General features: G+C 39.2%; 4 protein-coding genes across 15 annotated transcripts; 2 read left to right on the top strand and 2 right to left on the bottom strand.

The window, feature by feature from the left end:
• Nucleotides 1–12,760: 12,760 nt before the first annotated feature.
• Nucleotides 12,761–84,286, bottom strand: actr3b (actin related protein 3B). Of its 5 annotated transcripts, none has more exons than XM_079602139.1 (14): nucleotides 84,088–84,234; nucleotides 83,943–83,994; nucleotides 82,449–82,504; nucleotides 81,957–82,081; nucleotides 79,140–79,250; nucleotides 78,667–78,762; nucleotides 57,557–57,664; nucleotides 57,254–57,397; nucleotides 56,670–56,843; nucleotides 56,489–56,581; nucleotides 52,776–52,901; nucleotides 51,545–51,628; nucleotides 51,328–51,443; nucleotides 12,761–12,859 (listed from the first exon to the last, which is right to left on the bottom strand). In XM_079602139.1, coding segments are annotated over exons 1-13 (1,266 nt in total). In that variant the 5' UTR covers nucleotides 84,089–84,234; the 3' UTR covers nucleotides 12,761–12,859; nucleotides 51,328–51,347. The 5 variants fall into 5 exon arrangements, with proteins under 5 accessions (XP_079458265.1, XP_079458266.1, XP_079458263.1 ...); XM_079602141.1 differs by lacking the exon at nucleotides 12,761–12,859 and adding an exon at nucleotides 48,789–50,325 and having other exon boundaries at nucleotides 84,094–84,284; XM_079602138.1 differs by lacking the exon at nucleotides 12,761–12,859 and adding an exon at nucleotides 48,789–50,325.
• A 1,183-nt stretch (nucleotides 84,287–85,469) lies between these two features.
• Nucleotides 85,470–95,128, top strand: xrcc2 (X-ray repair complementing defective repair in Chinese hamster cells 2). The gene is made up of 3 exons (XM_079602143.1): nucleotides 85,470–85,582; nucleotides 85,912–85,993; nucleotides 93,570–95,128. The coding sequence occupies exons 1-3, from the start codon at nucleotides 85,544–85,546 to the stop codon at nucleotides 94,370–94,372; spliced, it is 924 nt and encodes a 307-aa protein (XP_079458269.1). The 5' UTR covers nucleotides 85,470–85,543; the 3' UTR covers nucleotides 94,373–95,128.
• A 2,567-nt stretch (nucleotides 95,129–97,695) lies between these two features.
• Nucleotides 97,696–256,829, top strand: kmt2ca (lysine (K)-specific methyltransferase 2Ca). Of its 7 annotated transcripts, none has more exons than XM_079602697.1 (61): nucleotides 97,696–97,937; nucleotides 132,984–133,154; nucleotides 144,607–144,704; nucleotides 153,147–153,297; nucleotides 157,899–158,111; nucleotides 165,755–165,906; nucleotides 165,990–166,099; nucleotides 173,990–174,152; nucleotides 174,979–175,150; nucleotides 177,403–177,517; nucleotides 179,905–180,080; nucleotides 182,371–182,534; nucleotides 192,819–192,926; nucleotides 195,284–196,098; nucleotides 199,530–199,649; nucleotides 202,483–202,599; nucleotides 203,269–203,373; nucleotides 204,682–204,786; nucleotides 207,745–207,926; nucleotides 209,887–210,051; nucleotides 210,242–210,351; nucleotides 211,848–211,925; nucleotides 212,072–212,284; nucleotides 214,079–214,198; nucleotides 216,577–216,696; nucleotides 216,783–216,907; nucleotides 218,271–218,460; nucleotides 220,563–220,661; nucleotides 220,943–220,990; nucleotides 223,471–223,608; nucleotides 224,044–224,076; nucleotides 224,257–224,391; nucleotides 224,528–224,678; nucleotides 224,795–225,021; nucleotides 225,112–225,185; nucleotides 225,279–225,479; nucleotides 233,612–235,480; nucleotides 235,590–235,921; nucleotides 236,007–237,739; nucleotides 238,051–238,162; nucleotides 238,358–238,418; nucleotides 238,503–238,566; nucleotides 238,707–238,939; nucleotides 242,281–243,906; nucleotides 244,237–244,437; nucleotides 244,796–244,957; nucleotides 245,049–245,178; nucleotides 246,503–246,650; nucleotides 247,099–247,268; nucleotides 248,076–248,212; nucleotides 248,316–248,535; nucleotides 249,243–249,382; nucleotides 250,051–250,146; nucleotides 250,480–251,632; nucleotides 251,714–251,850; nucleotides 252,240–252,382; nucleotides 252,985–253,159; nucleotides 254,076–254,192; nucleotides 254,309–254,382; nucleotides 254,749–254,857; nucleotides 254,979–256,829. In XM_079602697.1, the coding sequence occupies exons 2-61, from the start codon at nucleotides 132,985–132,987 to the stop codon at nucleotides 255,069–255,071; spliced, it is 14,898 nt and encodes a 4,965-aa protein (XP_079458823.1). In that variant the 5' UTR covers nucleotides 97,696–97,937; nucleotide 132,984; the 3' UTR covers nucleotides 255,072–256,829. The 7 variants fall into 7 exon arrangements, with proteins under 7 accessions (XP_079458823.1, XP_079458822.1, XP_079458824.1 ...); XM_079602696.1 differs by having other exon boundaries at nucleotides 244,793–244,957; nucleotides 245,052–245,178; XM_079602698.1 differs by having other exon boundaries at nucleotides 244,793–244,957; nucleotides 252,240–252,370.
• Nucleotides 256,830–262,728: 5,899 nt separating this feature from the next.
• Nucleotides 262,729–287,994, bottom strand: galnt11 (UDP-N-acetyl-alpha-D-galactosamine:polypeptide N-acetylgalactosaminyltransferase 11 (GalNAc-T11)). 2 transcript variants are annotated; one of them, XM_079601953.1, is made up of 12 exons: nucleotides 287,518–287,994; nucleotides 285,074–285,364; nucleotides 279,033–279,156; nucleotides 277,805–277,971; nucleotides 277,225–277,350; nucleotides 276,232–276,472; nucleotides 275,271–275,388; nucleotides 272,308–272,460; nucleotides 267,534–267,749; nucleotides 265,090–265,194; nucleotides 264,097–264,234; nucleotides 262,729–263,844 (listed from the first exon to the last, which is right to left on the bottom strand). In XM_079601953.1, exons 2-12 carry the CDS (start codon nucleotides 285,324–285,326, stop codon nucleotides 263,713–263,715), a joined length of 1,773 nt encoding a protein of 590 aa, XP_079458079.1. In that variant the 5' UTR covers nucleotides 285,327–285,364; nucleotides 287,518–287,994; the 3' UTR covers nucleotides 262,729–263,712. The 2 variants fall into 2 exon arrangements, with proteins under 2 accessions (XP_079458079.1, XP_079458080.1); XM_079601954.1 differs by having other exon boundaries at nucleotides 287,209–287,555.
• Between the last annotated feature and the right edge of the window lie 364 nt (nucleotides 287,995–288,358).

Below are 288,358 nucleotides of genomic sequence, written 5' to 3'. Positions count from 1 at the left end.
CGGCTGTCCTTTTTCAGTTATCCAGTTCTTCAGTTTCAGTTTTTCAGTTATTCAGTTATTCCATCATCTGAAATTTGTCCTGGATACCAATTTCATATTTGTATTTTCAAGGTTGATATGTTCTCGTGTTTGTATTGAGAGTTCAGTGAATCTGTAAGACCTGAGGTCCTTTTCCAGATCTTGTGGTCTCTACGTGTTTAGAATTTGCATGGTGTTGGAGTCATTAAAGGGGTGGTAAAATGCCATTTTCACAAGATGTAAAATTAATATTTGATGTACCCTGTGTGTGTGTGTGTGTGTGTGTGTGTGTGTGTGTGTGTGTGTGTGTGTGTGTGTGTGTGTGTGTGTGTGTGTGTGTGTGTGTGTGTGTGTGTGTGTGTGTGTGTGTGTGTGTGTGTGTGTGTGTATGTGTGTGTGTGTGCGCGCGCGCGTGCGTGCGTGCGTGCGATGCGTGCGTGCGTGCGTGTGTGTGTGTGTGTGCGTGCGTGCGTGAGTGAGAAGTTTTAGCACAAAATACCCCACAGATATTTTTATAAAGCATGTTAAAATTGTCACTTTTTGAGGATTTGCAAAAACGCACCGTTGTGTGCCTGGCCCTTTAAAATCAAATAAGCTGCTGCCTTTTCTTTAAAAGCAAATATCTTCCTTTGATTTGAACTTTGAGCGTTGTAACTATCCAGATGTTGTTCGTGCTCAAACAACAACATTTCACACTAACTAAAGTTAGAAAAGTGAAATCATACTTTACCACCCTTTTAAGCTGATCTAACAGCTCTTGTTTTTATATCTTTTATTTTTTAAAAGATTTTTTTACCTTTTTTTTATTATTCTTTTGCTTCTTTTCATTTATATGGATATTAGAGAGAAGTCCAATGACAGGGAAACAGGATGGAGAAATGAAAAGAAAAACTTGTGTTTTACACAGCAAAACACTTTCAACTGAATACAAAGCTGCTGCAAATGTCTCTCTCTGGCCTTGAAAAGGGTTTTAAATGTTCTGTTTCCTTTGGTCATGAAAGAGAAATGACAGACAGCAAATAGAGAGTGTACTTTTTTGTCGCTGCTTTTAATTATGAAAGGGTTAAAAGATGTGACAAATTTAGATCGCTCCCATTTTATTCAACAGAGCTGTCTACACTGCAAGTGCCTGTTGTGGCGTGTGATTAGTTTCTATTTTTGATGCACTACTCTGTCCACATTTTTTCTGTCCGGAAATAAAAGTGTTTATTTCACGGTTTTAAAACAGGCCGTGAATTTTTATTTTTTTTATTATTTTTTTTACTCTTTTTGAAATCTGGCCTGACAGCTGATTGGTCCCAATAGTGAACATTCTGCATTGGTGTGCAGCTTTGGCAATGTCAGTGTGGAAAGACTCAAGGTGTTGATGTATCATGACATTGCCAGTCACTTCCAGGCTGCACGGTATAAAAACAACAAAACATGAGCACAGATACTGGAAGCCCTGATGTTGAAGGCACAGTTGAATCCATGAATTATGGAAACAATCTTCAACATTCAATGGCACAGCGAGGGCAGCTCACGCAGGACTCTTCAAAGTCATTCACAAAAGCCGGAGATGGCTGTAATGCTCAGGTAAACACAACCTGCTGTGAACAGCTAAAAGAGAGAGAGGAAGCATGATTGATATTTGGGCTGAGAGCTGTTGAAAGTGGCACAGAGGTGATGTGACCTAGCATACCTCTGTCCGTGGGGACTTACTGATATCACTGCTGTTTACTGTGAGTCTCACTGGGGGACCGAATCCCCAGGCTGACTCACCGCTGTGCCCATGTCCTCATTTACACTCGCAAGTAGACGGCTACCTTTGAAACTTACTACAATTTAAAGGGCTAGTTCAAACAGAAAGAAAACAAATCTGTCCTCATTTACATACCCATATATGAATTTCTTTCCTCCAGCGTAAATTGTTTGTGAACTGAATGTGATTTGCCACTAATAAAACAGTACAGACAGTATAAATAGACATATGAATAATAGTCTTTTTATTACAACATCTTCGGTGATGCACACAAAAACAAACATAGTGTGACCATGTCCGATTAACAAATGAATGATTCTAAAGAGATGTGTCTTTTATTCCCAATTTATATCCAACTATACTCTAAGCATAAAGGTTACAAAAGAGTATTTTCACAGTAATGCCATATAATAGAAGAACCTTTTCGGATTCCCCAAAGAACCTTTCAATTCAATTAAATTGAGTTCACATGTATTTGTATAGCACTTTTCACAATAAATATTGTTTAAAAGCAGTTTTACAGAACATGCATGTTTCTACATTACAATTCTGAGTAATCTTTTATTAGACGTTACTGTGTCTAATGTCCATATTTCAGAAATGTACAAGATAATACAAATAAGATAATACAAATAATGCAGTTAGCTAGCATCATGGATTCATTTAGGCAGAAACTGAAAAAAATGTCAGTGAACAGTTTTAAAAAGAATGTTTTTTCGGAACATTTTAATAATCTAAAGAACATTTTTTCCACAATAACGAACCTTTTGTGCAATGAAAAGGTTCCGTGGATATTAAAAGTTCTTCGTGGAACCATTGATGTCAATAAAGGACCTTTATTTTTAAGAGTGTACTTCAAAGCATTGAGGGTGTGAGTTTTGAATAGACAAGCACTAGTCGATTTAACAAAATTGTGTTGATATATTGTTAAAAATTATATTTCTGTAGGTTTATACATATACTAAAGCAATAAGCCTAGCGAAGCCGTGTTTTACAGTGGATTTAGAACAGCTAAGGAGCGTTGTGCACGACTTTATAACACGAGTTTATAAAACGGTTACTCCATAAAAAGTTTCATTTTAATATTTATTTTATTCAAAAAATAAACACCAGCAACAAAAAGTATAACTTAATAACACATGTATTCCTCTGCCAAGCAATGTAGTTCCAAAGAGCAGCAACATGCAGCAACAAAGAATCACAAACGGCAGTTGGCAGTAATACTAATGTAATGTGGTCACAGGTGTATGTTTGTTGAGTAATTTACCAACCAATCAGAATCAAGGACTGGAACTATCAGTATTTGTATATATATATATCGTCATTGTGTCAAATTTGAATATACACCGGCTAAACTGAAAGCTTTTTCACAGAATAGGCTTGTATTTCAAATTAGGCACCCAATAAGTAACATCAAAAAGTTATAAATCTTTTGAATTTGATGGTTCAGACTCCAGTTTTTCTCAGTCGATTTGACCCATTTAATTGCTCTCAAAACAATTAACACAGCAAACTAAAAACACTCTTATGTTGGCAAAACAGTTCAATATTGACTGCATAATGAAGCACTGCATTTTATTCTGCATTTATCAAAAATAAATACTACATCAAAACTACAAGCATATTCTCTGTTAATTTATAATCTCCGCAATACTGAAGCCTGATTGGTTCACATCTGTGAATTTGCACAGACAAATGGCTTTTCAGCCAGCCAAAGCGAGCGGAGCCGACTGCCTATTTAATTTGCGCTCTCAGACATTTCTAGCCAGAATTCTTCTGAGCAGATTCAGTCACTCTTAACACACCTCACACCACAGGAAAATCTGATACAATAATCTGTAGAACCATCAAGATAATCTGGATTTACGTAGGATTGTCCGAAGAGGAGAAATCCAAAATCATCCCGAATATCTTGTAGTGTGTGGCGGCCTTAAACGCTGTATAGCTGTTGTCTCAGTGTCACTGATTGGTCAAATGCTGCATGCGACCTGTTTACATACAGTAATAGCTCTAGCATTGCACATCCTCAAATTATACATTGCCAACTGTACTTTCTAGTTCTGTTCAGACTTTTCGACTATAAGAATACAACTTTTCTTAACTCCAACTGACGCATTTTCTGTCACCATTTAACATTTCTCCGCCTCAAACACTGAAACTACAGTTTATACACCTTTCAGTGTTTCTGTGTCTGTCCAAAGTATTTGAATATTAGGCACATACTGCTAAGCATCTAGCCCTAATATTCTAACACTGCATTATTTCATACTGTACAAGTTTGACACCATAATGCGGTCAGTGGTTTTCAGAACCTTTGTTAAGAACAGTGCATCTGTGTTTATAGTGTGAATATTATGTGTTTTATTTGCACTTGGAAATCGAAAATTCGGAGTTCTCCGTAGAAACTTTTAACTGGAACACCACCTCAAATCGGAGTTCTAACTCAGAAACTTGGAGGACCCGCAACCATCCCGACTTTAGAATCCAACCACAAGTGAAACTGTAATGTATTGTTTATTAGCACTTCTGTTAATCTGTGTCTTAATAAACTCAAGAGTTGAGATATATTGTTGTATTTTGTTACAGTTATGAGACCAGCATGTCATGAGCTTTTCTTAAAGTTTGTAATGGTCACAACAGATCAGCTGAAAGCTGGAAGCTCTTCCACCGCAGAGGAACAGAGAACGTGAAGGTTCTGGAAAGTGAGTTTGTACCTCATTGTGATAGAAACCCAGAGGAAAGGAGGGAACACAGACCTGCAGCATTGCTTGTCAAAACATCCTGTCAGAACTGTCACGTATTACAGATTCATGACCAGTTGAGAATCACCATTTAAACCCTAATGTTGACATTCATAAAACAATTCAGTGGTCCTAATTAAACATATTTTGGATTTTCTCAATCCATCACACATTAGCATAGCATTAGTAGCAATTTCGAGATAAATGTCGGATAAAAAAATCAGCTAATATGAGTGGCTCAATGCATTTGTCTTAACACTTCAAAGCTGTGAAGGATAAGGCCATATGTTAAGCCAATTAACACAACATGAAATTAGGCTTGACAGCAAAAACAACAAATAGGACCTGCAATAATGAAGGGTCTGTGAGATAATTACTTCCCCTCAATTAGTCATGATCATGACCTAATTTTCGATCACAGGCAGAGAGAAGCTGCGAGCACATTTCTCAACTCAATTTAACACTTGCATGCACCACAGGGGACAACCCTGCAAGATAAAATAAACTGGCAGAATTTCTGAATATATAAAGAGAGAAAGAGAGCGAGAGCGAGAGAGGTGAATCCATATTGGTCTAATTCATGCGTTAATCAATTAAGATGCTGATGGGTTATAATGGTTGAATACCAAAGAAATGTACTGTATGAGTTTGGCTGGCTTTCAATATTTAATGCCAAACCTCTTTTTTGGGGCTTTAAAAAAAACAACCCAGCACTGAAACACATGAACACATCAACCAGTTTGGTCTCTGTTTGGAATAACATGTAGGCTATACTGTGCACAGTATGTGAATTCTGTCACAAAAAAGAGGCCAAAGCATGATTTCACAACAGAAAGCCTATCAGGAATGCCAGTAAAGTCCAGCAAAGAACTATCAGCTCTATTAAAACACTGTTTGTCCAGCTGTATTAATTAGTTCACCGACATTAACCTGCTTTAAGCTGCTCTATGTCTCTGTCTATGTAGTCTTGGAGGGTCAGTGTCCTGAGGGATTTATTATCCATCCCAGTTTAACCCATCAGCCTGCAATTTGCAAGTAATTCTGAACACCTTGATTGACTTGTTTGGGTGTGTTTGGTTAGGCCTTTGACACTAGGATTTTCAAAGCTTAACCAATTTTAAAGCTGTGGGGAGACCACAAACATAAGGGCAGTTTCAAACAAATTTTAGCATTACAATCCTCCGAATGCACACATTAGAAGATTCGCCCGGATCGTGAGAACTCACACCTGTCGATTGTAGTAACATTTGTACAGTGAGACCAAACTTGGCATAAGAAGAAAAACAAATGGAGGACAATCGACGACGTCAGCTGGTTCTCCTGCCGTGAGTTTTGTTAAACAAATGAGAAAAAAAGAATATGAGTGATCTATTTTCTCAACACTCCACTTTAGTGGCATGTTTGTGGCTGTCAAGTTTTAGCTATAGAAGGATGCAACATCTGGTAGGTGACGCTTGCTCGCTATCATGGCTATCGCGGAAATCACGTCAGAGGCAGCCCGATCAGGAGTCGTAAATATCAAACATGTTCCGATGTGATCAGTAAAATAATCATAATGACAGCACACAATTGAGGATTTTTTGGACAAAAGGTCGTTTGCGACAAGCCTTGAATCAGGCCACGCCCCCTGATTGCTAGTGCCACGCCCCCCGATTGCTAGTGGGTGCAAATCAGGTGCAAAATCAAGCTTAAAATCTTCAAGTGTTTGGACAGCCTTAGGGTTAAAACTAAACTCTCCAAGACTCTGGTCCTCCAGGGTCAGAGTTAAAGAATCCTGTTCTAGTTATCTAGCTATCTAGTTCAGAGGTTTTCAATCCTGGTCCTGGGGAATGTGCAAAAATGTGCAAAACTCTGCACATTTTTGTATGTCTCCCTTGTTTAAAATACCTGATTCAGATCATCAGCTCATTAGTTGAGACGAGAGCTTCATGAACTAAACTGAGTGTTTCAGATAAGAGAGACATATGCAGAGCAGTGGGTCCCCAGGACCATTTGTTATATTTGGCAGTCCAATTAAAATTTAAAAAAAAATTGTGTTGTTGTTGACAAACACCAAGGTCTTGTGCTAATTTAAGTGCCATCTGAATTCACATCTCTGAGTTTATAAGAGGGAACTATTCCAAAATTTGTTTTGTAAATCCTTTCTGACCACTGTGAACATGGCCGGGGGAAGACAATCCAGTGCTCAGGGCAAAATAGGAATATGGTGCCCCCTACATAAAAACTTTTTAAGAGGAAAAATGGCAATTTATCACACATTGATTCCTACTGTTGACTTAAGACAGGTGTAATTAATTAATACAGTTGACTCACCATTTAATAGAGGACCTGTCTTTCTTTTTCTGCTGCGAACTCTTCAATTATCTTAGATATTTTTTGCAGCAGATTTGGTGCTTACCATATTTTCCGGACTATAAGTCGCTCCGGAGTATAAGTTGCATCAGTCAAAAAATGCGTCATGAAGAGGAAAAAAAACATATATAAATCGCACTGGACTATAAGTCGCATTTATTTCAAAATTTATTTCACAAAATCCAAGACCAAGAACAGACATTTAATCTGGAAAGGCAAGTTATTCAACTACACAATATCACACAGAACAACAGGCTGAATAGGTGTCCGGTATGTTAACGCAACACATTAACAGTTATTCAGCTACACAATAGCATAAAGAACATATACCTGGGAGGCTGAATAGGCTAAATTAACATAAGCCAGCGAGTCCAACAAGCAAGTTAACGGTAAGCAAGTTCACCAAGCTCCAGCGATCTCATTCCACATCACTAAATCCATTGAAATCTTCTCGGTGTCGCTTCTGAACAACTCCGCACACCCTCTCGTGGCTGTAGATGGTAATGTTTTCTCTTGGTTCATCTCAGTCTGAATTAATTTTGATATATAAGTCGCACCTGACTATAAGTCGCAGGACCAGCCAAACTATGAAAAAAAGTGTGACTTATAGTCCGGAAAATACGGTAATTGAAATTTTGGCCAATCCGTTCAAACGATCTACGTTTACATCTGTAGTGATGTTCGTGATATGTGTAAAACATCACAATCAGTAACTGAGCTATCACTCTCCTACAGTATATAAACCTGTTGTTTAGCTATGCCTCTTGGGGTGTGTCATGGTTGAAAGCCCGCCCCTTTATTTCGTTGCTACAGACTATGGGAGAATGTAGTGATGTTTGTGACATGTGTAAAACATCACAATCAGTAACTGAGCTATCGGTCTCCTACAGTATGTAAACCTGTTGTGTATGCCTCTTGGGGTGCATCATGGTTGAAAGCCCACCCCTTTCTTTTGTTCTTCTTCTGACTTTTAATGGCAGTTGGCAAACAACTTTTTACTGTGCATTACCGCCCCTTACTTTCTTTGCTACAGACTATGGAGAATGTAGTGAGGTCTATAACAGGTGTAAAACATCACAGATCATTAAATGAGCGGCCAATGGGCTATCGCTCCGCTACAGTAAGCCTGTTGTTTATGCCTCTTGGGGTACGTCATGATCGAAAGCCCACCCATTCCCGTCGTTGCTATAGACCGAGGTATGTGTTTTTAGCTGTGTAGCTAGCTGTTATGATCTTAGTATTCAAACTTTATTTATGTTTTTATTCGACCAAGAAAACCTAATGGTAATCCTCTATGGTGATACATTTATTGCAGGTCAATTATTTTTTATCTCTAATAAAAGAGATAACTCTAATGTGTCAAATTAATTTGTGATTTGTTTGTTATTGGACAACTTTAGTCTGACTCATTTGTTTGTGGTTTCCAAAATAACACCACCGACCCAGTGCATCTTTGGGTCTGCAGCACATTAGGCCTATATATTACTGTTTGAAATGTTAATTGTTGCATAATGTGTCAAACTCTCTCAGTATGCAATAAGTATGGGGTTATTATTGTTGCAATATTCCAAATAAATAGATTAATATTCACAAATAAATGTAAAGAGATTCACAAAAATGTATCGAATGCACAAATGAATAGATTAAGATCCACAAATAAATGTAAAGAGTTTCACAAAAAATTATAAAATTCACAAATAAATAAAATGAGATTTGCAAATAAATAAAACATTTACAAATGTTTTCTTATTTTACAAACACAACTCTGCCTGGCATTTATTTGTGAATCGGTTCCTGTGCATTTGTGAATCGCTGCACACATTTGTGAATCGGTTCCTGTGCATTTGTGAATCCCCTCACGCATTTGTGGATTTTGAAACACTTCTAGCGCAGACGTGCAGAGAAATCCACAAATAGGTGGACTCCACCCACCGCCTACTCAAGCCAATCAGATAACGGCCACATCGAGCTGGCCAATCGTAGCACGTTATCGCTTCAACCAATCACGTTAGGCTTTACGCTCGGGGCGGGAAGTGGGAACTGACTGATTCTTGCATCAATGAAAGGAGCACTGGAGCGCAGTAGTAGCGCTGAACTGCGTGTGGTAAAAACACTCTGTTTTCAAAAGATTGTTGGAGTTTAAGGCCTCTTTATATTTCCATCAGGATACACTCAGGGAATTATGATAATCAGAGATCCCGAGCATCATGAACAGTCTCTACACCGGCAAGAGGCGCGACACAGCGCGTCAAAAGCAAATAGGCACTGTCTGTTCACTGCTGCCGCTGCAGTTTCAAATAATGTAAAACTAGCATGTTTGAAATGTTAACACACATTCCCTATGTGACGTCTGCTTAGCTTTATATGCATAATCGTGCTCTTAACGGCTCTGATCGTAGCCTGCTTATTGACTAGTGCTATTACTATCATATTTCGTGATAGTGTACTGGACGCGGGGCATTCATTGATAGTAAACGGATGCCCGCACTTCTGATGTAGCGGCTACTTCACGCAATTAGGACAAATGTTTTTGCACATTCGCTTTGCCCAGTGTAGATTGCCTCGCACAGGTTAGACACGATGCATGACATTATACGATTTTGCCTTTTAAAGCACAATCGCAGTGACAAATAGCAATAGGATATAAATAAATGTAATGTAGAATACCAAATATAAGCCCAAATGTATAAATACAAAAACATTTGTCCTAATTGCGTGAAGTAGCCGCTACATCAGAAGTGCGGGCATCCGTTTACTATCAATGAATGCCCCGCGTCCAGTACACTATCACGAAATATGATAGTAATAGCACTAGTCAATAAGCAGGCTACGATCAGAGCCGTTAAGAGCACGATTATGCATATAAAGCTAAGCAGACGTCACATAGGGAATGTGTGTTAACATTTCAAACATGCTAGTTTTACATTATTTGAAACTGCAGCGGCAGCAGTGAACAGACAGTGCCTATTTGCTTTTGACGCGCTGTGTCGCGCCTCTTGCCGGTGTAGAGACTGTTCATGATGCTCGGGATCTCTGATTATCATAATTCCCTGAGTGTATCCTGATGGAAATATAAAGAGGCCTTAAACTCCAACAATCTTTTGAAAACAGAGTGTTTTTACCACACGCAGTTCAGCGCTACTACTGCGCTCCAGTGCTCCTTTCATTGATGCAAGAATCAGTCAGTTCCCACTTCCCGCCCCGAGTGTAAAGCCAAACGTGATTGGTTGAAGCGATAACGTGCTACGATTGGCCAGCTCGATGTGGCCGTTATCTGATTGGCTTGAGTAGGCGGTGGGTGGAGTCCACCTATTTGTGGATTTCTCTGCACGTCTGCGCTAGAAGTGTTTCAAAATCCACAAATGCGTGAGGGGATTCACAAATGCACAGGAACCGATTCACAAATGTGTGCAGCGATTTACAAATGCACAGGAACCGATTCACAAATAAATGCCAGGCAGAGTTGTGTTTGTAAAATAAGAAAACATTTGTAAATGTTTTATTTATTTGCAAATCTCATTTTATTTATTTGTGAATTTTATAATTTTTTGTGAAACTCTTTACATTTATTTGTGGATCTTAATCTATTCATTTGTGCATTCGATACATTTTTGTGAATCGCTTTACATTTATTTGTGAATATTAATCTATTTATTTGGAATATTGCAACAATAATAATCCCATAAATAAGCAGTTCGCTACATCCCAAACATGTCATGTCTTTGCAGTCACTAAGCAAAAAATAGCATGATCTGCAGCATGACAATGTATCTTTTTTTGTGGCAATGGTGTACTTTTGAAGCTCTAGGCTGCAGGCTGTTGGCCACTGTTGTTGTGTTTGTTGGTCACTCTCAAAGGTCTGATGCTGTGTTAATGAGCCCCTCTGGGTTCAGTGTCAGATGTTTCTATACTGACCTTATCCACTGGCCATCAGACGATGCTACACTGTGTTTGTTCAATTAGGGGAACTTCTCTGTACTCTACTATGATTTTGAAGGAAAAAAAAAGAAACACATTATTTCCAATGATCACAGTTTGAAAGGAGTTATCAAATAGCTTTACCCGTGTGTCTTTTTAATTACTTAATCCTCTTTTTTAAGAGGGTTGAAATTTGGTATTTACCATAATTTCTATTTTGGCCTTTCCCTATCTACCTTATTTGGAACACGAACATTAGCAATTTTCTGTGATTGTGCAAGACTTCAGATTCATTAACCACTATAGGTAAATAACTAGAATATCAAAGTGCAGTAAACTGTAAAACTATTTGTGCTACAAACCAGTGTTTATAATTATGACATTGACAATACCATAAAATAATTTGGTAAGAAATACCAGTTTGCAATATAAAGCAGCATAACAAGCTCTTTTGTACAGCTAAAAAATAACTGGAGGTGGATGAAACCAGAAGCATACTCAATTTGTGAATACTATTTTAAAAAATAAGGTGGATATAATAAATTTTAAATATGATCTGGGTGTGGCTTTATTGGTTGTCAGTGCCAAACTATTTTTTTCAAACTCAGTGTCAAATTCAGTCAGTGGTAATCAATTTATTTTTGTTATACTGTATGTTGATGTCGTGTCATATAGTAGTCTTTTTTCTTTTTTTTTTACTTTTTCTCCAAAAAGTGAGAAATGTTTACCATGATTGCCAACAGCACTTGATAAATGTATAGTCAAATAAGTAGTCTAAATCACCCTTAACTGAAGAATCATCCATACATGTCTTTAGAGAACATGTTTAACAGTGGCCGCATTAGGCTTTTCAGCAAAACTGTTTAATTAAAGATTATATATTCCTTTAATGTGGAAATTTGACCCTTCAAAGGCACCACAGAACCACAACTATTACAAGCTTTATGGTAATGTTCTGAAGTATTTCAGAAATATAGCTTGTCAAGGTATCATGTAATTTATAAAATTTTAATAAGATTACTATAACATCAAATATCTGAGTATTTTTTGAAGGTAAAATCAATTATATATATATTCAGTGCTATGCATAAGTTTAGACACCCATGCTAGAGTTGACTAAAAAGAGGAATAAAAAATCATCTTTTGGAAATTGAACTTAATGCCTTAATTTAAAAAAATAGGAAAAATCCAACCTTTAAGGACACCAATTTTCTTTGTGAATGAATAATGTATCGTAAATAAATAAATGTTATTCCTTAAAATACAGGGTGCATAAGTTTGGACACCCCTATGTTAAATCCCCATAGAGGCAGGCATATTTTTATTTTTAAAGGCCAGTTATTTCATGGATCCAGGATACTATCTGATAAAGTTCCCTTGGCCTTTGGGAATAAAATAGCCGCACATCATCACACACCCTTCACCATACCTAGAGATTGGCATGGTTTTATTTCAGTTAGCCTAATAGCTAGTTTGATTTGCATTGAGAGATGATCTTATGGAAAGTACCCCGTGCCAATCTCTATAAACTTTTTTTTTAACATCATTTCATATTTCTCTATTGAAAGTTTTTTTATTAAAATAATTATCTCAAAACATTATTTATGCCGCCATGCCACTTCTGAGATGGATTAAACCGTGTATAAATACATCTAGATGCAGCTTATGCCACCTGTCCTGGAGCCAGAGCTGGTTACTATTGGAGTCTCGGAGTCGACACAAGATGCCCACTCCATCTCAGTGCCATGAGTGGACCTCTGCCTAATAGATCTGTGGTCCATGGATCCAGTTCCCTCCCGAGTCCCCATCCCCATCCCCATCGCCTTCTCTGCCGATCCCGTCCGGCGATCTGGATGTGTGAGTTCCAGAAATCTTCCTCCTCCAATGTTGCCGCCCGACTTCCTGGTCCCATCCCCTCCACTGGTTACGTACAGTCCCCTGGATTCGTCAGCTCTGCTGGTGTCATGCTGCTCCTCGGCTCTGGTCCCAATACTAACTCATCAGTTTCGCCTCAGGCTTCCCAATCACCAGCTCAACAAGAGGATGAGGATTCCATGTCTCCACCTCAGCCTGCCAGACCGTCAGATACCTGTTATATGGTAATGGCGTCATCGATGTAGTTCATGGTGTAATTGGGGAAAAGATTAACAAAACACTGTTAATTCAAAGGAATTGGTGAGTTGTGGATTTATTTTCATATATGTAATGAATTATAACTGTGTTGTATTCCTATGTTTGTTAAAATGAAGTGATATGTTTATTGTACTGTATGTGAAGTATGGCCTATGCTGTAAATAGTCATCGTTTATTCTGGTGACGTATTATTATTATTATTTCTTAAACTCTGAGAGACAGGGATTTTTCTGAACTGAAATCAATTCAAATTGATGAATTCAAAGAGATAAGGAGAAACTTTTGGATACTGAGAGGACGGAAATCTATCCATAAACAACAACATCTGTGCAGAGAATGTTATTCTCTATAAATCAGTTATTCCCAGAATGGCAGATCTTCTGCTAGCTCAACTCATGGACTGTTTCGGGCCATTCCAAGTTAAGATTGGCAGATGCAAGCCTTGCAGAATGTGTACTAAAAATGGTGCGAGACTTGGGGTTGGACTTGTCAAATTACTGCGGACATTGCTTTGATAATGCAAGCAATATGTCCGGAAAATATAAGGGATTTTAAGCACACCTGAAATGCAACCCTTTAATTCACTACAGGCCCTGTGCTGGTACAAACTACAATGCAAATAGAGAAGCACTTGCAAAAATTGCAGAAGATTGAAATGAGAAAGCAGAGGCTAGACGTTATGCTGCCGCACTCGTTGGTAAGCTGAATAAGATGGAATCCGTGATTATGACTACATTTTGGGACAGGGTGCTAAGCAGATTTAAGGCAACAAGTATTCATCTACAAAAAAGCGAGATGGACTGAGCAACTGCTATCGACCTGTTGCAGTCATAGACACTTTTATGTTGGCACACTTTGAGAGCAGTTTGCTGAGGTAGAAGGATCCACTTGTGTGTCAGTGTTACTTCTTATCAATTTGACATTTGCCGCAAATGAAAGAGAAAGCGGTTTGCGGATTAGTCCAGATATGAAGTAAAATTTAACTGATGGGAGTCAGAGATTTAAGGTTGAGGCATATTATGTCATTTTTTGGACAGGCTTAGATCATGCCTATCCAAACGGACTATCTAAGATATTTTTGGGGTTCTCTTCTACAAGGACTGTGCAGTGATTTGTACATAGGAGCTGATAAACTCTCCTTCACTTATACAGAACAGAAGACCTAGAAAAAGCCTTGTCTGACGACCTCAGTTCAGAATTCAGTTCCAACATTTTAGCAAAGAAAAGACCTCACCTGCAGAGCTGCTGCAAATGGACTTAAGACAACATTTCCTAATGTTTTTGTTGCACTGAGATTTTTAACCATGGCAACCACTAACTGTGAAAGATTAGTTTTTTTTTTCTACTCTAAAACAAGTAAAAAATTAACCAACAACAATGAAACAGAAACAACTTTCCGCACTTTCCCTGCTTGCCATTGAATCTGAGCTGGTTAGGGGTATAGATTTTGAAGACATCAAATGCCAGTTTGCATGGTCAAAATCCAGAAAGAGTCCATTGTAAGGTGTTTGAGTGTTTGTATAATATCATTGGCAATGTTTTTAGTTGTTTTTAGCACATCAAAATAAGCTATTTAAACATTTACGCTTTAACATTTCACAACACTTGTGGGGCCGTTGCCCAGGCACACCATGAAGTCTGACAATGGCAAAGCTGAAGATTCATCGTGACACCAAGGAATTGCTGACCATAGCAGAGCTGGGCAATCAGAAACCCGATGCATACAGTAGCTGACATCTCTTTGCAAACTTTCCATTAGACTTGGGCCTCGTTTACAAAAAAAATTGCTATCAAATGCTCCAAACATATAATTCTCAGAATCAATCCGGGACACCAAATAAACCATCTGCTTGGTTCTGATACTGGGATCCTTCTGAAGTCTGTACAGGGATGCGAACAAGCTGTTTAAACAGAACAGGTCAAAGTGAACATTCTTTTAAAAATGCCCTTCAAGTGCACAGAGCACAGAAGAAATTGAACGGTATCCAGTGTAGACAGCATCAGTGATTAAAATGGGTTCTATTTCCTTCTGAGGCAATGCAAGTCACACAATAACTATTTGTTGATATCTTTCTTTAGCGGCAGTAGATTGAAAATGTATTAACCAGTGTAATGTCACAGATCCCACAGTATCCAATCTTTTAAAGCTATGGAACTTGCAGGATATGTTAATGGTACAAACACCTCTTATTGTTAAGGTTCAGGTTTGATTTGTCTCTGGATTTTGTCACCGGTCTCCCTCCATTCTTTTCCATTTTTGCAGGGAAGTATGTCTGCTGATGCCTCTGTCATCAGAATCCCATCCACAGACCAACGGCCAAACCGAGCAAACCCATACCTGTCAACACTCCCATTTTCACCGGGAGTCTCCCGTATTTCACACCCATCTCCCGACCCCCTCCCGTTTTGTCCTTTCTCCCGTGAAACTCCCGTAATTTGTATTCCCAAACGTCGTTATATTCCAAGGTTTATTTACGCTACGCCATGATGCACTACGCTACTTCCGACGTCATAAGTTGCTTATGTTGCGCTTTATATGCAAGTAGACTGCGTATGGCCGTTTGGCCTGAAGCTATAATTTTACATTGTAACGTGTTAACCCATTTGTGCCCAAATTTTTCTGAATGGTTTCATGCATATAGTAGTGTTAATAGTGTCCTATATGAACATATTCTGCATTTATTTTCCCCAGTTTTTTTTTTTTTTTCTTGAAAATCGTATTTGAATGTGCGGCAACTATAGTTGCCGGTGGGCAAATATGTTGTATGCACCCCCTCAATGTAAAATATAAATAGGAGGAGAACATTTGGCATCATGGAAGAGGTGTTAGTGAGATTCTTAAATCTTAAAACACAACAAACAATAAATCCATTTGTCTTAACCCTTGTGCGCTGTTCGGGGTCTTTTTGACCCACATTTCTAACTTTCATTCATGGATAACATGGATAATTTGACACGGTTTAGAGTAAGATTTTTGCACATCTTTTGGAAAATGCAGTTCCCTTTCAAGGAGGTAACTTCAACATTACGTCATTTGAGACGTATATGGGAACTCCTCCCTTCTCCATTTTTGCTGAAATCTTATAAGCTAACGCCAGCTGAGGGACAGCTGGCCAATTGACGCGAAGCATGCAAATACTGACAGGTTCGCGGGCAGTATAAAATGCATGGGCGTGACAATTGCGTCAGAATCTCTTTCTTCACGCTAGAAATCAGTCATCGTAGATGTTGCATTAGAGGACTATCAACTTTTCTTCGAAGCATCCAATGGCTACTACATGCCAGATATGTGCGGGCCCCCGGGACCCGCCTGACCCTCACGAGTTCTGTGTCGCGTGCCTGGGCCTCGCCCACGCCGAAGCGGCACTGAATGACGAAACGTGCGCCCACTGCGCCGAGCTGCCAGTGCACGCCCTCAGAGCCAGAAGGGAAGTGGCTCGAGCAACAGTAGGGATGAGGCCCACTGCCGCCAGCGAGCCGCTGGTGGGCCCTCCACCGCCCGAGGACGAGGTTTTCGACGCTGTCAGCTTCGCGGACGCGAGCTTTCACATCCCCCCAACCCCCCTCGCCGTCGCGAACTTCGTCTCCTTCGGAGCTGGCGGGGAAGACGACTCCATGTCGCTCTCGGCGTCGGAACAGGAATGGGCGTCTCAATCAGAACGCCCCGACCAAGAGCGCCCTGCAGACCTCCAGGAGGAGCTCGTCAGGGTCCTCGGTAAGGCCATCACGGAGCTGGACCTCACGTGGAGCGCCCCGGATGAGCCGGTGAGAAGCAAGCTGGACTCGTGGTTCCTCCAGTCGAGCCGTCGTCAGACTGCATCGAGGAGAAGTACCCCGTTCTTCCCGGATGTCCATGAGCACGTGGTGAAGTCGTGGGCTGCGCCCCAATCGGCGCGCACCCACTCTAACACGCAGGCCATGTTCGCGCACGTGGACGGGCCAGAAGCCCACGGGTATGTGCGCATGCCTCCCGTCGAGGAGACCATTGCCGCGCACCTGTGCCCGTCTTCGTCTGCGCTGGGTTCGGACCGCAGCCTGCCCTCCAAGCCGTGCAGGTTCACAGCCCACCAGGCAGACAAAGACCTATGCATCTGCGGGGGAGGCAGCTTCAGCTCTTCACGCCATGGCAATCCTGCAGGTGTTCCAGGCAAAGCTGCTCCAATCCTTGGACGACGGCGCAGTGGACCCTGACGTCATCAGGGATCGGCACGCGGCAACGGACCTCGCACTGATGGCCACCAAGCGCTCTGCACAGGCTATCGGCCGCTCCATGGGATTTATGGTCGTCCTCAACAGGCACCTATGGCTAACCTGAAGGACTCAGACCGCAAGACGCTCCTGAACGCTCCAGTCACTCCCTCCGGCCTCTTTGGTGACGCCGTGGAGTCAGTCACGGAGCGTTTTTCCGAGACGCAGAAGCGCGCCAAAGCGATGAGCCACGTGATGCCCCGTCGCTCACTCCAGTCACCTGCGAGGTCCCGCTCTTCTTCGGCTCCTCGCCAGGCTCAAGGACAGCCTAGACAGCCCGCCGTGGCGCCCCGCGGCCGCCCCGAACCGGACGCTCGTTTCGGCCGGAACAAGCAGTGGACGGGGCCTGGAAGGAAACGCCAGGGTCAGAAGAGGAGCCCGCGCCGCGAGAGAACCAGCGCGCCGTCCTCGGCTTAGTTTTTGACACGATTTAGTGTAATATTTTTGCACATCTTTTGGAAAATGCAGTTTTTAAAGTAACAAATTATCACTTTAACCAGTAGATGGCTATTTGCTATTTGACTAACTGAAAGACATATTTTCACAACTTTTTCCAGTTGTATTCATATACATATTATGAATTAATAATAATATGTAGATATGATTTGTGAAAAGTATGCCTTTTAGAGCTCTGCAGCCATCTACTGGCTAAAGTGATATATTTTTTTACATTTAAAACGGAATTTTCCGAAATATGGGCAAAAATCTTACACTAAACCATGTCAAATTATCCATGTTATCTTAATGAATTAAATTTAGACATGTGGGTCTTTTATAAGGTGAATTTGACATTTTAAAAAAATGTCAAATGTTTTTTTATATCTTAAAATATTTTTCTATATATTAAAAATATTTTTTTTACATTTATTTATATACATTTTGTGGAGTAAAAATGTCCAAATGTGAAGTGAAAACATTAATAAACTGAGTAAAATTACATTGTGAAAACAAAAACAAAAAAACATTTTTTTGTTACAATATTAGCCTACATTTTGTTGCCTGGGGCTCTAAGACTCCAAACAGCCCGACTGTAAACCACAAACGAAACACGCACAAGGGTTAAAGTGGTGGAACAAAGTTCAGAACAAAGTGCAGCCATATCAGGGCATTGTGTATCAAAAAGTTAAATGAAAATAAATAAATACAAATAAATAGAATGAAGAAAAATATATCTATATAACAAACAAAAAAACAAATAACAAAATGGCAAATAACAAAAATAACAGTGCATACAGATGTCATTTAAAGGGTTAAGTTATGTTTATGCACTAAACAAGACCAATAACCTTGATTTATTAACCTATTAACACAGTATAATCCATTTTCCCATGATATATGTACTTACAAGGCATTTGCCCACCGGCAACTATAGTTGCCGCTTGGACTTTTGACTAAGTATACAAAAAACTATAGATCTCTTGTAAGATTTGTTTTGTTTGGATGATTCTAGAGACCTTCATGATTATATAGATATATATATATGTCAACAAAAAAAATCTTATTATTAACATGAAAATGACCTTTCTTTGGGAGGGTTTGCCTTTGCCATGCTTCCTGGAAGTAGGGATAGGAAGTTGACAGCCTCATGTGACAGGAAGGAAGTGAATACCTTTTTTTTCTTCTTGAAATCCTTTACTTGGTTGTTTGCTTGCATGTCATTGAGACATTAAACATGGATAACATCTAGAAAAATACTTACAAAAGGAAAATGACAACTATACACTGCGGCAACTATAGTTGCCGGTGGGCTTAAATGGGTTAAATATAAATATTTTTCTTACACAAACTCGCTTTGCTTTAGAAGAGCTTTATTAACCCACCGGAGCCGTTTGGAGTTTGTTTATGATGGATGGGTGCACTTTTTTTTTAGCTTCAATCTGTTGGTTGCATTATCAAGCTTGGAAGAACCAGGACATTTATTAATATAACTCTGATTGTATTCGTCTGAAAGAAGAATGTCATATACATCTAGGATGGCTTGAGGGTGAGTAAATCATGGTGTAATTTTCATTTTAAAGTGAACTACTTCTTTAACAATGTAATTAATGTTATATTTATTAAAACCAAGTAAAAAAATATTTTTACAAATACAAGTTGCTGTTTTTGTCACAGCGCACGTGTTGTAGAAAGTGCAGGAACATGATGATGAAGGGCAGTCTTTAATAAATAAAAGAGCAGCATGCAACACATCTAGACAAAGACCCGACAGCAATGAACAGGTGCAAATAAGAAAAGAAAAAAAGTTCAAACTAAATTGCCGTTTACACGACACGCATTTCAACTTCCTACTAAAAACAGAAGACTTTTTATGTGTTTTGGCCATTCATTTACACAACAATGGCATTTTGGTGACCTAAAAAACTCAAATTTACAAAAACAAAGAAGGCAATCCAGGAGGCAAGACAGCTTCAGTTATGCGAAGCCCAACACAATACAGTACCAAAAGAAAAGAAAACTGAGAGCTTAAACATGAATTAGGGGCTGTTTACATTACACTTTTTTCAATCCAAAATGTTTTACTTTCATGCATTTTGGCCATTCGTTTACACAACATTATTGAATTATCAGATCTATATTTAAAAAGCCAACATTATGTCACTGCATGTGGGGACACTATTCAATTCTTCTTCAAAGAAAAAGATGTGTGCTGTGTGCAGAGGGCACTGGAAAGGGAGAGACATTTAAAGGTAGAGATTTAAAGTGAGGTGGATATAGATAAGAATACAAAAGCGTTTTTTCTCCTCCAACATCCTAAGTCCTTGCCCCACTCTCTGAAATGATGCAGTGTACCATCTCCAGCAGAAATACATTAATATCTGTCATGTTTCCCTGATTTGTTAAGCCATTCTCTTCAAAAGAAAGCTTTCGCTATGATAAAGTACAACATTCAGGGCTCTTGTATAAACAAAGGGGAAGAGCTTCCCTGCACTTTTTCTATTTACAACAGTGCATTAACTCACACACACAAATACAATGTATCAGCCCATTATATTATTGTGCAGTTCTCCTGAAATTAGTTTAAATTAATGGTGTAAATGAAAATGCAAGGATAAAGCAATACCCCTTTCAACAGAGATAAATAAAAAATGTCACACTGTAGAACGAAGGAAAAGTTGAGTTTGATTGAAAAACTAAACAAATGGTTCATAAAACAAGTGAAAAGTATTGAAACTTGTACTTATACTTTTTGAGGATAAAGGAAACTCAAGTTGAAGTGGCTTGTGTTGTGACAACTAACCTATGCCACTCCCACACCATACACGTCAAAGTAGCTGGAGCAATTTTTACATTTACGGATATGACGAGGCACGCTTGGTCTATATAAACACTTATAATAGGCTTACTATATAGTGAATAAGGTTAAGAAAAAAACACGTTTTGGAAGAAGGCTTGATGATGCATTCATTTACCGTAAATGGTGGGAAGGAAAATAGACTTTTATAAGTGTACTGAGGTAATGTCAAATGTCAATGTCAAGCCTTGAATACAGGAAGCCAGTGGATATGACCAAGAGAAGTGTGACATGGGATCTATTTGGCTGACTGAAGACCTGATGATCTTGTGATTAAGTTGATCCATGAACAGATCAATAAAACTGCAAATAACTTTTCATCCCATTAATGCTCATTTAAGTTTTTATGATTTACCAAACCACTCCCACAACACATGTACCTCTAACCACACCATCCCAAAGCTGTTAGAGACACAAAGGACGACAGGTGAGATATGTGAGATGTGTCAGTGCCAAGGCTGACTATGATGATAAATGTCTGAGGAGCGAGTGTTGGAGGTTCTCCTTGGATTAAGTAGGTATCTAAATAACAGCAGAGAAAGCATAGTGGCCAGATTTATGTTGTCCTTTTCCCAACAGTGACCACATCCCTCCGATAATGGCTGCTGAATCAAGGCCCATAAATCCATGTGATGCGACACGGCCCTGGACTGTGATAGCCAGTGTGCGGCCCATGCATTTCATTGTCCAACACTTTTAATAGGACAACCCAGGGATCTTAGAGGCCTTAGAGGACAACAGCAATGACATCAAACCTCAGGGAGTGTGAATAAACAAGGGACACATTCTTGAGGGCTGATATTAAACAAAGTCAGATTTAAATAATTTACTCCAATTCATTCCACATAAAAGCTCTGTCTGGTCCTTAGCTGAGAAAATCGAGTGAATGAAATACAGAAGATAAGAGAGAATGCTGTTCAGTGCTTGCAATTTGCAATTAGCATGTTACAGACATCCACACTCATGAAAGTTCTGGAACATAGTGTTTGCTTTTTTCTTTTCTTTTGCTTTTTATTACTATTGACAATTTAAGAATACAAGCTTCCTTCGGTTAGCATCTCAACATTGTGAAAACAAATTGGCTTTTTAGCTACTTATATGATTATTAGATTTTCCTGTAACAAATTGTATTTGTTGCTATTTTTGCCCATACAAAACATCCAATTTTGTGGTTGTCAATTGAATCATGTTTTGGAAAACTGCAATATGATAGCTAGATACCATCCTATGCTACTTAATCATTCCTTTTGTGTATATACAGTCTGAAAATAATTTATCTGTAAGAGAGGTTGAAAGCTATCTTAGGTCTCCTTTCCAGCAAATGATCATTAACATACAATAGTTAAGGTAATAATTTAATTTTAGTATTAACCAGTTGTAACAGGAATTGTTTGAAGGAAACATGTTCTGCTATTTTTAACTTGTTTGCAATTCAGATATATCAATGATTGTCCCTGTATTGCATCACAAAGTTGGGAAAGTGAATGACTTTTTTAGTTAAATTATGTTTCCTCAATATATCATTGACTATTTCAGAAACAAATAGGGTTTATTGCTATTTGTACATATATGAAACAATCCGAATTTGAGGTTATGCATTAAACTGTTGCAAATCTGCAATATGAGAGCTATCTGCTGGTATGGTCATATGTATGGGTCAAAGCACAGAAGGTGCTAGAACCCTATTGTGTTTTCAAGTTGTCTTGTCTATTTTTCTGCCCTAAAAGTGTATGGGCATAAGAGCGTAAATGGTGGAGATCCCACACTAGTACCACATTGGACCAGCAGTTTGGAAAATAGATGGATGGATGATTCAGAAGCAGGCGCCATCTTCTGGCGAGACACAGACAGTCATTCGGCGTGACCCTCACAGTGCTTTTGTTGTATTCTCTACCCGTTAAGAGTGCATCATTTGTACACTCATTATTGAGTGCACTCAATAACGTCCACTATTGCTTTGGACACCACTACAAATGGCTGTCCCCTCAAATAGTGCCCTGTTTAAGGGTATAGGGGGCGATTTTGGAACCCAGCCTAGGTCAGCATACACATGACGGGAGCAGAAACAGAACACCAAACCAAAACACAATGAAACAAAGTATAACTGTGACAACACCATGAAGCTGGTTTAGGTCGATAGCCAGGAGTGTTTCAGTTTAGTTTGCACCAACCCTGGGTTTTAGGCACCATGAAAGTGGCTCGGCTTTTAGCGGTGTTCATCGCTTACGCTCCACTGCCAACCTGCTCCCGGGCAGGTTATGTTCTGGGTAAGAGATCTCAAACTGAAATTGGACGAATCAGCAGTGAGCAAAGTCACATGTTTGATGCAATAAAGACACTCCCCCAGTTTATCTTCCTCCAAATTAAAGGTCACTACAGTTTTTTTTTTTTATACAAATTGTCTGGCTTTTAACGATGATTGTTAACAAGGACCTTAAATACTGCTTGAGTTAATTTTAAGCTGCAAATAATAACTTATTTGACATATGACATCCTGTGACATGCAATTAATCATGTAAAGTTACAAAACACAAAGTCACTCCAAAAAGAGTTATTCTCTATACTAACCTATTAGCACTGTTTCTGAACTTGAAACGTCTCGATTGTAATCTTAGGTTTTCTTCTGGGAACGTACACGTCACAATATTCCTAATTTAAATAATTCCAATGCAATAAAGGGGAAAGGCCTGATTGAGTTCCGCCAGTAGTGTGTTGAAACTCCCGGTTTTATAGTAAAGGGGAGTGACATTTTCAAAATGCGCTCAAAGCGGTTGACCAATCACAATACACGGGCCCTGTTGACCAATCAAGGAGGGGCTTCATAAACACAAGAATGAAACAAGAGAATTACAGACAGACTGGGAAGAGAGGTGCCGCAACAACCTAGAATATGTGAAAATAATGTTGTTTTTTTAACATTCAAGCATGAAAATATATTCTAGTAGCCCCCAAAAACAAAAACAAGACTTTGAAAATCGGCATAATAGGTCCCATTTAAAAGTTTAAAATGAATCCACATACTGTTCATGATAATAATAAAAAATATATTTTTTATATTTATTTTTTGGACATCTCTTTCAGATGGAATGAATTCATTTGGAAATCAGTCGTCCCTTTTTGACACCAGCATGTGACCTGTTTCATCAAGCCCTGTCTATTGATGAAAATACAAGCATGAAGGGTTAATGGCACTGACATTGCATAACAAAAAGTAACCTGGTTTGAGTCATCGCTGTGCCAGGAGGTCTTTCTGTGGACTTTGCAGTTTCTTCCATGTACTCCAGTTTCCCCCACAATGTAAAGACATGCAGGACAGGCCACTGGTGTTTGGACCTCCTTCTTCTTTTTTTGCTCCCCTAAAACTCTGTGGGTGTTATAGTGTACTGGCCTCATTAAACGTATATGTATTTAGCTATCCAGCGCGTATAAACAGCCAGGTGAGGTGAACAAAGAAAAGAGATGATGCTTTATCTCGAGGTCCTTTTTCTCCTCTCCTTTATTTTACACACAGCAGTGCAAAAACAAGCTGTAAAACTGTAAACACAAATAAAAGTACCTATTAACTCAAATTGCCTTCTTCAATCGTTTCCAAAACCAAATACAACACATACATAGTTTTCTACTGAGCATGAGCCGCCATTACACGGTAAACAGAGGAATCTACACTTCGCGGCAACACGTTGATTTTCTTCTTACACATTCTCTTAAGAAAATGACGAATATAAAACGCCTTATATTACACACAGCGCTACTCACCGGCATTGCCCCCGAGTGAAAACACAACTGAGCGGGGATTGAAGAAACTTGACAGCAGCATTTACACAACACAGAGTACAACTCGCTCTGGAAAAGTCTCGTACTAACTGAACTCTAATCTCGTTCCAAACGAGAATACAACAGAAAAATATAAACTGTACACCAAACCTGCCGTTACCACAAGTGTCTGGTAGATGGCGCTAACGCACCGCAAATAACGAAAGAAACACAAAATGACTGAATGATCATTAAGACCGACACACTCCCTGCCTGGTATCTTAAGGATACCACATCTATTACATTTTAAATGCACACACTTTACTTAAACACAAGTAACATCCTGTTTAGGGGAGAAAAGTAAGACAAGTTCAGTTACTGGTCTTTTAAACACTTTAGGAGTGCCGTGGCGAATCACTCTGATATCTACAGTCCTGACAACATCATCTCTGCTGGGAAAAGTTTTGATAACCACTGCCATTGGCCAGTGGTTCCTTGGCACTGCATTGTCTTTCATCAAGATGACGTCTCCTTCCTGCAAGTTAGGCCTTTTGTCCTGCCACCTGGCACAAACCTCTGCCATGAGTGTGACGAGGACCTCGTGTGTCAATAAAGAGAAGCGTTGCTGCAGGAACATGGAGTCTAGGATGCGACGGGCCACCCCGATAAGTCGCTCCTAGGCCCCTCCCATATGGGAGGCATGCGGGGGGTTGAAAATCCATGTGCATTGTTGGTCTTGTAAGTAACGTTGCATGTCTGCGTCATTTTCCAGATTCAATTCTTTTGAAGCACCAGTAAAGTTAGTGCCTCTGTCAGACCTAATCTGTGCGGCAGGGCCTCTGATAGAGAAAAGTCTCCGCAGAGCATTTATGAAACTAGATGCACTCAGTGTCTCTATCACTTCAATGTGTACAGCACGCACACACAGACAGGTGAACATTACTGCCCACCTTTTGTTGTTTGCTTGTCCACCTCTTGTCCGACGGCTGATAACCTCCCATGGGCCAAATACGTCCAAGCCAACGTACGTAAACGGTGGGGCAGCTTGTAGCCGGTCTGCAGGCAGATCTGCCATCAGCTGATGCTCTTGCTTGCCACGCAATCTCCTGCAGGTGACACATTGGGACAGAGTGCCTCTGATGCATCTCTTTCCACCCACCAGCCACAGTCCAGCGTCCCTGATGGCCCCCTCTGTGAAGTGTCTGCCCTGGTGTTTTACCTGCTCGTGATGGTGGCGCACAAGGAGAGCCGTTAAGTGGTGCTGAACTGGGATGATGAGGGGGTTGGTGCGGTTTATCTCAAGGCCAGACTGAGTGATGCGTCCGCCCACTCTGAGAAGTCCAAAACTGTCAACCACTGGGCACAGCTTTGCAATGTTGCTCTGTTTTGGAATGTTTGACTTCCTCTGAATGTTACTGAATTCAATAGGATATCTTTCCAGCTGCATGTTCTTGATCAGTAGTTTCTTTGCTTTTTCCAGGTTCTCCGGCGTGATTGCTTTCTTACAGGTATGCCACCCTCTGCATGTGTTGTCTTTGTCCGATTGTCTGAAACACTGGGCTATGTGAATCAAGACCGCAAGTGCTCTTAACACAGAAGTCCACTTTGAGAAGCGCTCGAAGCGCTCAGTTCCTAAACTGGGCTGTGTGGTTTCAGTGACTAGCGTTGTGACCTGAAGTCTGATCTCAGTCTAATTCTGGGTCAACTAGATCAAACAGTGACTGATGATCAGCTGGAGGCTTATCAGACAAGAAGGCGGGTCCGGTCAGCCAATTGGTGTCTTTCAATGATGCAGCAGCAACGGATCTAGAACCATGGTCGGCCGGGTTGAGCTCTGAGGGGACATACTTCCACTGTTGCGGTGACGTTGCTTGTCTGATGCGTTGGACCCTGTTGCTTACATAAACATAAAATCTTCTCTGCTTATTGTTAATATAACCTTACACAACTTTGCTGTCAGAATAGAAAGTGACAGAGTTCATGTGCGAGTCCATGCTACTCACAACAGTCTCAGCTATCTCAACCGCAAGGACTGCAGCACAGAGTTCGAGTCTGGGGATTGTAGTCTCCTTCACTGGTGCCAGCTTTGCTTTGCCAAGCACGAATCCGACTTCGGAGCGTCCATTTTCATCGGTCACCTTCAAGTAGGCAACCGCTGCGATTGCTTTGGTTGAAGCATCCGCAAACACACACAACTCTCTTGTGCTTGCTACAAAGGTGGAGAGAGATGTGTAGCAGCGGGGGATCTGTATGTCTTGAAGGCATTGTAGGGAGGACTTCCATCTCACCCACTCTGCTTGGAGGTGTCCAGGTAATGGCGCGTCCCACTCACCGTTTTCCACGGTCAGCTCTCTCAGCAACGATCTCCCCTGTATGGTGACAGGTGAGAGAAAGCCGAGCGGATCGAAGATGCTGTTTATGGTTGAGAGCACGCCTCTGCGTGTGAAAGGCTTGTCATCTCGCTGTACTTGAAAGGTGAATGTGTCTGTGACTATGTTCCAGCTGATACCCAGGCTACGCTGCACAGGGACGTTATCCGTGGCAAAGTCCAGGTCTTTAATGCTGTTTGCAAGGTCTTCAGGGGTGAATTCAGCCACGACAGCTGCACTGTTCGATGTGATCTTGTGCAACCGGAGGCTGTTGTGGGAAAGCATCTCCTGTGCCCTCTTCACCAAGTTGATGGCCTCGGACTCTGTTGCAAACGACTTCAGAGCATCGTCAACATAAAAGTCTCTCTCGATGAACGCTCTGACATCAGAGCCGAATTCAGATTCTGCTTCTTTCGCTGCTTTCCTGAGGCAGTAGATTGCTACAGCAGGAGACGGTGTGTTGCCAAACACATGCACACGCATTCTGTAGTCTACAATGTCACTGTCCCATTTGTTGTCGCGGAACCATAGAAACCTCAGGTAGTCTCTGTGCTCCTCCTTGACTACAAAACAGTAAAACATGTGTTGAATATCTGCAGTCACAGCAATTTTCTCTTTTCTAAACCTGATGAGGACGCCTAACAGGTCATTGTTCTGATCTGGGCCTTTGAGCAGGACACTGTTCAGTGAAACCCCTTCATACTGAGCGCTTGAATCGAACACTATTCAAATCTGTTCGGGTTTCTTAGGATGGTAGATGCTGAAGGATGGCAAATACTAGCTTTCTTGGCCTTCTTGGAGGACGGGGGCAATCTCTGCATGTTGACTATCAATCATCTTTTGCATGAACTGCATGTAATGTTCTTTCATGGCAGGTTTCTTCTTTAGTGTGTGGCAGACTGACTTGTGTCTTTTCATGGCATAGTCTCTGTTGTTTGGCAGACGTTTTCTCGGGTTCCGAAAAGGTAGGGGAGCGACCCAGTTTTGAGTGCTATCTTGACATACCTCAGTGTCCATGATCCTCAGGAAGTTGAGATCATCGATGGACGGAGCAGGTTGGTGATCTTTGTCTGTGCAATGGAAGACGGAGGATTTCAGGTCATCCCCGTGCAGCAGAGAAGCAGTGTGAACGGTGGCTTGCTGAGATGGAGGATCATGAAGGACTGGGTAGCTGTGTGGAGGGTCTTTCACACGCAGGTGGCTGGAGCAGGGTGTGAGGAAGCTGGGGCGGCCATCTCCCAAGATACATGTTTTGAGGGAAGTGTCTGAGGAGGGGCGGTGTGCTGTGCCGAGGCACACATCGCCGATCACTACCCAGCCTAGGTCTAGCTTTTGAGCGAATGGGGCATTGTCGGGGCCGTTGATCTGTTTTCTGATCTTGTGTATACTCAAAATGTCTCTCCCTAGCAACAGCAATATCTGGGCACTGGAGTCTAATGGAGGAATCTCACTGGCTAAGCATCTCAGATGAGGGTGATGTAAAACTGCACTGGGAGTTGGGATTTCAGCCCTGTTGTCCGGGAGTTCATTGCATTCAATGAGGACGGGAAGAGGGACGCAGGTCTTTTCGTCCATTGACTCCAGCATGTATCCACAAGCTCTCCTTCCAGAAGTCTCTATGCTGCCCGCGCACGTCTTGAGTGTGTATGAAGATGGAATGCTATTGTCGTTGAATATCTCAAAGAATTCGGTACGAACAAGGGATTTATTACTTTGCTCATCGATGATAGCATACACTCTAGTTGTTGCTTTCTCTGGCCTTGTGGGTAGACACTAACTAAGCATATTTTGGAGCAACCTCTAGCACTCATACCCTCTCCACATACCTGCTGGTTCTCACTGCTCTCCCTGCCGTTCTCTAACGTAGATGGGGGTGGCTTTGCTTTCCATGGTGATGGACCTGGATGAAGGGCTTCGACGTGTTTGATGCTCTGACATTCTGCACATGTTATGGTTTTGTCACAGTTCCTTGCAATGTGTGTGGTTGAAGCACAACAGCGGTAGCAGATGGAATTGTCTTTGAGATATTGTTTACGGTCAGCTAGCAGTTTGTCTCTAAAGCTCTTACATGCTCCTAATGAATGGGGCTTTTTGTGGATTGGGCATTGCTTGGTGAGATCTAAAAAGTCAGCTCCAAGCTCACCTTTCTGGCTGTACTCAGCGACTTGAGTCTTGTGGACTGCAACAGACTGGTTGACTCTACTCTGGAAGCTTTTGGGTTTGTCTCTATTTGTGGCAGGCAGATGCGGCATGGTGACTCTGAAACTAGGATCGTTTCTTGCTTTGGCTTGGTTCTGGATGAAGTCGACGAACACGCTGAATGGGGGAAAGGAAATCTGATGTTGTTGCTTTATCTGAGAGCCGTAGGACATCCACTTCTCCTGTAGATTATACGGGAGCTTTTCTATGATTGGAGCTACTCCCCTGGCAGTGTCAAGGTAAGTTAGTCCTGGAAGGAATCCATCCTGCTTTGCTGCGTACAGTTCCTGTAGTAGGTCGGCTAAGGTCGCGTAGCTTGGCTGGCTCTTTGTTGGAGATTCTAGGGAAGCTTTCCAGTCTGGCAAATAGCACCCCTTCAATAGCTTCGGGGGTGCCATAACACTCTTCAATGCGCTGCCAGATAGCTCGGAGGCCACCCTGGGGGTCTCTGATGTAGGCTGCTCTGAGCCTGCATGCTTGTTCGGACGACTGTTTGCCGAGCCATTTAATCAGAAGGTCAGTCTCTTCTGCTACTGACAAGCCTATACTGTCTATGACATTGCAGAATGAAGTTTTCCACGCCCAGTAATTCTCTGCCTTATCGTCGAACTTCATCAGCCCTGTGGAGACGATTTGGTATCTAGCAATGAACTTCGCCAGGTCAGCAGTCGGGGAGTTGTGTCCATCTTGAGTAGACGTGTGACGAGGCGAGGTGGGGCATGGAGCAGAACTGGGTAATATATGGTAATTTCTTCTCTGCCATGCTTGGTTGCTGGCTTGATGTGGGCTGTAATACAGATTAGCAGGTGACATGGATGGCTGCTGTGGCTGTAGTGGTACCTGTGACGGCGGTGGCAGCCATCTTGGGGCTGGTGTCGGTCTCCGGGACTCTGCTGGTGGGTGTGTCGGTAGCTCTGCAGGCGATGTTGCTGGATGCTGTACTGGAGATCTTATGGCTGGCTGCGTTGGAGGACGTGCAGGTGGAAGCGGGTGGCTGTGCAGGCTGGGCGGAGTATTATCGCTTTCGTATTTTATATCTCTTTGCGGTGGCACGCTGTTTGCAGTGAAATACCTTTGGTTCAGTTCTGACTCCGGTTCCCCGAGGCTGTTGCCATCATCTAATTCTGCTTGAAGAACTGCTACTTCAGCTATTGCGGCCTCCATTTCTTTTCTACACCGCAATGACTCCAATTCAGCTTCTGCTTTGGCAGTTTGTAGTTCCGCTTCAGCTTTCTGAAGTTTCAGTGCCATTTCCTTTTCTGAATAGGCTGCTTTGGTTCTTGCTGCTTGAGCTCTGGCTTTAGTGGTTGCTAGCACTGTGCTCCTTCGTGAGCTGCATGTTGATCCTTGTTGAGATGGTGCACGAACAGAGCTTGATGCAAATAACTCTGATCTCACCTCCCAGTCACCGGCTTCTGCATCAGTCACACCAGTGGGAAGTTGCGTTTTGGTCGGAGAATCCATGTCTTATGGAGCGAGTTGTACTCTGTGTTGTGTAAATGCTGCTGTCAAGTTTCTTCAATCCCCGCTCAGTTGTGTTTTCACTCGGGGGCAATGCCGTTTTACTGTAATGGCCTCACTAAACGTATATGTATTTAGCTATCCAGCGCGTATAAACAGCCAGGTGAGGTGAACAAAGAAAAGAGATGATGCTTTATCTCGAGGTCCTTTTTCTCCTCTCCTTTATTTTACACACAGCAGTGCAAAAACAAGCTGTAAAACTGTAAACACAAATAAAAGTACCTATTAACTCAAATTGCCTTCTTCAATCGTTTCCAAAACCAAATACACCACATACATAGTTTTCTACTGAGCATGAGCCGCCATTACACGGTAAACAGAGGAATCTACACTTCGCGGCAACACGTTGATTTTCTTCTTACACATTCTCTTAAGAAAATGACGAATATAAAACGCCTTATATTACACACAGCGCTACTCACCGGCATTGCCCCCGAGTGAAAACACAACTGAGCGGCGGATTGAAGAAACTTGACAGCAGCATTTACACAACACAGAGTACAACTCGCTCTGGAAAAGTCTCGTACTAACTGAACTCTAATCTCGTTCCAAACGAGAATACAACAGAAAAATATAAACTGTACACCAAACCTGCCGTTACCACAAGTGTCTGGTAGATGGCGCTAACGCACCGCAAATAACGAAAGAAACACAAAATGACTGAATGATCATCAAGACCGACACACATAGAGACCCCAAACTTCGCAGGACGGTCTCAATCATGCACCACCATTTACAGTAGGCGCACAGACAAACACCTGTCCAACTTTAGATGGGGATAAGGTGATTTGCATTTTGGGTCATAACCTATTTAATACTTTGTTTAAATACAGCCTTCAAAATATCCATAATGAATATGTCCATAATTAAAAGCTATCACTACCAACATGCTTTTACACCAAATATTCATCTACGTGTAGCTTAGCACATTGTTTCAGCATTAGCATTTCAATTCAGTAACGTGCTTTAAACTGGTGCATGGAAGGGACTGTTGAGCAAAAGCCCTCTACCTGATCAATGCAACATCAAGTAATCAAAAAGTTCTGAAATTAAATTAATCTGCAATTCCAAAAAGGCTTCATAAGCCTGCCATAAACATAAACTCATGGCCCTCACTTGATCGGGCTGTGGAAGAACATTTAATTTAGAAAGCCTTAAAGTAAAGGTCAGTATTAATATCAGAGAACTGATGCCTTCTCTAAGTACGTCTATGTGTCCCGGGAGAGGATTACCAGAAAACATCACTAGATCTAAAGGGCTATGCAGCTATTGTAAATTAAATGTCAGCATTGAGAAAAATACCTCAGCAATTGGATTTTTATTAAATTGCCATAACACTGAAAGTCAGACTTAACTTCTGTGATTTAATTGAAAGGATATTTATGCCTAAACATGCATGAAAATGTCTTGCCTTCAAGGAGAGAGAAAAATACAGATAAAAAGAGCAATCAATTGTAGCGCATAATGAATAGTAAGTAAACAACTCATGAATAAAACAGCTAAATAATTTTGCCTTGTGCCATAAACATAGTGCATTTGCATATCCTCTGTGTCTGATGCCAGTTAGCCCGATGAGAGTGTCTGAGTTTGGCATCCGTCACAGTCTGTCAATACAAATGTGTCATTTGGCAGTGCCCAAGTCGCATGGTCGAACCTCCCGATGCCCTCTGACAATCCTGGCATTCTGTGTCTCGGCTCCCCAGGGCCCAGCTGTTTGCCAGTCGGCCTGTTTTGTGTCTTATTACCCAAAATGCCATGCCAATATTTCCCTGGCCGTACATCCCTGCGATAATCAGCATGTTTCCACTGAATATTTCATTAATGGCTTTAGTACAGCTCTTTCTGGCTCCTGAATACATTTGATTGTGTAAGTTGGTTCAAAAATATAATTATTCTTACCCATAAACAAACAGTAATAATATACTAATGGACAGCAGCAATTTTGTTCAGATTAAAAGCTTTTCTCTCACAAGCTGCATTTCTGTTTTAGGTTTAAATGACTGAACAAATAACCTTCTTGCTTTAAAGTCAACACTATAAATCAAAAGCTAAAGCCTGTATTAAACATCTTTTTGGAATGAAATGAGTAAATGGGCTGCATATCATATTGGGTAAAATAATTTGTCCATTACCCACCATACTGCACATCATTTCTCTTTGGAAAGCTGAATGAATACATTTAAATGACAGTGCATGTCTGTTGTGAATTTTGTAATTTTTTACATGAAAGCCATTGTACAGGCATGGCCGAGGCTACACCTGTGCGCTTTTCCACTAAAAGTGGTTCTCGAAGGGCTGGTCGAGGCCCCCTTCGAACCTCTGGAGTCGGCTGAGGCCAAGAACCCTCTCTCAAGGTAGCTTTTTCATTAGCCATTACTTCTTTGAGGAGAGAAGGAGATCTTCAGGTGATCTCTATATCTCATGGGTGCCTGGAGTTTGCTCCCTGCGACCTTAAGGCTATCTTGCAACCCAGGCCGGGCTATGTGCCTAAAGTGCCATCTAATGTGGCATGGCCTATGGTTCTGCAGGCTGTTCATCCTCCACCTCACGTGATGGCGGATGAAGAAAGACTTAAGTTGCTCTGCCCTGTCAGAGCTCTCAAGATTTATGTCCAGAGGTCTTCTTCATGGCGAAGGTCAGACCAGTTGCTGGTGTGCTTCGGGTCGCCCCAAGAAGGGGCTTCCCGCATCCAAACAGACCATCAATAACTGGGTCATTCAGGTTATCTCTATGGCCTATAAGGTGCGCAGCTTGCCTTCACCTTTGGCCGTGAGGGCTCATTCAACCAGAGTCATGGCGTCCTCTAGAGTTCTCCTTCCATGGGCCCCGATCCAAGAAGTGTGCGATACAGCAGGATGGGCCATCCCTCATACATTTATCAGATTCTATAGCCTGGACATTCCTTCTACGCCAGGCACTCTAGTGCTCTCCTCCTAAGTGTGCCGGTGTGCAGCTTCACACTGGGACAGGCAGGGCTCGTTGTGGCATAGTGGGTACTCGTTCCCCAAAGTGTCGGTAGTCGACGCAGTTCGAGTTCCCTCGAAAGTGAACGTCTCGGGTTACGACTGTAACCCTTGTTCCCTGAGAAGGGAACGAGACACTGCGTCCCTCCATCACGCCTTCCCCTGCCTGGGAGCGACTTGCTTCATCGCAGAAGCTAACTCTGTTGTGTACCGGCGTCTCTTTGTAGCTTCCGTGTATGCCGTCACACATTACGTCCTGACGCAACACCAATCAAGATTGGCTTAGTTTCATTCATGCTTCTGCTCTGAGATCGATTGCTCCTGTCTGCCTCGCTGTGACTGCTGCTGCTGTGAGTTTGTTTGCTGCGTCTAAGCCTCGTATTAGCTTCGTATTTCTTTCTGTTTTTAACCATCATTTATTATCATTTCTAGTTGTTTATACTACTAAATACAGCTTACCCAACATCTCAGATTAACCTGACATTGCTAGCTTCCGTTATTGTCAGCACAACACGCTAACTCGCTAGCCTTTTAACGCACCACCCGTGCGCTCAGTTATTTATTTTTCTCTCGCGCGCCCGCGCCTTTGAGTTCATAAAAGTCCAGGTGAGTAAGAATCAGTCAACAAACACGGTGAGTAATGTCTTCTCCTGTTATTGTCACCTGCACTTCATGTCACATGTTTACCATAGCCTTCTCTGTCGGCAATATAGGATTTATATGTGATAAATGCAAGGAGACAGTCAGGCTGACAGAGAAGATTTCAGAACTAGAGACACGCATCCAAACTTTAAACGAGAATAGTAAGAAGAGTACTAGAGCTTTAGATACTATTTTGGATGCGCCTAGCCTAGTGAACTCTTTACATGAGTCGGATCCGGCTGAAGTAGAGCCCGTGCAGCAGGGCAGATGGGTGACAGTGAGAGATCGCTCTAGTCGCGGATAAAAAAAAACACTTTTCCGTTCCGATAACAAATCAATTTGCCCCGCTCAGTGAAACACCCACTGAGAATTATTCTGATTGTGCCCTAGTTATTGGCGATTCTATTACACGGAACGTGAAAATAGAGACACCAGCCACCATAGTCACATGTTTGCCGGGAGCCAGAGCGCCTGACATCAAAGCAAATTTGAAAGTGCTGGCTAATGCTAAACGTAAATTCTCTAAGATTATTATTCACGTTGGCACTAATGATGTTCGACTCCGCCAGTCGGAGATCACCAAAATTAATATTAAAGAGGTGTGTGAACTTGCAAGTACGATGTCAAGCACTGTAATTTGCTCTGGCCCCCTTCCTGTTCGCAGGAGTGATGAGATAGTTAGTAGATTGTGTTCACTCAATGGCTGGCTGTCTGGGTGGTGTCCGCGAAATAATATAGAATTCATAGACAATTGGAAAAGTTTTTGGGGCAAACCTGACCTGTTGAAAAGAGATGGTATTCATCCCTCCAGGGATGGTGCTGCTCTTCTCTCTAGTAATTTGGCTCATAGTCTTAGAGATAAAACATGACAATCTGGGCCTCAGGTCAGGAAGCAGACAGACTGGCTTAACCGACCGTCTGCTAGCGGCCTCACGTCACCAAGGTCAGATAAATCCCATCACATAGAGCCTCTTTCACCAGATATAATACAAATGAGCAAATTATAAAGCTTGGGTTGCTGAATATTCAATCTCTTACTTCAAAAGCGCTAATAGTTAATGATATGATTACAGATTATAACCTAGATGTGCTGTGTTTGACAGAAACCTGGCTAAAACCAAACGATTACATTGCTTTCAACCCCACAAGATTACGGTTATAAACATGAACCTCGTCTGAAACGCAAAGGAGGAGGTGTTGCTGTAATTTATAGTAATATTTTCAAAACCACTAAGAAATCTAGTTGTAAATATAATTATTTTGAAGTGTTGGTGCTTAATGTAAAAATATATAGTGTAAACGATAAATCACGTTTGAAAATTCTGCTGGCTACTGTATACAGGCCACCAGGGCACAATACAGACTTTATCAAAGAATTTGCTGACTTTCTATCAGAATTAGTATTGGCTGCAGATAAAGTACTAATTGTTGGTGATTTTAATATACATATAGATAATGAAAAAGATGCATTGGGATTGGCATTTAAAGACATTGTAAACTCAATTGGAGTTAGACAACACGTGTCAGGACCGACTCATTGCCGTAATCATACTCTAGATCTAATACTATCACATGGAATAGATGTTGATGCCGCTGAAATACTGCAGCAGAGCGATGACTTGACTTGACTTCAGAGCCCCAACGCTAAGGGCATTCCCCAAAGTGTCGGTAGTCGACCCAGTGTCTCGTTCCCTTCTCAGGGAACAAGGGTTACAGTAGTAGAGACGTTTTCTCAAGTGCTTGGGAATTGAGCTCTGCCTTGATTGTTTACCTTTCAAATATAAATTTTATAATCCCCATTTAAGGAATTCCATAAGGATATAATGGGATTCAAGCTTAACTGTCCCACTTTAACCTATAATGTCTCATTCATATTCTTGCTAAGCCTTAATTAAACTTGTCCTGTCAACTTTTTAAACCATGCAGTTGTCTTTAAATAATTTACACAAAATGTCAAGGCCAACTTTAGCTTCATAGTTTATAAATAATGAAAGTTTTACTATTGCTAATACTTTGACAGGTAACTGTACCACCTGTGCTATAAAGGACATGAATAATACCTTAAATTGTGTGTTTTATTAAAAAGAGATGTGCTGTGACTTTATTTCTGGAAGACAGGAGAATGGGCAAAATAGTTGTAGACTTACATTGAAAGAGGGACCTGAACTCTATTTAGAGACCAGAATATAGACATGGGAGTGGATTCCTTTGACTTGGGCCCGTAAGAAACCACGCAGAAGTCCACACATCCAAGATCCACACATCCAGAAACTTGGTGTATGCTAAATATAACATGCCTGATAAAGACTTTTGTCTCGGATTCATATTATCTGTTCGCTCAGATCAAATTAACCTCTTAGTTTAGATCATTGCACTGTAAGAATAAGACGACTGAAGCAGTGTGTGAAATATCTGCTCGACTTAACAGCTCTTTTATAAAAAAAGATTAAGAAGTTTGGACTTAATTATTTTCATGTGAAGTACACTGCTGCATGATTAATCATTAAAAGATCTCGATCTCGACTCAAACACCCATGCGATCTTATTCCTAAATGACAATGATTTGGCTGTGTCTAAACATTTGACAAGTAAGATCACAGAGATTCAGCAAACATTCAAATCTCTGCTTGCACTGTTGCTGACCCAGAGAGAGCAGCAACTTCACAAACAGTCTTTTCAACCAGACAGTATCATCATTTATATCTTAATTCAAATCATCACAGAAGTACTGGGATAAAAACTTAGTCCTGGGATAAAAACATGTCCGGTAGCGATCAAAATACAGTAAATCACCTTTTGAAATGAACTCAAAAGGTTCAAATAAAGATTGTATCAATTACACTGTTACAACAGTAGGTGGCATCAAGTGACTTAAAAATGTTTGTCATTGAATCATTCAAGTGATTCATTCAAAAACACTGATTCATCCGGTGATTAAACAAGTCAAATCTTTATAAGTCAGTGAATCATTCATTCAAACAGATTGTTTTAAATAATTCAAATGAATTAAATATTTTCAAATAGACTGCAGAAATTAATATTTTTTTCAGAACCTCTAGTAAACTACACATTATTTTGTTTGTTTATTCAGAATAATAGGAGAATCACAATCTCTATTTTAAACAATTGAAACAATTAAAAATTGTGATTCTCAATTCATGCAGAATCGTACAGCTCTACTTCACAACACAAGGAAAATATTTAAATGTGCAAAATATAAAATATAAAAAGTGCAAAGCATTTATTTTATTTGATGATAACTGGTCTTTGTGCACATTTAATCTAATGTCTCTGTAAACCTCCTATACTGGGCAGTGGGATGCGCTTAAACCCAAACTTTTTTAGCTTCAGTTGAATTCCTCCGCGCTTCCCCCTCTTCCTCGTCTTGATATTAAAATCCCAATTTTCATACCTTGTATTTCCTTGCAAGTCCATACTCCAGCTCGCCACAGTCCTTGGATAATTTCCACGCAATTGGAGCAACAATTCCCGGCTGTATTGTAGCGTTGGATATCGTGAGGATTCCTGAGCACTCCAAACAACCCAGAAAAATGTCCAAAACGTCAAAAGCCAAAACCAATCCATTCCGTCTGATGAAATCTTCAATATATTAAAGAAAACAGTGCTCCAGGTAACTGAGTTTCAACATAAACAACATAAACAAAACAAAACAAGGAACGAGAGACAATTTTGTGTACTAAGCACACCAACAACACACAAGGCACACGCTACCGGTCGCTACAAGAGCAGCGCCCCGGCGCAGTTATTCGATTTTAATATCATCGAATAACTCCTAGAATAAGAATATGAGATGTGCAAACATAAACAGTATGATTACATCTGTCTGTGCTGTTGGTGCTCAGGGTAAAGTGTACTTGTGAGATGTCACATGTTCTAATTGGATACGAGCTCCAGCTTTTGGCTGACTTAGTAATGAGCCACCTCTGAGCACATGGATCTACATGAGAATAAAAACAAAAGGATATTTGGAAAGTGTGAAACAAATAAAGGATCAAATCAGCTTAACGTCTCAACAGGTAAATAAAAAGTAAATCTCAGGAAATAATGCCATTTGTGTCTCATGTTTGTCTGTCCCAGTGACATACTGATGATATAATTAACAAAATACTGAACATAGTCACATTATTTGATTAATTCTAAATAATGTGTAATGCAAAATAACTTTTCAAATGTTAGTTTTGTCATCTGAATACCAGCCAATTAACATTCTGGCACACATATATTGTATTTAAACAACTGTTAAAGGCTGAGTTGTACAATAGTTTGCTGAACATGCAGATCTTGCCAGCTGATCATTGAAAGAACTTGAATTGCAGATAAAAAGGCAAGAGCATGAGAACCAGCTATTGCGTTTGCGAGAGATAGAGCTGGATACTACAAGGTTGCATGGTCATGATGAAAGAGCTCTTCTACTCCTGTCCATCCCATAGTAGATGTTACATCTACAATGTCTGGAGTTTCCACACCAATGCATGGTACCAGTCCTCCATCTGTATTTGATGCTAGAAAGCATATTTAGTTGGTGACTCCTTTCAGTGAAACTGAGGTGGATGCATACTTCTCTGCCTTTGAGTGGGTTGCAGCTACCCTGAGATGGCTCAAATGCTGCTGCGATGCAGGTTGGTAGGCAAGGCCCAGGAAGTGTGTACTGCTTTACCAATTGACCCTTCGCAGGGAGCTTGATTGACATGTGATCTGACCAATCATACTTCGCCATCCGCCATTTTGTCTGACAAAGCAGTCAGGAGAGTTAGTAGATTAACATGGGAGGATTTGAATTTGAAGTGTGCTGAGTGTACTGATGCCTTTCTGTGGTTAAAACAACATTCGTTCTTATGTTCATTCATGTTTATTTGATGCTATTCAATTCAATTCAATTTTAATTCAAAGAACTTTATTTATCCGTTAGGAACTTCATTCGTGTCGAGCATCAATGCGTGTACGGTTCCACAAACACAGCACAATATACCACACACACACACGCACGCACGCACGCACACACACACTATAAATAAACTAGAAGGAAGAGATGATCGGTTCACGAGCAGTTTTAACTGAGGCTCTACAGCGATCTGTCAGGCACATTAAAGAGCCACAAAACGGTATTTATTGTTTAAATTTCTTTAAAAAAAATGACCAAATTTGAAAGGTGAGACTTTGTTTAATATGTTTAATATCAAAAGTAACCTGGTCTGTCCTGTCTGTCAGCGCGTTGTCAGTGTCCTCTCTGCTCCGCAATTTTTTCTGTATTTTTCACTGCGTGAGAACATTGTATGGCGTGAGAGCGGCATAGCTTGTCGGACATAGCGACAGTAACTAAGGGGGCTGGGTCAATTGAACAGATTTTCGATTATGACCTTGTGAAGAAGGCTGTGTAATGGACTTATGAATTGGTACATGCAGACAACATTTTAGAACCCATGTGAAATCCACTAATCAATCCTTTGTGGAGTTTGCCCTTGAGAAGCAAGCTTTGTTTCAGAAGTGGTGTGTAGCTAGCCAAGTCTCCAATTTTGCACAACTGTGTGAGTTGTTATTGTTGGATGACTTTTTAAAAAGTTGTCTGCCAGACAAAGTTGTGTTTCATGTGAATGAACTAAAGGTTTCTTCTTTTTCTGAAGCTGCAGTGTTAGCTGACACAAGAGACTGTTTCCTCCTTAGAGAGTCAGCAGGAAGATATCTATTTAGATGCTGCTTCAAAAGAAGGACATATCCATGTTTTCTCTAATGAAATCCACCCAAAGAAAAAACACAAGTCTGCCCACCATTATAGTGGTAAAATGCGTGTGTGTTTCTATTGTCTTGAGCCAGATCATCTAGCTAACTGTAAGGCCTGGAAACAGAGAAATCCCTCTGATCAATCCAGATGTGTTGGTGTTGCATCTGTTCACCCTGTCCTAGATTTTTCCTCTTTTTCAACTCCGTATTCTGTCTACAAGCCTTTCATGTTGTCTGAATCAGTAGCACTAACTAAGAATTAAAAACCTAGACTGATCACCCTATTGAGAAACACAGGAGCAGGCCAGTCTCTCAGGGTTTAAAATGGACGAGTGCAAATTGGTGTATGCTCCAGACTTCCTGTTGATGGTGTTGACCTCATTCTAAGTGATTTGGCTGGACCTAAGGTGTTTCCCCAACAGACTATGGAAAATCCTGGGTGATACGTACGTATTACTGTGTCAAATCCTTAAAATCTGTAAATTGAAGTCTAGTGGTGTATGACTTTGTCAAAACATGGTTTGATATTTATGGGTGGGGGTGTTACGTCCTGAGACGTATTGTGTGTATTTGTTGCTCTCTCTCTCTCTCCATCTCTCTTTATCTCTTTTGTCCTGCCCTTTCTTTCACAGGATTGGATGAGAGAAAAGTGATCTCCAGATGTGATTGGTGCTAATGGGACCAAAGGTGCTATAAAAGAATGTCTAAAGTGGACTATCGAAATAAAGTGTAACCAGATTTTCTGTTATTTGTTAGTTGGTGTTTGTTTGTTGTTTTGGCCTTTGCTCATGTCTGAAGTGGTGCTTTCATTTGTGGTTCTATAAATAAAAAATTACAAAGTATCTTTGGTTTCCAATTCCAGTTTGTTGCGGCCTCACCCTAGACTGGGTCGTAACACTGTCTTCCAAGGATGTGCCCAAGAGGTAGAAGAGTAAAGAATCCGATTCGTTTTTTAAAAGTGCAATAGTTCCACTTGGGATGGCATCCATAACTATGGCAAAGTCTTGTGGGGTGACAGGAATACACTATTTAGTTAAGAATTTAGAATAAGAAAGAAAATGACCATTTGAGTTTACAAGTTGAGAAAACAAAATAAAAATAAAAATCAGATTGGTTTAATAATAATAGTGTAAATTAAATGCCAGGCCAAAATATTTTATAATTTAGAGATATTATAATTACATACTAACAGAAAGGGGAGACCACCAACTTTAGAGAATATATCATTTGGGAATAGTGTTCCATGGATTCAGAATAATTGAATTCCCTCAACCAATTGATCTTAAAGGATTAGTTCACTTTTAAAATGAAAATTCTGTCATCATATACTCACCCTTAAATTGTTTCAAACCTGTATGAATTTCTTTCCTCTGCTGAACACAAAGGAAGATATTTAGAAGAATGTCAGTAACCAAACAGTTTTTGGTTCCCATTGACTTCCATAGTAGGAAAAAAATATACTATGGAAGTCAATGGGAACCAAAAACTGTTTGGTTACTGACATTCTTCTAAATATCTTCCTTTGTGTTCAGCAGAGGAAAGAAATTCATACAGGTTTGAAACAACTTAAGGGTGAGTATATGATGACAGAATTTTCATTTTAAAAGTGAACTAATCCTTTAAATGTATTGTTTAACAAAGCAAAGTCAAGAAAATGAAGACCCCCCATGTTTAAAGCTATTTATGACAACAGATTTTCAAAGTCAAAAAGCATTCTATCAACCTCTACACAAACTTATTTGTCCACATGCAAAGCAAGAGCATGCCCGGTAAGTCTAGAAACACCTTTCTTTTATCTAAATTCAAAGATAGACCAGATGCTTTAGAGAACTGATAAGATTAAGAGCGATAGTGATCTGTAAATATATATATTTTTAAAAGAGTGTGATATCTAATTGGGTTATACGAATATGTTTATCAGCTGTTAATCCCTTGTAATTGACTATTCAACAGAGAAGTAAAGAGTTGAGCAGCTATTAAGAACAAGTAAGGTGATGCCGGGCAGTGGCATAGGTTTGATTGATATATATCAATGTCACTGGATATTGGTAGGGACACGTCCCTAGCGTCCCTACTAAATTCTACGCCCCTGAGGGCAACCCTGGTGAACCCCTCTGAACACATTCAACCCTGGAGAAGGGCCAGATTTAATATGAATTCAGTTCTGACAGTTTTGCAAAAAAAAATATCAAAACCAAACTCATACAGGGACTGTAAATTAAATGAATGTTCAGGGGAATCAAAGGATTTATAAAAAAAAAAAGAGAGAAAACTTATCTCTAAGCAAGGCGTAATCTAAAACAAAGGCGTATATTGTTGACAATATGCCTGAAACCCGAGTTTCGTCTATCATTGTACCCAGAACACATTTAAGTCTTTTAGCCAGTAACAAGGCTAAAATCTTATAATCACAGTTTAACAAACAGATTAGAATGTCTTTCCTAGGTTTAGGTATTAAAGTAAGTAACCCCTGTGATTATGTAGTTGGAAGTGTCTCAGAAGCAATACTCTCCAAATAAGTCTCAAGCAAGAAAGGAACTAACTCTAGAGCAAAGGTTTTGTCAAATTCGGCTGTCAGCCAATCTGTGCCTGGAGATTTATTGTTCTTAAGAGCTTCAATAGACTCAATTACTTCATCAATGGATATATCACTATCGCAGGTGATCTTATCTTCATTAGATAATGACCTAACATCCTTCAAAGACTAGAAAAAGGACAAAGCTGATGTAACAGATGTAGGCCAGTGAGAGCTGTGCACGTAAACCTCACTCCCCTAATCTCAAGAGGCGTTCTAGCGACCGACGCTAGAGACTGAGGTCTTTTGCCTCCTTGTTAGAGCGCCCGCCTCCCATGCGGATGGGACTGGGTTTGAGTTCTGCTTAGAGCAGGCGGTTCAAACCTGAGGGGCTACACTGAGTCCTTGCAATATTAAGACTTCTAGATTAGAATAGAAGTTTGCATAAGATGTGCCAATTTCCTTAGAATCAGAAATTACAGTACCGTTGATATTTAAAGAGTTAATAGTTAAATGTCTAGAATTCTTATTTTCTATTCTGAAGAAATATGCTCTCCTTGCTCTAGCCATCTTATTCTAGAGCGGATAAAAGAGCCCTCTGCCTTATACACTGAGTCTGACTGAGTTTGCAGATCAATAAATTATACTAACTCAGCTTCTGACAAACCATTCTGCATTTTACCACAAAGAGTTATTATTTTAGAAATTACATTCTCCTCTTCACATCTTTTAAGTTTAGTTAGACTGCTGCCAAAATTTCTAGCACATTTGCTAACTTTGTGATTAAGAAGCTCCCAATTGAGGCTGTACTTATTTTCCTTTTGTGCTTTGATCCAGTAATATTCGATCAAAAAAATATCAGCCTCAATTGGTTATGCTTAATCAAACAAGTGTTAAGCTTCCAATAAGAGGCTCTAGGACTTGAAGAAGAAAATAAAGAGGATTGGATAAGAGTTGCTTTATGATCTGTCATAGGGGAAGGTAGAACGCTAACAGCAACATACAAATTAATGACAGATTGTGAAAGCCAGTAGTCTATACAGGACTGTCTAGAACAACTTTTGTTACTCCAAGTATAGGATTTAATATTTGGAAATTTCTCCCTCCAAATATTGATAATATCAAATTTATCCATTATCTTTCATTTAGAATTAGTAGAGGCAGACTGTTTAGGCGGCAGTCTATCAATATTATTATCAGGCACAATATTAAAGTCCCCACCAATGAAAATTAAGACATTTGGGTATTCATTAAGCAACCGCAGAATTTTCTCTTCTAACGCTTCAAGCAGTAAGTCATTCTCATGGGAATTACAACCATAGATATTAATGAGTATTACCACGGTATTATTTAAACAAATGACCATTAGCATAAAATGTCCATTCAGGTCGCTAAATGGTGCAAAACGAGACCCAGCAAATAGGTTTTTCAATTTTAGAACTCCAGCTGAATGCTCTGAACCGTGAACCATCCAAATGTCATTGTGATTTCTCCAAAAAGCAGTATCACTGGCAACGGTGTGGAACAAACAGTTTTGAACGTTTTGGCATACAGGAACAAAGCCTTCCGTTTAGTAATGTCTCTTAGTCCCCTGGCATTGAGAGAAATAACATAAATAGACATAGAACTCTTAACAATGAACAACAAATAACAGAGCTTACTGACTGAGGTTGAAAACGCAGAAGCAGCTGACAACAAGGCCAAGTCAAGTAAGTTTGCAGCCATCAATAGTGTCCTGCTCGAAAAAGCTCTCTTGGAATGAAATGAACCGTTTGAACAGGCCGGCGGTGCGCATATGCATCTGATGACGAAATCCGCGTCATGCCACTGTACGCTGACCGTGTACGCGTAAAAGGTGAAGTAGCCTATATACTTTGGCTTTAGCTAAAAAAAGGCCAAACTGTGTTAAACACATAGTTAGACACTAAATATTATTTCATTAAAGTTCCCCTATTATGCTTTTTCCGAATATTACATTCCATGTAGTGTGTAATGTAGCTGTTTGTGAATGTAAAAGGTCTACAAAGTTTTAAAGACCAAAGTGCAAGACAAATAAAGTTATTTTCTCCTAAAAATAAAATGTTTTGAACTGCTGAAACAAGTCATCAGCAGTCCCAGTCTCACCTCCTGTTAAATTTAAAACATTTGCATAATGCCAGCCTATGGACCTGAAAGAGTTTGGTTCGTGTGGTCGACATGTCAACAAGAAGCTGTTTTCACTGCTGCGAATCCACTTTGCATGTAATTCAAAAGGACTTGCACTGGAATTGACATGAACAGAACTGTGCCATCTTTCACTGTGTATCAAGCGCGTAGGAAGCTGAGCTGAAATTCAGATATGTGACCCTGGACCACAAAACCAGTCACATGGGTATTTTTTGAGATTTATGTATCTTATAAAATCTGAATAAATAAGCTTTCAATTGATATATGGTTTGTTAGGATGGGACAATATTTGACCAAGATACAACAATCTGAATATCTAGAATCTGAGGGTGCAAACAAATCGTAACATTGAGAAAATCGCCTTTAAAATTGCCATTGTATGTTAACGATTTTGCTACATTCACTCACAAAAATAAATGTTTTATATATTTACAGTAGGAAATGTACAACATATCTTAATGGAACGTGATCTTTACTTAATATCCTAATGTTTTTTTGGCATAAAATTCGATAAATGAATTTGTACGAGTGATTAAAAGGTGGCTAATTCGTACGACCTCACTCGTACGGATTTGTACGATTTGTCTAAACCCACGTGATGAGTAGGTTTAGGGGCGGGGTCAGGGGTAGGCAATTCGTACAAATTCATACGAATTTGGCAACTCGTAAAATATGTACGATTTAGCAAAAATCGTACAAACTCGTACGAGTGAGGTCGTGTGTATTGGTACAAATTGCCATGAGATCGGGTTGAATAAACTGTTTTCAGACTCTTTGAGAAATGAAATGTACAATGTATATTATGAGAAAATTTAAGTGTTTTTTGACCTTGGATGCATGTAAACCTTTTGTAGGAGATAAGATGTCATGTTTTTAGAATTAATAAATGATAAAATGTAAAAAAAACAAAGTGTGGAAATGTTCTGTCACAAATAGCACAATGTCTTTGGAACATCTAAATGATTTCACATGCTCATTGTGGGACAGTGTGGTTCAAGGCTAACACACAAATCTATTATAATAAAGGAGAGGACAGCTACATTTTCTCTACGGTTATTGATTTACCAGGCTGCACTCTATCTTATGAGAAACTAGTGTGAGCTCTTAAAAGGATGAAAAACTTTCTAGAAATAAACATGAAAGATACACATTTGAGGGCAATTCCACCTTGAAGACTTCTTCCTGAAGGTGCACTCACTCTAAAGATCACAATAAATAGATCCCTATTGACATGTGCTTCAAAAGTTCACTGTTCTTTCTGGCTGTGGCCAGTGATATCATGCTATCATTAAACAAATGCAGGCACACCTGTGGTAATGTTAGTTTACCGGCAGCTGTAGACAAGCTGTCACCCGGAGCCTTGTGTCTGATCAAAGGCGAGTAGGGTATATGAAGTCAGATGAGCAGAGAGAAGCAAATACCTTTGAGGTGTTAATGGACGTTCATAGGAGGGGTTAGCTTTTAGAAAACCTTCTGAAACAGGCCAAATGATGCACAGACAGGCAACTAAACTACAGCTAAGGGAAATCGTAAAGGTTTAAACCACTTAATTTTGCTTTAAATGCACATTTGCTTGTAAAAATCAGTAGCATAAAAAGAACACTATTCAAACCAATCAATAATAATTAAATTAATAATTACATTTCCCTTCATTATTTATTTTGTGTTTCTATTTTGTTTTATATCTTTATGTATTTATTCATGTTCAATGTCAAGTGTCTTTTTTTTTTTTTGCTATGTTAATGAAAAGTACCATGCTGTTGTTGTTTTTATAATTGAATTATAAGACATGAAGGGTATTCAAGAAAGCAAGATAATCTTATTGTCAAACATACCCTGAACTCTCAGTTGATTTAGCCAAACCTTGCTTGAGGTATGCTGAGTATGTTCACGGTTAACACACAAGACAATCTCAACAGAGCAACGGATTGAGTGCGCCATACTACTTCTTTCTTCCTCTTTTATTTAACAGTCGGAAAAGGGTGGCTTGCCCACTTCAGGTTGGTGGAGAGCTCCTGCCTCAAGTGGAGGAGTTCAAGTATCTTGGGGTCTTGTTCACGAGTGAGGGAAGGATGGAACGGGAGATTGACAGACGGATCGGTGCAGCTTCTGCAGTAATGCGGTCGATGTACCGGTCTGTCGTGCTCTCGATTTACCGGTCAATCTAAGTTCCTACTCTCACCTATGGTCATGAGCTTTGGGTCATGACCGAAAGGACAAGATCCCGGATACAGGAGGCCAAAATGAGCTTTCTCCGCAGGGTGGCGGGGCGATCCCTTAGAGATAGGGTGAGGAGCTCGAACACTCGGTAGGAGCTCAGAGTAGAGCCGCCGCTCCTCCACATCGAGAGGGGTCAGCTGAGGTGGCTCGGGCATCTGTTCCGGATGCCTCCTGGAAGCCTTCCCGGGAAGGTGTTCCGGACACGTCCCACCGGGAGGAGACCCCGGGGACGACCTAGGACACGCTGGAGGGACTCCCGGAAAGGTGTCCCCCCGGAAGAGCTGGAGGAAGTGTCTAGGGAGAGGGAAGTCTGGGCATCTCTGCTTAGACTGCTACCCCCGCGACCCGGCCACGGATAAGCGGAAGAAGATGGATGGATGGATGGATTGTTTGTTTGATGCTAATTATATAATAAAAAGAAAGACTGCAGAAATTGAACTAAATAATAGTATATATGTTTGCAAAACTGCTGTATAAGGTTTATTTGCTTCCACATATTTTCTTTTATTACAAAAATATTTTATAGCATAGAAAACGTCCTGTTCCAAAAAAAAAAAAAAAAATCTGAATGCAGATCAACGTGACAGCAAGTGTGAGATGAGATGTATGACAGTATGTGTGTGTGTGTATATATACATGTACATGTATATACGTGTGTGTGTGTGTATGTATGTATGTATATACAGTATATATATACATATATATGAAAATAAACTATTACTAAAAAGGTTCTTTACACTCTCAAGGGATATTTACACTCTTAAAAAATAAAGGTTCTAAGAGTTTCAGATAATCCAGTAGTCACTAGCTCCCTTAAAATGTGGGTCCAATTTAGAAAACATTGCGGTTTACATAGAGCTCCACTTATATGCCCATCCTCAATAATTACTCCCCCCCCCCCCCCCCCCCATCTAGTTCAGACCCTGCATTTCGCCTCTGGTCATCTAATGGCCTTCTCAAGATTAGTGACGAGGAGGGAGTATTTGTCTCTTTCTCCTCCTTATCTAAAAAGTATAACCTACCCAGTCATCACTTATTTCGGTTCTTTCAAATCAGACACTTTATACAGAAGCAGTTCCCCCACTTTCCCAATCGTTCCCCTGAAACAAAAACTTATTACTTTCTTTCTTTAAATGCCAACCACAGGCTATTGAATCTCAATCATTTATAATTTAATAAAGTCTATTAATTCAGACCTTGATATTGACACTCTCAAAGATACCTGGGAGCAAGACATCGGTGTTACTACAGAGGATCTATGGCATAAAATCTTAAACCAGGTACATACCTCTTCAATATGTGCCAGACATGGCTTAATACAATGTAAAATACTATTCCTAGCGGACTTAACCAATGCCAACTGGCAAAAAAAAAAAATCCAGATAAGAGTGCTGCCTGCAACCGTTGTAAACATTCACCTGCCAACCATCTACACATGTTTTGGACTTGTCCGCAGCTGGTAACCTTTTGGTCTAATGTATTTCAGATGCTTAAAAAAGCTCTCAACACTAATATTGACCCTGATCCAATTATAGCCCTATTTGGGGTCTCCCCTATGACTGATTTGGTTGCCCAAGATCGTAAAGTCATTGCTTTTACTACAATCTTGGCCAGACGGGCCATCCTTCTTAAGTGGAGGCATGCTTCTCCTCCAACACATGACAGGTGGATACAGGACATGTTTGTGTCCTGTAAGGGATTAATAATGGACAATATCTTACTTTCTACTGTTCATGATGTCTTATTATGTACTGTCACTAAAAATCAATACAAAGATTTGGGAGTAAAAAATAAAGGTTCCAAAATATATTTTTTTATAATCTAAAGAACCTTTTCCACTATAAACGACCATTTGAAAGGTTCCATGAATGTTAAAAGGTTTTCCTGGAACAATCGATGCAAATAAAATAATTTCTTTGCACCAAATGGTTTTGCTATTGTCACTAACCGAAAAACTCTAAACTGGTCCTGTTTAGAACCATTTTTATTATAAGTGAATGATAACGTGAGCTAATAAAATGTACTTTAATGTTATAATTGTTTTTGGTACAAATAAATGTCTTGTACTAAAAGATGAAGAGTATAGCTTTTATAGTCTGAATTATAAACAAGAAAAAAGTTATGAAAGTAAACCATTCCTTTAATAGAGCACCTCTTCAAACTATGTGTTAAGCAAAGCAACCAAATGAGATGCAAATAGGGTGGGAGTAAAGACGGATTGAAGGTGAGATGTGTAAAAAAAAATCTTAGAAACTGTTAGAGAGAGGAGCTTTAATTCACATTAGCCTTAAACTGCAGATTTATCCTTGGCAAACATGGTTACTTGCTAAGGTATCAAACTCCATGCTTCTCACTGCAATGCGTTGAATAACATACATAAATAGTGTGCTATTGGATAAAATAAAGTACATTTTCTTTTGGACAAAAATAATTTAATATATATTTCCACTTATATCAGCTATATATACTATATCCAGTAAGAATATACTGTACTGCTTCAAATTTTGACTGCCCACAAATCCATTTTCACTTTAATACAAATATAATCTAATTCTGAAATAATCCATCATATAATATAGAAAACTATGTATGTACAATTCAATGACATTCTACTTTTCATTCATAACTGCTGATACGAAACAATCTCAGGCACCTACATGCATACAGATCACAGCAAATACCTTACCCCAATCCTGCCCCAGCACACCTGCCTGGAAAGTTTTAGGCTGTGCTTGGAATTGTCCCTTACCTTTACATAGTGCACAATTTGAAGGGACAGCCACTCGTAGTAGTGTCCAAAACCATTACTTACTCCTTGTCTTTCAAACTATGAACATTCTTCCATGCAACACAAAAGGAAAAGTTTTGTGATATAGCTAATGAGCATGTCTATCAAGCTCCAAGCACATCAAATAAATGATCTGTTTGTCCATATAAGTTCTGGGCCCAGTTGTTCAAAAATTTTCATTTGGATTAGAATGATCTGTATTTTAAAAAATCCCGTTTTGCTATCCAGGATTGCTTTTGTGCTGGTTTTTCAAAGCAACATTGGATTGGATCAGCCTGATACACACTTGATTACCAAATCTGGAGGTGCATTCACACCATGTTGTAATTACCACAATTACATGATTTCAACTTGTAAAAAGCACTCACATCCTCTGTACCACCTGACTGCTTCAGATTAATTTATAGTGGTCCAATAGAAACGCATAATTCCCAATCCGAGAACGTGAACAACTTCGAATAGAACGTCACGTGCTGCCATCTTGAGACAACGGTAATTATGACATGCCGTAAATGTAGCATGGATTTCCAGTGCTCTAAATGGGACAACAAATCACAATGTAGGCTACTAGCTATGTAGAAAACAACAGGTAGAACACTTAGCGTAAAATTTGCATTTGAACACTTCGCTTCATTTACCTGGGATGCGGGATGGAGAAACTGTGAATGATGTCACACCGAGTTGACCACGTTAACAAATCAGAAAACTAAGATGGAACACATAAAAAGCAATATTTTGCACAGATACTGCTGAAGTATCATGTCCACAGGTTGGATAGTACTGTGTGGACCACTGAGTTTATTGAGACACAAGACAAACAGAAGTGCTAATAAACAATATTTCACTATGGTTGATGGGCTGAGCAGCCATGTTGCGGTTGTTGCGCTTCCCCTGATTTCCCCAGTCACAAATCCTTCTTGAGGGGGCGTTCCAGTTAAAAGTTCCTACTGGGGCCTGTGAATTTCCCATCTCCGAGGACAAATGGAACAGACCATTAGACCCCTCATCTGATCCACAACAAACAAATAAAAATATACAAGCAATGAGGGATGCAATTGTTAGAAACTACTTTTGACTGCTTCATTTCTAATGATCATCACAGTTAAAATTAAATGCGTTTTGACAGCTATACATTCTAATGTGTACAAACATTGTAATATTTGACCAAGTTCTATCACATTTTGTTCCTGAAATACATCCTGAATACACCCTTCTGCTGAGATCAGGATTTTTTTTTGGATCAAAAGCATATTACCAAAATATTTTTTTAACAACACACACTGAAGGTTTGATCCAAATCAAAACCAAGATTGGATTATGTTGTCTAATCCAATTTTAGAATCCTTTTTTCTTCTTTTGAACAACACATTTTCAAGATTTGATCCAATCAATTAACCGAAATCTGATCAAACTTTTGAACAACTGGGCCCTGATGTCATATTATAGCTTTGATAGAAGAACAGAGCAAAATTGTCCTTCACAAATTTTATATTATTATTGGAGCTTAACAGCCACTAGTCACTGCATGCTTTCATTATATTAAAAATAGCAGCTTGGACATTCTCCTAAGCATCTTTTTGTGTTTCATTGACAAAACTAAGTCATATGGGTTTAACACAACGACAGAATTGTCAAATTTTTTCAAACTATTCCTTTAAAACCCAAACAAAACACAGAAACTGAAATGATTGGCAAAGTAAACAGACCCCACTGTATAGCTTCACATGCGCCACCTGCAGCCAATGTGCAATTCTTCAATTCCTCTCTTTTGCTGCATTTAGAGTATTGAACATTCAGCGCTTGCTATCAAAGCACAAGCCTCAAGTCTCCAGATCCAATCCACATAATACCCTTGTGCCTGGCTTTGACATTTTCACTGATAAACAAAAAGCTTTGTTCTTTCTATTCTAAGCTTGTCAAAGCCTGAATTATTCCTTTTCAAAGAGGAGTGGCAATCAAAGTGCAGTACGGTGAGGTGATAAATCGATTGAATTGATATCTAGGCTTACAGCGGGGTGCAAGACCAGCACTAGGACATGATGCCAAAGACTGGGTTGTGGCGACAGATTCTGGGTCCATATTCCTCGTAGTCCTTCTTCGAGTGGCAGACTTGGAAGAACTCGGGCTATAGAATGTTAAGAAAGGGACATGGATCAGTGGTTAAGTGATAAATATATTCAAAAAAGAGACTGCGACATATAATGAAATATCCTCTGTGAGCATTACCGTAGAAGCCAACATGGATCCCCCAAACCACACGGCGTATCGCTGCATGTGATGAGATATTACCTGCACCTCCATGGGCTTGGGCTGGATGAGGAATCAGATGCATTCAAAGAATTTCACTATGTATTCAACAACATCTCTAAAAACATGTTAGAAAATACATAACATATCTGTACAAATACCTGTTTTTTATGTTCTTACGGGACTAAAAGAATACTATATATTTTTTAAAAGGTTCTGTTTTATTAAACATCCAAAAAAAGGTGCCAGACAAATACTTTATGCATCAAAACTATTTTTTGTTTTACCAGCTTATGTGTGTCTGAATATGTACTCGTATAATATGTATCCAGTATATTTAAAATATTTCCACTCAAAATTTACAAACACTTGAAATGAAACGTGAAGTGAAGGGATGCCAAGTAAATGCATATACAATATTCTTTGAAATGCTTATGTGTGCTCTTTTAGGAATGTAAAGGTATACTGTATGATGTTAATATTTTTTACCAATTTTGGAAAAAAAGGTGTGAAAACCTTTTATGCGTTTAAGCCTGAAAATGCAAACTTAAAAAAAAAACACAATACTGTTATCATCTCTGTGTAATACGGAAGCCCTGAACAGCAACGTAAAAAAAATCCGTAAAAAAACAACAATGCCATGTTAGATTAGCACCTGTACAATTGTTGAAAGCCCAGATAAAAGTAAAAAGCTACTATTTTGTTACACACACACACACACACACACACACACACACACACACACACACACACACACACACACACACACACACACACACACACACACACACACACACACACACACACACACACACACACACACACACACACACCTTGTAATTCTGACTTTATTCTCGAAATATTTCGACTTTAATCTGAAAATGTTAGATTTTTTTTTTTACGGATTTTCTTTTTTTACGTTACGGTTCAGGGCTTCCGCACTACAAAAACATGAATTTGTGAAAACGGTGATGTCATGCACATGCGTTGAAAGTCTTCAGTCTATAGACGGGTAGTGTTATTTTACAAAGTGACATCACCAACTACTGGCCTGGCATACATAAATAATACAACATTTTTAGTAGTTTTTACATTTTGATAATGTTATCGCCTGTGTGCGAAAAAAGCAAAGGAAAAGTTTTAAAACAGAGTAAATATCACTGAATGTGAGAGTGGGGTGAGAAATGCTGAAACATTAATGAGATCAGACCTTTATTCTGCCGCCGCTGAGCTCCTCACTCAGTCTGAGTCTGGCGTCCACCGCGCGCTTCAGGTCCCGCTGCAGCCTGCGGCCAAAGTCCCGAAACATGGTGGAGCCTCCCGACAGGACAATGTTCTAATGCACACAACGCACACACAAAACTGATATATCTGTGTTTTCATTGTTCACCCCCAAAAAACATATAACTCAAGTACCTGTATATAAATCATGGAAAAAATTATGCAAAAGCATCTATAAACATGCACAAATTTGCTTCTGTTTGAATGGACTCATTATGACAAAGACAAAGCATCTCCGCTCTACTATCCCTGTGCTGAGAAAAACAATTTAAATAAAAATTTAATCAAACTAAAATCCACAACACTACAGAAATTAAATCACTGAAATGAAAAGAAAAGAAACCACCCTTGGCAATAGCAAATTATTCTAAGAAATGCAATTCTGAAGAAACAAGTAATAGTTCAGTTTTTGTCCACTTATAAATCTTCCAGTCCACAGAATGTGTTTTAATTAAAAAATAAATAAAACCAAAATAGAATTCCCCCCCCCCCCACATATACTGTACTTCTGCAATAAACTACTGTTACATTGTCGGCAAAGGCCAGTTGCATGCTGGGAGTAAATGGCCATGGGCTGACTGAGGTCAGCTTATAACAGGGTATCTGCAGGAGATGTGAGTTTCATTACAGGGCTGAGGGTTCAATCCTCACTTAACGAACTTGAGGAGAGCTATCCTGCTATTTGGATTAGGACATGCTGGTTCTCTATCTAGGGAATAAAAGGCTGGCTTCCTCCATCTTTACTGATGAGTTTAAAAAAGTGGATGGACTGTGGTAGTGGACCCTTTCACTGAGGTAAACAGCTTTCAATCTACAGTACAATGCAGACCAGAAGCTGGTAAGAGATGTGCACTTTCATTTCCCTTATTTCTCTTTTCTTAAAACAAAATTTTCATAATTCAATTTATTCATAATTCATTTCTCTACCTGAAGACTTGATCCCCCCTGCAGAGGATAATCAAATAATGTCACATTTAAACTGCAAAAATGGCACAGAAGTGCTTCTGAAGTGGCATTTAAGTGCCTTTACAATTTAATGCTGCTCAAAGGTGGAATAAATACATTAACACTGCAATTACAACTGCACACTTTTATGCTAGTTTCAGTCAGAGAAGGCATCATTTAGTCTGGCTTTTAAGTGGCATTACGCCTTTACACTGAATTTTGAGCAGGCACAGAACAGCCTTTACAATTTGTGAGGTCCTTTACATGACCTGCTCATGTATATGCTTAAAAGTTTTGTAAAGCGATCATTTCAGGGCCATTGCAAAATGTACATATCATGTGAATATATCAATATATTTCCTCTCATTTAATGAAAGCCTTGTGACATTGTGCAGCTTTTGCAGTTCACAGATTTGTGTACAGGACATGTGTAAACGAAATACGTTTCACATTGACTGTATTCTATATACAGTCCAAAGCCCCCTTTGCATGCTGGGAGAAATATGGGTATATTTACAGTAAGGTTTAAAAGCATGATAGGAGTTGTTATTGAATGTGTGAGCATTATTGGTACTGTAGTTCTTTTGTAACTTCCTTCAGCTCACTCCAAATTTTGTTTTAAAAATTCCAAATACTGATGATATATGAAAATAATTCCAGTTTTTTTTTTAAAGTGAAATCCTGTAGTACTTGTTATTCGTAGAGGAAATAACAGAACTGGCTTGGGGGTTGGGCCGCCATAAACTTTGCAGTTGTCAGAACAAAATGTTCTGAATGTCATAACAACGCCTAAATGTCACTGCATGCAATCTATGTCGGGGAGATACACATTTGTTCATAGCAAAACATAGCACTTCCAATAATGAAATATGCCTACATGACAAACACAGAGCTTTCATTATAGAGGAGAGACACCATCAGTTATCTTGCACTAATGCCAAAGTAATTTAATAAGAAAAAAAATAACAATGCAAAAATGTAAACAGTTACAGTTTACAACAAGAAGTACAACAATATTGTAATATGTTAATTTAAGAAGTAACATTCTCTAACACAGATGGCTGATGTAATTTCTAGGGACAACCCTAGATGAGCTGATCGGCCTTTTTGTTGATTCGTTTGCTTTTGCTGGCAAGATTTTTTACACCTCAAGGTGTTCAAAATCCAAATCCTTCAATATAGTCCACAGTGAAGCTTCTTTCATAGGCACATTAATAAGAATAATGTCTGTGCACTGTGATGTACACTAATTATAAGTGTGCATAATTGAATTTGTCAAGACACTATTTATTCAGGCTGAGAGTTGTGAGATATAGAAATGGATACTGAGGTTATTTCAGAGCTGTTCAGTCTCATTTGCGGGGATCAGTTGAAGCTCTCTATTCTAGACTATTTAGATTAATTGTGAACAGAGTGGATACACACTGACCCCTGTTGGACAAATAAAAGAACTGATCCCACTATAAAAATTAACCATAACATGTTAAAGGGGTGAAGTGTTCTGTCCTTTCATTCTTTTTGGTTTCTTTTTGGACAAACACCTGCTCTCAAGTATTTTTGGATGTGCACACAACACTGAACTGAAAAACTTTTTAGTGTGATTTACGCGTAAGAAGCCACAGAGAGGGAAACACTTTCACTCTCGCAATTGCGAGTTCTGACTTTTTTCTCAGAATTGTGAGAAAAATATATACCATGTCCATGGCTGGCCTAAATTATCTCCAGTTATCTTGTGCAAATGTAATCTCTCATTCACTCAAACACTAATTACCTCACTTACTTAATTCTGCTGTTGTTATTTCCTTTTATGTAATGCAAATTTACCAGGATACAGGTTTTGTGTAGTGCTGCGACATGCATAAACTTGAGCTCTTGCATGTATTTTATTAGACAGGTGAGCAAATGTAACATAAAACTAATCAATTTTATATATATATATATATATATATATATCATGAAATGTTAGAATTTGATCTGTATGTTATTCTAATTTTGATTTAGCTTACTGCTAGTCTCATATAGCCAACAAATAACACATAGAATAACATTATGACTTTCACCACACTCAAATGCATTTTAGTATGATAGTGTAGCCCAAGTGAAACAGCGCTGCATTACCTTTCATTCGTCTAATAAACTGACATGAGTGAGTATTAATACAGCACTTGTGGGTATTTCGGTAGAATGAAATGTCCATATTCCTTTATATCCACGGGACTCGAGAGACTCGCTTGAGGCGCTGATATCTGTCTCTCATTAGCAATCGCGTCCTACTTTATCCCACAGTCATGTTAAAAACATCAATGTATTCACTCATCGATAAACATTATTAGATCCATCAACTTGACGACTAGTCAAATAATTCTGCCGGAATTTTGCGTCATCAACGTACGCCTTTGTTATTGTAAGAGGTTAGCGACCCCTAGCGGCGAAAAAAATTACATATTGTAGCTTTAACACTCCTTTCCATTGAAGCTAGAAAATCTTCTCGTAGTATATAACGGTAATAGGAAATCAATGTTGACCAAAACTATTTGGTTTGGTCAACTGATGGAATGTCAACTTTGACTCCTGGTCTTCATTGAGAATATTGGCTCCTCAACAAGCCTCACTATCAAATAATAACATTTCCAAAATATTGTATACATTTATATGAAAGAGAACCACTGGAATTGCATGGTAATAATGGTATTGCACCTTGTAAAGTGGTCTCCTGACATCTATCGGGCAGTTCTGAATGACTTCATCCACTACATCTGAGATGGGCTGCAAGAAGTCTGGGTTGGCAAACTGCAGAGTGAAAAGACCTTTTACTACAGTTTCCAAAGGTCATTCTGGGTATACATGTTGAATAATTCAGAAAGTGTGGTATTTCTACCTCAGGGTGAAAAAATATCTCTGGTCCAAGAAAACGCTCATATCCGACATCTATTAGAAATTCATTTTTGCTGATAGCATTGATTCCCTTGTATTGTTTTATCCATTTGCCAGGGTCCATGTCATATTTTGTGAATTCCTTCACTATGTCTGGACAGATGTAGCAATACCTTTCCTAAAAAAGCAAACAAAACAATATAGTACTACAGATAAGGAGTAAAAAAGTTGTATTGCATATAAATATGATAGAGTAAGTGTGACACTACTATTTTTTTTTTTAATATTATTTCAAGGGTTGACAGAACATCATATCACTCTGATTCAGATTATTTAAAAAAAAGAAAACATGTGAAAGAGAGAAATAGGAGACTAAGTAAGGGATAATGCACAGTCTGCTGGCTAAAATGAACCCAGACAAGGTATTCAGAACCTCTACACTGACTGTACATTTGACAGTCATATTGGAATGAGTGAAATATAAATTTACTGGTCATTATATACAAATATTTGACCACTCAATGTCACGAGTAACCAATCAGAATGAGGAATGCCAGAGAAAGGAATATCATCCCTGCTGTTACCCACTTTAACAGTTTTTGCGGTCTCCAGTGACTGTTCTGGAGGAACGCCAATCTCTCTATCTCTTAGCAGCTGCTGAATAAAGTAGGTGATGTCTCTTCCTGCTATAGGGATGTGCTTTATACAGCTGCCAATCACATAACCTTCCGCCTAAAAGATAAAAACAAACAGAAATCAGCCATCTAAATTTTTGAGGAAAGCTCCAGCAGCATCTGTTTGCAGATGCCACTTGATCTAACAATGAAATTCATGCATTTTTGGCTTATATATTACTTTTCATAGCATTGTATGTATATCTGTGTTGATTACCACTGGTATGGCATGAGTAACCCCATCACCGCTATCAATCACGATTCCTGTTAGTGTTCGTTTTCCAACCTGTTTTGAAGTCCATGATGCTGCCAATGCCAAAACAGCCTGAAAAAATGGCCACAGAGATAAATAAGTTGCTGTTTCCAACATATTTTCAATGCAGAATACAAGACTTTGTCCAGTGTGAATGGTCCCAAAGTTTACCTTGGATAGATGACAAACTTGATTGTAAAATACATTTTTGCAGACTGTAGGTCAGTGACAAAATGGGACATGGAACTATATAATGGGTGAGACTTTTGACATTACCTGAGCAGTTGTTAAACACATATAGGGCCCTATCTTGCACCCAGCGCAATTTACTTTGTACACCGACGCATGTATCATTCCTATTTTGCACCCGCGCACAGCGGACTTTTCCCTCCACAGACACACGTCGGTAAATTAAGGAATGAACTTCCCTAGTGCTATTTTCCAGTTTTAGAAAGCAATTCCACCACTGACCAGGAAAAACCCAGTCTAAAGACAGTGGCACGTTGCGCGTTAGTCATATGCTATTTTAAGGGCGCGTGCTTGGCCATAATGTATCGTGTTAACGCTTTGATTCTCTAATATAAACAGACGCAGCAGTTTTAATTTTTGCAAATCATACATTATTACAAGGAAAAATAATAACACACGAGGGAAATCATTGTTGTGTCATTATACAAGATATGAAAAAAATCTATCTAGATAAAAAAAAAAAAATGTAGATTAGGCTACACATTTACCCAATTGATACGCCTGTTTAACCGAAGCTAATTTGGGTGGGTTTCTCCCATCATCCCCAATGTCACTTCTCTGTGTTTTACGGCCCTGACGAGAACGTCGGTCTCCTCGGCTGTAAATCGCTCCTGGCGTGCGCCGGCAAATCCGCGTTGGAATAAGCGCGCCTGCTCTTAAAGGGAATGTGAGAGGACGCTCTGATTGGTTTATTTCACGTTACGCCAAACCACACCTATGAATAATGAAGCCACTTCAGACCAACCCCTTTTAGATTTGCATCGGGCGCAAGAGGCATTTATCCCGCCGGGAAAATAGCAACAGCGCCCAAGACCCGCCCACAAAGTTACTTGCGCTTTGACACTTGCGTTTCAGATCATTAAAATAGGGCCCTATGTGTTTAAAATGCATGAGCATGGTTTAGTTGAAAGTTATTTGACTTGCTATCAATGCTGCCAAGCTGAATGTATAAAACAAACTGTCTCTATTAATCAGATGAGAGTTACGGTTATGTTATGGGTAATCTGTGTCAGTTTCTGTTTTTGGGTGGGTTGGATACTGTTGAGAAAAGGTTGTTAGGGAACTATTTAAACTAATAGTTACGAAGGTTAATATTGATAAGTTCAAATTTAGTAAGTTAACATTTAATACATAACATTAAGATTAACAGTTCATGTTACAGATACATATATGTGGTTAAAACATTCTGTGTCATTTTGATTTGTGAATTGACTTCATTACCCAGGATGCCTTGAGCAATGGTAAAGGTCACGTGATTTACGGGAAGGTTTGTGAATGGCTGGTGGATTCGACAACGGCCATCTTGTGAACGATTTGCTGAACAAGCTCACGCTGTATTTTTTACTTTCGTTTTCCTTTTATTCATTAAACGTATGAAACGAAGCAACGTCTCACTTCGTTATTCCTAGTTTTCTAAGACGATAAATGTACAACATTTTTGGTGCCTAAAACCCGGAAAGCAGAAGACTATGAGTGACGAAGATCGACCGACCGGTGTGGAACAATATGAACGGTCCAAAAGAAAGCGTCGGACCATACGGAGTTCCACAACGAGACTGCTGAACCAGATCGACGTTGAATTATTAAAGGAAGACAAGGATATCGATCGTGTGCGGGACATGTTAGCCGTGTTGTCAGCAAAGGAGGACAGTTTGCGCGAGCTGGACACCATAGTGGAGGAACACACTTCACTGGAGGACGTGGAGGCGGAGATTGAACTCGCAGAGGAATACAGAGACCGCGTCATCGAGATGAAAGCGCGGGCTCACCGAGTGATCCGAGAAAATGAAACTGTGAGTAACACTGACAGACAGTAACTATGATGCTGCAGTTGATATTCTGCAAAGCAGATTTGGAAGGAAAGATCTCATTGTAAATGCTCACATGTCAAAGCTTCTGAATCTCACTCCTGTAAAGAAATCATCGGATGTCAGTGCATTAAGGCAGTTATATGATGACTGTGAAATTCAAATCAGAAGCCTAGAGTCATTGGGAGTGGTATCAGACACCTATGGCGGTATGTTGTGCCCAATATTACTCCAGATGATGCCAGACGACATGGCTCTTGAATACAGCCGTCACAGAGGGAATGATGATGAATGGAATGTGCCTAATGTGTTGAAGTTTCTGCAGAAAGAGGTTCAGAGCCGAGAGAGAACTTTACAAATGATGAAATCATACAACCAGAGAGAAAACCAGTCTGCTAACAAAACATGCAACAAATCATATTCAGCCAATGATGTGAAATCAAAGAAACCAAGCATGCCATCTGCAGCTGCACTACACATTGCTGACCAGAAAATGCTAAACTGTCTGTTCTGTGATAGCGCTGAACACAAATCTGAAAAATGTCCAGACCACCCGGTGTCAGCACGCAAGGAAAAGCTGAAGAAGCTTGGCAGGTGCTTTGTGTGTCTGGGGACCAAACACATCGCCAGGTTTTGCAGGTCAAAGTGCAGGTCATGTGCCACATGTGGAGGCAGGCATCATGCAGCCATTTGTGAGAAAAATGAAGCATCTCCACCTGCTGCAGCTGCCAACATTGACACTGTTATTTCCTCAGTAATTCCCCAAGCAGAGAAATGCAAACCTGACATTGAGAACACTGTGCTGCTACAAACTGCCAAAGCATGGGTCGTAGGACCCACCAGCAGGAAGATGGTCCGCTGCTTGCTAGATGGAGGCAGTCAGGGGAGTTTTGTGCATGAGAATGTGGTGAAGGCGCTGCAGCTACCTGTTACTAAACAAGGGACACTTACTCTTCACACATTTGGCTCCTCTGCTCCAACAACGGTGAGTCGCAACATAGTGAAGCTCAGTTTGGAGAATGTATGGGATAATCGGCAGGGAATTGAAATCGAGGCAGTTGTCACCCCCAAAGTGTGCACAGCGCTGATGAAAGTGCCTGGTGAACATATACAAATGGAAATGAAAAACAGAGGTCTTCAACTAGCAGACTGTGCTGGAGATGATAAACCTGAGCTTGCTGTGCTAATCGGCTCTGATTATTACTGGCAGATAGTATCAGGCAGAGTAGAGAGACTGACAAAGAGCCTAGTGGCACTGGAGAGCATTTTCGGATGGGCAGTGCAAGGCCCAGTAGCAGTGTCCAGCATGACAGAGACAACCTGCATGCATATTCAGCTCAGCGATGACGCACAGATGGATAAACAGCTGCATGCATTCTGGGAGCTTGAGTCCCTGGGCATCACAAATGAGAAGTCTGAGAGCCCAGAGGATGTAGAAGCGTTGCAGCGGTTCGAGGAAACCTCCATCTTCAAGGATGGGCGTTACCAAGTGGAGTTGCCATGGCGACAACATCATCCTCCACTTCAAGACAATTACCGCATCGCAAAAAAAAGACTGGAGAGTTTGAAAAGGAAACTAAGCAAGGATGTCACACTCTACAGCAGATACAGTGAAGTTGTGGAGGACTATGTAGCAACATGGACATCTGGTCAGATTGGTGAATCCGTGATTCTCACACACACACACCAACATGGCTCACACAAAGAGACGTAACGTGACACCCACACATTCCGTTGAGACTGGAGCACACACACACAAGAGACTTTTCATTGAACGAGTCATATTTAAAACATTACCAAATGCATTCTGTGTTGCCATTTATATGTCATGACAGATTTGGGTTTAGTTTACAATTATAGCATGTATTAATTAAACTTTTAAATGTCTATACTAATGCATAATAATCAAATGTTGTATTCCTATTAATGTTAATATGATGTGTTTCGTATCTTTGTAATTCTCTAAATCTAACGGAGTTGAATCTCGATAATAGACTGCAATGATATGATTATTACTAGATGAATCCTTTTTAGTCATAGAAATGACTAAGGCAAAGCTCTGTCATAAACTACACAGACTGGGGTCTTCTGGCAGGACAAAGAAGATTCTCCCGCTCCCAGATCACTGAAGGTGATTGGACAACACGCCGAACGAAGGAGTGACCCATACAGTCTTTAAAGGAAAGAGCAAAGCTCTTCCTGCTCTCTCTTGCTCTCTCGTCCCCTGCTCCCCCGTCTGCTCATCATGTGAAGTCCGCGATCGGACTCCTCTGGAGTCCGTCCTTTTTATTTCCTTTATAAAGTTTCTTTTGTTTCATTTTCAAATTCTCCTTTGTCGAACGAACGAAGCCTGAATTCCTTCAGCAACTTCACTTGCAACCAGCTTTCAAAGCTCCCGCGGAAACGTGCTCTGGCAACGAGCACGCGCCCTGCTTTCGAAGCTTCACGGAGAACGCGCCTCAGTCCGAGAACACGCGCAGGCTGGACACAGCTCGTGCACGCAAACGAACCTTTTGCAAGTATCAAGCTCTACGAGTTTTAATGTTTTAAGGTGTTTGATTGATGTCTCTCTCAAAGGTCTGTGATGTTTGCTGTTCTATGGTCACACGTGACCATTCTCTCTCTCTCTCTCATCCTCTCTTTATCTCTCTCTCTCTGTCCCGCAATCAAATCGAGCGCGGGCCCCAGAGCGCCCCTCCCCAACTCTCTATAACTCTCCTTCTCTCATCAGCTGTTACCTGTTTTTGTCTTGTCTGTTTAATGTAAGTAACTGTACATAGACGTATAAAACCTATAATCACTATGTGTAATCCGTTATACTCTGTAGTTTGCATTTATTAAAACAATGTATTCAAGACTGTGTCTGTGAAAAACGCTCGTAAAACCACAAACGTCAATGAGGTAGATTATAGCTACCGCGCTCCCTGTTCACTACATTAAGTAGTTTTAATTTCATAAACACCAGAAATATTAATGTTCACGGCCAGAAGGTTGGTGTTTCTTGGAGTTTATAAGGAAGGATAACTTTATTGAGAGATTAATCACTTAATCTAATCGTTGGTCGCTGGACGAACAACGATCTGATAATTACATTGATTTCCCTTAAAGATTATCTCGCAATCGAGGTTAAGTAGGATTATTGATATATGAATGAGGAATTATAATTCGTTGTGATTGATTATTCATATATTCATATAATCCACCTTCACTTTCGACAATTTAATGTAACTGAAGTATGCAAAATATTAATCATATTCATGATTAGTTATTAAAATTCCCTATGGATCATTTGAGCTAATTCATACGGACCCAGGAGTCCGAAGCATAAGGCATATAGATTACATTTTGGTGGAGAAAATTACGCGCAATCTCAAACTTTGTGTTCTACGAGCAAATCAGTTTCAGTCTGTCTATATTGTGTATTAATGTAACGCGCGCGCTCCAGCGAGAGAGCCCACGCGCTCCCATTGAGGAAACAAGCGCGCCCTAGTAAGGCAAAAACCACGCGCGCCCACGGAAGGACTGTTAGAAGGCACGAAGCCGATCTCAGTCAAAGCTAGATATGTTTAACATTTTCAGCCCCTGTTAATTGCTAAAATAAACTTCGATGTATTATATTAATATTGTTTCGGTAAAGAGAACAGAATCTCTGTACATGTCTCGGACTGTACATTCTTAATATTGTGTTACCCACGCGCGCGCTCCAGCGAGAGTCCACGCGGTTCAGTGAGGAAACGCGCGCGCCCAAATGCGAACCCACGCGCGCTCACTGAAGAACTGACTGGCGCCGATCCAGCTCAGCTCAAGCATATTAACAGACGCTGGAAGTGACAATACCGGTAAATGTCCTAGAGAAAAGAATCTCTGTTCAGCCTGTAATTAATATTGCTTTAGCCCGCTTGAAATCAAACGAGTTTCTTTGTTCACGCGGTAGATTGGAACAGAGCGAGTCTCCTCCGTTTCGATAATAGGCCTAATAATAATATTAGATCGTTAAAATAACGATAACTCCTGGTCGAAAATTGGATTAGCTACCCATTTTGTAAACCTAAGACATTTTTAAATCATAAGTGCTATTGTGGTTAAATGTTTACGGGAACCCAACAACAGATGATAATTCCTGTTTTCCACATTTGAGTAATAAAGTGCAGTGAAGAAGTCCTGACACGTTCTCTCTTGTGCAGTATAGCACCCGAAGATCTGTAGAGATCTTGTTTCCTTTGTGATTTTATTGCAGAAAATCAGCACGTGACTGAGCTGAACGCTCTGAGCTCTTTAGAGTCACATTTAAAATTGGTTGTAATTCCGCGGACTAAACACCAGAGGTCCTTTTAGGTGTTCAAGTCTCAAAATACGCGCCCCAACGACGTCACCCTGCGTGAGCACCGCCTCCCACTGACGTCAGCCTGCATGAGCGCGACTACGCCATCTCGTGGCCGTTTCAGATAATGCTCTCGTACTGCTAAATTCAAGTGTTCTATGATGAATAGTGAATTAGCTTATGTCTAAATTCTCAATAATTATTGGCATTTCCAGCTTTGCTCGTGCGAATATTATTTTGTGTTAGACAATTTTCCTGCTTGTGACTGGTACATTTACTTTGAGTTTGGTTCAAACAAGAGGTGAATTAAAACTTAAATTAAATCCCAGCCCAGCCATTGAGAGCCCATAGAGGGAAGTCCGCCACCCAGTGGCCGCCTCCCGCTAAAGCGGTTCATTCAACTCGCTTCTCTGTTTCCAATTCTGTGTGAATTGCTTTATTTCTGTTTTCTCGTCTGATTATTTTATAATAATTACTGATACTTTAATGCATCTAAGTTATTATTCGATATCATTCTGAGTTCTCAATTCCCTTACACGCTTATCTAAATTCGAGTTAAATCAGATTTAAATTTTGGATTTAAATCTTGTTTGGCTGGCAGCCACTGTCATCCACTAGAAGGAAACAGCGCCACCGCGTGGCCTTGTGGATACTAAGTCGGTGCCACTCTTTTTCCCCTTTCACTCTTTTGAAGTGTGTACTTATTTCATCTTTCCCTTCTGATTATTTCATAGTAATTACTGATGCTTTAACGTCATCTGGATTATTATAAGATATCACTCTGATTTTTACATTTCTGCACAGGCTTATTTAAATGTGAATTTAAAACCAGTTTGAATTTAATTTGAATGAGTTTGTCTGTCCAACCAGGTTGACCACTGAAAAGAGATACGCCCCCTTGTGGGACAAACCCACTACTGCGGCCTGTCTCTTCTTCTGGGGTCATCCTGTCTTTTCATTATTTTATTTTATTAATTTTTTTTTTATTATTAAATTTTTTTTTTTTCAAAAAAAAAAATTTTTATTATTACTTTTTATTCCTAATTTTCTTATCTCTCTTTTAGGTTAGGTTATTCTGATAATCACCAACATTATCATAATTCCCTTTTTTTTGTTTTACCATTATTTCAAAGCCTTTGCCTTTATTTCTACATACATAATTACTAAACTTGGTTAAACAAGAAAGCCTTAATTGACTTTAACTTTCACCTGTTTACCCCTTTTTGTGTGTTTATGTGTAGTTCTCCCTAGGGCGCTGTGGTGATTTGACAGTCATCTCTGGTTGGTTTCCAGCGAGCGGGGTCACCTGGTCGTCACGACCGACACCGGCCGTGCGTGAGTCTCGGACTCTTCTGTCTCTTACCATTGGGGTGGCACGCAACTGCTACATCAGCAATTTGGCACTCCAAGGGTAAAGTCAACCACGCCAGCTGACACACAAGGCAATGTCGGGACAATTACCTGAACCAGGGCCTGCTGCAGGGGCCGGGTTCCGGTGAAAACCCCATTTTTGTCGTGCTGTCTGGCAGTTGACACCTTGGCGTTGCCAGGTTGTGTGTAAGGTCGCAAGTTGTTTGAGAAGGTCGCACCGTGGTACACAGAGTAACAGAAGGCCCGGGTCCACTGCGCTCGAGTGTGTGGGACCGTCGAGAAGGTTGACCGCGCCGCTGACTCCCACCTGAGTGACCTCATTTCACCCCAGGCAAACTAAATAAGGTAAAACCCATACACTTAGTATAAGCCACAGAATATTAGATATTCCCCGGTCATTTAAGTGTTTGGCCTATATCCCTTTCTCCAAGCCTCACCGTCTTCCTAGGTTTTCTACCCCGATAGCCCCCACTCACCTGTAGGCCCTATCGTAAACTCTGGCAGTGGTAATAGGCTTAGGCCTCCTTATTCTCTCTAACACATACCGTGTTACTATTGTTTGATCTTATTTCACTTTGATCTGTTCTATCCTTTGTTCTGTTGTGATTTGTTTCTTTCATTTCACCTAGAAACAGTAACCTGAGAGAGCCATCAAAGAAGCTAAGCAGTAGAGTGACCACCAGCAGCCGGGGCCACCACGTGACCCGCCAGGCTACTGCTCGTCACAACCTCTAGTGCAGGTCCTCGACCGACCCAAGCTAATTGGCTCCGTGAACTGTCTAACTGTTGGCATCAGTTAGCCCCAAAATTCTCATAAACGGCATAGCCGTATGATCATAACTCGTTAACCTTAAAACGAACTTGCATTGGTCTCTTTGTGTGTGTGTTCTGTGTTCTCTCTCGCCTACAGTGTGCCAAGGTCACGGCCGTCCAGTATGGCTGCCCAGTGGGACGAACTCGAGTTGTGGTTGAGAGCCATGACGACCGACTTCCTGCCCGGAGACGCCGCTGACACAGAGCCCCTGAGCCGAGAACAGCTGGACACCGACCTGGTCAAACTGATGACCCACGATCCGACACAGAGCTACAGCTACAAGGACTGGGCCAAGATCGTCGGAAGCCTCGCACACAAACTCGTCGCCCAGGCACGGCTCAGCGAAAGGAGCCACATCAACCTGGAGCAGGAAGCAGCAGCGCTAAAGCTTCAAGCAGAGGAGGCCCGGAGGAACCAGGCCCACACCCAAAGTCACCTAGACCAGCTTCTTCTCCAGACCGAGAAAGAGGACGCCACAGATCCAGAGCTACAGAAAGAAGTAGAAAGACTTCGAAAGGCCCTGCAAGATCTTCGCCTCGACACAGACCAAAGAGAACAGTCGGAGAATGAAACCTGTAAAGAACTGAACGAAAGACTCCAACAAAGTGACACTCTCCTCGAGAGAGCAAAGACTGAACTAAGAGACAAAAACGCTAAAGCCACAGCCTGTGAAAAACACTTACAGGTGGCCAGAGCTGAAATCCATGAGCTTACTCTGCAGAGACATGATCTCAGAGACGAACTTGACATTGTTCACAGAGAACTGAGACATTTTTACAGACTTAATAGTGACCGGGTAGGGGAAACACACACCACAAAGTTTCCCCTGACCAGCCGGTACACACCAGCCAGCCAACAAAAACCCCTGTCAGCAGAAAGGGGGGGGCCCTCACAGAGAACACTCACCGCTAATCGCGGCACGGCTCCCAAAGCTGAAGGGGGCGGAGCTGAAAAGGGTCAGAATCCCCTCCAGACGGATTGGGCCCCCAACCACAGCTCTTCCCCCACGAACTCTGACAAGTTGGCCAGAAACATCCCCACGTTCACTCCAAACCTTGCAGGAGGCCATGATGTACATGCTTACCTTCAAGACATTGACTTTCACCTGCAAACTGTCGCCAACGTGACAGCTCGGGACAAGTTTTGCCTGCTCAGAATTACTTCTAGCCGTGACGTGCGCAGCTTCCTAGACCGTCAACCAGAGACTGTCAAAAGGGACTACCAGCAGCTGCGACAAGCTTTGATCCGTGAATTCTCTGATCCAGAATCAGAACAAGGGGTCTTCACCGCCATGGACGTCAAACAGGCCCGACCTGAACACCCACAGACCTACTACGGCCGACTCCGACACGCCTACTTCGGAGCACGAAACGAGCCCGGTATGGAAGAAGATGTCAACTTCAGGACGCTGTTCCTCCGAAATCTGCATCCCACAGTGAGTCACCACTTAGGCGTTCTGGCCTGTCCACGTAGCATGTCCACCCAACAGCTACGCGACTTGGTCCACAAAGCTTACACCAAGCAAAAGACTATTTCCAAAAAGACTGTAAAAGACCCCACAACCTACTCTGTCTCTGAGCACTGCTCAGAGCTAGACACAGAAGGCGCCCAACAGCACCACAGTCACAGACTGTACCACAGAGAGTCAAGACCGTTCCAAGCCAGCAGAGGGCAGCACAACCGTGACGGTGCTCATCCAAAGCATCGGAGCGAGCGCTCTAAGAGGTTCTGGGACCTGCATCACCCGCCGTCCAGAACTCCAAGCCCAGAAAGCCAGCCCTGGAACCCCTCTCGACATGCTACTGGTAAGCCCAAGCCTCATCGCACACCAGAAAAACACAGTGCAGCCACGTCGGAGACAGCAGAGATCGTGAGGATGCTGAAAGAGTTTCTTCACAAGAAACATCGCAAGAGAGACAAGGACGAACCAGACATCTTATGTCTAAGCATAAGAACTGAAACCAACACCCTGTCTGACTGCCATCTGCCTGAGCCAAGCACCACGAACACTGCTCGTCCCCCACAGACTACAGAGCTAGCTGTCACACCACAAAGTGACAGCTCCGCTCCAGCACCACAGCTGACAGCTGCACACACTACACGAAACAGCACAACACATCACACCTGGGACCAACATCACAAAGTCCCAGGAAGTGCTGTTCCGGCTAGCTGCCCCCGCAGCAAGCCACACGTCCCTCCCGGGGACAACCCACCAGACATTGTTATCAAATCGCAACCCATGAACTTTGCTGTTACATCACCAAATAGCAGCTCCACTCACTCACTCATTGTTGCATCACAAACTGACAACACCTACCATTCACTCCGGCTGACAACAACAGCCCCGGTGCCACAGTTTCTGGGAAACCTTCTTGAAAGGGGGGTGACCAGGAAACCCTACCTAGCCTGCACTTTGGAGAAGGAAGTGAAACTTGAAGCCTTGATAGACACAGGAGCAGACCTCACTGTGATCTCATCTCAACTTTTCAAAAGACTCAAAGTCGAAGCTAAGAGGCAGAATCGAACTTTTGAATCCCACACTTGTGAGCTAAATGTGCATTCATACAGCCAAAATAGCATCCGGCTCGAACAGCTAACTCTAATCCACCTGTCAATAGGTTTTATGTCGCTGACTCACCCTGTGTACGTTTCACCAATGAACACTCATCCACTCATCATTGGCAAAGACCTGCTGGATCGTTTCGAGCCCTTACTGGACTTCAAAAAGCGAACTCTTTGGGCTCAAGTGCCAGAACCTCTCCCCATCCAGTCACACAGGCCACCCGAGCCAGACTGTCAGATCACAGAGGTCACGAGACTTTCCACAGAGCCAGACTGCCAGGTCACACAGTTCATGGGAACTCCCACAGCCAGTCACAACGACACAGACTTAGCAACAGGTCAAGTTTCAAGTTCGCTACCCTGCACCTTCCAGCCCACAAAAGACTTTAACAAATGCTGCGCCAAGGTCAAGACTGACCTGCAGCCACATGAACAAACTCATGCCCGCGCCAAGCCTGGCGCACCAAACGGAAAGCGGTGGTCACACCCGACCCACCCACCCGCCCTCAACGTTGCAGCGACTACACACTGCACAAGACTTTTACAGGCTACACTGCCTAACCCTGTGCCTCTTACGCGGGCTCCGCAGCCTGCAACACCAAACATAGCGGACATGCGGGCTTCTGACACCACAACAACGACTTGGCATTGCCTCCACTTATACCCCTCCTGCCTCCCTTGCACGCCGTCTGAGCTCACTGACAGCCAGTGCCTCAAACCGCTGCATAACATGCACACGCTGCATACACACAACATTACGGGTTCTGCACCGGTTGACATCACAGCGCAAAAGCTTGTGCTGAACAGTTGCAAAAGGGGGGTCATGCCAATGTTTATCTATGACGCATCATGTGCGGCACAACACAGCACCAGAGTCACTGACGAGACATTGAAGCAAGCGACAGGCTGGCAGAAAGATGTGACAAAACATGGGCCAAGGCGAGCTAAACCTAGCTGCCACCCACAAAGCAAAAGAACTGCCCTGTCCAACCAAAGACAACCCTCGTTTGCCTCTTCCTTCCCTTTCTCTCTCTCTCTCCCTGTCATCTGTACCAGGTTGCTGCTGTGGGTCGTCATGCTGTGCTGTCAGCCATCCAGAGGACAGCTGCCACCGAGAGAACAACTGAGACTTCTGATCACCGACTGCGGAACCTACACTCAGCCAGTGTATGGTCGACTCATCCAGTCCCGCCCGGTCTACAGAGCACACTACCCCAGCACCGCAGCCCCATACATCTGGGCAAGTGCCCAACGGACAGAGGACTCCCTCTCTCACGCCAAAGCCAAGGTCGAACACCTGCTCAACCAACTTGAGAAAGTGACTGTCACGCAATCAGGACTCCTAAGCACCAACCACCGATCCGAACGGTTCCTGGGAGCGTTGCTCGGAGCCGTAGCTGCCGCCAGAACTCTGTTTAACATTGGTATGTCCAGTGTCAACGCAGCGAACCAGACTGTGAACTCAATGAAACCGCTGTTTAATATCTTCCAGAAAGACTTTGCCCAGACTCCGCTGTTTACAGCACTAACGACAGACATGCTGTGGGAGGTTAGCTCCTCCACTGACAGCCTAGCCACAGGTGCAATCCCACCGTACCTGAAACCCTTAAGCCTTGTGCGAACTGTGCTGGCTTCCAGCATCACCACGCCAGCTGACCCTCTACAAACACACCTTGCTTACTCTCTGGGTTGCGCCACCCCACTTCACGTCAACCCCGAGCAGAGAGAAGTGGGTTTTCTCCTAAACCTACCCATCATCGAGTCAAACCGAGCCTACAGGCTCAAAGACATTGTCAACATCGGGTCCTGGAAAAGCAGGACCCAGTTCAAGATATGCACTCCAGACGTAGTGGCCTACCACGACAGCGACACCCTGCTGTACCCGGCCTCAAACCTGCACGGGTGCACCTTGACCAAAGACAGTCACTCTCTCTGCCCTAGCAAGCCCGTCCTCAGAGACAACACTGAAGGAATCTACAAGTTGCAACCCCTGGTCAGCCACACACGCTGCCCTGCTGAAGCTAAGCCTCGCACACAAGTCACAGAAACACAAGCAAAGATTGTAGGTGAACGATGGCTGGCTAACACACCTGCGCACCCAGCCACTGTCACTCACGAACAGCATGATACAACCAGCCGTGTCAACCTGCTCAACCCGAGTATGCCGACTCAAGTACTGACAGGTGCCATCTCACACCTCGGTAACCTGTCAGGGTATCATCTTCCGAGCAAAGAGTACCAGACAGCACTGGAACTCCCATCCTTTAAGAACTACAACGTCACCCTAGATCCAGAAGGAGATCTCTGGTTTGAGAAAAGGGGGTCCCAACTCACGAACATTGCTCCTGTCAACACAGCCCTCCAAGCATGGGCAACCGCCCAGCCTGAATACCTCACCTGTGTCCAAACCTGGACCGCAGCGGATACTGTCGTATCTTTCCAAGGTCACCGACCACGCACTGACACTCGTCTTGGCCTTCACCCTGTGCCAGACTCAACGAGATGTGAACATCCACAGCCAAGCTCACAAAGCCGTGTCGGCGGTTTCTCACAGAACCCCACACCATCGACCACCTCAACCTCATGTGGGCTGAGCCATCAGTCTAGCAAACCACCTGTCATCCATTGTGCTAAGTTGTTGTTCGATGAAGTCCATCCCCTGACTTAATCGAACAAAAAGGGGGATATGTAGCAACATGGACATCTGGTCAGATTGGTGAATCCGTGATTCTCACACACACACACCAACATGGCTCACACAAAGAGACGTAACGTGACACCCACACATTCCGTTGAGACTGGAGCACACACACACAAGAGACTTTTCATTGAACGAGTCATATTTAAAACATTACCAAATGCATTCTGTGTTGCCATTTATATGTCATGACAGATTTGGGTTTAGTTTACAATTATAGCATGTATTAATTAAACTTTTAAATGTCTATACTAATGCATAATAATCAAATGTTGTATTCCTATTAATGTTAATATGATGTGTTTCGTATCTTTGTAATTCTCTAAATCTAACGGAGTTGAATCTCGATAATAGACTGCAATGATATGATTATTACTAGATGAATCCTTTTTAGTCATAGAAATGACTAAGGCAAAGCTCTGTCATAAACTACACAGACTGGGGTCTTCTGGCAGGACAAAGAAGATTCTCCCGCTCCCAGATCACTGAAGGTGATTGGACAACACGCCGAACGAAGGAGTGACCCATACAGTCTTTAAAGGAAAGAGCAAAGCTCTTCCTGCTCTCTCTTGCTCTCTCGTCCCCTGCTCCCCCGTCTGCTCATCATGTGAAGTCCGCGATCGGACTCCTCTGGAGTCCGTCCTTTTTATTTCCTTTATAAAGTTTCTTTTGTTTCATTTTCAAATTCTCCTTTGTCGAACGAACGAAGCCTGAATTCCTTCAGCAACTTCACTTGCAACCAGCTTTCAAAGCTCCCGCGGAAACGTGCTCTGGCAACGAGCACGCGCCCTGCTTTCGAAGCTTCACGGAGAACGCGCCTCAGTCCGAGAACACGCGCAGGCTGGACACAGCTCGTGCACGCAAACGAACCTTTTGCAAGTATCAAGCTCTACGAGTTTTAATGTTTTAAGGTGTTTGATTGATGTCTCTCTCAAAGGTCTGTGATGTTTGCTGTTCTATGGTCACACGTGACCATTCTCTCTCTCTCTCTCATCCTCTCTTTATCTCTCTCTCTCTGTCCCGCAATCAAATCGAGCGCGGGCCCCAGAGCGCCCCTCCCCAACTCTCTATAACTCTCCTTCTCTCATCAGCTGTTACCTGTTTTTGTCTTGTCTGTTTAATGTAAGTAACTGTACATAGACGTATAAAACCTATAATCACTATGTGTAATCCGTTATACTCTGTAGTTTGCATTTATTAAAACAATGTATTCAAGACTGTGTCTGTGAAAAACGCTCGTAAAACCACAAACGTCAATGAGGTAGATTATAGCTACCGCGCTCCCTGTTCACTACATTAAGTAGTTTTAATTTCATAAACACCAGAAATATTAATGTTCACGGCCAGAAGGTTGGTGTTTCTTGGAGTTTATAAGGAAGGATAACTTTATTGAGAGATTAATCACTTAATCTAATCGTTGGTCGCTGGACGAACAACGATCTGATAATTACATTGATTTCCCTTAAAGATTATCTCGCAATCGAGGTTAAGTAGGATTATTGATATATGAATGAGGAATTATAATTCGTTGTGATTGATTATTCATATATTCATATAATCCACCTTCACTTTCGACAATTTAATGTAACTGAAGTATGCAAAATATTAATCATATTCATGATTAGTTATTAAAATTCCCTATGGATCATTTGAGCTAATTCATACGGACCCAGGAGTCCGAAGCATAAGGCATATAGATTACAACTACTTAAAACAAGGAATGGCTGAGGATGTGCCAAGGGAGCATGCATCACCACCAGGCAGTCAGATATATTACTTACCTCATCACGCTGTATTGAGAGAGGATAAGGCAACAACGAAACTGCGGGTTGTGTTTGATGCATCATCCCACGAAGATATAAGTCCCTCACTAAACGACTGTCTTTTAACAGGTCCCAATCTGAATCCAGATCTGATGAGTATTTTGATCAAATTCAGACTGCATGAAATTGCATATATGGCAGATATCAAGAAAGCATTTTTGCAGATATCACTCTCAGAAAGAGATCGGGACGCTGTAAGATTTCTGTGGTTCACTGGACCACCAACAGAGGAGAAGGATGTGACGCTGCGCTTTCTCAGAATGACGAGAGTGGTGTTTGGAGCTTCGTCAAGCCCATTCTTACTTGCAGCCACCATAAGGAAGCATTTAAAACAGTACAAGCTCGAACACCCACAAGTGGTAGAAGCCCTCAGCTCCTCACTCTATGTCGATGATTTCATTTCAAGTGCAAGTGGGGTGACAGAGGCACATACAGTGACAATAACAGCCAGGAACATTTTGTCTGCTGCAGGCATGGAGCTATGTAAATGGATGACAAACTCTCCTGAACTCAAAGAAAAATGGAAGGAAGGCTTGATGGATTGTGCTGTGCACCCAGAGTCACACGTGTCTGTGCTGAAGGTGCTGGGTATGGTGTGGAGACCAGCCACTGATGACTTTGTGTTCGACCTCAGGGGGCTGCTTGATATTCTGACAGAAAAAGAAAACACAAAACGAAGTGTTCTGCAGTCTTCTGCTTGCATTTTTGACCCTCTAGGATTCCTGACTCCTTTTACCATCAGGACTAAGTGTTTGTTCCAAGAGATGTGGGAGAGAGGGCTCAAGTGGGACGAGAAATTGCTACCTGATCTGACGAAGAAATGGCAACAGTGGTGCTCCGAGCTCCCTCAACTGCATCAGCTCTCAATCCCACGATGGTACCAAACACACATACCACGGCAGGACGGTCAAGAGTTAAGGCTACATGTGTTCTGTGACTCAAGTGAAAGGGCGTACAGTGCAGTCGCTTATCTTCAAGGAGAAACAAAAGAAGGAGAAGTGACCGCAAGCCTGATTGCATCCAAGTCCAGAGTGGCTCCTCTCAAAAGGATGACACTGCCACGCCTGGAGCTAATGGGTGCTGTAATAGCAGCCAGGCTGGGGAACACTCTCATGAAAGCACTGCAACTAGACAAGACGCAACTCAGACTATGGACAGACTCAATGATAGTGCTGCATTGGATTTGTGGTTCTGCTCAAAAGTGGAAACAGTTTGTAGCAAATAGAGTCACGGAAATCCAGTCTCTAACTGATCCACAGTCATGGTCTCACTGCAAAGGAAAAATGAATCCAGCTGATCTTCCCACCAGAGGTCTAACTGTGCAGGACCTGAAGCAGAGCACATTGTGGTGGAATGGTCCTTGTGTTCTGATGTCAACTGATCAGTTAGAGAACACTCAGGAAGATGTTCAGGAAGATGAGGTAAAGTCTGAACTCAGATCCAAATACCAGATTGCTGTACAGCTTGTTAAGCAAGACCAAGACTTCTTAAGCCCTGTTTTAGGTCTGGAGAAGTACAGCAAACTAAAGACAGTGCTCCGGGTAACAGCCTGGATAAAGAGGTTTATCACCAACACCCGCTCAAGCATAAAAATCAGTGGTGAACTGACGGCAGAAGAGCTGAATGAAGCAAATAAAAACTGGATAAAGGTGATTCAGAACCAGAGTTTCAGCTCTGAAATTGATCTGCTAAAAGCAGGGAAATGTCCCAACACTGACTCCAGAATCCGAGAGCTAAAACCATTTCTGGACGAGGATGAGCTGCTCAGTGTGGGAGGAAGGCTCCAGCATTCTGATCTCTCTTACAGAGAAAAGCACCCATGGATTTTGCCCAACAATCACCGATACACAGAAATGTTGGTGCAGTATGAACATGAGAAGATAATGCATGCAGGTGTACGAGACACTTTAGTGCAGACAAGAGAGAAGTATTGGATTTTGAGGGCACGACAGGTAGTGAAGAAGGTTGTGTCCAGATGTGTACTCTGCAAGAAATTCAAAGCAAAGGCTGGACAGCAGATTACCGCGCCACTGCCAAGAGACAGGATAACAGAGTCGCCGCCATTTGAGATCACTGGTGTGGACTTCGCAGGGCCACTCTATGTCAAGACACAGAATGGTATGACAAAGGCATATATAGCACTGTTTACTTGCGCTGTAACCAGAGCAGTGCATTTAGAGCTGGTCTCAGATATGTCCACAGAGAACTTCCTGTTAGCGTTGAAAAGATTCATCTCAAGAAGAGGATTACGCAAGGTGATTTATTCAGATAACGCCAAGACGTTCAAGAGAGCTGATCGAGATTTGAAGGAGCTCTGGAAAGGCATTAAAGATCCACGGCTACGGGAGTTCTTCTCAGAGAAAGGCATCACCTGGAGGTTCATCGCTGAAAGAGCAGCCTGGTGGGGCGGATTCTGGGAGCGGCTGGTTAGGTCAGTCAAAGTTATTCTCAGAAAGGTGCTAGGCAGAGCTAAACTCAACTTTGAAGAAATGTGCACCATTCTGACTGAAGCTGAAGCCATAATAAACTCGAGGCCGCTCACTTATGTGCACAATGATGTGGATGAGCCAGAGCCACTGACACCTGCTCATTTCTTGGTGGGTCAGAGACTGACCTGCTTGCCTCCTAAGCCATGTGCAGCCGAGACTAACCATCCAACAGCGAACAAGGAGGAGATGAACAGAAGGTGGCGTTACAGGCAACGACTTATGAATAACATCTGGAACAGATGGCGGAGAGAGTATTTGCTGAATCTGAAGTCGGCTCATCGCTGTGATACCCCTCAACCTTCTTTGCTGAAAGTCGGAGATGTTGCGCTCATCGGAGAAGATAACACCCCAAGACAGAGCTGGAGGCTAGGAAGAATTGAGGAACTGTTTCCAGGTCGTGATGGCCTTGTGAGGTCATGTGCAGTTCGCACAAGTTCAGGGACTGTTCTGCGGAGACCCATCCAGCTTTTATATCCTTTGGAAATCATATAAACTGTGGTTTATGGGGGGGAGGATGTTGAGAAAAGGTTGTTAGGGAACTATTTAAACTAATAGTTACGAAGGTTAATATTGATAAGTTCAAATTTAGTAAGTTAACATTTAATACATAACATTAAGATTAACAGTTCATGTTACAGATACATATATGTGGTTAAAACATTCTGTGTCATTTTGATTTGTGAATTGACTTCATTACCCAGGATGCCTTGAGCAATGGTAAAGGTCACGTGATTTACGGGAAGGTTTGTGAATGGCTGGTGGATTCGACAACGGCCATCTTGTGAACGTTTCGTTTTCCTTTTATTCATTAAACGTATGAAACGAAGCAACGTCTCACTTCGTTATTCCTAGTTTTCTAAGACGATAAATGTACAACAGATACATCTAATTTTGTTTCCTGTGTTTGAGTTCGTTGATTTGATTACCAGTTGCACCTGTTGGTCATTTCGTTAAATATTTTGACTTTTGTATTTAAGCCCTGTGTTTTGTTCAGTTTAATTGTCTGTTCTTGTCCGATTTACCGGTTGTTCTGTTCCAGTTTATCTAGTCTAAGTACAAAAGAATATTTTGTTTCTTTGAGGTTTTTTTGTTAATAAATCATTACTGCAGTGAATAGATCAAGCTCTTTTCCTTTATTTCTGCAACCGCTGCTGGCAGAAGAGCAGATTGTATAAATGGATCTAGTGGCTGTTCGTATCCTCCTCCCATCCCAGAGGAACCGCTCCCTCGAGAGACACATTTTTAGACCTTCCCCATCTGGTAAACTATACGATGATGACAGCCTCAGTGTGTTTTTCCGGGCAAGGCTCAATGCTTCCAGGAGTTTGTGGACTGGGTCCTGGTTCACTGAGGATTCCCCTTTACCATCGTTGAGATAGTGAAGGATCATCTAACCACAGTCCACGCTCTGCACTTTGAGCCATCTGCTGCCACCGTCCCAAAGGGCATAAAGCTAAAGCCCACTGTGGGCACAGAGTCCAAGCCTGCCATGATGCCAGAGCCAACGCCTGAGCCATATATCGCCCCAGAACCAGAACCTGAGCCTAAAGCCCTATTCGGATGGGATTGGTTTAACATTGAGATGTGGGGTAAAGTAATTATTACCAGAGCTTCTCAGTGATTTTAGTCCCATCCGAATGTACCATCTCAGTAATCATTACGGACAATGTCAGTAAAGATTACAGAGACTTCCACCTTCTGGAAAAATTACCTCAGGTAATACTAATCCCGTGCAAATAGACCCGGTGTAAATATGTACGTAAATATTCTGTCATTTCCTGTTTAAAAGTAGTTTTCCGTGTTTTTTCAAGTATAGAGTTGCTTGAAAAAGCATTCAGTTGCGTTCTAAGCGGTGGGCCTGTGACACGAAACTTCTTCGACCGGACCTAACTGTTATATATATATATATATATATATATATATATATATATATATATATATATATAGGCACATGACGACAGGAGGGTGACGGCGGTGCATAAATCGAGTTACCCCTCCCATGCACTTCTGCTAGTTTTACTGAGATTTCTTATTCAGTGTGAATTAGCATTAATACAGACGCCCTGAGGTAAAATTACATTACTCCATCTACCCTTGTAAAAACGAACCCCGTCCGAATAAGGCTTAACACATCTGACCAGATGCGTGAGCCGGCAACATCAACAAGGGAATACTGGTGGAATATGAGGGGATGGTGTGGAGCACTGTCCCGTCAACAAATCCCCATTCCTGAGAATTCTGCCTGTTCCGCATCGGCCAAGGAGGCCTTTTTTTGTCTTGTCTTTTTTTTACCTGACTCTTCACTGTTTTCAGGGTTGATTGGAAACCAAAATTTGTACATCCTTTCCATAACACATCTATTTGTTGAAACTTTGCATGCACATTCACAACCCTAAATAAGAAGTCACAAAATTGCAGAAATAATTGTTTAACCAGTGTTTGAAGCCGTTTAAAGTGACCCGCAACACAACAGGAGGGTTACATTTTATTTAACCCTTGTGCAACCTTATAGACATTTTTGTCTTTTTCAAGTTTTTTTTAAATATAATTTTGCAGTGTTACTGCCAACTGCATACATTTTGGCACAGGTGTGTATTTTTATTATTTCACCCCCATTTCCTTTAATAAATATATTTTGCACTAGGTACACAAAATAGTTCCACTCAGGACAAAAATGTCCCCATTGAAACCCATTAAAACTGCAATTTTTAATCCCAGTCCCAGGCATTTAACTATAAAATTATGCAATCTTTGCCAGGCTTTCATTCTGTTGACAAGGCTTCAAAATGAGACCAAACTTGGGTATGTGCTCCCAAGCTTCAAATATTTATGACAGTTTTTTGACACAGACATTTTTGTCCTCTATGGTCCTCAATTTAGCACATGATTGTAATTTCAAACAAAATTTTCAAGCACAATATATAAACATAAAAGTCTACCTGAACAGCGATATACAGTCCTGGGACATTGAACGTTTCAAACATGATCTCAGCTAAGTATTCCCGGTTCTCTGGGGTATTTAGAGGAGGTTCTGTCTGAGGAGAAAATACAACACTGCAACATCAGGATAAACAGACACAAAAGCCCTGTTGAATGAATGAAATGTGGTCTTTTGTAATGTCAAATATTAGTGCATATAAAAAGTGTCTTGTCATCATCAAGTGGAGCAGTGAGACAAAGGCACACATGCAAAAGACACACTGGAAACATCCTGTTTGTGACATGAAAACACTGTTGCACTCTGGTACAGACAAAGCAGCATAATTTATCATAAATGCAAAAAATAAATATTTCATTTGGTAGCTTCAATTATGTATGTGTTCCTCTGTTTCTCAATGGGAATAATCTGTTTCACAAATCACTGTGCCAAACACTTCATTATCTCATCTTTAAGAATGTACAGGCAACATACCATCAGAAAGCTGTGGTCCTCCGGCTCAGCTCGGAGATATTTAAATATGATCTGCTCCATGAACTTTTCCATGAGGTCCCAATCCTCAACAATACCATGCCTGATGGGCCACTAATGTATACACAGAGAAAAGGAACATTACATGAATTATTCGTCACTCTAGTCTTATATAATGTTGTCTGTTGTCCCCGTAACAACACAAACTTGGGAATAATATACTCATCAGATAAAGCAACAGTTATGAAATATAATGATTGCACATTATTGTACCAAATATCAGTTAAATGTTAATAGAGCTCAATTAATCTAGAATGAGGTGGTCAATGCATTGTTTGGCAAGTGTGAGAGATAGATTTTATATTCACACATTGTATTATTTATTTTAGTCTTACCGTTGGTGAAGATAGCTTAATCACAGTCGCTTGCGAGTATTATCGGATAATCTTTTTTTTTAATAAGAAATTTCTGTAGGGGTTTCTTTGGCTTTTTTATCTTTGTTCTCCAAAAACAACTTCAAGTTTCATTTTTTTTTAAAAACAGGTTCTCTTGCAGGATCTTCAAGTAGTTTACATCATCCATTCTTCCTTCTATTGTAAAAAGATGCCCTGTCCCTGATGATGAAAGGCAACCCAACAGTATGATGCTACCACCCATTGTGGAAAAGAAGCGTGCATAATTGTATCATATGTACATTTGTAGTGTGCTTCAAATTTCAAGCATATTGTTAAAATGGTATATGCAATAATTGAATATTATAATGGAAGAATAAAAGACCACTTAAAGAGAGTTCACTTTCATGACTATGTTTCTTAATACACTTAAGTACATTTTTAAAGTACATTTTAAATCATATTTGTTTAATAATCTTTTGTTGTGCTTTAAAGAATCAATCTTATTTGATGTGGTGACTAACATATAGTACTAAAGCAGATGTAAAGTACTTGTTTATCATTTTAACTCTACTAAGTTAAATATTTGATGCCAATATATTTTAAGAGTACTAAATTGCAATGTCATCATACTTTAAGTATGCTGAAATGTACTTCTTTTTCACAAGGGACCACCAAACTCTACTGCTGGTATGGCAGGTTTTTTGTGGATGACAGTGTCAAATTCTCATCGAACATGGTTTTAGAAAGCTCTATCACAAAATCTCTTCTCACACTGCAAGCTGAGCAATGGTTTCTTTGTGCTTGTCTTTTATATAGCTCAGTATTATGTCAAGCTCTTGATACGGTTGACCGGCGCCCCTTCACTTTGTTCTCAGTTATTGAACCCTGTAACTCCTTCAAAATGATAATTCACCTCTCAAGTCTCCGTGTTCAAGCTGGGTTTTAAAAGACAACCTTTTCAAGGCAGTGTCTGAGTAGTTGGATGTAGCTTTACACTTCCTGATAATTGAACAATAATTGAATTTCCAGTTTAAACAGGAAGTTTGTCATAACATAGTAAGGTGATCCTGCCCATCTGTTTTGCTACTTGCTAGGCAGTTCATACCAAGTTCTGGCATGAAACTCTAGATGGCGCAGGCTGATAGGTCCTTAACTCATTTGGTAGCGACCGCATCGTCATCTACATAGCACAGCTGATTGGTTGATGTAGCATCAGTGGCCAATGAGCTGCGGATCAACATTCAAATACCGGTAATGTTGCTGTTAGCATTATGCAGCGCGCTTTGAGAAACCCTCCACCTTCCCCAGCTCCACCTGTATAAATCTGCTACAGGGTTATTTCATGTATGTTACATGTGCAGCAGCAGCATGTCTTGCATGATCAGTCATTTCTGTAAATGTATTGGCAGTAGTAAGTCTCGGTACTTGCTCTGCAGCAGCATTGCAGATCTATTCCGCCAAGACCAAATACATTAAAGCAACACTAAGGAAGATTTTTTACCTTAAAACAATGTTTCCAAAACCGTATCAGTGGTTCATCAAGTCGTAACAGGGTGAAAGGCACTTATGCCTCTGCTTTGCGGTCCTTTATCTGCTATAACCACACTATGTAAGATTGCCAGATCGGGTCGCGTTTCTGTAGTTCTAATGATACATAAGAAAACTACAAATTTGACTTGCTTTACGTCAACCGTTACAATAGTCATTATTTAGTTTTTCTTAGTTTCTGATGTCGCAATACATCATACTTTCACAAAATCATGTATCATACTCTACCTTTTCTCTGGACATCGTTCATTCCAAAGCCGGAGCTGGATAAACAGCGAGCCTGCGTGCGACAGTAGGCCGCGGTGGGCTAAATTATTTACGACAGCGGTAATGGACAATTCCGCTTCCAACCTGTAGGGCGACTGCAGAGGAAAAGTTCCTTGGTGTTGCTTTAACATTGCCATATCCATTACCATTACCATGCCAATCTCTCCGAGAGTTGTCATGACAATACTCATTTTATACTCAAAAACTGTACATAAACTGTACATTTAAAGGCTGTTTTAAGATTACACTAGCATTTAGATGGCCTCAAGATGGACCCATAACATTTTGATTTGATGGGGTATTTAAGTATTATCATTTCAGTCTGCATACGTTCGGTTACTGTTGCTTGGGAAATCCAGTAATTTCAATAGGAATCTATAAGGAAGTTGCATGTGACAAGTTTCATGTGTTGAAAGGGAGTTCTGTGTAAGCTGTGCTTCATACATCTCAACGCTATTTACAATGCACCTTTTTTTTAATTTCGAACTTTTGCTGAAATATGACCACATCTTAAGCCTCAACAAATATGCTTATAAACTTCCTGAGGTAGATTGTACAGTGTCTATAGGCCTAAAAAAAAACAGACTGGCGCAGTATCACAGCTGATCACCTTGGTTGCATAGTTTGCCTTATCAATGGCTTCATCTCCGATGAAGAAATCGAGGTCATCCACCCCTTTCATGAGACGTCTCTGTGCCTGATCTCCAACACCCGCTGTCTCTCTGATCGCGATACCTGCAGTGACAACACTACAATCAGCTTACTCTAGCGCTGTGAAGTCACGAAGCACATTCATATAAAATAAACTCAACCCACATTTGATATTTGACAGTATCCTTTGACAAAAGCAACACAATCAATAAGTGTTATGAAAGGATGTGTGTTGTTAATGGGCTCAGAGTCTACAGTATATTGAGGTTAAACCAGTAATGAAATTGGATTTTTTTTACAATAGCTTAAAATAGTGGTTCCCTAAGGCAGTTTTTAATTAAATTCGTGATCCAAATATTATATCCTGGATCTGAGTGCTGGACATGCAGCATTAGGCTTCTCTGATCTGTCCCGCTGTGCGTTTAACAACTTCAACTGGCATGCAGCTCACAGGACAGCATGATGAACTGCGGCTCCGTGTTTCCTGCATAACCAATCTTGGTGTACCTGGAGAAGAAGAACAGTGATTATCATCATGAATGAGATGAATGAACCTGTACGGCCTATTTATTTATCATTTTTCAATCAGTATTTCCAGTGAGTACACAGTCTCTCAATTTTTCAGATAACAGCTGTGGAAGTTTATTGTACAGCTATAATGCACCTGATTAATGTTTTGAAATGACAGCCAATTAAATAAAGATCAACATATTTTATGAAAACACAGATAATACCGAAAACCATATCAGGAATATTGCTTCCTATATGCTCAGAACCTCTTAATTTTTCAGATGCAGATGTTATGTTTACATCAAAATACTGTTACTTCTGCATTTGATTCAACTAGTGCTACAAGTCTGAATTCATCAGACAGCTAGACCAGATATAAACACACGTATGCAGAGGTGGACAGTAACGAAGTACATTTACTTGAGTACTGTACTTAAGTACACTTTTTGAGTATCTGTACTTTACTTGAGTATTCTTTTTTCTGGAAACTTTTACTTTAACTTCACTACATTTGAAAGACAAATATTGTACTTTTTACTCCACTACATTTCTGTCAAGGTCCTTGAGTAGAAAGTAGTAATGTCAGGGTAGGGGTTGCATTTTGGTTGGAAATGAAAGTCGGGTTGACGTCAGAACCCGACTGATGTTGTTTTCTGACATCAACCCGGTTTTCAACCACAATACGTCTGTCCAACGTTGGAGATCTGACATTAACATGATTTTCATTTTCAACATTGGGTTTGGTTTTCTAAATGCTAATTTTGTTACTGTTTTGGAGCACACTAGCTTATAGATAACAGTAACATATTCATACTAAAATCCAAAGAACTGGGAACAGCCATTTGGGTGTCCGAAACCATTGTGGATGTTACTGAGTGCACTTATTCAATCCCACTACTGGAACTGTGTTCTAGAAATAAATGTGATCTTGATATGAGGGTAGGCATATATTCAGAGGCATGGTACTGTAAGTATTACATATAACAATAATAAAACAATGCATTGACATTTACTTTTATACTTAAGTACTTTTAAAAACGAGTACTTCTGTACTTTTACTTAAGTAAGGAAGTTGTGTACTTTGTCCACCTGGCATTTATATACAACCCCCAATTCACATCCCTCATCCACATTTGTGAATTAATCCTCCTGACCCAAATCATAACAGATTACAACAATTCAGAAGCATTTTAAAGAGGTTTAGGAATATTGGACTGTATAATTGTGTATGTTTTCTACCTAAAAACACATTGCAATCAATCATGTAATTGTGTTATCTATCACACAGAGAGTACATACAAAGTATGGCAAAGCATTTAGATACATATAGTTTGCAAAAGCACATACATACAATATTTGACTTTTTTCCAGGTCCAGCAGAAATGACACTGGAGGAGTATAAAGGTTATCGGTATGTGACAGTAAACAAACTCACCCTGTCCCGCAGTCAATCACGCATGGAGGGGGTCGCATTGCCATCATCAGCACTAGATACAATACATACAAACATATCCGCATGTCACAACAATAACGTCATCTGCATTGAAACTATGTGTCATTTACAGGGTTGTCAGGTATACTTTTACCGCGGTGTAAATTGTCCCTTGATTATTATGGCTTGCACCGTTCTTTTTTCGCGACTACTTCCCGAGTCAAAGGGAAGGCAGAAAATAGAAACATGCTGGACCCACTCGCGCTGCCTCATCATGATCCACAGAGCTGACAGCGACTTTTCCAATCCTACTATGGCAAAGGCTGGATTATTAATATTCAACACGAGCCAAGCCCTCGCCACTATGCAGATATAAAACGTTCGCTACTGGAGGGTTATTAAGGGACGTCAGCATGACGTAATTAATATTCATGACCTAACCTTTTGCCATAGTAGGCTCCGTAATTTCACGAACTGGCAAAGTGCCTGTAAACAAACCGCAGAGCGCGTGGCGCATTATGATTGTTTACTTTGGCATAGCTTTAATGGTAGACGTACTATATTTTGTTCAAGATCATTGAATCAATTCGGAAATATCTCCCATAAACTCTCTGATTGTTTATATGGAACAAAATAGATATTATATATATATATTTTTTGTATTATTATTATGCTATTATTAACATTAGCCTATTTTTTTCCTATGTCTTATGTCACTGCTATTGTGTGTGTTGCCAATATGTTAAATTATATGCCAATAAAGCACTTTGAAACTGAATAAAACTGACTGGTGACATCTTGAGTAGGCTCTCATAGATCAAGGGTAAACTCTAGATGGCAGTCGGTCCTAGTTTTTCATTAGGATATAATTATTAATCATTCATTTATAGTGTTGTACACATTTGTTGTAAAGTGATGCTAAATGTATATGGTGTATTATTTGTACATAATTAAAAAGTTTCACACTTTCACGTTTCTATTCAAATTAAAGTCCACAGTGTGGAGATTGTCAGTAACGTTTTTATTAAATATCGATTTGTGTCATTCTTGCTTCTTCAATTTTATTTTAGTTAATTATATATCTCAGTCTACAACGATCTGTTAGAAAACAATAATTTTATATGTTGTGTAAATACTATATACAGCTCTCAAAGTCTGCTATTATGGACGATTTGTTTTTTCTTCTTCATCAAAAACAACCCTCACACGGTAATACCTGACGTCTAAAGGAAGTAATGTAATTGAAGTAATCACATGTTTTCCTACTATAGCCTACTCTCGTTTTATGAGAAGTAGATAAAATAATTATAACAGATTAAATAATATTAAATAATAGATAATCTATCATCAACATGAAAGTCCAGAAGAAAAAGCTACCAGTTCAAACTGTGCACATCCAAGGATTCTGCACAATCTCTGAATAAATTATCTCATATTCTATAAAATGCGGCAACATATAAAACAAAAAAGAAAGTTAAATATGTTATTGTGTGTGGTTTCGATTTTAGGTTGTCGGAAATTGTAGGACTCTTGTTTTGAAATGTAGTCGAACGCTTGTGTATCAGGAAATAGAATCCTGAAATTCTAGCGCGAAAAGCAACGAAATGACAGCGCGAGTCAGAATGGCTGAGAATGGCGCACAGGTACATCTGACAAATCAGTTCACATTAAAGCTTTAAGAAAACTTACCATTAAATAATACATTTTAACGCATGTTTAAGTTTAAAACCGGCTAAAGGTATAGAAACATTAACTATTCCTGTATATACATTAAAAGTGGTTCATTCAAATGATCATCATGACAGTTTTCAACTAAATCTTTGTTAGAGTGGAAGTACAAATTGAGGTTCAGACCTGATTCAGACATGTTCATGCACTGTGTATGAATGGGGTTGTACAATAGACAGTACTGGAAAGCCACTAGCTGTGCCTTTCTTGCTGTAAACACCACTGTTTTTGTTTTTTTTTCTAGTTGGTAAGCAGACTTGAGGGTCGACCGTCATTGAGGGACATTGAACCCAATATATTTCCTGTCGACAGCGGTCCACGTCAAGGTGCAGTGGAATCAAACTGACCCTTTATGTATTGAATGTGAATTTGAATAGAATTATCCATTACACACAAGTTATTGGAATTGCATTAGTACAACACTAGTTAAATTAAACAAACATACATTAATTACATCAGTACTTTTGACTAATATGATAATAAATACATATTTTGTGTGGCAGTTAAGCTCATTGATATGATGCAATGTTTCTGGAAATATGTCATATGTGTGTGTGATAACATTTAAGGGTAGATGAACAGGTGTACATAATGACAAATGTAAAAACAAAACAAAAAACAGACCAGTCTTAGATTTCATTCCATATTTTCTCAAAATCTTATTATTATGCAGAGGCAAGTAAGCCATTCATACGCATTATAGACCAACTATATAAAATACTGTTTTATGTTGGTTCCACATAAATTTGTAGATTCAGTGCAAAAAAAAAAAATATGATTACAATTTTAATATTAGGTGTGATTTTTTGAATTTGTTTAATATTTCAAGATATTAGACGTTTATAGACGTGAACATTGTCTACAAAAAGACAGCAAATGTAATAATAATATGAAAAAAAAGGCATAATCATTTAACAAACATGTATTCATTACTTCAATGAGCTGATTGTTTCTGCATTAAATTATTACATTGAACAGGATTAGTTCACTTTTAAAATGAAAATTCTGTCATCATATACTCACCCTTAAGTTGTTTCAAACCTGTATGAAATTCTTTCCTCTGCTGAACACAAAGAAAGATATTTAGAAGAATGTCAGTAACCATACAGTTTCTTGTTCCCATTGACTTCCATAGTATATTTTTTTCCTACTATGGAAGTCAATGGGAACCATAAACTGTCTGGTTACTGACATCCTTCTAAATATCTTCCTTTGTGTTCAGCAGAGGTAAGAAATTCATACAGGTTTGAAACAACTTAAGGGTGAGTATATGATGACAGAATTTTCATTTTAAAAGTGAACTAATCCTTTAAATTAATACATTTTTAGCTAACTGTGACTTTGTATAGGCCTATGTACATTTCTGAAATGCATAACTTAAGACAGTTACCACTGATAACAGAACACTCTAAATTGTAATATGGACTCATGCACTTTCTGTAAAGCTGCTTTGAAATTATGTCTCTTGTGAAAAGCGCTAAACAAATAAACATGAATTGAACTGAATTGAATTAAAAAAAAAATCTATTGGTGTCAGTTGAAACATTGATTACTGATATCATCTAATGTTTCTGGAATACCTCATGTTGTCTGCGGGAACATATTTCTGGGTAATACACACTGAAAAATTAATTAATACCATTTTAATTGTACTTGAATCAATAATTTCAATATTTTCTCTTCTCAGCGTATTATATAGAGGCAACTAATAAACCATTCATGAGCTAAAGAGGGAGGGATAATATGTTTTTGCTCTTTTGTTGTCATTTAATTATCATTTATTACAAAAAAAAGATACAAATAAAAAACTGTACACACCTGTTAGGCCAACCAATGACATAAGGGGGAGTGTTCCAGAAACCTTTTTGTAAACAATTATTTTTGCAGTACCATTTGGTGCCACTAGTGATGACAGAACACATTTTACCTTCAAATTCAAATTTATCATCCTGTTTGCTATCTCAATTCAAATTCAGCAATTTAATATAATGCTGCAGTGATGACATATTTTTGTGGGGCAACCTGGAAGTTAGCATCACCCTGGTTCCCTCAATTAAAAAACAACAACACAATTATTGCAGAAAATAAGCTTTGTGAACAACAAAAGTAAAAAAAATCACATGGGGTTATTACTTGTGTATTTTATGTTGTAGAAAAAGTGTGAAAATATCTTAAGCTTGTGTAAACCGCAGACCTTATTTCAGACGTTTAACCAAAAACTCATTAAATTCAGCTTAGGTTACAAATATCCCTGGTCCCCTGAGAAGGGGAACAAGATGCTGCGTCTTGGTATTATGGCTGTATGGCTGAAATAATGCATTATTTCAATTATGGGGAAAAAAGCTTTTGGCTTGTCTCCTGATGCCACAAGAGGGCGCAATGAGCAAAATATTAGTGCACCACATTCAATTGTTTATTCAAAGCAATGACATAACTTTCTGTAAAAAAAGTGCTTCATGTTTAAACGAATGTTTATAACTCAAATAGAATTTGGTAAATTCAATAAACAATTATGAACAAAACATCATGTATGTATGCATAGTTTTATACAAATAATCGAAGCGCTGATCACAGAGTAATTGTGCATTTAAAAACATGAGATACAGTTGAATGGGAAAAATCCCACAAAGTCATGTTTTTAAAAGTTGAACTTTTAACTTACTTGTCACGAGTCACGAGTGCTATAGTCTAAGATGTCCGTCTAGCCCAAGTTTACATAGAAAACAATGGAAAAACAGCAAAGAAAATATGTTCTGTTTGGTCTCTATTTCTGCAATGTTCTGAATGAACAACGCAGTAGCACCACATCTTGTGGGTTCAACTAGAAAGGCTAACAAAATATTAAAACACAACTATCATCATCACATTTCATGTGCCACCCACCAATAAGGCTGCCTGATCACACCTAAAATCCGAATGCGCCATTTTTGCATTCAAATGTGGATTTTTATTTTAAATTCGATGAATATTTGTTTACAGGGAGAGTACACATTAATGAACATGACTGTAAATGTGCTAGAATTAGCCAAATGGCTATTTGCCATATGTAGATCCTTGACTGAATGTTAAAAAGGCACCCTAAAAAAACAATGCATCTTATATTAATACAACAACAAAAAAACACACATGCACATTAACTACATGATCAAATACTAATTAAAAGATACAAACACATGATTGCGTCCACACACAATAAATCATATTAAATACATATTAATAGAACATTTTATCTAAACTAATTTTGTGCTATTTAAGAGGTCAGAGAGATAGCGACAGGAGAATAAAAAATAACCATGAGCCATTATTACAGGAAGGCTAAACTCAAATAAAACAAAATTCTAATGTTGACAGTGCTGAGTGTTAATTAACCATTTTTAAGATGAAACTTAAAAGAACTGTATGTATTCAGTCCTCTAATTGTTGATGGGATGGAGTTCCATTCCCGTACAGCTTTAACAAAAAAATTCAGATTGAATAAATGCACTTTCTGAGGGGAATAATACAGTCCCCTCTCGCTCCACCCCTTGTAAACCGATGAGCAGTTGTTCCTATGTTATCATACAATTTAAGCCAAAAGCTTTTTGACATTCAAATTTTAATTTGATAGCCCTACTTGGTATTGACACTGTGGGGAACGCCATCAGCATGACCGGTGTCTGAGGCATGTGTAAACAAATGCTAATAATCATTCTCTGACGGCAGTCCATGACGTCACAAGCGGAGCACCCATGAGTATAAAAGCGCCTAGATTACACGTCATTAACTCTTGTTTCTGTAGTAGAGACGCAGGCAAACCAGAAGTGTGACATTGAGACGCAGCTCCTCGTTCCCCTTCTCAGGGAACCAGGGTTACAGACGTAACCTGAGACATTACTTTAAATAATGAACTTTGATGCTGCATTTTTTTAAGCTATGGGGAACCAATACCCACTACGGCAAGCTGAGGGAATGCCTTCTTCACTTGGCTGTGAACATGCACAAATGTAGTAGGCAAAGAATAAATTGACTCTACGGATTACCCAGCCGGAGTCAGAAGCGTGTCAATCCCATGGGTGCATACCATGTGATTCATGTGGTGGTGCTACTCCCTAAGCCAATAGTCCCTAATTCTAGGAAAGATCCCCAAGCTTCTGTGCTTTACAGCAAGGGAAGTCACAGCTGTTCCTCCTTCCTCCCTCCTTTGCAGGACAGGCCTCTGCCTTAAACAGAGCAGAGCTTCAGCTATGTCAGGCATATCACACCAGTATTTGACAAGGCTCTTAGGGAGTACCTACTGCAGGGGAGCTTTTACTCAATTTTAACAACCCTAGAGTGATTAGGGGAGATTAGCTCATACCATAACTTGAGTAGAAGCACTTATCCAGGATTAACTTTAGGTAAGGGCTAAACTATATAATGCTACAATGATGAGGGATGCCATCGGCGGTGGCGATTCCACCTCTACTCATCAGTTCGTAACACTGAATATCCCTATAGAAGCACCCTACCAAAGGGGAGCATATATCCCTCCTTCAAGATCCAACAACAGATGGGGAGGGAGTTACACAAAACAGATAGACTCTTGTGAATTTCCCATCATTGTCCATTCACCCTGCTCTACCGTAAAGGGGCATTTCACCCGTGGGAACATTAATCTGTATTGAAATTTGTATGAAAGACAACAAAATTAGAAATTAGGATGATTTACAACATAGCCGTCCTTGTCCTCGTCTGAATCCGAAATTTCGTCCAGGAGAAATTGGCATCGATGAAATTCTTTGCTGCAGACGGACTCTATCCGTGTCCGTAGGCGCACAGGCACCACCAGTCCGCCCCAGCTCGAGCCGCGAGCTCCTCCTCCGCGACCCTCAGCTACAGAATCCGCAGCAGCCGCCTCCTGTTCCTCCATCAGCCTCAGCGGCTCTTCGCTATATTGCGGCTCGTAAAAGTAGCCACGCACATCTGAGTCGAGCATCAAACTTTCTAAATCCTCTTCTTCCAAAACTATGGAGTACCTTCCGCCATTGTCATAACTTCACATCTGTCTCAACAGTGCCTGTTAGCTTAGCTTCCAAACAAGATGGCGGATATTGCTTTTAGTTTCTGCAAGTGAAGTCCTACAGTAGATCTGTAATAGATCTGTAGCGTGAGTGGGTCCCTCCCCCTGGATAAATGAGGAATGAGTGTTTGGAGTCTCAACCCCTCTACAAAGATATTTGACTTCCTGCTTAGAATGACGCAAAATTAATAATAAGCAGGAACTACAACACTGAAATCCTTATTTCTCCTGTCTCAGTGGAAAATAAGGGAATAATGCACGACCATTAAAAAATATGACTGGGTTTCTAACTATACAAAGCTTAATGCAAATGGGTGAAGTGTCCCTTTAAGGTGTACTTGAGCAGCCTAACAAAATACGAAGGGAGGAGTTAGTCATTGAGGTTTTTAGCAGCTTGCATGCTCCTTATGCAAGCTGCTAAAAACCTCAGTGGCTAACTCCTCCCTTCGTATTTGCCACTCAGGGGGAGCATACATTCTGACCCTTTAAAGGGGCAAAGGGAGGCAAAAGAGAGCGGGACAATACATAATTCCAAATAACTCTCATCACCCAGGCTTTAAACCACAAGGAAGCCGCAGGGGAGCCTAGGCCCTACTTAAAGACCTTAATTTAACTGGGGACGGGCAACTCATACCTTGCCTTATGTCAGGGCACTCTTCCCAAGACCCGCTATAGCTTCATCTTTTTGGCCCTATTTACACCTGGTAGTAAGAATAGTTTTGGTCGATCGGATCACAAGTGGACGACGCTACAGGTGTAAACCAGGTCTAAATGTTTTAAGCTTGTCCACTTTCAACCATTTCCAGAGGTAGTCAAAAACACATTCGACTGGATTGCTGTTGTGTAAATGCTCATGTGTTCGAACAGCCACCAAAAAAACAGCCTACTCTCTGCCTCCTGACTTAATGCGTAAACATTATGGGAAGCGCACTAGCCAGACGGGATTTAAACTGTTGATTAAAGACCCAAGGCTTGAAGATGAAAAACGTACCAAGCACATATTCTCTCACATTTTCTAACACAAACTCACAGCGTTAAATGTGGTCTTGAGGCTTTCAGAGCAGATACGAAAGCTGCTGCTCTCTGTATGTTTTTCTGTCGTCTCTGGTCGTGTTCATATGTAATATGCGCAAGCTTATTTTGTCCACTAGATCGAAAGATCTAAAAAAATATATATTTACCCACCCATAGACCCTCCCCTCGAAGAAATCAGGGACAGAAGTAGTTGGAAGTGGACAAAAGAGACAGATTAAATTAGCACTAGAACATAGAATGAAATGGATAACAAGGAGGGACGCACAGAGGCGAGCTTACTCTACTTATTAACATTTTCGAACCAAGGCTATAGTAAAGCACCCATCCAAAGGGTCGCATACATCTCTATTCAAAACCCAACAGAAGTTGGGGAGAGAGGTAAATGAAGTAGAGGGAATCTATACTGCCCTACATAACTCTGTTCATCCTGCATCAACCCTAAGGGGATAACCTTCAGCCCTCACAGGCCCCCAGAGAGGGATATATCTCCTGAAAGCTGCTGACTGAGACCTCAGCTCTGTAAACTTCTCTACGACTGACTTGCCAGGAAGACAGAAGAGGTCAGACTGTGAGATCAAAGCTTTGAGGAAAAAATTTCCCCTTTCTCCTTATCACAGATGCCCCTCCGGTGGCAACTATAGCAACCATAGAACGGCCGATGCACTGGTCGTGTGCATTGTGGCACAGTTAGCTAGATTTGTGGCTTGGATAGCTTTTTTTTTCACCACAAAGTGCTGATGTTCGACTCATCCATAAAGAGAGTCAAGTAGGGCTGGGCGATATGGCAAAAAATGCAATTCTTTCAGAATAATTGACCAATTCCCGTTTTCTTTTTTTATGGTTATCTATTCAACTTAAAAACAACAACAATATGATTCATGTAACATTCTCTTTATTAACCATCTAGTTAAAAGTTATACAAAATTCCAAGTGCACCACACCTGAAGTGATCAACATGGTGTAAATGTAAAACAAATGACTTGTTATATCTTTGCAGAAAATATGCCTGCAATATGAAGGCAAATATTGTACAAACTTATCTTAAACATATTATATATACTCAGAAATAATAAAATAAAATAAAATTGCTTAATATTTCTTAGCCAAAAAGTAAAAGCAATCAATTACACCAGTAATAGGCTACTATTAACAGCAAGTGCTTTGTAAAAACAGAAAATAACAGCACCTTTCAGCCTTTCACCATCATGAAAGATGAAATATCAAACATACAGTAGTAGTTCTTCACAGGTTTTTGCATTCCACTGTTGCACCCGTGTCTTATGTCTCAGCTTCTCACCCATGAAACGGCATTCTAAAAATGTGGAAAATTAAGTTAAAAAATAGTTCAATTCACATTCCGCTCATCAATTGATCAGCTGGCCCATTCTGTTGTGATTGGTCAACCGCAGTGTAAATCGGAAATATAACGGCCTTACCTTAATGGGGTTTTAGCGTCCGAGGCGAGGCTTCATGAACAGCTGTAAACGGTGTTACATCTATGGTAACTATGGTGTCGGTATTGGAAGTTCATGAGTTTGTTGCCCTCGTTGTGAAAAAACAGCGTCTCCTCAACATCAACAATCACTTACCCAACTGTTCTCATTATGCAAATATGTAACATAGTGATGTAGTTACGGGAATAATAGCAGGACTGCAAACAAGATGTTTCAGGTTTTCTGTTGAAGAGATTAACTTATTATCTTAAGACTGCTTTGTAACTTGGCAAAACATTTACATGCACAAACAGCTGCTATATTAAAAGAAATGTAACATTTAAAAAAGCATAATATGTGGTCTTTAAATATCAGTTAATTTCTGCATCCGTACAGGTGACGTTGTGGAGTTTCATGGCATGGAGGGCGCAGGTAAGACAGAAACCTTGTACCACCTGATCATCCGCTGCATCATGCCAGTGCAGAATGGAGGTCTGGAGGTCGGGGTGGTCTTCATTGACACGGACTACCACTTTGACATGCTGCGCTTAGTGAGCGCTCTGGAGGGACGTTTGGCCGAAGACTTAAAGGAGAGTGACGGCTCTGAAAATGAACCAGAGGAGAGGGTACGTTCATGTCTGCGCAGGCTGTCTGTAGTGCACTGCAACAGCTCAGTACAGCTCCTCTTAACCCTGCACTACCTCGAAAACACTTTCTCCAGCCAGCCCTCCGTCGGCCTGCTGGTCATCGACAGCATCTCTGCGTTCTACTGGGTGGACAGATTCAGTGGCGGCGAGAGCACTGTTTGTCAGGAGGCTAACCTAAGAAAGTGTACCGAGTTGCTGGACAGACTCCGCAGAAACTACGGCATCGTGGTTTTCGCCACCACTCATGCCATCATGAGGAACTATGGATCTGATCCAGGGGTGTCAGATGTGCCCTGCTCATCATCATCATCATTATTATCATCATCTCACAGGTGGAGGTCAGCTGAAAGCGCTGCAGACTTTGACAAGCCCTACCTGTGCAGAGCATGGCAGAGAATTGTAACTCACAGGATGCTGTTCACTAAAAGTCCTGTGTCAAAGGACCACAAGCAGGTTTTCTCCACAGCATGTACCAGCATAATGACCAAAGGTGTCAAAAGGTGCTCATTTCATGTCATGGAAGACGGTATTAAATTTGTATGTGACAAGTGACCATGTACTGCAACTCTCAGCACAGGACACTTGCACTTTTGGGTTGTCACAATTATGAGGGCTACTTGGCGAAAAATGTCCACTTATTGTCTGTCAGTGTTTAATGATCAATGCAATACTTTTTCTATTTTCCTTTCTAAACTACTATTAAAGACATGATTTCTATGGACCGCTAATACAGAAAGCTACTTTGATTTATGGTTTAGTTGTTAGATTAATGGCTAATGAAGACTTTACTGTACCTTTCTTGGATAAAAAAATATTTGGTTTTAAAAAAATAAAACATGTGTTTGCGAAGTAAATCATCACTTGTGTACTAATTTTGTAAGTGTATGCATTAGATGCATTCGTATTCTAATACTGTTATGGATTTGAACAAACCCCTAATTCTTAAAGTCAGCATAAAACTGAAGTTGCAATAGTCTTTTCTTCTCTATCGACAGCTTCTTGGAAAAGTGAAACAGCTTCTTCTAAAAAATGTAGGACGGGACTTGATTTTGTTCATTAGAATTGATTGGATTGTTGAATCTTGGTTTGCTATCGCTGTCTCATGTGAGTGACAGTTTGCTGGAGGTTATTTTCCCGCCCTTGTGCGTGCCAGTAAACGTGTCATCAGAGAAAAGAACAGATGAAGCTGCAAGGGGAGGAGAAGTTATTTGATTAAAGACTGAGAACACATGAATGTAAAACAAATATTAATAAAAATAATGTTGTGCACAGATAAACAATTTAAAATAAATATTGCAATATTCCATTAAGAAGAAGAATTGTCAATTTTGATTTCTTGGTGACTTTAAGCGTTAAACTTTGTGGGCCTTTTCTATGAATATCTCAAATCATGCAGCTTCCAAGCAGCCATTCAGAAACCACCCTAGCAACCCAATTTAGTTACAAAGTGCTGCATAGCAACACCCTGGTAACACGTCTATCAACGGCCCTGTTTACACATGGTATTAAGATACGTTTTGGTTGATCGGATCACAAGTGGACGATACTAAATACCTGTGTAAGCAGGGTCTTATTTTGTATATATAAATACACGCATGTATACATTTAAGAAAAAATTGTTATTTATATATAAAATAGTTCTATTTTTATATAAAATAAATCATATAAAAATATATATGCCGTATATAAATGCAAATATTTCTCAAATATATACATGCATGTGTCAGGACAGAAGTGACAGAAATCAGGACAGAAGTGGTTGAAAGTGGACAAAAGTGCCGTAAACGGGAATGTGTCTCCCTTGTCTACTTGTGATCCTATCGACCGCAAACAGGGCCTTAATGTCATTCTATGATCTTTGTTGGAGATTAAAAAAATAAAATAATCTCTCCTAAACTTGTTTATTTTCCCCTTCACATACTTTCCTACCAAGTGTATCATTTAACTGAAGCCATGTACAACCTCTCATTAACCAATGCAAAGAAGTCTCTGAACCGAGCGAATATACATTTAGCTTTAGCACTTCATCAGCTAACAAAAAAAGTATAATTAAGCCAGAAATGGGTTGTTGTGGTCACTTATAAAAATTGTGGAGAAACACTTTATTCAGCATCAAAGTAGCTTAAATTGACAGAAATAGAGAATAGGTTGACATTACAAAAACACTGACTATGTTTTTGTAATGTTGTAATACTGTGCAAAAGCAAAGCTTTTTTTTCTGCAGTTTTTCCTGACTTAAGTTGACTAAGTGTAATTAAAGTCTGAATGAAACAGAAGTTATGATCGTCTTTTCTTTCTTATTGTGACATCCAAGTGAAAAATGTGGGGCGAGACTTGATTTTGTCCCTCAAGAATTGATTGGATTGTTGTTGGTTTTTTTCAGTCTACAGCCCAAAATGCGCAAAATAAGGTTCTTGTTATCATTTGTGAAGGTATTGAAAATGCTGTGAAGTTTTTAAGGACTTATCTTGATAGATAGTGTAGTTATCGTTCTTTTACTTTATTTTTTACTTTTTTAAATGACATTTTAGGGGCAGAAAATGTTCATCTATAAAGATTCAGTGTTGTAAATGCACCGCTTAAAACCCCCTGTAGTGTTTGTTACTGAAAATAATAAATTGTATTACTTGTTAAACCAGTCCCATGCGCTATAGGTCTCTCACACACACAGCATGGATCATTCAGTGAGCGGGAAAGAGGAAACGTGTTGAAGCAGAGCGATGAAAGCATCAGTGAGACACTGTCTTTCAAACACTGGTGCTTCTTTCAGGCAAAGCAGCTCATTTCCTCTTGCACCTGCACTGCTTTGGACATCTTCCCTAGAATCCTTGACCTTTAATGAGCCTCTGTTTTTTTGATTAGGAGAAAAGAACAGAGAATTACTGATGTACTTATAAAACACTGCTTTTACGTATTTTATTCCTTTATCTTTGGTTTTATTCTCTGTAGTTCAACGAAAGTTTAAACTTTGAGTACAAATGGTTTATCTGATTTGTAAATGGAATACTATGCATTTATCTGTTGAATTTGTCTGTATTGCTGCTAAGAATATTCTTTAATAATGAAAGTATAAAATGAATAAAATCCCAGCATGCATGGATTAGCTAATTATGTTTATTATAAAAGAGAAAAATAGCTGACCTGGAAATTAGTGTGTTTATGATTATTACTACATTTACCTTACCAAGTCAAAATAAATATGTGGAATCTGCATTTAAATGTCTTGTTTTTCCCTTTCCCCATTAATTGTATTTAATTTAATTTGATATTTTTTTGTTTATTATTTACTACAGTATGCGTTTAGAATAGTGTATAGCATATGTAGTGTAATAGTGGTTGATACAGAGTAAAGGAAATTAGAAAAATACAGCCTTTATGTCAAAGTCAAGAATGCAACTAATTTAAAGCAATTTACACAATATATGTAACCTATAAACAAAGAGAAAGTACAGGGTTTACTTGCATAATGCATAATTTTCAGGCATTTAAGAAATGTCAATCTAGAACTGAAAATATTTGTTTTTGCGATAGGAAATGATCAAAGGGTCTGAGTGAAGTAATACTGCCTTTTCTATGCTGATAAGCGACATGGACTCGGATCCAGCTCAATTTCCAGACTCTACTTCCGCGTTTTACCACCCACCGCTGACGACTGAGAAGACTTTTTTACCTTGAATATGTCCTAGTGTATCACTCCGCAGGGTCAGTGAGACTTTTTAAAAATACCTCCATGCAGTTTTTAACAGAAATAACTTACATTTTTAGCACATCACACCTCATATATTCGGTTTATAGATGTTCTGTACGAGTTGTGCGCAGTTTAAAACGGAAACACTGTCTTAAACGTTAAAGTGGGTCTATTTGTCCGTTGCCGTGACAGGCAGTGTTTCGGTCTCTCTTAAACATGGCCACCATGATGGAGTAAACGCTACAACTTTAAAATTCATATAATCGAGGAAAACTATGCTTCTTTCCCCCAAATGAGGAATGTTTCGACCTGAAATATCGTACCAAACGCTTAATCCACATGAGAGCTTTGGGAAAAGTTTCTTTTTGGATTACATTCTGAATTAAGTTGGCTGGAAGCTGGAAAGGAAAAAAGAATTGCATCAATTCCGTAAGCATTCGCTACTCTTTCATCATTACATACGCTTTCTGTCGTGATTATTTGTTTATATGTTAATGTTTATAGTTGCGTTTGGGTAAAATGCGCGCTATTTTGATGTTTGAAGTGAAAAACAAGTGTTGTTTTGGTTTGCATTTGAAAGTGGCGATAGTTGCAGCCTGTGTGAGTGTGAACTGAACTGTGAGAAGAGTAACATTGAAACATTCTAATGACAGATTGTTATAAAGTCTGAGCGCACATATCAATCCGCGGCTTTACGTCGTTAATTTGATTGAGGTCTTTAAATAATGACATAACTCCCTCACCATTAGAATAAACGAAAGTATTACATTTCATACGGGACCTTAAAGGACAACAAGGAAGTAACGTGAAAAATATCTATCTGGGTTAAATAAGTTTGTATGTCGATGTTAGTTTCAGTTGAGAAAAGTGTGGACGACGTTGTTTAGTAAACGTCACACCGACGTTTGGTGGCAGAAAGTTGTTTTGTTTTCACATGGGTCCAGCCATCTTATTCGAGTCAAGATAAGAGCTGCTAAACTAACTAGTTTCCTTCAACCCAGGCTAATTTATCCCCAGGGCTAACCAGCTGCTTTAACATGTTGGTTGTATAACTGGGGATTCTAACTTCCTTAGTTGTGCCTGCTTTTATCAAGTTATTACGAAGTACTAGCCTATATGCTTTTCCAGCTGTACAGGGTTAGTTGACATGACATGTCACGCAGTGACAGCAGTGTGTGACGTGTTATACGGGGTCTACAACCATTATTTTCTGATTCTTGTGCAATTCTTGTAAATAGTTTTTATGAGCTTGTATTAGTTAAGGGACATGGGATATCTTTCATTCTTTTTAAATCTTTGTCTCACTACAGGACTATTTAAGTGAACAGCTGAATTATTATAAATGAAATGTGAAAAATGTAAAAGTGTTTAGTTAATGTCTTGTATTGCGTAACGTATTGTCATCCACCCAAAGACACTAAAAGGGATAGTTCACCCAAAAATTAAAATTATCCCATGATGTACTCACCATCAAGCGATCCTATGTGTATATCTTCTTTCAGATGAACACAATCAGAATTATATATATATATATATATATATATATTAAAAAATTGCTTTTCCAAGCTTTCATTATAGATCCAGTTGGTAGTGAATGGCAGTTCTGATTTTGAAGTCCAAAAAGTGCATCCATCCATCCATCATAAAAGTAATCCATACGACTCCAGGAGGTTAATAAAGGCCTTCTGAAGCAAAGCGATAGGGGTTTTGTAAGAAAAATATCCATGTTTAAAACTTTAAAAACGAAAATAACTAGCTTCCGGCAGACGGCCTACGCAAAGTCGTCTTAAGCCAAAAGAGTAACTCCTGATGCGATGTAGGAGTAGCGTAAGCTCTGATGCGTCTCCCGGTTCAAATAAAGAAGGCTGGGCAACACACTCAAGCTCCTCATCTCTTATATGGAAATCCTCAGACATTTCTCTTCAAAAATTTCTCGTTTTAGACATCTAGGCTAATTCGTGACTGGTGTTTTGTTTTGCTCTTTCCTCTGCGCTTCCACATTCGTCAATACGTCGTGCGTCAGGTCAGGGGCTACTCTTTCGTTACCGTAAATCGATGCGTACAGCCGTCTGTCGGAAGCTAGTTATCATTGCTAATAAAGTTTTAAATATGGATATTTTTCTTACTCAAACGCACCAGAAGGCTTTTATTAACCCCCTGGAGCCGTGTGGAGTTCTTTTATGATGGATGGATGCACTTTTTTTGGGCTTCAAAATGTTGTCCTCCATTCACTGCATTTATAAAGCTTGGAAGAGGCAGGAATTTTTTTTAATACCAGTCCGATTGTATTCGTCTGAAAGAAGAAAGTCATACCTAGGATGGCTTGAGGGTGAGTAAACATGACGATATAAAAATAATAATAATCATATTAAACAGTTTTGTTCCTAAAGTGTTTGGAGTGCCATGATGTGACCAAGACCGCACACCACACACTAACCTATTCCATTCACCAACAACCAGAGTCCTACGGAGTCCTTAGGGGACATAGTGGTGGACAGAAAATATGAGATGGTAGGAACAATAACAAGTCAGTGCTTTTGCGTTCTCTCGCAAATGTTTTACGTTCCCCCGAGAAACGTTGCGTCCGCTCGCAAAACCTTCGTGTTCCCTCGCAGAAACTTTTGTTTTCGCTCGCAAATCTTTTTGTGTTCTTTGCGGGACGCGAGTGAACGTAAAGTTTCTAGGGAGAACGCAAAACATTTGCGAAGAGAACGCAAAAGCATAGCCAAATAATGTTTTCCTCCCATCTCATTTTTGTCCCTTTAGGGGCTACGTAGAGTCCCGACTGTGAACACGGGAAATTTTGCAAAATCTATCATGTTGAAACATGACTTTAGAGTAAATAAACAGACGGTCAAGAAGAAATGCCATAATAGGGTAAGTGTACCTATTAAGCCCATGTACCCTTTAAGCCCACTTTCAACTTTGAAGTCTAATATAAAAAATATGTAAAATATATTTTTTGCTGCTCCTTATTTTAACCAATCCAGTGATTTGTAACCTACCTGACATTTTTTATTGAATGCATTAATAGTGTTTGGACTGCTTTTAACTGAAAATTTGCTGAAAATAAAGAAAAACTTTCTACGGAGTAGATTCAATCACTCTTAAACGCTCACACCACAGGAAAACTGATAAGATAATCTGTAGAGCCATCAAGATAATCGGGACTTTACCCAGGATTGTCGGAAGGGGAGAATTGGGCCCAAAATCAGCCTGATTGATGATCTTGTAATGTGTGGGTGCCTTTCGGCTATGTTTGGAATAGCATACACTGAAAAAAGAAAAAAAACCCTGTCATTTTAAAGATTTAATATCACGATAGTGGTTACCAGGTTTTTTTTTTTTTTAAATACAGTGTACAAATATTTTACTATTTAAAAATGTAATAAAAAAAAAAATCGACTAAATCTGTCCTGTAACTAACATACTAAAAGCCACCATAACAAAACGGGGTAAAGGGAAAGCACTTGAAGTTCATCAAAAGTTGCTGTTCCACAAGCTGAGGTAAATACTAATATATAGAAGGTGCATACAGTGTCATGCATGCATACAACACACCATCATGATAACACATAATAATGCAATAAACATAAATTTAACAACATAAGATGTAACAAAAAACCATACAAGTGATAGACAAACAATCTAAGAAGAAACATCAAGTGTGTGAGGTTTCTCAGGGAATTCTGGGGATGTCAGTTCATTATAAAAAAAATGCAGCTTCCAAAACCGTTACATTTAACAGTATTCATATGAGTAGGCTAATTAATTACATGAAATGTAAGGTTATAGGCCTATATATTACAATTTCCCATTATATAGCCTAGGCCTAGTAAGGGAACTTACTGTTAACCAATGAACAGATTTTTTTTTTTACTGTATACATTTTTTTTTTTTTACAGTTAATGTTTATATGTATACTGTGCACAGTTTTCTAATTTTCTGTATGAAAGTAATGACTAGCCTGGCAGAGCACAATATGCACACACTGTATGACAGAATGCACATTTAATTTCCAGTGTGATTTAATTCACTCATTATTTGACTAGACTACTGACAGTTAAGACCGATTTACACACATGCAAACTGATTATTTGAAATATAAATAGTAGAAAATATATTGGGCAGTATTGATAGTGCACAGTATTTAGTAAGCTTTCTCAATTCTGAACATTGCCTTCCCGCTGCTTCTGCAGCTCTGCTGAATGATTCTCATAATAGTAGGAGACCAATTTTCACTTTAAGTGGTTTAATGAGACACATGAGAATTGGTTGAGTTCAGTTGCATCAATGGCAGCCTCTCCAGAGGAGTTCAGATCAGACCTATTCATCTCAATTCACCACAGCGAAGCTCCTCGACCTTGCACAGAATCTGCGAACATACAAACACTGTTTAAGAAAACGGACTGAAACCAAAAGTTTTAAACAACCACCCCGTTTTAGTTCTTAAGTTACTGCTAAATCAAAAAGGTGTTTTTGTTTAAATTCGATGTCACATGTCACAGCGGGAATGACGGTCACATTTTTGTCTCACACAGTGTTGTTTTCATAAACAAGTCCCACGGTACCTGGATGTTGTCTGGTGTTACATGCGTTCAGTGATCATTGACACCACAAGCCCTCTGGTTTGGGCTACTTAATGTCCAGTCCCTCGCTTGGGCCAGTGCTGTTGAGTTTCAAGTTGCTATTTCGTCACATTCGTCTCAGTGAGAAGTTACCGAGACTAGTATCTGGTGAAGGATTGACTTGCCCTAGCGTGCTCGGTTTACCATTGATACCTGAAAACGAAGTCTGAATTCAGTAGAGCAGAGTTTGATGTGGCAGGAATTCTGTCACTGATTCTTATAGATCTTCATTGTGTATCCCAACAATGCTGATCTTTATTTATTTAAATCTGTAATAGTCATGCATTATTTTAAGTATGAAGTCTTTAGCTGGTTTGCTATAGGCCTATAAATATTGACAACAACTTTTTGACAACTGTGTTCAGTATAATTTATGGCTTTATTTGTGGGTATCTGTTCAGACTGCTCACTGCCACAGTCTCCTGTAAGTTCTGATAAGATAAAGTCCATAATCTGATTGTGAATGTATTAACATGCGTGTGATAGAAGTTTGGTCCTCCTTATGTCACCCTATAACTGTCTTGTACATGGATTTGGTTTATGGACTAAAACAGCAGGAGCATGCCATCATTAACACTGTAATCATCTTCAATAGTAGGCTATAGCAAGATATGGACATTCATAGTACAATGTTTTTAGTGTGAAAAGATCACTTACTAACCTTTCGTGTGTAAAGTTATATTTTCTTATTACATTACACCGTTGAGTGTAAACCCTGTAATGCTGTTAAACACAGTTTTAAAAAATTTTGCAACACAAATAATATTTAGTTTTAAGGTAGGGGAGTTAATTAAAGTGACCCCCCCCCCAAATTTAAGCTTTTAAGCTTTTTTAAAAGGTGACATATTATGCCCCTTTTCACAAGATGTAATATAAATCCATGGTGTCCGCAGAATGTGTAAAATTTCAGCTCAAAATACCCCCTCAGGAAGAGGCTGCTAGTCAACTTTTAGACTGCACCTGGACGTTTCTGAATGGTTAGTGGATGTACTACTGTATGTAGCCTAGTTGTTGTGGAGTTACATTGATTCATCTTATCGACTTGCATGTACCGTCTTGTTTTACACAATTATTTGTGTAAAACGCATCTTTTACATAAGTTGACACAGAGATGCACCGATTGATCGGCTGGTGGCCGGAATTGGCCGATTTTCACGTGATCGGCCACGACCGACCGGTCAGTCTGACTTAAATGCCGATTTTATGACGATCAAATGGACCCGCACGCCGCATGATTAACATCGCGAAACATCACACGTGCACATGGAACGCAATTATGGCCGTTTCACACCGCAAGCGCGAGCGGCGCGTATTTTTTCCGGCATTCATGTTAAACAATGAGTGCATTCACACCGAGAGCAGGAGCGTCGCGTGAGCGTCAAGCAGGAGCGCCGTGTGAGTAGCAGTGAAGCGCGGGCATGCTGCACTGCTCACGCTCAATTAAAGTGAAATGACACTTTTGATGGACAAAATAAATATGATTTCACACAAAAAGTGCCCAAAATGCACATATTTTGTATGTCTATTGTGTTTTAACCAACAAGAACTGGAGTAGGCTGTGTTGGAAAAGAAAATGAAGTCTCAAAAATATTTATAGAAAATGTACCCATGTAAACTTGTTTTTATTATTCAGTTTGGTTAAAAGTAGCCTATGTGGAGTTTTATGGAAAACAAATATAGAAAAAAAAATATTTGTGTGTGCTGTAAAGTGGTTAGAAAAAATTAAATCTGTATCGGCAGGTCAAACTCAATGAAAAATCGGAATCGGCCTAGAAAATTGTAATCGGTGCATCTCTTTATAAGACAGTTGTGACATTTTTTGGTTCAAAATACTACAAGGATGAAGCCTGAGCGAGAGATTGCATGCTTTGCTCAAACTTTTGCCATTGGGTTAGAAGTGGTTACACTGTTGTCGTTTGCGAAAACCAAATGTCGGCGCCACTGGTGGAAACGTACAGATTAAGGGGCGGTAATATTATAATAAGATCCCCTTCCTAGGTCAGAAGAGAGAGAGAGACCGAGAGAGAGACCCACCCACTACATGGCCCCACTACAAAAATATGTGAATAAAATGGTTGTTGTTTTTGTATAATAAATAAGGTTATGATACCCAAAATTGCAGTGAAATTTAACAATTCTTGATTCCAATTTAGATTTCACAGCTAAAACAACTAACTAATAAAAATGTCAAAGATACGGTAATTAAAGACAAGTAAACAGTCAGTCAATAACAGAAGAACAAATAAATAATGAAGCTAGCAATAACACAAATTAATAAATACAAAAGAACAAAGATACAAATGTCATAATCAGTGCTTTTAAGTTTTTCAGGTTGGTCTAACTAACAGTAGTTCTCAGGTACATAAATTGAATAAAGTAATCAAATGTAAAATAACACTGCAATGTTTACTCGCAAAGGTGGGCATTTTGAGATACATTTGTGTGAATTTGTCTTTTAAATGCAGGGAAACGTGAAAGTGAATTAAATTTATTATTTGCACGCTGATTAGGGCTGCACGATTAATCAAAATTAACATATCGCACTTAAACCATTTTGGCTTATGTAAATTATGAAATCAAAGGCTGCGATTTCTTTTTTTGCAGCTTGTCAGTGACGCACGGCTCTGTGATCAGTACTAAATGCTGCTCCATCTGACAACACTGCGAGTTTGAGTCGCTTATATCGTGCATTTGAAAAAGCAAAGTGCTTCAAACATCTTTCCAAACATGAGAAGCATTTATGAACCTCTTGTCCAACAAAAGACAACATTCAATAACATGTTTTTACTCCAAACTCACTTCTTAACGACAGTTGAGCATCCTTCTGTGAGATGTGGCTTCTTATTACACATAATAAGGCAGTTGTGTGTTTATTAGTCAAGCTTAATCAATCAAAGCGTTTCAATCTTCTGTTTATTCAGCTGCAGATAGTATGATGCCCATAGGGATTTCCTGGAATGACGGGGCATAGGCTACTTCTGCGGGGCATATTTGGAGTTTCTGCACAAGAGCGCCCTCTGGCTTTCAGATGCAGCAGCTTTTACTACTGATCACAGAGCTGTACTTCACTGACAAGCTGCGCATTAAATAATCGCAGCCTTTGCCAAATCGAGTGCGGTTTAATTTTGAGTAATCGTGCAGCCTAAAGTGATTGAGACTCCGATGTGTGTGCTTTGGTTGTGTGCACACAAAAACTTACACAGAGTTCTCTTTCGCTTGAATTCCTAAATTGGCAAGGCTTGAAAACGCGTGCAAATTATAAACTTTCTTGACCATGCAGGACTGGTCTGATCGGGACAGTGACCGTTCCTTCAAATGTCACACTGAAAGGCGCGCCTGCATCCGCCATGTTAAGCACTGAATGAATGACAGGGTCCCCAATGTCGCGCAAGGTAAATAAGAGGATGACATTTAGTGGAGAAGACTTGTAATAAGATTAACATCAATCAGATATTTTGTTCAATGTTTGCGGAAATAATTACAGAAAAAAAAAAAAAATTGTCTTTTGAGAATCTATCGAATCGACCACATTTAAAAAAAACGCACACAGTGCTTACATCTACTTTTTCTGTGAATACTCGACATTTTGGCATTTTTACATATTTCTGTGTGTATCTGGCCGTTTATGCACACGACAAAAGACAAAGGCTAATGCTTGTACTTGTTCCACTCGGAGTGCGGTTGGTAGCGGAATCAGTTTCGTGGCTTATTGCGCTTTTAATATTTATTTTTAATATCTAGCACACCCCTCTCTTTTCTTTCTCATTCATGTTTCGTTATTAATAACTTCAATCAGCATCATCAACTGAAAGCTGCATGGATTACCATAAATACGACACATTTATAAGACATAAAATGTCTCTATGGCAAAAGCGAAAGTATCCGGAGAAATGTCTCAAAACACCAGTTTAAATAAAAGGATATGTTTGTCCAGTCACTTTTTTTATATACTTGAGTACATTTCTGTTAAAAAAAATTTCACCATTACCACAAACAAGCTACTAAGCTGAGTGCAGGAACGCTCTACCATAGAAACGTAAGCGGTTTGCAGTTGATTGTTGTCATTTCAGTTGAGACCTGGCGAGCCTTAGGTTCCTGACTGCTGCTCTAAAAAGATCCATCTTAACTGCCTTAATAACTGTCTATTACCTGTCTAAAAAAATAAAAAATAAATGTCATTAAACCATGCACTCCGATTGACTCGCATGAGCCAAACTTATGAAATCGCTCATACCTCCTCAGATCACATCATTTTGTGGACAATTAATAGAAATGCTCACTCTTTCTAAAGAAATGTGACGTAAACATATTTTATCAATATTTTTCTAAATGTGTAAGCCTAAGCCTTGGGACTTAAAAGCCTTAAAGGGCACCTATTATGCCCCTTTTCAAGTCTCTGATGTCCCCAGAGTGTGTATGTGTATTACCCAACCGATAATTTTCCCCAGCATTTTTAAATTGTCACTTTTGGGGCTCAGAAAAATGCACCGTTTTAGTGTGTATCCCTTTAAATGCAAATGAGCTGTTGCTGCCGGCACAGAGGGCGGAGCCTCACAAGCTCGTGCTGAGAGCCAAGACAATCTAATCTGATAATATCAGAACAGAAACTCTCAGTAGAGGTGTTCATTTCGACCTGGAGTCAATAATGCCCACAGAGTCAGATAATATATGCTGTATGGAGGATGGAGGAATAGTCTAGTTTAATTACGGTTATAACTTATTTTTCATCTTGCTTTTATCCACTATTAGTACAAGCCTGCTGTAGTGTCCGAATGATGGCCAAAAATGTTCTGATGAGTTTAATGAAGTTTATTGTACATCACACAAAAGATGAAGCGTCAGTTTTACTCCAGAAAATCACTGTAAGAGCTGAATAAACACAGTATAAGAAGTGCGGATTAAAGTCTTATCCATAAACTCTCTCTCTTTCCCTTTCATTATCATCAACATGCACAGCGAAGTACACAAAACTCTTGTTTTGTTAACAGTAAACAAATTTACGCACCTTTTCAGTGGGTGCTTAATAAACTGGTAAACTTTATATCCGTAAAACGACTCGATGAGTTTTGTCATAAAGTGCGCGCTCTCACTTGCGTTTCTGCCGTGATCAGTAATGTTAGGCCTATCGCTCCGGAGGAGATTATAAACTGCATCGAGTAACAACGGGAGTAAATGAAGACTGCTATGTTCATTCTTACATCCAACAACAAAACACCTCAATCACAGGAGATATTCTACAGCTGCTCCGGCGTCGAACAATGTTGGACCGTGTTTAGCTCACTCAGGACTGGTCTATACTAAAACTGCAGTGTCAGTCAACAGTTGTGGGCGGGGCTTGTGCAAATCTACGTCACGTTGCCCCGAATCTGAGAACGGCTTGTTCTGAGACAGTGCATGATTTATGGGGATAAAAAAAAAGCAATGGGTGGATTTTTATCATTATAGGGTGGTTGTGTACACACACTGCAAACACACATTTATGTTCAAACGCCATGTAAAAGTGAATTTTGTATAATAGGTGCCCTTTAATGAGTTTAATGAGTTGTTTTGTGCATTCCTGTGATTGTAAATAAATGGAATTGGTGCAACTGAATAGTTACGTGTTCTCTTTTTATAATGTTAAATATAATACCAGTTTGATTCAGCATGATTGCTGTGCACTCCTGACACACATTAATACATTACTGTCACTGTAAAAAAAATATTGTAAAACATAGGTCAGATATCGATGCTGTAATCGTAAGTCTTTTTTGTAAAGACCAAACGTCTGCTTCTGTCATTCTCATTTTGCAATCTAGCTAGTTTTCAGTCAGCTGGTGAAATGGTTGGGTTGTGTGACGTCGTTCTACGGGGTTGGGTTTTAGGGTAGGGCTGCAGGGGCTACTGGCCCGAGTGGAAAAGCAACTTGATTTTGGCCTCAGGGCTTGAGGTCAGAGGCTATTGGCCCCGCCCGGCACGCTGTTAGCCCTGACTCGCACTGGCCCGACAGTGGAAAAGCGGCTAATATTGGTCGATCTCTAATTTGCATTTATTTGAATAAAAACAAGTGTTTTAATGTAATGTGTTTTATGTAAGAATTTTTTTAATGAGTAGTAAATTACCTTTTGAGAATAGTGAGAATGGCCCTCATTTATCAATCTTGCGTCGAAACGGGCGTATATGTTGGCGTAAGATTATGCTTACACTCCTCTCACCGCCTGATTTATGAAGCTGTGCGTACCTTTGCAATTCAGGTGTACGCAATACCTGCCTCTTGATAAATGCCGCGGCTGAAAACGATCGTCATTAGATTAACACGCCCCTATATATTCACGTCTCCGCCTCCCCCACGCCCTCATTTTACGCCATGGACACGCGGAAGACGGCAAAGAGGAGAAACTTCTCCGGTGGAAATCCAGTTTAAATCGCTGTTTGGTTGAGCAAATTACCTATCACAACAATGCATTATTTTACAGAACGTGTTTTGAAACTATTAGCGTTGAATTTCGCATGACGTCACATGTAATGGGGTGTACAATAGTGATGATGATATGAATAATTGCATGACAATTTGTAATATTCTTCTTAATAGTATTATGATTTTGATTAGGCTATTAATGACGCTGTTAATGATAATATCTTTAGTTTGTCAGTGCGTTTTGTGGTGTTAGGAATTGTTTTTCTGCGCATTTCAGCACTAACTCAAAACGTGCGTACATGTACACCACCTCCTGAGCTGGCGTAGGACTTGAGCGTGCAGTACGCCAACCAACGTCCATATTGATAAATCGCAAAGTCACCGTGGTTTTGGGTGTACGCCAGGTGTACGCTGGAAGTTTAGATGCATTGTGAATTCTAGAATGAGGATTTTGCCTGGATTTGTGTTTTGCAGTTGTGAGGTGGACCGTTGAACACATTTGCTTGTTTCTGATGTTTTCATTGAAGTATTTTTGTGTGTGTTAAAATTATGATTTTTTTCTTTGGTAATGACACATAACTCGCATGATTTTAAGTAAGGCACGATTCGAACCAGGCATCACAGTTTGAAACGCATGTGACTCTTGGATTAATTGCTAAGTTCAACCATTGAGCGAAAATTTATCATTTTCACGTGTTTTAGGTCCGTCAGTTTAAACATTCATGAGATTTTAAACCATTTGAGTGTAAGAAGACGTGAAAGCTGTTTTCTGTGCGCACGCCAAATTCCGTTCTCTTTCAGTTTGAGCTGACTCACAAATGTACTCTTATACAACTTTTCCTCTCCTCAACATGGACTGAGTGTTCCCGGGGGCGGGTTTATGTACATTTTAGGGTTGGTGATGTCACTAAACCCGGAGGAATGTCGTGTGTCCATACCAGCCGTTTGGTGTAGTCCTTTTCTTTAAAAGCAAATATCTTCCTTTGCTTTGAACTTTGAGCGTTGTAACTTTGCAGATGTTGTTTATGCTCAAACAGCAACATTACACACTAACTACAGTTAGAAGAGTGAAATCATACTTTACCACCCCTTTAATCAAACAACAAAATACAAAGAGAATCACTTTTGTAGCTGTAACAAAGATTTGTTATATTTAGCCTAATACAGTGAAGACTATGCAGTGTTATTTTACATTTTACTTCAATTTATGTATAAATACTGTTAGACTTACCTGAAAAACATAAAGCACTGTTTCTTTCAATTGTAAGTTGTTCTATTGATTATTCAACATTTGAAGTGAATCAAAAAAGTTAAAGGGTTAGTTCACCAAAAAATGAAAATAATGTCATTAATGACTCACCCTCATGTCGTTCTAAGCCCGTAAGACCTCCGTTCATCTTCGGAACACAGTTTAAGATATTTTAGATTTAGTCCGAGAGCTTTCTGTCCGTCCATTGAAACTGTATAAGTATACTGTCCATGTCCATAAAGGTAATAAAAACATCATCAAAGTAGTCCATGTGACATCAGTGGGTTAGTTAGAAGTTTTTGAAGCATCGAAAATACTTTTTGGTCCAAAAATAACACAAAATAAGACTTTATTCAGCATTGTATTCTCTCCCGGGTCTGTTGTCAATCCTTCACAGTTACGCTTCTGACGTAAGACGCTGATGATGTGTTATCTGGTGCGCCCGAGCTTCATTTATAGACTGAGGGAAACGCAGAATATAGCGTGCGTCTCCCTCAGACTGTAAACGAAGCTCGGGCGCACCAGATAACACGTCATCAGCGTCTTACGTCATCAGCGTCTTACGTCAGCAGCGTCACTGCGGAGTCGTGAACGCAGATTGACAACAGACCCGGGAGAGAATACAATGCTGAATAAAGTCTTATTTTGTGTTATTTTTGGACCAACAAGTATTTTCGTTTGCTTCAAAAACTTCTAACTAACCCACTGATGTCACATGGACTACTTTGATGATGTTTTTATTACCTTTATGGACATGGACAGTATACTGTATATACAGTTTCATTGGACGGACAGAAAGCTCTCGGACTAAATCTAAAATATCTTAAACTGTGTTCCGAAGATGAACGGAGGTCTTACGGGCTTAGAACGACATGAGGGTGAGTCATTAATGACATTATTTTCATTTTTGGGTGAACTAACCCTTTAATCAAAGTTGTCCTAAGACAAGAACCACCAAATGTTGACTAATGTATTTATCTATGCTTGTAAAAAAAAAGCATGCAGATTCACACACGTGCCAAAATTACTGAATTAACTTTTTGTAATAGGGAATCTTTAACATTTTGCTATATGTAGCCTAGAGCTAGATTTGAATCATTTTCTAAAGAATACCAATATTAACATATCCAAATAAACTCTGTTGTCTTATACCTTTAATTACATGTTGTTTAATGAACGCCACAGTAACGTTTTTTGGTTCATTTAGAGTTGGACATGTGTGTCAGTTAGTCAGTCTTTCAAATCTCTAATCTCTAATCTTTTTAAACTCTGAATCTTTTTGACTGACTCATTAGAAAGAACTGGTTTTCATAAGTAAGTTTTGTTGTTGTTGTTGTTGTTGTTGTTGCAAATCAGACATGACTTGTGTTCTTTGTTGTGTGCAGGAAACCTTTAAAAATGAAAGTAAAATGTGAACAGGGATTCAAACATGCAGTGCATCTCCACTGGCATGGAGCAGAGTGAGCGTTTTCTAGTTCATTCCTAATCATAGGAATGCTTGTGCTGCCGTGCGCATTTTACTTCGTCCTTGTTTATTATTATTACTTTTATTTGTATAGTGTATTTCACACATTAACCAGTAATTCAGTTTCACATTCCCAGGCAATGCAACATCAACAATGCAACAATATGAATGTCTTGCTCTTACAGGCGATAAAATCACTGTTCTGAACTTGTCAATGTCAGTTGTTTTGGAATATCGGGAGAAACTTCTTTTACTTGAAACTTCTTTTTACTTTTTACTCAACGTGCCACGTTTTTATAATACCGTGTCATGCGTTAGACGCTGCAACAGACGTTGGATGCGAGCGCAGCGGTTAAAGACAAAAAGGCAGCACATTTATACAGATAGAATGATGATAAAACTGTCCCCCAACCAAATTTTTGGTTTTCTGCACGCTTTAAATCAGACACAGAGATCAATTAGTTTGGAACTATATAACATGATTTAGCAACAGAAAGAGAGATTGTGCGTGTGCATTATTTGCATCTATGGAGCATCCCTCTAATAATAATAAAGCTGCAAGTTTAATACTATCAAAAACAGATACATTACCACTTTGTGGTTGCTTTTTAGCTTTTCATTATGTTAATAAACCTATTTTATTAATAAATATCACTTTGCTAAGTTTATGTGCAATGCCTTTGCCCACCCCCCGCAAAAATAAAATAAAAAAGCCTCCGTCACAGCCCTACACTCGCATGGATGTTGCTGGGCATTATGGTACTCCACCAGACTTCACAGTCCAAAGCTGTGAAGTTGCTAATAACAGATTGGCGTAAGCTGGCAGATATTCTGGCTTTCTGGTTCTCTTTTGTGAGCAATGCAGCATGCTATATTTAGCAACTTTATCCCTAGTGTTTGCACCTGTGTTATCTTCAGTGTATTGCATAAGCCACATAATAAACTCATGAATGTTGCAGTTACCACATGGACATGTATCCTATATGTAAATGTTGCATTTGGGAGGTTGGGTACACTCTTATTCAAGTTGTTTGTAGGACAGATTACACGTTGAGCTAATTTGACCCAGGAATTTGGTTTATTTAACCCTGCTATTTCCCATATACGTTTTGTCTTTTAGAAATGAAGTGTTCACTTCTGTAAAGCGGTAAGACTGACTCATGGATTAATCTTTGTAGTTGATTATTTTCCATTGTTGATAATAATCGATTTTATCGAAACAAATATGATTAACAATTAGTCCATCAGTCAGTCACGCTGCTTTAGTGAACAACCCATTTCTAAAGACAAAACACATATGGAAAATAGCGAAGGACACAGTGAGCTGCTGCGGGAAAGGTACATGATCCAAGTTGTCTAAAGCATGAGAATGTTTTATATTTATAAGCGCTTCAAACTAAAGCATTTACCGCGTCTTGCTTTGACAGGTGCGTGTGCTGTTTAATGGCTTTGACACATTTCCTCAGCACATAACTTACATTTCATGGTTATATCCTTACCTGTAAATGTTAGAAACTCCCGCGATTTAATATATTCTGACAACAAGTGTCTTGTTAAACTTCAGTGTTCAATGAACGAGCGCCGGTGGGTGCATACGCGTCAAACAAGACGAAGCGCAGTGGAACAGGAGCACAATAATTCTGACTAATACACACACTTTGCTAAAACATTTTTTGTTAGAAATTAAGTTGTAGGTTTAAAATTCTTCATGTACCATAAGTAATCATATTTATGATTAACAGTAACAGATTAACAGTAAATGCATGGTGGTATAGCCCATTAATGTAATTTAATTACAGACGAGTGAATGTGTTCCTCAAACCTCAAGTTAACATTTTGTGCTTTTATTTTTGTTTATTATCATTTCTAATTAGGGCCCAAGCCTTGAAAAGGCGAAGGCCCTATTGTTTTCCTCCGGATTATTCTTCATTATTAGGGCCCAAGCCTTGAAAAGGCGAAGGCCCTATTGTTTTCCTTCGGATTATTCTTCTTTATTATTTATTATTTATTATTATTATTATATTACTACCTTTTGGGCACTTTTGGGGGCCTTAACGTGCTCAAAAACTCTTGAAACTTTGCACAAATGTCAGAACCCGCGGCCATTAGAGCCGGACTGAAGCTGGTACCCGGGCGTGGCAGGAGGGCTCGACAGCGCCCCCTGGAACGCGGTCCGAAAACTTGGTCCATAAATCAAACACGCTTGCGTGGAATAATATGAAACTCGGTACACTTATAGATCTCATCGGTTCATATATCCTTCGTGCTCTGACTTTTTACCCCAGCCCAACAGGAAGTCGGCTATTTGGCGTAGTTTAAAAAACACATGCAATGGAATTTAAAATACTCCTCCTAGACGATTCAACCAATCACCACGAAACTCGGTGTGCATGAAGTCAAGACATGGAGGATGAAAAATTGCCAGGGGATTTTTGATATCTCGAACGGTTTGGCCGTGGCGAGGAAACGAATTTATGGCGAATATTGGAAACAGGAAGTGTGTTATAACATCCTCATACATTAACTGATCTTGATGAAACTTCAGCAGTGTGTTCGCTGTAAGAGGCCGATCACATGGATGTGACTATTGTGAGTCAAAGTTATAGCGCCACCAACTGGCAGCAGGAAGTGTGTCACTTTCAAAATGCTTTGAATTCACCCTCTTATTTTTACCCGATTTGCTTCAAACTTTATGTGTATAATGTAAACACACGGCAGATGTAGACCTGTGAAAGAATTATTGATATCTTAAATACTGTTGCCATGGCAACACTTTAAACTTTTATATTCTTTTTGGGTGCATTTGAGGCTCTTAACATGCTTCAAATTGCATGAAACTCAACATGCATATCAGATTTATTAGGTACTAGGCATGTGTGAAGTTTCAGAAACGGGCGCGGTGGAGGGGCTCAGTAGCGCCACCTTTAGTCAAAAATGGGGTATTAGTTTTACCTACAGTAACAAAAATCGGTATTTATATTTATCTCCACGAGCCGGACAACTTTCTAATTGACAGTCATTAGCTCCGACCAACAGGAAGTCAGATATTTTGGTTTGAATGTGATTTGATGGGAATTTTGCCAGTCTCTCTCAGTGTCTGTGTGTGTGAGAGAGGAGGGGGGCTTTATTTTAACCCTTTCTCTGCTGTGTGGGACTTCTCGGGCACATTTGGGGCCCTTAACGTGCTCGAAAACTCTTGAAACTTTGCACACAGGTCAGAACCCGCGGCCATCAGGGCCGGCCTGAAGCTGATACCCGGGCGTGGCAGGGGAGCTCAACAGCGCCCCCTTGAACGTGGTCCGAAAACTTGGTCCATATATCAAACACGTTTGCATGTAATAATATGAAACTCGGTACACATATAGATTTAATCGGGCCGAACAACTTTCGTGCTCTAAGTTTTACGCCAGTCCAACAGGAAGTCGGCTATTATGGGTTGTTTAAAAAATGAATCCCCCTGGAATTTTATATACTCATCCTAAAAAATTATTTCGATCGCAACCAAACTCAGTCAACATGAAGTCAAGACATGGAGGATGCTAAATTGCGGACGGATTTTTGATATCTCGAACGGTTTGGCCGTGGCGAGGAAACGAATTTATGGCGAGAAAAGAGAAACACGATGTGTTATAACGTCTTCATACATTAACTGATCTTGATGAAACTTCAGTAGTGTGTTTTTTGTAAGAGGCCGATCACATGGATGTAACTAATGTGAGTCAAAGTTATAGCGCCACCAACTGGCAGCAGGAAGTGTGTTACTTTCAAGATGCTTTTGACTAAAGTGGGGGGGTTATTTTTACCTACAGTCACAAAACTCGGTATGTATTTTGTGCACATCGAGCCGGACAACTTTCTCATTTACAGTCATTAGCTCCGACCAACAGGAAGTCAGATATTTTGGTTTGAATGTGGTTTTGTCTCTCTCCGACAGAGTTCCCCCTGCCATTCTGTGTGTGTGTGTGTGTGTGTGTGTGTGTGTGTGTGTGTGTGTGTGTGTGTGTGTGTTGGAGGGGAGCAGAAAGACTCACACTGATACAAGCTCTAAAGCAGACTTCTTCTCGACAGTCAAAGCGGGGTTACGTTATTGCCCGTCGTGCACAGGAACCCGAAAGGCAATGGGGTGGCGGCTTTTTATATATATATATATATATATATATATATATATATTTAGGGCCCAAGCCTTGAAAAGGCGAAGGCCCTATTGTTTTTCTTCGGATTATTCTTTATAATTATTATTTTACTACCTTTTGGGCACTTTTGGGGGCCTTAACGTGCTCAAAAACTCTTGAAACTTTGCACAAATGTCAGAACCTGCGGCCATTAGAGCCGGACTGAAGCTGGTACCCGGGCGTGGCAGGGGGGCTCGACAGCGCCCCCTGGAACACGGTCCGAAAACTTGGTCCATAAATCAAACACGCTTGCATGAAATAATATGAAACTCGGTACACTTATAGATCTCACCGGTTCATAGGCCTATATCCTTCGTGCTCTGACTTTTTACCCCAGCCCAACAGGAAGTCGGCTATTTGGCGTAGTTTAAAAAACACATGCAATGGAATTTAAAATACTCCTCCTAGAAAATTCAACCAATCACCACGAAACTCGGTGTGCATAGAGTCAAGACATGGAGGATGATAAATTGCGAGGGTATTTTTGATATCTCGAACGGTTTGGCCGTGGCGAGGAAACAAATTTATGGCGAATATTGGAAACAGGAAGTGTGTTATAACATCCTCATACATTAATTGATCTGGATGAAACTTCAGCAGTGTGTTCGCTGTAAGAAGCCGATCACATGGATGTGACTATTGTGAGTCAAAGTTATAGCGCCACCAACTGGCAGCAGGAAGTGTCACTTTCAAAATGCTTTAAAATCACCCTCTTATTTTTACCCGATTTGCTTCAAACTTTATGTGTATAATGTAAACACACGGCAGATGTAGACCTGTGAAAGGATTATTGATATCTTAAATACTGTTGCCATGGCAACGCATCAAACTTTAATATTCTTTTTTAAAGTTTTTGAGACTCTTAACATGCTTGAAATTGCATGAAACTCGACAGACACTTTACATTTATTGCCTAGTACACTTGTGCAAAGTTTCAGAAACGGGCGTGGTAAGGGGCTCAGTAGCGCCACCTTTAGTCAAAAATGGGGTATTAGTTTTACCTACAGTAACAAAAATTGGTATTTATATTTATCTCCCCGAGCCGGACAACTTTCTAATTTACAGTCATTAGCTCCGACCAACAGGAAGTCAGATATTTTGGTTTGAATGTGATTTGATGGGAATTTTGCCAGTCTCTGTCTGTCTGTGTGTGTGTGAGAGGAGGGGGGGCTTTATTTTAACCCTTTCTCTGCTGTGTGGGACTTCTTGGGCACTTTTGGGGCCCTTAACGTGCTCGAAAACTCTTGAAACTTTGCACACAGGTCAGAACCTGCGGCCATCAGGGCGGAGCTGAAGCTGGTACCCGGGCGTGGCAGGGGGGCTCAACAGCGCCCCCTTTAACGGGGTCCGAAAACTTGGTCCATATATCAAACACGCTTGCATGTAATAATATGAAACTCGGTACACATATAGATCTCATCGGGCCGAACAACTTTCGTGCTCTAAGTTTTACGCCAGCCCAACAGGAAGTCGGCTATTATGGGTTGTATGAAAACGCACGCCCCTGGAATTTTATATACTCCTCCAAGAAATTTAATTTGATCTTCACCAAACTCGGTCAGCATGAAGTCAAGACATTGAGGATGCTAAATTGAGGATGGCTTTTTGATATCTCGAACGGTTTGGCCGTGGCGAGGAAACAAATTTATGGCGAGAAAAGAGAAACACGATGTGTTATAACGTCTTCATACATTAATTGATCTTGATGAAACTTCAGCATTGTGCTCGCTGTAAGAGGCCCATCACATAGATGTAACTAATGTGAGTCAAAGTTATAGCGCCACCAACTGGCAGCAAGAAGTGTGTTACTTTCAAGATGCTTTTGACAAAAGTGGGGGGTTAGTTTTACCTACAGTAACAAAACTCAGAATGTATTTTGTGCACATAGAGCCGGACAACTTTATCATGTACAGTCATTAGCTCCGACCAACAGGAAGTCAGATATTTTGGTTTGAATGTGGTTTTGTCTCTCTCTGCCAGAGTTCCCCCTGCCATTCTGTGTGTGTGAGTGAGTGTGTGTGTGTGTGTGCTGTGAGGGCACACACACAGACAGCCCCCCCTGTCTGTGTGTGTGGGGAGGGGGGCAGAAAGACTCTATTAAAAATAGGTATATTGTGCCATCTAGTGTTTTATACTATGAATATGTGTTTTTTTCTTTTAAACAAGTGTTTTAAAGTACAGTAATTTCAATGAATATATATACCACACTTCATAGGAATTTTCGGTGTTGTGCGGCCATTAGGGCCGCGCTGAAGATGATACCCGGGCGTGGCAGGGGGGCTCGCCAGCGCCCCCTGGAATGGGATTCAAAAACATGTCCATATCTCAAACACGCTTGCATGTAATAATATGAAACTCGGTACACATATAGATCTCATCGGGCCGAACAACTTTCGTGCTCTAAGTTTTACGCCAGTCCAACAGGAAGTTGGCTATTATGGGTTGTATGGAAACGCATGTTCTGGCATTTGAAACACTTCTCCTAGAGAATTCATCCGATGACCACGAAACTCGGTGTGCATGAAGCCAAGACATGGAGGATGATAAATTGCGAGGGGATTTTTGATATCTCGAACGGTTTGGCCGTGGCGAGGAAACAAATTTATGGCGAATATTGGAAACAGGAAGTGTGTTATAACATCCTCATACATAAATTGATCTTGATGAAACTTCAGCAGTGTGTTCGCTGTAAGAGGCCAATCACATGGGTGTGACTATTGTGAGTCAAAGTTATAGCGCCACCAACTGGCAGCAGGAAGTGTGTCACTTTCAAAATGCTTTGAAATCACCCTCTTATTTTTACCGATTTGCTTCAAACTTCATCTGTATAATGTAAACACACGGTGGATGTAGACCTGTGAAAGGATTATTGATATCTTAAATACTGTTGCCATGGCAACGCATCAAACTTTAATATTCTTTTTTAAAGTTTTTGAGACTCTTAGCATACTTGAAATTGCATGAAACTCGACAGACACTTTACATTTATTGCCTAGTACACTTGTGCAAAGTTTCAGAAATGGGCGTGGTAAAGGGCTCAGTAGCGCCACCTTTAGTCAAAAATGGGGTATTAGTTTTACCTACAGTAACAAAAATCGGTATTTATATTTATCTCCCCGAGCCGGACAACTTTCTAATTTACACTCATTAGCTCCGACCAACAGAAAGTCAGATATTTTGGTTTGAATGTGATTTGATGGGAATTTTGCCAGTCTCTCTCAGTGTCTGTGTGTGTGAGAGAGGAGGGGGGCTTTATTTTAACCCTTTCTCTGCTGTGTGGGACTTCTCGGGCACTTTTGGGGCCCTTAACGTGCTCAAAAACTCTTGAAACTTTGCACACAGGTCAGAACCTGCGGCCATCAGGGCCGGCCTGAAGCTGGTACCCGGGCGTGGCAGGGGAGCTCAACAGCGCCCCCTTGAACGTGGTCCGAAAACTTGTTCCATATATCAAACACGTTTGCATGTAATAATATGAAACTCGGTACACATATAGATTTAATCGGGCCGAACAACTTTCGTGCTCTAAGTTTTACGCCAGTCCAACAAGAAGTCGGCTATTATGGGTTGTTTAAAAACGAATCCCCCTGGAATTTTATATACTCCTCCTAGAAAATTATTTCGATCGCCACCAAACTCGGTCAGCATGAAGTCAAGACATTGAGGATGCTAAATTGCGGACGGATTTTTGATATCTCGAACGGTTTGGCCGTGGCGAGGAAACGAATTTATGGCGAGAAAAGAGAAACACGATGTGTTATAACGTCTTCATACATTAACTGATCTTGATGAAACTTCAGTAGTGTGTTTTCTGTAAGAGGCCGATCACATGGATGTAACTAATGTGAGTCAAAGTTATAGCGCCACCAACTGGCAGCAGGAAGTGTGTTACTTTCAAGATGCTTTTGACTAAATTGGGGGGGGTTATTTTTACCTACAGTCACAAAACTCGGTATGTATTTTGTGCACATCGAGCCGGACAACTTTCTCATTTACAGTCATAAGCTCCGACCAACAGGAAGTCAGATATTTTGGTTTGAATGTGGTTTTGTCTCTCTCTGACAGAGTTCCCCCTGCCATTCTGTGTGTGTGTGTGCGTTTGTGTGTGTGTGTGTGTGTGTGTGTGTGTGCGTGTGTGTGTCCGTCTGTCTGTCTGACACCCCCCCCCCCCCCCCGTGTGTGTCTGTGTGGGGAGGGGGGCAGAAAGACTATTAAAAATAGGTATATTGTGCCATCTAGTGTTTTATACTATGTATACATGTGTTTTTTCTTTTAAACAAGTGTTTTAAAGTACAGTAATTTCAATGAATATATATACCACACTTCATAGGAATTTTCGGTGTTGTGTACTTACAATGGCTGCTGATTTCACGTGTCCGTTAAGTCCATGAGACTGTAGGGTGTCTAATTTTTCATTTTAGGTTTCAGAAGGGTGCTCACGCATACTTTGTGGTTGATATGTGCCCTCGATGCGCACTTTTGCAGAACCCACACTGATGCAAGCTCTAAAGCAGACTTCTTCTCGACAGTCAAAGCGGAGTTACGTTATTGCCCGTCGTGCACAGGAACCCTAAAGGCACCGGGGTGGCGGTTTTTATATATATATATATATATATATATATATATATATATATATAAATATAGCTGCAAGCAGCGATGGAGGGCCCAAGCCGGTGGCACCGCCACCTCTGTGCCTTTAGTGCAACTAAAGGCACCGGGGTGGCGGTGCCACCGGCTTGGGCCCGTAATCGCTGCTTGCAGCTATATTTTAATTTGAATTTCTGCTTTAAAATAGCAAGCAATCAGTTGATTTTAGGTTTAGGATGTAATGTCAGTTTTTTAAAAACCTTTTTCGCTTATGTACGGCATGGCCTTGATACATCCACTATATTTGTTTTCATAGGCTTTATATTACACATTGTTTGGAGGACAGCATTTGGCAGGATGTGGAATAACATTGTTTAAAATAATTAATTAAATTTGTTTTTTAATTAAAAGATTTTTTAAGGTACCGGTATAAGAATTTTATTTTTCATCTGAAAAATTGATTAATCAAAAAATAATCAACAGATTAATCGATTTATATATATATATATAAAAAAAACGTTTTTAATGTAACCTTCTCCCTTTAAATACTTTGGTCAGTTCAAGAATAAATTATGCAATTTTATATTATTTATTTGAAAAAATTAAAAGGGTATTTTTATGTCTATCCTTTTAACTGACAGAGGTTGATATGGAATTTAGAAAGTAGTAACTAATAAGAAATGCATTATTTTATAGAAAGAGTATATAATTAGTACAGTAATCTACGTACATTTTTTGAGTAACTTGCACAACACTGTCCGAAATATGACTGACTCCATAACCTGCCCATAAACAAAGTGCACAGTTAGAACATTTTTACATCCAAAGTATTTATACTTTGAATCTTTAAGAATAAAATCATTATTTTATGCAAGGAATGAGGCGTTTCCATCACGTAAAAGGCAGATGCGACACTGGTTAGTGACTCACACTGGTTAGTCCCTGTATGTTGTTTTGTATAAAATTAAATGATACAGATTTTGTATGTAACGATTTTGTAGATCAAATAATACATACACAAATCTGTATTTAAAAAAAGAAACACTAATTTGGTGGCACAGAACTGAGATCGGAAAATTTTAAGCCTTGACCATTTTCGTAGACGCAAAAGTACCTGCGTCTATGAAAGTTTGGTACTGGCGTGTTGTGTGATAAGTTTTGTGTGCAGCAACACACATCCAAAGCATGCGCTCAGAATTCCACGTCTCACAGATTGAGAATTACTCTATCCGGTCTTCTTGAGCTTGCACGGACATATTCACACAAAATTGTCAAATTGCCCATCGAGTCCTCATAAATATAGTCGGTTATGTCTTAAATGAACATTACAAAAGTACATTGCATCCGTGCCGCTCTTAAAGTGACGGCAGCCTAATATTCCCGCTACTCTGTTTTTATGTTAATCAAACAAAAGACATGAAAAAAAAAAACTTTTGCCTAATAAGAGTTAGTTAATCTATATTTATACAGTGGAGACCATGTAGTGATATTTTACAGTTGATTACTATTTATGTACCTAATAACCTAATAATTTATTTAATTTGTTAGTTTTGTTGTATTTATTTGTGCTATTGCTCGTAATTTGATTATTTGTTCTTATTTTATTACTGACTGTCTTTAAATGTTTATGAGTTTGGCTAGTAGTTTTTGTTGTCATGACCTTATTTATGAAATAAAATCCTTAGCGTTGAGCCCTGCAAAACAAATTCAATGTATTATGCATAGTTTACTACAAAAAGTAGAGATCGAGCGATTTTTATTTTTTGTTACCGATACCAATTATTTGCATGTTTATGTGCCCGATAACAGATATAACTAATATTTATTTGTTTTATATCTGTTTTTGAAAATAACAACAGCACTGATCTGAACTGAACAAACTGTTTTATTTAACACTTTTTAAATACTGTAATTTTGTTCCTCAATCACATTCCTCCTTACATAAAAAACAAAACCACATCAATAAATAGTCTGAAGGAGTGCAATAGAATATATAGTGCACTGTCATTGAAGTGTCTTTTTTTAAATAAAATATTTGATGACGTAAAAAAACAGGTAATGAATATAGCAAGTAAAAATAATTCTAAATTATTATAAAAAAATAATAATAACCGACACACCGGTCTCGTTTCTCTCACGGAGGAGCGGAAGCATAAAAGGAGGAGCGACGACAGTGGAGATCGAGAGAGGAACAGGCCTGCGCTTTATTAGATGTTTTGTTTCTGTTTTGTTTGGCCAGCAGTCGTCCCCGAGGGGCTGCTGGCTTATACTTTTATTTTTGTATTGGTTTATTTTTTAATTCAAATATTTGAATGTTCACCGGTTCCCGCCTCCTTCCCATAACATCTGAACTGCGTTACAAACACCTTTTTATTTATAACAGAATTTTTATTAAAAAGTCTAATGTTTTCAAATGGAGAACATATATGTATTGACTTGTAAACATGGAATGGTCATTTGTCTTTTGTGTGCTACTAACAAGTAGTCAGTTCTAAAATAAGTGTAAAGTGGTCCAACGCACGTTGTGATAGAGCTGGTAAGTCCCGCCCCCTCCGTAAAAGCCCGCTGGACCTCAAAGTTGAAAAACCGTCAATGCAAGTGAATGGGAGAAAATTATTATTTTCTGGTCCCGTTTGAATTGTGCCATGAATGTGAACATATGTTGTCTGTGAATTTTTTATATAATCTTTCATGTTACAAGTTTGACAGTATATGGTATGATTCGTCGGCTAGCAGTTGTGGAAAAGACATAACGAGAAAGACTACATGTCGCTTATGTGACGTCACCCCATAAAGTTGACTTACCCGTGGTTTTCGCCAACCTCAACGATTTTGTCCTCTCCCTGAAAGAAGGCGGTGAAGTGCACCAAAGACACAGCCATGTCTAGCGGGATCCGTGAGCTAGAGCCGTGAACTAGTGGTGTTGACGTTTCAAACGCGCCGAAAGCAGCGAAGAGTTGTAGTCCACAAAGTGCTCTCACACAAAGTCTACCCGTATCAAACTTCTACCTGCTAAATTGTAGCATTCTTCACACGAAAGATTATATAAAAAATTCACAGTCAACATATGTTCAAATTCATGGCACAATTCAAACGGGACCATAAAATAATTATTTTCTCCCATTCACTTGCATTGACGGTTTTTCAACTTTGAGGGTCCAGCGGGGTTAGCGGAGGGGGCAGGACTTACCAGCTCTATAGCATGTCATTATTCTTTGCTGTGTAATATGGTACTGATTTAAATGAATACAACCATACAGTTGTAAAATCTGGGAAGAATAATTTGAAGAACCCTTTGAAGATGAATTCCTGGATCTTCAGTATGCTTGACATCAACACGCAATGAGTTCTTCTCATTTCTTATTTGTGCACCCTTGTTTCCTTTTCTTGCGTCCCCCCCACAACACACTAACACATTAAGTGATGGATGTCGTCCTCTTAATATAAATGTCAACCTGTCTTGGTTGACTAATTGTGATGCGATCACCTGAGACAGATGTTAATACCAGTTTAGCAGCACCTGTGGCATGTTTGGCCCTCTGGGATTTAAACTAGTTTAAAGCCAGATGAAACGCCGATGGCATTCTCAACAACACTGACGTATAAAAGCTACGTCATTAGAGTGCTAGCAAACTGCCTGCTAACACTTAGGCTATCTACTAACTCGAACCCTACATGCGAATGCTCTAATGAGAGTTAGTTGATAAGTTTTTTGCAAAGTTACTTAGTTAGTAGACTATGAGGACAATGGAAATAAAGTGTAACCTCTTTTGTTATTAAGCTAGCAGTTTTTTGTGCATTTGTATTTGTACTAAATGTGTTTATGGTTTTTCATAACCAATACCACAGAATCCACAGGTTCACCATGGTAATGATGAGGTGCCATGCATGGTTTTACCTGTGTAAAGTAACCTGCGCATGCGGTTCAGCTGATGACAACTAAGCTAATTCAACAAAACGCTTGTCGGGGAGGACAGTGGTGATGGTTTAACTGGGATACGAGCGAGAGTGACAATGCAGTGTGAGTGCAATCAGTGACAAATGAATGGCTCGCAATCCACTGTCTCGGAGTCTGTTTACAAGCAGCAGAAAGCCGCCTCCGTGCGACGCACATGGAGTAAAGTGTTGTTCAAATTAATAAAAAAAACACAATATTGACCTACGTCCTATTTTCTATCATGTACCGTGCACGTTTGTGATGATGCAAGATTGAAAATGCACCAGGGTTCGATTGAATTAAGTGTGAAACCAGACCGTGGACTGCAGCAAACATGCACAGTGTAAAAGCCCACTAATTGTTTTGTTTTTAAATTGCTGTAGTGTTTCCAACATACTTCACCTTTGCTTTACAAAGCTTGTATATTGCAAAACTCTTAACTCGCATGCATTTTTTTGCTCCTCCATTGTTTGTGGATGCTCTGCTGCTGCACTTGTGTGCGCTCTCTAAAGTGTCTGTGTTGCACTGCTCTGGTCATTAACTTGTTTTTGAAATGTGTGAATCCATTTGATCAATACAATGTAGAATCACTATTGAAATAACGGTGATGTTTTATTTTTATTTTATGCTTTTTGTTGTTCCAAGAAGTTTAACTTTTTAGAAAGTGTAAATCTGGTAGGCTACACTAAGTCTACTGCTAATGACACAGCTGGATAATTAAAATCTTAACCAATCAGTAAATGTAAGCATGAAATGTAAAGGAAGTACGTTTGTGATTCTCGAATAGAGCTTCTATCTAAGGAGTTTTCTTCATCACTGGACAGGAGTTGGCCTGGCAAAGTCTGCAGCTCGTACTATAGCATCTTTACTGTCGTCTGTCAGTTGGCATGCATCATGTATTTGGTCCACAAATTAATAATCAGTATTTGAGGATGTCATACTTTGTTTCCCATGACTGGACTGTTCTTCCTCTGTAAATTGATTTCTGACTCTGGGTCATAACACTGTGAGAGTGTCCCACAGAACAGAGAGCATTATACGAACAGTCCGAACGTTTTCTCTTAGTTTTAAAGGCACACTGTGCAGTTTCCGTTTTTGCCAAACAGAGACCCCTAGAGTCGCTGTGGAGTACTTGTATTTAACGTTACTGTCGTAAATGCCACTCACGGTTTCTTTTCATTGACTCTTCCGGCCACGCTTTCCTACGTTTTTTTCGCAGACTGCCATGATTCACGTCTAAAATGCGTGCTAGTGTCTTCAATAGAGGCTGCTTCATATGTTGTTGATGTATGTGACGTTGTGCCGTAATGTAAAGCACGTTGTGATTCCCGCGGGATTTGGCGGTGCCCCACCTCTCAAACCTGCATTACTGGTTTTACCAGCAGCGTCCCCCCCTGCTTTGCTATCGGGATGATTCGCCCTACTACGAGTTTGTTTACCATTGAAATGATTTCTAAGCTGTTATATTAAGGTACAAATATAGCATGGTGTGCCTTTAACACAACGAAATACAATTTTGGAGGAATATGAGTATAATGATGACACTCATCTTACTTGAGATTTGACTCTAGATGCACTCTGCCTTCTAGAAAAACTGTTGTATTCTACATGGAGCTGTTCGCCCCCTCATGGGCGCCAGCGTTTTGACGTCACATGACTCGTCATGCCATTAATAACAATTATGTTTAGGCTACTTGTTGTTTTGTACTTTGTGCTTTGGCTCTGTGTGACTGCTGATGCATATGACTGTTCACAATAGATAATGCTGCTTTACAATGTTTAGAGAGTTAGAGAGCTACATATCACAACTTGTCTGTTCAACAAAATGCACTCACCTGTTGAGTTATAAAAATGACATTTCAAATCCCTCAGTACTCGCCATCTCCAAAAAGCCAAGCCAATGTTGATTCTCTTTTTATTATTATTAGCTCTGTCGCCTTTTTGCCAGCAGACTCTCCTCTGTTTCACTTCTTTTTTTCTTTTTTTTTAAACAGATTCTCCAGAGGTTTGAGATTTAGCGTTATAAATGCTTATTATAAGCTTACCATAGTGAATCATGGTAAGAGCAACACACTTTTTGGAAGGATTGATGATGTATTGACTCATCATTTTGAGATTACTGATATTAATTCAAAACTAAAACTTATAATAGTGTAGTGTATACTGCCATGTTCAGTCAGTTCTGAAGGCACTTTATAAAGTTTTAACATGAAAGTACATCTAAGAGTGCGTTCACATTTATAGTTTCACATTTAAAGGCATAGGGATACATTCACAACCTGATTGGTCGCCTTTTATTTTGACCAGATGAGAACTCGTGAAGAGCTTATAAAATGTGTAAAGGAGTCAAAAAAATATATAGATATCTTTGTCGTAGTATCCTTTCAATATTTATGGGTGGCATCAGTGCTGTTCAATACATTGAATCAATGCCGTTGATCGTCAATTGGGCTTTGTGAAGTGGCACTCAAAGTTAAATTAATTTCAACACTTTCTTTCATTAATAAAATAAGCATTTTAAAGCATATGAACGTTTTAACGATGACTCGTTACAAGGACAGTCAATCCCTTGCCTACACCTACTGGAGTAACAATGTAACTGCACTGACTGACAGACTGTCTAGCGTGAGCAAAGACATGCATCAGTGCTGATACTTATGAAATATCAGCACTTTTGAAAAAAAACTCTTACAGCCAAACACAATGGGAGTTAGCCTATATTAAAAATATCCTGGCTCTTCCAAGCTTTATAATGGGAGCCCAACAAAGCGCATCCATCCATCCATCATTGAAGTGATTCATACGTCTCCAGAGGGTTAAATATAAATATTATATAATATTTTATAAAGTTATATACATCATTAACAAGTTCAGATTTTGCTGTAAATTTGACTCCAAATCTCCATTTACAATATGGCAGTAAAGAGGCAGTTTAGGCCTCCTGAGTTAGAAAGGCCCTGTTCAGAAAGACTTGAAGCATTTGTTGTTGTCACTCGGTCTTTCTTGTGTAGATTAAAAGCATTGTTTCCTCTAAGCCTGCAGAATACTGAAGTCACCCGCTACAAAACCGATGTCGGTCGCCTTGTCTTGTTTTTCTACTGCCAAGCCAATACCGGCTCAGATAAGAGTGCAAGACAGGGACTGAATCATAGCAAGGCATCTCTCATCTGATTGGCTGGAGTTCTCTAAACAGCCACATCGAGAGGAGGCCTGTTCCTGACCAGAGCCTCTTAGATTCCCAAGCAATCTAGAGAGTGAGGGAACAGCGCATAAACAACACTGTTCGCATTTCTAACACATACTTGATAATATTGCTGTGCTGATACCAAACACTAATATTTGCTGTTTTGTAAGGCAAGTGCTACTCTTATTATTGCTCATATTGAAGTAAGTGTTGCACCATATTTTATTTTATCTATCAAAAGTTTTCAATTAGCTGAAAACTGAAAATACATGTTAGTTAATAATCCATTACACACAATGTACACAATGTAGGTTCGTGAAATTAAATATTCAATTATATAAATGTGTATTTTATGAATGCCTTGGGAAGATGAGAAAGTATTATAGCACTTGCCTTCCTATTACTAATAATAGAATAGCAAACACTATAATAATTTGTCTTTTACCGTATTTTTTTTTTAGACAACTGTTAAACAGAGACGGTAAATTAATCAAGACTTTGGTGTTCTCCGTGCTTTTAAAATATAAGTCCTGCTTCCGACACTGGAAAAATCACTCTCATCTAGCAGCTCCCTAACAAACTGTTGTACCTGGATAACACCCTAGCAGCGTGACAGTGAGTTTTGCATGGCCAAGCGCCACTCATTTTACCCTTATTGTACCTGCTGTGTCGCTGATTTTTCCTGATTAACACATGCAGTTAGGGGTGGGCGATATGGCAAAAATATCATATCACGATTTTTTTCAGGAAAATCACGATTAACGATTTTATCACGATTCCTTTTCATGTTGGTTTTACTATTTTGCAAGTGACTGAGCATCACAGCCAAACTAATGTCCCTATTTTAAAAACAAAGCCTTAGGTAACAAAATATAAAATAAAAAAGAATGGCAGACATTTAGGCCAAAGTGGCGAAGATAAAAAATCTTTGTCATTTTCTTTGTTATTAAAAATTAAGAACAAAGATACACATACACAACTTAATATACAAATTAAATAAACAGTGCTTTATTTTTTCAGCTACAGGTGTATTTAACAGCATTGAAGAAAGTAATTAAATGAACAAATACGGAAAAAAAAAACACAACATAGACTTCACTGTATACATTGTACATTGATTCTTATTAAAGCTACTATTAAAGTTCTCAGTCAAGAGTGAGTGAGATGCTCTTTGTATTTTGTTGTTTTATTAACAAGCATAGTTCTCCAAAGATTTAAATTCTCTCAAGCCGTTTTAAACCCGAATAAGTCTCCCTCTTCTGTTGAAAATAAAAGTTATTTGGAAGAATGTGGGTAAACAAACAGTTGATGTACCCCAGAGACTTCCATAATAGTTTTTTTCCCACTATGGTAGTCAATGGGGACCAGCAACTGCCCGGTTAGCCACACTCCTCAAAATATCTTCTTTTGTGTTCAGCACAAGAAATAAATTAATACAGGTTTGGAACAACATTAGAGAGTGAGTAAATAATGACAGAATTTTTATTTTTGGGTAACTGTCCCTTTAAGGACAAGCGGCAGCATGTTTACTATTAGGGCTACTGTCACTTTAAGATCTGCGCGCAACGAGTCAACACGCATTTGACAAGCAGATTTTTTCTTAATTTTTTCTATTGTTCTTTCACTTTAGACATAACCAACTTTGTTTATGTAAACCTTGTGTGTATTTGACAGTATTAGCGCAATAAGACTCGAAAGATAACTTTGTCCAGTAACCAGACGCTGTTAGACAGGCTTTTAGTGCATGTGCACGGCGGGTGTAACGTTATTGCGCTCAGAAAAGCGCCCGTTAGAACAGCGCATCAGCAGCGAATGGCATGTTTAACCGGCAAGGCTTTAAAGCACATGCAAATAATTGATTTTTATGAACTACAGTGTCCCGTTCCTCTGCATTTCATGTGGATATACGTCGCGCTGTACAGCATGTTGAGACGGAGGCGCCAGAAATGCAAACTGATAAAATGCACGATCCTACGATATTTCTTCAAAAGCAGATCGTGGACACATTTTAATCGTCCACGATCAAAAATCGTAATATCGCACACCCCTACATGCAGTGTTTTAAGTAATTTTTTGTTTCACTGCAGCCTAACCAAAGTTAAGCAAGTCATTAATTGCCTATGATCGGCTGCCCCTGGACACAGTTATTTTTCACAAGTGTTGTCTTTGAAAGAACCAGAGATCAGAGCTCTTTCAAAAGTGAACGGAGTCCAAAAATTACCACTTCTGATTGCAGTCTTTTTTTTTTTTTCTTGAGTGTGAACATTTATTTTTGGTTCACTGTAGTTGTAGTAGGGTCTTTTTTTAGTCCCACTTTTTAATCACACACACTTGATTGGAAGCCAGTCAAGTTTATGGTCATATAATACTTCTTGACTTCTTCAAAGGGTTAGTTCACCCAAAAATGAAAATCCTGTCATCATTTTACTCGCCCTGAAGTTGTTCCAAACATGTATGAATGTCTTTCTTCTGCTGAACACAAAAGAAGATATCTTGAAGAATATGGGTAACAAACAGTTGATGGGCATGGGCCCCATTGACTTCCGTGGTATGGAAAAAAATATGGGGCCCATCAACTGTTTGGTTACGAAATTCTAAAAGATATCATCTTTTGTGTTAAGCAGAAGGAAGACATTCATACATGTTTGGAATAACTTCAGGGTGAGTAAAATGATGGCAGAATTTTATTTTTAGGGTGAACTATCCCTTGAACATTATTCAATATTCGTATTATACAAGAGTGCAATTTTTTTTTCTTTCAACTCGAGCCTTCATTTGGTGGAAAACTGAATGTTTTAGTGTCTCTTTTCTCTGACAGGTGATTTTGCTGTGTATGTTTCGGTGCTGGTACCTTGGCTAGTTTAGGCCTGTCGTGGACAGCTGACTGGAAAGCTTTTCATATTCTTCAAATTCTGAGCAGTGGTTAGTTCACAGAAGTGACAGAAATGAACTTTTTCATTAAGGAGTGATATTTGCCCTCCTAAATTGATTCCCAGAGGCGTTATTTACCTTTGCAAGAGCATTTTTTTTTCTAACCTTACTAGATGAATCATATTTTATTTGAAATTCTTACATTTTAATAGATTTAATTAGAATAAGACTACAGTCAAATTAAATGAGTATCAAGTATCAACAACTCTCAAGCGTTCGTTTGGTGGAAAACTGAAGAAATATGTTTAAAATGTCTTTTAGTGTCTCTTGGCTCTGAATGGTGTAGCATTAGATTTGTAAAATAACTTAAAGTGGTTGTTCAGAAGCGACACTGAGGAATAATTCAACGGATTCAGTGTTGTGGAATGAGATCGCGGAAGCTTGGTGAACTTGCTTAACGGTAACTTGCTTGTTGGACTCGCTGGCTAAGGCCCGGATAACACCTAGCCTAACGCGTTTTTAAGGTTCGAAAACGCGAGGCGCACAGCACTGCTAAAAAAAACCCCGATCACACCTGAAATAGCAGTTTGCTGCATTTTTTATGTTGCTAAGCAACCACCGAGTCAGCTGTCAGTCTAATAGCGAGCGCGCACGCGCTAAAAAAAAACTTTGGTTTGTTGTCAAGTAAACTGTCACATTGTAAAATCGTAGAGCTCGGGTAACCCGAAACAGCCACCACAAGTTTCTCCTCCATCATAGTCTTTGGACGTTGAAGCAACTGTAAACTTCCGTCACGACCACAACTGAAGGCCCGCCTCTCCATTAATTCGATTAGTCAGTGGAAAAAAACGCGATGACTTCGGGCACTTTTTCCGCTCGGAGTTGATTTTTTTTTAACTTCAAAAACGCGAGGGGCAGCAGGCGGTAAAACGCGAGGCACAGCAGGCGCATAAACAGCGCGCAGAACGCTCACTGCCATAGGAAAACAATAGAAAAAAGGCGCCCCTCCCTGCAAACAACTCGTTAGGTGTGATCCGGGCCTAATGTTAATTTAGCCTATTCAGCCTCCCAGGTATATTTTCTTTATGCAATTGTGTAGCTGAATAACTGTTAATGTGTTGCGTTAACATACCGGACACCTATTCAGCCTGTTGTTCTGTGTGCTATTGTGTAGTTGAATAACTTGCCTTTCCAGATTAAATGTCTGTTCTTGGTCTTGGATTTTGTGAAATAAATGTCTAAATAAATGTGACTTATAGTCCAGTGCGACCTATGTTTTTTCCCTCTTCATGACGCATTTTTTGACTGATGCGACTTATAGTCTGGAAAATACGGTATACTTTGCACTAGGCCATATTTTTTAAATAAATGAATTGTGTAGCCCTGCAATGTAGTTTTAAGTTGAAATATTTCTCTTGCAAATGCTGACACATAAACCGTTGAATGACTTCTGTTTTTTGGGGTTGCCGCCTGGCTGTTGCAGTCAGGTAAAGAAAGGACCCTGTGATGCTGGCAGTAAAAGCAGCATTCAAATAAGCAGCGGGACAGGCCTCTCTGCTGCGCGCAGGGGTTTTCCTCTCCCCATTTCCTCCACTGTCCTCAGCGTGACTGTGCTGAATAAAATCTCTAAATTAATTTGAGCTGTTCTCCACAGAGAGCGGCGGCGCCACACTGAGTAGCAGATCTCCCCAGTGTTCATCCACACACAGCTGTGCTCGTGCTCATCAACTATGAGTCAACAGCACTGCTCTCTTCTCCTCACATTCACCTCTCAGCGCTGGAGTGAACAGTGCACTGAGGCACAGAGCTGGGAGTCATGCCAGGATATAACATGCAGTGGTAGAAATGTGTCTGCCGGTAACGATTTTGCTGTATCATTTATACCGGAGTAGATACATCAATGCTGTTATAACATGAGGCATGACAAAACATGTCCGAGCGGGATCAATACCCTTTTTTTGGTAAAGAAAGCTTAGTATTTTAACGTCCAAAAACAATTCACACATCTGTCATTAGGCTATCCGTTTCATATGCAGAGACAACTATAAATGGATTTGTATGGTTGATTTCCCCCAAAAATTTAACTTTTAGAGCTATAAAACATTCATTGTTTGAGCTTTCTGACCAGCCTGACATGTCAACTTTGATAGTGACAACCAATGGAAGATGGCGGAGGTTTTGGGAAACTTGTTTGAAAACGGTCATTATTGTAGCACTTTTGCTGTTGCAGAGTAACAATAGATATGCTGCTAACATACATTCATTTTCGTCAATCGGAATGAATCCAATCTAATCAGTTTGTAAGAAGTTGAGAACACTAAATGTTGTAATCCAATTCACATTTACTTGTGCATTACATGTATTCCAAACAAAACTTAAATGCATGCGCAGTGCCCCTTTCAGCGCGTTCAGGACTGGGGTGTCCCCTTCGGTCAGTTCGGTGCGGGATCACATCATTGTCAATATAGTGATAGGCACTGCAACTGTGATGCAGGCTCTTTGCTTCATTTACATGTGTAATGAGGGCCAACTATCATTGAACAGGTATATTTGCTTATTTCCATGAATCCCAGTTCTGTTTGTCTGTTCCACTACTGGTGGAATTTAATGAATGGAGTAGATTGTGAACAGTAAAAAAAACAAACAATAGTTTTGCTGTTTAATCTCAGGCAGGTCTGTTTTGCTTGATGCAGTAGCCCAGTGCATCTTATTACCCAGGATGCTGTGTGGTTCTCATGTATAAAACTCATTCTTTCTTTTTTTTTAAGTTTGATATTTATCACAAAACTGTGTAAAATGTATAATGCTGTTTACTTTGTCTAAAATCTTTTAAATGGTATCTACTTTTTTAAAATAAAAAACAAAGCTTTCTAAACCGCATTTGTGACTTGCTGCTATTTACTGCACATAATAATGTCAACGTGATCCTCAGTTTGAAAAACATGCAAACACAGTGTAATGTACGGCTGTGTTTTTGTCTTTGTACAGAATGTCATCAGAGGATAAGAGTCTGGATCCCTCTGAGCAAGGACCATCTCCTCCCCTGAGCAGTGCTGGGGCCACGCCCTCAGGGAGCCCGGCCCCCTCAGATAGACGCCCACGGGGCCGGCCACGCAAGGATGCTAACTCTTTCACACCCACACCCAAGTTCAAAAGAAAGTAAGAGCATGTCCTGTTCCCATGCGAAGGTTTCTGCATATGATGACACTCTTGGAGCTGATGTTGTGTCTGCTTTGCATTTTCCTCTGTGTTGTTTAAAGCAGGAAATGAGAACATTATAACTTGACTAATCACTGACAAGTTTATTATATTGAAGGCTTTGATGAATGAAACCATTGGCACTTAGACAATTTTCTGGTTTATTAGTCATATGTTATTTATTAGGCTACTTTGTCATAGTGATATTCCACTGATTGGCAGAACTGAAGGTTATCATTTGCCCAGAAATTAGATTGAATCAATAAGTCTAACACCAGGAACGATCATGATATTTATGGGGATTTATGAGGCTAGTTATTTCTGTCATGTGATTGTGATGACCTGATTATTTTTCCTGCCCCCTGCCCTCCACCCTCCCCTTTTTTAGTATTAAAGTATTAGCCAGTTTTCCAGCTTATCACCTAAACTCCCTTATGCCTATTTAAACTATTCATTAATACTTTGAATTATTTAATCGCTTTCTATTAAGAAACTTTCTGGATACATTATGTGATTAGGGTCAGATGTATTTTAAGGCTCGTGGGAATGTGTTTGTTAACACAGTTTGTAGGGCTGTACGATTTGTAGAAAAAGCTTCTCATTTCTAGAATGGAAAGATGGTTGGTGTATGTTGCGTTCCCAAATGCACATTAAAGCGACCCAAACTCAGAGCAGACGCAGAGATGAGTTCATGAGAGCAGTATTTACTATGAACCGAGCCGGTCTGAGATTTAATTAAATCACAGCCTTTGCGACTGATAATCACAATTAGCCATATCGTGATTTTCGGTTTTATTTCGATTAATCGCGCCCTACCAGTATGTTTGAGTGTCTGTGTGTGTTTTGAGAGGGCTGTGTTCTGGTATTCTGTATTCTGCTGCACCTGGAAGAGGCTTTCAAGTATGTCGATGTGCATTAGTGTGGAAGAGCTCTGTGAGGCACACGAGGAGATGCTGCTCAGAAGGACGACATTTTCTTTTTGCCAAGTTGATTTTGGCTCCAATGTATATCTGCTCTTTCACAGCGTGGGGTGTACGAAAGGGAAAAGACTGGCTGTAATTCTGAATGACACAGTCTACACCGGACGTGAGCGATGATTAAAAAAAAACGACTGTTTTGTTGTCATTATAATCAACAGAGGTGTCTACACTGAAAGCTTTTTCTGATGTTCTGCACAGCTAATCTGTAGTGCTGTGTTGAAAAAATCGATTCACCAATTCTGAATCGATTTTCATATTAATTTCTAAAGATCGATCCGTAACTCAGAGGATCGATTTAATAACAGGCCTATATTTTCCCCATAAACACACTGAGACATGGCGACCGGCAGCGCTGCTAAAGCGGTCTCTCTGAATCCACCATAGACAGTATAGACTTGTTGACCAGAAAGGAGGAAAGAGCCGTTCACATAGTGCGTTTTTTGCGCGTGCAAATTCGTTTTCCAGCCGCGCGGCCCGTGCCTCTGTTCATGGTTGCATAGCAACGACAGACGCAACGGGAAAGCACGCTCTTGTGGAAAGGAGAAAGCGGTGCAAACTGCGCTCTCCATGATGACGAGGAAGTATCATCAAAAAATGTATTGATTTCTAGCCCTTGCATTAGCTTTACTACTAGATATATTAATTGAGATGAGAAATAAAAAGCCGCCCTGTACAGCTATGATCAGCTGTTCGGCCGAGCTTTCCATGTTGTTACGGAAAGGCCGCTGGTTTTTTTCACATGACCTGTTGAGATGCATTAAAGTGCTTCTCACTGAATTTGCACGCGTATAAAACGCGATATGTGAACGGCCCCTAAAGTGGTATCGTGTGCGGTTGTATCTAGTTTAAAATGCCTTTTAAATATGAACGCAGTTTTGGATTAAATAAAAGGACAGTCAAGTCAAATAAAACACGTTTTATCTCCTGTTTAGTTGGTAACACTACATTAAGATACCATTCATTAATATTACTTAATGCCTTATCTAACATCAACACATTGAGTGAACAATATATTTTTACAACATTAATGTATGTTTGTGAATGTTATTTAATACAAACACTTGATTGTTCATGAACAGTTAAAACTTTTGAAAATTTTATATTTTAAGAATATAAGATCGAATCGAATCGAATCGAATAATGATAATCGATTCAAGATCTTGAGAATCGGAATCGAATCGATTCTTGAAATTTGAATCGATACCCAGCACTACTAATCTGCCATTTTATTTTCCCTGGTTTTCTGTAAAAACTCAATAGTTTATCCAAAATCATCACTACAAAAAACATCTGACTTGCTTCTGCACAGCACAAAAGGAGAAAATCTTAAGGCCGTTATCCATGCAGTTTGAAAAAGGACACAAAAGCGACACGTCATAAAAGTGCAAGTCTTCTGCAAGCCATATACAGTAATAGCTTTGTGTGTGTGAGAAACATGGGACTCCATATGAGTTAAATTTGGGGGATTTAAATTGAATTTAAAAACCTTGTTTACTTGGTAAAGTCTTTTCTATAGAGTTCTATTGAGGTTGTACAGTTCATGGTCACGCTGACACCGTGGAGATGACTATCATCAAAGTGATTTATTCTTTAACAACCTCTCATGAAGCGCAGGTTCACACAGCATGTTGCTGTTCATTACATGCTGCTAATAATGCCATGAGCATTATTATTCTCTTATAATCTTAAAATACACAAACCTTTCATTACTTTAGGAGTCATTCAGCTGGTGTTTGGTGAGTTTCAAGCCTGTGATGGGAATACGGGGCCTCCACTGAGATCAAGTGTTGGCCGTCAAATAAACAGTGCAGATATAGGGCAGATTAGTGAGGTACCTGATACTGCAGGTACAGTCCTCTGTGGACCCACACGCCATGTTCACACCATGAATGTTGTGTCTCAATGCACAAACCTCACTCAATTGAGATCTCGGTTTCAAAGTGATTGTACAATTGTCTGAACTGGCTGAAAGGAAAGGCTTTCAGTTAAAGGGGAAGTGTCTATATTCGGCAGCATGGCAACATGACTGGTTTCAAAATTGACTGCTTTTATAAAGTTTCCCTAAAACACTTTCCCTGTCTGGTAAATACTACTTGAGTTGTCCCTGCTTGTGTAGAAATGTATGTAGAAACTAAGCAAAGTCAACTAGTGTCATTTGACTGAGAAATATGTAAACACAACAACTGTGTGTATAATATATATTTAGACTTAATAGCTGGACTTGCAGTTGGATGCTTGATTGTGAAGATATGTCTGTGACTCATTGGTTTACCACTAAGAGCTTGTCTGACCACCACAGTCTGTTCACTGGCATGTTTAAGTGGTTCTTTGCCAGAATGTCAAACGTAAGGCTATTCTGAATGTTATATTTGTGTTTTGATGTATCACATAAAACGATTAATATACATAAAAATGGAAGTTGATTGGTTGATTTGAGTTGCTGTTGAAATTATAGATTAAATGCCTGGCTTCCTGTATTTAAAAAAAAAATTTGCCAGGCATTTTTCATGATTGAAAATTAAGAATACTGTTGATTTACTTTGTTAGGCATGTTTTCCATAATATTGCAGCTTTTTTTTTTGTGTGGAACTGACTTCTGTTATTATGACAATGTCTCCAGTGATATTAAATCCAGTTTATAGCTTGATATGATTGTAGATCCTGTCAAGGTTTTTAAAAGCTTTTGACATCTAAGATTTGATGTTGGATTTGTTCTTGTCTTTCAATTAAAAACGCTTGCCTCGGACTTATTTCTAATTCAGGTCCAGACAGAGTCGGCAGACTTCTTTTGCACTTTTTGCGCTGATTTGGATGAAAACTGTAGGACATTCTGTGGATTGTTTTAAAAATTATACAAAGTGTTCAAAATATTTGATAAACAACTACTGTATACACAGATGTGTAGAAGTTGTGAATGATGGGTGTTTCAATTCTGGGGGATTCTTCTGGGGATTTCTCTGGGCACAGATTCTGTGTGGGCCGACTTAAGCCCCTTTCACACAGAGATTCCGGAAAATACACGGATAAAGTGACCCGGGATTTGACCCGGGTTCGTTTGAAAATGGTTCATTCACACTGCCAGTGATTTGCCGGAATCAGAGAGCGCGTTCACACACAACCCGGGTATGTCCCGGATAGACGCGTGACGTTATGATGTGACGTATAAGGTACGCGTCGAAAAGCGGAAGTGTTTGCATTTTTTTTCGGATTCGGTCGTACACTAACGCATCACGCACCGTTCCACAAAGCTGGCGAACGATCTCAGCTTCGGCGCGGATTGCAAGGAGCTCTCGGGTCTCTGCTTCAGTCCAGTTTGCAGACATCTTTTCGTTCTTTCTCGTATCGATGACGAACACAAACTTTCTTCTAACAGAGTAACAGAGTCGCACGATCATTGCGAAGGCTCGTGTATCATCACTACGACACACCCCTTACGGCATTTGTCCTGGCTTTTGTTCACACAGCGCGCGTTCCGGGTCTGAACACGGCAATGTTACTAGGTCCCCAACCCGGCATCGATCCCGGCATTAAACCCGGGTCGTGTTTGCGTTCACACAGAAGGAGTTCCGGCAATTTGCCGGCAATTTGCCGGGTTCAAAGTGCTGTGTGAATGGGGCTTTATAGTGACTTTAGCCTGTTGCTGACATCACTTCCTGCATGTTTACCCGGGTGTTGACTGTTATACCGGGAATGTAAGGATTAGGAATTGTTTTGTTTTTTTTTCCTCCAAGCTTTTAACACGGTTATTTCAAAACATTTTCAAACTAGCACCAAACATCTTGCAGGTTTTTGTTACCCTCTCAGACTCCTCAGGAATCTTTTTTTTTAATTCTAGACACTCAAGTCAGTAAGTATGAACTGTGTAAGCATGAGTGCTGGGTGAGGAAATGGTTAAAGTGTCAGTGGAGAGAGAGTAGCGCTGTTATGAAGGGGGTGTGCCGCGTTTCAGCCAGTCAGTCCGGCCCGGGTTTTAGGCTCCGCCTTTCTAAGCTGGAACTACTTGCACTGTAAGCTTTTTTTCCCCTCTCTGCTTCCCTTTTGCTCTCTCTTTCTGGCACTCTCTCACTCTTTCTCGTACACTCTCTCGTGCTTTCTCCTGCTGTCTACCAGTGTGCCGTGACTGTGGTCAGGAGTTGTTGGGGGAAGGAAAATCGAAATTGATGATCACAACATTTTGACTTTCATTTAAAATACAATACACAATGTAGCCTACATGTTGTTGCATTACATTTGTGTATTATTGATATCTGAATCATAGAGTGGGGTCCAAAAGTCTGAACTAATAGACTGAACACTTCTGTTTTGCAGTTTTCTAGCTTAATATTTATTGTTTATTATTATCAGCATAATTTGAGCGTAAAGTTTATTTGAAAAAATTATATTGAATACTTTCCTAGTAGTTGGAAACGTGTGTGTGTGTGTGTGTGTGCTTCTGTGGTATCAACGTAATCTGACCTTTTGTTCAAAGGAGTTCACATGGTCAATGGTCAAATTTGCTTACCTTTGACTGGTGACCTAGAAATGCTAAAGTACTTCTTTATTTTATGTCAGTAAAACTGTTCACAGTTTTAACTTTAAATTAAATAATACAAAATAAATATTTTTTTGATCCCCAGTATACACAGGTTTCTGTGCAACGTCATCGCATAGATGCGCGCGCACCTAAGAGGCAGAAAGCTACACTCTTTACGGCTATATCTAGCAGAAGCAGAGATGACGCGGAGCTGTTGTGCTGTAAACTAGCCTAAATGCATAGGGTATGTCAGGTTTTTATGATTCGCAAACTTAGTTGGACAATTTCATACTAGTCAACTAATTAAAGTTTTACATAATGTTATATTAATATGCAAATGAAACACAAGCAAACAGATCCAACTCTGAAATTGCAGTTTATTATTGAGTCAACAAGAATTTACAAACAATGCGAAATCTACGTAAATTACAATGTTCTTTTACAGAACTCGGCATAACATATAGCAGTCTTGCTTCTTGGATGCGCGTGCATCCGGTATTGTTTGTATACAAGAAACCTGTGTATACACTACTGTTGACATTTTTTGGCGATATTTTTTGTCAATATTTTACTTATTAACTTTAACTATTATTACTACATTAATACTTTTATTCTGCAAGGGCAGTTAAATTGAACAAACATGACAGTAAAGAAATGTATAATCATGTTTCTTAAGCTTTTCAAATCAGCATATTAGAATGTTATGAAGTATCATGAGACCCTGAAGACTGGAGCAATGCTGCTTAAAATTCAGCTTGGAATCACAGGAATACATTACATTTTAAAATATATTATATAGAAAATAATTATTTCAAAGTGTAATATTATTTCACAATAAATAGCCTAACTGTTTGAGCATAATGGACTTCTTTCAAAAGCTTAAAAATATATATATATATAGATCCCAAACCTTTGACCTGATTTTATTAACTTTCACTTCAGTGATTTATGTGCGTTTAGCCAATAAGAAAGGTTTTATGTTTGGACATAGTGTACTCAAACTGTATTCCTTTCAATTCCTGACAATCTGTTTTTGGGTCCCTCGTTTTATATATTCCCAGACGAGTGCAGAGCTCTATAAATGCCCTGAGCACAATCCCTCTGGGAGAGTCCTGACCCTCTGTGCACCTCAGCACTGCTTAACGGCTGTTTATTTATCTTCAGGTTACTCATTACCCCAAATCCCATCACTTGTTTACCTTGTTACCCCCGATGGTAAAGTACACGTACAATCCATTTAGCATGACCCTGCTCTCAAATCTCCAATGGCCTTCATTTTATGTAAGCTATTATGCAGATCTTTCTTAATGTGAATGATGTTAACTTCTTATTCTTGCTTTGATTTCATGAGGGCTGATTATTTTATTAAAAGACATATGTAAAGGAAAAAGAGATCAGACCCTTTGATAGTTTTAAATGTACTCCGCAGCAAAGGGTACGTGATCTTTTGCATTCACTTGCCCTACGCTGGTTACACAATACACTGCGTATGTCCTAGGGATGTGTAACATGCAAAGTAATATTAGTTAGCCTAGAGCTAAAATAAAACATATATTTTAGATGGATTTGCAAGTATTGCAGCTTTGCTATAAATTTCTCACTGTGGAGCTGGAGTTCACACATCTGTAGAAGTTTGCCATCAATTTATTTTAAAGGTTAAAACACTGGTGGCGGTACCAAAAGCAGATCTTCTATAAATTAAAATTGATTAGGGTCACCGTGATTTTGCCAAGTAAGACATGTTCCTGGATCAACATATTTTGTTGATTCTGGAACAACATTCTTGTCTGAAAATGTAGTCCTAACCCTATCCCTACCCATAAACCTAGTCGTACCAATAACTTGTATCTAAAATCAAAGGGAAATGGTGAATAACACTGATGTAGAAGCACCTGGTTGTAAGCCTACACTTGACATAAATTGTAAATGTGTCCCTCAAATCTGATTGGTTGATTGCAATGTTGTTCCAGGATCAACAAAGATGTTGACCCAGGAACATGTTGTACTTGGTGAAATCACGTTCACTGTCTGGCTAGCAGAAAAAAAAACATTATTCACACAGAAAATGTCAGTTCGAATGCGGAAATATGCGTTGACTGTAATCAGACTTTGTAATCCACTCTTAGGTTTGTTCTGCGTCATCTTGTAATATGCACATTTCTATTGGGCTTTACGTAGGCTACGTAACATAATTAATATTTTAAAATATAGCCTACTCTTAAAATATACTTTTTTTTTGCATCAAAACCTAACGTCCACTGGTTAACCAGCATTTCGTTCTGGTGTTAAAGGCTAAATGGCATTAGGGAAGTTGGCTAGCCTTCAGTTGTTGTGTCGCTGGGCAAGATATCTCATGTAATGCGAATCTTTTGAGAGACACATTATAGAGGAGGGGGTTGTTGACCTGGATTAAACCTGTCTTAAGCACAGCACAATAGCCTGCATTTTCAATGATGTAGGTCATTGATCAGAGCGCTGGGCGCCAGGCTAGCAGGCAGCAGCAGTATCTGTCTCAATCCAGAAACCTTAGCCTGGAAATGTGATGCCTATTATTCTACCCATGCTGCATTGTGCTTGGCGAGATCAGTAGTTTGCAAGTCCCAGTTTATTTGGGTTTCATCCAGTGTTTTAAGATCTTTGGACCTGTTGTTTTTTTTATATACATAGCTGTAGTAAACTCGTTTCGCATATGTTTTTAGACGGCCACATTCAATGTAAAGTTTGTTGATTTGTCTTCTATGTTGAAAGTTGTATTTGTAAGAAGCTTTAGGTCTGTAGATCTTAGTGCTCTGAGAATCACAGGATCATTTAAGGAAGTTTTCCAGATGCTAACCAGCGCATGTTTGCCCTTGCATGAACTTTAAATTATCCACACAAAAAAACTCAAACACATTTGAAAGGTCTTTTTTATTTTTAACATATAATTGTAAATTTGAAAGACGTTTACATGGACCCTAATAATTCAAATATAATTGGACTAGTTGCACAGTCCGAATAAAAAGTCACATTTAACCACGTCAATCTAAATTAATTTGCCAAATAATCGAATTAAAATGTATAAGGGGTGGTATAAACCTTTTCTAATCTGATCGAGAGGACATGTAAACACTTGATCGGATTGAAACCCAAAACTGGAAAGTACTGTGCATGTGCAATGATGTAGAACAGTGTGAGCTTGTGCTAAAATGTAGTGATTGACAGCTTCACTGATTATAAAGGCAGAGTTTTTCTTGCTTACTTTCTGTATATAATGCATTCACAATTTAACAAAAATAATATTGTTTAAAATTTTTCAGGTCCAAAGTTTGCATTTAAATGTGGTAGTGAATCCACTAAATTATAATGCTCTGTGTGAGTCACTGATGAAATTGCAATGATTGACATAGTTATAGCCATAGCAACATTTGGGCATCTTATGACTAAACAAGAGACATGGATGCAACCGTTTAACCCATTTATTGTTCACTTTTTGGTTTCACCCATTTGGTGTTCATTCAAGGGCAGTTGTGACCTAATGGTTCGAGAGTCGGACTTGTAACCCGAAAGTCACACTCTCATTACCCACAACTGAGGTGCACCCACCCACAATCGCTCCCAGGGCGGTGCAGCAAACATGGCTGCCCAGTGTTCTAGCTGTATGTTCATAGTGTGTGTGTTCACTACTCACTGCTGTGTGTGTGACCGTGCACTTGGATGGGTGAAATGTAGAGTACAAATTCCGAGTATGGGACACACATTACATCATTATTTTTTCGTCACTCGTATTACCGAAGTAATACTAGTGACGAAATATGTATGACAATTTAGCTACTTTTTCACTGGCCACAATTTTGACATTGATACCATGGGGGACATTGATCTCAACGGTTTACCTTCACTTGCGTACATACTCACCAAGACTGTCATTTTGACATTATTTTGTGTATATTTGACTTTACGTGCAATAAGCAATGAAACAATCTCTATTTAGTACTAAGAGACGGCTTTGCGTGTGAGCACAAAATCTGTGGCAATAAGAAAAAATTATGCACAATCCCTCGCCAAATTTCAAGCCCTGTAACACCAACAATATTCATCCTGAGCAAATTAAACTAGTGAGTGAGAGGAAAAAGCGCAGCTGGTATTGTGCTTTGCAGGAAATTAGTAGACTATTTGAAGAGAGTTTCAGATATTTCTATTTCTGTATCGAAAAATCTATATATTGTTTTACAACACTACATTGCACTTAGTTTAATTTTTCAGATGCTTTCAGACTACAATTGAAAAATGTATATATTATATATAAAAATCAAACCGCCAAAGTGGTTTGTAGGAGTGGCTGCGTTACACGCCACTGCTTAAATCCAACCGTATTTGGCGGGTTGGTGGGTTCATGACAAACCCTGATAATCACTACCCTGGAAATCCAGAGTTCTCGCGAGAGCACAAGTTGAATTTGCTCAGCGAGTTACTCTGGTGTCGAGTAATGATGCTCATTAAATATGTCCTTGTATCTAAGCTGCACCTATCACATCGGGTTTTCTGATATAGGCGAGCCAGAGGTGAGATGACGACAGCGCTGCGACGTCGAAGTCATTAGTAAACATTGCAAGATGGCTATGGATGAACACCAGTTGTTTGAAACAGCTTTGGGCGCTACAATGGAAGATTTAGACTTGCCTTTTTCTCTAAAAGAGGAACCAAAGACGGCGCTCGAATCGTTCCTTTCCGTCGCTCTGGATACGTCACCATGTGTATTGTTGTGATTGGTCGTAGTGTTAGCCAGTTGCGTGCAGGGAGATTTTCAAATGCATGGTTGGTGCCGCCCCTCGAGCTGGCCGATTTTCATTAGTCGAGCCTCGACGCCAGACCATTAATCTTTAAGATTAAGGTCTGGATTTCCAGGCTAGATAATCACAAAATATCTAGTGAAATAATTGACAGTTATGTTTTTTTTTGTCATAATTGTGCAGCCCTAACTGCACCCCTTCATGAAGTGCAATGGGTATAGGAAGTAGTCAATTCAAGGAACTCATTTTAAAGTGTGTTTATAATATGATTCTCATAAACAGACACGGTGACAACAAGAGTGTCATGATGACAGTAACATGGCTCTGGTGTGTAAAACTCTCAAGTGCTGTTATTTTCATCTGGAAATCCAAATCTATTTATATTGGAATATTTGTTATAGTATACAAAACATGATCGCAGTTTCTGCTATGTATTCCATTAAACATGAAGTGAATTTGACATCTACTGTAAAAAGTAGGCAGCACACACTGAACAGACTTTTTATACACTTTACAGTTTACAGCTTCTCAAAGAGCTTGTATGTTTAGTGTGCTGTGTAGAGTTTTTTGTTTTTGCTCACCTCTTGATCGTGTCTGTTGTAGGGAACTAGATTTTGTAACCATAGTGACGAGCAGCCGAGCACTTGCTGCAGGCCACACTGAGCCTCCATTGGCTGTTACACGCGTGTTGACATGTTGGTTGCGGGTGGGGGAAGGGTGGAGACTCACACACTGACCCACACTGTCATGAAGATCTCTAGCCCATATATCAGCACTCGTCTCATCCTGCGAGTAAAATAGTTTTCGTAGCACCCATAACCCAGTGCCAAGCAGCCTCTTGACTTTTTGAAATAGAAGAGTTTGTGTGAAAATGATGTAATTGAAAAAGGAAACGCTGCTCAAACTCACTGCCAAATGCTGCACGTTCACATAACAAACATACAAATGAAGACTTGCCATGTCTGCCATGCTTTTGGTTTCTGACCTGCCGCACCATGATATAAAAAACAGTTCAGTGGTTTGTTTATGGTGGATATGGTTAAGATTAGTTAGTTAGTAGACGATAAATACTCTATTGAGTGCTTTGTGTGTGTGTTTGAAGAACATGGCCCTGCTGTTGTGGAATATTCACAATATTATTTTTATTGCAGGTTTCATAGTCGAGGTTGTGCACAGGCCGATGATGAGGACAGCATGGACGCCTCTGATGTCACACCAACTCCAGACATTGACATCACACCAGAGATGGGTGAGGATTTAAAAAAAAAAGTTTTGTATTGTTTTTTTATTATTATTATTTTAACTAAATCTATTGTTTAAGTTCACAAGCCATACAAATTAATTGACCATGCTACATTTTTCCTGATGAGATGATGTCCTCTCACATTATTCCTGGGCCATCTTTACTGTTGAGCCATGAGGGAGATAAAATGACTTGGACAAAGAAAACATAGGCAACACATTGACCTATTGTCTTCCCTGCATGACCAGTGTTGTCCAGTTTGCAAACAAATGACTCGTTCGAAAAGACTTACAAATCGGTTTTGAAATCATGAGTTATCAGTTTGTGTAAATCAAGCTTTTGTGAGACTTAAGTCATATAGTATACATATGTTGTCAAAAGTACCGACTTCGATACCAAGTCGGTACTGAAATTGTAAAAATGTGACACTACCAGCATTTCCCTCTGTAGGTCAAATTTCCCTCTGTAGCATTTTTAGCGCTGTTGAACGGATTCTTAAAAGCCTCTAAATGTCCATTGTTAACGCGTGTCTGTGATTGGCTAATCTGTGATCAACGCTTGAAAAACATGTTGTCTTTGACGCTCTTCATCGAGCACTTGCACAGATACACACGGGAGCGTTTGAAAGCGGTGTCTATCAGCGGATATATTAGGGATCTGCTGATAGACGCCTGCTTTTACGCTCCCGTGTATATCTGTGTAGTACGCGCTAGGTGAAGAGCGTCAAAGATGTCAATGTTGATCAACTCAGCCAATCACAGACATATATTTTGAATGCATCAACACAATGGCCAATCACAGACATGTTGAGCCCGTCAACACAATGGCCAATCAGAGTCGTTTAAGAATCCGTTCAACAGCGCTCAAAATGATAGAGGGAAATGCTGGTATCGTCACATTTTTATATTTCACTACTGAAGTCGGTACTTTTTGACAACTCTACAATATAGTATATACTGTAGTTAAGTAAGTGTGTGCACTGTACTTCATAAACAATGTTTTGTCTAAATTCACATGTGTGTTTTGGTGTGCGGTGGATTGTGTATAACTTAATAGATGGTCTGTCACTAATTCTCATGTCATTTAATCTCTGTTGTAGCCCTAATAATTATTAGGCACATCCCATCCCCCTCCTGCCTTTTTGCACTTTTCAGTTATATTCTGAGGTGTCCGTCAGTGATATAGCAGATGATTTACACATTTACAAAAAGCTCTTAACATCTTCGTTTCATTTAGTACTCTGGGACTTTTTATTCTTGGCACTTCAGTTGCAACTAGTGCAGTTTTTCAAACGTATTCTGGTAACCAGTAATGGCGTCTTATCTTCCGATCTTACCCACATCCTGGAAGACTGCTGTAGACTTTCATGCTGAGTTGTTATCCCACCCAAGACTAAAGGCATTATGGGTCATGATGTTTCTTTTCTGGGTGTCAGTGTGTCCAAACATGTAGTAACTACACTTAGGGTGTATTCACACCAGGAAAGTCCGATAGTTCACTTGCTTTGGTCCGGACCAAATAATTTTTTTACATTATATGAACTCGCTCGTATTCATGCAAATGCTTTTAAAGCATTTATGCGTGATTAGACTAAAGAGAAACCGCTCTGTATGTGAATGTCCTGATGCGCACACACTCACTCATTCATTCATTCCATTCCAATGATGCACACACGACGCGCAGAAAGACGCGCAACAGTATCGTGTGGCCAGACAGCGCGCCGGAATGGAATTCTCTTTCGCACTTGAACGAACCATATTGATATTGAGTCAAGTCAAGTCAAGTCAAGAATATTTGTATAGCGCTTTTCACAATACAGATTGTATCAAAGCAGCTTCACAGTATTAAATTAAAATAATAATAAAACCATCCATGTTTGGTAATGCTAATCAATAGTAATATTGATTGATTCATTAAATTGAATATCCCCAACTGAGCAAGCCAAAGGCAACAGTGGCAAGGAAACGAAAAACTCCATCAGGTGACCCAATGGTGACCTAAAACTCCATCAGGTGACCTAATGGAGAAAAAAAAAACTTGGGAGAACCCAGGCTCAGTCGGGGGCCAGTTCTCCTCTGGCGGTTATGAACTAGAGGCCGGATTTAACTGTAAGATTAAAACATTTATATGAATGCCTGGTTAAAGAGATGCGTCTTTAATCTAGTTTTGAACTGGGAGAGCGAGTCTGAGCAACGAACAGTATCAGGAAGGCTATTCCAGAGTTTTGGAGCTAAATGTGAGAATGCTCTCCCTCCTTGAATTTAGCGATCTTAAAGAGCGCGATGGATTATAGGGCGATAGAAGGTCCGTTAAATAAACTGGAGCTAAGCCGTTTAGGGCTTTATAAGTCAGTAACAATACCTTATAATTAATACGGAACTTTATAGGTAACCAGTGTATATTGGGCCGATATTGGGTCGGTTCATGTTCACATCGTAAACGAACCGTACCAGAGTTCGTTTGGAACCGTACCGAGACCACCTCTTCAGCTGGGTCTCGGTTCGGTTGTTTGGTCCGCACCCGAGTTCGATTGCTGTATTCACACCTGCCCAAAAGGTCCGCACCAAGGGGGGAAACAAACTAGAGTTCGATTCAATCGAACCAAACAAGGCAGGTGTGAATACACCCTTAGTCTTGCACGCTGGACTTTTAACTATTGGCATAAAGTCTGGTCCACTGACTGACATGTAAATTGCCCAATCACAGTTCTGTTTTTTTTAATCAAGTTTCTTTTTTTCTTTTTTTTACGTTTTGGACATTTATTTGATGGGTTTATGGGCTTCAGATTGGATCTTGCCATTTGGAGAAAGCTCTTGTCAGTTTTATGTGCAATGTGCTTTAGGCAGTCTGTGAATGACATGTTTGTGTTTTCTGAGGCTGCTGTTTTTTGCAGTATCTATCATCTTGATTGTTTCTTGATTTTGTTCACTTCAATAATTTGTGACTTCACATTAGTGTTTCCTCCTCTAATATGAGGGTGGTCTTAACCCTTATCAACCCCAGACTCTATCATGATTCATGGCAGCTTTTTTTCTACGAAACCTTGAGAACATTCATTTCCTGCCAGTCATTACACTGCAAGTGTCTCTGTTCTGGGCCGTTGGATTTTCTGAGGGAGATTGGGTGAACATGGTTGAATAGAAATATATTTGCAGGCTTGTTTTGATTCAACTCTAGAGATGTAGTTTTGTGTCTAGACGGTAACAGCAGCACTAAAATAAAGATGCTGCTTACGCTTCAGTGACACAGCGGCTGCAAGATATTTATTTTCTCCATTTATCAGCCCTAAAGTTCTTTAATGACGACAGAAAATAACTTCTGGCTCACAACATCCCCAAAACAGTCCAAAGGGGATAAAACAAAGTTGGAATAGGCTAGCCCTCAGTCTCTCATGCCAAAAGTGTTCTTCACATTCTTCTTACTAAATGTATTTTCTTTCTTTTTTCTCCTAATTCCAAAGCCTGAAGTTTTCTAAAGTAATCTTCTGGTATATTATACCTGGCTTCTTTCAGCATTTCCCAGAGTAGTTCTTTAGATATAGGCTGTCTTTTATTTATTTGTCTGTCCAGGTGATCCCATACTGCTTCTATAATATTTTGGTCTGGACTCTGTGGAGGCTGTCAGTAGGAGCTTTTGCACCGGGTAGTTTCAGGAGCTAGCCACCAGGGTGGTTCCCCGAGAACTAATGGTTCCCCTAGGAACGTTTTCTTGGTTGCATTCACACTGCCAGTAGGAATTCTGAAGTGATGTAACCCGCACTTGTTGTTGTGACATTTATTTTGACGGCGCTGAGAACGCCAGCACACAGTTCTCGCATTCTCCAGGCCATTTTATGATCTGTCTAACAGTCCTGTCTAATACGTTATTAGATAGAACTGTTATACATAAAGATATCCTCAGCGTAAAGGTTATGAGGCCCATTTATTACTGTTTTATGTGTTCGTAGTGTTAGTTTCTGGAGTAAATATATAGGCTATAATCTGCGTTTACATAGCCTTCTTTTAAATGGCTGGTGCCAGTGTTTCTCATGCTTTCGGCCAATCAGCGTACACTAACATCGCGGATAGTTCCTATAGTGCTGGGTTAGACCCTTCTCTGAAGTAGAAGCAAAATTACTTCCTCCAAAAAGAGTTCCTAGAACTAAAATCGTCCCTAGTTCCTGCGGTGCGAACACGCCAAAATCCAGGTACTTCTGCCAATAGTTCTAGGAACTATGAAAAGGTTCCTCTGCGAAAAAGCGAAAGCCCCTAGTGTTTAATCATCTGTGATCAGCTGTTTGTCTCTCCAAATATGATTTCACTGCATTAGCAGTGTTCTTGGGATTGTTATCATGCTGAAAAAATAAAACCATTCCCAAACAGGTGCTTTCTAAAAGGAATGGCATGATGAATTAAAATATGTCTGTACTTTTCAGCATTCATGATCCCATCAATTCGGACAATATCGCTAACACTACTGGCAGAAATACAGCCCCAAACCAGGACAGACCCTCCACCATGTTTCACTGAAGTCTGCATGCAGTCATTCTTCCATCTCTCTCCAACTCTTCTTTTCACATATTGTCGACGATTGAAAAATTTCAAACTTTGATTCTTCACTCCGTAATACTCCTTTTCAATGATCTTCATTCCGATCCTTGTGCGTTTTAGCATATCTAAGCATATAATAGCTAAGCCCCCGTTTCCTGGCTGCTATCCTTCCATAAAGACCATTCCTGATCAAGCTTCTTCGGACTATAGAAGGGTGAAGCTGCCAGATACTGAGCCAGGTCCTTGTTGGACTTCTTCCGGTCTCTCAAAGAAGAAGCACTGAGAAACTTCACATCAGATTTTGAAAGTTTTCTTGGCCTTCCAGTTCTTTTTTGTCCTTGACCTCTCCTGGTTCTTCAAAAGTTTTTATAACAGCTTGAATACCACATCTTGAGTATCCAGTTTGTTTGCTGATTTCCTTTCGAAAGTGGCCTTGCTGATGCAAAATTTTGATTGTCTGAAAAATTCATGATCTTTGGCACATTGAATGGAATGAATGGAAAGTTTCTCTTATTAGCAAGCTTCCAATTAATTAAACTCATACTACATGTAGAGGTCTACCGATTGATCGGAACAATCGGTTATCGGCAAATCCAAGCTGATAATTTTTCCAGGTTGCGTCCGTTTCTGGAGTGGCTGAGAACTGAAGGGTCCGCTGTCATTACATCGCATGAGAGCGTCCTCTATAAGCGAAATAAAAACTATCACTGACATAGCCGCATTGTGGTGTTTGTTTTGACATGTGAGAGCGGGACACTTCAGATACGGATTAAAAATGGTATGCAGTACATCACCGTACATGTTTTCACAACACTATAAAGTAATTAATTTGTTGACTAGACTCTGAATTAGTTGAGAATAGCAGTGTGTTTGCTGTCGAGCCTGAGGACGTTAACATTAGTTAACTCAAGCGGTTAAAACAACGTGACAAAAACACACGCAGGCCCAACCCAAATGTTTAATGTCATGATTGTTATCGTCTCTTTGCATTAGTTTACTGTACAGGTATATCCAGCTGGTTGATTTTATGCATTTGTTATGCAGCAAAGTTTATTATTTAAATCTAGTGACAAATTGATATGTTCACGCAGCTGACAGAAACATATCAACAAATCCGAACCGCATCCAATTTCAGTTTTGTTATTGTCACTGTAATACATATTTTGTTATTTTCATTAGATAACATCAAGTGGTCTAAAATAGAAGCAAATAAAGTGTGGGAGTATACATACCTAGTTATCATTATCGGTAAAAACCACTGTTGCTAGCTTTGGTAATAACTAAGCAATTATTTAATTACTAGTAGCTAATTTAAAAAGTGAAAAACGTTGATCAAATACGTACATTACACACAAACTTATTTCAGACGCCATCTTTATTTTTTAGCTTAAGTGTCACAGAGTGGAAAGCCCAGGGTTGTTGGATATCAAACGCAGCGATGGATATATCTATGCTGCCTTCAAAAATCGATCAGATAAAGACATCTCAGTCGATAGGAAGTGAAGCTAACATTGGATTCGGACATGCTTTGCTGCCTTTTTTAGTTTTCAGCCCCGGTGTAATAGACCTTTTTCAAAGCAGTCATTTTGAAATATCAGGACAAATACAGGTGTTAGCAATGGCATTAATTAGGGTTCAGAGAGCCCGTTTCCTGCTATTGCTCAAGTCAAGTTTAAGGGTAATGATATGTGGTCATTAAACCATTGCTAAATTTTGAATTACAACTTCAATTTCTACTATAAATCTTGTTCATGGTTTTACTCGTGTTTGATCTCAACAGTAATAAATTAACCGGAGAAGACCAGTTACTACTAATGATAGTTCGAAGGTGTTTTCCAGCTGGAGCAAACTTTTCTGGAATATTCGCTGTGTTAAACCGTTTCGAACTCCCCAGAATCAAACTCCAAGCGAACTTCGTTTTGGTCTGATTTTATTCAAAATGACGTCATACCAGTCCGTTCTTCTTTTTACCCTAAAATGTTTTTAAAAATACAGCTGTGTATTTGTATTTTGTGTATTTGCACAGTAAATGTCTCACAAACTTCCGTCATGAGCTACATCTGTGTTTTAGGTTGTAAATGTGGGAAATACTCTATTATAAGTTAGTCATTCTTCATGTCACACTGATACGTTTTCATCTTCTTCAGTATCAAACTCTGGTGCACACCTTTTTTTCTTCTTCTGTTCTTATGTCTACTGACATGAATGCTCTTTTGAACAACGGAAAAACAATGTTCTGCCTTTTCAAACACCATTTTTACAAGTGCTGTGTGGGCAAGTCTGCCATGAGATGAGCCATTTTCCTCCCTTTAAAGGTTAATCTAAAGGTCATGGCTCCCATTGTAGCGGCTTTTTGTGATGCATCGTATTTGTGAAATTGTTTTTTGCATTGTTCTCCAGAGGAACAAAGTGTCAATATCCATGAGCAAATTTGAGGCAGTAAGGTTTGTCTGTTTTTGATAGAAATTATCAAATTGATCTAAATTAACGGCAGACATTTCTAGACATTTATAATGTTACGAAAGTTTTTTGTTTAAAAGCTGTTCTTTTGAACTTTTGTGTTCAGAATCATAAAAATATAAAGCAACACAACTGTTTTCAACATCGATAGCAAGCAATAATGTTTTTTGGGCAGCAAAATCAGCATATTATAATGATTTCTGAAGGATCATTTGACACTAAAGACTGGAGTATTGGTCTTTGGATAATAAATAAAATTAGATTTTAAAATGTTACAATATAAAACAATTATTTAAATTGTAATAATATTTTGCAATTACTGCTTTGTAGCCTTGGCGAGCATAAGATACCTCTTTTAAAACCATAAAATATATAATCTTGATTGTGATATTATCCATGGAAGTTAAGATTCATGCCACAGTGCTGAGTTTTGTTGATGTCTTTTAAAAACTTTCAACTAAATAAAATAAATGGTTAACCATAAAACAAAATATCTTGTCATTTACTCATGCTCATTGAACATCCATGTAACTTTCTTCTGAGGATAAATATCTCTGAAGGCTGTACTGGTCTCTTTTTTCCATACAATTACATTAGGATTTGAAGCTTTCAAACTTTTACATTACTTTAAAACTTACACTATTAAAGTTTAAAGAAATAGCACTACTTTGATTTTGTTTTGTACAGTTATATGTTGGGTAATAAAACCAATCTATAATCCTCAAACAAACCCAGTTGATAACCTCTGTTTTTATACTTTTCCTCATCTTCCTCATGGGTCATTGTTACTGCCATCGTGCTGCTCTTCTTCTTGTCCTGCTTTTAATGTAGCATCAGCAGATGACATGTTCACAAATATGAATGTCGCTTTGCTGTAAGACAACATTCTTCACTCATACGACCGTTGCAATTAATCCAGTGGGCGTATGAAATGTTTCCAGGAAAACCAGCTTGTGTTTCTGGTTATGTAGGAACACTTGATCGATAATTATTGTTTGTATAGTTTTAAATTAGTCATTTAATAGTTTTAAATGAGTCATGGTCTGTTTGTACAACGGATTTGTATTAAATCAGGTCTTATGTCTTAGATTGTAGCTCCTTTCTATCCTTTGTACTGGGGGTTTATTTTAAACATCTTATCAAGGTGAGCCTGGGGAGTGTTAGCGCCCCATTTTCTTTTTTTAAATGAACATACAAACATGTTTGCAATATTTGTTATCAACACAAATAAACATCTGGTTATGTGTTAATTCCTGAGCTTGGAGTTTGTGGCCTGCTCATTTGACCTTGGTTACGCTAGCAAAATAAATTGTTTTAGAAACCAAACATTTTTTTGATTAATTTTAAGAAAATGTATGTATCTATTTTGATTTTATGTTGACTACCTTTTGTTGTTCAAGAAAAAGTTGGGAAAAGAGAAAGTGTATTAAAATCGTCCCTGTCCTGTTTGAATTTTTAGATATGCTTGAGCCAGATACAGATGATGATTTCCCTGAGCCACTGGATCTCAGCCCCAGAGACGAGAGGCCTCTGTCCCCGCTCTTCCAGCGTTCCGTGTCAGAAGACTCTGCTGGCTCGTCTGCCTCCACCACTAGAAAAGCCAAAACTAGGTTAGTACACACACAAGCACACACACTCGACTGACTCAAAGCTGTGTGTATGTGTGCGTTTAAAGGTTGAGCGGCAAGCTTTTATTAAGCTTTAATGTTGCCCTGAAGAGGGTGAGAGAGTTCACACAAACACAGTATACTGATGAACAATATTTGGACAGAAGAAAGTGTACAAGGGAGTTCAAGGGGGTCAATAGGGTCTTACAAAACAAGTAGCAAGTTGCGTGTGTGTTTGTGATGAATTGTATGTGACGAAGAGAAAGATGTGATGTCCAAATTGTGAAGGAATCACTTACTGAGGCAGTTCTTTTTGAAGAATCGGTTAAAATGATTGGTTAATCAGTTTGAATAGTACACAAGAGTTGTCATGGTGTGAATCATGGACTGAATCAGTCACTTACTCACTGGATGATTAAAGCCCAAAGTATACTTCGGTTTTTAGGCATACGAGGGTCCGCGAATGTAGGGGTGGGCGAAATACATTACGACATATACTACTGTGTTTAGAAGCATACTCACAAAGACAGGCATTTTGACTCACCTTTCAAGTCCCATAAGGCAGCAAAAGCAACTCACGCTGTATGAGCAGTGGCTTCATGTGCGCGTGTCTCTCAAAGTGCTCAGAAACAGTCTCTCAGACAGACACAAATACTGAAACGAGTCCTCTTTCACTGCTTATTGCGCTTGAACAATTTAAAATCACTTGTTTTTAAACCACAAGGCGTAAAAACACATTCAAACAATAAGCTTTCGTGGCGGTACAGCACGGGTACATCACATGAGTGTGACCGCGATCGAGACGATAGTCCAAAATCTTTACCGGTTGACAAATTTCTACGGGTTTATAGTGTCTGATGGTATATCGCCCAACCCCACCAGAATGGTACGTGTGCCGATCGATTTTTGCACATGCACGTTAAATTTGATTTGCACAAATCAGTTGTTAACAAAAAAATAACAAAACTAAAGAGCAACAACTACAAAATAGTTGTTTGGTGGGGAAATGAGATAGCCGCATCTTTTTTTTAAGGTAAAAGAGTAAAAAGTCATTTTAATCGGTCCGAACTTCTGGAGAAAAATAACGTGGACGAATAATCTTTCGAGAGTGCAATTTGACCGCCTGCGTTTACGCACAATATCAAATGGAGTATACTTTGAAAGGTTACGCGTTTGAATGCACACATACGCTAATGTACACGTAAAAAAACTTAGTATACTTTGGGCTTTAGTTCCCTGTTGTGTCAGACATCATAACCTGCATTTCAGTCAGCAAATGTTACTTTTTTATTTTTTAAAACATACGCAAAACAATGCTAAAAATACCAGTTTCAGGATTTTGCAAACACTGGTACGCATGGCTGCAGCTAGTGTGCTTTTTTGGCACACTCTGAGTGAAAGCGAGGGAGTGTGGGGGGAGGGGACCGCTGAAGCCCTGCTGCTGTCATTAGTAAAGGGAGGGGGTGAGAGAGTGCTCTCTTTTAGTTTCCCAATTAGCACAGATTGTGCACTTGCTAATGTGCGGCACCATTTGCAGTGTGTGAGAGGAGAGGAGACCCCCTTCAGTACTGCATGCGCATCACATCTTCTGCTGACAGCAGCTCTCATGGGCTGCACAGCTGACAGAGAGAGTAAATGAACTCTAATGAGAATGCGCTGACAATTATGACATTTCACTAAGATTTCACAACAATCACAATGTTTATGAGCAAAATGTTGTTGGCAAATACATGTAAACATACACCCAAGAGCCAAATGACAGGAAACGTGACAAATAAATCATGACTGTTTAGACTGGTTACTGTTTAACTACAGAAAAAGCAACATTTCAGGACAGTTTGGATGCAAATAGTTTTTTGTAAAAAAAGTTTGTAACAGCTTTTGCATCCAGACAAGCCATTAATTTACTGGAGAATGAGGCAGTTATGTTATTTTGTGTTGCTTAGTTTTGTTAGTAATTCACCAAACCAAAGACCAAAAATAACTTAAAATACTGTTTAAATAAATGTACTACTAGGAAAATTCTGTGTAGTTTTGTATGTAATATTGACTTTAAACAAACTATTACATGTAGCAGCAGAGTTTTGGGAAGCTCCGGGGTGTTCCTGAGTTGATGAAAAGCTAATAATTAATTAGATAACAGAAAATGTTAAATAAATAGGGCTGCTCAGTTAGCCTAATTAAAATACATTTTAAATTGCTGTATGGCTTAGTATAATTTTCAAATCACAAAAGGCTGCGATTTAGTCTGAAGAGTTGTGTTTCAGAGTGAAATGCAGCACAGTGTTCATTTACACGTGTGCAGTTCATGATGAAGTGTATCAGTGTCTTAGACGGATCAATTCTCAGTAAGTGAACAGAGACTCTCTGAGACGCTGGAACACCATATATCTTAAACTGGCAGCACATATTTATGGAAATAAATCACAACCTTTGCAATTTGACAATTGCATCAAGCCACATCATGATCGATTTTGTTAATATATCATATATATGATATATAATAGAAATATATATATATATATATATATATATATATGAAATAGAAATATATATATATATAATACATGCTCTTCCCTTAAAGGGGTCCTATTATGCCCTTTTACAAAGTCTTGATTTTGTTTTTGGGGTGTACTAAAATGTTTTCATGTTTGATTGTTCAAAAAACGCATTATTTTTCACATATTTTACATTATTACATCTCAACTCTCCCCTGTCTGGTTGAACACATCATTTTCGATGAAGCCCCTACTTCCGAAAAACGAAATTTGCTGTGATTGGTTGGCTGGCCTAGTGTGTTGTGATTGGCAGCGATTAGCGTGTGTTCAGGAAACCGCAATCTCTACTCAATGTAAATATTAACGATGGCGTCTATTTCAAACCATTTCGAGCCCGATTCAAGCATGGATTTCACAAGACGTTTCAGAGTGGTATGTTTTTTTGGTAATTTTCTTATAGATACAATGTTATCCACCATTTAATCATATTTGTCCGAAAACTATGGTAATACGAACAGTAACCGATCACAAAATCATGGATATTTTTCCTAACAGTCTGTTAGGTGAACAGGATCTTACAAAAGCAAGAGCTACAAAAGCTAAAGTAAACACTATATCAATGCTGTAATGTTGGTTAGCAGCCTAGTGGAGGCAAAGCTTTGTCATTCGTTTACACCATAGCTATCATAGCAACTACATAAAACTTATAGTTTAAACTGTTATTAGAAAACACAACTACTAATAATTAGACATACTTACAAGTTGTGATCCATAAACGACAGATTGTCCTGACAAAATGTGAATGGCTATGTCTTTCAGGAGAAGCTTTTGTGCGTACCGTATAGTCTGCATTGTACTCGGTATGTCGGCTATTCTCTGTAAAATTGCTCTCTTTATCTTCTCTAGCGCAGCTCAACCAGGCCTCGCCAAATTTTTGCGTATTCCATGAACGGGGGATATTTAAATGAGGAACATTTATGAATTCATAAAATCCAGAAAAAGTGCGTTGTAGTCCAAATGAGCCATTCGTTGTAATTCTCGAAAAGTGGATTGTGTTAAATAAAATATCTCCCTTTGGATTGGACTTTGAGCTTTGTAACCTTGCAGATCTTTTTATTCTCAAACAGCAACATTACAGACTAACTAAAGTTGAAAAGAGAAAAAGCATAATAAGACCCCTTAACAACGTGCTTAAACATGGGAAAATAAAGCACAAAGAATTCATAACATTTATATAGTGTTTTCATTATAATGTTATGTTTATGGCAGATTGGTGCTGCACATCATCATATTTTCATCTAATTTATCAAGTGATTCCAGTTCCATACATCACCGCGTGTTTTTGAAACGATGATGACAAACGATTTTAATTAAAACATATGCCTACTGTTGAAAAAATATGACGAGGAAAAATTATTAGTTATACTGTATCATCAATGTTTAAAAAAAAGAAACGATGTTCACTTTTTTTTGCCGGTCTGGAGGGCATGCTGTCCTAACTCTAACCAATCAGACCTCAGGTACAGTCCAAAATGCTGCAATAACCAATCCTCACCAATCATAACCGGCGATCATCGTTTTCATGATTGATCATCAGTGTCACATCCGAGTACTTGAGGACTTGTGCACATCCCTAGTTGTGGGTTGATTAGGAGCTCTTTTCTTTTGACTGATTTAGAGTGTGATTTCACTGTCCGAGTCATCCAAGGATGTCATATCTTCTCACGTTTCCATTACCTCGGCAGGGCACTAGGGCATGAGACATGGACTGTGATCCCCTGACTAGTCAGGTTGTTGCACAGATAGAGCAGTGAGGATTGGATGCGCAACTGCTTAATGACTTGGGGCAAAACAATCTACTTGAATGCAATCGCTTTTGGCTATGAATGGTCACTTTTCTTTGGCATACAGAATGGAATTCATAACTGCGAGTTTGCTTGTTGCATTCTCAGTATTGCACTTTGTTTATATTGCAATGTTGGCTCAGCATGTACGGCTGTATTTGTGTGTGTATTAAGGAATGTTTACTTGCATTATGTTTCTGATTGAATAGTTGAAAGTCTGAAAAAATCTTTTCTAAATGTTTTTCTCTCTCATCTCTCTCAGAGAAAAGCTCTGTGCCTTCTGCTACTGTGGAGAAAAGAGTCTCTTGGGTCAGGGTGAGTTGAAACTGTTTGGACCCACGCCTGGTTACGTCCCCTTGCACATCCGGAACCGCCGCGGCAGCTCCGAGAAGGATGACGATTACCATGACGACGACAATGATTTCGATGACAATGACAACCGCAGTCCAGGGCATCGTGGGAGCGGCCTAAAAAAGTAAGTTATAGTTGTTGTCAGGTTAAAGGTGCAATGGGTGGATGTTTGGTTCTGCTAACACGTTTTAAAAGGAAATGGAAAAAAGGAATGTAATAAAGAATTCAAAATGTACTCATTGAACTTTTCCAGGGCATCATGCCACGAATGCTCAAATTTTAAGCATGTTGTAATATATAATCACAAGAACACGTCCCTAAGCCAGTTATTGTAATTGTTAATGTAATTGAGGGAAAAAAATTTAAATCCTCATTCGTTACAGCTTACTGCATTTTTGGCTGGTGCTCATTTGCTGTGTGTGTGTGTGTGCGCGCATAAAGGGAATGGTGAATGAGAAAGTACAGTTTGTGGCAGTCTTTGTGGAGGTGGTTTGGTGCGGTTCTGAAGTGTTAGATTGACGTGGCTTTAAGCTGTGATGTGTAATGAGGTTGTGTAGAGGTGAGAGTTGAGAAGGGTTTGCAGGTTTTGTTTACTGCTGGGACTAAAAGCCCCCTGTTTAAAAAGCAATGACCCCAGTGACCACTGTAGAGCTGAAACAATTCTGGGTGCTCAGTCTCATCAGATTGTGTAAATTACTTGTTGTAATCAAACACAATGTGCCTGTAAACTATGTCAAATCTTTATAATGGTGAGGTGTGATTATTTTTATTTTTTTTACAATCTTACATTTTATTTTCACATTAATTAAGCATAATATTCTTAATACATTAATGCTCACACACAAAAAAATAGTGCTTCAAAGTAAAAGTTTGGAGATTTTTGATGTACAATAGTTAATTAGGAAACTTGAAGAAAAACATGAAAATTGTTGTTCACTCACCCTGATGTTGTTTTGACCTTTTCTTCCATCAAGCTGAAATATTTAGCACAATATCCATATAATATGTGGCTCTTTTCCATACAATGAAAGTGAATGGCTCAACAAAGTACCATAATATAGAGCCATTTAAACTTATTTTGTCATTCTTTTTTAAATACAACTGCACCAATATCCGTTCACTGTCATTGTATGGGGGGAAGCAAGTCATTTGGTTTTAGAATGACATGAGAGTAGTTAAATTTGCATTTTTTGGGTACAATTTTCCTTAAATTAGAAAAAAAATTCCTTGTTGCAGGCTTGGAAAATGGACAACATAGTTGTATTTCACATATACATTCTTAAAAGGCTCTAGCTTTGCTGGATGGAATCTGATTACTGAAGTTCTGGGTCAAACAGAACTTGTCTCTTCCATTGTGCTTTCTGATGGAGAGGAATGGAGTGCTTTGACCCAAATACTCTGGGAATTGCTAATGAATCCAACACCACAATTCAATTTGGGTCAATTAATTTGGTGCCAAAATTGCCTGATGATTAGTTACTAGATGAAGGGTTAAAGGAGAAATCCATTAGAGAGAACTCCACCAGCAGCCTTTCACAGAGCTCCACGTGACCTGTTGTTGTCAAAAGTTCCCGTCCATAGCCACCCTTGGGCTCATTGGACGAGTGCCTAATTTGCTCAGCTCCTCTCAACCAATCAGACGCCTCCCTGAGGAATGATGACGTAATGCTCTCTGTGCAGTCAATGGCAGGCTGCCAACAGGCGGTGGATTGTTGTGTTGGAGGCATCTGATTGGGTGGTCTGAGCTGGAACTGTGCCAGTTATTGACAGGGGAGTGAAAACAATAACAGCTCGAAAGAGTGAAGGAGGATCACTGCATTTCATTTAAGGTAGAGACTGTTAAGGTGGACCAGACATTGCTGTGAGGTTTTTATTTTGTTTTGGTAACACTTTATTTGAATGTGTCCTTGATACACGTTACATGTATTTACTATAGTAATAACTTAAAAATTGGGCATAATTATATGTAACTAACCCTAAACCAATTCAATTCATTCATTATACCTAACCCTATAGTAACTAGACTACATGTAGTTAATCACTATTACTTAGTCCTTAAATATATAATTAAACTTTTATGGTGATGCATTCAAATAGTGTAACCGTTTTTTTTGTTTGTTTTTTTCTTCTTCTTTACAGTGACACATGACTGACATTAAAAATGACTCACACAGACTCCAAATATAAGAATTTCAATATATAAGCTGTTTTGAAAACTTAGTGAGCTAAGTGGAGTTTGGTGTTAGCATTTTGCTTAGCTAACAATGTGACAGGCTGATAAGTTTATCGCAATGCATGCTAAGCGTGTCTGAATATTATAGATATCGTATTGGTTTAAGGATGAGGGGTGATTGTGGAAGATGTTATTTCAGTTACTTCCTGAAAGTTGTGATGGTCTCAACAGTTTGGGTGGAGGTTGGCATATAATTCCACCATAGAGGAGCAGAGAGAGTGAAGATTTTGTGCCTCGTTATGAAGAAACAAGGCATCACTTCAGTGACCATAGCTGATGGGAGGTCTTCTATGACTAAACTTGTATGAGTGAATTAAGGAGGTTGCAGTAGGGCTGGGCGATATGACCAAAATCTCATATCACGATATAAGTAATCTCATATCCCGATAACGATATATATCACGATATAGTATCTTTTCTGTAAATTCAATCAATTAATAATTTATATAATTACTACATGGAAAATACTTTTAGCATATATCAAATAAAAGAAAAGTTGATATATATATTGAGTATATATTAAGTATATCCTCAAAAATGTTTTTTATATATAGCCTATATGTATTTTATATTCTCCAAAAAAAAATGGGCAAATGTTTGATTAAGAATGTAGAAATATAAAATATGAACGAAATATAAAACACTTTTCAAAAACAAATGATTACAGGCCCAACATAAAATATTGCTATATAAAATACCAAATGTAAAAATTCAATGGAAGATGTTTAAAATGTAGCAGAAATCAGGGCTCCGAACCTGTTCAATGAACGAAAACAAACAAACGAAATTTTGACAGGAGCATAACCAGAAACGGAAACCAAATTAAATGTAATCGTTCTGAACAGACACGCTTATTTGAAATGGCCATTAACCGGTTAACAACGTTATTTTATCGTTCTGTTAACTATTTTAATTTGCCAGTCAACCAATCATAATTTCAAATAGTACAGACTGAGCAAATGTGATATTGACGCGCATAGCCTATCCAACGTGAGTGAAATGCCCATGCTCAGCTGTCAGTCATCATTGAGTCGCAATGGGAATGCGCTGGCGTTAGTTTTCCATACTGTATGTCACCAACTGTCAAACAATTAGGCCTACATTTCAGTGAAAATGAATAGCAGGTAGGCTAATATGCAACTTTTTGTTTTTTGAAACCAGCGAAAATCGCAGGATAGTGTAGAACATGGATCCACACAACGTCACATCACGCACTTAAAGCGCTTCTGTGAACGGAGAAAACAGAATAAAGCTAAATATATAAAACTAATATATAGGCCGCCTATATGCGAAATATAGGCTATTTGCCTTAAATAATTACAGATTAACAAAACGAAAGGAAGCATTTTGCTGAGCTTCGGATCATGCGACAGGGTCCAAAGTTCACAAAAAGGAAACCGAGATGGTAGAAAAGGGAATCGAGCTTGTTTTCTGTATTTTACGGCTTTAAAGTTTTTAATAATTTTTTGCTTCTATCCGTATGAAAATAAATTACGGAGTAACGGATTCCTGTTCCTGTGATCGCGCCGACGCTTCACGGCACGCGCACACATTCTTGCATTGCTAACTTGACATAGCAGCATGTTCATTATCAAAATATAATAGTCAACCAAACATATAGAAATTTAACCAAATCATGTTCATGCTACAGAGGTAGCCCCTCATTTAGGAACGAGCTCCTCGGTTTGTCCTGGCTGGTCCTGCTCGGAAACACCCGGTTCTATCAACCTTCGCCATGTTATTCAGGTTTCTGCCATTCTCATGGCGGCGTGTAAGATTGCAGTCCTCCAAATGATGAAAAAGTTTTGCCGTAAACAATGTTTTTTTGCGACACCACGATATGAACGATAGAGCATAATATGAATCGATAGACTTTGTATATCGTCCATCCGATATACAGTCATGGCCAAAATTGTTGGCACCCCTGGTAAATATGATCAAAACTGGCTGTAAAAAATAAATCTGCATTGTTTATCCTTTTGTTCTTTCATTCAAAAAATTGCCAAAATTCTAACCTTTCATTGAAGCAAGAGAATTGAAAGTGGGGCTAAATCACATTATGAAATAAATGTTTTTCTCCAAAACACGTTGGCCACAATTATTGGCACCCTTTTATTAAATACTTTTTGCAACCTCATTTTGCCAAGATAACAGCTCTGAGTTTTCTCCTATAATGCCTGATGAGTTTGGAGAACATCTGACAAGAGATCAGAGACCATTTCTCCATACAGAATCTCTCCAGATCCTGCAGATTCCCAGATCCATGTTGCTGCTTCTTCTCTTCAGTTCAGCCCACTCATTTTCTATAGGGTTCAGGCCAGGGACTGGGATGGCCATTGCAGATCTTGGTTTTGTGCTCAGTGACCCATTTTTGTTTTGATTTTGATATTTGTTTTTGGATCACTGTCCTGTTGGAAGATCCAAACATGGCCCGTTATAAGATTTCTAGCCCCGGCTGTTAGGTTTCGATTTTTTATCTGTTGGTATTTGATCCAATCCATGATGTCATGTATCTGAACAAGATGTCCAGGACCTCTGGCAGAAAATTAGGCCCACAGCAGTAAAGATACAGCAGAGTATTTCATTTTACACATGGGGTACTTTTTTTATCCCTGTGTGCACCAAACCCATCTTAAGTGTTTGCTGCCAAAAAAGCTATTTTTTTGTTTCATCTGACCATAGAACCCGTCCCGTTTGAAGTGCCAGTAGTGTCAGGTACTTTTCAAACGTTCTATGGACAGAGGAACCAAAAAAATAGCTTTTTTGGCAGCAAACACTTAAGATGGGTTAGGTGCACACAGGGATAAAAAAAGTACCCCATGTGTAAAATGAAATACTCTGCTGTATCTTTACTGCTGTGGGCCTAATTTTCTGCCAGAGGTCCTGGACATCTTGTTCAGATACATGGCATCATGGATTGGATCAAATACCAACAGATAAAAAATCGAAACCTAACAGCCGGGGCTAGAAATCTTATAACGGGCCATGTTTGGATCTTCCAACAGAACAGTGATCCAAAAACAAATATCAAAATCAAAACAAAAATGGGTCACTGGGCACAAAACCAAGATCTGCAATGGCCATCCCAGTCCCTGGCCTGAACCCTATAGAAAATGAGTGTGCTGAACTGAAGAGAAGAAGCAGCAACATGGATCTGGGAATCTGCAGGATCTGGAGAGATTCTGTATGGAGAAATGGTCTCTGATCTCTTGTCAGATGTTCTCCAAACTCATCAGGCATTATAGGAGAAAACTCAGAGCTGTTATCTTGGCAAAATGAGGTTGCAAAAAGTATTTAATGAAAGGGTGCCAATAATTGTGGCCAACGTGTTTTGGAGAAAAACATTTATTTCATAATGTGATTTAGCCCCACTTTCAATTCTCTTGCTTCAATGAAAGGTTAGAATTTTGGCAATTTTTTGAATGAAAGATCAAAAGGATAAACAATGCAGATTTATTTTTTACAGCCAGTTTTGATCATATTTACCAGGGGTGCCAACAATTTTGGCCATGACTGTATATCGTCATATCGCACAGCCCTAGTTCCAGTGGCAGTCCTGAAAGCCAGTGTCAACCTTGAATTTGATTCGGGCCGTGACTGCTAGTGCCGTGAGATGAGGGGTGTGACTTGGGTTCTCTTTGACTGATTGAAGACCAGACGTGGCAAAACTGAAGCCACCGAAGTACTGTACCTGTGATTCGCAAGTCAGAGAGTGTGGATAAGACAGCAGACAGTTCCGGTAGAATAAGGACACATGATTTGGAGATTTCTCTTGCCAGCTGAAGAGTTTCAGTAGTGGTCAGCAGGATGGTCTCTGTGGAGTGTCTGCTTTTGAACCCAGACTGGTTGTTGTCAATTAGGTCATTCTGTATGAGAAAAGCAGAGAGATGAACACAACCCTTTCAAGAGTTTTTGAGAGAAAATCAGGGAAACTGGTCTGTAGGTTTCAACTGCTGTTTTTTTTGTTTTTTCTAAGCAGTGGGGTTACCCCAGCCTGCTTGAATGTGGTGGGAAATTAGCCAGTTGTGAGGGATGTGCTGTTGATGTGAGTCAGAGTAGGTGGCAATGTTGGTGAGATCTCCTGTAGTAGATGGGTGTGGATCTACTTTGGGACAGGTTGTTGGATGGCTGGCTCAGAGAATTTGGAGACCTATTTCTCTGTGAAGAGAGAGAAAGAAGAGAAGAGTGGAATGTATGTGGGTGAAGGTTGGCTGTGGCTAAGTGGTGCAGAGAATTGGTTGCTGATGCTTGCCACCTTATCTGTGAAATAGCTGTCGAAGTCATCAGCAGGCATAGAAGAGGTGGGTCGTGGGGGAGGGGAGTGACTGGAGAGAGGTAACCCGGCAAACCTGTCTGTTGCCGTTGGTCAGAGTCTGTTGGTGCAGTGTGAATTGGCTTTAAGGCTGCATACTCATAACATGAGAACCTCATCAGTGACTGATTTGGAATGGTCTACATCGGCAGCTACTTTATTGCCAAATGGAGCTCCTCACGTGAAGTGTGCAGTATACTCAGCTAAAATTGTATTGCTGTACATTTTGACATTGGCATCTTGCTAAACTAACGGCTGAGTATTAAATAAAATATTTTTAATCAATGGTTATCTCTATCTGTTCTGGACTGATTTCTTTAAAGTTTTCTGGAATTGTTATGTGAAGGATACTTTCTTGTACTGGTGCACTTTTAAGACTAATTTAGTGTTTGATATTTGGTTAGGTCTTTACATCTGGACTGCACCTATGATGCCTTAAAATTTAGGGAACCACAATAGGAAACTAATTTGAGAATGACCCCTGTAAGCACATTTCTTAAGAATAAAAGGAATTGTCGTTTTGGATTTTGTGAAAAACAATATCCAAAACGCACAAATCCTAAGTCAACAATATGAACCAAATATGGAATCGTTTCTAGGAATCAGAGTCGTAAACAGAATAATATTTGTGTAAAATGAGTTCTTCACGATACCCATCCCTGATGTCGCTCCTCCTCTGATGTAAGCCTTTTTAAAGAGGATGTTGCACACCAAACAGTTTATTTATATTTATGCAGATGTTCTGGACAGAAGAGGGATCACATACAGTAGTCTTTCATCCTGTCCCTGCTGCAGCCCACTTCTGGCTGGCCCTCTTCAAACCGGCTCTCTTTTTAAATGTTAATTCCTTTTTTCCGCTTCTCTGAGTCTCTGTGGCTCACTCTCTCAGCGCCACATCCAATAAGCCAGTCATTCCTGCCCCCCACCCCACCCCCTTTCCGGTTCTCTTTCGTCCTCTCTCTTTCTCCGTCTCTTTCATACTTTGTCTCTGAACAGCCAGTCCTTGTGTTGCAGCCAAGTATGATAACCCCATACCTCGCCGTTGCAGACGGGGCTTCATAGGATGTTGCAATTGCAATGTAGGCCGCCTTGAAATATCATTAGGATGCTGACGTCTGACAAAAGAGCATGCAACATAATTGTCACCTTGAAATATTCTTTCGTAACTTGTTCAGTCTCTTTTCAGATGAAGCCTAATGTGCCCCTTCACTTCCTTCCTCAGGGTCAGCTCTCCAGACAGTGGCCTGCACTCAACCTCTGCTCCTGGGAGTACAGACCCCGCTGCGGAGGAGCCCAGCCGCAAGTTCTGGGATGAACTGGGCCAAATAGGCCTTCCCGATGACATTAACGTTTCGTCTTTATTCGACCCCACTGGTAGGTAACCCTACACTAGCGTCACATTGACTGTTTGTGTCTTTCAATGGCTGATGGTGTTTATTATTCTTTTGCACCCGCAGGCCAGTGTTGCGCTCACCTGCGCTGTGCTGCCTGGTCAGAAGGTGTATGCCGTGGGGAGGGACAGTCGCTGCTGTATGTGGACAAAGCAATTGACTCAGGGAGCACAGAGGTGAGTGACACCTGCAACAGTGTGTTTGAATGTTTCTGTGGATTTGTTTGTGCTTTCTGCTTTAAAATGGCTGCTCCATCAATTTGAACCCTTTTTCAATTGACATACCAACACCCAATCTGGCCCTGTTCCATGTGCATATACCAATGAAAAAGTAATTCTGTTTTGTACACGTGCTGTTGTCCATCAGTACGTTGGAGGTGGAGAGGTGAGATCATTTGTTCACCAAGTATTCTGTTCAAAAGAGCAACTCGAAAACTAGAGATCTTCCATTACAATCAACAAATCGAATGATAAATATATATTTTTTACGTATTTTTTTTAAAGTTTTTTTTTTATTAGCTAAATATTACATTTACCAGTGTTAAATTATTCATGTTTAAATATGAACTTTAAGTCAGCATTAAATTATGCTATGTTAAGATGTAGTTGATGATCTAAATGTAAAAATTGTGGGTTGATGACCAATGTCTTCCCTTCACTTCCCCACTATTGCGCATATTCTGAAAGAGTACAGCATATCTGAAACCAAAAACAAGTAAAGATGATGAAATGCATAAACCAGAAAGAGCCATGATAGTTTTGTGATTATGATCAAAAATGCTGCCTCTGTCATGCAACTTTCTTAGACAATGATGGCGGGGAAAAAGTTAATATATTGTGCATCCCTAAAAGTATTGTTTTTACTTGATATATGTAATTGGCTTGATGTAGGGCTGCATAATTTTGGGGGGAAAAATAACATGCAAAAATCATAAAACTTTTCATTTTAAAATGAATTTGCTGTACAATGTACATTTATTGTAGCTGCTCAATTTGGCTTAAAATGTTGTTGTTATATAATTATCATTATTAATTATATGGTTTAAACATAAATAAATACATAAATAAATAAAAGATGGTTGGCACATGTTGCTTTCCCAATTGCACATAAGCATCAAAAAAGGGGGGAAAATTCAGAGCACATGCAGAGATGAGTTTGTGCAGAGCAGCAATGTACTGCCGATCGAGCTGCTCTAAGACACCAAGAGCACAGCACATTTCTATTAATCATGCAGCCCTATTCTGATTATGAAAGTTAAAACTATGTTCTCAAAACTCTCTTAGTAGTAAATATGCAAGTAAATAAAGACTGCACTATATTGTTTTTTACGAGAGGATTTTATAGTAACATAGTCAGTGACGCCATTGTTTATCTCTGTGGACATGTGGGCTTAATTTGGCAGAGCTTTACTGATCCCTCGATCCAACATAATTTTTTATGGCAAAGGGCTAATAGTAGAGTTGAGTGGGCCTGTGTTTGCCGGTTTGTATTTTTGAATACAGTTGCAAACTTGAGCTATAACTTTCCCTGAGAGTAATTTGTGTGGAGGAATGACAAATGCGCTCAGAGTTGATAAAGTATTCAGAGTTAATCATGAATGGGGTTATTATTGGCAGTGGAAGAGACGGGAGAGGTTGTGTCGGTCCCCTGGTCTTTTCAATATTTTCTAATTAGGAGTGGAGCAGTTCAGAACTGCCACAGCCGTCTCTCTTGTGCAACTCGACTAATTAACACAATGCAATGTGGCAGACGCAGGGGCGCGCGGAACCCGGGCAGGGAAAGCATATTAGGAGTAATTAATTTTTATATCAGCTTGTTCTCTTCACCTGGGATCAGATTTTTGTGGAAAAGCACATAGCATCTATCTGAGTGTGTGGATATACAAAATACAGTACAGATCTCTCAAAACTTGAACTGTTCAAATAGAAACTTACTCTTTTAGTGTAATCGTGGTCCATGTTTTCTGTGAGATGAGCAATATTTCATTAGCAGGGCTTGACATTAACACCCGCCAAAACGCCAAATACGATTGGATTTCAGCAGTTGCGTGCAACGCAGTCACTCCTACTAGCCACTTTGAATTTTATGTATAATATATACATTGTTCCGTTGTAGTCTTATTAAAAAAAAGCATCTGAAAAAATTAACTATATAGATTTTTTAATACATATCGATACTGAAATACTGAAAGCTTCCAATACACATATTCCACATATACACGATATCAGCTGCACGTTCTCGCTCACTCATCTCTCTGACACAGAGTTGACACACAAACTCGCCTCTGCTTCAGATGAATAATTTTGGTGTTACAGGGCTTGAATTTTGGCATGGGATTATGCATAATTTTACTCATTCCCACAGAATTTGTTAAAGTCGCCTCTCAGTACTAAAGTGAGTTTCTGCTTATTGCGCTTAAACAGTCAAATACACACACAAAATAAAGTCAAAATGCTGGTCTTGGCGAGCATGTACGTAAACACAGTTGGTTATGTTTTAAGTAAACATTAACAGTTGAGAAAGAAAACGCATGTGCAACAGTATAATGGATACGTGTGTCAGGCCTTAAAGTGACAGTAGATAATATTAGAATGAGATAATATAAGATCATATTAAAAATATCTGGAAGTTTTCCCCCATGGTATCGATGTTAAGATTGTGGTCAGTGAAAATGCTGTTCAGAAGACTTTCCTTTTGTTTTAGTGTCTTCCTCTGGTACACTTTTCTCTGCTTTTCTGCAACAGCAGAAACTGATAATGAATCAGTGGGAACAGTTGTTCACAGAGTAAGTGATTCAGATGATGCCTTAACTTTACATCATGCTAGGTTTTCCACACTTTCTCTATATGAGAGTGCCACAGTGACCATTAGAGCTGTTTAAAGAGCTTACCCATTTAGCAGTTTTATTGCCTGCATGTAGAAGCTGTTCAGTAATCCAGTGGACTTTGATTGAAGGTTTTGTTACTGTTTGGCAGACAGAAGAGGGGAGAACAGTTTATGACCGGGGTGACTGGGGCCTTTTTTAAGGTAAACCTGGTCTTCTAACACTGAGCCCGGTTGATTTACCGTATGTTTAGGACCGCAAGGCCAGCTAGTGTGTGATTAGCAGTGCCTGGCCTTATTTGGTTGGAATATGCATGCCATTTTGTAGATATTATATTTTGCATAAAAAATAATAATTGTTTAATAATTTTTCTTACAATAACTCAGGCAACAGGTTGAATGGTTGAGCTTGACAATTGTCAACACTATCGTTTATCTAGAAATTGAGAAATCTTCCTGTAATGCTGTAGAAAGGCTCCAAATTATGTCACTTCCTTAGTCACCATATTTATTGTAAATAAACTGTGGTGAATGCTTAAGCATACTGTATTTTTTTGGTCACTTAAAAATGGTAAAAAAAATAATATATATATATTTTTATATAGAAATAGTCACAGTTTTGATGTAAAATTATAGTCTTGAAGGTCAAGACCTCTGGGTGGAACATACACCAAAATGTTTTTAAGGGGAAAATAGATGTTTGAAGTATTTAAAAACGAACTACTTCTAGTTTAATCTCATGTTAAAGAATATTTTATATAACATCGTCACTGTTGGGCGGAAACCTCATATCTCCATATTATATTTTTTTTCCATTTATGAATAAATCATATTATTGTCCACCCTTTACGTCTGTCTGTGGGGTGTGTGTGTGTGTGTGTGTGTGTGTGTGTGTGTGATTGTGTGTGTGTGTGTGTGTGTGTGTGTGTGTGTGTGTGTGTGTGTGTGTGTGATTGTGTGTGTATATATGTGTTTCTTGAGTAATGTTTTATGTATTTGAGGAGTGGAGAAGAGTGTCAGTCTAGAATTTGTCGTCAAGTCATTGCCAGTACTGTCTTAAATAGCCTGTGCAAAGTACTTTGTCTTTAATAACACGAGATTATGGCCAAGTGACAGAAAAAAATTAGTGCCCACACAGCTACAATAAACTTTATAACCTGCAAGGTAATGAAAACCTAATGCATTGCACTTACTGCCTCAGATGCGGCCATTTTAATGACAGACAAAACACGTATATATCTGACATTCTCTGAAATTTGCTGGTCAAATACCTTGTTACTCCATTTGAGCTTGATTTTAGTAAAATATTAATAATATAATGACACATGCAAGTGTCTGACCATATATAAAGCCACAATATCAACTTTGACAACATGGTGTTTAAAAAAAAAAAAATATATATATATATAGTGGGGTTTTTTCCTTTTCCTGAAAAGAAGTGTTTTTGGAGTTTCCGCCCGACAGCGTCAATACTTCTCAAAACAAAGTCCATGATTGTTTTTTTCCTCTAATTCATAAGAGAGAGAAAAAAGTAACCAATTTGTTCTCTATTCATGGAAAGTGCCAGCTACCGGAGGGTATTGCCAGGATGGCTGCTGAATGAACTGACTTGCTCCAATAAGGACTTTGATGTAGGTTTGTCCTGGCAGTGAGACTCGCAGAGCTGTGAAATAATAAAGTTTCAGAGAGCTGAGGATGACCTGAACTTCACACAGTCCCTTACCCCAGATCATCCTTTTACCGAAAAGCTCTGATTGGGGATTTAAACTCTTGACATCTGGCAACCGCAAGCATGAAAGCTTGTAGAGGCTTGTTCAAAACTGTAATAGTTTGTCTCTTTTTTTATTTGTCAAAAGGTTTTGGTAAAGTTTTTATTTTGTTACTGCATTTTAGTCTCGTCTTTTTTCATCAATGATATTCCATGGTGATATAATCACAGTTATCGTTTAAAAACATTGGTGGTGTCATCTCGCCATTGTCTCGTCGTAGTCATGGAGGGGAAAAAAGGTCGTCAACGAACAATTTTTATCATAGATTTAGTCGAAAATAACACTAAAGGTTACAAATAAATCATGCATAATCCCAAGAACATGCTTTAACAAAGTAAATCAGGTCAGTGTTGTAATGTATTCTTGACTTTTAGACAAGAGAGCAGTCGGGGAACGGGTAGAAATGAGTTGCAAATATGCATGAACAACTTCCGATCGCTGGATTAAGGTTATGTCTATAAAGCGTTTGACGTGCTATAAACAGAATCGCTGCATAACACTGTCCACACACTGACTGACCGAGACACAAACCAGCTGACATTGTGCATAGTACGGCACACTCATCCAACACTTTACTGCATCTTTCATCACTGGCCTGCTCCGTTTGGAATGCTGCCATTATGCCTCTTTGCATATAGGATTTCAAGGAGGGAATGCTGTTCTACTTTATAATAGTGTCCTTGGAGTTTTGGCAGCAATAATGGATCAGCTGTAGCTTTTTCACCCCATGAAGGAGATGGTTTCAATTATTTGAGGCATGGAATAGAGATGAGATACTCAACACCCAGCCAGCCCTGAGAGTGGACAGTATGGCCATAGAGCTCATATGTATGTCCTTCAGAGCGGTACAGAAAAGAGCATTGTGGGTATAGGCTGCTGTCAGCCTCAGTGGACTCACCGCCTGGGCGATAATTGCTTAAAGCTTGGTGTTAAAAGGTATTTGCAGATTGTTGCATTTGGGCCTTAGGCCAAGGGTTTCTAAAGCATGAGAGAGCTCGAGAGAGTGCTGACTAGAGACATTTTTAGTTTAGGGCCGTTTTCTCAGGCCCTTGCTTTCTCTATTATTCAAAGTGTGAGTGCTTTTTCCATGGTAGTGATTTACATGTCTGGCCAGTTTTCATCCTAGTCCTTATTTTGAATGGCATTTGCCTTGATCCTGAATGCTTTACTGTATACATCTGAAAGGCTGAAAAAATACACGCTGAAAGAGGGGGGGGGGGGGGGGGGGGGAGTATGTAACGACCTGTGAGAAGAACAGCGTGTTATGACAACCTTGCTGTTCAGGGTTATGGTGTTGTGCCACTCTTACAGCAAAAGGCTACTATAAGAGCGACGCAATTAACAGATGGACGTTTTTGCCATTTACCATTGCATTTCTGATACTACATTAAAAATAAATGTACATTTTATTTAAAAAGATTATTTAAAAAGTCTGATGTTAATATAAAACAAATTTAATTAAAACATAGCATGTGTTTTTCAATGAAGTAAACTACTTATTACAGTAAATAACAACAAATTATATATATATAAAATCTGTAAACCAAGAATTGCATGTACCACGTGTAATCTTCACAGATAATGCAAATAAAGAAACAGAATGTAGATAATGACTGCAGTGCAGTCACATACTATTACGCTAATAAATAAATTAAATTGTCAGTAATTGCTTGCTACATCATCTCTTTCTTGCTGCTTGTCGGTGTGACTTTTTATATTCCTTGAGTCCAACAGCTTATGTATTATTAGTCATTGACCTACACTGGGATTTAAAAAAAAATGTCTCAGCACATTTGGAATTTTCACATGCTGTGTTTTAAGTGGATGTGCTGTTTTGTTTTTACTTTGAAAGGTCACACCAAATGTGTGTCAATGCACCTTAATGGAGATTTGGTTTCTTTTTTAGAAAAGAAAATACTAAACAAATGTAGTGTTTGTGGCATGGTTCATCTCATGTGTCTGGAAGTATAATAATATACTGTGTTGGGGAGTAACTAGTTACATTTAATGGCGTTATGTAATTTAATTACAAAATAAATGTAACTGTAATCCGTTACAGTTACTGAGAACAAATGTGTAATTAAATAAATTACTTATGAAAATGTTAACGATTACAAAGGGGTTACATCTGAATATTTTCTGTAAAAAGCTAGGATATGTTGAATAATATAGATTTGTTGCTTTGCCATTTAAAGGCTGTTTAGGAAAGCGATGCTATTCTGATGCTTTTGATTGGTTCTCGTTTGAATTTGCAGCACCCCACGCCTGCCAATTACATCAATCCATATTGCCACTGAAAGCTTTAGACTACAACCTGTCTAAGAGTTGCCACCATGGCGAGTGATAAAAATCTGTATTTAACCTCAGAACGATCTCATAGTAAAAAGAAGAGCTAAAGTCTGATTTTGTGGTGGCTGTGCTTAAAATATCTATTTTTAATAATCTTAATTCAAGTGATGACGGATTTTGAAAGTCTGACAGTAATCACTGAGTACTACTGTAAGGTTAACCTTGCCTGGTTTAAATGTTTGAAAATAATTAACAGTTGAAAACATTTGTTAGAAATTTAGAAAAAAATAATCTAAACCAAATGTAATCAGTTACATTAATCAAGTATTTTATATTGTTACACTACTTAATACTTATTACATTTTAAATAGGGTTATTTGCAATCTGTAACCTATCACATTTCCAAAGTAACCATCCCAACACTGATAATGGCCGTATCCAGATCTGACGAAGGACCTTCGCCTGGACCCGATGACAACGCAGTGCTGAAGTGCCAACTAGCCTATGGATGATCCCTTTATCACTCTACAGATAAAGCGTTGTCGGGATAATTTTGTTTCTCGTATCTACCCCGAAGTGATACAATTCTGTTTAAAAATTTTAAGGCCAAAAGTAGTTTAAGGCTTGGTTTGTAGGGAATTACAAACCTGCGCACGTATATTCAAATGCGCATAACTATAGAATTAATTCTTAATGCGCACGTGAGCGCCATCAGTGTTTCTCAAAATCCAATAAACATGTAATTCCATGAATCTTGCAACTTTGGTGAATCAAGCTATTGCTTCTAATGAAGTTTGCATTTGTAGCCTGCATAAAAGCTTGTGTATTCTGTTGATGACGGTCCATGAATGCATACAGGTGCTCACCAGAGATATGTTCATATTCATAACAATAACGGTAATAACAAGGGGGGGAAAAACACTCTTGCAAATGATTCAGTTTTAGGGACCTGTGCTACTTAATCTAAAGAAAACCATAAAGAGGGTAAACAAATTATAAATGCAAAATATGATTCACCTTGAGGAGTTTTGGAGCTGTGTAAAAATAGCAGTTCATATTGGCCTGAAATGAATATAATCTAAATTAAACTGAACTGTGCATGTCTAATTGTGATGTACATAGTTGAGTATTTACTGAACTGAAACTACACCACCAATATTTATGTATCCGTATTAACTTTTGCAGTGCTGTGCATACTGTAAGCGCCTTGGAGCATCCATAAAGTGCTGTGAGGAGAGCTGTGGGCGCTCCTTTCATTACCCCTGTGCAGCTGCTGCCGGAACCTTCCAGAACATAAAGACATACACCCTCCTCTGCCCGGATCACATCCAACAAGCCCTCATCCGATGTGAGTTTCTCTGGGACACACGTTCCCTTCTGCTGATTCATTGACACAATCGTAAGGCTTTTTGTGTTTTAGTTAGGGCTGCACGAATTCCCTGCACGAGAATTGCGATATGCTGTAACTTACGATATTGCTTTAAGTGTGTAAAATCAATGTAAATTATATATTTTTTTAAATGTAAAAACTGAAAATGATATAACCAATATATATGTTTCACATTCTTTCTCATCACTACAAAAGTGAACAGTTGTGTCTTTTAAATCATTAGATAACAAGTAATGTCACAAATCTGACAATGTCATTTTAACATCAATGTCTACACAAACAACAACAAAATAACTATTTAAATACTAAAAACTCTTTCCTCAGCTTGGTAATAAATAGTTACATTAACCTGAAAACATCCAGGTAAATAAAAACACCTGACAGTAGGGGTAAATTATCGGAATTATCTTTGCTATTAAAAATAAGAACAAAGAGGCAAATTACAAATAGGACAAATACAATAAAACAAAGATACAAAAGAAATAAACAGTTTGAAGTTTTTAGTGTTATTACCTTAAAATCACTGGTAATAATACCAAATTTAGCACACTCCAGGTCAAAACCAAATATCTATAGGGAAAATATCCTATATATTCAGACCTACTTTACCGCTGGATGTAATATAATAATGTTACACACCTGATGATTTCCCCCAAAAGTTAACCAAGCGTTTATTTAAGATTTAACAGATAATGTTTGCGTGAATCCTCGCCAAGACAGATATATTACTACAAGACATACAGTGTCGAGTTCGAGACCCATTATATATGTTTTCTCTTTTCAGCAAAAGATGCGGTGAACTGTCTGGTGTGTGACAGTTCTGGAGACTTACTCGATCTGCTGTTTTGCTGCACATGTGGCCAGCATTACCATGGGGCCTGTCTGGACTTCACTGTGACCCCGCTGAAGAGGGCCGGCTGGCAGTGTCCTGAGTGCAAAGTCTGCCTGGCATGCAAGTGAGTATCCAGCCCACCTGGACATTATCACTCATCGCAGATTCAGACTTCTGGAGAATTTGATCACTCATCGTTCAGAAAATAGTACTCTTTACCTTTAGATTTGTGGTGGATTTGAGAAAGCTTTCAGCTACCTCAGCCTCTCAGCTCTGTTTTATATGTTCTACTATATCCAAGTAAGCTGTTTTCTGTGAATCTGCGAGATTTCTGAATCATAAGCCGCTATAGGGGAATAACGAGAAGACCAAAGTGTAGTAAATGGTGAAACTATTTGGACTATAAACCATTTATAATTAAGACAATACATTGAAGTAATATGGTAAGAAATATATTTAAAAAATAGGTTTGCCGTATCAAGCAGCATTACAAGCTCTTTCGTACATCTGAAAATAATTGGAAGCGGATGACACCAAAAGCCAAACACAGTGAATTTACAAAAGGCCTCTCGCTTATAGATGAAAAATAAGGTGTATATAAATCCATAGATTTTCAGATCAGTGCAGAAAATGTAAACAAAGTGCATTCTATTATAAAAAATATATGTATATATTTACAGTATATTGTTAATCATTGGTTTACTGCATGATCTTGTTAGACATCTTCCTCTCTTTCATGTTACCTTTGTCAAGCCAAAGTTGTTTTTGCTTTTTGAATAGTATGGCAATTGTGTGTATATACGGGTTATGCTGTATTTATGTCATGGATAAAAACATGACAACCCTTAGGGTTTTTTTTTTTTTGCCCCTTTTTTTTTTTCATCCCAGCCACACTGACTGTGACCACTGGGAGATCCATTTCGTCTGATGTCAGACACCTCTGTTTTTTACAAGCCTTTATATATGTGTATATTGTTTTGAGGAGGCAGAGAAAATCAGAATCTTTTACAGTGGCGTTTGCATTGCATGTTTATTCTTTTAATGCTTCAATTGCAGTGTAGTTTAAATAGATTGCATTGCGTTTAAGCTCTGCATTCTCCACTGTGATGTGCTGCTGGACTGGGAATCAGATACAGCACGGCTGGGAAAGGCAAAACGTGCATCTGTCTTGATCTGAGTGAAAATGAATGTAATGGCTCAGCGCGGCTGTAAATATCAGATGACGTGGATTTGCATTGGCTGAAAATATAGGACTGGAAATGGATAAATCTCCGGAACGTCACCCTATCCTCCTTGTAGCTCAATAAATCTGACTTTCCCCTCTCTGATTTACCACTTAGACACATTTTGCCTCTGAAAAGCCACAGTGAAAGTGTTATTGCTCATGGGGAGAATTTAATGGGGTGTTTGTTTGCTTGTGTATATGTAAAATAAGGTTGTATTGGGCTGAGGTGGTGTGGCTGCAGTTAACAGTCCCTTTTTAATGGCTAATGCTGATGTCTTGAGAGTTGATCAGTTGATATAGTGTTACATAGTGTTTAACCAATATTGGAAATTATGGAAATTAAATTAAATTAATACTTCACTAAAATTCACCTAAAAAAATAGGAAAATAGAAAAATATGCATTGTGTTTGGAGCAGACTGTCTTTACATTTTGAAACTGACAGAATGGGGAACAGCCCCTTCTGTTTAATTGATTAAACGTCTCTCTGTTAAGTAAAAATATAATGAATATGTAATACAAAATGCTTTTCTCTAGAGTTATTTTTTTGCGAACTGAGTTTATGGACATTAAATCGATTTTTTTAAAGGTAAATGTACGTTAAGTGACATTGTATAGCCTACAAGCTGTATAAGCACACTGACAAGTTTAACTGTTGTAGCTTATCCACATTGTGTGCACAAAATAGACGCTGAACACAGTCGAAACGTGCCATTGGAGAAGTGCTAATTAAATGTCTTTTTCGGGTCAATGATTTTGCCCCGAAACCGAAAATGTCTGTTAATGCTGAAAATTGACGGTAGCCGGAATTTCAGTGCATCCTTACACAAAAAGAAGAACTTGCTAAATGAAAAATGCTGAACTATAAAACAAAGGGCTAGATTGCAGCAAACAACAGGTACTTTTTTTCAGTCACTGCCTACTGTTAATTTCCGCTCTACATCACTATACAATAAACATTAATTCTCTTCTGATTGGCTAAAAGCACTTTCACCCAGGATAGGCAGATTTCTTTTGCCACTGAAACTTGCCCAACTGACCACCAGCTGCAACAGTATAATAGGTCAGAATGTCATATTTGCAAAAGCCCCTAACCCTGTATCTGAAATCACCCTCTGTTCTAATCTACAGTTTCCTTTTTCTGGTCTGTAGGAACCCAGGAGAAGACAGCAAGATGCTGGTGTGTGACATGTGTGATAAAGGGTATCACACATTCTGCCTGCAACCCATCGTGGACACAATACCCACCAACGGCTGGAGGTGCAAGGTAAGCTTGTGTTTGTGTGTGGACTACAGACAGCAGTGTGACCGTGATGTTGGCCAGCTTTGAGAAGAGAGATGCTGTGCTTTCATTTCCGTTTTGAGCCTGTATCACGCAACCCGTGGGTGTTTATGGACTGTGGGATTGAAGAGTGCATTGGTTTTTCATCTCATCAGCATACTGTATATTCCCTATGGAATGAGCTAGATTTAATCACCGTGATGAATTCGTTACCTGGGTGTAATTATTCCTAATGTGCATGCTGTACTAGATGGTTTTGATGCACTTCTCCTGTACCCTCACTATGGTATCGGCCGACTTTGAAGAGCTGCGTGAGTGATTTGTGGGGTAGATGTTCATCTCCACTATAAAAGCCTTGTATTTTTCCCTGTTTATTTTCTCCATAATGATCTTTTAATAAATAATAAATCAAAATCAAACCAATTAGCATCCAGATGAATCAGAATATAAAAAAAGACCTTTGATATAACCCCAAATATATTTGACATGTTGTAATTGAATCAGAATGTGTAATACAAACCTCTTGCATTTTAAGTAATACTGCCAATAATATTCAGGTTGTTTGGGACTGTAGCAAAGCCAACTTAACATGGTCAAATGCCCTATGAAATACACTTAACAGAGCACTATTGGGCTGTTGGAACATCCCCTTTGTTTCTGTGTCGATTGATTTAAATATATGTCCTCACTTTGGCCAGAAATAGCATGAAGTCAGCCAATCAAATTAGAACTTACATTTTTAAGAAAGCTCTTTTTGTTTTTTTGTGTTGAATGCAACAGATGGTCCATGATCCATGATGCGAGAATGCCATCTGAGGCTGAGACCACACAACACTTTTCTAAATTGAGTTAGATTGCTAGTAGACCCCTAAATATCTTGCATATCTGAACGAATATAAAAGCTGAACCAAATCCCACACAGATCCCACTCTTCCATCACTTTGTGGAGGCGGCTAAGAAGCCCCACCTGTCATCCAGGGCTCAGTGAAGGAGTCTGCCCATCATCAGAGGCTTGACAGGGCTTGGATTTCCTGCTAAGGGTCTGTGGGTGGTTATTAGAGATGATACTTGCCCCTCTTCAGATGGCTGAAAAGCTGCTTTTGATGAGCTAGAAGTGCCTTTTATTTATGATTTTTTTTAATTGACATGGAATTTCCCGGCGCTTTACTCCTATTGAGTGCTGATGCAGACTGATGGACATGACTTTGAGGATTTATAGAGCCGTAATTATGCTGGAACTCAATCCAAATTGATTTAAGAGAGCCCATACAGTTTTCTGTATGCTATTATTGGTCAGTTCAAGTGTCAGATACTAGTTGTCATTTTTGCTGTTTTTAAATCATTTGTTTTGATAATTTAAGTTGGTCTTTGCAGTACATGAAGCAGGGATGAAGCTTGTATAATTTGCTATACTGTTTACACCACTGTAGGTATATGTATATTTGCCATCACTTGGCAGGACTGCTTTACATTATGTACAGTTTATTTAAACATGGAATAGTGCGAATATAGAGTGAGACATGTCCGAAATAAGCCAAGATGAGGAAGGCAGATCCACATGGTTATTTAATATACACTACTGTTCCAAAGCTTGGAGTCAGTACGTTTTTTTTCTTTGACAGAAACAAGTAATGCTTTCAGCAAGGATGCATTAAATGGATCAAAAGTAACAGTAAAGACATTTACAATGTTTAAAAAAAAAATCTAATAAATACTGTTCTTTTGAACTTTGTACATCAAAGAATCTTGCAACAACAAAAAAAGTTTCTACAAAATATGTCTACATTGACGATAATAATACATATTTCTTGAGCACCAGATCAGCACTTTAGAATGATTTATGAAGAATCATGTGACATTGAACACTGAGGTAATGATGCTGAAAATCAGCTTTACCAAAATGCAATGTAATAAATTGCATATTAAAATAGAAAACAGTTATTTAAAATTGTAACATATTTCAAAAATCTTACCAACCCCAAACTTTGAATGGTAAACTATATACATGTTGTTGTTGTTTTTATTCCCAGAAAAATAAATCACTATGTGGTTTTAATGAGAATAAAAATTACCCATTCCATTGTATTTACTAAAATCACTCTTACTACCATAAGATTTTGGTCATATCGTCCATCTTTATGAAAGAGCTTTTACAATGCCTAAAACCTTAATTTAATCAACTGGGATTTAATTGGGCCATAAAAGTTAGGTTGTAATATAATGTGTTGTTAATATTGTAATGTGCATTTATCTCATGTTAAATAAGAACAGGAATAGGAAATGGTTCAATTTTGATTTCATGTTCACTTTAAATGGTTTTGCTGTCGTGATATTAAATGATGCCAGAGTGAATTGAACGTTGTGTTTTGCAGAACTGCCGGGCGTGTGCTCAGTGTGGCACGAGGCCTAACGGTCAGTGGTCATCTAATGGTGTAATGTGTGAAGGATGTCAACAGCAGCATGATTCAGCACAGCTCTGCTTCATCTGTGGGCAGAATCAGGACTCTGGCAGTCCTACAGACAAACAATCATGCTGTACATGTAAGAGGTAGGAAATGAGATCCCTTCAGCTATGACAATATCACACAGTCTCAAGTGACCTATTGCTTTAATGAATCGCTTTCTGCATAAAAACAATAGGACGCAAATTTTCATTAAAATTTTATTTTATTAAGAAAATGCATTAAGTGTCATCATTTAGCGTTTAAATGTTTGGTTTCTAAATGTCAGTTGAATTTCAATGGTTTCCTGCTCTCGGCAGGCGGTAATTCACCACTCTAAACACATTGTGGTTGACTCAAACCATGTTCAGACTCATTGCAAGTGAACCCATGTGTAATATAGTCTAGGTTGTATTTCAAAAGAAAATAAATTCACATTCGGTCCCACTTTATATTAAAGGTTGGGTAGGTAAGAATTGTCTAAATAACTTTTTCAAATTGGCTTAAACTGTCTTTATATACCAATACATAATTAAAATGTAAGTACTTTGAAAAAGAGAGTATAAAAATTTAGTGACTATAGTGTATTTAATCTTCAAAAAACACTGCTCATTAATTCCTACCCGGACGAAACAAGTGATTGTCTTGCGCGACTGTCACTCTCCGTCGCCATGACTACCGCCGCTATTACTGGCTCTGCCCACGTGCGCGCAGTCGCGCACACCGTTTTTAGGTTGGAGTGAATGGAATTAATGAGCTGTGTTTATTGAAGATTAAATACACTAGAGTCACTCAGTTTTTTTATACTCTCTATTTCAGAGTACTTGCATTCTAATTATGTATTGGTATATAAAGACCGTTTAAAAAAATTTTTATAAACGTTTTTTTTAGACAATTCTGACCTACCCTACCTTTTTAAGTGGCTTTAACTACTATGTACTAACATTGAAATTAATAATTTGATACAATGGACTTATTGTTTACATATATGTCTTTACATTGTACTTATATTTTAAAAATACCTGCTTGTAATTACAGCGGTAATTAATTCATGTAATTACATTTGTAATTACACTGTTGACCCTTCCCTTACACCTTAAACCACCCTTAAACTTACCCATACCAGCACACCTGTCCCTAACCTTACCCGTATCACACCTCAATAGCAGAAAAAGTGTTTTATAATACAACATGAACACAATAAGTACATTGTACTTATTTTTCTATGTAAGTACATAGTACTTAAAGCCACTTAATATAAAGTGGGACCTCACATTCTTTTACTTTTCACATTCATTTTTTTCACATTTGTTTTTTATTGGTTTTCAAGAATATTGGCATCTGCCAAATTTCACTCGCAAGTATTATTACTACACTATAAAAAAAAACTGGGCTAAAACCCCAATTTCTGCTGTTTTTAACCTAACGGATGGGTAAATATTAAACAGCGCTGCCATACTAGCACCTGCTCTAGAGTTTTCCTTTGGGGATTAGGAACATAAACAGTGGGTAATGAACGTAATCGATTACATTGATGCGTCGGTACAGCCTAGTGGTGTTTTCCATTACTGGTGTGAAGACTGGTATTGATGAATATTAGCTGATTACTTCTCTGCAGGCTTTAAATACTATGATTAACTATAGAGAAATTATCTTGCAAAAAGGTCTCCATAGAACGTTGTAATTGAACCGCCAGCTTTTTAAAATGGCTCAATGATGTCTTTGTGAATGGAAAAATGCTCATTATCATTTGTTTGGCAGATGGATTTGTTTATCTTGCTTTATCAATTAATTAGAAATCAGACCATGTATGCCACGTTATGTGTCACGTATGTGCAAATGTTTCGAGAGTTGCAAAACGTGACTGATATAATTAGTTCAAAGGTCATTGTATTTAAATAGCCCAGAGAATATTGTAGTCATATTGTAGAATATTGTATCCTGAGATTAGTTAGACAATATTGTTTATATCCAAAATTTTCACTACATGACCATGCAGACAGACACAGTAACTTACACAGAATACTGGGTCTTAAAAAGCATTTTTAAAAGTTGAATACATTGATACAACTTAAATACAATGCTCATGGCGTATGGCACTTATAAAAAGTTACAGATCATCATAGTAAACAATGTCTATGGACAACATGATGGACGCAATAACTTTTTAGCTCAAATAACAAATTTCAACTTTACCAAAACCACATGCTCTACATTCCTGCTTTAGGTGCTGTGCTTATAACTTTAGCTTGCATTAACACTAGAAATTCCTGTTATGTAAAGGTTAATAAATAATATCAGTTTACCAAAAATAAATAAATAAATACAAAACAATGAAATTACTCCGTCATCTGGATCGGGTCATTGATGCTTGTTTATTGTAATTTTCTCTTTTAGATGGGTTCACGTGGACTGTGAGAGGCAGGAGGGTGCTGACCCTAACAGTCGGGTGCAGGATGGGTACACCTGCAGAGTGTGTAAGCAGGTTCAAGAGGAGAGCGGGCACAATCAGCCCATCAGCAGCCAGGAGCCTTCACTCGCTGACCCAGAGCCAATCGAGGGTGAGTACATGTCTCTCAGCGCTCCACACACTTCTGATGTTTTTGTTAGCCTTGCATTTGGCTGTATTATAGAGTACTAGAGTGCTGTTGCATGAAAATGTCATTTATTTTGTATTACTCTCTAGACCAAATACTATCCTAGAATGTATTTTTGAGGTTGGGGAATCTAAGTGTTGGGACAAACTGCTCTATGCAAAGACCCTGTTTACACCAGCTTTTAACATCTGTGTCCGATCAGCTTAGACAGATTTCAGTTTACACCTGGCATGAACCGGCATATTGAATTCATCTCCTGTTATCATTTTTGATCAGATTTCGCAGGAAGGGTCTTACTTGCTACATCAGTGTTGATATAGCACAATTTTATTTATTTTTTAAACTAAAGCGTTTATCCCTAGTAGTTTATACTACAGATGCTATGTAGCCACATGTGTTTTTTGAATAGCATCAGATTTGATTGGTTCATGTTTACACCTGTATTTAGGGCTGAACACTTGAGATTAAAACAATTAACATAATTGATCATTGCCAATTCTTTCTTTTACCAGACAATTAAACATGCTTGTATATCTAAAAATGTTAAGAAAAGGTTTGTTGGTTTAGTTTCCTTTTTTTGTATTTAATTTTGTTATGCTGCGTGTTTGGTATAGAGTTCAGGAATAACCTAGCATTTATTTTCCTTCCTTCCTTTTTTCTTACATTATGTATTATAATTTCTTTATTTTTATTGCCATTTTTGCATAAAAGGTATATAATTAAAATCAAAACTTGGCTTTTGTGCCAATTACATGAATGTAAATTATGAATGTAAAAAAATACATACAATTATAGATTTACAATATTAAGTTGGTCTCTTTTTTCACACAATTTTAATTTCTTCCCATGGCTTTCAAACATATAATTTCAAACGTATCAGTTCTTCCATGGAATAAGTCTGTATGTTGTTTAACCAGTTCTATCAACTCTCCATGTGAGTTTTTTTTATAGCTTATTCTATTTTCTTATGTTGAGGTATTGTTTTCCTGTTGACTTTGTCAACTGCTGTTCTATGTGTGATGTTGATCAACTGTAAGTTGCTGTAGGCTGGGTTTTTGTGATGTTAAGCACTCTTCATTAGTCACAGAGGCTCTGTCGAGGCTGCAGCATTTAATGTGTCAGAGATGTAATGTGTGGGCCTCTGTGCTGTCAATGATTGTAATTACAGTGTGTTTGTCAGTTCAGCCAGAGAGTATTTGAGCAGGTTGAGAAACATTGCTGCCATATCTTAATACATCATTCATAACCTGCCCTAAATGAGCATTTGCATTTTTCAGTGTCATGTGTTTTGGAGGAGGGACACACGGGGACTGCATACTCACTCTCTAGTACAATGTGAAGTCAGCATGAAATGAATGTGGCCCTGTTTACTTTTTACATACTCGATCAAAGGGGAAAGAAGTGTTTGTCTTTGCAATCTCTGAAATGTTATTCAAATCACGTCACTTCACGTTTTCTCATTTAACATCCAATTTCACCTGGCAATACATCACATTACAGAAGTAAAATGGTTTGCAGATGCCATTTCATGTTGACTTTATGGCTAGTTTTTGAGTTCACCAAGGAGAATTGGGTTAGAGATTTTATACTTTATATTTTTGTTGCACACTACAAAGCTCTCTAAAAATGCTGTTGAAGAAAGAAAATGAATCGGCTTCCTGTGCTCGTGGTCCCAGCTGGTGAACTATCATCAAGACCCTGGAGGCTAAAAGCAAATCTTATTTTCTTTGGGCCCATTATTAGGAATTGTAATGAGAATGGACTCTTCCTGTAGCCTGATGGCAAAGAGATGAATTTGCAGTGAGCCTTTTGCGGTTGTCACATCCCCCAACTGCACCTTATTACCAATGATTTTATTTTCTTCCTGTGGGCCTGTGGTGGGGAGTTGATATATGTTGGCATGTGGTTGGCAGAAAAGGATACAATCAGACCCGGTTGTAAGGGCTCTTTGTAAAGCCAGTCATGCCAGCAGCAATGCACTGGGCCACTGCCAGCAGCTAGAGGAAGCAATCATCCCATTGTTGGGCCCCCAAGAGAGACGGCTCTAATCGAGACAGAGACGCCCACCTGTTAACCCACCCTACCACACCCCCACTTCCTGATAAACACACGCTGAGTGCACACATGCACACGTACATACTAGGGTTGTCACGACACAAGCATTTTAGTAGCTGAACTTTCACAGTTCTCATTGCCAATATTAATACCACAACAAAAACTCACATGCTAATGTTTCAAAGTTTATTCAATTAAAAAGAATAATAATTTAAAACATTAGCTGTCAAGTACAAAGTACTTCTCTGTGAAGTAACAATAAAAAAGAGGTAATTATTGACGCAAAGAGAGTAATTATAATGAACAAAAACAAAGAGTGATAAAGTCAGATAATTTAAAAAACAATATACAGTCAATTGACTAATAGACTAAAAAAGAGGTAATTATTGACGCAAAGGGAGTAATTAAAATGAACAAAAACAAAGAGTGTGATAAAGTCAGAAAATGAAAAACAATATACAGTCAATAGGCGAATAGAGTCACTGGACAACTTAATTGTTCAGTGTCATGTGTTTTGGAGGAGGGACAAATTGGGACCGCATATCTCTTTACTTTTTACATATTAATTCTAAGGGGAAAAAGTGTTTGTCTTTGTAATCTCTGAAACGACCGTCCATCCCTGTTATTTTGTCAGTTCACATTTTCTCATTAAACATCACATTACAGAAGTAAAATAGTTTGCAGATGTCACTTAATGTTGACTTTAAAGGTTATTAAAAACTCAATTTAAAATATTAGCTTTCAAGTACGAAGTACCTCTCAGTGAAGTAAACGTTGGTGTAATAATATAAATGAGGTAATTATTTTTTAAATCGTCAGTAATTAAATGAAGCGCGATAAAGAGAGAAAATGGTAAAAAAAAAAATAGACTAATAGACTCGCTGGACAACTTAATTAACAAACAACACAACAAATCTTCTTTGTGCTGTTCCTTGAGATTACAATTATTTTCATAATAGAGACATGCTAATATTTTAATCTCTGCTGGCCTGACTGTACATTTTCTAACCATCTGGCTTGACCACTGAGACAGAACTCAAGCACCAGATTAATTTATGTAGAACAGTTTTATTTTTGGTTTTCCACCTTATTTTCTGATAATTGATGGCATGCAAATGTTTGTGTCGGTCTGAACAGAAACAGAATCATTGATAAAAATGTTTATCGCACTTAATTTTCGCAACGAATATTAATTTTAGTGTGAACATACCGTAAAGGGTCATGAAATCCTAAAACACATTTTTTAGATGTTAACCGATATGAACAGGTTGCACATCACTGAGAACAATAGCACTCGTGTTTATTATTAAGGGAAAAGTGGTTATTTTTCTGAGCTATTTCTTTGTTCCGGTTAAAAAAGCAAAGTTGAACCAACGTCATGAAAAAAAGGGATATGCGTTAATTCGGAGTGGTGATTGACTGCAGTGGCTTGAACAGTAAGAATGTACGTCAGCAGTTTCTGAGCATTATTAATGAGAAAGAGCTTGTTTAATCCAATCACTGCACTGTATTATGCAAGAGATCGCATTACAGCTGAAAATTGTCACGAAACACCGGTTTAGAGCTGTTTTGTTCTCTGCCTGTTGACTGTTTGGACACATGTGTCGTAAGTGTATGTTTCCTCAGCACGGTAGCACAAAAGTGTTGTTTGTATTCTACCACGATGCTGTCATTGCTGAAGTTTGTAACATTGATCATTTAGTTCATATACAGACCAGAGAGAGCATGTTTCAAGGTTTATGGGCATATTTAATTTACTCTAGTGAAGCAGCACCTTGTATTTTAGGGTTTTTATTGGTTGTTTTCTCCCCTTTCCCTCCATCTACACTCCCACTTTTCCATAGCTTTACAAGCCCATATCTTGAGACTTTTCCAACTCTGAGGTGTGAACAACCAGGCGCGCGTTTCATGAAACTTTAAGAAATTGAGGTATTCCCCATTGACGTGAGACATTGCCCATAGGAGTTGGTCTTGCATGCTAACAGCTTACCATAGCGAGTTGTTAGCAAACTTCACTGCATGTGCTGCGGGTGTCTGAGATGAAGTTCATTCAGAGTGTTCACATACAAACCAAACTTTTTGTGAACCATCCTGAAAATAATCCAGTGTTGCCCAGAAGCGGTCATTGGGTCATTCATTACAATGCAACAAGCATGTGGCAATGGAAATATACTTTCAGTTATTTTCCTTGTCACAGAGAGTCTCTGGACTTCCAGCTTCTGGCAAGTCAGGCACTAAGGTCAACAATGATTCACGCTGTATCGTGAGCCATTTATGTAAGGTAAACATTGACTCAACTATTTGGGTATTCTGGATGACTGGTCGATTAGTAAAAATCAATAGTCTTTTAAGTCCTCGTCTTGTTTTGGCATTGGAGTACCAGTAATTTTGAGTACATTTTGAGTATCCTTAGTACATTCATTGGCAGGTAATTATAGAACCTCATTGTGTGTTAGTCACATGTTTGAGGGGGTATTTTCCCAAGGGTGTGGTAAAACGACTCCACCACCCATCTGAAGGTTTTTGTTGCCATGGACGCGTGATGCCATCAGTGATTCATCCTGACACTGCTGAAAAGAACCATAGTCACGCTTACTCACATGACCCAGTTCTCAAACAACACAATCACCTGTGCTCGTGCACTGATGACTAATGGTACTGTAGCTGCTACATAGCTGCTTTGAGATCAGCTTCTTTCAGGAAGCGACTGTATGAAGTGTTAATCTGTTAGGCTGGAGGCCAGAGCCTGTGACCGTCTGATGTCATATACACACTGGGAAATGATAAATCCTTTTAAGTTCATCTGCTTTGCTCTCAGGCGGTGTGCAACGCTGCCGGGTGACACTATCAGGTGAGTATTGACGAGTGAAGTCAGTGTGAGGGCTTATGGGAGTTTGCGGACCCTGAGGCGCACCCGATCAGGAATAATAGGTGTTTGAAACCCAGCGCCAGTGTGCAGATCAGCCAGCAGGACTTCTCTGCTCTCTGGAGCGGGATTGTGTCAGTATCCTGTTATAAGCTCCTCTTCTCCCTTGCCTGTCCAGCCGGACTGCAGTCATTGTGCATCACTGCCTCATGACCTCAGCGGCCTTCACTCTTGTTTGAACTCTACATGTTCACTGAGGTATCCCGAGGCATGTTTACATGCTGCCGCCTCATTGGAAGCTTGGCTAATCTTGAACCTCTCTCTTTCCTTAGTGGCACATTGCAGAATATAGAACTTCCTCTGATACATTATTGCTTTTATATGTTGTTTTATGGGGTGACACAATATAAACTTATTGATGTGATATTGAAAAATGAAATATCGATTATCAGACTAATGTATACGGATAATATCGGAATTTTAATAACGTGCCAGTAATTGTATTGCACATTAACGCTGGTCGCCACCCATCATAAAATGCAAAAAAGATGACCACAACGCAGTGTATCTACTAAAGTTCACACTACAGGATTTTAAAACGTCGGGCTGAACTGTGCGGTTCACACTACATGACTTGCTCTCTGTGAAATCAGGAGTGTTCAAGTTGTTCGGCTGTTCACACCACACGACACAATGTGATTGATCCGCAACTGGAGGTAACTCACTACACGAGTTGACAACAACTCTGTCACCCAACGATTCTATCTTGTCTACAAACCACATTTTGTCACGAAAAATCACGCAATAAAATGAACCGGACGAAGAACACAACACGCGAGTCTTTGTTTGAATATGGACGTCAGACAGAAATTAGTGCTGCAAACTGTTTGCACGATGATTTGCTCTGGAAAAAAAAAACGCGTATTTTCCCGGTGACCTCAACCCATGCCTTGCTCTGATTGGCTGTAGCTCATGACATCATATGTGGTTGAGGCGTGCGCTATTTTTTTTACAGTCTATGGTCGTGCGACAGCTCCGGATATCTAGCATGCTAGATATTTTTCTGCGCTCGGCGACGCGTCTGCGAGCGTCTTTGATGCGTTCTTGGTTCTTTCGTACTAACAGATTGGAGAGCGTTCATCGGCCGCTAATCCCCCGCGATTTGCACGTGATAACACCCCGACCTGTCGGCGAGCTCAATGATTTGCAAATCGGGCTTAAAATCCTGTAGTGTGAACTTGGCTTAATATGATTTTGTTTGGGATTCCGTAAAAAAGACGGGGTGTTAACCCTGGAACACACCAAGCCGACGGTCGGCTGTCGGGCAGTTTTTGTGCGTCGGCCGACTAAGTTTTCTCAGTGTGTTCTGCACCGTCGGCTGAAATTGGTCCTCGTCAGCTTTGTTTCGGACGATTTGACATGTTGAATCGGCGTCTGGCCGTCGGTGAAAGAGGGAACACTGATTGGCTGTTCAGCTTACTGAACGAGTCAGTGCACGAGAATAATAGCAAAACAGCGAGCAAAGAAGTCAAAACGGCACAGATAGAAGGCTGTTCTAATGTTACGTCATCTTACCTGAATGTTCCTTGATGAATATTTCAATATCAACATGAGCGGAGTGGAATAAAGAAAGTGTTTAGCAGGATTGATATTCAAAACGGTAAGCATGGGCACATGAATGACGAATATATCTGCAGAAATAGACAGTTGTCACATTTACACGCAGGCGCAGAACTGCGTCTGAAGAATTCTAGCTGACAGTCGGCTGTAGTTCTCTCGGTGTGTTCAAGTGCAGCTTTTTACCCCGACGCGAGGCGACTACACAGTCGGCTTTCATCAGCGTTAGTTCGTCGGCGTCGGCTTGGTTTGTTCCAGGCTTTAGACACCCCAGTCTACTTGATGGGCTCCAAGTTCTTAAAGGGGGGGTAAAATACTTAGTTTCAGTCAATCTCATGTTAATCTTGAGTACCTATAGAGTAATAGTGGTTCCTTCATATCTCCAAAAAGTCTTTAGTTTCATCATATTTATAAAATAAAAATACAGCTTTCCGATTCTATCCGGAAAAAGCCGAGGTCCTTGATTCTGGGCGTGGGCGGAGCTATAGAGTCAAGCGGGAGCGCGTGATACCGTTGTACTTACATGAATGGGGTGTTTTATCACTGGGACCGCGCCAGGTTTTAATTGCAACCGGTTTGCAAATCCAGCGACGGCCTGGGCCTTGTTAATAAAACATTCGTCACTGAAATGACCAGAACACAAAACCGCACTTGCCGAACTCCTTTGCTGTCCCGGAAATACAAACTGCATCCACTGTTCCAGTAACACTGGGTTCTTTGGGAAGCTGAACAAGGTAAACTTCCCTCCCTCACATCCCAAAACACACTTTTTTGGAGACATTCTTGACATCAACCATTCCTATTTAGCGCTGATGATGATGATTTCCGGTAGTAGCGCGTCGATGAGCGCGGTCTTTCTCTCCTCTGGTCGACGTGTGCGTGAACGCGCTTTTCCGAGAGCAATGCTCATATAAGGAGTTCCACTCTGGTCTACGTCATTAGATCTACGATAGAAAAAAAACAGCCGAAACGTGTTGCAACCCGGAAGTATGATTTTCAGCACAGAAATTCTCTGTTATTCGTTCAAAATAACTTTTCAAACTTTGGCCATTATTAGCATGAGAATCCATCTCTTTAACACTGTAAACAACTCTGAATACATGAAACACCATTTTACCCCCCCTTTAATGTACGTGTTTGTATAGTTATAGTTACAAATACAACCTCTTTCTCCCCCCTGCCTCCCCACACACGTATTTGAATTTCGATTATGTGGCCAAAAGAGACAAAACGCAAAATAAAATTAAAGATCAATTAACTTTAGCATTAATTATTTTATTCATTCAATTTCTATGGATATTGCGCTTAATACAGTTATTGTGAATTATGTTGGCCGCAGTAATCGTTTAGTAGAATTTTTTTTGCATTAAATTGATATTCATTTGTCTAATGTCATTAAGATTTATTAACTCACTTAATACATTTTTGTAATTCAACAGTACAACAGTTTCATGTTTGCATGTCAAACAACCATGCACATTTTCTACAGATAATGTGTAACATAAGTGTCCATGTTCAATACAGATACGTTCCTTAGTGGACTAGTTTGTCAGTAAATCATGAAAAAAGACCGGACGAACTTGTAAAGTAATTTTGAGTCCGAATTTAATTATCAAGCTCAACATATCTGACAAGCTTCATTTTTTTAAAATATGTATGTAGTGTGTATGTAGTGTGTGTAGGTAAGCATTTTACAGTGTTCTTTGTCTGGGGGAGGGTAAGATATTCTCTACTCTACACTATGACTTGTCTGGTTCAAGATAGCTAGCAGCTCTAAACCAGTAAGGCTTTCATCTTCCCTGTGCTGCTAGTCAATTTTAAGTATGAAGACGTTATCAGGACATCACAGTCAACCTCACTTCTCTTTAGCACTCTGAATGATGGCAGTTCTATCCTGAGTCTCTGATGGTTATCTTACACCCCAGGTTACATTTAGATTCAAGATGTTTTACTGGTGTGATACAGATTTTACATTGCCAAACTATTAAAGGGGGTCTTATAGAATTTTTCTCGACGTTTGGGAAAAAAGTAGCTTAATACACAATTTAATAAAATACTGTATTCACTTTAAGCTCCTCCCCAAACCATTTGTTAAAACTAAACTGCACATTTACACACAAACACCTATTCGTATTTTTTCTTTTTCTTAGTGGGTTCTCATTTATTCAGTCTACAGCCCATCTATTTAGTTTGGTGTTGCACAAATGTGTCCTTAGCTAAGGCTTAGCATTAGAACACTGTTTGTTTTTGGTCTAGCAGTTATTCTGAAGTCTTGCGTATGAGCGGAGAGCATTGCTTGTGTTTGTTTATTAATTTTTGTGTGCCCTGTATGAGACCATCTCAGCAGTGTCTAACAAGAGCAGGGCTCCTGAATGTGTTGTCATGGTGATGCCTGGCACAATGGGCCACAGTGGCAGCTTGAGTATTCCTGTTCGTTGTTCAGAGTGAAGGAAGCGCAACAATATGGTGGAGGAGGGGGCAAAGAGAGCACCGTTTAATTGATATATAAGATAGATGTATAAAATGTTGAATAAATACTAGTAGAAAATATGATGTAATTGAATGCATTTAGTTGCGATTTAGGTTTGAAAATGTATTGTTCTGTCAAAGCAAAGCAAATATCATCTGATTGATGGTGTGAGTGGTCACTTTAAATATAGTTGTAATATTAATGTTCAAAGATGCCAGGTTTTGTTGTGGTACAGTTTTTGAAGATGGCACTGGTTGTAAATGTTTTATAAATGGTTGCTGGTTTGATCTCTTTTAGGAGCAGGACATAAGCAATCATTGTTTTGTCCTTTGTCGAGTTATGCACTAAACCTCGAGTTGCTACAGGGAGATTGATCCTGTAATAAGTTTGTGGCGCCATTCTGTGGTTTAACTCATGTCTCCGTACAAATTCCACTGCACTGACCATAGTTGTGTGGCAATAAGATAGGCTACCTGCTGTATTATTGTTTCAAACTGTTTATCAACTGGTGTTTATTATGCAGTGCTCCGTGTGTCAGATTCTTTTGTGGATGTTATGATGTAGTTTGGGCAAAGATCTGATGACCAAACCAATTTATTTTAATTCTGGAAAACAATTGGGAGTTGATGACTAGAATGTCCGAGATAAAGACAATTTTCAGCAACAGTTTAACTCAATGCTTTAAAAATGTAATTGTTGTAACCACCAAGTAAAAAGTCTTGATGTTTTCCTTACACCTTGAATACATGGTATATTCGAGTTATGGCTTGTATGAATTGCATTTGTAGTCAAATCAAGTCAAGTCACCTTTATTTATTAAGTGCTTTTTAGCACAGCAAAATAGTGTCATAGTCAAAGTCCATAGACATAGTAAGTTCAGTGATGGTTAATTTCTGTTGTAAATAAAGTTATTAATTTAGTAAATTTATCTGTAAAGCTGCTCTGGAGAAAACAGTCATCGTCCAGCTCAGTTCAGTTGTCATACAATGATGTCAGTGCAGGCAGGTTAATAATATATTAAGTGTATTTAAGTGTAAATGTATTAAGTTGAATATTAAGTGTCCCCAACTAAGCAAGCCAAAAGCCAAAGGCAAAAAAGGCTTGTATTTTCCAATAAATTAAATTAAACAACAAATTTATGTCATTTCATTGGTCCTTGTGCCTGTTCAGAATAGATCAGAAACTATTTTGTCCCACAGTTGTTTCCTTGTGCAACTTAACACTTCCCTTTCCTATCTAGATGTCTTCATGGCTGTTGAAGAAGTTAATGAGGCTAAGGAGGAAGTGGCGTTGGAGACAGAGCTCAGTACTAGTCCTCTTACTACTCTGCCAGAAGAGTTTCTGTCATGTAAGTTTTTCTTTCTCAGCATAAACAAGACCAAAGCATGCACACATCGGCAAAATTTTGCTCAGGGAATTGGGTCGACAAAAGAAATGATAAAAAACAGAATACACATGTTTGTTTTTCATTTGCAATATGCAAAAAATGTAATAGTGGACTCACACACAGGTTACGTTTCAAGCACACTAGGAAAACCAAGAGAGAAAAAAATCTTAAAGAAATGGATGAATATCAAATTCTTCATTTAATCCCCTAGGTGCTATAGTATCTAATGTGTCAATCCAAAATGTCTCACATTTCAAAACTAAATGATTAAAGTGTGTATGTCAGGTTAAATTTTTTTTTTAGATATATTAAATAAGGGTTAGATGTCTGAGTGAAAATGTAATTAGCATTAAAATTATTACTGTAACTGCCCTGCAATAAGATTTATAGCCATTTCTGTCAAGATCATATTTTTAAAACAAGGGCTGAGCTGTGACGTCATACAAGGGAGTCGCGCCAACAAAGTTCTATTGAAGTATGGAGAGTTTTGAGTCTGAGGAGATCCAAAATCCCCCTCAAACCTATACGATGGCCCACAGCCATACAATTTTGAGCCTCCCAGGCGGGAGACAGATGAGGAGCCAAACAGAAATGTAAATAATTCATATCGAAGAAACATAAATATCTGGTATGAAGAAGAACCAGTGGAGAGTTGGTCAGGTGTCTGGTAGTATAGGCATAACTTAGCGGTGGAACGGTACATGTATTCGTATTGAACCGAAACGGTACGGGCGTCACGGTTCGGTGCTTGAATATACACAGAGAATACACGGTATGAAAATAAATAAAACTCGCGTGCAAATTACTTCATGCGGAACTAACGTTGGCTTACTGTTATACGCGGGTTATTTAGGGACACCTAATCTGTAGCTCCGCCTTAGCTCTGAAGCTCTGTGGCTATAATGAACAGCCTGCGGTGTCAAGATTGCAATGCTGGAATATGTTTGTGTGTGTGTGTGTGTATGTGTGTGTGTGTGTGTGTTGTGTGTGTGTGTGTGTGTGTGAGAGAGAGAGGGGGGGCGCGGGCGCGATCGACTGCTTCAGTAGCACCGTAGGCACCGCATCAGCTACCAGTCTCACTCGGGTTTTAAATCCCATTTTATAACTCCTGAGATCTCCAACCGCGTAGTCCTTCTCAGTGAAATGGGCGCTGCAAATGACCGAAGTCTTGGATACCGAAGCAGCACTGAAGTCAGCGCGTTTGGTCCGAACAAAGTTGACCCAGGCACGGAACACAGTGGACTCTGTGACCGGTTTTAACGGTGTTTTTGCACACAGCACAAACGCAGTAATTCACCATCGTGAAAATACGCCTGCGTATACTAACTACCTAACTTAAATAACTAACTAAATAACTAAATAAATGTCCTAATCACTAATTATCTCGCTCTATCACTCGTACAATTATCAACACAGCTCAGCGAGCTGGGGAGACGTCTCCCTGGTATGACGTCAAACGATTCGTTTGGGGGGATGGGCAGTTTTAAGTGAGGACTGAAAATAACGAACTTTTTCATCTTATATTCTGCCTTTAGGTATCGAAAAACATACAAAACAATACATCAACTTGTCAAACGTGTATTTCCCCTAACTATTTTGTGTCAATCATAATTAAAAATTTAACCTGACATACACACTTTAATGTCCCCTCCACGCCATGGATTTTTGACTAATTCTATTCCTACGTATTGTAAGTTAGAGACTGAGTGTCTAAAATTAGCAAAGTGCTGAGCTACTAGAATCTTGGTTTTCTTGGTTTTTAAAGATCTGCTAGTTTTACCCACATATCAAAGACTGCAGGGGGTAAATCACATTGGCAGATTTGCACGAAATGGTGCCTCTTATATTTTTTTAATTTGCAGTATAAGGATGTTTAAAAGTTTGAGTTTTATAAGTAAAAGTGCATTGTTGACTGTTGCTGCATCTATAATTGCCAAAAGGCACTTACATTTAAAAAAAAATGTGAGGGAGGGGTTAAATCTACTCAAACCAAGATATTGTGAAAACTAGGTGGTCTCTTATATACTACACGCGGTGGTTTTTCAAAGCATTTCTGGGAATAGGGTCACTGTCCACTGTGAGTATAAAGGCTTGTTTGATAAAAAACTTGTAACTGTCTGACGAAGAGCCTGCGTGCACGAAACATAACCTGTGTGTGAGTCCACTATAAAATTGTTTGCATATTTTGGAGCTTTGGTGTGCTGATTTTTTTTCAGTTTTTTTTTTCTCTGTCAGTAAGTCTTGTCCATAAACATGCATAGTGTTCTGTATTATTGTGTTTTCTAGCCACAGAGTTCTTATGTTTGTGTTTTTTGCAGCTGCTGAACCTCCCCAGGAGATCCAGGTTACAGTCACTTTGACAGAGGGTCCCGAACCTCCTCCATGCTCCTCTACTTTAGTGGGCGTACCTTCCCTCTCCTTTCAGGCCTCTACCACTTCTGAAGACCAAAACCAGGAACAGAGTCTCATTGGTGCTTTGGAAATGGGGAAGGAAATGGAGGATAAACTGCCTGAAGCTACAGAGGATGAACCTGAAGCAGATGTTTCAAAAGCTCTTCCTGCTTTGCCAACCAAAGAAACATCCCCCAAACTCTCACGACCCCAAGAGGAAGAGCCTATGTTAGTCTGTCCCTCAGACACCTCCGATATGAAGGATAAAAGGATGACAAATGTCCCAGAAGCCCAGAGTGTTGTGGAGGAAATTGAGCAGGGACAGAAACAGGACCAACCAGAACATGAAGAGAAGGAGGTGGTAGATCCCGAGGTACCTGAGCCTGATAGTGTCCCACTGGTCGCAGAGTGCAGTCCTACTGTGGAAATGGACACTACACCTGTCAGCGAGCACAGTTTCTCCAGTTTTAGCTCTCCCACTGAGGATAAGAGCCTCATTTTAAAGCATTCCCCAGGAATGTCGTCTGAGGGCTCGACCAAGTTGACCCAGTCCCCGTTTTCCACTGAAGCTTCGCCCAGGGAGATATCTCAAAGCCAGACGCCAACCCACAGCCTGAATCCAGCTGGATACAGCCCCAGTATTTTCAACACCACCTTCTTCCCTATTACGCCCAAGATAGGTATGGGAAAGCCAGCCATCTCCAAGAGGAAGTTCTCGCCCGGAAGGCCAAGGGTAAAGCAGGTAAAACTCCTGGTTTTTGGCCTGTGTTTCTTGCTGTTTGGTGAAGGCTCCTGGTTTGCCTTGGTCTCTTTAGGACAGTGATTCTGTCTGTGATCCACATTTTTAGCTACACTGTAATTATTCCTTTGCTCTCCATGTTCCGTCGTCACATTGATTAGTGCCAGAGAGTTGCGTGTATTAATTAACATGCAAAGGCTCTTACTATGCTCTCTCCGGCTCGGTCTCTGCCTCGCTCACTCATTTTTTTTTTTTTAGCTCTCTCTCATGCCTTCCAGTCCCCCCCCAATCCCCCCACTGCCCTTCTCAAATACATCACTCACATTATCCCAGGAGAGAGGGGGCTGGGAGTTGGCTCCAGAGCCAGGGTTTATGCTAGTGAAACATAAAGGAGTCTTTTTGGAGGTGTGTAATTCGGATAAATGCTCACTGAGCTGGAAAGCACAGCACAAACCCATTTCCCCTTTGAGCTCTGGAGCAGAGAGGATGCTGAGAACTCCTAAGTTGTCATAAATCTAAATTAAACATGGTATTGCGGTGTCTTTGTGTCCAAGAGAGTAAACTTCAAACTACAATTAATTCACGCATTCTTCGAAACAACGATTAGAGTGAGTTCTTTCCTGTTTCTCTGGTGGTCACCTTAGCATCTCAATTTGGGAATGCTTTCAGCATCTTTGATCTGATTGAACATATCACAGCTCCCAGCAAGGTTTCGGCCCAGTCTATGCAAGTGTTTTAAAGCAGGTATGAATGCTTGGCAATGCCAAGCCATTGTACAAACTTAAAGTCCACCCAAAAATTATAATTGTGGTTCCAAACCCACAGACTTTCACTCATGTTCTTGAAATGCTCATGAAGATATTTTTAATATCCATGATAATCAGGTGCTTTAATCCAAGTTTTCAGAAGAGATTCAATCTCTTGATAAACAGGTTTAATTTATGCTTATATTTATATATAAACAACATTGATCAGTACATAGACAGAGAGATCAAATATGGTGAGAAAACTCTACCTTGCTTGATGCACGAGAACAAACCTCAGTGGTTCTTCTACTTCTTGCGGAAACTCAAACATGCTTGTCACGCAGAAAAAAACGTTCCTGGCCGTCACACTTTTTTGCCCTTTAATTTAGCTTTGAAGATGAAAGTCATATGGGTTTGGAATGACATAAGGGTGAGTAAATGATGACCAAATTTTCACTTTTAGGTGAACTATCCCTTTAAAAGGTGCTGTAAGTAATTCCAGCTGTTTTGCTAACTTCCATCATGTTGCAAACCTCTCTTACACATCCTGTCTCCAAAACTCAGCCCTCCAAAACATGTCCGTAAACTTGATGTTAGCAAACCCAACAAAATGATTCACAGGCAGAAAGCATTTCTGATTATCTAGTTTTCTGATTGGCAAAAACTTTCTCGGATAGTATTCTGAAACTGAATTTTCTTTTTCCTCTTTACAAAGTATAGGTTTATCACAGAGACTAATGTGGTATGTCAAGATATCTGTTTTACTGATATTGATATTCCCTTGGTATTAGGGATTTTTTTATGCGTGGAAGTCCAAATGAATAGCTTATGATAAAGCTTTGTTACTTTGGTGGTAACAAACCTTAATACTCAAAAGGGGCAGTAGAGTTACAATTGTACGTACCATTGTTTCTAAATGTTGACAGTTTAACGAAATGCAACCAACGGCTAAGCACTTAGTGCTTCTATTTGAGTAGAGTATATGTGTCTGTATTATTCATGTTAGTTTATATGGCTCTGGTCGCTTTGTCGTCTGGAGTATGTGCCATCTGGGCACAGTGTAATTTGAAGGGTGGGCAGCTGTCATTGGCTCCAACTGAGATTTCCGGTTTGGTGTGTATAAGTGTGTTCATAAGTATATGCACGCCCCTGTGTTATCATGTGTGTGCATAAGAGAGGGATTTCGTTTTGTTGTGCAAATGAGCTTCTAGCGTTTCATCGCTTTCTTGAAGTAACTCCCGCTGACTCTCTTCAGCGACGATCAGGCGAGCTTTGCGGTCTGAATTTTGTAGACGTTTCAGAGTCATATTGGGATTAGCTTGAGTTTATCATTTGGAAATATGTATCTGCTGGTTGATAGAGTTTTCATATTGCCATGTATATCTTGTTAAAGTGTCTATTAGGTGCCTACTCAATAAGCTTAATGTTTTCACCTCTCCATTTATTTTACATTTGTACCATATTTGTCCCTTTTGAAAAGCTTAAGGGCAGGAAATTAAATGCATACAAAGACACATAGCCTACTTCATCAACATACTCTCACCGAACTGACATAGCATGGTCATCGATTAGCAAATTAAGGCATCACCAATATCAACAACATTATTATTTTTTTAGCTCTGTCAATTCTTAATCAAATTATAGTATTATTGTTGTATTCATTTTATTTTGATGTCTTTATTCACAGGCATGTTGGCATGATGATATTTGTTTGTTTCTCAGTTGTCCCCTTCACTCACTCTTTAACTTGTGTTAAATGAGAGCTATTCTTTTCTTTTTCTTTCTTTTATGATAACAATTCTTGGGTTCTGTGCTTAAGGAATGGTCATTTGTGTCATTAAGTACTTTTTTTCATTAGGAAGCAATGTTCTGGGTTCAATACAAGTTACGTCCAATCCACATCAAACATTTGTTGGTTACCACATAAAATAATGTTAAATAAAGACAACATTTCAATGGAAATGATAAACGGTGCCCTTGTGGCCAGTTTATTTTTATATAATTCATTTTTAAAAAGTTGTCCTGAGACATTAAGTTGTTTTGAAGCTCAGACATTTCTTTAAAGTTTGGGACAAAACGATACATGACAGCAAAAAAGGAAAAAGAGTAACCAACCAACGGCTGTTATTTATTATGTATAATTCTGAAATCATTTTCATTTTGTAAAACAAAACAGGCCTTGCGGTGTTTGTGTAATGCATTGTAATTACAAAGACTAACCCTCATTAGCTCGTTAAACAGGCTAAATGCTCCCCATGACACTTTGCGCTTTACAAAATTCTCAAAGAGCTGCTTGTTGTCATGCTGATATGATCACGCTTGTTTTGTACAAACAAATAAACATTGTTGTTTCCATGGAGGCCGACACTTTATAATAAGGACTTAGCAGACTTCCCCTATGAAGTAAAACTCGCTCAAAGCAAATACTCACATTTGCTTCTCTTTGGACAGAAGCATTTTACATAACATCACTGTCATGTTTCAGGAATTTGTCCCAAACTTAATATCTCACTTTATTAGCTTGGTATGATGCATTTGTGTAAAAGCATTGCATTCATTTGACATGCTGTGTTCTTGTTGCTGGCTTTCACATTTATGTTGCTGCATTTTGTCATCCCTCATCTTCCCCTCATCACCAATGTACACTCCCCCACCCCACCCCGTCTCTTCTCCGCCGCTTTACCTCAGGGTGCATGGAGTAACCGTAGCGCAATGAGCTCGCCTTCCTGGTCTCCAGAGCACTTGGACGCCTGGGACAGCCCAAAGACCAGGCCGATGCACGGGCTGCCCATCTGGACCATGAGATTGGTAAATGAGGGGAGGGTGTTGAAGGGTTTGCCCCCTGCAGGGGACTTTAAGGTGGGTGTGGGACTGTGGGCTGGTTTAGTTTAGAAGGTAAGCTCAAATATGGTGCAGAGGTTATCATTCCTTAGATGGCTATGAGATTTTATTGCTTAACAATGCGAGTCTGCTACATGAGTTTGTTATAAGTGCAATATTCAGTCATTGATAGTAGATTCTGCATCTTGTTCATGATATAATGTTCATTTAGTACTCATCCAGCAGTAGAAGTCCATTACAACAACCAATACAGCCACTTGAAAACCTCCAGTGAAAACATTGAACAGGGGTTTAATACAGGACACATTCTTGCTTTCAAAAATAAAAATGTACCTATTTTTAACATGACATGCTGTCTTAAAAACATAATGCTCATGGCGTGAGATTCTAAAAACCAATGAGACACAGCACACTAGCCAAAGGCTTCGATCTGATACATATTATATGTGAACAGAAAATTATGCACATGGACCAAGTGGCTGCTATTTGTCAGGGTCACATTGAAAGAGGGTTTTCATAATGTACAATCTCTACTCATGGTTTTTAAACACAACATGAAATCAAAAATAACCCTATTTGACCATAAATGTCCTGGTCACAATTCATCAGCGCCTGTTAATCTTAATGTCAAAATCATATGCTGACATAAGCAAGGCCGTGTGACTAGGAAAACTGTAATATCATAGTGTTTCATCCCCTCATGATTCAGTCAAGTCCTGATAGACAAATCCAAGCCTCATCATTTCTCACTGAATATTATTTTTCCACTCCCATTACAAAAGTTAAATGCAATGCGATTTGCTGTGTTATGTTGTTCTCCATTTAACTTTTCCTTGATCGCATTGTAATTTTATATAATACAAGTTTTATGATAGCATGTTCATATTACAAACTGCATATCTTTACCAATGCATGTGCATGAAACACCAGAGTTGCACCCTTCCTATTCCAGCGGTGTCTCATCAGAATTGCTGTTTCTACTGTGTGGCTGCACTCAGGCAGATTTAAAGAAGTGCCTTCCTTAACCCTAGTCTATTTTTTCCCACTCCATAATTCATTTCTGCACAAATTAGACTCAGACTGTAAAGGCGATGGAGTGCGCCAAGCTTCCTTAGGCAATCTCTCTAAATGAAGTTGACGTCTCCTGTCTGAGTAGTGCTTCTTGGCTACAGTGAGGTAATTACCTGGGAGGAAGTGGGAATTGGGCCAGAGCTTCAGCCTCGATGCAAACGCAACGTGACACCTTCAGAAGCAGGGCAAGTTGGCGGAAGCCTGGCCTGAAATGTGATCTGTAAGTCAGTGCAGTGTTCAGGGAGTTGAGCTGAACCCCAGAGGGCCAGGTCTTGGGATGGATGGATGAGTTTGTATCACAAACACAGATGCAACTAGCTTGGTGACGTCTTCTTGAAAGTTTTCCACCGTGTCAAGCTAGGTTATAGGTGGATAATTATTTCTTCTAAACGGCAAAAGCATTGTTTAACCAAATCAGTCTAGCAGTCTAGCAAAAGTACCATGTGCTGTTAGAGGATAATTTTTTGTGCATTTCTATGAAATGCAATGAAAAGGGATTTTTTTTTCTTCTTCTTGCAGAATGTTATAAAACACTGGTACAAAAATGTTTACCGTTCAAGAGTAAGCGTTATTTTTAAATTCTGGGATTCTGTTAAAGTTTTTCTTTACATTTTCAACATTCTTTCATGTGTAATGTTGCAGTTTGATCATGAAAAGGTCTGCATAGTTATAAAGCACAAAGCCCACTGTTTCTAAAACCCCTGAAACACCTCGGTTGTAGTCTTGAGTTTTCTTCCGGGCACGAACAAGTCACAATATTCCTTATTTAAATAATTCCCACTCAAGGCATACGCAAAATAAAAGTGCACCACTGGGTTTGAGACAGACAAACAGAAGATCTAATAAACAATTTATTACTACGGTTTCACTACATTGATGCTCTGAGCAGCCATATTGGATTCTGAAGTCGGGGTTGTTGCGGTTCCCCTCAGTTTCCAAGCCGCTCCAACACCAACTCGAGTGGGCGTTCCAGTTAAAAGTTCCTACTGGGAATTAAGTATTTCTCACTTCCAAGGACAAATGGAACACGCCATAAATACTCTTGAGTTATTCAATAAAAGTTAGGACCATCAATAAAAGTCTATGCTATTTTTTATTTTATGTATATATAATTTTGAACATCCGTTTTACAAAAATCCTGAAGTTTGATCATTAAGAAAAGAAAGATAGCATACCAAGTCAAAACATCCTGAAGGTCTGTGCCGAGTTTAATGGTCATATCTTGAAAGCAAAGATGGAAGAAGCAGCGTCTCAAATAGCTTTGTCAAGCCATCATAACTAAATATTTTACCTGAATGCATGGAAGGTTGATATTTTTTTATTATTGTTATTTTTAATTTTTTTAATCAGGAAATAGTAATGATCCAAAACTGAAATCCGTGTTTGCAACATAACAGTAAATTTCAAAATAACTAATTTGTGGAAATGGATCGAACCTCCCAACTCAATAATCATTTTTTCTTCTAAGGTTTAAATCAGAGATGCTATTATAATACAATGGCCAGAGACAATTGGCCTACTGTCGCTGTCTTTAGGGAACTTAATGGCTTAATAAAGCACATTAAATTCAACATGATAATTCTCATGTTGGTTTATTTTATATCACATCATCTAGCCCTGTTAGCAATGAATATTTGCCCTTTTGTATTATATATTCACACTCAATTTTCAGAAAGTGTGCCTTCAAAGACATTAAATAATATCTTCTCTCCATGTCTCTGTCTGCTAGGGTCGTGGATCTGGCTTTCCTGGAAGGCGGCGACCCAGGGGAACTAACCTGTCTGGAAGAGGTGGCAGGGGACGCTCCAGGCTAAAGATGGAGAGCAGCCCTGTGGTGACCCCTGGGGTATGAAGCCCCCACCTCTACAAGCATAAATAAAACAGCACTCAGATGTGCTTAATGTTCACATTAAAGCCTGAGAAATGCACTCACGCTCAGCAGAGCTTCAGCAGCAGTTCCCAGCCCAAATGGCCTTTTCAAAATAGCAAATGCTGACATTTTCCCCAACACGAACGACTTGTGATGGGGGAGGTTGAGCCAGCATGTACTTGGTTGCCAATATGATAAAATAGGCAATTTTATTCTCAGCAGCCGTTCTGTAGTTTACACACATAATGAACATCTTGTTTTAACTTTGTCAACCAGTCTCATGATAATCCAGTGGCACTCTAAATTGTCACGTAACTTTTTACCATGACAAGCCTTTAAATATAAATGATCCATTCCTGTGGCAGTGTTGCCAGATTGGTTGACGATTTCTAGCCGAAAAGCTCTCTAAAATGCTTTCAGTTGCCAAAAACTAGGACTGTCCGTAGCTGATTTTAATGTGAAAGTAGACCATATGGTATTTGGTTATTTATAAAAAATAGTGAGATTGACCTCATTTTACCTTTTCTGTTGCATGATTACAGTGACAAAAATTCCAGAAACAACCATGATAGCATTAGACACAGTATAGTAATATTTTAGAAACCGGTGTATGGGTCTAAACTGGTGTCATGTGCCCTGTTACAGGTCAGCTTTATGGATTCTCCATATGTTGTAAAAGAAGAGGAGGAGAACTCCATGCACAACACTGTGGTCATGTTCTCCACCTCTGACTCCTTCACACTTAAACAAGTAAGTATTTGAGGATGCGTTTTTACAGTCAAGGGCTACGTTTACATGCAACCAAATAATCCGTTAGTAATCGGATTGACAGCTCAATCGGACTGAAAAGCCTTCATGTAAACGCCTTGATCGATCCGAATGACATTTTGATCCGATTGAAAGGGGTGGTTTATTCCTTTTCTAATCCGATCGAGAGAACATGTAAACACTTGATCGGATTGAAAACTGAAACTCTGAAAGGACTGCGCATGTGCAATGACGTTGACATAGCGTATGGCGCTCTGAACGAGCTGTTCTTCCTGTTGATAAAAGTGTAAAATATGAGTGTCCTGTCATTCTAAAATTCTCCTTTCACTCAGCGTCTGTGAAGTGGAGCAGGACAACGTCCCACCAGTCCATGTTTTGGATCCTCATCCTCAGATGACTGGTTTTGGGCGCGGGGAGGGGCATTTTTACTGTGTGATAAATGAGCAGCACGGCACAACGGTTCATATGCTCATTGTATCCAAATTATGAGCAGAAATGGATAAATATTAAGTCTGCTGTTAAAAACGCGTCAAAAAATATATTCCGATTTGAAGCTTGTGACCTATAAACGTACACATCAACCCGATCACATGTTTAGCGTTCAGATGAGTTGTGCATGTAAACGTAGCCAAGGTGGTGCTCACTCTGGTTTCATGTTGTATTTATTTATAACATACAGTGATTTGCACTAGGGATGCATAACGATTAATCGCAATTAATCGTTTGCAGAATAAAAGTTTTTGTTTACATCATATATGTGTGTGTACTGTGTAAAATAGTTATGTATTTATAAATACACACACATGCATGTATATAGTTTAAAAATATTTACATGTTTTTATACATTTTTATATTTAAATATAATTTATATTATATATAATTATAAATACTTAATATATAAAAAAAAAAAATTCTGAAAATTGTACATGCATGTTTGTATATTTATATATACATAATTATTATACACAGTACACACACATATGATGTAAACAAAAACTTTTATTCTGCAAACGATTAATTGCGATTAATTGTTATGCATCCCTAATTTGCACACTTAATGTCTGAATGACATTGTATTAGATAAAAATGCAAAATACCAAAGTTATGTCATCAACATGCAACATTTGAAATTTAGCTAACATAGTAAAAACATCTCCCGGCTTATCTTAGACCTATTTTAGGCCACGCGATCCTGCTCTTTAAAAATATGAGCCTAAGATAATCTTTATTTAAGAGTGAGCATGAGTGTTAACTTTGCGGGTTGGTTTCTGATCTCTCTTGTGTCTCCAGGACATGTGTGTGGTGTGTGGGAGCTTCGGTCAGGGTGCTGAGGGCAGACTGTTGGCCTGCTCCCAATGCGGCCAGTGCTACCACCCCTTCTGCGTCAATATTAAGGTAAGCCCCCCGCCTCCATCAATCACAGCTGACCCCGTTCACGAGCACCGTTCATGAGACGTAATGGTTTAAGTTATGAGCTGCTTTTATCTGGAGTGAAGGTTAATGGTGCGTGAGATAAGTGTGACAGGTCAGTGTGTGAGAGGACCTGGATGAAAGCAGCCTGAGGGTAATGCGTAATATGTTAAGAGGATTATGAAGCACACTATAAAGACGTGTCTTATGTTGATAGACTAAAGCAGAGATCTTTATCATGTGAAGACAGCAGAAGAATACATCAGGGTGCTTTCAGTATCTCTCAGCGCTTTGAGATATGCCAAGTAGAGAAACCTCCTGATCTTCATTTAATAAAAGAGGCCCAGATGGATTCTGCAGATTTTTTTCACTTTCCCAGTGTGGATTCTGGACCTGATTAAGAACAATTAAAGTAATAAATCTCAAGAGGCTGTGCATTAAAGAGATGGTTGGTGGTGGAGAGTGGCTTATTAAGTGTTTAAAATGGCAGCACCAGCAATTATGAAAACACTAGTGTTCTATAAATGTATTATTAATAATAACCACAGTAATATAGTGTAGTGTGTCGCTGTGTCCCAAAATGTATTGTCTTAGTATGTACCCTTGAAAACCCAATCAAAATGACTGAAGTACTCCCTCAACAACACCAAACCAAAAATGTATTTTTATATCTCATATTATAAGATGTTTGCTATCAGAAAATATTAAATCATTTAAGACAGCCCTGCTATTTTATTATCAATTGAAATTTCAGGGTTTTTCAAGCAATTTAAAATGCTAATCTTTACCCCCTGGTATTTGCTTAAGGACCACCTGAGGGAACACATACCCCTTGTTGTGAACCCCTAATGTAATTCATTAGCTTATCTGGAGGCTGATTAAGGTTGCCAAGCAACATACAGTTCATCCTTTTGTTGCAGATCACTACATTCATATAGAATTCAGCTGATCGGTGTGTACAAGTGAACATTTATCAGCTATTTTACCACCGCTTCAAATATGGCTTATCCCATCAGAATGTAGAACTTGGTATTATCCATTCCATAAATGTGCACAACCTACACATGTTTTTTTTTTTTATTCAGTGTCTAATTGGCAGATATCATGGCCAGGTGTCTTCCATTCTGAGCGAGTCCAGCTTCTGTGAAAGAGCTGTCTACCTCTCATTCATTTATCCATTGGTCTGTGCAAGCAGCTGACTAATCACAGCTGCTGAAGATAATTGCTCTTATCCCAGATAACAGAACAAGGATATTTATTTAAAGATAATTGATGAAAATGCTGCTATTTACTCACCCTCACGCTGTTCTAAACCTTTTAAATTTGAAAAACAAGAAATGCTAGTTAATGCAATATAAATGCAAGCTAATCTTTTACATGGGAAGTGGATGATGATTCATACTGTCAAATATAAAAGGCACCATATTATAAAAGTAGTCAGTACAAATTGCTTCTATATTCCTTCTAAAGTCTTCTAAAACCATACGATAGCTTTGTATGACGAACAAGCTGGAATTGTAAATCATCAAACATCATTGGTCCTTAGTGTTTCATGAGTCATGACTGATCTTTTTTAGTGTTGAAACAGGCACAACACATATTGAAGTGCCATGATGGAATGTGGACAAGTTTGAATGAAATTTGAGAGCTGCAACAGAGAGGAAATTGTATTAAATAATTACTTAAAGGCCTGCTTTACCCAAAAATATAAATTCGGTCTTAATTTACTCAGTCTCATGTCATTCCAAACCCATGATACTTTTCTTTATTTTGCGAAACACACAGATCTTTTTAATTAAACCTGAGAGATTTCTGTCACTTTATTGAATGTACATTATGAAATTTTGAAGCTTGAAAATTTTCCAGCGGTTTTATCCAAGTCTTCTGAAGAGACAGTTGCTTTATTATATGATGAACAGATTTTATTTAGGCTTTTATTCACACTCCATTTAATTTTGTTCTTGCACGTCAAGCAAGTACAGTTTAGCTTCCTGTTCATTGCATAAAGCGACTGTGTCTCTTAGAAGACTTGGAATAAACAGCTTAAATCGTATGGAGTACTTTTACAATGGTTTATGTACAAACATTTTGAAGTTCAGAGTGTTTGGTTGCCTGGACTTTGGAGGGACAGAAATCCAACAGGTTTCATTAAAAATAACTGAATTTGTGTCTGCGCCGATAGCCTCGTGGGCAGCACACCGAAATATAGCGCCGTTTCATTTCGGGCAACCCGAGTTCGAGTCGTTCGAGACCTTTCCCGATCCTGTCCCACTTCGCTTCCTGTCTGCTAACTTGTCCTGTCATGATAAAGGCAAAAACTGCAAAAATATACATTTAAAAAAATACATGTGTGTGTGTGTGTGTGGGCGTGGGCTCAGTGGACTTTTTTTTTTATGGTGCTCTTTTGGAGTTTGGCTGCTCATGGTCATTCTGAATGGAAAAGAGTAGCATGAACAACTCTGTGATTCATGGGGGAAACAAAGTCATATGGTTTGGAATGACATGAAGCAGAGAAAACAATGACATAATTTATTTTTATATTTGAACTATTGTTAACTGAAACTTGCATCTCCAAATAGCTGTCATATCAGGCCTATATATGTCAATTTACCTTTATTAATATGGGTATAATGATCCCTTTACCCAGTGGAATATAAACCCATAGTTGCCGGTGAACAGCAGGCTGACTGGACATGCTTTTTAGTCCAGGACAACATGGTTGGATTGAATTATCACCACGCACATAAATTGATCTGTAAATACCAGCAAATCCTTCTGACAAATACCTCTGACCCTAGAGACATCTAACAGCTGTGTTCTTTGTGTTTTTTATATCCATTCAGATAATTGCCTGCTAAATATATAACCCTCCATTGCCCTTTAGACTAGTGCTTGACCTGTGACCTCTGACCTCAGGTGTGTATGTGTGTGTGCCCATTTTAGATCACAAAAGTGGTCTTGAGTAAAGGCTGGCGCTGTCTGGAGTGCACAGTGTGTGAGGCATGTGGGCAGGCCAGTGACCCCGGGCGCTTACTGCTCTGTGATGACTGTGACATTAGCTACCACACATACTGTCTGGACCCACCACTGCAGAATGTACCCAAAGGCAGCTGGAAGTGCAAGTGGTATGTACACTCACACACACACACACACACACACACACACACACACACACATACATACAGAGAGACTTCTCTAAAATTAGAAGCAGCTTTGGATCACAGCCCAGTTTAGTACTTTTTTTAGTAGTTCTGTCTATATATTTGTCTATACATATTTGTCTGTCAGTCTTTAGGCTATATATATATATATATATACAGTATATCAGAGCTCAGCGCTAAATATTTTTTACTTGCCCTGCCATAAAAATAAATAAATAAGAATAGTTGTTCTTTTCATTGTTTTGTCCAATGTATTTTAGATGGCAGTAAAATTTCATCGCTTTTGATTAAATTTTTTATACCACATCAAAAACTACTAGCCGAACTTGAAACTAGAGTTCAAACATTATTGAAGACAAATTACAAGCTATAGCACAAATAAATACAATAAAAAATAAAAATGTGTATTGTGTGTGTTTGTCCGTTCGAGGGCAAGAATGCACAATTTAAGAGAACACAATTCCTTGTTTGTGGACTGTATGAGACACAAATCTCTGTGATATCCTTTCTATATAGTCTGTATTTTAAACAATCAATATCAACTTTTAGCTTGTTAATCGGCCCAGGTTTCAGTGATAATTTGCAAATAATCGCTTCTAAGATTAAAATGTGTAATTATGAATACATTGAATACCCAAATAAATGTATATAAATGGAAGATGGGGAAGGTCTCTCTGGAAAGATATGACTTCCAGAGCAGAGGGAGAGAGTTGCACAAATATTGTGAGAATTATCAAAATTACAGTCACAGAAAGTGAACAATAAAATGCATTACTTGCATTAATTTGTAACAGAATTTTTTTCTTGCGTTTGTTGTAACTGAATGTGACGCACCAGTTTGAATATGAAGGATGAAAAGTGAGATTTCTGTATGGATCTACAATAGTCTCATGATTATATTTACAAAATATTTTTCACTGATGCTTTGACTCAATAACATTTGATAATCTAAAATAACATTTTTGTTGATCTGTGCCTGGCAGGAAAGTCTTAAAATATACACACAGTTTCGTACACGCATGACTATTTGCAAATGCAGATTCAGCAATCAGTGTTGAAATGTGAAGTATTTAAACTTTGTTTTTCATTTGTGAAACTTATTTTGTAAATATAAATTTGGTTGTGAGTTTGCAATGTGAATTTTGAGCTGCAGGATAATTTTCAAAGAATAACGAGCTGAATGTTGCACTGTTCCTCAAACAAAGCTATCATATGGCTTCAGAACCCGTGGTATGTATAGTGCATTAGTCGTGTGGACTAATTTGGGAGAAAAAATGGTCTTGAAGTTATTTCATAAAGTCATAATGATCCTAAAATGGGCTTCAGTTTCTTTTCCAAAAAGCTTAATTTTCTAAAATATAGTTTTTTTCTTTCTTTCTTTTGATTATGGGGTGAAATACCCATGCATTTTCTTTACAGGTGCCATGGATTCATGATTCTGACATTCTCTCTTAATTTCTTCCATTTAAATTTCTCTCCTGCTCTCAATGCTTTATCTCTTTGTTAGCCTCAATTCTCTCTTTGTTCCCCCCCTTTATTGTTTTTTTCTCTCTCTCTACCCATCTAACACTCTCTTGATCTTTAGCAGCTGTTTTCAAACAAGATCGAAAGGGATTTCATACATATTTGCTGTAATGTCACGTGTAATCCTCGTTCAAACAGACTGGGTTTGCTTTACATTGTGAAGCATTCGGTCAGAGCTTTACTTGGGTTGAAGCCATTTTAATATTTATTTTTAGGGCAGCGTAGTCGATGCTAAGCCATGTGCAAACAAGAAGGTGTGTCCATTCACAGAAAGGCTACAAAATGAGCGTGAAAGGATGGGTTTAGACGTTTATGATTAAAAGTGTGTGTATCTGGGATAACGTGTCTTTGCACACTAATCTATGTTATATATGTGTGTAACTACATTGTTCTCCATCAGGTGCGTGTTGTGTACTCAGTGTGGAGCCACGTCCCCCGGCCTGAGGTGTGACTGGCAGAATAACTACACGCAATGCGGCCCATGTGCGAGTCTCACTGTGTGTCCCGTGTGCGCGCGCAACTACAGAGAGGAAGAGCTCATCCTACAGTGCCGGCAATGTGACAGGTGGGTGGCACTCTATCAATGTCATAACGGCAGAATAAAAGGGTATCATTGGAAATGGCTCAGCAGATTAGTATATGAATAAATGCAGGTGTTGATGGAGAAAAAATATTAATTGCATTGAGCCTGTGATATTTACATCCTTTGACTTCTTCTTAATGAATGTGGCCTAATCATGATGTATGGTCTTCAGGTGGGTTCATGCCTCATGTCAAGGGCTGAACTGTGATGAAGAGGTGGAGAATGCAGCGGATGAGGGTTTTGACTGTTCTCTGTGTAGAATGCACACCATGCCAACATCTGGTAAGAGCTACAAATCTCTGGGGCCGGATATGTGAAACATTCTTCCACCGTGTATGGCAGCCCATAGAAGCACTTCTGGGAAAATGATGAAATTTGGTGCACAGATAGAGGACATCCTAAACATTAAACACAGAAATTTTGGAGAATCTAACTCAATCCCTTGTAGCGCCACCAACTGTCCAAATTTGCACTCATGGTTATGATAATAACATTTGAACCGTATGGGCTAGAAAGAAAAAAAGAAATTCCACTGATTCCTCGCTTGCACCCTTTGATTTAATTTTCCATCATGAAAACTTTTCTGCCATTTACATTTTTCTGACCTAGGCAGGTTGTCCAATTGCCTCACATCATCTTCAGACAGCCCTGGAAAAAAGTTATTAAAAGCTTTTTGATAAACTAAACTGTTCATGAATAACGTGCAAACAAATTTGATGAAGAGCACATCAAAATGGATGCAAGACTATATTTGAAAATGTCTCTTTTTGCTTATAACTTCTGAATGGTTTGCCATAAAACTGGTCTCTTTTTATTCAGTGCAGCATACTGATTCCATTTCGGATGTTTTTGGGGGTCAGACATTTTGAATTTTGCATTATTGTATTGCAATGGGTCATCGCCACCATCGGTCAAAAAATTATTATGAAATTTCAATAAATGCTAATAGCTTTTGATTAATATTGCCTATTTTATTTAAACTGGTCTGCATAGATTCATTGAGTCATACCAAGAACAGTGATGTCAGTTATACCATATTTGGTCAAAATCACTGTTCGCCATTTTTTAATTTCTTTAAAAACCTGCTTTTCTTTTAAATACTCTTAGACCTTTGGTCAAAATTTCACCAACATTGGCTCAGATCATCTTTAGACTATGTGGGCAAAAGGTTTTTAAAAGCTTTTTGATAGACCATATCGTTAGGAATATTCTTACAAAGTTCTCGAAATTTATCTAAATAATTTTCTTTTTCTAAAAGGATTTCCGTGAATACTGCCCCTAGAGTTTTCACATTTGATTTCTACATGTGATTGTAGTTTGGATTTGAGTTTTTAAATTGATTTTATGGCTTGTTTTGGTTGTTCAAACTACAAAGAACTAAACAGATTTGAGGTGGATATGCCTAAAAATCCGATTTTGCTGCATGTCTGAACAAAAATGCCCTAATCGTAACCTCAGGTGAAGTCGCTTCAGGTATTCTCTCTGGTTTTTTTCTGTATCGTGGACGTTGATGCTTGATTCTTTAACAGATGGAAACTAGAGTGTTTTGGTCAATGAAACTTTGTTCTAGAAAAATGTGGTTCATTAAAAAAAAGCAGATGGCCTGAATTTTAAATCAAGCTGCAACCTGTTCGTGTGAATGAAGCAGCAGTTAATGTAATCTGCCTTTAATGGCTCCAGACTGTCCCCTTATCAATAAATAACTAAACAAATGACTGAGTATGCAGTGTTAACCCTGGAATAAGTCAAGCTTCCATCTTCCTCTTATGTTGTTACAGGTGGCACAGTGGCAAATCTCATGGACATCAGCGAGCCTCCTTTAGTGACACAGATTCTTACAAAAGTCAAGGAAAATGGTATGTATACTATAAATACTTTTTTGATCATTGCACTCTGCTTCAACAGATTTGCTGTGTAACAATTATGTTCCTTAAATTGCTGTCAAAGGGACATTCTCTGAGCACTTTTGCAATCATTATTGCTGTGTTCTGTTCTGTGCCAGAATTCCAGCGGACGTATACTAAGGACGGCGTGTGTTTGACTGAGTCAGGCTTGTGCCAGCTCCAGAGTTTATGTGTCCCAGCTGCCCGCCGCAGACGACCCAAACCTAAACTAAAGCTGAAGATCATCAATCAGAACAGTGTTGCCGTGCTGCAGACGCCCCCTGACCCTCAGTCTGAACTCTTCAGGGACGGAGACATGGATGACAGTAGAGGTAAACAATGTGTTTGTGCTTAAAGGTGATCATATTATTGATCATATTTGATCAATTACTACTTTACCACTAGATTTTGTTTTCAGGGACCAGTCTTTAACTCAAAGGTTTAGGATTTTTGTTTTGTTTTGTCATTTTTATTAAAATGTCTATATATTTTTTAAGGGCTAAACAAAAAGGCTACCTTGGTTCCAAATGCTGTTACCAAAAAAGATTTGACCTCCTACCTTATTTCCTTCCTGGGTTATTCTATGTCAAATAAGAAAGATATGTAAAATTTCCCCTGAGCACTTTTTTTTTTTTGTCTTTTATCAGCAGTTTCTCAGCATGATCGTTTTTTTTTTTTTTTTTTTTTTATGGAAAAAGTTTTCTACCTTTTGATTCTCCTTTCTAGTTTTGGAGTTATGAGTCTTTACTTCAGTGTATGTCTCAAAAAACAACTCTAAAAATGTCTTCAGGGCTTAAAGGGTTAAACTAAAAGAGAATGAGAAATGTTGCCTTGGCAACTAGCTGATCGATTGATTGATTGATTGATTGATTGATTGGTTCGTTCGTTCGTTCGTTCATTCATTTTATTGAGTTAATTTAAGATCTCATTTATTTTATTTCAAATGAATGAAAATGTATTTTTATAGCTTTAGTTTTAGTTTTCGTAATATATCTGCCGGTATTACGTTATTGTGTGCCACTTGACTTTGACGGTGATTGTGAATTGGTGATGACAGCCATCACACAGCTGAACATAACAGAGAAAGACAGAATAATCTAGAAAATAGATTTAAAAAAGAAAAGATTTGTTGAAAATGTAAAAAAAAAAAAAACGAGTGGAGTGATTGGAGAGAGCAAGAGAGAAATCCAGAGGTGAGCCGTGTAATGAATTTGACTTGGAGAGAGAAGAGAGCCTTTGAAAACAGCAGTCAGCAAATTATACCTGCCTTTGCATTCCAGTGATCAGAGGCTGGACGGCTCTAACTGAATTAATGGCCAACCCCTCCATCAGAGCACCAGTCTGAGAGAACTGGCGGGGGGTAATGATGAGGAATGGGGTCAGCTGTTTAACCCCCTCACTGCCAGAGCATACTATATCAAATTGCAATTTACAACTTTAAATAATAACTCCGTCTCCTGGGTTCATGTTAAGAGTATATATTTTTTTTATCTTAAGACTTCACCACATGATTCTATTACCACATGATTTCCACCCCATGAAACAAATGATGGCGTAAAAATGTAACACCCAAGATATGACGCAAAATATATAATTGCACAAATTGTACCATTGTTTGTAGTGTTTCTATTTTTTGAAGATGCTGTCCATTCATTCTCTAAACCGGTTGTCCTATTTACCGCTGGATATTATTTTATTTTATTATAAAAAAATATTTTATATATTTAAAAAAATGTATTGCTAGAATGTAATTATCTTATAAAGAAGGTTTCTAATTGGTAATCAGAATGAACCTCATATAAAAGAAATAGAAAACAATATTAGTTCCCTCTTTTCATCCTTTGTTAGAAAGGAAAGGGAATTAAAATGTGACTTTTTCCAAGCCCTATTTTGTGCCCTATTTGTGGAATTCTGTCATATTAGTTGACCAGTCTTTCCACCTTCCTTTGTTTTTGTGATCTTTATACAACTCGGATATCATTGAAGGCAAATGTTTGTGTTCTGTTTTTATTAGTGGTGGTTATTAATGTCAACCACACTGTCTATGTACTGTATGAATCTTTGTGTGGTTTGGAGAATATTCTGTCAGCATCTACAGTGCTCTGTGTTGTTTGGCCGCATTGCAGAGGGTGATCCGATGGACTGTGATGGGAAATCTGACTCCAGCCCTGAGCGTGAGCCCTGTGATGACCACCTGAAAGGGGCCGACGGCAACAAGAAGAGGAAAAGGAAGCCATACAGACCGGGTGAGAGAGAGAGAGCGAGAGAGAGAGAGAGAAAGGTGCACTTATCGGAAAGGACAGCTCCACTGGACTGTGAAATAGTGCGGCTGCAAATTCTGGACCTTAAATAGCATCCCACAGTGCTTTGCTCTTTAAAGCTCCTAGCCGGGGAGAACTCTGGAAAGAATGTTCTCTCTGAGCTTTTTTTTTTCTGACTAAAGAAGTAATCTCTTTAAAGTAATGTCCTTTTTAAGCACTGCCTTCCATTTCTTTTCTTTTTTTTTTTACTTAAAAAAACCCATCCTGTATAGACGTGTATCTGCACAGGTTTATCCTCACGTCACCCCTAGTTGCATCTGAGTTCAGTGTTTATTTTTTGAAATACTCAACTATTTAGTGGTGTCATTTAAGGCAAGTTTATTTATATACCAGATGTCTTCAACCCTTCTTCTGCCACTGCGCTGCAATGTTTTTATTCAACCTGCTTCAGCTTATGATTTTCAAGCAATCCTGAAGAGCTTGTTTAGCTGGATCAGGTGTGTTTGGTGAGGGTTGGAGCTAAACTCTGCAGGACAGTGGGTCCCCAGGCGCAGGGTTGGAGACCTGTTATATAGCATTTTATACAATACATTTCTTTAAAGCAAGCAGCTTTACAGTATTAAACATCATTTAAAAGAGCCACTGACACTTTTTTCATAAGTTCACCTCAAAATGAAAATTTCCTGATAATTTACTCACCCCAATGCCATCCAAGATGTTCATGTCTTTTTTTCTTCTGTGGAAAAGAAATTTAGTTTTTTGAGGAAAACATTTCAGGATTTTTTTTCCACACAATGGACTTCAACCGCAACCAAATTGTTGAAGTCCAAATCAATGCAGTTTCAAAGGGCTTTGAAGTGCTTCAAAGGGCTCTGCACGATCCCAGCTGAGGAATATGGGGTCTTATCTAGCGAAACGATCTGTCATTTTCTTTAAAAAATAAAAAATGTATATACTTTTTTACCTCAATTGTTCGTCTTGTGCTGGTCTGCGACGCGCCAGGCATTACGTAATCACGTTGGAAAGGGAAAGGTAACGGTCACGTCATCTGTCTAAGTTATTTGTCTGTGTACTCCGGTTCAAAAAGGTAAAGAAGGGCGAAAAATTAATTTAATTTTCTTCTCCAACTTTAAAATCGCCCGACATCTTTGTTTTAATTTATTATTATTTAAATTTATTTTTCGTGACCTTTCCAACGTGATGACGTAATACGTAGCGCATCACAGAGATGGTACAAGACGTGCATTTGTGGTTAAAAAGTATATATATATTTATTTTATTTTTTTTAAATGACTGATGGTTTCGCTAGATAAGACCCTTATTTCTTGACTGGGATCGTGTAGAGACTTTGAAGCTGCATTGAGACGGACAGTTGATCCTTCTTTGAACATTGGAATATTTGGTTGCAATTGAAGTCCATTCTGTGTAGAAAAATCCTGGAATGTTTTCCTCAAAAACCCTAATTTATTTTTGACTGAAGAAAGAAAGACATGGATATCTTGGATGACATCGGGGTGAGTAAATTACCAGAATTTTTTTTTTTTGAAAGTGATCGATTCCTTTAATTACAATTACAACTTAAATTTCTACTGTAAAGCATCTATTCAGTGTGTTCATGTTTTTACTCACATTTGACCATGACGGACTCAACAGAATAAATGTAGATTTCTATGTCAAAGGAGGAGGATCCCCAGAGCACACTTACCTGTTGCATAATTTCCAATGACCAATGGAAGTTTGAAGATGTTTACCAGCCCCAGCGAGCACTTTTCCAGAAAGTTAGCTTTGGCAAGCTGTTTCAAACCCCAAAACGAGCTTCATTTTGGGCTGATTTTGTTTGAAATGACACCACACCAGGTCATCCTTCGATTTCGCTTGAAGTATATCGGGGCCTTTAGTGTTCTGAACAAATCTAGTTTTTGCATGTGCCATATTTTTTTTTGATAGAAGTGAATACATAAAGACTTCAGAAATGTTAATTAGTTAAGCCTTGTACAATAGAAATGTTTCCACTATTTACACTACATAAACCAATCCAAGAGTCTGCCCTGACTCTCTGTGTCCATGTAGTACACTGTGCTGAGGTGGGGGTTGTGGGGTCAGAAAGAGCCAATGTGGCACAACCAGAAATAGACTTACCTGAAATGGTTCCTCCAGGAGTGTAGCCAAGATGAATCACCCTCTTCTGGCCCAAAGTTCATACGTCTTCCTGAATTATGGAGATGAATGTCAAGACGTCACTGTCCAGGGTCCCATGTTATTAATTCCTGATTGCGTCCGTCACCCAGTTTAGGGGTCCAGCAGCTTCTTTTTTCTTTTCTTTAAGTTAAATTAGATTTTTGTTCCCCTTCTTCCCTCTTTAGGTATCGGTGGGTTTATGGTGCGTCAGAGGAGCAAAGCAGGACAGGGAAAAGGCAAGCGGTCTCTCAGTCAGAAAGACTCTACAAGCTCACTTACAGAGAACCTCACAGGAAAGGAACAAGGTATGGTATAGACATCTCCGTTTTTGATGCTTATTTATTGTGGTTGTTACTCTTTAGTTGTTGCATCAAGTTTATCTTCTCACCAGGTTGGAATGATCCAGATACTCCGGTGGGTGGGACTCCCATTATTAGTGAGCCTCTGGAGAAAGTCAAGAAGAGATACAGGAAGAAGAAAACCAAACTCGAGGAGGTCTTCCCCTCGTACCTACAGGTCAAACCCACAAATATTTATATAAAATGTTTTTTAAACTGTAATGCACCGATCACTTGTCGTTCGTGAAGAAATCCAACGGGTCCTCTAGCTGAATTTAAACAAACAAATTGCTTATAATAATTATAATTGACAAAAAGCACCAACATAGAATAAATCATGTGAAAATTTACTTGAGTATTCAGTCCAACTTCTTGGCTAGCGAGCCGTTGGCCCAGTTAGCTAAAAGTAGCAGTCTGGTTCATGTGAAAACATAAAAAAAAAAAAAAAAATGTTTTTGCTTGTTTTTGCAATCTGGACTCTAAATTATTTTCTTTGGTAATTGAGAACAGACCACAGATGGTGTCAATAGAGCTTGACTTGTGTTGAATCTGGAACATTATTTAAACCACAAGCCACTCCAGGGGAATAAACCTGTAAGTGTAAGTGTACTACATAAGTCACTTTAGATTAAAGTATCTTGTAATTAATTACTAGTTCCCTCAGTAAACATAAGCAGCCCTGTATCCATGTCAAAGCTGAATGTGTTTGATCTGAAGAATGAATGTAGTGGTCAGGGTTTTTGTGAGCATGTGCAGGGTTGACACACTGCTCCTAAAAAAGACCATCATGCTCAGCATGGAGATGCAGTGATGCATTAACTGTAACAGCTGTCACTTTAGGCGTTCCTGTTTGTCAAACCTTAAATCAGACTTAAAGGTCGTCACCAGAGGGATGTCTTGAATCAATGATTTAAATTGAAGCACATTAGGCCTTTAATGTTTTAACACAGCAGGGAGTCGTCACATTGATATTTTGGTACTGTTAGATATTCTGAAGTGCTACAAACTTGTTTTACCATGTAGCACTGTGGCAGCCTTTTGATATTTCAAGCCAAAAATTACAGTAAGTGCTACACAGAAAAAATTGCGACTTTCACCTGGTGGACGATAAAATAAGTAGAAAACATGCCATATCCAGACAGCACAATATCGTAGTCTTGGAGTTACCATTCAGATCACCCTAGAAATCAACTAGCAATTACCCAGAAAACCCTTGCAAACTAGAAACCACCTATACTGAAAGAAATTGTAGAAACAATTTTCACTCAGAAATTGCTTGCAAATTTCACAAATTATTACAAAGAAATGGAAAGTAAAACATTAAATTAAACATGACATTTTGAAGAAGAAAAAAAAAATGTTCTTGTAAACCTAATCCAATAATCTGTTTTATTTACAATTTTTTTTTTTTTTTTAAGTGCAGGGCATTTTAGCTTTTTTGGTACAGTTGAATGTGGAAATTTAGTTATGATTTACTGTGCTTGTGCATGATGCATTACCAGAGCCTGCTTTATTTACTTGTGAACATGTATGTGTTACAGGAGGCATTTTTTGGGAAAGAACTTCTGGTTAAAAGCAAGAAGACCAAGTCGACTCTGGAAACAGGGCTTGTGGAGGAAGAAGCCAATCATGCAGACAGCAAATCACAAAGCAGAAGCTTCCTGGACCCTTTATCTGACCCACTTCTCAGTACCACTTCCACTCCAGTCTCATCTAAAGCAGGGCAACTGCGTATGTTCAGCTCTGTCTTCATATTTAATCAAAAAAACAATAGAGCTGAAGTAGAGCTTATATGTATATAAGCTCTACTTCAGGTCTATTATATATACACACACACACACAAGTTCACACACACTTATCTCTACTGTGAATTGCATTTTTGTAGAGAGGTTTTATTTTGTTGCTTTGACCCATTAGGTCACACTTTACTGCTATAGACTGCAGTGAATTCTGTAGGGAAGTATAATGCACATTATCACCGTACCTCCCGCCTTCTCCTATGCACACACTGAATGCATCACACAACCCAGCAGCACTGCAGAATCCTACAGTGGATTGCATTACAGTCTAGGTTCATATTTTTGCCACAGGGCCTAAAGAAGACGCACTGTACAAATGAACTTTTTTTAACCTCCTTGTGCTCATTTTGTGTCCTCTTCAGCCCTTATTTGTGTACTCTTATTGGCTGAAGAGCTTGTTCAAATGCCTCATTCTTCACCATTTCTCCTTATCCTCAGTTCTGTCAACCCTCATTTACACCCAAGCCAGCAGACCTCTGCTCACAGCCAAACTAAAATGTTTTTAAAACCCAATTTGCCAGCACTTTTCTGAATTCCCTGTCGTAGCTCTCTGGGAGGATAGGAAGCTGGCAGCAACAGTTCAGTGTTTAGAAGGTTTGTGCGTATTCGTTTGGAGAGCAATCACAAAGCTATTTGAAGGCTTTCAGGGCCGCTTGCTTGTCCTTAGAGATTTTCATCTCCCATAGAGCAAAGCCCCTTTCTCTGCTCTGCAGATTCTCGTATTTAACCCTTTCATGGAGTTTTAATCTTGAAACAAGTGTTTGATTTGGGAATCTTATTATGTATGCATCTTTATACATTTAATGCTACTGAAACCTTGATTGTAGCAAAATGATAAAGAATATTTCAGTTAACATTAGGGGTGGGCGGTATGACCAAAATCTTGTATCACTGCAAGGATATAACAAAAATATTAAAGATAAGGAGCAGGTAAATGCGAATGTCATTGAAAAACCCTTTTTATCTTGTTGGACACGTCACCCTCAATGTTTAAGGTCGAAACAGAAACAAGCAATTTTGTTTAGATGTAATAGTGTGGCTCTGTTCCAAAATTTAGTGAGCTGCCTCGTGTTTTACAGCTACCTCTAAGTCATCTTCTTTTCTGAAATGCGACCTCATATGGTTGAATGCTCTACACAAATAGCACTGGAACACATAAAGGAGGCTCAGCTCAAAATTGATTTCAATAGAGTTTGTACTTGGCCTGTTGCTAAGCTATCAACACATTTGTCTAATAAGTTTAAAATTGCACAGCGTGCACAAATACTGGGTAAACTGTTTTATATTGATAATATTTTATATTAAATGGAAATAATTATATTTATAGCCATTATTTCTTCCGCATAATTTGCCATCTTGGATTGATTTTTTTTTTTCACTGAGCGTGTCGCATTGTCCTTAACGCAAATGCAATTCTGACTTAAAAGTTGACTAAATTAGTTGTCCTTTTGCATTTGGCATTAAACGGAGTTTGCTTTTCTTGCATACTGTGATGTAGATTGTGAAAATGTAGGGCAGAACCTGTCCATGCGGAATTGATTGAATCCTTGTCATTTGCTAATAACTGCGATCTCAGGTTGCTGGAATGGAGAGGTTGTTGTCCTGCTCTCGCGTCGGTGCACACTTCATCAGAGAAGTGATGTTGCGAGGAAAAGTTAACGTTTTTGATTAAAGATAATGAGGGCACAAGTTTTTTTATTATTATTATGTGCACAGATAATTCATTTATAATAAACTGCAGTATTCCGTAAATTTAAAAAAAAAAATCTGATTTTGTGGTGACTAAAGCGTTTCGTTGGCAGCTTACTGTGTTTTGGATCGGAGCTTCTCATGACATGGTTTATAGTTTTGTTCATTGTGTTTTTATAATCCAAACCGTGTCCAACTGACAGAAGTCACACCTCTATTATAAAGAAGCCCGTCCGCCACAGTATATAGGTATTACCGCCCAGCCTTTGTTACATTTAATCAAGGAACACTTGGTGATTAGTATGGATACTCGTGCTCAGAAACACTTGTCTTCTTGATCTCTAGCCAATGTGGAGGATCCCTTAGCTGAGCTGGTTCTCCATTCAGATGATGATCTCCTGGGAATGCTGTCCGATGACCTGGTCAAGTCAGGCCCTGAATCAGGTAGACTGAGTCCTGAGATCTGGCCGATGGATAGTCTCTCTTTTTTCTTCACTCTGCAGATGCTCTAACAATCCCAGAAATCACCTGTAATCGTGTGCCCTCACAATTGCATCTCCTCTTTTCTTTCACATTTTCACACTTGCATTTCACATTTGACCTGGTTTGCTCTGTTTGTCTTTATTTGTTGTCTTCTTAGCATACTCCTTTTTTTATTTACTTTTTTTTTTCTCTGCATTTCTGTTTTATAATTATTTGGTTTTATCTGGTTTGGGTTCTTGTAGGTCTTGATTTATGCCCTTTCCAGGTGGACCGTTCCCCCTCTCCATTCGGTAAGAGCCCTGTTGGCACAGCCTTTCTGGCTGTAGAAGTAGAGCAGCCCCCCACTCCTGGCCTCTCGGCCTCTAAACAGGCCCTCAGATTTTTTTTGTTGTGCCAGTTTCTGCATGATCCCCTTCCTGACAAACACACACACATGCAATTTATTTGAGCTTTCTGCTTCTATGTTTTTACTAACCCCAAACAAACAATATTGCACATGTTTTCTTGCACATGACCCTGTGGTGACACTGAGAATTAAACTGTCCTTAGATGGACGTTGGGTTTGGCTGCTACTGTACCTTAGTTGGCAACTGATTGTTTGCAATGCAATCTGTGACATTTTTCTGAAATGTGCTTAAAAAAATGCTGTTTAGTCCTATTTATTTTCTCCAGGGTCTAATTTAGTTGATAATTTTATTTCTTCACAATTGCCAGCTTTTTAGTTGGCAAGGACACATTCCCTTCTCTCTGTGGAATGGCCTTGCTGTGGTGAAATTAGTGGTTTGCGAGTGATGTAACTTCTTCAGTGTGAAAGCCAGCTCTAAAGGGTTTGAAAAAAAAAGTGTTTACCACTTCTAGTTTTCCTTAACATTTAATGTATAAATCTATAATTAATGGTTGTATTAACTATAAAAAAAAAAGAAGTTTAACATTGACAGCTAATTTTTTTTGTGTTGAGCAAAGAAATTGAGAGTAGAATAAAAAGAAATTGAACACAGCGCTTGATCGGACTACCCTTATCACTGAAGTTTTTGTGGTCTCCTGTTTAAAATACAAAATGTTACAATATTTTACAGATGGATAAACAGAACATGACAGAAAATTTACAACCCAATTTGTCAAAGTGACGCACAATTATTATTCGTAGCGTAACCTCTGTGTGCAATATATATATAAATATATAAGGCTTAGCTTACCTGCTTGGTAGTAAATACCAAGGTGCTTTGTTTAGAGGAATGTTTCGTGTGCAACACAACTTAAGCTCTATTAACTCCATGCTGAATTTCAACGTATCCTTCAACTTCAAAAATTATTTTTATATTGCAATGCTTACAATGGTAGTCAGGCAAGACATTGCATCAGAATAAATGTTAAAACCTTGACTATTTCATTAGTATAGTTGTGAGACTTAAACATTAAACACTGAACATATTTTACTCATTTTTTTTTTTTAAGGCAAGTGGTTACACAAAATTAATTTATCTTAATTTTAAACATTTTTAGTTTAACTTAATCAATGTATTTTAGTTCAAATATGTTGAGTAGATTCCTATATATTCAAATCTGTGAAATCTTATTCCTTTTTTTTTCTCTATTTTTTTTTTATTGTTTAGTTTGATTGTTATTCATCTTATTGGTTTATTTAAAGGAATTAAATTATTAATAGGGATTAAACGAAAATAAAGAGTAAGAACACTGTTAGACTGCTGAGGCAGACCAACCTAAAAAAAATTACATTTAAAACTTTTTGTCATCCTAACAATAAAAAGAGCTGTGTGTAATGGAGTAAAGCAGAACATCATTAAGAATATCAAATATTGGGGGGTGGTACTTGTCCCCCTCAATGTCTATGGTGGTTATGGCCCTTATGCAACCCCTATAAATGCAGTAGCTTTAGAAAGATCCTCGCAGGGATTCCAGTAGGTGATGTGACGCAACTATCTTCAAACTACTGTTTACATTGAGCAAAATCCACCTATTGTATGGTACATTATTACCAAGTTCATTTGCCTAGCACAGTTGTCCCATTGCTAACAGCAAGATTTAGACAACTTTCGCATAAAAATTTGCATGGAAGAATTAATATAAGTGATTAAACCAAAATACAAGCTGTATATCTCAGCCTTTAAACCCTGTAACGTTGCCCCTATAGACTTAAATTGTAAGTGCATTTTGTAGTGTAAACATAACCGATGCCACATATTCTGTTGATGGAGCTTAAATAGTTTTGAACCTGGAACAAGAACTTTAAGTGAAACCTACTTAATTGTCATTGGTCTAAATACAGCAACACTGCCAAGCTTTCCAAAGCACAACGGCTGACTCTTGGATGTTGATGACAACATTTTTTTATGATTAATCATTGCAATTGCTTGCTTTTTCATTGAGTAAGCTCTATTCTAATGGGAAATGATATGCAATGATGAAAACGTCCATTTTTAAGGGACTTTTTCGCACAGTTGGGCAAGCAACACTAATTAGGTTACGGTTTCTTGGAAAATTGAGTTGAGAGGATGATAGAGAGAGCGAAAAACTTTTCCTCATTTTACCATGACATGAAATGTCAGTCCTCAGTCTCCCTTTGTTTGTTTTTTTACTTTCTTATCTTAGCCAAGACTCAGACACAGTAGAAAATAGGTTGCGTATCAACTCTGATTTAGGCGCTTACAGAATGACTGCTCTGTTTTTCGGCAGATTTTGAGTTGTTGAGTTGTGTATTCAGTAGAGCTAAAACAACTGTTTGACACTAGCTGCTTAACTTTCTTCCCAGCTGGTTTGGACATTGGCACCATACCAGATGATCAGTCAGCTTCCCCTCATCCTGGCTCTTCTCGAGGGTCTAGGACACTACAGGAGGAACCTCTGGATGTAATACTAAGTCCTGAGCTGGACAAGATGGTTTCTGATGGTAAGAGTCATGCATTTTTTTCTTAAAACAGTTATTCTCTTTTTTGTGCTGCTTTTCTCACAATAGACCAGAGATGAATTGCATGTATCTTTGCTTTTATAGCATGTTACATTTACATAAAATGTATCATCACAGATTGATTTTCTCATAACATTTATATTGGTATCTGTCAATACCGTCCTCCAATTGTTCCTTCCTTAGCCAGCAAGTGTTTTTCCTAGCAGCTTTTCTCCCTTGTCAATTGTGATTATTGTTTGCAAACTGAAATGTAATAACTGAAAAAAGGGATTTTGGCACATGAAAAATGGTATTTGGTTACATCTTTATGGCTTTAACTCTTTTTATGCTGTGATATATTGAGTCATCTTTATATTTTGCTAGATATTGGGTTTTGTATTATTGGCTATACTTATAATTATATTTCCTTGTTTACAGGGGCCATTCTGAGTAAGTTCTACAAAATTCCAGGTTTGTTGCTTCCTGAAATATTTTGACAACAATCTGCAAAAGAGCAGATGTTTTAAATGTTATTCTCTCTTTTTCTGAGAATTTCTCCTGTTTAGAAAGGTGTGTAAAATATTAACTAGAGATGTAAAAATACATTGATGAATGAGTATGCATGTTCTACATTATATTCATTCTGTTTAGAACTGGAGGGTAAGGACGTGGAAGACTTATTCACAGCAGTGCTCAGTCCAAGCGCCAACCAGCCACCTCAACTTGCTCATCCACCCAACACTGCCCCCAATGCCTCAGCCACAGCAATGTCTCTCCAGAACCAAGGTATCAAGTTGTCTATCTCCTCATATGAACAGTCAAGTAAACCACACAGATGTAATGTTGTTCTGTGCTTGAGTATCACATGTAAACTACACAGCTCATTATGTGAGTGCATGTTTCTCCTTGGTCTCATTTGCAGGAGATGCTGGTGGAATGTTCCCACGCATGCCTATGATGAATGGCATGATGGGGCCAAACACACACGTTATTCCGAACCCCATGATTGCTGAAGCTGGAGTGTCTGGCACATTCTCTTCCATCCACCGAATGCCTTTTCCAGAAAATGTAACGTGAGTGAATTCAGATTTTGAGTAACACAGATTGGTACTGGCATTTCCGTTTAAAAATCGATATAATATCAGTGGTTAATGAAAAAGACACTTAATCTCTTGATATGTCACTACAGGGAGAAGAAATTCAGCCAGATAGGGGGTGATGTGATTGTTCCCTGGGCTTCTCCTGGTTCCATGCCTGGATCTGTCCCTCCACCAGAGGTGGAGACTGACACCATGTCCAATGCTCAGAGGAGCACGTTAAAGTGGGAGAAAGAGGAAACGCTTGGTGAAATGGCCACCGTGGCTCCTGTTCTATACACCAATATGAACTTCCCTAACCTTCAAGATGAATTTCCAGGTGAATGGATTGTCCTAATAAACCTCAAGTAGATTTGCAAACTTGAAATGAAGTCAATTTAGAGACCAACCATCTGACTTTTTTTCACAGATTGGGCGACTAGAGTGAAGCAAATTGCAAAGTTATGGAGGAAAGCTAGTTCTCAGGAAAGGGCACCTTATGTGGTAAGATGCTCTTTTATTAAGCCTCATAAATCCTAATGTTATATAGTTTTGTATGTATATCAAAAGTTTTGACTTTTTCACTTGCCCCACTAGCAAAAGGCGAGAGACAACCGAGCAGCCCTTCGTATAAACAAAGTTCAGATGTCTAATGACACAATGAAAAGACAGCAACAGCAGCAGCAGCAGCCGGTTGATCCCTTTGATCCCAGCATTCCCATGGACACAGATCTGCTCTTCAAGGATCCGCTCAAGCACAAAGAATCTGAGCATGAACAAGAGTGGAAGTTCAGACAGGTGATTGACATCCCAATGGATGTTTCATTGTAAATGCTAGATTTTAAGCAAGTGTTTTGCTAAACAGGGTGTCTCAACTCTGATTAATGCTTTCACCTTGGGCTGATCAGTATAATATAATCTTTAAAGGGCACCTATTATGACATTTAAAATGTTCCTAATGTTGTTTTGGGAGTCCCCAACAACAGTTTTACATGCATGCAATGACAAAAACACTTTTGTTGTCGTATAATATGCATTTATTTTTACCTGATTTGCTCACCGACTCCCAAATGATTCGTTCTACGACTCATTTTTCCAAACCCCTCCTTTGCGCGACGCTAATCTGCGTTGATTGGTCAGATGACCCAGCAGTGTTTACAGAGATAATACTTATTTTTAACACTGAGTACAATGATGCTTTTATCAATTCAATTTTGTTATAATAATGATTATAGTCCACTGCTTTAGTTTGTAGTAAAAAACTAAAAATAAGATGAAGAATTTAATGTTAGCGAGCATATCCCAGAGTTCATATTGTAAAAGCACAATCAGTCTTTGTTTGCATTAGCCCGATGCATAAACATAACGTTTTTACAACAAAAAAAATGCAGTTACGTTACTACGAGGTATTATTCTATTCTTTAAGACAACTCCGAAAACAACGACAAACACTTCACATATCTCAATACAATTGTCATTGAAGACCTAGAAGCTAAACGGTGCTTACACAACAAACAAAATAATTATTATGCATGCTACATAAAACATAAAAGCAACAATTATTAATAACACTTACAGGTTGTGATACGGAGGAGGAAGCTGATGCAAATACACTTGGAACTGAACCTTCCTTCAATATCAGCCGGCTCGCGAATCCAAGTTTGATTGCATTTAAGTTGGTAAAGCAATCGTCTTCAAAATGGCGCGAACAAAGCACAAGGCTCGGACTATACTTCTGTGGTATAGTTGTATATATGAATTGTAGCCACTTAGTCTTCAAATGCTCCTCCTTGGGCAGATGAAAAAAATTGTCTCTTGCACTTCATAACACAGCGTCTCGTCGCCATGATATTTTCCCTGGCCTTGGAGCGCAATAAGTGGGCGTATCGTATTCAAATAACTTGACAAGTTGACGTCATCTAGTCAGAGAAAAAGCTTCGGTCTTCTAACGATTCATAAAAATGACTCCGAGTCGACTCTTACTTTTGAAAGACAATAACTTTATATACGGTGCACTTTCATAAATTCAAACTTTGCAGGATGTTTTTGTTCACTTAGATCTATGTTACACACTACATGAAAGGTAAATTTCAAAATTCCATAATAGGTGCCCTTTAATCAGAATGTTGTTTAATTGCGATTTTGAATTAAGTTGAGTCTAGGCCTATATTATAGGATGTGAAATCAATTTGATGTGATCAGCAAATGCTAATTTGCTAATTTCTCAGAATAAAACGCAGTATGTCTGGACATATGCCAAAGCTTTGCATCTTAGTCATTGAGACATTATAAGTGGAAATAACAGTGTTAGTCAGTGCTGCTTTAAAAGGTAAATGTAAATAAGTATAATGTTTATATTTTATTATGCGTGTGCATGTCAGTGGTCATTGTAGCATTATTTTTCGTTATCTTAAGTCTTCATATAAGTTAATTTGTTTTAGACTTTACATTCAACATTGTTAGGATCCAGGGTTGAGGTACAGTTCTGGCATACATCAGTTCTACCAATACCCAGTATATATTATAAATATATTAGTGCTGTCAATCGATTTAAAAAAATAACTATATTAATCACACATTTTCCCTCAGTGATTCATTTATTAATCCTCAAGTTTTTTATATACAGTAGTGAACATTTGGTGGATCAAAATCTTTCATCAAAGTTGAACTTTGTCTTGAAAGGTGTCTTAGGACAACTTTGAACTTTTTTTATCCACTTCAAATGTTGACTACTGTATTTTATAATGTAATAAGTTCACAGTTAAACTCCAAATTAATGTAGAAACAACATAAAGACAGTATGTTTTAAATACTTTAATTGTTTAATGGCATATTGTTATGAATGAAGGCCAGTATCACTATTACTAATACTGCTACTGATGTCTCTGTGAAAATGAGTTTTTACCCATTTTAAACATTATAGTCAAGTCACAGGGTGGGAAATTAACTTTTTTGTCCACCAGCCACAGTGGCTGGTGGATGCCCAATTTTACCAGCCACTTATATTTTTTACCAGCCACTTTTTCCGGAATTCAAATTGCAAGAAAGAAATTGCTTCATTACGTTTTTTATTTATTTCAGGGTACCCCCAGGATCCTCCAGCTTAAATTCAAGGCTTTTTAAGACCTTTTTAATACCATTTCAAATTAAATTCAATGCCAACTTCGTACCCATTCCAACATAAGTATGAGGGGAAAATGTCAAACCTGTATACATTTTAAACCCTGGAAAATAATTATGTAGGCTACTTGAATTAAATAAAACATTTTATTTAAATGATCAGTCATATTTAATACATACGCAACAGCGTTGTAGTGCGCTTGGTGTGTGTAGGCCAGTGTTCATTTTGGCAACCATTTTTGATTCAGTCTTAGTCTTCATCTTCAGACGAAAATGCTTATGAATGCAAACTTTTAGTCATTACTTTTAGTAAACTGCAGTTACTTTAGGTAGCTATTTTATATGTAGTCTTTAGACAGACAATGTCAATTATTCTCTCTAGGCCATTCAATTAAGCTTATGATGATAAATTATTTACATTGCACTCTTTAGCAGTAGCACTTGTGCAATTCTACACATCCCTTTTCCTAAGTTCCTCTCTTCCACTTAGACTGCAGTCACACCTTTTCCATTAAGGGACAATATTCGCCCCTTTTAATACATTTTTTCATTTAATTTTTAACCTTTATAATACCTTTTAAAAATAAATAATGCTTTAAATAAAAAAAATGTTCAATAAATATGCAATGTTAAAAAACGTTTTTAATATTAATAAAAAATATTATATTAAAATAGCCAGTAGGTGGCGGTCATCGAGTCATTCATTCATTGAATCTCACGATTCGTTCAAAGCCACAGATTTCGTTGCAAAATAGAGCAATAAGCCTGACTACTGTTTTAACCCTTATGTGCTGTTGGGGCTGTTTTCAGCCACTATGGGGTATTTTTGAGTCTTATTTTGGCCATAACTTTTTCCGTGTTTCAGCAAATGGAATGATTTTTGGTGACAAAGCTTATTTTTACACATATTTTAGGAAAATGCTTTGAAAATTTTCAAAAACTTAACAGTACACTCTGGGCAAATTCACTACCCTTTCGTTATGTTCGTGGCTGAAAACAGCCACTACTTTAAACTGCTGTAAAAATTGATCAGATAAATATTTTTTTGCCATTTTTTTTGCATAAATCTATTAATCAACATCAGTCCTGTTCAAAACTACTAAATGTTTTAAAAAAAATCAAGATTTTAACTCTTTAATTGCCAAATTCATAAATTATGTCACTGATTTGGGAGGGGAAAAAACACAAAATTACTTATTTTCAATATAAAATGTGATTGTGGACTGGATTTTTTTTTACCTTTTATCACAGTCTTGGACATATCAAAGATTAGAAACAACATTGGTTTTGATGCATTGTTAGTTTTTGTGCAGCATCAGATTTAAACTTTTTCTCCCTCATTTACTGTTCGTGGCTGTTTTTGCCCCATTGACTTCCATTATAACCACATTTTTTGATTGCAAAGCCATGACACCATAAAATCATGCATTTTTGATTGTTGGTGGTTTTCCCTGTTGGGAAGAGGTAAAAATTGTAATTTTTACTGTTGATAACCAGGTGGCACCATTAACCCTTTAGGTAGGCCTGTGCAAAAAAAAGCTTAGTTTCTGGCTTTTACATGGAGTTATATGGAGTATAATAGCATAATAAAGTGTGTGTGTGTGTGCGTGTGCGTGTGTGTGTGTGTGTGTGTGTGTGTGTGTGTGTGTGTGTGTGTGTGTGTGTGTGTGTGTGTGTGTGTGTGTGTGTGTGTGTGTGTGTGTGTGTGTGTGTGTGTGTGTGTGTGTGTGTGTGTGTGTGTGTGTGTGTGTGTGTGTGTGTGTGAGAGAGAGAGAGAGACCTCACCTTGATGCGTCTGAGAAAATCAAAATATGCAACTCAGCTCTCAGAACTACATGGAGTAAACAAAAACAAAAAAGGTGTATTTATGCATCTGCCTTTTGATGGTGAGAAATGCAGACTAAACAAAAACTAAGCAAGTGGATTTAAACACTTGCATGCAAGCCTGCTGGTCATTTGATGGTGAGAAGAGCAGCAAGCAACATGAGAAAGGGCTTGACTTGTAGTGAAGTTTTAGAGATGAGTATGCAGCCTGACCCCTCCAGCGAGCTGCAGGATGTATTGTCTTCTCCCTCTGACACCACAGACTCAGGAGAGGCAGATCCTGATTTGGATGTGGCACCCTCATCATCCTCTCTAGCTTCCACTGAAGGCGAGGAGGATTCGGAGGATCCTGGGTCTGGGTGGATTGGGAGAAACGGCGAAGTGTGGTTTTCCACCAACCCGGAGACAACTCCCTTTCTTCAGCCTGCCAGAGGCGTGACTCCAGGGCCGACGAGATGATTGACCTCATTGTCAGCATGACCAACCTCCAAAATGCAGAGCTCTGCTGATTTCTTGAATCTTGAGAGGGACATGGTGGCTCCAAAAATCGCACGACCACTGCGATCATCCCACAGGCAACGTGTGGACTCCTCTCTGGACCTGTAGACACCGGCCATAATCAGTAGCCCCATGTAGGCACGGAGATCTGTGGAGTCCACCCCGGTCCAGTTTCTCATTGTGCGGCGCCCGTAAAAAACAGATTGAACACAGAATCAATGTTCTGGACCCTTGAGATGGCATAGCGCGTCGGCCATGAAGTCACGCCTCTGGCAGGCTGAAGAAAGGGAGTTGTCTCCGCGTTGGTGGAAAACCACACTTCGCCGTTTCTCCCAATCCACCCAGACCCAGGATCTTCCGAATCCTCCTCGCCTTCAGTGGAAGCTAGAGAGGATGATGAGGGTGCCACATCCAAATCAGGATCTGCCTCTCCTGAGTCTGTGGTGTCAGAGGGAGAAGACATGCATAATCATCTCTAAAACTTCACTACAAGTCAAGCCCTTTCTCATGTTGCTTGCTGCTCTTCTCATCATCAAATGACCAGCAGGCTTGCATGCAAGTGTTTAAATCCACTTGCTTAGTTTTTGTTTAGTCTGCATTTCTCACCATCAAAAGGCAGATGCATAAATACACTTACTTTGTTTTTGTTTACTCCATGTAGTTTTGAGAGCTGAGGTGCATATTTAGATTTTCTCAGACGCATCAAGGTGAGGTCTCTCTCACACACACACACACACACACACACACACACACACACACACACACACACACACACACACACACACACACACACTTTATTATGCTATTATACTCCATATAACTCCATGTAAAAGCCAGAAACTAAGCTTTTTTTTGCACAGGCCTACCTAAAGGGTTAATGGTGCCACCTGGTTATCAACAGTAAAAATGACTAATTTGACCTCTTCCCAACAGGGAAAACCACCAACAATCAAAAATGCATGATTTTATGGTGTCATGGCTTTGCAATCAAAAAATGTGGTTATAATGGAAGTCAATGGGGCAAAAACAGCCACGAACAGTAAATGAGGGAGAAAACGTTAAAATCTGATGCTGCACAAAAACTAACAATGCATCAAAACCAATGTTGTTTCTAATCTTTGACATGTCCAAGACTGTGATAAAAAGTAAAAAAAAATCCAGTCCACAATCACATTTTATATTGAAAATAAGTAATTTTGTGTTTTTTTCCCTCCCAAATCAGTGACATAATTTATGAATTTGGCAATTAAAGAGTTAAAATCTTGATTTTTTTAAAAACATTTAGTAGTTTTGAACAGGACTGATGTTGATTAATAGATTTATGCAAAAAAAATGGCAAAAAAATATTTATCTGATCAATTTTTACAGCAGTTTAAAGTAGTGGCTGTTTTCAGCCACGAACATAACGAAAGGATGGGAATTTGAACAATGCACAAGGGTTAAATGCAGTACATCACTTAAATGTTACCCTTTTTTTTTTAACTGTTGTATAAAATCAATGTCACATTTGAAATCGTGTGGATATTCGGGAAACATTGCATTCTTGCTCATATGATCAACATTAAAAACACTGCTGGATATCAGCCTGCATTTTGATCGCAGATTTAGTCGTACAAACAGCGCAAGCGGCTCGCGACAGAACACAGGCCGACTGAATGACACTTTAATTTAAGTAGAAAATCTCAAATAAAGATCGCTGAACTCCAGCTTGTCTGTGTTTTCAGATCATCCGCGCTTCAGCAGTGTAGAGAGCGTGCGCGCATGGTTAAAAATAATTTCCCTTTCTTCTGCACCAGCTCAGCTCAGCTATATATATATACACTTTTTATTTTATTTTTATTCTCAGTTTAGCTAAGTTATGTGTATAAGTTATACAGTATAACGGTCTCTTCAGCGCCGTGACACAGCGCTGAAAACCAATCAAAAGAGTTACTCGACAAAAGTGTATTATTGTTACTTAGCAACCGCATTCTTTGACAAAGGCTGTCCAATCCGTACAATGAAATCACTCGCAGCATGTGTTTATTGGTTACTACTTAATACATTCAATGTTAAGTCAATGTAAAGACGCGTTTATGCACGTCTGGTGGTCCTGTCCTGGTCCCTCGGTGGATGCGAATTTTTGCGAACTGTATTAGCTTTTGGTGCGAACGCAGCATTATTATAATCCACCCGCCACTGTGGCTGGTATACACGGCAAAGTGACCCGCCACTTTGAAAAAGTACCCGCCCTCGGCGGGTGGCGGGTGCTAATTTCCCACCCTGTCAAGTCATCTTCATTTATATAGCGCTTTATATAGATTGTTTAAAAGCTGCTTTACAGAGATAAACTTATAATTTAAGGTAACAGATTGTTTTGGCTTCATAGCGGTTCTTGAATAATGTTATTTTCCAGCTAAAGTTAGTTTTGATTGATTCACTTCTGTCGAAAGGATAATTTATTAAATCAGGGGCCGCTAAGACAACACCGTTCTCTCTACACAGACTTTAAACGCGAACCTGTGATAAACACTGATGGTGCTCACGTGCGCATCAATAATTAATCCTATAGTTATGTGTGTTTGAATATATGTGCGCATGTTTGTAATTCTCTACAAACCAAGCCTTTAACTACTTGTCCTGCCTATAAATTTGATACAGAATTTTATTTTATTTTATCACTACGGGGGAGATATGTGAAATTTCCACAATGCTTTATCTGTAGAGTGGTAAAGGGATCCTCCATAGGGAGAGGCTAGTTGGCCATTATAGCCATTCAACATTACAGTGTAATTGAAAGCTGTAATTTTTTTTACACTATTAGGCTTCAAAAAATATAACAAATTTAATTTAAGTGAACTTAAAACAATCCTCACATAAACCCATAATAAATGTCATATTTACCTGTGCCCTTCATATCTGTCTAACGGGTAGAATATGTAGCCTACAGAAATTCAATAAAGTTATCAAACAGTCTGCACTGCATAAATAAAAAATGAAATATAGATTAATCTTTATTAAAGCTGTCACTTTAAGACCTGCTGCACATGACACAGATATCACACGCCTCACACTCTTTACGTTAATGTAAGACGTTATTTAACTCATTTAAGACCGCTCTTATGAGAATACTCGATAAAACAGACATTTTGGCATAATTATGTGTGTTATTGTTCGTTCAAATGCGAAGGAGAACTCTATTCTGGCGTGCGTCTTTCTGTGCGTCGTGTGTGTCGGGTCATTCACAGACAGCGTGTTTATCTTTTTTGTCTTGTCACACTTGAATGATTTAAAAGCATTTGCATAGATAAAAGCATGTTCATATAATGTAACGCTAGCCAAAGGATGACAGAAAAAACAGATACTGCGTTAATTGCGTTAAATAAATGGTTAAACTGGAAAAAAAGAATTGCATTCATTAAGGTCTTTTAAGTGCATTGGCTTAATTAACTGGTACCTTTTTTCTCTTTTCCTTTTGTGTACTTTTTTTTTTTTTTTTTTCATGACAGCAAATGAGACAAAAGAGCAAACAACAGGCAAAAATTGAAGCCACACAAAAGTTAGAACAGGTTAAAAATGAGCAGCAGCAACTTCAGAAACAGCAGCAACAACAGCAATTCAGTGGAGACACCTCAGAGTCTGGTAGTCAGAGTCCAGTGACAACGCAAACCAGCAGTGGTAACAATTCTCCTTTGCAAGAATTCACCTCCAAAGATGGCTTCCAGATGCTTGAAACTGTATCATCAGGTACATCAACAGATGATGTATTTCTGCGTCCCCAACCTCCACCCCCTTCATCCACAGCAAAGACCCCTACCCAGGACACTCAGTACATGCAGGGACCCTCATCTCAGCCTCAGTCACCTCAAATGTTTTCACCCGAATCATCTGGATCTCGTCCTTCTTCTCCATGGGATCCATATGGTAAAATGGTGGGAACCCCCAGGCCACCACCATCTGGTTCAAGCATGCCTCGAAGAGGTTCTTTGTCTGATGTTCAAGAAAGGAATAGGCCCTCACCAGCTCATGAATCCTTTGGGTCTCCAACATCCACCAGCACAGACCCTTATGCAAAGCCTCCAGACACACCTCGCCCATCAGACCCGTTTGTGAAACCTATGTGTCCACCCAGACCAGGACCATTATCTGAGCAGCAAGGACGAAACTTCATTAGTAATGTTTTACCTGGAGACAATTTTTCCAGGCCAGGCCAAAGATCGGAAGTGTACCAGCGCATGGCCCATAGCCGCATGGTTCTCTCTGACCCCTACTCTAGGCCACTGTTAACACCTATTCCAGGGAGTAATGAGTCTGGATCTGTGCCAGTGTTCAAAACACCCATGCTTCCTTCCCAGTTTCAGCAAGACTCATTCAGCGCAGGGCAGCAAGTCATGAGAAGGGGGTCATCTGACGCTTTCTCTCAAATTCAACACTCTGACCCTTATTCACATCAGCCTCTAACACCCCATCCATCAATGGGAGATGGTTTCAGTAATGAGGGTAGAATAGTGCATCCAGGACAAGGAGGTAATTTTGCCCAACCATTGCCCATAAGCAGACACCCTCAACGAGATCCATATTCACAGGCACCATCTACACCTAGACCAGACTACCCTCAACAAATGCCTGATCCATACGCTCAGCCTCCTGGTACTCCAAGACCTCATGATCCATATGCCCAGATGCCTGGTACTCCAAGACCACATTCTGATCCATATCCATTGCTACAATCCACACCTAGAACTTTAACAATTGATCCGTTTTCTCAGTCACAACCTAATAGTCGCAGACAATCTCCGTCTCATGCTATTGATCCATATGCTCAGATGCCAGGTACTCCAAGGCCTTTTCCGGGAGAGAGATACCCTAAATCACCAGGTAGTCAGAGATCCTCAGATCCCTTCTTACAGCCTCCTGGAACTCCTAGGCCAGTCAAAAATGAAACTTATGATCAATCACCAGGAACACCAAGGCCAGTTCTTCCTGACCCATATTCTCAACCCCCTGGTACCCCACGTCCAGGAGCTGGCCCAGAAGCCTTCTCCAGACCAAATCCTAGATTAAACTTTGTGGCTCATCAAACAGATCCACTTGGCCATCAAGCACAAAATAGGATGCAGGACCCATTTGCTCGTCCCTGTGCCCTTGATTCTCAAACCCCCAAACATCCTGTGATTTCAGATGAAAGTCTCTCCCTACAACAGACAAATCCTAACCAGACACCTATTCATGATCCTTTTGAACAAGCTTCATTAACCCCATGTTCACAAACAGGGGAAAGATTGTCACATGATGTTTCAGTAAACACAGGCAACCCATCGGATTCACCGAACACAATGCAACCACCATTTGGAGAGACTGAAGAGAAAATTAAACAGGTCTGAAAACATATTAAGTATGTTTTCCATTAGAGAATATTACCCTATCCCTTTTTCTGTTTTTTAATGATGTATTATTGATTGTATGCTCTTATTGCTCTTTTTTTAGCGCTTGAGACTACGGCAGTTAATTCTCAGACAGCAGCAGCAGAAAAGTGCAATCAGACTAGAAAAAGGACTCCAGGAGGCAGCTGCTACTGCTGCACCTGGGACTCCAAGGCATTGGTCACAGGATGATTCTAGACCTCAGAAGGATATTTTTGGTAGACCCCCACCTCCATATCCAGGTACTATGAGAACATCACCAATTAATGCAGGACAAAGATTTCCTGGAACTTTCCTTGCCGATCAACATGGGTCCATGTCTGAGGAACCCCAGTGCTCCCGGCCGCCATTACCCAGAGACCTGAACAGCATGGGCATGAGACTGCAAGGACAAAGGTAAGTGTTTTTCCTCTATCAATTGTTCTGTCAAACTAGTAATTAATTTAATGTTCAAGTTATCTTGAAACCTAATTCCTTCCAGATTTGGATTTCCTCCTGGATCTCCAAACCAAGAACAGTTCATCAGGCCCCCTCACCAGATACAAGGTGGACCAATGGTTGACAATATCCCACCACATATGAGACGACCTCTTTCTGTTGACATTGCTAGGCAAATAGGCAGTAATCATCAGATGGGCCTTCCCCAGCATTTTCCACCACGTGGCCTTTCAATGCAACAACATAATATAATGGGTCAACCATTTATTGAACTTTGTCACAGGCCTCCAGAGAACAGAGTCAGACTACCGTTTGGGCCACCTAATGCTTTAGATCATCCTAATCATCCTCAGAGACCTCCTCATGGCTTCATGGGAGGCCAAAATATGGCCTTTACAGGAAATCAAGGTCCAAGAATAATGGATCCGATGTTGGGCCTTTCACGTCAAGGATCAGTCAGTCACATGCAGAATTCAGTTAATATGGATAATCTGCATCACCATACAAATACAGTTCCACAACAGACTACACTGGCAGTACCACTTCGCCATTTGGTCAGTAGGGATTCAGTTACTCCCAGTGAATCTGCACTACTCCCTGTCACAATATCTGGACCAACAGAGGAAATCCCATTGCCATGTAGTGATGGTGTTGAGAAGCTAGAAACGGATGACTCTGCTGTAAAGGACCTTGATGATGTGGAGGTCAAAGACTTGGTTGATGAGGACCTGGACAACCTGAACCTTGATGCAGATGATGGCAAAGATTTAGACCTGGAAACAAATGACCTTCATCTTGATGATCTTCTGGAATCTGGAAAGTTTGATCTTATTGCTTATGCAGATCCTGAGAACCTTGGGGACAAAAAAGACATGTTTAATGAAGAACTTGATCTGAGTGATCACATAGAAGATGACCATGGGGATACCTCTGATCTTCAGAAGGCCTTGTCTGAAAAAAGAAATTCCAGATTTGAAGGTATATCCTCAGCCCAACCTAAATCAGAGGCCATACAAGGTCCTAGTAATGTCAAACTAGAAACAAGTCTGTCAAAAGAGTTTCTGGATTCTCAGTCTGAAAGAACTATCAAAACTGAGAGCCAAGGTTTTGGAACCTCAGTGGATGACCATCAGCCCATGAGTAGTAAAAGTGGTCAAGATGCTGTCTCTGTTCTTTTTGAGGAATCTTGTGCAGATGTACATCCTGGATCTGCTCCAGTGTTGCCAAGCCTGTTGATCAAGGAAAAGCTAGGTGAAACTAGGAGTGAATCCATCATTTCTCCCATCTCAGGTGACCCTGATGCCCAGACAAATCTTGGCTCAAACATGAGTATGGTGATGCTGCGAGGACAACCTGAAGATCACGGGATAAACCCTGGAGTAACAATGGGGCACAGAGTAGATCCACCTCTAACCCAAGGGCCAATATTAGGGAACCCAAATTTGATGCAGTCTGGGAACCAGCAGCTACCAATTCAAGGGTTTGGAGCTTTACAAGGACAACAAGTGGATCTGAACCTTCCTATAGTTAGTGGTCAGCAGCCTCTTCCCCATTCCTTAAACCTACAAACTCAACAGGGCATGTTTAATCCAGGGACCACAGGGCAACAGGGGTCTCAAGTGCAACAAAGTCAACAGAACAGACCTCTTCTGTTAGATGAGCAGCCCCTTCTTCTTCAAGATCTGCTGGATCAAGAGAGGCAGGAGCAACAACAGCAAAGGCAGATGCAGGCCATGATTCGGCAACGGTCAAATGACCCTTTTTTCCCTAACATTGGTAAGCCTATGATCCACTTAGACTAATTGATAGACTAATTGAGGCTTTTGTACCTGTACATTGTTAATAATGTGGTTTAATCTTGACTTGATTCTGTACTGTCAGCAGCTCTTATCTTGCAGTCCTATATGTGTAGTTAATGTACAGTTGTTGAATATAAGCTTATCTTGAATGTTAAATATTTAGAATGTAGGCTTTTATGTATAATTTCTTGTTTTACTCCAGTAACTCGAATACTTGAAATGTGAATATAATTATGATATACAAATTACGATCCTCTAATTTATGTGGTGATTTATGTTACTTTGTAGACTTTGATGCAATTACTGATCCAATCATGAAGGCAAAGATGGTAGCTCTAAAGGGGATCAACAAAGTGATGGTACAGAACAGTATGGGTATGACACCCATACCTATGAACAGGTAAACACTTTACTATGTAAATTGCCTCCTCTAAACAATTACTGCAGTATTACAAAAAGCTTTTTATTAACTTGATTGGCCTAATTATTTACTTATAACTAAAAATCACCACATCCAGTTTTCAGTGGTTTATTTTTAATGGTCAGTGATACATTTCCTTGTTTTGAATGCTCTCCATGCTTTCTTGTGTGGCAGAGTGCAACAGATTCCAGGATCACATGCCCCAGATACAGCCGGTTTTTCACAACATTTTTTGGTATGTCCACTGGTTTTAGTCTTATTTCCTCTTCTTACCAGCATTAAACCTGTTCTAATGGCATATACGATGATTTCCTTTTAGGATGGAAAGTTGCCACCACAGATTGCGAGACCCAATCCCCCTAACTTTGGACCAGGGTTTGTCAGTAAGTTGTTTTTTCTCTCTCTTGTCAGTAGTTACCAAGGAGTTGACTAGTAAGTGTTATTTTATCATTGTAATCACTGTAAAAGTAAATCAATTGAGGCTGGACACCCCAAAAATTCTATATGTATTTTTGTTTTTCAGATGATTCTCAGAGAAAACAATATGAGGAGTGGCTTCAGGAAACTCAACAGCTTCTTCAAATGCAGCAGAAGTTTTTAGAGGACCAGATTGGGGCCCATAGGAAATCTAAAAAGGCTCTCTCTGCAAAACAGCGCACTGCAAAAAAAGCTGGACGGGAATTCCCAGAGGAGGATGCAGAACAGCTGAAACATGTGACTGAACAGCAAAGTGTGGTTCAAAAGCAACTAGAACAGGTAATATAATTATTTAAAGGAGGATAACTATAAAATCAGTCATGTTTTAACATGTTTTTTTTTTGCCAATTGCTTACTTTGTCATTTTGCCAAATGCTACTCTTTATCCATTTGTCAATTGAGTTAAAAAATGACATTGGGCAGTTCACACATGGGGGCTACTAATCAACTCAATTTTAAGAGCCACCCCCTCACCCACATGCCACTCAGTGGATGCAAGACACACTGTTATTGTACAGACCATGCCTATATTAAATCAGGAAGTTTCCTTATTGTAGATTTTCATTACGCATTTAAGCAGAAAAGATTAGGCACAGTGTTGTAGAGGTTCTCGGATGTAGAGGTTCCAAAATATGAGTGTCCTATGTTAGTCCTATGACTCTTTCCTCCTTTAATTGTGGGGCAACTGCTAATGAGTCCCACCTTGACTGTAAAGAACAATCAAATATTGTTGAACCAATAACAATTGTGTAAATTAGAGGGAGTTTGTCAGCTAATCAATCTAAAGGATTTATGAGATATCGGATAACTTGTAGAGCATTTTACTGTTATTATTACAAGGAATGCAAAAGTCTAGTAAAACAGGTTTTATTAACAAAAAAGATAAACGAGTAACTAAAACAACTAGTAAATGAATACCATAAACAATAAAATAAAATTTCAATTTCAAATAAAAAAAGTTTGAAATGTCATTCATGCATTTATTTGTATGTCAACAGCCACATTTGTGTAAGATGTTGTCACTACAAATAGTTGTCACTGAAATCCTATTTCTCTGAATAATTATGAAATGGAGTTGTAGTAGTTTGTCAATTTATGGTTTCCAAACATAGTTATGAATGGGTTTGGATGGATTCTTGTGGAATGTTTCAGCCACCACTGCTGCATCCAAAAGGAATTCAGGAATGGCAGTTCGGCCTAAACCTTAGGAATTAGTTTCAAGATGACATTAAAATATGATGTTCCTCACTGCAAAAACAAAAACACAGCTAGAGAGTCCCTGCATACACTACGAGAGAGCCTAGTAGGTATACTACTGCATGTGCGCATTCAGCGTGCACGCTTTCACTGCCTGATATAGTCTATTAAAATGCAGTTAGAATGCCTCCAAATGTAAGATATTTGGGCAAAAGATCCCCTGTATGAGTTTTTGTCTTTTATATTTATATGATATAGTTAACTAAGCAATATCACATGAAGAGTGCCGTTGTTCTCTCGGGGGTTATTCTGAGGTATACCGGCTGGATGTACATTATCCTGCTTATTACACGGCTACTTGCCAAGTAAATAATTAGACATGAAATATTGGTCTGAGTTTAAATATTTTATTAGGTCTTTAAACGCAAAGCCTCCGCGGAGAGAGCCGTTGCTAACGCGGCAAGTTCAAACTAGACGGACATTTAAGAGATACGGTATACAGTCATCCCACGTATTACACAGCATTTCGCCACAAATATTTATGGGGATAAGATATATTTATTTCACATTAAACTGTTTTAAAATCCTACCTATTTGTATCTCATATTCCAACAGTGTACAAAACAATAGTCACAAAATGGCAGCAGCTGCGTTTGTATGAAACGAGAGAGCCTCGATACTGGATGGCATAACAAGATATTGATTCGAGTTTTTTAATATTTGATTAGCTCACCAAACACAAAACTTCCATGAAGAAAAAACGTTCCTAGCAAGCGTATAGTGCTGTTGACTTCAGTAACCCGGATGAGCCTGCGTTATCTGTTTTGAGCGGTTGTTATCTGGGAATAACATACCGCTGGATGGCGCTATTGACCAATCAGAATCAAGTATCCCACAGAGCAGTGTAATACATTTATTTAGTCAAGCATTCAGGTCTGAGCCCGGCAGCGCAAGCAAATTTCATATCGTACCGTTTTATAATAGCAGGGTATCGCGATACCTTTCCAGTACCGGTATACCGTGCACTAGCCTATACTATCAATGAAGTGGGGTCTACGTTTTTTTTATCAGTTTATTTTGATAAACATATATAAATATAGCATCGCGACTACATGAAATCTGTTATAGAAAACTGATTTGTGAGCATTATGGAATTGAAGGTGTGAGAATAAACAAAAAACACACGTGATCGTTGTCATGCGGTGGGATTTGGCCAATCGTGGAACAGTCATCAGAGCTCGTGCAGCTGGTCTGGAGAAGCTGCGCGGAATAAATGAGCCGGCTGCTCTCGAATTGCTCTTGCGGTGCTTTGATGGCATCAGTCACGTAGCGTCGGCGCTGTCTCGAGTCGGACAAGCCTAATTACTTTGTTCCTGAATGAATCAGCCATTTGAACAAATCAATTGAATGAATGACTCAACTCACTGCTGGCAGTTTTAGTTTTGTATTTGGGTATCTTTTAATTTTTCAAAATCATTTCATATTTCAATATTTAACGTTTTATTTTTAAAACATCTCAAAACATTATGCATAATGCATTCATGTCTCCTCTGAACTGTATTAATCAGTCTTTGCAAATACATCTAAATACACTTCAGATGCAGCTTCTGTGCCCATCTCTGCATTGCAAAGACAGAATTTGTTGATACTGATTTTATTTGATTGGTAACTCGTAACTGCCTTGTAGTATCTTATTATTTTAATTTAATTTATTGATAACGTAAAAATTTGACATAAAAGATGACATTTAAACACATTTAAACACTCTATTTAAGGTAAAAATGCCCATACATGTTAAAAATCAATTAAAACCTATAGATCATTTTGTCAAAGCTGTGAACGAACCACCAAACAGAATATGAACAATATCAAAAGCTTTTTGAGGGTCAATTGTCCACGACAGTCCTAACCCTGCCAAGGTATCAGCACAATAACACACTCAGCAAAATATTGTCTAATTATCATTATCAACAAAATCAAAAGAACATGGATAAAAGTTTTGAACTTAAACAATTAAGAACATTTTAGTAAAGGATTCCTTTACTATAGCTTCTAATTTTAATATTACACTTTTAAAAATCATCTTAATAAGTGAATCTCTAAAACATAAAACAAAGGATAAACGGTTAAACTAAAGCAGTTATAAAACATGAGAATCTGAATTTAAAAAAAAGCCTGTGTAAATAATATCAATATTCTGAAAAAAAAAAAATTTCTCAGATTCCATCCCCTAGGGGTCATGAACCCCATGTTAAAGAACCTGGTTCTAGAAACCTATGAGACCTGTGTCTGATGGTTAGCCCTCTTATTAAAAATGATTTTTTAACTGTTGTAACCTGTCAGTGCATCTAGGGCCTCAGCGGAGCTCAGTTCCTGATTTATTCTCGTGTTCACACATATCCTTCCCTCTATTATTTCTTTAGATACGAAAGCAACAGAAAGAACATGCTGAGCTCATCGAGGAATACCGTGTTAAGCAGCAACAACAGCAACAGCGCCTCCAACCTGCTGTGATGGGTCCAATAAAGGCCATACCAGGAATGCAAGGACAGCCCCCTCCAGTGATGCCTGGTGGACCCCCTATGGGCCAGCCTATGATGGGTCCTATGCTGCCCATGCAACAACCCCACTTTGGTAAGCCTACTCGCATGCCCAACGTGCCAAGTTGGCATCCTGGTGCTACTGGACCAATGACTGGACCCAGGATGCCACCTCATCTGCCCCCTCAGATACCACTACCTAACCCTGCCCAGCCTCTCCAGGCACAGCCACCTTCCCCTATGGTTCCAGGGGGTAAACCTGGGCAGCCTGGCACTGTAGATGCAGGTAATGGTGGAGGAGCCAATAGTAGTGCCCCTCACGTGAAGTTTGATGATAATAATCCATTTAGCGAAGGCTTCCAGGAGCGGGAGCGTCGAGAGCGCCTTCGAGAGCAGCAGGAGAAACAGCGGGTGCAGCTCATGCAGGAAGTGGAGAGACAAAGGGCATTGCAGAGGCTAGAGCTGGAGCAGCAGGGCTTGGGGCTTGGCCCCAACAACAGCGGGGATGGTCTTACCCAGATGCCCTTCTATAATTCTGACCTGTCACAGGAATTCATGCAGACACCCAGGACTCCACAACAACCACAGCAAATTGGTCCAGTGTTCCCTCAGCAAGGAAATTTGCCATTAGACTTTGTGAGTCCAGGTCCAGCCTTTTTGCAAGGTGGCGAGCGCAGGCCTATGACCGGAAATGGTTCCTTTGGCCCAGATATACGTTCTAATTTTCAGCCTAAGAACCCCATGATGCATGGTTTCACCCCAGGTCAGCCACGTCCACCTGGGTTTGGAGGGCTTGGAATGCCACCCCACGGTGGAGGTGAAACTTCCTCATTTGGTATGGATTCCACAACTCCTTTACCTCCTAATTTCCCTGGGGCAGGGCAGTCCCTTATCCAGCTCTACTCCAACATTATCCCAGAGGAGAAGGGCAAAAAGAAACGGAGTCGAAAGAAGAAACGGGATGATGATGCCGATTCGGTCAAAACTCCTTCCACACCTCACTCTGACATCACTGCCCCACTTACACCATGTGTATCAGACACCTCATCCACACCAACACGCAATGTTGCCATCATGGCAGACCAAGACGCTTTAGACCAAGACCCACTTTCTGGAGGTACTCCACTAGGGCGACAGTCCAGCGTGGGCTCGGATGTAGAGCGAGGCCTTCTTCGTGATATCAAGCTGGAAAAGTTAGAAGCCAGTGTGTGCCAGAAGGCGGAAGGAGAAGCAATGATTGGCCATAGTGCAGGAGGAACCGGTATAGTAAAGACAGAAGAGGGCAATGAGATTATCTCCCCCAGCCCAGCATGCAAGAGTCCAGTTCAGAGCACTAAAGGGGACACTGGGAATGAGCTGCTCAAACACCTTCTGAAGAACAAGAGCACCCCTCCTCCTTCCTCAGCTCCTCTCATACATCAGATGTCCAATGACAGTATTCAATCTGAGGAAGAGGGCCTGACTCACAGCAAAGGCTCTCTGGACAGACAGTACAGTACAGATTATTTGGTAAGAGCTTTATGGCTACCTCCCTACACAACCAGAGTGAAGAATTTTGAACATGTAAAAATTTTTGATAGATGATGGAGTGTAGATAGATGAAATGTCATGAAATTATGGAATGTCTAAATATGTTAAAGATTAATCTGTACAGCTTTGAATTTAACATTCAGCTCTTAATTTTTAAGAATGCTATTTTTTTAATATAATGTCAGATGTCAAAAAGTAGCATTTGCAAAATACAGAATTATCAAATTGTTGAAGGTAGATGTTTGTTTATTAGCTAGTCCTGTTTTCTCTTTTGTTCTTGGAGCTGAAAGAGTTGTTTATTGTCTATAGAGTGGCATGAACAGCCAGACAGGGAATTCAGATCTAGAGCCTTCTGTGCCAGAGCAAAGCAAGAGAAAACAACGCAACAAGCGGACACCAAAGAATGGGGCTGAGAAACCGCCGTCACGCTGGAAAAAGAGGAAGAAGGACGACGAAGAGAGACAAGCAGTGTACACCAACACAGACACGCTGATGACTCAGCTCAAGCAGGTAAACACCCACTACTATATACCCAAAAATATACAGTACATCATTATGATAATAATCGTTATGTACTGCACTTTTGTTGGCCTATAATCTATAGTGAAGGGTACAGTGCACAATTATAATTGAGATGCATACACCTGATGTGTAGACTTTACTTCAAGAGATGACTATAATAATAGGTAATTTAATTGTAGCTTATCTACAGTGCTGGCATCACTAGTGGTATTTGCTCTAGAATCCATTTAAAACTTTAGTGAGGCTTATGACTGAAATCAGCCAGTAAGTTGGTTGTGGACATCATGTGCATGTATTGTACTGTTTCACTCAACTCATGTTTCCTTCATTCTCATCCTTACAGCAGCTTTCTATGCTGCCACTGATGGAGCCTTTGATCAGGGTAAACTTTGCACATTTCCCCCTGTATGGCAGTGGGCAGTTGAATGGCGAGAACAGGCTCTCTGGATCTTTTGGAAGTGCATCATTGGATGGAATATCTGATTACTACTCGCAACTCATCTATAAGGTTTGGCTTTTACGTCCTCTACTTCCTTTGCTATACTGTAGTTATGTAAAAAAATGGTAATAATACGTTTTTTGTTTGTTTGTGCTTGTAGCAGAACAATCTTAGCAATCCTCCAACACCTCCTGCCTCACTGCCCCCCACACCGCCACCTGTTGCCAGGCAGAAGCTGTTGAACGGCTTTGCCACTGCAGAGGAACTGGCAAAGAAGGCAGAAATTATGGGTAAGCATGAGTATAAATCGTTTTAAATCATTTAGATAAAAAGTTTAGTAAGCACAGCATTCAGAGATAAGATTTAGTTGGGCTGGCCCCTAATAGTTGACGAGAAGAGGCTTAGTCTACCAATCTTTTATTAGTCGGTTAGTTGCAGAAAAAAAAACTCCACAGGAAGTGGAAGGCACGCAGTCCATGAGGGACACATCGTTAACACCGGGTTCTTATAATTACAGTATGTCGAGCAAGAAATCCAAACGTTTGTCTATCATCCATCAACCTCAAATATGGCTTATAATTTGAAACATGTAAGTAACTTGGCTGCTCGCTCTAACATTAATCTAGATAAATGTGTGCTATTATTGGCCAATATCCAAGTGTTCGTGCGGAGTGTGGAAGCTAAAGTATTAGTGTGCTTACTGCATGACATGACGAGATCACTTGTATTTTTTTCCTGGTAACAGCGGTTGTGGTCATACAGGGTAGAGCAATTTATGATTTTAAACTCTACTTTTATTTGTATAAACTCATATGCTTTTGTAAAATAAATAAAAACAAGCAGGATAAGCTTTCTGCCGCCTCGGTCTCTTTGAACTGGAGCGCGTCACAAAAATAAACCGAAACTCCGCGTATATGCTACTTGCCTCACAGACATGAGAATTATATATCTATAGTAAGCTTGAAATGTCTACTTTTAAATTAACCAATTAAAATGGAAAACAAATATTCTCTAATTATGTAATCCATATGAAAGTTGCATTTCTCTCTAAAGGCACATCCACTATACTGCGGAGATGGTGAGTCAGCATCGTCAACTTTATCTTTGCTGCCGACACTGACTCAGAAAACACTCGTTTATTAATAAACAATTAAAATGCCTCCTTTCTATTTTTTTCAGACAAATTCATAATCATTACGGTGTTTTGTGGCCAGCTTTATGCATGGACTTGAGTGCGGAATAGGCTATATACTCCACCCCCCATATATTTAAGTATTTACATTAATATAAACGTGCGATTAGTCGGATTAGATGTCATCGGTTTGACCTTTTCTAAAGGTTTAGCACATCCTTTTACTGGAGAAAAAAAAAGATGTAAACTCATACACACATTAGGAAACAACATTGAAAACTCAAATAGTTGATGAACATAACGTATCTTGGCTAATAACTTACCTGTAAAATGCTTATTATAGTTCATAATAGACAAGAAAATATTAAATGTTTCATATGTGATGTAATAGTGTAGGCATTTTTCTTATAATTATACATTAGCTATACAACCAAAAAATAATCTTTGGTTAACATTATTTGTTTGTGATTGCATCTCTTTAGTTTCTAAAAGTTTGGGGCAGAAGCAGCTCACTGCTCCATTCAAAGCTGAAGATGACCTGCTGGGACACACCATCACTCAGGGCCCAAAGACTGTTGATGTTCCTGCTTCGCTTCCCACTCCACCCCACAACAACCAGGAAGAACTACGGTAGGTTTTCAGGGCTTTTACACAGGGTTTTTTTTGTCTCATGTAGCCAATCTTTTGGCCAGTAAAAACAACCCTAGCCCATAACATAGTTTATTCTGCCCTTCTTAGACAAGGAGGAATGATGTGTTCAATGACCAGCAAACAATTTCATTATAAAGCGGGTACATGTCTGACACTGAGGACCAAGCTAAATAAATATTTGTGCCAAAGATATCTAGTTTAACTGCTTGTGTGTGTGTGTGCGTGCGTGCGTGCGTGCGTAGATTTGATGCAATGCAACTTTCAAAAAACTAGTTCTTCAAAAGCTTTCATTATAACGTAATATATTTTAACATTGACTTTTCAGACTGCATCAGATCCATAGGTCAGCTGTCTGACTCTCATTGTTGACCATAAAGTCTTGGTTTTATGTCAATGTGTATATAATGGTTCTGTGTGTCTTTAATAGGGGTCAGGAGCATTGTGTGGACAGGGACACTCCAGACAGTTTTGTCCCATCATCTTCTCCTGAGAGTGTGGTTGGCATGGAGATCAGCCGTTATCCAGATCTGTCTAGAGTTAAAGAGGAGCCACCATCCCCTGCTGTCTCTCCAGTCATTCCTATACTGGATGCTAATGGTAATTTAAAAAAAAATAATAATGAGAGAGACAAATAAAACTAGTAAGCCATCAGCTGAGAAAACATTTTAAGACATGGGCACACGAAAGCTGATGCGAAAGCTGTTTTAGAGATGTGGCGGGGTGAGTGAAGACCGGAGGCAAGGTGACGCTTATATAATAGGGAGGCATCCATTCCACCACAGAAGGTAGACATAACTAATACTGGATCCTAATTTTGGTCGAATTATAAAGCAATATTGAATGTATGCTTCACTGAAAAGGAAATCCTACAATGCATTACACAAATCTTATTGGATAAGCAATACAACACTCATATGCCATGCTGTTGTACTGAATATCATCACTGCTGGAAAACCTGAGGACTCGAGTCCTATTGTCATTTTAACTGTTTGAAATAGAGCATAAAAGTGGACTTCTGCGATTTTTTGTCCTATTGCGCTCTCTATAGACCACCATGGTTTAATACTGGTGTGTACAATTTGTGTTTGTGCTTATTAGAGTTTTACCAAAGTCCCTTTCAAAGCAAGTTAGTTCAGTTTTCTTCAATTCCTTGTAACACCAGTGTTTCCGTCACAGCAATTATGCTGTCTCATCATTTGAACATGCTGTTAAAAAATTATATTAAAATCAGTTTTTGAGTCAAGTCTTCTATGTACTCTACATGAGTAGCACTATTTGTGTAGCCCACCATAAAAGGTAGCAGCCTATATACTGTAGGTAGTAGTATGCAACAGGGCAGCATAAGGTTTTGGAGCACAGCTGGATATACTGTCAACTAACAAAACTTTGCTGTTTTCCCTACAGGTTCTGAAGCCAGGCAGTGGGAAGTCAAGACAGAGCCACCAAGCAATTTCTTTGCTTCGCAATTTGGACAGCACTCTACATGCTTAAGAACTGACCTGGTGTCTGTATCTTTTACTCTGAACCCAGTGGCAACACATGTGAGTGCCTGCAGTTATATTTTCCATTCTATATCAGTAAAGACTTGTTTAAAGCAAGAATGATTACATCCCACCTCTGACCATGTGTCCGTTTGTTTCCCAGAATATACCAGGAGTGGTGTCAGCACTAGCGAACATGCTTTGTGTGTCCATACCCAGGAACTATGAGGTGATTCGCTCTCCAGGCCAAGAGCACCGCAGCTCAATGGACATGTTTAGTGAACTTAGGGTCCCCCCTCAAACTGCTCTGTTCCACCAACAGCCTGGTATGAGGTTCCTCAGACCACCAGGTGCCCCACTATCACACCAACCATTCATTGAGGGTAAGTATATGTGAAACAAGACAAGCACTCATTTCACCCACATCATGAGACTTCTAGGTGCAAACAAATGCAGTTATTGATTTTGCTTGTCAATATCTCATGACTGCATTTTGCAGAAACTTAAAGTACTTAATGTTTCTTTCAAATGGTTTAGTGACAGACCCCCAATTGTGAGGTACTATCTGTTAAGTGTAGTGGCCGTTTTCAAAATAATGTTAATTTTCATATTTTAATGACAGAAGTGAACTATAATTGCTATTCATTTGCTTAACTCTTTTGTTCTGTTTGGGGTCTTAGAGATTTCATGACTACATGCATCACTAACAAAACTTGCAGCATTTTTTCTTTCAGATGTACCGGTACTTAAAACATGTTTGTGCTTAGATAAAAAATTAAGCTGTAAAAAAATAAATGTGCTTCACACACATAACACTTTTTTTCCAATGTTTAGATCAAGTTTTTAAAAAAAGCTATGTTAAATGACATTTAAACGTCTTAACAGACAGTAATGGTTAACAACTAGACATCTTTGTTTATCTCATTGCAAGTTGAATTTATTTCAAACTATTCGTAAAACAGTGCATGCAACTCACTTAAAAGGACTACAAAAATTGTCAAAACATAAAAGCTTAGTCATGTAATTTGTCAGAAGTTCTCTGGCAACTGTGTGATTTGTAGGTTTGATTGATATGTGTCTTATATTACAGGTTCAGTTGTGGTCAGACCAGACTATCAGATGGGTGGAAGCAGTCCAGGGCCTAAACCACAGTGGTGCTCCCATTGCAGGGTGGTGATTCTTGGAAATGGGTTTCGAAAGTCCACCAAAGACCTGCCAATAAATAAACAGGTATTCAACACAAATGTGATTGTAACTGCCAAATTACCCTTGCCAGATGACTGTCATTTATAGGATATGTGTTTTAATGTCTCCAGAATGCCTTGGGTCATTAGACCTCATATCATCCCCTAAGGGCTGTGAAATTATTTGTTCAACCAGTTGGTGTGGGTCTAGACTACATCTTCTGACACAGCACTGAAGAAGGCTGAAGCCAAGGTCCATAAAGCACTTGAAAACGTGCAACCCCCTCAAAGCCCCTCAAGGAGGCACAGAATAGAGCTTCAATTATGCTAATCCGGCCCCTGATGGGAAGTGAAAATCTGCCCCGCTGCAGTCACTGAGTTAACTGACATTACCCAAGGGAACATGTACCAAGGCACATTTTGTTTAAGGGTGTAAGATGCCCAAGTTCAAAAACAGTTTGAAAAAGCCCATTTCAGGTCATTTGAATCATGGGGCACCTTTGATGTCTCCCACCCTTACCCCCTCCCTTTTCTTTTAACAGTATGCAAATATAATTTCCAATGTCATCAGCATAGGTTTGCAACATATGCAAGCTTTGATCTCTTGCCAGTGAGGCACTTCGATCTAATGATGATTTGCAGCAGTAGATGTAAAATGGCATGCCTTGTTTCCTGCCTTTGGTGAGCCTGATCTTACAGATGTTCTTTCTACAGGGCCCTGGAGGATCTGAGGGGAGCCTTGTCTTCTGCAGCCATAACTGCTTTGTTCTCTATTCAGCCTCCATGCAGAACAAATTGGTAGATGGCAAAGTAAGTATAAACCACAACAAATTTTGAGTCACTAGCTGACAGTGTGAGATCTGCTGCTATATTTAGAAAGCCACGTTGTTACCTACTGATAGAGTGACTATTTTAATGATGGCTATAAATAAACTATAAAAAAACCTATAAAAAACTCTTGATTTAAGATTTACTATGAAGTGCGTTAAACGGTCTCATCAGTATTTTAAATACAACTAAAACTGCTGATGCTCTTTTCTCTGAAGATTGAACAAACAGTTGCCTTATTGCCCAAAGAATACAAACTCAAAATTCCTTTACTTCAGTGTTTAAGTGTGTATTTGATTTCTCCTGCTCTCACAGCCAAACTTGCTTCCACCATCTGACTCTGAGGATAAGCATAATCCCACTAAGGTGTTTCATCAATACAGTAACAATATATCCGATCTTGACGTGCGCTGTTTGGCTCAGCTGCAGCCCAAGCAATCTCCACCCCTAACTCCGATAATATCCTTCCCCTCCATCACTTCTGAGACACTCCGAGGAGATAGCAAGTCTGATACTCTAAAGGTCACAGTGAAGCTTAAGCCTCGGCCACGAGCGGTACACAACGGTGTGGATGACCCTCGATGTTCATTTGGGAAGCGCTGGAAAGCTTTACGTTGGAGAAAGTGGAGTGTTCAAATTGTGGTGCCTAAGTGTAACTACCACCTGCCTGGGGAGGAAGAGGTTGATGAACTACTGAGGAAACTGGGGACGTCTCTTAGGCCTGAGCCCATGCCCAAAGACTTGCGCCGCTGCTGCTTCTGCCACGAAGAAGGGGACGGGCTCACTGACGGCCCTGCCCGTCTGCTAAACCTTGATCTGGATTTATGGGTGCACCTCAACTGTGCCCTGTGGTCTACTGAAGTCTATGAGACCCAGGCTGGAGCTCTCATTAACGTAGAACTGGCCCTGAGGAGAGGCCTATCGGTGCGCTGTACATACTGTCAGCAAATTGGTGCAACGAGTGGCTGCCACCGATTGCGTTGCACTAATGCATACCATTTTACTTGTGCCATTAAAGCACAGTGCACATTCTTCAAAGATAAGACTATGCTGTGCCACCTGCACAGACCCAGAGGAACCGGCTCAATAGGAGGTGGGCTGGCAGGAACCGAGCATGAACTTCGCTGCTTTGCCGTGTTCCGTAGGGTCTACGTGCAGAGGGATGAGGCGCGGCAGATCGCCAGCATCATCCAGAGGGGTGAGCGAGAACACACCTTCCGTGTGGGCAGCTTGGTGTTTCACTCAGTTGGTCAGCTGCTTCCTCACCAGATGCAGGCTTTCCACTCGATGTCTGCCATTTTCCCTGTGGGCTACAAGGCCAGCCGGATCTACTGGAGCATGCGTCATGGCAACCGCCGTTGCCACTACGTGTGTTCCATCGATGAGAAAGACTGTGACCCTGAGTTTATCATCCGTGTGGTGGAGCAGGGTTATGACGACTTGGTTCTTACTGGATCCTCACCAAAAGGTAAGCAATAGTTTTGATAGCGCTGTCAACCGGGGTGGGGGGGAGGTAATTATATAATAATTTCCTCATCTTGTGGTGCAGGTGTGTGGGATAAGGTTCTGGAGCCTGTGGCGGAGAGAAGGAACGAGGCAGGATCTCTGAAGCTCTTCCCTGTCTACCTGAAGGGAGAGGACCTATTTGGACTGACTGTATCTGCTGTTACCAGGATTGTGGAATCTGTAAGTGAAAGTCAAATCTTGCTTTTAAGAACTTCTCAATTAAAGAATGCTCTGATGTTGCATTTGACAGATAGGAATGTTTAAGATGTGTTTGTGGGTATGGAAAGAGGCGGATCAGTTTAAAACACTGAAAATTTGATTTCTGAAAGCACATGGACATTCATCTCTGAAATTGGTGGATGGATGTCTACTATTTAACTTTCGTTGGCTAGGCAGACTCTAAATTATTGCAATTGCCAAAGCATAAAGAAATGCCATTGTGCAAATAATGTCTTTGTTTACATGTCTTATTTGATGTGATAAAATGTCATACCCGAGACGATTATAGTTTATCTTGTTTTTTGTAAATGTTCCTGGTGTTGTAACTTTAATCTTTGGGGATTTTGTAGCTTCCTGGAGTGGAGGCATGTGAGCAATACACGTTCCGCTATGGCCGTAACCCTCTGATGCAGTTGCCTTTGGCCATCAACCCCTCTGGATGTGCCCGCTCTGAACCTAAAGCTTGCACACATGTCAAGAGGTTTGTGTTAAGGTATTCTGTATAAATTAACCTTTTTTTCGTCCATGTTTGTTTTGGATTTCCTGCTTTCCCTGTGGTCTGTGAGTTGAACATCCATTCATATCCAGGTTCAGCCCGTGAGCTCAGTTTACTGTTTACTGTCAATGTTGGCGATTTATCAATCATTGTGCATCCATTTTAATATGATAAGAGAAAGACTAAGTGCAGTGAAGTCAAGAACAGCTCCAACTGATATAGTGATTCAAACCAATCCCATAACTCTGGTTATGAGTCAGTTTTTTTTATATATATATATCGGTCAAAAAGACTTGAAAACCATTTAGTCATTTGTTTGTGAATCATACATTGTTCATGCTGAGTGTTTGGGTACACATGTTGTCTATTTTTTGTCTTTGTATAATTTCATGACAATCTTTTTCTCTCATCACAATGAAATCAGACTGTTCAGAAATATCCTAATTTCTTTTGCTGTAGATTCGTTATAGGACTAGACAAGACGGTATTTGTAGTAAAAGACAGTATTTTGACAGTAAAAAATCTGAATATGACCCAATATGAGCCAGTCCTGCTTGTTTGTTTTTTAAATTAAGCACATGCTTGTGTTTGTCATGCAGGCCTCATACCCTGACCAGCAGTAGCTGCTCTAAGGCCCTGCCGAGCTCTGGGAACCCGGCTGAGATGGGTGTCCCACCATACAGCAAGCAATTTGTCCATTCCAAGTCCTTCCAGTACCGTCGTATGAAGGCTGAGTGGAAGTCTAACGTCTACCTAGCTCGTTCACGTATACAGGTAGAAAGATTATAATTATGGCTCAATGTTTGGAATAGCATGCTAACATCTACTCGTAATATTTCTGCAGTATACATTGGAGATATGCTGTTCACAGGATGCAAATGTTCTGTAAGCATAGTCCAGGGGTCTGTAGCCTGTGGCACACACACACACAAATAGTTTTTTCGGATCTGCACACTAGTGCAGGTTACAATCTCACACTTTAATATTATTTATGTGACTATAAGGAATGACTACCTCAAAATATAGATCTGTATGCAAATTCGAGGGAATTTTTCAATTACCGGTAAATACAAACACCTGTTTAGCTATTATCACGGGCCAGTGATTATCCCTCCGCTTGCCAATGTTGACACCCGTGCCATAGGTTGCCGACCCCTGGCATAGACTACCCAGACAACTTTGCATTTGACAAAATGTGCCATATTTTAATAGAGTACACTGTGAGAGTTTCCCATAATGCAATGCACTTAACTATACCTTCTATTTTTCTGTGGGGGGAGGGGGTATTTTTGCCATTTTTACTTTTAGACTGCAAGACTTAATTTAGTGTTAAAATGGCAGTTACACTAAATTAAATAAAAAATACAAACCATTTTTATTTCCAGTATAACTGGACCGCCACTCATATGTTCCATAAAGAGGTCACGGTACAATGCCATAGCATGCTACTATTTAAAATGATTTTTGAAAATATTAAGTAAAACTTAATTAAATTACATCATGATAAAGATGTCATGCCTACTTTTTCACTTAATATTTTCCGATTACACTAAGCAGTATAAAGTTAGTACCATGCATTATATAGAAAGAAGTAAGCTAGTATTCTAATCGGAACATAAACTTGATCTTAATTGTTTAAAAAAATACTCCAACCTGTAATAATTTAAGTTTTGGCATTATTTTAATCCAGGGTTTAGGGCTGTATGCTGCTAGGGACATTGAAAAATACACCATGGTTATGGAATACATTGGTACCATCATTCGCAACGAGGTGGCAAACAGGACAGAGAAGATGTATGAGGCACAGGTATGCATTATTATCAAATTGAATTTGAAATGAGCAAAAGTCATGCTGAACAAGCACTTGTTCTCTCCAAGTGCTTGTCAATTTTATTTATATATTTTTCTTTATTTTTTCTGCAGAATCGTGGAGTCTACATGTTTCGCATTGATAGTGAGCATGTAATTGATGCGACTATTACAGGAGGACCTGCAAGGTGGAAAATTAACTTGAATTTCTAAAAATGCCAACACAGTTAGCTTAGATATTAAGGCCAGAAACATAGTCTACACAAGTAGAGTTACAAATGCTTCGCCATGCCTTTGCGTGTGTGTGTGTGAGAGCATTCATGTAGCTTTTAATATCAACCTACTTTAACTTGCTCAGTACAGTAGTTGACCTGAAAGAGAAAACCCATTGTAGAAGATTGTGTTGCGCCAACACTGAGAATGCCGTGCATACTTGGGTTATGCTATGATTTGCTTTCAAACACACATCAGAAAGTAACATCGCACAAAATCAAGCTTGCGTAGCATGTTTCGGTCCTTATCTGCCTTGATCTAACAATCCTTTAATCCACTAGGTATATCAACCACTCCTGTGCACCCAACTGCATTGCTGAGGTTGTAACCTTCGAGAGAGATCACAAAATCATCATCACTTCCAACCGCAGGATCCAGAGAGGCGAAGAGGTAAACCTAGTTTATCCCAGCAGTCTGAAAGGCCTTCGTTCCACACATACTAGCGGCCTTTGAATCAATGAGATCGATGTCTAGCATTCTGGTCACATGTTTTTTTTTTTTTCTTTTCCAGTTGTGTTACGACTACAAGTTTGATCTGGAAGACGATCAGCATAAGATCCCTTGTCACTGTGGTGCAGTTAACTGCAGGAAATGGATGAATTGAAAGATGTCAGCGAAACATATGCATTCCTTTTTATTTGTTTAGGCCCAGAAAACATTTTATCACTTCAATTCTGATGAACGAAAATGTTAGGGCACGATTTCGACCGCAGAACTGTAACTGGGGTTTTCCGAAAGTTCAGTGGTTCAGTGGCGGATGAGATAATGTAGTTTATGATTGAGCACCCTCACCTTAAATATAAACAGGCTGCACACTGGTTACTCTGAATTGCAAAGACAATGTAAATGTATTTTTTTCCTGCATGAGAGACGAGACAATGGCGAGCGAGGATTTTCAGGTGGGCTTAGGCTTGAAAGTGCTGGCCACAGCCTTATTTAGATATAAAGAGGCAGGTCCTCTGGGTAAAGAAATATATATACACAAATATATACACACATATAGTTACAGAAATGTAGACACCACTGAACAAGGAATGTACTGAGAAGACTTCCTTAGGGATAAAGCTAAGGGACTTATTAACTTGCACTAAAACAGAAAGATACCGTTTAAATACTTGATTCCATGAGTCAGTTTATTTTGTCCTTTGTTTTGATTTCTGTAAAATAAGAGACAGCTTTTGTATTTATTATTGATTGAAGCTATTTTTTAAAGATGTGGAAACGCAGAGAGTCGAGCTGCTGGGAAAGCCTGCCGATTGGACAGAACGTTACTTTGTACGATGTGTAAATATCCATCTATAAATGACAATTTTTAAATACTCGACCAAATGTTACCTTAACTTTATCATGGCTGTCTGGGTGACCTTTTGTTTGTTTTCAACAAAAAGAAAAGAAAAAAAAAATGTCAAAGTATTTAAGAAGGATGTCAAGATATCATTTTGAGAGTATATGTATTGTATAAAATTGTACAGAATCTGTAAAAATGAAAGAATCAGAGTATTTTTGTTGTATTTAGAATGTAGAATCAATATTGTCTAAAATGATCTGACCACTTGAAGAACTGTTTCCTTACTTATGCTTTTTTTTTTTTTTCTGTTGCCATTTTTATATATTTCCGCAGTCAAACCGAGCACCAATCATGCTGAGGTGATTGTGACTTCTTAACTCTGCTCATCAGATTAGTGTGTGCTGTGAGTTTCCATTTGAAGTCACCCGTAATGCATTTGATAGATCCCCATGTCGAGCACGAGCCGTTCTGCATTATAGAGTCACGTTTAGAACTCTAGAGATGAAGTTCAATGCCTTTCACATTCACCAAACTCAACGCGTAGACATTTAATGAAATGTAAAGTATGCTTCTTTCTTGTTTACATTTAAAGAATAAAATGAGATTTATTTTTGGTTTTGATTTATGGAAAAGTTAAAATCATGGTATGATGTCACAAACTCACTGAAATGAATGGAATAATTGAACCCTGGTGGTGGCACTTTGCTGTCCTGTTTGAAATGAAGTTTTTCATGTGCACAGCTAACGTTGCGACCTTTGCTATTCTTAAACAGTCCTGAGCTTGTAATATACATGGCATGATGTATTTTTTCAACTTTCAGATAAATCAATTGTACATAATTTCTCAATGACTGGCTGTAATAAAATTTGTTTCGTGGATATTTTTTCCCCTTGTACAATATTCGGACATTTAACAGTATTTGTCTTTTTCTTTGTCCTGTATAGTAGTATCCAATGCTTTTTCTTTTTTTTCTTTTTTTTTTCTTTTTTGAATATACAACGTGTGGGTTTTGGAGTTTGTGGAATCAGATTTAGAAACATTTACAAAAACAAAATAAAATATTTTACATCATATTCCTTTTTCTGTGTGCATTGTTCATTGAGGTTTAATCAAAAAGGTATCAATGGCTTCTGACAGATTTTGGTAACACGAGTCATTACTAGTGGGGTTACCATGATCTTCCCTTTAGAATACTGATCCAAATAATTAGTATAGTTCCTTTAGAAGGATGTAGTAGCACTTCAGTCATTACTAATGGGTTATCATGATCTTCACTTCATAATTATTTATACATGTGCATTACTGTCATAAATTATGAACCTAGTTCTTAGTAGTCCTCTGGGAAGTACTGATTAGCTAATGGTGAACTACCGCATTCAACTGAGTGCTATTACTTACTAATTCATTAATCAGAGTTTCTTGTTAGTTAATAGTAGTTTTTACACGGCTCTGTGGAATACTTGATTCTGATTGGTCAATCGCACCATCCAGCGGTTTGTTATTCCCCGATAACCGATAAAAATAGATAACAGGCTCATCCGGGAAACTGAAGTCAGCGCAATATGCTTGCTATAGGAACATTTTTCTTCTTGGAAGTTTTGCGTTTGGTGAGCTAATAAAATATTAAAACTCGAATCTATATTTTTGTTTACAATTGGTTAATTATCAGGTATCGTGGATTTCTTCAACTGCTTTCTTTGGTGAAGCTTTCTTTGGTGAAGTTTTCTGTTTAAAGACCTTGTCAAATTTAAACTCAAGTCAATATTTCGTGTCTAATTATTTACTTATGTGTAAAGTACACTGTAAAAAAAATTGCTGCGATTATTTAGCACAACTTAAAATCCAACATTGTTTCAACTTTAAAAAGTATGTGTTCAAGCTTGACTTAAAAAATATTAAGTTTAGTTAACTTAAGTTTAGTTTGGTTAAGTTGGATATTTAAGTTATCTCAACAAATTTTAACTAATCGCAGCCACATTTTTTACAGTGTAGCCGTGTAATAAGCGGGATGATGTACATCCAGCCACTTGCAGAATGTTAATATTGAGTTATTTGTTTCCTTGTAGTTATTCACCAATGAGAGACCTGTATTCCAAAGTGTTATCGTTTATTTTAAAGTGCTAAGTACTTCAAATAAAAATGTGTAAATTAAGCTCTAAAAATAACCAAACAGTAGTCTGTACCCATTGACTTCCATAGTATTTTTTTTCCCTACTATGGAAGTCAATGGGTACAGACTACTGTTTGGTTACTGACATTCTTCAAAATATCTTTCTTTGTGTTCAGCAGAAGAAATAAATTAATACAGGTTTGAAACAACTTGAGGGTGAGTAAATGATGACAGAATTTTAATTTTAAAGTGAACTATCCCTTTAAGACCCCGAGAAGCAGAAGGAAAAGACAGAAGGAACATGAAAGTCTGTCTGAGACTTTAGAGAAACAGTTGAGCTCTCGGGGAAAGAAACACCAGGTCAAAAGACTAAACCCCAGAGCGGAGCTGTGTCCTAGATGCTCTTAACAATGAACGGTCACAAAAGGCCATTCATAACAAAGGGGACACTAAGTACACATTACTGGAGCTCCATATGTAGGGTAAAGTGCTTGCTGTCACCAGGGAATGGCAGATGTTTATGGCACATAAACAGAAAGGAACTGCAATCCAGTGGAATTCAGCATTTCTCAGTGCGAAGACTGCTCCACAAATAAAGGTTTGTAATGCACGTTATGTTTATAGTGGAGGGTAATGAAGACTGTTTACATAATCTTAGTTCCTAAGAATAGTTTTGGCTTTTTAGATGTGATCCGTCCAAGGACATGTTAATATTTTGTTTCTGTTATTTATGCAAGGAGTGTTATTGAAGTTAGTATCTCTCTCTCTCTCTCTCTCTCTCTCTCTCTCTCTCTCTCTCTCTCTCTCTCTCTCTCTCTCTCTCTCTCTCTCTCTCTCTCTCTCTCTCTCTCTCTCTCTCTCTACCCTCATTACAGATGCTCACATGACACAGGACATAAATACATTTACATCATGGTGTCTGCTGAATTATAAGCCATATTTTTAAAGTATGTGAGCTGCCTTTACTATATTTGTTTGATTTCCCCTAAGATAACGGGGTAATACTTTTGTCAATGCAGGAAGAGAAAAGATGAACCCCTTTACTGAGTGAACACGGTGACCCATCGGTTCCTTGATATGTGCACCACAAGTGGAACCAGATCTGACAGCTGAGCTCATCTTCCAAAAGATTGATGCCACCTTAAAAAAGACACGCATTCTATGGTGTAACTGTGTTGGCCTCTCTGTGGACAATGCAGCCGTGACAACACAATTCAATTGCATCAAGAGTTTTACAGAAAAACAGTTTATGTACATGACTGCGACGCTGCAAAGCAAGCAGGTCTTTGCTGAGATAAGAGTGTAGGCTGAATATATATTTCATAATTAGGTGATGTACAGATGATGAATGTACTAAACATTATCAATTATAGGTGGATTTGATCTTGAAGATGTTGTGGTTGATGTGGGCTTTTGGTTTAAAGGAAGCACCTTTTATGTATTAAAGGTGTAACATAACCATATTTCACAGGTGACAGGGGTGGGCAGGTTAGACTCTCCATCTTTGCTAAATTGACCCTTCACAGGGAGCTTGATTGACAGGTGATCTGACCAATCATACTTCGCCATCCGCCATTTTGTCCGACAAAGCAGTCAGGAGAGTTAGTTGATTAACATGGAAGGATTTGAATTTGAAAAACGAGTGTACTGACGCCTTTCTGTGGTTAAAACAACATTCCTTCTGATGTTCATTCATGTTTATTTGATGTTATAAATGAACTAGAAGGAAGAGATGATCGGTTATGCTCCAGATTTAAAGTTATGCTCTACAGCGATCTTACGACACATTAAAGAGGCACAAAACTGTATTTATTGTTTACATTTATTTTTTAAAAATGACCAAATTTGAAAGGTGAGACTTTTTTTAATGTTTAATATCAAAATAGTAATCGAAAAGTAACCTGGACTGTCCTGTCTGTCACCGCGTTGTCAGTCTCCTCTCTGCTCCGCGATGTATTTTTCCACTGCGTGAGAACATGGTGTGGCGTGAGAGCGGGCGTGGCTTGTCGGACATAGCGACAGTAACTAAGGGGGGCGGGTCTTGCGAACGGTCAATACTGATGCAGAGCAGGTATTTTCCTTGTGGGATTGGACAAAACAAAAACTAGAAACAGCTGGCCCTAGAGGGAATGCTGTCATCTCTAATGAGACTGAATGGCAGACTTGGAGCCATGCTTTAAACGGGAGCCATAACCTTCAGTGAGTAAGGCTGTAAAATCAGCCACCAGCACTTACAATAGAGCACATGTTAGGGGCCGTTTACACAACACCGCTTTCAATATACGTACATCATCACCAGTGGTCATAAGAATGACATAAATCAACACAATATAACATTTTGTCATCGTGAAAAATTAAAGGTTCCTTACAACAGACTCAAGGATAATATGTTTTCGAAGCCTTTTTGTTAATTTTGACATTTTCTTAAAGGGATAGTTCACTCAAACATGAAAATTAGCCCATGATTTACTCACCCTCAAGTCATCCTAGGTGTATATGACATTCTTCTTTCAGACGAATACAATCTGAGTAATATAAAAAATGGCCTGGTTCTTCCAAGCTTTATATTGGCAGTGAATTGCTGTTTCTGTTTTGAAGTCCATGAAATTGCAACTATCCGTCATAAAAGTGCTCCACACGATTCCAGGGGGTTAATAAAGGCCTTCTGAAGTGAAGCGATGCGTTTGTGTAAGAAAAATATCCTTATTTAATTCAGTTATAGTTATATATTTACAGTTATATAGAGCTTTTGGGGAAAAAAAAGTGGTCTCGTGGCACAACTTGCCCCTGGCGCGGGGTAACTTGTGCCTTTGGGGGGAATACGTTGGGGTAATTTGTGCCAGTGATTTCTGAAGTTAAACAGAACATTTTAATGTTATGAACTGTAATGCTATATAAAACCAAGACAAATTCAATACAAAATTACTAATTTAAGGTTTATTTAGATATTGTCACCCTATTCAACTGTTAGAATACCATAGCATGTGTTTTTCCTATACTATGGTCAATTGCATAGGGATTTTGTATTGAACATAACTCTGGATCACAGTGTCACAGAGACAAGAGGGTGGGCTCATTTTACTCAGACGACCAATCAGTCTCTCAAGATCATTGTGAAGCTATCAAGCCACGCCCTAGCAACGATTTAGAGTACCATAGCAACACAATATATGATATTTGTGAATCATTTCGGGCAAAAAGGCTTTGGCAATAGATGCATGTTGACATACATAGAACGCTGTCTGTCTAAAGTGACTAGGCTAATTTAGCTTTAATCAGAATGGCACAACGCAGCAACATCACGCGTGGGTAACCGCGATAGAGATGAAGATGATCTACTGGTTAACAGATTACTTCCGGCTTACCGCTAACTCCTAAATGAACTGTTTGTTCAAACACAAATAGCAATGTAAAGAATGGACGTGATTAAAATGCTCTAGGTATCATAAAAACCTCCCCCCTTTCCCTTTGTTCAAACTTGATCACTGCAAAACGAGTTCTCCCCAAAGGCCGTTGTCACCTCGGCTCCCCCGAGGGAGACGGTCATTTGATGAACTTTTTGGCCAGAGAGAGACTCTTTCAATAAAACATTGACTAAATTTTTGATCACAATCAAACTGTCCTAACTGCATAGTATTTTCCTGTGTTTTATTTATGGCCCTATATTATATTAGCCTATAGTTATGATTCTTCAGTAATGTTAGGGTATTCAAATGCTGATATCCAGGTGTAAATATGTTTTACTTCTTTAATCTTCAAATCCTCATCTGTCTTTTCATTTCATAATTAATGATGTATGTTACAATAAAATGCATTATACTATATTTTGTGCCATACTTTGGTGTAAAAACTGCACAAAATAGGGTATGAAGAACAAAGACTTTCTCCCGGTCATCTAGCCCTGATGTCTTTGTGCCAGAAAAGGGTGTGAACTGATATAAAGCTTCAAGAGTTCTCTGGTCAGGCACATCTTCACTCAATCTTTTCTGAGACTACGTTTCCTGACTGTTTCTGGCAACTTGACCTTGAAAGTTAACATCTTTGGATTCAGACACTTCAGGGGTTTCAGTCGTGATTTGATTGGTTTAATTCTACAGGATGTGTGTGTCCCTGGAAACAAAGCCGTCACGACGCCAAACCCCCTCGTGGAAGAAGAAAGCCGTCGTGTTTAACTGTGGCAACCATAGGGTGGCAACGAGCACTAACAGGATCAACCTGATCAATCTTTTTTTTTTTTTTTACAGTCTGGGATCAACTAAAAACGGAATTTCTAAAAGTACGTGAAGTTTGCACCTCCATTGTTGCAGTAAACTTGCACAACGTTCTTGAATGAATAATTTATTAGATGCATGCACTTTACTATCCTATGAAGCCACGGGAGAGGATTTGTGAATGGCACTGATGCGATTAACTCACGGTGGTATGTCACATGATAATGACAACATGGCGAATGTAGTAGGCTACATTACATTCATACTACACACAGAACGTAGCCTACTTTTTACATAGACAGTATATCAACTTTTTAGCGTCGTGAAGTAATTACTTCAACAGAGTATGGGATTTTGGTTGCAGCCTTTGTCATGTATTCATGAAACTGTGGGTTGACAATGAAACACATTTAACTAATCTTGTCAAATAATTGTTATGATATTGTAAAATTATGTAATTTGAGAGTAGGCATAGGTCCACTCACTTTAAAATCGCTGGCCTCGACACTGGTACAAAGGCTACAGCCAGAGCTCCCTAATGTTTAGTGAAAGACAGTGGGTCATGTGATTTCAACATGATTAAAATACTTTTTTTTATAGAAAACTATTATGATCTGTCTTTGTCTTAAGTGAGTGTACACCATTCAGATGACTCTTCACAAAAACACACTTTATTTCCTAATGCGTAAAACATTTTAAATGTCATTTTTAACTATTGAATGCACTTTTAAAACAAAATAACACCATGTTAAATTCTTATGTCACTGTATTTACAATTACATGTACAAAATGACAGGAAGTGCAGTTTACATTCACATCGGACTTTCAAATATGTGTACTTTTATCCATGAAAAGACTGCTCACGTGAAAAAGTACATTTAAAGCTTTAAGTGTCAGTCCAAAATTATTAAGAGATTAAAATACTGTCCTTCTACCCATTTTCCAAACCGCTTGTCTTAAGTGTAGTAAAGTAGCTTACCAATAATTATGGATTTTATTCATTAAGCTATTTCACTGAACTCCTCCATATTTTAATGCCAGCAATCATAAGAAATACTAATCCATTACAGAACGACCCAATTAATTTACAGTTTATTAAGGTCAAGGTAAATCCAGTGATCATTAAATCAAATAAAATTACATAAAGGAAATCAAAACGACAGGCTTATGTTAATTTGACAAAAAAAAAGAAGACAAATACAAATATAATGCTAAGAAATGCTGCATTCATATTTAAAAATGATGATTAAAGACTATGGTTATATTAAACACATCTAACATCTGTAATAAAATGAAAATAGAATTTCTCTGTGCAAATCGTTTACATTTCAAAGAGCAAATTAAAATTATTAAAACTTACAAATACTTGAAGAAACACAATTTTTAAAATACTCTAAAAATAGTTGGTTTCTGAGTAAAGAATATGGGTCGAGAAAGCTTCAGACCAAGGCTGAAACTCAAAGTTGAGCTCAAATTGTGGTCCTCACAGCAGGCCCTCACAACACTCAGTTACAGCAGTCTGGACCAGCGAGGGTCTGATGTCCATTTCTGATCTGACGGCACTGCGACGGTGCAGTTCAATCCCCAGCCAGAGGGGGCGCTCTATTCTAGCTGTTCCTCACACTGCCAGCACCTTCAACCCTCCAACTGCCACTGCTGGGACCGGGAATCATCACAGATCGCCATAGCAACATATCCTTTGATGCTGGGCGGGTCGGCAACAGCCAAACACTGGCCCACTGACACCTGGTACAGCCAGCTATTCTTCTGTGAGGACAAAACAACAACAACATTGTTTAAACATTATAAAAAGAGGCATATACAAGAAAAAAACCTTTTTATAGCCTTTAATCTGCACATTATTTGAACAGATTTGCACATTTCAACATAATGCTTAAAATAAGATGTGACTTTTTCAAAATCTAATTAATCAAAGAAATGATGTACTACTTGGTTATGAAAAACCTGGCAGTTGCAGCCCTAGTGTGCAGGTGATAGAAGAGTGTAAAGATTCCTCACCCCCAGTGTCCACTGTTGAGATCCACCCGAGCCGTGACACTTCATGAGGCGCGGCGGGTCAGAGGAACGAATCTCAGACATGTCCAAACACAGCAGCCCGGCTAGAATCAACTCATGTTCCTCATCATAAGCCCATTCCTGCAAAACAACAACACACAGGGTACAATTACAAAACATCTACACAACAGAAACGACACCAATAATAAAACTTAAAAGTATGCGCTTCATTATGTTTAGATATGACAGCCCATTTATTTTCAGGACTTGTTGGGTTAGTAAGGCAGACAGTAATCTAACTGTGGCAAAAAAACAACAGTAAACAGTTGGTAAGATAAAAAAATTAATACTTTTTTTTTTTTAACTACAGCAACCAAAAAACAAACAAAAAACTTGCAGCATTTACACTACCACTAAAAGTGTGGGGTCGGTTAAAAAAAAGCCTCTTATGCTCACCAAGGCTGCATTTATTTAATTAAAAATAATTTGTAACAATTTATGAAATATTATTACATTTTAAAATAACTGTTTTCTATTTGAATATAATTCAAATATATATATATATATTATATTATATATTATAATATATATTATATAAATATATTTTCTGTAATTTATTCCAGTGATGGCAAAGCTGAAATTTCAGCAGCCATTACTCCAGTATAGTGCCACATGATCCTTAAGCATCAAATCATATTAAAATAATTTCTTAAGAAACATTTATTATCATCAAAGTAGAAAACAGTTACACTGCTTAACAATTTTGTAGACATGAAAAACAAAAACAAAAAAGGACAAAAGAACAGCATTTTTTTTAAATAAGAATCTACAGTAGTTTGTTCAGTATGAGTCAACGATGAATACTGATATAGGACATACATGAGCAGCCCAAGTGTTCACCAGAGCTAAAAATAATTAATAACAATAATTATCTGCAAAATTCACTTCATAGCTGCTTATAATGATCACAGAATGACAGCAGTTTGATGACCTGACCTGCTCAGGGTCCTGTGGGTCACAGTCTCTCACCACCACAGCGCCCCCCTTCTGACTGGGACGTCCCTGTGCCACCAGACACTTGTTAGCCAGCAGATTACGCAGCTGACAGAGAACAGAAAAAAATATTTATTTTTAAAGAAGTACATTAAAACAGTTCATGGTGATAACTAACAAACCTTATTGGCTTAGAAGAAGAAAAAAATCTGATGATATTCTAAATATTCTCTTACATTAAACTAGTGCAGTGCAAAACTAATGCAAAACATCAGTGGAGTCGTCCGACCCCGTGCTGTTCAAAAGCTGCTCTACTGCCCTCTGCTGTTCATACAGAGAGCCGTCTGTTCATTTCCCATACGGCTCTGCACTTTATTTACTTACAATACAGAAGGTAATAGTAATGACACTCAATAGAAAAATCGCGTGTCTATCTATGTTGTGAGAGTCAAACCTAAAAACAGACCCCAATAAGCCAAAACATTATGACCACCTGACTAAAATGTTGTCGGTCCTCATCGTGTTGCCAAAACAGCGCCGACCCGTCGAGGCATGGACTCTACAAGACCCCTGAAGGTGTTCTGTGGTATCTGACACCAAGACGTTAGCAGCAGATTCTTCAAGTCCTGTAAGTTGCGAGGTTGAGCCACCATGGATCAGACTTGTTGGTCCATCAGATTGAGATAAGGGATTTGTAGGCCAGGCCAGGGCAACATCTTGAACTCTTCTGTGTTTCTCAAACCACTCTTGAACAATGTGTGCAGTCTGGCAGGGTGCGTGCCATCAGGGAATACCATATTGCAAAGAAGGAGTGTACCTGGTTTACGACATTTAGGTAGGTGGCACATGTCAAACTGAGGTCCACATGAATAGCCGGACTCAGAGATTCCCAGCAAAACACTGCCCAGAGCATCACACTCCCTCCACATGCTGTCATCCCACAATGCATCCTGGTGCCTTCACTTCCCCATGCGCACATGTACACGGCTTGTACACTGGACTAGGTGACCTTCTTCCACTGATCCAAGGTCCAGTTCTGATGCATTCCCATTGTAGGTGCTTTTGATGGTGGACCAGGGTCATCATGGGCATGGGCTACACAGCTGAGTGAGATGTTACACAGTACTCTCTTAACCTACATTAAAATGTTCTGTGACTTGTGCCACAAAAGATCTTCTAGCGGTCAGACTAGATGGGTTAGCCTTCATTGCCCTTGTGGCCAATGAGCCTTGGACGCCCAACACTCGCCAGTTTGTGGTTTGTCGCTCCTCAGACCAGTCCGTAGGTTCTCACCAATGCTGACCAGGGGCCGGTCTCACAAAGATAGACTTTGACTATGGCTTAGATATAGTAGATAGTCAGACTTCAAATAGACATCTAAATCAGACCGTTTCACAAAGCACTTAAGACTTTGACTATCTTAAGTAGGACTACACTGCAATGCATTCTGGGTAAACTAAGACACTTTTCAAAACCAAAAACATGGCAGATCGAGTAAGCGCATTCAGCCGCTCAGTGCAGTTTATCCCAGCAGAAAATATGTGTTTGTTGGAGGAGTATAACAGCTACAAGGACATTTTACTTTGGAAATTTAGCGGAGAATGTAGTAACAAGAAGAAATGTTTGGAAAAAGATTGCTATGACAGTTAACAGCGACCGTTGAGCGTTAAAGACGTACAGAAAAGATACAAAAACGAAACCGACGATGAAGTCCTCATTATTATATATTTCCAGTAGGTTACTGCGGTCCCTAAAAACCCTTTCCCTTCTCAGTGCTCTCCACGTTGTCTGCAAACCACAAATTAAGAGCCATTTTCCCTTTTCTTTTGGCTGTTTGTGATGTAACTGATTGTTACTGCTGGTTGCCAAGGTAACAGAGTCTTAGACCAAAGTTAGCCTGGGGTAAGGTGTCTAATTTTTTGGGTCTAAATTAAGTCAGTCTTTATTTTTGTGAAACAGTCTAACTTGCATTAGACTAGTCTATGAGCAAATTTTAGACTTGTCTAACACTATAGACCAGTCTAAAATAGCTTTGTGAAACCGGCCCCAGGAGGATCCCACAACGATCCTTTTCAGAGATGCTTTGACCAAATCGACCCCTTGGTCCTTGCCAAAATCTCAGATCTTTACTCTTGCCCATTTCTGCTTCAATCCAACACATTGACTACAAGAACTGATTGTTCACTAATCATCTAATCTACTCAGAACTTCACATGTGACCTTGTTAGGAAATTATTATTAATATTTTTAACTTCACATGTGAGTGGTCATAATGTTTCAGCTCATCAGTGTATATTTAAAACACTGGTTTGGTTTAATTAAAATGACACTCAATAGAAAAATAGAGTCTGTGTTGTGAGAGTCAAATTTAAAAACAACAGACACATTCGTGCAGCCATTTATTGATACAAGATAAGGTAAGCATAAGGGTCAACGTGAGGTCTTACCCGACCCCGCTGCAGGACTTTGGGTCTCTTCAAACCCTTGTTGATGAAGACAGGCTGCTGGGGCTTGCGTGGGGAGGAAACCTGCATTTCAGGGTAGATGTTTTCCAGGTACCATTTAAAAGAGTGACACTGCAGTCGCTTCCGAATAGCGACCCGCTCGCTGATGTCCCCATAGTCACGGTTCCTCAGCTCAGGGCGCAAGACAAAGTACTGCTCCTGATGGACAGACACATTTGCAATATAAATATTCTATTATATAATTTACTGAAAAAGCATATGCAAGGCAAAACATTCTCGCAAAGGTGCGTTTAAGTTGACTGTTGTGGTCAATTCCATACTCAAGCAAGTATTAAAGCCCCTGCACACTTCAGAGAGGGTGAAGAGCAAAGGGCAACATTTGTACCCCTACGTATTTGTTGAAGACTTGAGACACACCAATGCAATGAGAAAATAACTATGGTAAATTTAAGAAAATTCAAATTCAAAATCTAATTCTGAGGTGTTTTATGGCCAGATCACTTAAAGTCAGTCAATAATAATAATAATAATAATTTGTTACATTTATATAGCGCTTTTCTGGGACCTCAAAGCACTTCACATATGGAAGGGGGAATCTCCTCAACGACCACCAATGTGCAGCATCACCTGGATGATGCGATGGCAGCCATATTGCGCCAGAATGCCCACCACACACCAGCTTATTGGCTGAGAGGAGACAGTGATGAAGCCGATCAGTATATGGGGATTAGGAGGCCATGATGGACAGAAGCCAAGGGGCAAATTTGGTCAGGATGCCGGGGTTACACCCCTACTCTTTTTCAAAGGACATCCTAGGATTTGTAATGACCACAGAGAGTCAGGACCTCTGTTTAACGTCTCATCCGAAGGACGGTGCTTTAGTGTCCCCGTCATTATACCGGGGCGTTAGGACCCACACAGACCACAGGGTGAGCGCCCCCTGCTGGCCTCACTAACACCTCTTCCAGCAGCAACCTGGTATTCTCAGGAGGTCTCCCATCAAGGTACTAACCAGGCTCAGCCCTGCTTAGCTTCAGTGGGCGACCAGTCTTGGGCTACAGGGTGATATGGCTGCTGGCTAATAAATAAGAATGACATGAGAGGAAACATCACAATGGCCACATCCACACTGCAAAGTTAAGAATGACAATCCCTTTTAAATACAAGAGCCTATGGTGAACCCCCATTCAAGTTATCCTACAAATATGTTAAATATGTAAAAAAGCCACAGTATTAAAGTTAAATGAATCCAGACATGTATCTTGTTTTTCTAGCTCTTTACTTCAGATGAGCTGTCAGTGTCCAAAACAACATTTCTAAATTAGCTTGGCTGAAAATATGAGAAATCCCAGCTAATTTGCCTCTAATTGGACTGTCACACAGAAGCGCACAACCGTTGCTAATAAAGTGCAGTTCTGCTCTAGACCTCTAAATCAAGGATTCCCAAAACCTAATCAGGGAACCCCTTCGACCTCTTGAAAGAATAATTAAAACAGTTTAGAATAAAAAATTTAATAAAATACAGTACAAACAGTCGGACGAACAGTGGCACAGTGCTCATTCAGTAAATGCTAAGCTAAACAGATGTGTTTTGAGTCTGGATTTGAATGTGGCTACTGTAGGAGCACACCTGATCTCCTCTGGAAGCTGGTTCCAGCTGCGGCTGGCATAGTAGCTAAAAGCGGACTCTCCTTGCTTAGAGTGAACCCTTGGTGTTTCTAGCTGATGTGATCCTAATGATCTGAGTGATCTGTTGGGTTTATGTTCAGTGAGCATATCTGCAATGTATTGAGGTCCTAGGCCATTAAATGATTTATATACCAGTAATAATACTTTAAGATAAATCCTAAATGTAACTGGGAGCCAGTGTAAAGACCTGAGGACTGGTGTGATATGTTCATATTTTCTGGTTCTGCTCAGAAGCCTGGCGGCAGCGTTCTGTACGAGCTGCAACTGTCTTATGGTCTTTTTGGGAAGGCCAGTAAGGAGTCCATTACAATAATCCACCCTGCTGGTGATGAAAGCATGCACAAGTTTCTCTAAGTCTTGACTGGAAAAAAAACATCTAATTCTTGCAATATTTTTCAGATGATAGTATGCTGATTTAGTTATTGCTTTGACATGACTACTGAAGCTAAGGTCTGACTCTAGAGACACACCAAGATTCCTGACTTGATTTAGGGGTCTACTAGAATAGGTTTACATAATTTACTGTTCAAAAAACTAAATTTTCACCCCGTCTGAACACTCAAATTTAGTTCTTTAAAACCCACCTTCTGAAAAGCCCAGTCTGCTCTGATTGGTCAGCCCACCCCAGTCTGTTGTGATTGGTCTACTGCTTGGGGCATGTGTTGGAAATGTACACGCACAGAACAGCTATATTATACACTTAAGGAAAGGTAAAAAATAAATAAAAAATAGCATAATAGGTCCCCTTTAATATTTAATAACACTTTAATAACTCTCTAAAAAAAGTCATTAATTTAAAATAATTGATTAATTATATTGTGCATTTTTTATGATTTAATTATTAGTTTTTCATGAACTCACAAACCCCATGCTGTTCTCTCACAAAGCCCAGTTTGGGAGATCCTGTTCTAAATCATTGCCGCCTCTCTCTCCATCACATGAATACGTCAAATTCAGGAAAAAATGTTAAGGCATAATGTGTGTTATTTATAATCAAGCACCTACGAAAAGGACATCAGAACAGCATTAATAAAAAATCCACATTAGCTGGAAAATAATTCAACACTCTTACACACTACTGAAGGGAGAATTTTTTTTTTTTTGCAAAAAAGACTAAACCAATATTGCTGAGAATGTAGCTGACCCTGTTAAGCAGGATCTTGAGAATAACCGGCTGAAGCGCAGCTTTAAAGTGTCTGACACAGGTAATTACATTCTCCTCTAACTGGGTCAATTATCTCTTAGACGAGGAGCCAATTATGAGGAGACTATGAAGTTCGACGCAATGGACGCAGCTGTACAATTCTAACACGCATGAAGAATTTCACACATCTCCATCATGTACACTCCTGAAAAAAAAAAAAAAATGGGCCAAGCCAAAAATGGTTAAACACTAAGCTCTTAATTCTCTTAAACACAAATCATTGATCAGGAAATTAGCTAAATTTAAGCAAATGTACTACTTAAAAATCCATTTCTGTCTAAGAAAACCAACAAAGACAGAATTAAGTTTTTGTCAGAATATGGGAAGTTGTGTGTGGAGTGATGAATCACAGTGAAACACGAGTTGCATGGTGATGCTCTAGAGCGGTGTCTTCGAAAATCTGCTCAAAAATATAATAATAAATGCATCTCTAACCCAGTGAAGCATGGAGGAGGAGGTGTCATTGTGTGGGGAGCCTTTTAGCTGCTGGTATTGGTACTTCACTATAAAAAGTCATTTAATGCTTTGGAGTGCAGGAGAATATTGCAGAATGGCTTGCTTCCCGCAAATTGAAAGCCTTTATATCTAAAGAGGAATGATCAGATGTTATTTTTCAACAAGTCTCCAGCCCAATTTGCAAAGAGAAACAAGAAGTGTCTTGAGAACGACTCCATCAGGCAGATTTAACCCTATAGTGAATATTTGGTCTCACATTAAACTCAAATGAACTGGGAAACATTTTTCAACTACATGAACTGTTGGAAGCCATCAACATTGAGTGGGAGACTGAATTTTCTTCCTGTAAAAATCTGTCTGCAAGTTTACCCACACAGCTTAAACACGTGAAGGCTATTCAGAGCTAAATTACTTTATCTAAAGTATTTCCTGACCAGTGATTTGTGATTAAAATGGTTAAAACCATTAAAAAAACTCACTACATATTTGGCCATTTTTGGCTTGGCCCATTTTCTTTGACCAGGAGAGTAATGAACTGCATGCTGCACGTGCTATAGGTTGCCAACAGCGATGAACAACTTTCAGCACCACAGCTGTCAATGTCCAACCCGACAAAAAACAATCAATTTATTGAGTGACCTTAAAGAATCAGGGTCATGGTGGACATGCTGAACTTTTTTTGTGAAGCCATGTGATATCTGCTCTCCTCGGTCTTATAGAGGTCAAATTCTATCCTCTAAAAGAGAGCATGTGCGAAAACCAAAGTTAAGGGCATCATACACTAAACGACTCATGCAGAAATGTTGCAAGGAGATGCATGACAAATGAAAACAAAACAATGCGTGTTCTACGATTGGCTAAAAATATCAAACATTAGATTTTCTCCGATAGGATGGAAGCATGTAAAGTTTTAAAAAAACAAAACAGAATCTGTACCCATCATGCACTATGCGATATTCTGTGAAATATGTCAACTTTGACTTCATAAAATGCCCGGGAAAACAACACAGAAAAAAAAAAAAAAAACTGAGGAAAAACTCTCAAGAGAAGAGACCTGGAATGCCTCGATAAATAAAATAAAACTACAATATTGACAAGAAAACAGTAACTATTTCACTCTAGATTGAATAATTTTTGTTGAAGGTTTACAATTAGAAAAAAAAAACTGGAACAAAAAAATCTAACTTTATTCGCTCTCTGATATATTGAATTCTGACTGGTTAATCTCAGCATTCAGCAGTCATTTATTTCTGAATAATGACCACTTATTAATGTGAGGAAACTCAGGCAAACGGATCAAAGAAACTGATCTCCTACATACTGGCGCAACTTTCATGTTTCTCACAACACATTATTTCCATCACACAGAGTATTTTATTATTATAGTATTATGCTATTGATCTCCACCTTATAGTCGTCCATCCAGACATGGGCCAGACGCAGAGAATTGTGGGCCATTGTATCCTGACCTCCAGGTGACCCATAGGGCCGGCGCTTGCGGAAGATATGCCCCACCCTGGAGCAGGGAACGATTAGCAACTGGCCTCCACACATCCAAATCTGATGAGAGAAAATAATTTCAACCAAGTATATCTTTGGTCCCAAAATCAAATAAAAATGTCTAAATCAGGGGGTTCCGAACACCCTCAGAAATATTTTTCAACTATTTAATGATCTCTGACGTTGGTTAATGGTCACATGATATGGAATTAAACGGATAAAATATATATCTATATATACATATACATCTATATATATACACAGCTGTAATATAAATTATTCAACCCTCATTGAAAATCAGGTTTATTGGCAAAATATACAGACTTTGAGCTGTTTGCAATGAACAAATAACAAACAAAAGTAATGGCTCAACACAACAAATGTTTCAAGTGGTTTCCCCAAATTCAACTGAAAGTGCAACTTTTATTTAATGAATTCTGCAGTCTCAAAATTATTCAACACCCTTTTGCTGTTATGACCTGCTGCAAACGGATGTATAACCAGACACCAGCTTCTGGCAGTGTTTCTGAGGAATCTAAGCCCATTCCTCATGAGCAGAGGCCTCCAGCTCAGTCTGCGTGCTGGCAACCGCCTTCTTTAAACCCCACCAGAGATTTTCTATGGGGTTCAAGTCAGGTGACTGTGATGGCCACTGTAGAATGTTCCAGGACTTCTTTTGCAACCAAGCCTTGGTGGAATTTGAGGTATGCTTGGAATCATTGTCCTGTTGGAAGATCCAATGACGCCTAAAATGTAGCTTCCTCACTGACAGCATGTTTTCATCTAGGATTTCCTGATGCTTCAATGAATCCATCTTGGCTTCCACACGCTGCAGGTTTCCAGTGCCAGAGGATGCGAAGCAGCCCCAGAGCATCACCGAGCCCCACCATGATTAACTGCAGACAGAGTGTTCTTTTCAGCATATGCTTCTTTCTTCTTCCACCAGACATACCGCTGATCCATAGGGCGGAAAAGTTCCAGTTTTGTTTAAAAAAAATAAAATAAAAAAACGTTTGTTTCATTGCTCCACAGAACAGAATACTAAAAACTTGCAGGCTTATTTATGATTTTGAACAAATTGGAGCTGACTTTTCTTGTGTTTTTGGGTCATTATACTTGCTATAACACCCAATGTACCCGTTAAATCGTAAGAAGAATGGCATCTACACTAATGTTAGTCTTTCTGCTTATTACAAGGTTTACTGTAATCAGCTGGATCCAGGCCATATCCAGACCAGATGGTGGACCTGCACCTAGACACGACCACAGCGCATCCCTGAAGTGTCAGCAGAGATTGTGTCAACTAGACTCTCCCCTGTGAAGGCCTCATCGACACCACAGCCGTCGGCACTGATCCTCAACAAACCCGTCACCATACCGGCGTGACTCCGATCTTCAACCAGATGGAACTGGATAATATTCTGATTGTTCCAAACCAACATCTGCCTGCATTAACACTATAATACAAGAACTGAACTGAGCTGGACGATGATATCACGGTTTAAGTTTATATAAATATAAATTAACTAAATTAATAACTTTTTTGTTATTAATTTAGTTATTCATTTAATACAATTTTTGATGTTTCAACAAAAATGAAACATCACTGAATTTACTTAAGCTGGACTGTGACGCTATTTTCTTCTGGAAACAAACTTTTTTGCATTATTTTCCTGTTATCTCTGTAAAGCTGCTTTGAAACAATCCGTATTGTAAAAAGCGCTATATAAATAAAGGTGACTTGACACTAATGGTGTACATCTTGAAATACGTCTAGGCATGAGTTTAGTGAGCCTTATTGTGCAAACTGAAACCTCAGTGTCTGTTGCCACCAAGTCTTGCTGCAGGTCTTTTGCAATCACTCGAGGTTTTATTTTTTTAACCTGCCTTCTCAGAAATCTGATTGCAGACCATCCATCCTGGTAGTGTAACCACTGTTCCTTTAACTTTGAACGCTTCCAACGGTTTCTCTAGGAACATTTAGTGCCTTTGCTATCTTTTTGTATCCTGTTCCTTGTTTGTGAAGGGCGATGATATCTTCTGTTAACTTTTTGGAACATTCTTTTGACTTAGCCATATTTCTAACATGCAGTCAAACATGACACTCAATAAACCTAGCCAGATATCTCATGTGTTCTAGCTCTAGCACACCAGGTGCAACTAATGCAGCCCTTAAATTGATGCATCAGGTGAGCTTGAGAATTTTGAGACTGCAGAAGTCATTAAAAGTTGCATTTTGTGTTGACTTTGGAGAAACTACTTGAAACATGTGTTGTGATGAGCTATTTCAATTACTTTTGTTTGATTTGTTCATTGCAAACAGCTGAAAGTCTACATTTTGCCAATAAACCTGATTTGCAATGGAGGTTGAATAATTTTTATTACAACTGTATAGATTCACTTTTTACAAGAACCAACAAAAACTTCAAGTTACTTATTAGTTACAAGATTCTTAAAATCTTAAACTTGTAAACTTACGTCCACAAAAATGTTGGAAATTAGGTGAAAGTAAATAAAAAGAACCTACTGCACATTGCGTTCCCAAATGCATGTTAAACTTTTTTTTTTTTTTTTACTTTTTTATTTACTGTGAACGAACTGCTTTGAGAAAACACTATCAAAAGTTACACAGTGCCACTCTTAAACACGCAGTGCAGCAGAATATATACTTCCCTAATTAAATTGCAGCCTTTGATTTGATGTATTGCTATTTCAGTTTATTGTGCAGCCTAATTTGTTTTTATTATTATTACATTAAATGTAATGTTTAGCTTTTCATCAACTCCTGCAGGTCCGTCGTAAGCCCACATGGGTTTGTAAAAAAACAAAAACAAATTTGGTCAAAAAAAAAGTATACACAAACCATTTACCCGAAAAGAGATTTCCAAGTTCTCTCCACCCCATATGTCCATGCCACGGTCATACTGGCCAAGCTCATAAAAATAATTCCTGTCCATGGCAAACAGTCCACCTGCCATTGTGGGAGACCTGCAGAAACAAGACTGGAGTCATATCTCAGTGTAACACAGTGGGCTTGTGTGCACTACCAGCAAATCTGTGGACAAACTGGACTGCATTTGTTTCACATGACTCTAAAACCTCTTCTGATCTGAAGACATACGCTAGACAAATATAAAGTTTTACCTATACACAAGTTTCTTTTTACAAAACTAAACTTTTTTGGATTTATATAATATTTTGCTCACTACATATTTTCCAATACTTTCACTTGACTTCTCTATTATTATAGAATTCGCAAAATAGAATGAGTAGATGTGTCCAAACATAACTGGTAAATGTGAATGTAAGTGGAAAAAGGGCTTAGAGTAACACAGACAACTCTATAGTTCAAACTCTGTCTGGGGAGATTGATTTTAAACATGACAGTCTGTGAAGGTTAAAGTGTTGGCCCTCATCCCAATCAATAACAGCTGCTTCAGGGACAGGATATGCAGTATTACACAGGGGTTCGCAGCGTGACCATAATTACATCAAAGTATTTCAAAGTATGTTATGTCACAAAACGTTATCACAATTATACAAATAATTATTCCAAATAATACTAATAAAACTATTAATACAAATAAAACTATATTATTACTTCATCTCATTTGGCTATTTTCTCTTTTTATTTGGTATTACAAAATACAGTAGTCAACATGGTTCAAAAAAGTTCTCCTAAGACAAGAACGGGTATTGTTCAAAATTCATGTATAACTTTAATGAAAGGTTTTGATCCACTTTAAATGTTGACTATATTTGATATTATAAAATATTCAGAAAGGCGAGCATGTGATTGCATTCCAGCATAATGTAACGCACAGGTAATACCTGATGGCTCCATCAGGGCTGTTGAGTTCAGACATGGGTACTGGGTCCCATTTAAAGTGCAAGCCCCAGTTGAATCCCCCTCGCACGATAGGAGAGGGACTGTATACTAGTGTGTCTGCGCTGATGATGTCGATGACGGGACACACCACAGTCTTTCTGTTCTCTTTAATGGGTGTGAGCAGAGGCTGGAGCCATGCCTCATTCACCTCACAGTGACTGTCCAGAAACACCAACACCTCACCTGAAAGATGAAGACAGGCTTACGGAAGGATTGAAAAGATAACTACAGCTTTGTTCACAAATATGAAAAAAAGCAGCTAGTCTAAACAGCAACAAAGTACCAAATCTGAGGTGGATGCCAAGTTTAAACAAAGATTTGATCTGCTGTAAAGTGTAATAACACCAGGCTGTTGGCACCCCAGCAGGCATTTGCTATAATACATAAAGCACATAATTTGATTGTTTGTTATGTATATTATATGATGTATTTTAACAGTGTTATTCTATAAAACCATATTACTTGCTTTTGATACTTTACTTGAACCAAATATTATTGCCTCATTGTTATTATACATGTATTTTAAGTCATTTTAAAGGCTATTGTTTGCTTACGTCTATTTTTATAACCACAAAAAAGGATTACCCACTTGCAAGACAATCACTATAATTTTCACTGTAGATAACACCACTTTGGTTTAAAACAGTACAATTCACAACGTTTAATAATTAACAGGAAAACAAATATTCAGTTTGAATGGTTGAACAGAATTGTGTAGTACTGGGGTGCCCAATCCTGCTCCTGGAGGGCGAACGTCCACCTGACAGCCAATCGAGGAGGAGTGCTAAAATCTTCCAGGCGAGTGTGTTGGAGTTAAACTCAGCTGGACGTTGGACCTCCTGGAGCAGGATTGGACACCTCTGGTGTAGTGTGTGAACAGCCTACAGTGCAAAAAACTAAACCTAGTGTAAATGAATGGGGGTTTAAAGTCTAACCTGTAGCATGAGATGCCCCAATCATCCTCCCACGAATCAGCCCCTCCCTTTGCTCATTACGAACCAGCTTCACATTCTTCGGCAGGTGCTGCTGAATGTAAGAATCCAAGTCTTCCTTAAGATCATCTGTCAGAAATACAGTGACATCTGATGAGTAAGACAGCCAGCTCGGTTACTCCATTTCTTACCCTTCGCTCAAAAACTCTGTCTTCTATCGAATATTTTAATGGTTAAAGCCAGGAGATCTGAAAGCTTGTCTCATGAATTTCCACTTGTCGTAAGACTAATTGTAGAATTTTGACAGGGGTTTTAACAGTACAACATGTCTAGAAGATGATTTGTTGACCAAATGATTCAGTTCACATGCACGCAGACCTAATATCTGGTTCATGATATGCCAACATTGTGATTTGCCATGTTTAAAGTGCATTCAAACTGTGATATATTAAGTTATTTTATATTAAGTTGTTTCTCTCCAGTGCTTTTTGCAGTTATACTCTTAGACAATTAATTGAGTACTGGCCTACTGCTATACTCCTACAGTAGTACTATACATGTTTAGAGAAGTAAGGCAGCTTGCCCAGTTCACTGTGGTCATCCACCAGTATGATCTCATGGAGCAGGTAGTTTGGTGTGCGATCCAGCACACTGTGAACAGTCCTCAGGAGGGCAGAGAATGCCTCATTGAAGAAACAGATCACTATGCTGGCCGCAGGCAAAGCCACGGGATAGATCCTGTCTCTGCACCTGTTGGGAACAGTGTTCATGTGATGATTTACAGCAGAATCATGCCAAGCAGCACACTACTTGACCTCCATTTACACAATATGGCATGTTTTGTTACAAACCTTATGTGCACCTTGACCTCATTAAATGTTCCATAAACACTGGTTCACCCAAACATTTTAATTCTATAATTATCTAAACCTACAGTATTTTTTTCCTTCTGTGAAACACAAATTGATAATTTTTTAAGTATATTTTTATTTACATGACTCTTTTTCATACAATGACAGATCAAAGTGACCAAATCTGAAATGCCAACTGAAGTCAACAACTGAAAATTTGAGTAACAATGTGAGTAACAATGCCGAATGACATATTAAATATACATCTTTTCAGTGGATAACAACTTAAATTTTAATTTGGGCTTAGTCTGTTTCTCTCACAAAATAATTATTTTCACATGGTCAATAGACATGTTGTGTAAAAGGCTGAGTAAATATTCTTTAAAAATGATCAGTTTGTGTTCAAAGAGAATAACATGAAGGGTGAGTAAATAATTTATTTTTTTATTTTTGTAACTTTTGGGTGAACTATTCCCTTAACTGAACATTAACTCAATTACTTTAAAGTTTTAGGTTTATATCAAGTTAAAAAGTCAGCATGAAATGGAAATTAAGATCGTATTTCTTCCCTACTGTAACATATCCGAGTGAAACGGCTTCTCAAACTAGACAAAAATTCAGAGTGGGACTTGATTTTGTCCATTGATTGGATTGTTGTCATTTGTTAACTGCTCTCTCTTGTGAGAGACAGGTTGCTGGAAAGGTGGGATTATTGCTCAGCCCTCGGGCCGGCTCACACATCATCAGAAAAGAAGGGGAAGTTAATGTTTTTTAATTAAATATTACGAGGGCACATGACTTAAAAAATAAAATTACTTGTGGATAAATAACGTATAATAAACACTGCAATATGCAATAAAAATTAAGAAACTTCAATTCTGATTTCATGGTGACTTCTACTAGCGAATGATTCAAGAGAGATAATGATTTAAGCAAGTGGTTAATACACAGATCTCGTACTTGTCATTCCTAGTGTCGGGGACGTTTCTGTGGTAGCCGAGGCGGTTACTGATGAGTACATTGAAGGCGTGCTTATGATATCCATTATCTCGTACCTCTTGATCCTGCTTGTTAAAAATCATTCCTGAAATCAGAGATCATAACACATGTAGTAAACAGCACATTCCGGGGCCCCTCTCTGACTGACCACAGTGGAAAGGTTGGCTATATTTTGATTGGATTTTGGTGGACTAGCACAAACAATTGTCCAACACCATCAGATAAAGATAATAGGACAACTGACAGACACCTCTTATACCCCTTTTCCACCAAGGCAATGCTGGTGCTGGTGCGGAGCCAGAGTCTAGTTTCAAATCTGTTCTTTGTTTTTCGACACCCAAAGCACCAGCTCTGAACCAGGAAAAGTGGTTCTTAAAGGAACACTCCACTTTTTTTGGAAATAGGCTCATTTTCCAACTCCCCTAGAGTTAAATAGTTGAGTTTTACCGGTTTCGAATCCATTCAGCCGATCTCCGGGTCTGGCGGTAGCACTTTTAGCATAGCTTAGCATAGATCATTGAATCTGATTAGACCGTTAGCATCTCTCTCAAAAAATGACCAAAGAGTTTCGATATTTTTCCTATTTAAAACTTGACTCTTCTGTAGTTACATCTTGTACTAAGACCGACAGAAAATGAAAAGTTGCGATTTTCTAGGCCAATATGACTAGGAACTATACTCTCATTCCTGCGTAATAATCAAGGAACTGTGCTGCCATACCATGGGTGCAGCAGGCGCAATGATATTACTCAGTGCCGGAAAATAATAGCTCTTATATACTGTCTATGGAAAATAGTCTCCAGCTCGGTAACTTCCAACATGACCGGCACTAAGTTTGTAATATCATTGCGCCTGCTGGTAGGGCAGCAAAGTTCCCTGATTATTACGCATTTTTTTGAGAGAGATGCTAACGGTCTAATCAGATTCAATGATCTCTGCTAAGCTATGCTAAAAGTGCTACCGCCAGACCCGGAAACGGTAAAACTCAACTGTTTAACTCTAGGGGAGTTGGAAAATGAGCCTATTTCCAAAAAAAAGTGGAGTGTTCCTTTAAGCAGCACCAAAACATTGCTGGGCTAGAAATAAGAACCGCTTGCGTTAGGGGCTGGTTACCGTGACCAACAACACAAACAGAAACTTGTGACCGCCATTTTTTAAATAGCAGCTAATCGAGCTAATAGCAGCTCGATTGTAATCTCTGTCTATGCAAGTTACGGTGAGCAGCAGCGAACACGTTGTATTCGCCGTGTTTGGATGCCGATGTAGGTTCGCAAAGCCATGAGCATCAATAGTAACACAACGACCGCCATTGTTGATGGAAGGCTTGTTCGAGATGCATCATCGCAGCGGCGCGGAGTATGATTCCTTGTGCTTTTGGATCGCTTTCGCAGTGCTTTGATGTCATCGGTCTGCGAGAAGCCGAACCATCTCGAACAAGCCTGGTGTGTTTGTGTTTGGCGCTGCCGCGCTAGCGTTGCTGGGCAACACGAGATGTATACAGTGACGTAAGATCTGGCTCTGTGGTTACTCTCTAGCCTGTGGAAAGGCAAACCGGTTCTTAGAAAGCTCGTCAATCGAACCAAATCCAATAGCTCTGGGTCTGAACTAGCACCCGGTTCTTGCTGGTGAAAAAGGGGTGTTAGAGGGCAAGAAGACAACCTGGTACCAAGGACAAGACAGGACAGGACTTCTCATTGTCTTTTTTTGCAGTTTCTGCCCTTCACCCATTTTGAGACTAATTCCTAAGGTTTAGGCCTGGACCAGCAGAAAAATTCCTTTGAATAGATTTTACCGCATATATGGTAAAGAACCGCATATACGAGTCATTTGTATTTCGAATCGTACTGCGTGACGGTTCTTCTTCACTAGAAAATACATTTGCATAATGCAATTATATTGTACGTTGTCCGCCCGCGAACAACTTGACCAGCCCTCAAACATCACTTTACTGACGACGACTGCTTCTCAAATCTCGTTTTTGAGAAGCAGTTCAATGCGGGATTTGCAAAATGCTTGCTCTTGAAAGATGGGTCAGTACCCAGTTTATTTGGACCAGCTTGCTCCTCAGAATCACAACCTGTAAGTATGAATAATTATTGATGTATATATTTTCTACCTGGTGTTCAAAATACATAGTTTTGTGTTTTATATTGTGTTGGTCTCCAGCAAACCGGCAAACTCACCTTATTACGGTCTTACATACTATTCTAACACTATTCTAACAGCTGTGGGCCACTATTGCCTAAAACTATGTCTATTAATGTAGATTGTCTGTCTTTCTAATACTTTAAGTAAAGATAAAGGATGGAGCAAGATTTGTTTTTACAAACATTTTATTATCCGTCATTCCAATTAGAGCTTGGCTAACATATGCGCTGTTATTGATACAGTTCCCGCATGTGCCCCTAAATAAATTAGAAATATACACATCGGTGTGTTGATGGACATATACTTGTTATTATTGCTTGTGAGGAATTACAGCTGCAACATGCAACATTTACAGTCTAAACTAGACTATACCTGCTCTCCATAAAGCATATATTCTCTGGATCTGTGGGCATTATTGTCCGACTCCATTTCGAAATGAACACCGCTACTGAGTGTTTCTGTTCTGATATTATCAGATGAGATTGTCCTGGCTCTGAGCGCGAGCTCGTGAGGCTCCGCCCTTTGTGCCGGCAGCAACAGCTCATTTGCATTTAAAGGGATACACACTAAAACGTTTTTTTCTGTGCCCCAAAAAGTGACAATTTAAACATACTGTAAAAAATTATCTGTTGGGTATTTTGAGATAAAATTTCACATACACACTCAGGGCACATCAGAGACTTATTTTACATCTTGTGAAAAGGGGCATAATAGGTGCCCTTTAAAATATATTTTCTTAATGTTGGTTTGTATTGAAATACTTAGTTTTGTGTTTGTTATTTTATTGATTGTAATCTGTTCTGTTTTTGAGTATAATGATATGTAAAGCACTTTGGTTAACCCTGCTTTGTTTTTAAATGTGTTTTATAAATAAATAATGAAATGAGACCTCTAAAACTAAATTAGGAGCCTTTAAAGTAGCATGTAAATGGCGCTCTGTGGCGCAACAGGATTTTGAACATGGTTCTTCACCTTCTTAGTTTCAGAGAAACAACAGTTTATCTTTCCATTAGATAACATAACTCTGCCATAGCAACACCAAACTTAATCACTTGTATTTTATGCATATTATACACTTTATTCCTTTATCATTCATGGTATTAATTTAGTAGTTGTGTTGATTACTCTTGTTTATCTTTTTGTTAATAAAATGTATTTTATTATTACCGTACATTTGTGTGTCTTCCTTGTGTTAATAATACAGTAAGAGACTCTTTATTTGTTCAACAATCTTTGATTGCTCTTTATTGTCAAGGTGAAATTCCTGACTGGTGCCCCGTAATAAGAGAAGAAAAGAGTCTTCTGACACATCTGACCAAAACACAAAACACTAATGTAAAAAACAAACAATAACTTAATACTCAGTGGCTGCTTATTAAGAGAAAGCTGCTTTTTCAGAGGAATTAGTGGAGTCCACAGTGGTGGATCGATTCAACTTCATAACAGTAGAAAATGTGTTGTCATGGCAACAAAATCTGTTCTCACTGGCTAATACCTACATAGGCTAACCATTTATCTGGCAGTAAAATTTAATCCAGCGACTTCTGCAGTGAATGGCCAATTGTAGTAAATGTACTAAAAACAAAAGTAATATGTGTCAAATTTTCATTCCTGTTTTTGAGTAAACCTTTTTCAAGCCATGCAGACTTTTCTAATTAAAGGATAATTCCGGTATTTAACACCTTGAGTCTATATTGTAGTTTGTTTTGGATGAACAAGAGTGGTGGACAACATTTTTTTGACAATGGTTCCTCTCTCGAGTTTTTGACTATATAAGAGTTGGCCATGGACCCATTTAACATTGGAGTCAATGGGCATGTCCGAAAATGTCATTAAAACAACCTTTAACATTAGTTTTCAAAACTGTGCAACTCACCGAGTGATTAGTGATGTTAGTTGATGTTCCAGTAACAAAAAGTGTTGCGAAATACAGTTTCTGTCGTGTTTTATTCGTCATTTTGTAAAATCCCATTGAATTCTGTTGAAGGACTGAGTGCTCGTTAATATAAATGCGCTAACGGAAATGGTCGGGAGTGTGCTAACGCTTCAGATTCAAATAATGAGCGGAAGTTAAACGGTTGTGAAGTGTCTGAAAAAATAGTTCCACTATAGCAAAATAAACGGATTGGAATCATATATTGCGACGATATATTGTTTATAATCATCAACGAACACCACTAACCACTCGGTGAGTTTAACAGTTTTGTAAACGAACATTATTGGCTGTTTTAATGACATTTTCGGACATGCCCATTGACTCCAATGTTAAATGGGTCCATGGCCAATTCTTTTATAGTCAAAAACTCGAGAGAGGAACCATTGTCAAAAAAATGTTGTCCACCACTCTTGTTCATCCAAAACAAACTACAATATAGACTCAAGGTGTTAAATACCGGAATTATCCTTTAACTGAAATAAACTGTCAACACAATTTATTCTAGAAAGCACATGGTGAGACGTCAGCTTGACACTCTGGTAGAGTTCATTACCGTAAATGTGCCGTACTGTCTCTCTTTCTCGCTCACTGGCTACATTTACACGCACACCTTTTGTTTCAATTGGAATTGTAATTCATTCCGATTGATGACTCTGAACATATTTTACATGTACGTACAGTAGTTAACGTAGAAAATGATAAATAAAGTGATATGTCACACAAGCTTCTAATCAGAATTAATTTTCTTGACATGCGCACACACAAATATACAGTTTCCCGCTGTTTGTGCAAACTTCTCCCAAGAGCAGACTTAATATTTATCTATTCCAAGTCCTGATTAGGAGACGACGAGCACATGAAGCGTTATGCCGTGCTGCTTATTTATCAAACAGTAAAAACGGCCCTGTCTGCGCCCAAAATAAAGTGTCTGTGGATGAGAGTATGAAGTGAGGACTGAAGTTAAGTTATTTTAACAACAACAACAACAGCTCGTGTCGCTCGTCATTCGTCATTACCCCATTTCTACGTCATTGCACATGCACAGTCCTTTCCAGTTTCGATTTTCAATTTGATCAAGTGTTACGTTCTCTCGAGTCTCGACCGGATTAGAAAAGGAATAAACGACCCCTTTCAATACGATCGAGCTCAATCGGATCGATTAATGTGTTTACATGAAGGCTTTTCAGGCCGATTGAGCCGTCAATCCCATTACTAATGGATTATTTGGTTGCATGTAAACATAGCCACTGACTGTAATGCTGGCAGCTTTAGACCAGTGCGTCTTAACTGCTTGGTCGCAACTAGTGTTAATTTTGCCAGATTGCAAAGATTAAGTAAAACACCAGGTAGAAAATGTATCCTTTTAACAGAAAAGCTCTGATTGTGGAATTTAAACTCTTGACATCTGGCAACCGCACGCATGAACGCTCATAGTAGAGGCTTGTACTCCCTTTTTTCCAACAAAAAGAGATTTTTTTTTTAAGTTACATTTTAGTCTCATTTTTTTTATCAACGATATTGCATGTTGATATAGTCAGATATCGTTTAATGACATTGTTGTCATCACGTCACTGTCATAGGAAAAGCTTGCTAATGTACATTTTGTCATAGTTTTCGTTAACGAAATGAACAAGACGCAACCCAAAAAATAGGATAGCTGACAAAGCTCATAAAGAAGAAAACTCTTTCCACATCTTATGTTGTTTGTGTCAAAGCCAAGGCTGTGCGTCCAATCAAACTCTATTAGGCACAAATTAATCTTACTCTTGGTACAGGTTGTATGACATGCCCTCATCCTTGGAAACCATGACCAAAACTAAAGGTAAAATATTACCCAGACTTCATTAAATAGCCTACCTACATGTTAATTTGCTGTGGCTGTTGTATATTATTTTTTATACTTGAAACATCCACTAACCCAGCTCTGGAGAGAGGTCCGGTTTGACGGCCTCCATTGCATGGCCTTTGCGCACTTGACTGCCATCTCTATGCTGGACCGCTGGGCCACGGGTGAAACGAGGTTGGAAACGGCGCTGCCCCTGGACGGGCACATTTCTGAAAGACAAGCGGCTTTCCTGGCTGAGGTTGAAATACAGGAAGAGAAGAATCGACCAGGTCACGGAGGTGAAGAGGCAACCATAGCAAAAGTAGCGCAGAGTGACGCTGCCCATGGTAACGCTAGCCTCCTCGGCTGGCCATTATCAGGCCCCTGAAAGACAAACATTAGGAGTCACGAACTTAGGGTTTAACATTTGAAATCCTGTTTGGATATCAGATGGTTTGGACATTTAATGGTGTCAAAGTCTGGGGTCAATAAGATATTTTTATGTTTTTGAAAGAATGCTCACCAAGGCTGAATTTCTTTTATCAAAAATACAGTGATATTGTGAAAATTTTATTTCTAAAATATTCATTTTAAACATTAACTTAATACATTTTAAAATGTAAGCTGAATGATAAGCAGCCAGTCTCCAGTCTTCATCTTATTATCAGAGTTATAGAGTTGAAAGCGGGACTATTTGATGATTATAAAGTTTAACAGAACAGCATTTATTTGAAATAGACATCTTTTGAAGCACTATAATTGTCTGATCAATTAAATGTGTCTTTGACGAATTAAAGGTATGTGTGAATTAAAGGTATGAAATGAAAATAATGAATTTCTTAAAAAAAAAAAAACCTGTAATGTATATGTGAGAGCAATGTTGAAATATTTAGTAATGCGAACAAACAACCCGGACTTTTAGTTAATAATGAGAATTGGACTCTAACTTTAAATGTGACCAGGATTCATCATAAATCATCTAATTTTAAACTTGTTATTTCAACCATCAAGGTTAAGTAAAAAGAGAAAATAATGAAATGAGATGAAGTATCTTTCTTTTGTAAAAACATTCAATTCACTGGATTATCCAATATTAGTATATATTAGCCTAATATATAGGCCTAAACCCTCAAGTGTAATTTTAAGAGATCTTGCTAGCAAGCGACACAAACCAGACTCTCATCTAAACACATGCTTACGACCAGTAACACGGATGACCTTAGTAACGAAAAAATAACTAAAAGTTGAGAAAATGAAAGCTGTTATATAGTAAATGGCCTGCACGGCAAACAAGGTACTGACCTTGGTATTTCAAAAGCATCAATCATTAACATGCACTTTGTACAACATTTTAAAAAGTAATACGGACAACACATCTGGATTTTTTTTTAATCCATTTATAGTTGTGTTTAGTCTCATAGTATTGCATCAAAGGAGGGCAACGACACAGGTCGTTCTTTAAACCCATCCAGACATCCAGTAGCCTCAGACAGTAACATGAGTACCCATCCAAAATGTGAAACCAGTTGATGCAATCATATGGAATTACAGCAGGTCTCTTGTGAATGTTTAATTCATGGTTGAGTCCTAAAGGCCAGTGCACTATATTAAATAATAATCTTGCTGTGTCATAAACACCTGACATGACATAAACAGTTTCAAATAAAATAACTGCATTACTTTTCTTTAGCTAGTTCAATTTAACTAATGATAAGACTACAGTGTTAACATAATCAGACAATAAGAGTGACAATAATCAATCAGACCATTTTCAGAATCATCTGATTTAAGTGCATAGTTTACCAAATAACTGAAGATATGGGAAAGTTGTAGATGTCAGTTCCAAAATCTAAAAGTAGTGCACTTTCCTCTATTCACGGAAGTAATATTTGTGTATAATTTGGTATTTTACAACCAGATGCATTTATTAATCTCTCCAAAACAGGACTAAGTCTGGTCTAAAGAACTAATGAGCAACAGCTCGGACGTGATTAATAAAGCTCAGGTAAAGGACGTTAAGGCATTTAGCTGGTGTGTCTACTAAAGACACGTAACGTTAACGTTAGTTCCTAACGTTAATCAAGCAAACACATCAAGTCTGTTCTGTAAGCAGTTATGACAGAGCCAGAAATTAAACAATTCACCCACAAGCTTAATAGCGAATAGTTTTTGAGGCTTTGACTATCTAGTGAGCTATCTATAGACAACAATTCTGGGTAAGAGATTACCTTTTATTATCACACATCATGCGTTGGTTGTGTCGAGTTGTCTAAATAGCACCGATAAGATAATGCCCCAAAATACTACAGACTCGGAACGCACCAAAATGCCTGCGGATTTGTCCAGCTCCTCTGACGCCCAAACATGCTGTCTGTATCGGCAGCTCACTGGATTTTCAGACACAGGCATTACGAGCTACGAGCTAACTCGATAGCTGCACCGAATAAACTATTGCTGTATAGCAACCTGGCAGTCTTCTAATCCTATCTAAGACGGTTCATTTCTGGTAATAATGTCAGTGTGGTGCAGTGACTCACTCGCTGATGAAGTGGGCTTTCACAGATCCATTCCCCTCCTGGGCAACGGCGCTACTGTCCGTTACTCGCTGGTGTATGAGTCGTCGGACTGGACAAAAAGCGAAGCGAATTCCGCGAGCGAGCGACACTGCGCGAGACAGACAGACCGAGTGTGTCCGATCCAGTGGCGACAGTGCTCGAGAGAGACCGAGTGTGTCCGATCCAGTGGCGACAGTGCTCGAGAGAGACCGAGTGTGTCCGAGAGCGCGCTCGACAGACCGCGAGAGATACCGAGTCTGTGTACCATAAATTGGTACATAGTAATAATTCCTAACGTTATATAAAGAGGCATGTAAGTTCGATAAATGGACAACAATAAATAAATACATTAAATGATTAGCAGGAATTAGCAGGATAGCCTACTTCTCTTTTTTGGTCAGTAGGCCTACAACAACTTCTCGGTTAACATAATGTTAGGCCTACGTGTCAAACCTCTCTGAAATCAAGTCAAGTCACCTTTATAAATATAGCGCTTTTTACAATAGGCATACAGATTGTAGTATCAAAGCAGCTATATCACACTATTTCATATTTATTAATTATAACTTATTATTTAATAAACCATATTAAATGGAACCACAAAATTGGCAAATTACTTTACATAATTAAAAGAGAGACAAATTCTTTCAAAATATTGATTCAGTGACCATGACACTATGCAGACTGTGATTTGAATCAGATAGACAGAAGATGAAAACACTTTCTTGTCTGTCCCAAGTTAAGGGGAATATTTTTCCCACAATTTGCAGCACTGAATGTTTCATTCTTTACTCACATTGACAACATTATGTTAACCAAGTAG

Source organism: Phoxinus phoxinus (assembly GCF_949152265.1).
Source record: "Phoxinus phoxinus genome assembly, chromosome: 24".
In the NCBI taxonomy this organism is placed as follows: Eukaryota; Metazoa; Chordata; class Actinopteri; order Cypriniformes; family Leuciscidae; genus Phoxinus; species Phoxinus phoxinus.
This window is presented reverse-complemented; position numbering and strand designations above follow the sequence as displayed.

Bases quoted from the DNA above. Each gene is read 5' to 3' on its own strand.
- kmt2ca (XM_079602695.1), top strand. From the start codon at position 132,985: ATGTCATCAGAGGATAAGAGTCTGGATCCCTCTGAGCAAGGACCATCT. The intron at 175,151-177,402 runs GTGAGTATCCAG...TCTGGTCTGTAG, and splicing joins AAAGTCTGCCTGGCATGCAA to GAACCCAGGAGAAGACAGCA. The intron at 248,213-248,315 runs GTGAGTGCCTGC...TTTGTTTCCCAG, and splicing joins TGAACCCAGTGGCAACACAT to AATATACCAGGAGTGGTGTC.
- actr3b (XM_079602139.1), bottom strand. The intron at 82,505-83,942 runs GTGAGTTTGTTT...CTTCTTCTCCAG, and splicing joins GTGATTGACTGCGGGACAGG to GTACACCAAGATTGGTTATG. The intron at 52,902-56,488 runs GTGCAATACCAT...TGTGTGCATTAG, and splicing joins TCAGGAGACCACTTTACAAG to AACATTGTCCTGTCGGGAGG.
- galnt11 (XM_079601953.1), bottom strand. From the start codon at position 285,326: ATGGGCAGCGTCACTCTGCGCTACTTTTGCTATGGTTGCCTCTTCACC. The intron at 277,351-277,804 runs GCAAGCTGCCTT...TATTTCTGACAG, and splicing joins GGATGACCACAGTGAACTGG to ATGATCTTAAGGAAGACTTG. The intron at 263,845-264,096 runs GTGAGGAATCTT...TTGTCCTCACAG, and splicing joins CTCAACAGTGGACACTGGGG to AAGAATAGCTGGCTGTACCA.
- xrcc2 (XM_079602143.1), top strand. From the start codon at position 85,544: ATGACAGCGCGAGTCAGAATGGCTGAGAATGGCGCACAG. The intron at 85,583-85,911 runs GTACATCTGACA...TTTTTTTTCTAG, and splicing joins TGGCTGAGAATGGCGCACAG to TTGGTAAGCAGACTTGAGGG. The intron at 85,994-93,569 runs GTGCAGTGGAAT...GCATCCGTACAG, and splicing joins CGACAGCGGTCCACGTCAAG to GTGACGTTGTGGAGTTTCAT.